This window comes from Chiroxiphia lanceolata, chromosome 1 (assembly GCF_009829145.1).
Source record: "Chiroxiphia lanceolata isolate bChiLan1 chromosome 1, bChiLan1.pri, whole genome shotgun sequence".
Lineage (NCBI taxonomy): Eukaryota > Metazoa > Chordata > Aves > Passeriformes > Pipridae > Chiroxiphia > Chiroxiphia lanceolata.
In genome coordinates, this window is record NC_045637.1 from 150,048,662 (window position 1) to 150,337,019 (window position 288,358).

The following is a 288,358-nucleotide window of genomic DNA, read 5'->3' on the forward strand; positions in this document are numbered from 1 at the left end:
AGCAGCAAGCAGAGCTCCCTCCACCATGCCAGGCAGGCAGGTTGCCCACAGCAGTTCCAGGAGCAGCCTGCTTTGATCCAGCACCAGGCTATGCCCACTGTGAATTTAGCTCAGACCAGCACTGGATTCACCATACCACACAGCAGCAAGTCTCTGTTCAGCTTCCAGCAGCTGCCAACACTTCAAAAGGAATATCAACCTGGCATTAAACCTGCTTGATGCTGTACAGGGGCATCACTGTTGTGGCCATGCTGTACCCTGAAGTCTGATATGCACTTGGCTTGGCTCAGAAATTACGAAAATGAGCACAAAGTGCACAAAGTTTTACCATTATTGGTTGGTGGGCATCATCCCCGTGGGAACTGTGGCAGCAGGAGAACTTGCATGTGGAGACCACAGGTTCATTCACAAGGGTTAGGGACATCTTAGAAGGTGTAGAAGAGGCTTGCATGGCTGAGTTTAGGCTACAACCTCTGTGCTAAATCCCACGCTGTGTCTCATCTGATCCCTGCAATCTGCTCTTTGGTGGAAGAAGAATGGAGTTCACTCTGCTTTGTTCAGCACCTTTCCTCCTTTGACAGGAGATTGACAAGTCCTGCCCTGAGTCTCTGTTTTGCAAACAGGAGTGGGGAACCCCATATTCCATGTACTGCTCTCTGCAATGCTGCTGTTGGCTGCTGCGAGGAGGAATCCAAGCTAATGATAGCAGTTATTCCAACAATGTTAATGATTTGTAGAAAGATGAATTAAGCAAGGAGAGAGAGCTGCACAAGTCTATTATTACCCTGTGCCTAACTCTATTAAAAAGAGCTGAGCTGTTCATCCATTTATGAGCCACTGACAGGGAACCATATATCTCCATGAAAAAGGTCAGATTGCTCCAAAATAGTCATGGGCACATTTCTTTTCAAGGAGGAGCTCTCTATGACAGAAAGTCTGTGTTTGGCAGAGGGCTTCCAAATGCAAGGCTACCTGAAAGACTTCTTTCCTACCTGCTGCATGCACAAGGACTTACTTTCAGTTTTTGAGGTGCTAATTAAGGGGACAAGAAATCAAAATCAGCCTGGACCATTTGCTTGCACCTTGCACATGGCAAAGGCTACAACCCTCTGGCAGAGGAAAGCTCTGCATTTCTGGGGCTGGGACAAGAGCAGGTCACCCTTGAGGAGTTTAGTGTTTTGGATGAGTGCCATTCCTCTGCCCCACTCCAGTCTAACCAATGGGGTTTTCCCTGCCTACCTTTCTTGCAGTATTTTAGGAAACTGTCATTGTAGTGTTGAAGTGCCGCTTGTTTAGTGCAGTCGGGATGAGACAGACCTGAAGTTCTTTATCGATCTGCAGAAGAAAAACAGTCTCAGTAGCAGCAGGTATAGCATTGCTGGCAGCAGCACAGGCTGCCTGGGAGGTGGTGGGGATACTGTGAACCTGGCTCTTCACCCCTGTGAGGTGCATGCACATCAGAAAGGACCCGGGCAAAGGGCAAGACAGATTTGAAATAGGCACTACTGAGTTCTGAGTCTGTTTTTGTGTAGCTATTTGTGGTACTGAGAGAAGATTAGCCATCACCACCTCAGTATGGATGCACCATGGTCTGTAAATCCTGCCCTACCATTCTCCCTCAGGCACCAAGCCTCTCTGGTGGTGACAAAGTCTACTGTTGTTTCAATTCACAATGGCAGTCAAGTGACAGTGACCCTTACCTACTACTGAGCTGCACAAGACTCAGCTGGAAATGGTGACCTAGAAGTAAAGAGCTTCATATCTCCTTCTGTCTGATGATCTGGCATCTAATTCTGTTGTAGTGCTGCCTCAGAGTAGTTAATGATGAAGGCAAGAGCTGGCCAAGCCGCAGGTTCGACTGGTTCATCAGTTGGAGGCCGTGAAACTCCTGCAACCTGTAATGTGCTTCACAATGTCTCTCCCTGCCAACTGCAGAGAGGTTTGGTAGTGGATGTGTCTATGCCTTGAATTTCTGTTGTGCCTTGATTTCAGTGTGTTGTGTCACTTCTGTTATGTCGGGCCATGGTGTATCATCCCTGATGCCATGACACTGTTTGCTGACATCTAAGGAAATAAGATGGAAGCAGGCTTTCAGCTGTCAGAGCTGCTTAATGTTTGCACTATGGTCATGTCTAGACAGCTGAAGTGAGACAGGGCTCTGCAAAGATGGTAGCACAGCAAAAACAAGGTAAGAAGTAGACCATTGCCTGAAGTGCTTTAAGCTGAACATGAAAGGGAGGCATCCAAGGAAGGAGAAATTGTGTTAGTTTTTTCCGATGGCAGTTTGGGCCACAGAGAAAATATGTCACTGATCAGAATCACAGAAGCTCTCAGCAGGGGAGTGGGATGGACTCTGCTCTGCCTGATCCCACTTCTACACTTTGTTAAATCTGTCCATCCTCGTCTGCCATTAAAAACAGAGTCTGTACCGAAAAGGAACCCCAGCACCACACTTTACTCTCCAAACCTTTAAGAGTAGTCTGCTGTCTAGACAATGCACATATACCTGAATATTTCCTGATACTTCCTCTTATTGATAATGAAGTGCAACATAAGATAAGTTGCTACTGAAGATCAAGTGGGTTTTGTGACATGCAATCCAGTTTGCCTGCCTCCTGCTGCCAGCTGGAGCCATGCTGTTGCAGGTACTTCATGCAAGACAGGAAAGATGCTTGTGAAGCTCCCTTCAAGGGACATTGCTTCTAAACCAAACCCAGTATGTAGGTTATGGACGGTCATTTCCTGAAACCAGTGATGGGTGAACAGGTTTGAGTAAAATAAGACAGTCACAAGTGTCTGGGGGTGCTCTGACCCTTTATCTGCGGGCTTGGAAAATCCGTATTCGAAGTTTAGATGCAAAGTCTGTTGTTATCTGGTTTTTTGTAGTTTTTTTCCGGATGGGTGGGAAGGACACAACCCTCCGTTGTGCCAACTCCATCGTGTTCACTGAACAGGTTTGGCAAAGTCTTCTTAAACACCAGCAGTGTTGTGGGGAAGAGCCCAGGTTATATCTTCTGACTCCAGATCTTATCATGGCTTTTAAGCCCTCATAAATTACCGCAATTCAGACAAAATGTCTTTTTTGCTAATTCAGACCAAATGATCCTAAAAGACATTCAATTGACATCCTAAATAACACATGTCATCTGTCCATTACTGAGGCACGGTGTGGCTGTATTTCCCCAAAATCGATGTGTCTCTGCCCCAGTGGTACTAGAGGGCTTAATTCTATCTCCATGCATTTCCGAATCTCCTTACTAAAATCACTGCAATAGGTCTCTGGAGACAACAGGGAAGGTTACGTTAATGAAGATAAAAAGGTTTAAGCAGAGTTGCCTGGTGCTCTTGGTATCCAGCCCTATTTCCCCTTGTTTTGTGAGTAGGAGGTCATAAAGAAATTAAACAAACTAAACAAAGCAACAGGTTATACAAAGCAACAAATTTCCAGTTTGAGTAAAGAGTTTGCTGTGACCTGAGAAGTCCTTTGTAAAAAAACTCTAGAACTGAAAACTCCTTGGAAAAAATGGGAGCCCTTAATGAAGAAAATGAGGACTGCAAGCAATATACTGGATAGCTGGGCTGCTATTTTTTTCAGAGCAGATTATAGATAAGAACCAACAGACACCAAGCAAAATTGATTTCTGTAGCAATTAAACCTACTCGCCTTTCAGGAGTTTGTTACAACCTCAAAAGAGAGGAGATAAATTCTTGGGAGAGCTGCAGAAGATATAACAGAGCATTGTACACCACAGCCAAGCAATTTGGTCAGCTCCTTTGAGTTTCATAGGATGAGGAGATGATGTAGCTGAATATGTGGCATAGCTGGAGGGGCTAATTGAACGCTGTTTGATTAGCAACCTCCTGAGGGATCTGCTGCGAGACAGATGGAATTTCATCATTAAGAGTGCCATAAACCATCACTGATTGCTGGTGGACAGGAACTTCACCTGGCCCAGAGCAGTGCTGTCGGCAGCAGCAAAGAAGTAAACTGTGAAAGGCTGAAACGATGGGTATTTATAAATACCCAAATCAACTGAGCTGACCAACCATAAAATGGAAAAATCAAAGAAAGAGTAGCTTGTTTTGTAGCAAAATTTGCGTATGAGGTAACCCAGGGTTGCATCTGCCTCAGGATGGGATGTGCAGACAAAAAAAAGCAATGGTAGCTCTCAAAAACCACCTCTCAAATCCGCTATTTCATCCAGCGTTAAAGGGAGGGAGCAGTGAGCTTTTGATTTTGATGAGGCAGAAGATGCAAGCAATATATGTTTTCTTAAAGGCAATGGCAGACTTTATGGCTTAAATGTAGAGTTAAACTGCCTGCCAGTTTCCACAGAAGCACACACAACACCCATCAATGAATATATATCCCAAAGGGCCAAAGGGAGCTGAACCCACTGCTGAGTGCCCCACTGACATGTGGACTTGCTTTGGAGGACTCCTTCTGGGGGCAGACTCTTGGTTTGTTTCTCTGAAACACAAATACAGAGATAAAATATGGATTTGCCCTAAATACCTAGGCCAAAACCAAAGCCTGTCAGATAGAGATTGTTTGCACGAATTAGAAGGGAAATGTCAACTAGAGCCCGCAGATATACTACTACTCTGTGAAAATGCATGCAGGTGTATACAAAGGGTCAGGACATTTAGAAGGGAGAATAACGGGGATTTATGCTGAGGATGGGCTCATGCTGAAATAGTTGCCAGTAGGGTTAGCTCCCCATGCCCTTGGAGGGAGGATTAGGGGGGGTGGGGAGGGAGGACATCACTCACAGCTGTTCTTATCTGCCTGGATTGCACTCTGAGTCCCTGCGTTTGAACCAGAAGAAATAAAAGGTTCCTCTGCAGCAGTTGAGCACAAAGCCACAGTGAATCAAGTCTCCAGAGGAAACAAACATCCTGCCCCTTGGACACGGGCTGTCAGGGCAGGGGTTGGAGGAGGTGCATAGCAGCAATCTCTGCAGACAGGGATAGAAAGGCACGGTGAGTATCTGATTACCAGGAGGGCAAAATAGACAATGAGAAGATTTGGAGATCATCAAAGAGCAAATGAAACATCACTGAAAGGCAGCCTGTGTTTTACAGCAAGAATAGGTGATGCCCTCAAGTGCAAGAGAAGTTATTTCAGTCACTGGGGGCAGCACAACTTCATAAGCAAATACCTGCTCTCTTGTGGAACTGAAAGTATTGTAAAATCAGAGTTGGAATATCTGGAGTACCTGGAACACCTGGAGTACCTGGAACACCTGGAGTACCTGGTGGGCAGGGAAAGAATTTACCTTATGGCAGTTCACTTGTGGCCTTTAAACAGGCCATCCACCTGGGAGGCAACTAACTTATGAAGCATACTTAAGTTGGTTAAAAGTCATTATCATAGTTGCTCTCAAATATTTAAATTCCTTAAGAGTCATCACAAGAAAACCTGGGGAGAACTTGGTGCCAGGGGAAAAAGTCAGAGAGGATTCTGAGAAGTCCAAAGAGCTATGAGGTCATGGGAAGCGTTTTCCATTTTGACCATTGCAAAGATCATCAACGCCACATCCTGTGCCATTTTCGTACATAACGTAAAGGCTTCCAGGGAGTGGACAGGTGGCTTCATCTTCAGGTCAGTGACTAAGGTAGAAAAGACTAAATTAACTGATAAAAGAAATGTAAGTTGTTGTGCTGGGAATAAAACATCACTGCCTAGATGGGAAGGACTTTATTTTTCTGTCAGATCATAGCCTACTGAAAGGATTCTTCCATGGAAAAAAGGTGGGGTAGCCAATGCACCCAGACAAGAAATAGTGTGTAAGGTGAAGGCTAATGTAGATATCCTCCCTCTACCAGATAACTGGTACTGCAGAGATGGAGTTTCTCAAAAAAGAGAGGACATCTACTTCCCATGCAAAGGAAAGGATAACTTGGGTATAACACATGCTGTATGCACAATGCACAGTGTTACGCACCAAAAATTATATCAACAGCACTAAACTGTGTGGTGCAGTCAATATGCTGAAGAGAAGGGATGCCATCCAGAGGGACATGGACAGGCTGGAGAGGGGGACCTGTGTGAACCTCACGAAGTTCAACAAGGCCAAGTGCAAAGTCCTGCACCGTGGTTGGAGCAATCCCAAACACAAGTACAGGCTGGGCAGGGAATGGATCAAGAGCACTCCTGGGGAGAAGGACTTTAGGGTGTTGGAGCAACTTGGTCTAATGGAAAGCATTCCTGCCCATGGCAAGGGGGTTGGAACTAGGGGATCTTTAACATCCCTTCCAATATAAACCATTACGTGATTCTGTGATTCCAAGTGTCTGAGGCTTAAGATTGTATCAGATGATGTTTAAACGTTGAAGCTTTGGTTCCTCTTGCATGAAGGAGCTGAGGCCATGAGACACCTGTACACCACTTGGGCCCAAGATTGGGGCACCTTCTGAGTTCCTTGGCTCATCAAGGGGGACACCTCTGCCGTGTGAAGGAGAGAACATGAGTGCTATGGAGAACAGGTATGAAATAGTTGACATGAAAGAGCCTCTGATTTTTAATGCAATGCATATGAACTCTAGTTAGCAATCTTGGTTGTTAATGTAATGAAGGGATAGAATACAAGTGTCACAGCAGTGTTAATATCTTAACCAGGGCATTGTGGAATGCAACACCCTCATTTTCTCTTCTCTGCAGCTCTGTGATAAATAAGGCAGCAGGTTCCCACCTGCAGTGCTGTGAGCAGAGTGTTTGGTTTTCTTCAACCAAACAGTCTCTTTGCTCAAGGAATCATTTTTTTTTCCCCACCTGGTTTGAAGCCCTGAGGAGTCTAGTCCTTTTTGGGTAAACTTTTTCCAAAGCTATATGAAGTTATTTCCTTTTACTCCTTTTTTTTTTTTGTTTCTCGAAGACCAAATGAGAAAAGCTGGGCTAGTCTGGAAGACTTTCATCTGCTCCCTGGAGGCACATCAGTCGGCACAGCAGCCCTGGGGAAATGTTTGTGATGGTGTGGGTGCCAGATGCATGCCATAGCCTGATCAGCCCAGGTCTGGAGCCTACAAGCACTTTCAGAGGAAGATACAAGGACTCATGCAGGTAAAAGCTGAGTTTATTTGCTGACAGAGGTGTGGAGCGAAGTGGAGCCTCTTCTTCCTTCCATTCCCATGTTCACACCAGCTCCTACCATTGAACAGAGAGGTCAGGAAGACCATGCGGTGGAAGGGCTCAAACGCAAACCCACATTGAGCTGGTTTGTGTTTGCAGAGGGGATAAAGAAACCCTCAGTCCAGTCAGTGGCTCAGAAGTAAGCGCGCAGCGAGGTGTGTGCTGTGCGTGGGACTGCAGCCTCCTTGCCAGCACCTTTCAAAATCTGAGCACAAAAGAGCACGGTTTGGCTTAACAGCTGCTTTTTTGATTTGTCTCTGGCTGTCATTTTTGGGAAGGGATGGGGGCAGGGAAATTGGGTTTGGTGGCAGATGGTGTTAAACAGGAAGGGAGGCAGTGTTTGTTTGCAAACATGGCGAGGTGTCGTTCCATTATTGCCCGGCGCTCTTGACAAAAATCAGTGTGGGAGCTTTCTGCCAGCTACCGCAGCCCTGCGACGCTGCACGGCAGATGAATCAACGCCAACCAGGGAGCAGGTCCCTGCCCCAAAAGTCCTCCCTGTGAGTGTGACAGCAGGGGTGAACATGGCAGAGATTCGCTGCCAGGAACGAACGAAGACGACGGCGCCCCGTATTTCAAGGCTAGCACAGGGCACCGGCAGCATACCTTCAGGCAGCCTGCATCTCTAGCTGCTTGTTTCTCCCCCTCACCATTCCTCGGAGATGGAGTGAAGTCTGCAGGGAGAGAGAAGTGCCGACGTTCTGGGAGGCGGCGAGCTTGTCTTGCTGTGCCCACGCGGCGGGTTTCAGGCGTTTGGGACCAGCGCTCAGCTCTGGTGTCTCAACCCATCCCTGTTACAAGGAGTAGAGCTGTGGGAGGATGTCACGGCCCTTCACTGATGGCACTAAAGGGGCAGGCTCATGTCTGCAGCCATGGTAGGTCCCTACCAGGAGAGAGCCCTGCTGTGGATGCTGATAGAGACCCCTTCTGCATGGGGAGCATCCTGCACCCTCAGCACCTGTCTGGGCATGCAGCTGGGAAACCTCTGCACCCTTTGCACATAAGGTATAGCTACTGACAGTTCCAACAGACTAAGGCAGGAATCTCAGGGACTTGGCACGTTTCGGCAAGTCACTTTTGCCATGATCACAGCTTTACTGACAGTGGGGTTGGGAGTGAAGCCAGGGATTTTAGCCTTCCTTATAAGCCTTGGGTCACACTCAGCCTGATGGAATTCCGAGTTGCCATCCCTGGGGCCAGATGTGGGCAGCACAAGGGACCCATCAGTGCTCTGCTGAGCCTGCTGCATTTGACATCTCCCTGCCTGCAGGCCCGTGGCATGGTGTGTGCTGAGGAGTCAATACCCTGCTAATCCTGGGGCTGCAGCCAAGGCTGCCTCCACGGGGACTGGGGGGGGTTAAGGACTAAAGAAGAGATAGCAGATTTTATAAGCATCTTCCTAAGCCATGACAGACTCCTCTTTTTTTTTTTTTTTTTTTTTTTTTTTTTTTAATTTTTCTGAAAACATGGTGTTTTAGGACACTGATGCTTTTGCATCTCCTTTCCTTTCCTGCTGGGAGAGCCAGGATTGATGACTCAGAAATTGCTAAAAACATCACGCTCAGCACTGCCACAATCAGGAGTCTGGCGTAAAAATTATAAGATTTCTACCAAACAGAAATCAATTCTTTTTCCTTGTCCTCTGGTGTTTTTGACTTGGAGGTCATGCTTCAGTCCTCAGCTCTGAGGAATGCATTATTTTATTTGGTTTGGTTTTTAATGGAAAATAGAGACATCTTGTCTCTAGGAGGGCTTGAGCACAGTACCAAATCATGTGCCACTCCCATGGAAAATGAGAGCTCTGCCCACATTGAAGTGTAGGAAACACCAGGAAGGACGAATGCAAACACCCAATTCTGCACCATTAGCTTCTATATGAATATTAATGGCCAAGACACCACTGCAGTGAGTCAAGATCAGGGGAATCAGGTTGTTTCCAGATCCTGTGACCACTTGCCAACAGGAAAAATGAGTGAACTTTCACTGGCTGTTTTTTAGGGCTGGATATTGTACTTTAACGAACAATCAGAAGGCAACTAGCTGGAAAATAACTGGACCTTTAACAGCCTTGGTGCTTAATTTACCATGTACTTTTTCTTACGTTCTCCCTCTCATTGCTGATATTATATCAGCATGACCGCCTTCCTGACATCAGTTTTATTCAGGTATTGCTGTTTCATCTCCCCTCTGCTCCTCACTCTGCCTCCCTGGGCTATTTCACCAGGTCTGCCTCACCTGTCAGAGCGACCCATCACTGTCTCCTCAACCACAGCCCATTAGGAAAGGCTGCACGCTGGAAACCCTCCATCTCCGTGGTCACATCAAGGTCCAAACACCAGCTCCTCCGTTGGGCTGGTTACAGTGGCACTGAGCCCACCCTGCCATGGCAGAGGGGGCCGTGCGTGGAGTCTGCTTGGATGGAGTCATTTAAATCTGAGATTTATGTGTTCTTCACACTCTAATTGCATCAGGGAATCTCTCACTCTGGCGGTGTCTAAACTCTCGACATTTCACATGCTCTGCCTGCGTGGTGTCAGAAGATGAATGGCCCATTCAGATGGGGAGTGCTTCACATCCAGATATGCTGACTTACAGTGCTGATAGACTGGAGAAAGAGATGAAGGATAGCAGCAGGGATGGGTAACTTGTTGTGCCTACCAAACCTCATCGATTCAAAAATAAAACACACTCTGTGTTCATCTGTAAATGATGGTGTTTTTACTCGCCTGGCTTTTCCCTTGCATCTCCCAGCAGATCTCCTCCCTATTTGCTAGTCTCTAAACAATCTGCAAAGCATATCTTTGCCCCTAGGCTTTGCAGGGTGGTGCAAAGAGATGGCCTTGGTAGAACAGGTTGTTGAGGAAACCTGAAAGTTCTCTTTAGAATATGTATCTGAGTATTGTTACTATTTGGCACTGAATCTGTCACCTGAAATGACTGATATTTTCTTAATGGTGCATGCACATTTGGCTGGCTCCTTCTCTCTGCTTTCCTTAAAATACTTCTGTTCTTAGATACTGTGCTTCACAGTATCTGAAGTCCTAAATTTAATTTTTTGGCATTGTAGCAAATAGGAAGAGACCACACGGTACCATCAGACAGAGTGGGAGGAAAAAGGTGACTTTATCCTCATCTGAGAAACTAACATTAAATAATTTGCCCAAGGTCATACAGAAAATCTGTATCACCAGATCAGGGAACTAAATTCTGGTCTTTTTTCAAAGTTTTGATCATAGGACAAGTTTTATCATCCTGATCTGCTATATTTTCACACTGAAATATATTACTTACCTCTACAACAGGCAAAACTTCCTTACAAAGGATATTTGCAAGGAACACATCCCCATCCAGTCAGCAGATCATTGTGGATAATTCCCAGTTTTTCTTCTGTAATTTGTATTTGTGCTGAAGAGTTTGGAATAAATGAAGGAGTTAATCTGTATAGAGATGGGATACAGCATATGCAAAAACAGTCACATCAGACAAGTTTAAGAAAATAAATGGATAAATAGAAGAACAACTCAGAAGCTGGTTGATCTGAAATCCAAATGCTTATAAATCCACAAATGTGAAGGTGTAGAAGGGAATGTATCTCTTTCACTGAAATCGTAATGCCCTGTTTATTCCAACCACTCAGATGATAACTAGTAAATCTTATTTGTGTGCCTAATGAATTCTAAGTTACTTGTACAGAAAAGGAGCAGCTCTGGAAGAGTTTGGGGCTTTGTCTCGAGCAGTCCCCAGTCTGGCTGGGACTGGTTAAAGGAGTCTCTTGCACAACTACTCCTTGGTGATTGAGTCTTTCCATAATTTGCAGTCTGGAGGCTTTCTGTCAAGCTCATACAAAAATTTTTGGAATTTTGGAAACATTTCCGAGAGAGGAGGATCAGTTTTGACCCACATCTATTTGTGAAGTGAGAGGCTGGGAAAGAGCACAGCAATGGGATCAAAAGGGATGGGTGGTCCTTGCGGTTCAGTTGCAGTCTTATGAAGCACTTATAGCATGAAAAAGTGATGCAATTGCATATGTTTGAGCAGTCATATACTTGAAAAACAGGAAGAGAGGCCTGTCTGCCATAACTCAGGTGTGGTCCAGAGTAGGATGTGTGTATTCAACTTTCAGAGATGCAAAGGTCTCTTCCCCCTAACCCACCAGCTGCAGTTATGTTTCCAGTGTTCATTTTCTGGGTTGAAGTTTCCTGGCTGTATCCTTCTGCCTGTACATGAACTGCCTTGGAAATATTGACCAAATATAAGTTAAATTATATCCTTTTTTTTTCTTCTGAGAACATATGAAGAATAATATGAAAATCTTGATATTCTTTTCTAACATGGAAGTCACAGTTGTAACTATTGCCCTGTGTTTGAACAGACCAGCAAAGAGCTGTCTTTAAAAGGGGGGATGGGATTTGGAAGTGAATATAACAGTAAAATTGCTTGTTTATCATTGCAGTGAGTAACATGATGAGATGTTGTCTACTTTAATTTCCACTAATTTGGAAAGTTACTGGAGTAACTCTAGGTCCAGATTTTTGGAAGATCTTGGAGGCTTTTGAGCGTGTCTGAAAATCTGGCTCTTATTTTAGATGTCTAAATTTGAATCAAATATTTGTGAAACAATCCAGCCCAGTTGTGGGTGCTGAGGACTTAGAAATCTGGCCTTCAGTTGTCAAGAAAATCTGGCTGCTAACATGTTTTAAGACTGAGAAAAGCATGGCTGCAACATCAAGCCAAAGGAAACAATTTGTCTTGTAATGACAGGAGTGAGATGTAGATGATATTCTTTTAAATAAGTACAGTACCTAGGTCTGGATGATCTCTGCTTCCAACTAGATGAGGATATAAAGACACTGGTAATGAGATTCATTACAGCAGCTTTCTAATCTCTTTCGCTACAAAATACATTACATTTGGAATTTAACTGTGTGTGCAGCACACCAGGTGGCCAAGCTGCTTTTACTGAGAGAAAATAAAGAAGCTGAAATGCACTGCTATGTGGTGCTCTTAATGCCTAATAATGTCATAGAGGAAGAAGTATGCTCTTGCTCTCTGTTGCTGATGACTGCCGAGCGAAGCACATGTTATACAAAGTCACATATGCTGGAGAATAACGCTGCTGTGGGAGCCCTTAGCTCACTGGTATGTGACACTGCAATGTGATTAGGAAAGAAATTACATACTGGAAAAGAGCTTTCCCCCATTTTGAGAGTGAGAGAGAAGAATCACCCCCTTGGAAATGTTATATCTGAGTGAATTTACTTTTCCACGGACTGATATTCTTCTAAGGAAGAAGGATGTTCTTGCTGCTGCTCAGCAGAAAGGACATTTTTTTTTTTTTTTACTTTATTGGCCCAAGGTGGTCATGGGATCACAGATCAAATTTCACCTTGAGCAAAGCGGGGAGTGTTTCTCCAGTTTCAGGGGAATTTTAGTCTGAGGTCTGTGCTGTGCTGAATTTGAATATGGAGACTTAAAAATAGGGCTTCTAGTTCACATCCCAGTCTCTGAGGTGTTCTTGCTAACGGTGGAGGTGTGTTGACATGGCAACTCCCTAAATCTAGCCCTGAATGCTGTAAGCTTAGCTCCTGGCCTACCAGGACTCGAAACTCTTCTGATTGAAAGGCTAAGTCAAGGCTTTGTGTCCACTCAGGGTGACTCTTTATCATATAGGTGAAGTTGGTCTATGGGGTTTTGTTCTCTTAATCTCATTGTATTTTAATTTAATAAGAACAGAGCTGGGCTACTCACCTGTAGTATTTGGTCATGATAAAAACTGTGGCAAACACCATGTCCCACTTCTGGTTCCTGAGCTTCCTGTGATGCAGAATCCCTTTACCTTTTTCTTTCCCCCTCCCTCCTCCCCCCCTTTTTGATATTTTTTAGGAAGCTGTGGACAGGCTGTGAAGAACAGTGTGAATATTAAATGCTTTTCCCAGCTGTTTGTCATGGATCAGATCCGCTCTTTGCCGTGGGCTGGGATCCAGTTGCCGGACAGATGCTTTACAGTTTTGTTTATTGGATTTTCTACACAAAGGGTTGTGCTCCACATTGACAGGGAGCAGGTGGCTCGTAGAAAGGAAAAAAACCCACACCATGTTTTTGTATTTTTTTTTTGACTGTCTGCAGATTCTTGTGACATACTGATTGCAGCTGGATGTGCAAAAAGGCAGGGCTGGATGTATCCGTGCAGCCTGCCATCCTATATCACTCACACACAGACAATGATGCTCCAGGAATTGCGCTTTCACCAGAGCTTGGCGATGCTCATGCCATGGCCCAGGGGTGAGCTTGGCCAGCTCATTTCTCTTTCCCTTCTCTCCTCCTTACTCCTCAAAAGAGGTGTGGACTATGTGGGTGACTCTGAAAGTCTACCATGTTAGGTCCCAGCAGTGCTGGAGAATCCTCTAGGAGTGACCAAAATGCATTCAACCCTCATCACGCAGTACCTTCGTACACCCGTGTGTCAGGTTGTGTCGGGATGCCTGCCTGCCATTGCATGGAGAAAACTGTCATTTTGGGGACATTTACATTGCATGTCTCCTTAGTCTGTCTTCACTGATGTCATGGATGTTGCTTAGAATGGAACAAGAACTGAAGCTGTCTAAATATATGGGTAAATGGAACTTTGATTCACTTGAAAAAGAACAGGAAGCTGAATAGACCACTGAAGCCCAAATTTTGGGTTTGGTCCAAAAGGGATCTGAAATGTGCCTGTGCTCCCTTCATGACCTTCTGTTTCCTCCATCATGTCTGCAGACATGAGCCCTTGTGTGGGCAAAATTTAGGTGTCTCCTCATTCTTGTTGGATCATAGCAGTCATATAAAGGTATGTGCAAGAAGTTCCCCATATGGGACAGAGGGATACATGCCTAATTCGGGTCCATGTGAAATCACACATCACTTGGGACTCCAAAGGAAAGAGAAACAGCAGCAAAAAATAGACTAGTTTGGGTGGCAATCCATGGAATACCTTCACCATATAATTTTAAGAGGGATATGGAGGCTGTCAAAAAATAACCATGGAAAAGACTGAGGAGTCATTGCTGTCAGGCCATGAGCAACCTGATCTTGAGGAAGGTATTCCTGCCTATGGCAGGGGAGCTGAAACTAGATGATCCTTAAGGTTTCTTCCAACCCAAACTATTCTACAATTCTATGACTATCAGCTTATGCAGTTAAAGGGTGGGATGAGACACATGGTCCCGGCAGCATGAAGAGCAGATGAGGAACGAGGATCCTTTTATTCATAGCTGTGATGATCAGTGTGTGAGCAATCCTGATGTCAGCATAGGTTTGTATAAACCAGTCAAGCTAATCAAGTGTGAATAGGTGTGGGTTTGGGAAAGATCAGCATCTATTAGTGGCAAAATCACAAACAGGAAAGGGAGCTGACTTTCTGAGACTGCTCACAGCCAGCAGGTTGCCTGGCTCTAGGCATGACTGAAGAGCTTCTGTGGAAATTTAGGAACTAAGAATAGAAATTGCTTCACTTTAATATACAAGGTTAACAGGCACCCACTGGAACCCTTTAAATTGGCAAGTAGCCCCGCGGAGCCTGGGACATGTTAAACAATTGTCCTGATAACTGAAAGCACAGTTGGGCTGGAAGTGTTCACATCTATCTTGTGAATTCCTTAAATAATAAACACTGCACAAAGTTCAATAAACAACCAGATCAAATCTCTCTGGAGAGGGACGAGGAAAGCAGCTAGGCAGAAGTGTCTATGGGGCAGTGCTGTGTAAAGAGGAGAAAATCACAGAGATGCTGGCTGGAGCTGATGTCTGCTCTGGAAGGATTTATTGGCAACATGGGGTGAAGTATTTTGGGCAGGGCAGGTGCTTTTTTATTCAATGTTTCGAAGCAGGAATTAGAAAACTTTTCCAAGGGCTGAATCAGTCTCTCGGCCTCATTTGATGGACCAGATATGAACGTCAGTCCCTAATAATGCCAAGAAACATTGTGTTCATGAGCTGTATGAAATGGAACTGCGGCTTGGGGAAAGGCCACAAGTGCTCCATTCCCATGTCTGAAGTACATGGGTTTCAGTGCAACACATCTCTTTTCTACAACCTTCCTCACTATCCATTACTTCTCTTTGTTGTGGAAAAGTTTAGTGTCTGTAAATCACATCAACTCCAAGTATGTCCTCCCTGAGGCGTCATTACAGTTCCTTGCTAATTAAAGTATGGTTCTAAACCAGCATGAATCTACAATATGATGTCTTTGAGAAATCCCATAGCTGGATGACTGGGCCAGTCAGCCTGTTCCCAGGTGAGTGTCAGGGATTAGACACTGTGGCAGGATGAAGCCAAGCAGAGGAAGCTTCGGGGTACCCCTAGGAAGCAGCTGAGCACTCATCTCTCTTGGTGAATCCTGGTCCAGGCTTGGTGGATAAGGTTTATGGAACAGTATATAATGCTGGGAGGAGGAAGGCTGTTGTGTTATACAGTGGGGTGTATGGGTCGATGGGTTTTTGGGGGAATGTGAGGGATGTAGACCATGGTGGGATCTGTGAGGTCACACATAGGAGGGTGCTGGGGCCGTGGCTGAGGGTGGTGGGCAGCAAATAGGGGAGGGCTGTGGAGTTGTGTGGAGGGTTCAGGGTTCACTCACAGACACTGCATTGAGGTTGCTGATGTATCCTGGATAAATATTGTTGTGACATTGCAGTCCTTGAAAAGGAAAAAGTTTTGTTACCTCTTTTGTGGCAAAAATGGAGATCTCTGAGCCTTGTGGAAATAACACCCTTGTCATCTTTAACGAGATACGTGTGAACTGCTGGCTTTCCTACAGCCTACCTGCACTTTTGCCTAAGCTGTTGTGCCAGGCCCCTTGTCATGCAACACTTTGCTGTTTGCACCTTGCTGATGGGTTGTCAAGACAGTGCACGAGGATGTCACTGCTCAGTTTGTCACCTCGCCATCAGAGCGGAAGAAGGCGGTGGTGACATGTAGGTCTCCTTCCCTGCCCACCTCTTCCCTGCTCTCCTGCTCATGGCAACACCCTCACAACTCCTTCCAACTCTTTCTCACCCCTTACAGAAGGTGGACATGACTGGGGGCAACTCTGAGTGCTCCCGGTCTCTCCCATGGGTCGGGGCATGGAGTTCAGCTTTTCCCTACCATGGCACCACAATTCCCAATCCAGGGCAGTGGCACATGGAGAGTGCCTGGTCCCTGTTGAGGGGGAGACAGCCCACCCAAACCCTTTGTGGATATGGGTATTGATTTCTGCAGTGAAAAGAAAAGGAGAAAAATCTTCTCTCACAATCTCATTCTCTGCCATGGTGTCCAAGTGCAAAAGCAGTTAAAAGAAGGAAATACAACTGCTGCCTCCTGGCAGGTCGATATTTGGGCTTTGTAAGTTTGTTTATTTTAGGATGAGGATGGAGCAATGTGGACCAGGTACTGAACTGATATGATTTCATCTATTCCCCAAAGAATGTCAACAAAATCCTGCTTCCCAAAATGCAGGGAAGGCAATGAACAGGCATCGCCCTTGACTTCAGAAGATTTGAGTGCAAACTGCTTGTCTCTTTGTCCCTTCTTAAGTCCCTGTTCTCATAAGACTTCATGTCACCAGCATAAATCCTTGGCTAAGCATGGCCAAAAGCAGGGAATTACTCCTTTAGGAGTCTTCAGACCCAGCCAGAGGGTTCTGATGTGGAGTGAGCCCATGGGCAGCACTGCACAGTGCTCAAGGATCAACACAACCTGACCAAAGCCTGTCAGAGTTCTTGGCTGTGATGGGGTCAGACTTGATATTCTCCATATTTCATTGAGTTTCTCCCCCAGTCCTGCTCATGTTGTAACAGCAAGTGGCAAACGAGTCCCTGGCAAAGCAGGGAATGGGTTCTGTGTGTCCTGCTGTCACTCATCCCCTCACCCAAAGCACTCAGCTCTGAGCAAGGAGGACACTGATTGTGCAGATGAGCTCTGGAAGGTGAAGCAGCAGTGAGCTGTAGTCATTTATAGGCGGAGTAGCAGCACCTACCAGATCAGTCAGGCTGCTGGCAGGGCTGGCTGTAAACAAGCTAATGCTGAATTGCCAGCAAGTCTCAAAAGGACAATAGCATAAGTGATTCACCAGTTTATGGTTGTGATGGCTTTCAATGGAGTGACCTCTACATTCAGCCTCCAGGAAATGAGAAAGAGGAAACTGGATGGGAGCTGGATCATCCAGCTTCCAGTTATGCTGTTTGAACATAGAGCACACACCAAAATATTACATTAAAAGGTTAAAAGGAATACTTACCATGATTTAAAACACTCTCTTGCCTGCCTCCTAAGTATTTTTAAAACTGAAGGAGAATGTCAGGCCTTTGTCTTGCATGAAGAATGAGTTCATTTCCTATAGAAGTACGAACATTTTGCGTCACCAGCAGAGCCAGCCCGGGAAGCACCAGGCTACCTGTGCAGCAGAGGGTAATATATGCACTCTGCCTCATGCAGTTTGTCCTCCAGTAATTAGCTGAGTCTTTAGTAGCTTCCCAAATCTTGGTCCTAGGAAAGTCATGAGGATGTCTCCTCCTGCATTCAAGAGGGTGAAGATTCATGCTAAGGAACTCATCTGTCTGGGTCTGGTTCTGCAAAGGGTGTTTGGTTTTCTCGTGGAAGTGGAATATGCATGGTCACTTTAGGAAAGCCTCCTGCTGCTGCCCTTTCTCTGGAGCTAATATTCCCAGAGAGGTGAGCAAATTCCTGTGAGAAACAGGGTGGAAGATTTACACCCATATAGCTTCAGATGGGATTCAGCTGCCCTACTTTACACATCTAAAAGACAGCTTTAGTTGCAAACTCAGGAGAGAGTTTGAGTTTGAAGTAGTCAGTCTGGGTGTCCTATCTAGCCAAGTGAAGGGAGAAAGGGAATTCAGCTCCTCCAAGAGGTGCCCACAGACTCCTTGCATCGTTTGAACTCATGTCTGACCACGATAAAGAGAAAGTTCTGGCCAAAATGTCTAATTTACAGAAGCCTAAGGAATTTGTGGTCAGATCAAATCATCTAAATCAGGTCTGCTCTCCTTTTGTCTTAACGGTACATGTCTGAGGATGAAGCAATGTGTTGCTGCAAGAGTAATGTCAGCAGGAGTTCTTAATCTCTTGTGTTTCCCAGCTCTAGGGGGGCAATGATCTGCATGGGTGATGAGCCAAGGTTTCTGATGCCATCTCCTGTGCTGGCAGGGATTCTGTCAAGTGCAGATTTGGATCAGCTTGCTAGGAGGGTGAGAGGGACCCAGTGGACCTTGCTTAAACTAAGTTGAATGACTCTGGAGTCAGTCAGAACCTAGAAGCTGTTTCTTTTTTTTTTTCTTTTTTTACCTTATTCTGACCATTTGGAAATGTTGACTCATTGCATTACTGTGGGTAGAGTCCATCTCCTTACACAGTGCAGCCCAGTTGGTCCATCTCAGAGCTCTCAACATCTCTTTCAGGTACTGGTTCCTGGACCAGTGTATTGATGTAAAAGTTCGGTCTCTGTAGGATTATGTAAATGTGTCTTTCTCAAGTTTCCCTTGAAAATTGGCCAAATCCCTGGATTCAATTTGTCTGGACCTAGAAGACAATGGGATGACAACAGGAAGGATTTATGGGATGTGCCTTGCATGTCTCTGGAGTCAGGATCCTCACAATACAAGGACAAAATCTGGTCCTGGTTGCAATAACCTCGAGTTTGTCCCTGTATCTCACAGCACCATCAGAGCCACACAATTTAAATGTTTACTGCCTTCTCCTCATGGGCCTGTGGCTTGTGTTTTGAGTCTCATGCAATGCAGTAGGGAGGCCCTCCAGAGAGCAGAGTTATAATGGAGCCAGAGGCCAGATGTGTGTGAGACTCCGACCCACAGAAAAGTCCCCGCAGTTTGACTCCATCGGGGCTGCAGGGTATGTAAAACAAGGGAAAATTGAGTCAGCCGCAGGATGCCATCCGGTCTTTAGGGCAGACAAATGCATGTAATCTTGGTCGGGGCTGTAAAGCAGCATTGCTAGGCTGGAGGAGAGGAATGCGTGGCCGGGGAGCTGTGATAATGGAAGGAGGAGCCCGGGAGAAAGGGGAGAGGAGCCGCATTCGCTCTCCCTATCTGTGAACTTGATGCAGAGAGACGTTCGTAGTTTCCAATAAGCAGTTCATTTATCTTAACTTAATACCTTTTTACTCCATCGCCAGCAGAGTGATCCCAATTAAGGCAGCACAGCAGGGCTTCCTGTATAAACCTCCTAACGCCGCCAGTTACGTTATTTGCTACAACCAGCCAGAGTTATGATCACCACTGAAAAATAAGCTTCCTATCTGGCAGCTGGCCAGATTCATCCCAGCAAAGCGGCGGAGTAGCAAGACCGGGAGAGGGAATGCATTGAAATGTAAAACAGTTAACATTTCTACAATACATGTCAGCATCCACCAAGCAGTGTGGGCAATTAAGTAATGTTACATTGTACACTTCACCTTGGAAGAAAAGCTCATTTTGATAGAATAAAATACCCAAATGCCACAGACTCTGCTGCTGAATTCACATTTAAAGCAGTGTTTTCCCTTCTATGCCCAACGCTCAGCACAGAAGTAAGAAGGGGGGGAAAAAAGCAGCATGATTTTAGACTCAGAAGATAAGTAAAAGTGTGGGCCTTCTGCCAAGTTTCTCACCATTTAGCAGTGCTGAGATGGGATAAAGAGCAGATTTCTGACTGCTTCCCACAGCCACTTTTCTCGTTTTGCAGAGCTGTTTTATATTAGAAAATTGTTAAAAATCTTTTCATTGCGTCTCTTTCCCCCCCCCCCCCTCTGATTTAAGGGATCTTCGTGTCTCCTCCTCCCCCTGCTTTTCTGTGGAAGCAGCCTGTATAGGGGCCCTGACCTCACTCTGCATGGGAGCAGTTTGTTTGTAAGAATGAGAAAGGTCTTCACCGGAGTGACCAAGGAAATTGGTTGTGGCTGCACATGTCAGTCCTGCTGCTCTACTGTCTTTTAAGGTAGGGATGTCCCAAAATTAAGTATGATAGTTCTGCTGGAAACCTTCCACATCACCCCATGGACAGCCTTGAAACTGGGTGGTGACTTCACTGAAAAATAAACCAGTGCATGTGCCTCTGGGCCATTAGTCTGAATAGCTGGACTCAGGAGATGAATGGAAATTGCCTGTTGCTTGAGTTCACCAAAAGGGAAAACCTGCCTTAAAAAAAAAAAAAAAAAAGAGAGAGAGAAAAAGAGAGGAAAAAAAGATATAAGCAAAAAATGTAGACTTTAAATTCCTGTGGGTTCTATTAAAATTCTTCCTCTGCTGGCATGTTATTGGAGAGCCTTTAGCTTTGAGAACTGATTGTCCAGTACTGCTGACTTGTCTTTTAAAAAACCTGGATGCTGACTGGAACCAGATGAAAAATTTTAGCTGAAATGTCTATTAGGAAACTAATTCTGGGAGATATTCAACAGATTTTCAGGCTCATTTCTGATACCCCCAGATGCTGAATTGGTAAAGAGATACTGCACATGCTGCAGAGCAATAATAAAAGAATGGGGAGGAGAGAGTAAAAATAAAATGGCAAAAGTGTTAGTGATACTGGGAAGTGGAACATTTTAACCAGGTCTTGTTTCCCTTTGGTCCAGGAATCTCATGAATGCCTCTGTTAGTTTAGTCATAAAACATAGTGGAATCATGGGATTCAAGGAATTCAGTTCCTAATTGCATCTATGTGAAGCTTCCGAGAAATGTTTTGGGCACAAAAACTGTTGTTATGCAAATTTAAAATGTTTTTTCCCTTTTTCCTTAACCTCTCTGTTTGGGGCATTTTATCCTGGTGCTGCATCTTCCTTAGGTGTGGTATTTTGGAAATTGGTTGGGCTCAGATTCTGAATGCAGGCTCTGCTCTTAACACTTTGATGGTGTAGGAGGCTGGCTTTGATATTTTACATAGGTTCTGCTGAACCTATTTCAGGCTGCAGCTTGGTGGTTTACACAAGAAAATAATCTGAAGAAAGCAACATTTAGAACCTGGTTGTTCATGAGCTACCAAAGCTAGGAGAAATTGTATGTAATGGGAGAAGTGGGAATCCCAGTTTTGCAGAGATTCCCTTCTGGTCATCAATTTTATGCTTCCAAATCATCACTGGTCATTCATACTATACAGGGAATAATTTTTTTGACATCCCAGAAGAACAAAACTGGGTTGGTCAGGCATTCAGGACCAAATCACTCCCAACAACACTGTGTCTGACAGTGGGACACACTCGAGAGTGTGACAGAGAGTCCTCCTAGAAAGTATCCGTATGACATTATGAATATCTGTGGATTGAAATGTCAAACACAAAACATCCTTCTGTCACCTCTCCACCATGGGGTATGTTGCCTCAACCTGCTAAACATTTTGCTGTTATGGACACGCATGTAAATTGTTTTCTGGCCTTTGCTTTACCATTTAACTAGAGCTTTTTTGATGGCAAAAAAATTCCTACTCTTTGCTTGAGGTACAACCCTGACATAGACAGTAAGTCAGAAGGCCTATTGCTCTGATCCTGCAAGGACTTCACTCCCTGAACGCACTGACTTAATTGGGACTGCCTGAGCCTGTTGTTAAGCAGACATGCAAGCCTTTCCTGGGCTGAAGCCTGGATTAATAACCAGGCCAATAAACTGCTAGTAGTTGCTTAGAATGCCAAGAAGCAGGTTTAAAATATTTAGATGTGTGGGACGAATCCAAAGAAAACAGATGCTGTATTTCCATATTCTGAACTGATCTGTATGACATAGCGTTGTTTTTAACGTTCCTGCAGCACTCTGTTAACCTCTATTCCTTGTATTAACTGGAAAATTAATGTGCTGCCTGTGGTAGCAGCTTGGTTCACCTTCATGGAACAGCTCTGGTTGCATGCCAGCTCAAGCAATAGGCTACTAGGATCCATGTTTTTCCGCATTGTTTTCTTGTGTTTCCAGTTTTACTTCTCTCTTTGTCCTTCTAATGATTGCAGTCGTCATGTTAGTTTTCAGAAACATTCAAAGACCACTACATGTTTCCAAAAAATCTTTGGATATGAATCACCCTGTTAATTGGATGCTGCAGTTGTTAATGTGCCCTGTTACACCCAAATCGTGAACATTATGACTTGTATATCTTTCTTCCAAACTCCTCTTTATCCAGCTAATACCCTTTTAATGCCTTTTTAGTCATCTGGAAACTATTAATGATGCAACTCCAAGCACCTTCTCCTGCTGTTGTTTCCCATATGGATTCCAAAATGGGACCCAGGAGTTTGAATGGTGTCTAGCTATGGAAAATTGCTCCCACAGTCAGTGAGAGCTGTTCTGTGTAGGAGAGTGGGAGATGGATCAGGCCAAATGAACTAGCCATTCACATTTTTGGGCTACTCATGACAAGAAAGATACTGAGGCACTGGAGCAAGTCCAGTGAAGGGCAGTGGAGCTGGGGAAGGGTCTGGAGCACAAGTCTGATGAGGAGCAGCTGAGGAAGATGGGAGTTGTTTAGCCCAGAAAAAAGGAGGCTCGGGGGGGACGTTAGAGAAAGGGCCTTAAGTTCAGCCAGGGGAGGTTTAGATTAGACATTAGCAAAAAATTCCTTCAGTGAAAGGGTTGTAAAGCATTGGATCAGACTGCACAGGGAAGTGGTAGAGTCACCATTCCTGGAAGTGTTCAAAAAAGGTGTGGATATGACATTTGAGGACATAGTTTGGTGGTGAACACAGTAGTGGTGTTGGATTGACATTTGGACTTGATGATCTTAAAGGTCTTTTACAGCCATAGTGATTCTACAATTCTATGATTTAAAAACACAGATATGGCAGGTTGAGGGACACACAGTTGACTCCCATAACTGTGGTTTGTGGGGCTTTAGACTACTCCATTAAAAAGCAGTTCACATGCTGTTACTTGGAAAGATTCTTGATCTGTTCAATAAGACAAATTCATTCTCTGTCTGATTTCGGTGAGTTTTGCAGCAGCCTTGAATGTAATTCTCTGTGCTCAGCTGAGACAACTCTTGGTAAAGCCAGCAGTGGGGAGAGCAACTATGTCATTTGCTTAAGGATCACTGCAATAGGTACAGAGCACTGTCAGCAAAATGTCCCTAAATGTGAAATCCTATCACATGTTCTGGAGAATGATTACAGAAAATACCCCTGTGGAAGCTGAGATACTGAATATCCTAGGTCCAGTGCCCTGAGTTCCAGTTCCTTGTGTGATATCCTGGAGATATTTTAGTCCAAAATAATCCACAATGACTTCTGTGAGCCAGGGGCTCTTCTGTGTACAAAAGGTTTGTGCTAATCTGTGATACAGAGAATGAATTCAGCCCATGTCTCAAATGCACTGTGCAGCCTCTGGTTTTCCTGAACCTCTGTGAAATTAGGCAAAGCAAAACTCTGACAGCTCTGGCACAGTGATCACACCCCAACAAACTCATCTTGGCCTTGATAGGGCCAAGATATGGAAAGGTCCCAATCCCTTTTGTCCCAGTTTCAGCAAGAGGACAAATGAGGCTTAAAACCTGTCTTTGCTCTCACTAATTCTAGTTCTCATGGCGAGCGGAGTAAAATTCATCTCCACTATAAACATCTTCAAATATTTACATACAATAACAATTATAGGCATTTTGATTTAAATGATTAAAACACCAGGCTTGACTAGACACTAATTGCTATTGATTGTTTAATGATATTGTGGAATGGTAATGCAGGCTTCATATTGACAGTCAAAAGCAATTGACCGAAAAGTCATTATCCATTTTTAGCCTTACGAGTAAATTGCCTGAATTTTGATTGAAAAATATTGCACTAAGTGTAGAAGACCTCCTTAAGAAAGAGGATGAAAACTCTAACCTCCATATTATTGAAAGCATTTAAATTACTCTTCTGACCACACAGCGGGAATACAAGGAGAAATGTAACCTTCATTTCCAGAAGGAAGCTTTGACTACAGTCAGTGGTTAGAGCACTAATCTTTTGGTTCTGGGACTGGGATTTAAGTTCCTTCTCTGATTTTTATGTGCAGTATGTTTATGGCCTCATCTCACTCCTATAATTGGCATTGCATTTCATCACAAAACCATTATACATAATTTAGCTCTGTTCTTCATAGGTCAGACCTGAGTAGAAGGTCACATTGGAGCTACCTAAACCATATGCATTCTGAAGATAAACATTCAATCTTGATTTTCATTTTGCTGCCAATTCTTTTTCTTTTTTTTTCTTTTCCTTTTCTTTTTTTTCCTTTTCTTTTTTTTTTTTTTTTAATTTTTATGGGAAAGGGGAATGGGTGAATGCAAGGAAAATTCTGAAAAATGCTGTATTTTATCAGTAGTAGTATACTTGCAGTGTTCTCAGGGTATGTTATTATGCATGTAGCATAATATAGAAAGCTACTGAGTAAGATCAAGGGTCCACAAACTCACTGTCTTTCTGATCTTGATCAGTATGGGAATTGTGATGATATTATCTGAGTTAATGTTCCTCAAAGGTGTATGTGAATTAAGGCAGAATCAAAGGAGAATCATGGACTACAGGATGCTGAGCCTTTGGGAGAATCAGAGCTGAGCTCAGCTTAAACAGAGCTAACCAGCTCCAAAATAATCACCCTGATGTTGGCCAAGCCAAATTTTTTCATCTCATTTCTCCCACTTGAGTTAATGGTTGTCCAGATTTCAAACCAGATCCAATTTTGGGAGCCAGATTAATTGTCCTCAGAGAAGTGCTCTCAGTGGATTTCTGTACAATGGTTGAGTTCTACCCCTCCTGAAAACACGAAGTCATAGTTAACACGTGAAACAGGAATGAACCTTGAACTAAAGGGATGATTTTAGGAGGTGAGGACTTCTCTTGATGGGGTCATTGGAGGGTGGGCATCAGCTAAATTATCTGAACACTCAGAAACCTTCAGAATTTTCCCACGTGGGTGTTTTCCAGACCTTCTCTACTAAGGGGTCAAAATATGGCTGGGTGAATTGCTGGGGTAAGACTGGTGGGCAGAGCCTACCAAAATCCATTATTACATGTATTACATGTAATCCATGCATTGCAGTGTGAAGCCTGGCACCCAGAGGGGTATATCCTGAGCATTTCTTTTTCTTCTAACTGTTTGCACTGAGGATCTCCTATGCTTAGTCTGTCTTGATAAGTGGGGAAAACACAACATCTCCACCAGAAAACTCAGGAGAGAGAAACACAATCTATGCACTTCAATTGGTTAAGAAAAACAAAGCTTTTCTGTATCACTTATTGCGATACTCAGCAATCTCTTCTAAGAAACTGAAAACAGTCACTGTTCTGAGAATACACTGAAATCTCATCTTCTCTCCTTGTTCAAAGTACAAAGCTATTTCATTACAACTCTAAGAGGATGGGCTGCTAAATAGGATGCCTCAATCAATATTAAATCACAACTTCTTTTCAGGCTTTATGAACAAAAATACACACTTTGATAATCCTGCTGTGACCCCGTTATGTGACAGGTACAAACCACGGTGGCTAATGAGTTGTCATAAAATAATGTGAAAGCAACCAAATAAATGTATAAATAGCAATTTTTTTGGAAACAATTCAGAATGTATTTTCCTAAATAAAAATACTCAAAAATTACTTTTAAATACTACTCTGCAGGAAATGTGGAAATATTTACATATGTTACAATTTAGAAGGAAAATTAATATTAGGATCTATTGCCTGCCCACCAAGCACAAATCATGATCTTCCAGCCTAGGAATGCACTGAAATTTGCATCAATGTAAGACCAGCATTTTCAAATATTTGTTTTCACTGGCAGACACCTAAAATCTAACCATAATCAAGTAAAAGTTGTCTGATTTTTATAAGACTGTTGAACTTGCAATGGTCATAGAAGCTGAGAAAAAAAAAATTATTCATTTTTAAGGCCAAAAGCCTTCAGAACAGCTCATGAAAAGAAAATTTAAATCCCATACTTACCATACCAGTCCTAGTGGTGTATCCAGCCAACTATTCTCTTCCAGGAAGAAGTTTCATTTTGTCTGGGATAACTCCATCTATGGAGAATCTTTCTTTTTCTTTGGTATTCTGCTAGATTTCTTCATTAATTGACTTTTAAGAATGTAACATGGGCATTTTTTCTGCTTAAAATGAATTGAACTTCCAGATGCTGAATCTAGCTGATTCTTTGTTAAAAAGCCCTTTAGGGCCTGGTGTTCCCTCACTGTGAAGATTCTTGATGATGCATAATTGTCTTTGAGACTGCTCAGTTTTAGGCTGAATTCTGAGAACTTTGGTCCTTTCATGCAACCTTGCAGAGACTATTACCCTGTTTGGGAATTGAAGGGGGAGAACAACTTCTCCTCAGTGTTCAGGGGCACTGAGAAGCAGGAAGTCAGGGACTCTGCTCCTTGCTTTTGAATGACAAAAGAGATGAACCTAATCTGGGCTGACGGCTTCCCTGATGTGTGCAGTTCTTCTCTAAGTCGTGTTCGTTCCCTGTGCTGTTCTTGCATGAAGAGCACACATGAAACAGATGGGCTTCTCCTGTCCATGAGCATTCATATTAGAGTGGAAAGTCACTGGCCAAGCTTCGCTGCTTGATGTGTGTCCTATTTCATTGGAATCATGGGTACCTCATCCTGAGGAAGAATGGAAGTGATACAGTCCAAATTACCTAATATACCTAAGCCCTGGGTGCCACCCGTCAGCAGTGGCATATCCAGCCTGGTCTCTAAGTTCTGCTCAGCAGGAGGGGCATGGACCCCTTCTGTCCACCCCAGTCAGTGCCCAACAGTGTTGGGACTATCTCTGCCTTCGTCTCTCCTAGGGCTGCAGAACTGCCAGGACTGGCAGACTCATAGGGCTGGCCAGAGGGAAAGGAAAAATCTAACTTTAGCCTAACCGTAAGAGCTCTTAGCTGGAGGAAATCAAAACTGGGCTCCAGGCCCAGCTTCCTGGCAATCCTGTGGAGTTTTCTTTAACTCATCAAGGGAGGAACGATGGAGAAGTCCTTAGCAGGGATCTGAAGCCCAAGTCTTTTCCCTTGACCACCAGTCACTCCTCTCCCCAGTTTTTACCTAGTCCTTGGGAAATGTCCAAGGAATCCCACTGAGGATGAGCATCTCCTTGCTAGAAAAATTAACACCACCAGCATCAACAAAGAGAATCAACCACCCCCTACTGTCATCTTTGCTACAGCCCTAATCACATCCTTGTACCTCTAGCAAAAAAAGAGATGGCCTTTGTCTACTAAATCAAGAATATCTGATGATGGTTGATGACTGCATTGAGGTAGCCAGCAAAGCTTTGAGGCTCAGTGCACTTAGATATCACCAGGGCAAGACAACCTGATGTATACACAGGCAATTTGGGGCTTTTGATGAATTTCAGGTGTTTGGGTCTCATCTGAAGCAGGATTTGAGCTATCTAGATCCTTTGGTAAATAACTAAAAATTGTTTATTTGTTTGTGCCTTAATATGTGGGCTTTTGATAGGGTTCATAAGTATCGCGTTGGGAAGTGAAATACTTTTGAAATGTCTGGCTAGGGACGTGCAATGGCTTTAATTCAAGTCACAGAAACTTTTGCTGTTTATTTTAGGACACTCAGTCACCACTTCTGGTATATCCTATACACGCTGGAATTAGAGATGGAGATAACAGCTTCATGTGTTTCTTTATAAGACCTATTTTTTCTTAAGTGATGGGTCCTCTCCCCTTAAATTGAAAAGTTTCTATTTGAACTGTGAAGCTCCAATTACGGGTAGTGCTGTCTTTTGTATGTACATTCCATCTGTCTTTAAATCTGACCTTTCTGGTGTTAACAAGAGACACACTAAGTATCTAATAGGTAAAGCACTCTGAAAAAAAAAAAAGCATATAGGTACTTTTGCTACAGCCTTGTTTGTACTGCAGGTTGAACAAGCTGGAATACAACGCAGATATTAATTATAATCCCTTTTGCTGTGCAATTAGAATAATATTGGAAATACTTTCCACTCTTCTGGCAGTGGCCCTGATCCAGCAAAGCACTTAGATGTACGAATAGTTCCATTCAAATGGGCAGGAATTTTATAGGACCAAAGTGTATATGTAAGGGATTTTTTGTATATGTGTGAGAATGTGTATGTATACACACATACATTGCAGATTAATTTCTTTTTGTTACCTACCTAAAAGGCAACTCTCTATTTTCTGAATATTAGGGTCAGATCTAAAAGGAGGCAAACGGCATTCTTGACTTCACAGCATTTACTCTGAGGTATCTGTCTGTTTGATAGTGCTTCTACTAACCCACATGCAGCATCATGCCTAGTTGGCCATATATGACCCCCAGAGAAGAGCTGGCTGGTGGGATGAGTGGGAAGAAGTTGTTCGTCCATCCATGTAGACATGCCCTTACTCATGCTGAGTGAATCACATTTTAAATAAAAAAAAATGAATTCCTAGATGAGAACATCCAGTTCTTTGGAATTTATGATACTATAGTCTGAAGTTAGACCCAAAATTCATGGCTGACTCTTCCCTCCAATAATCCAAGCCAAAATTCTGGACAGGAATAAATATCCTGGGACTCTTGGAAAGTTTGAGATCCAGACCAAACTTCTTCAACTTGCATTCGTCTCCAAGGGATTGCAAGGTATTTTTTAATTCAGCGGTTGTTCTTCAATAACCGAAGGTTCAGAATTTGCCCTTTCACCTCCAACTCCATTTTGTCACTCACAAGCAATCCATACTAACACGTCCAGGTCAGGCATCCAAGGTTTATAAGCCCAGATTTGCACAACTCTCTCTCTTTCCTTGTCTCAACTTAAAATAAGAATAAAAGCTCTGCTTGTTAGTAAAGTGCACACGAGATTTATTGGTTTGGGTTTTTTTCAGTGAAGAATGAAAAAGATAAAATTCCTAGGGCTTGTATCTGTTAAGATCTGATCGGACACCATCAGCAAGAAAGGGACAAGCATGAGTGATTAGGGGACCAGCACTGTGACTTTCTCCCTAGACCTCTTCTGATTAATTGTGCAGACATTCTCTTGCAGTCTTAGGTCTGAATCCTCCCAAAATAAACTTGATATATGAGGAAATCTGCAGTCAGGACCCCAATGAACATGGCATCGACTGAGAGAAGTACAGTGAGGGAATAATTTGCTCATGGTCAAAATCAACTGGGAATAGCACCAGAAACAAAATCCTGTTCTCCTTAACATCAGTCCACCAAACTCCCAGAAGTGTCTCCTTCAATGAAGAAGTGTTGATGTCCTCTCTGGAGGACACCTTGTAATACTGCTACAGGTGTTTTTTCACCTGGAAATGTGCAAATACAAGCTCAGGAGTGGCACAGGCAGATAAAGAATATCCAGAGTTCGAGAGAGACCACAGTTGATGAAACAAGAAAGTCAGAAAGATACCCTCTTGCTTCTCCAGAGGAAAATCATACAAGACCAGTCAGAGTCCCCTAATTCTATAACACCTGGCAAAGGATTAAGCACTACAAAGGCTCCAGCCTAGCAGCCACACTCATTTTTAGTAGTTAGGAACTCTCTGGCCCATTCTTCACACTTTAGGAGGCCCCTCTCAAAGCAAATATACGTCGATAGTTTAGAGGCAGAAACTATCAAATCATGCTGTGTTACTCAGAAACAGAGAGAAGAAACTGGTATAATGGGAAAAAGAAATGATCTCACCTGCCTGGTGGTAGAGAGGCATTTCTCACAACATTTAATCTAAGAGCTACTCTTAGCCGCTGGCCATATCTGTCATTCATCATGACTTAATGAGAGAGGAATTGTCTCACATTGGGTGTGCAGAGCTGTGCAACAGCAACAACAACAAACATTTTTGCACTTATAGAGGAATTCTCTTACCTTTCTTTTCTTTTCTTTCTTTTTTTTTTTCTTTTTTTTTCTTTTGACATATTCAGCACCATGCAGCAGGGAATAGTTTGGTTTTATAGAGAGCTGTACATACTGACTGCGTGCTTTGCAAAGTAATGGATTGGTATAGTAGCAGCAATAGGATGTGCTGCTCGGACTGCCAGCTCAGCAAGGACTCATCGGTGGATGTGGAGCCTATGGAGATGAAGTGCTGGTCAGGGCACCTGAGAAACCTTCTGAGAAAGTCTTCAAGATTTTCCGTGGTAATTTACCTGCGGGATAAAAGCAGGAGTTGCAAAAATCCCATTGAACCTTTGTGATCCTTTGACTTTGAATGCTGTTCCTGACACTGTGGTGCCATGAACAGGCAACTGATTTTCCAACAGGCTAGTTCAGATACTGGATTTAGTTTATCTGGAGTAACATCAGGATCCACAGAGCCCCATAACCACCTGCCTCTCCCTTACAGTCCTGTGGCACAATATGTGTCTGTGAAATATCCTGGTGTTTCTACTGCCTTACTTGGGACATGAGGTGTCGTGTTTCGGTCAGTTCTTGTTTCCCTTGGGCCTCCTGCTCATATAAGGTGAACATGGAAGTGTTACTTTGTGTCTGAACATGCTTACAACAAGTAGTATGCCTTCCAAAATTTTCTCTCTGTCCAGCCATGGTACGGTACAGGACAATGTATATTCATGGCCAAGCCAACTGATGTCGGAATCTGATGCAGGAAAGGCAACACTGGCTGAGTTATCACAAAAGGATATTGAAAAAAGTATCCCACTGCTGTCCAGACAACAACAAAGAGCTATCAAAATATGTTTTTAGTTATGTTAATGATTTCAAACCCCGTTCTCTAGAGATTTTGTTTCTGGCAGACAAGTGGAGTCAGAGGAATGACAGCTTCAGGTTTTGGTAGAAAAACACCTGGCAAAATAGTGGGAAGGTGAGTTCTTCTTAAAACACACAGCCCATGCTGGGAAGGGAAGGAGATTCAGAGGACTCACAAGCTCTTTAGGAAGACGGCCTTACTTGCCACATAGCCTTTTCTGTCCCTCCAGGGCATGAATATCACAGTGTTTGCCAGCTCTGTGATTCACCTAGACCAGAATACAAACTGACAGTTAAATGAACAAAGTGTGAAGTAAAAAAATATTTTTTCTGTCCCAAAATTTACATTTCTCTAGATAGACATTGGAACAGTGCATCAAGAAACAATAGTACACTGAAAAACGACAAGCAATTATGAAGTGTAAAAGATGTTATCAAAACTACCAGCCTTCCTCCCAAATGTCAAGTCTCTGATCCTGAGAAAAGGAGTGATAGGAAGTCTTGGGGGAAAAAAAGGATACTGATATTCAGTGTTAGTAAGCTGGACCTTCCCCCTCTCTTTTTCTCCAGGAGTGTTCTTAGAACAGACTGGTCTGTTTTTGATTAGATTGAGAAGAATCAACCTGAGGCAAACATTCAATATGGAAAACCTTTTCTTATACCACCAAAAGTTTTTCAGAATTATAAGAAATGGAAAGCAGAACATTTTAATTAAAACATTGGCTTAGATTAATAACAAGCAGTGTGAGCTTCTGTAACAATGATATTGCTTATCCATGGATGAGATTACACATGACCACATTTTTAAGAACAAATTATGGTATATGCATACGAGCTGCTCCAAAACCCCTTGAAGTCCGTGCGAGTCTTTCTACCAATTTCACTGGATTTTCACTTGGATCAAGACCAAGGGCCTTAATTTGTTAAAACAACTTAAGACAGGAGACTGTTACTTTGAGCTAAAATTTGCAAGCTAATTATAAAAATAGTTGGCCGTTGAAGTAATGTACAGGGAAACCACTGTTTGTTAATAAGAATAGCAATGGGCTTAATATGTCTACCTAGAGGTAATAAATAAATCAGTCTCAGATTTGAAGTCTGGGTAGTTACCTGAAGCCAGGGTGAAAGAAGCTCTAATATTCTTACATATGCTGTATAATAGGGACTGAATTTGATGAGGATTTTTGAGATTTGTCTAGAGACAATGGACCTTTAACAGTCAAGTGCTTTAGTATAAACCTTCTTACACTAGTGTTACTTGAATATATTACTGGATTACAGTCATAGATAAATTTGTGAACAAAATGTTGGATTTAAAAAAAGGACTTATGTCAAGATTCCGGTCTCACCTTGCTTGACACAAAGCATCAAAACTCAGATCTTTGCATGTCGTGGTCCTATACGTCTCATATATATAATCCTTTTGAACTTTTAGGTGATTTTGATCCAATTCAAACAGCTTGCTTCCTTCATCCTATAAATTTCAATCTGTTTGATCAAACTAGTGGAATAGTATAGGTTTCATCCAGCAGATAAAACAACTCCTTTAAATTCTTGTGGGTGTTAAATGTCTACTACCCCCGGTGCTAGTTTTTATAAAAAACTAATTCCAAGCTATGTTCCCCCTTGAAATGCTTTCACTGGAAATTTCTTCAAATATTTTTACAGTGAGTAGGTTATTTAGAAGTTTTTCCTTTTCATTGCTGTATAAGTTCATAGACTGTGCATTTAATTCCTGTCTGAAGGCAAGTACAGGTCTTACACTGAAGGTGCCTGGAACTGATTCTTTAGAGCATCAGCAAAGTCTTAGTTTGCTTGTAATGGGGTTGCCAGGGGCAGTTTTGCACCACAACCAATGCAACATCTCATTCCTGCTGTACATTTTTGTGTAGCTTGGCAAAAATAGAGTTAAGTAGCAGCCAAAATATTGAGCAGATCTGAGTAACAGTTCAGTGCACTGTGTGGTCACAGACATTTGTGAGAACCTGATCTGCAGGTGTGGGTTAAGCTTCATGAGTGCTGGGGTGGAGAACAGAGGTCCATAGTATGTGTTGGTGTATCTGGTGTGGCCAGTCAGGTGAATGCAGCACCCAGGGCATCCCCATCTATCTCTTTACCTATCAGGCATAGCTGAAGACAGTCTTCCTAGAACATCCCACCATTGCAAGCTTGGTTGGGATTTGTAGGCCACTGGTTCTTGGTCTGTCCTTTGTGAGGACAAGCAAGACTGCTTGGAGCTAAGACAGAGGACAGAAGGGACTTGGGACAGCCTGTCTTTCTGGAAAACCAAGGGGACCTCTGTGTATCCAACAGATGCTGCAGCCCTTGTCATGAACAGGAGATTAATTGAGGTCTGCCTGCCCTCAGCTGAACCTGAAAGCAACCCTTCTTCCTTCTCCTCAGTCAGTCTTGGCCCAAAACCAGTGGACTACTTGTGTCTTAGAGTTGTCCTTTCCATTTGTGAGCCCTACACACACTCCCACAGGCAGAAACACAGAGACTACTAAATCAGGAATGTTCTCTCTTTGTAGGTGGGAGAGAGAAATGGGAAGGAAGAAGATGTACCTGGAGACAGGGTGGGGAAAAGCTACAGGGCTAATTTAGGAAAGACGGCTTACTTAGCACAACATACAAACACTCAAAGGGACAGTGTGCAGAAACACCCACCATCCTGAGGTGGAAGAGAGAACACATCCAAAAGAGCATTTCCAGAGCAGGACTGCGAGTGGGGACATAAAGATGTCCTTCTTCCTCTGTACCTAGAGTAGTTCCCTCACAGTCATCTTCCACCTTCTCCCCCACTGGGTTTTTTTGAGGACAATAGTTGAGTCAGGGAAAAAAATAGACATTACAGTTAAAATGGCCCAGGCAGACAAGATACGCTTCCCTCCTTCTCCTCTTCAAAGCAGTGAGTCAACAGTGAGAGGGGTTGAGGTTGATGGTGGAAAAGGATGATCTTTCTGCATCTGCCCCAAGCCAGGGAAATGGGATATGAGGATTCTTGGGAGAGCTCTTTAGGCAGTTTGGGGCACAACTGGTGAAAGCTGAAATAGGATTTACTAGTAGTCGGGATGGCAGCAAGACAGGTGAGGTCTGGCTGCTGGGCAAGGAGACAGGCAGAGCTGTGGGCACACAGAAGAATGTAAGGAGTGGGCTTTCCAGATGACCCCTGGTGAACAGCACAGCCACAGCAAGGGCAGCCTTGAAGTTTGTTATGATCTTTCTTCCAAGGAGGCATGCTGCTACTGAAACATCTGCAGCTCTCAAATTGGCAAAGTTGTTGAGAAAACAGCAAGGAAGTGGTTGACTCAGAGACTTGAAGCAATAGAAGTCAGGAGAAAGACATCATAGGAAGATGGGTCTGATCTGAATATCACTGAGCACGTGAAGTTCAGAGGCACCAGCATAAAGAGAACATCTTTGAACACCCAACTTTCCCCTTCCTCTTCCAAGCTACATGGTCATGGTTCACATGTGGAGAGAGGAAGCCCTTCCAGCTGTCTGCCTGGTGTAGTCAGATCAAAACAGAAATCATTTTGGCTTTCAATTAGTAGCAAACACTCAGACTTCTTACCAAAAAAAAAACCCAAAAAACAAAACTCACCTTTTTTTTGGTTGAGAAATGTGGGAACAAACTCTGAGACTTTCTGTTGTTTCAATTGTCTTTATTAATAAGTAAAAATACTGATGGTCTAAATGCATTTGTCATAGGGGTGACCAGTGTCATCCTGCCCCATCATCTCGCTGATGTTAAAAGGACACAATAAGGGACAGTGACGCAATACTGCATCCAGCATACTCTGGTATTATTAATATTGCATTGTGAAAGGCCTTTATCAGCTAGATGACAGCAGCAGTGGCAGTAGCACCAGGAAATGCCTGTGCATTATCAGTACAATAATAATTATATAATTGTGCCCCAGAACTATGCTGTCATTAAAGAGGGCTCTGAGATATAAAAAATTCCGGCGTCTGAATTCAGAAGAAATTAATTTGACCAAAGTCCCTTTCATCAGTAACCTATTTTTCTGACTATCGAGAAAAGAGGCTGATGATCTTCTTGCTCTGCTTGTTTAAAGATCACCTCCAAAAGAATGCCTTTTATGAAAAATTTCAATCAGGTTTCAGACCTTATCATATTGCGGAGGCAGCTCTTCTCAGGGTCAGCAACGATTTACATATGTATAGTTTGCTGATGGCAACTTACTGTCAGCTGTTTTATTTTTGGATTTCTCATCTACTTTTCACAGGACAGACCACACAGTCTTGAGCTCAGCTTGGGGGAAAGCGACTGTGAGATTTCCAGCATGGCTTTCGGTGAGTTCAGTCCTTACATTACCACATCCACCAACTGATTTAGCAAACAAGATGGCATTTTTATTTATTTTTTTTTTTATCCTCCCACAGCTTTGCCTACCAGTTTCCTGAAAATCAGAGCTTTGGGTTCATGCTTTAGCAGACATAACACCTTATGTATTGGTAATTAAACAGCAGTAGGACTGAGGTGTGTGTGAAGTTCAGCTCTGTGTCCCAGACCACTGACACCAGGGCTAATGTATCACCGAAAACCTCACCAACACAAAGCAACATATTCCCTGAATCTTCCACATAACAGCATAGAAATGGGTCTGAATTTTCCTCTTTACTTCAACACTTTTTTGTTGCTTCTCTCTTTTTCCTCCTTTTGCACTATTCAGCTCAAAAAATAGAATCATATCACCGAAGCTTGGGTTTGTGTTCAGGAAGTCATCGTGTGTTTTTGCAATATACTATTAAAAATCAAGTGCATAACCAGGACTGAAAGCATATCTTGGCCCTGCCTGAGTATCCTAAATGTGCTGCAGAACAAGAATTTTTTTTGGACTCATGAAACTTATATTTCTGAAAGGTGGCCAATTTCAAACCATTTACCTGAGGTATGTGGACTCATATTCCAGCACCCCAAGTAAGGAAGGAATGTGGCTCCCATTTAGAACCTTAACCTCATTGCTGCCACTGAGAGAAAATAGTTATAAAATGCCTTATTTTTGAGAATCTGGGTCTTGTTAATCTGAATTAGGAGTACTTGGACCTATGAACCAGGACCAGGTAGGTACCCAACAGTATGTACAGAGCAGTGCTTGTTGGCATGAGTGGGGTTGGGACAGACATCTGCTATTAAGATGTCTTTTCTGAGTCTGGGCTTCACTTTTATTTGCCTCATTTGAACTTCTTAAAAGGGAGATAATGACTGTGAAAGGCACTTCACGGTCTGAGCAAGTCACAAGCAATTATTTTTCCTCTTCACTGTAACGAAAAGAAACCTGATGGAGAGTGGAAATATTTTCCCTCAGAAAGCCTCATCTTTGTGATACTTTACAGTGATATCAAGCAAGACATGCCTTGTATTTCCCAGCATACACAACCTCTGATTAATCCCATTAACTTCAGGATCCTGCTCACGTGCTTAAATCTAACCACGTGTCTAAGTATTGTGCTAAACTGGGATCATGGTGCTCTGCTTCTCTACTCATGAAGACAAATTGGTTTAAAGGAAAGTTCACCTGAGCTTCTTGAATCCATTTGGAAAACAACAGCCTAATCTGGTGTACTTTGCTTTGAGTTACCTACCTTGGAGCTGGGTAAGGGCACAGGCAGTAGAGAATTGGTGACCACACAGCATTCAAACACAATGCAAAATCACAGAATCATGTTAGAGCCTTTAACCATGTAATTCAACAAAAAACCTCATGAATCCAGTTTTTCTGACTTTTAATTTTCCCTTGTTAAACCCCATTTTCCTCCTGTTTCTTCTTCTGTCTCATGACAGCACCTCAGGGCTGTGTTCACGACAGATGTCTCTCCTGCTTATACAAATGCCGAGAGAGGATTCCTGCCTTGAAGAGATTGTGACCTAATAGAAGATGATGCAGCAAAGGTGCTGCAAAGAAAGAAGGAAAGGAAAAGAAAAAATACCGAGAGGATGAGGAGAACACATGGTGACTTAGCTGGACAATTAGATGTTTTAGAAAGGCCATAACCTGTAAGTATAAATAGTGTAAGAGCTAATAGATCTGTCACAGCTTTTTCTTTTCTTTCAATATTTATTCCCTTACTTTAAAACTTGTTGAAGCCAGGTTTGGAGGACGTAATAGACTGAGTTTTTTAATTTTTTGAAGAGCAGGATGTTGTTCTTTTTTTTTTTTTTTTTAGCCCTTCATCTTTTTAACACCCTTCCATGTGTCTAGAACAGCAAATTCATCAGTAAAGCTCCCTTTGATCTCCTCAGAATGGATGTCTGCAGATATTCCCTCAAGTCCCCTGTCCACTTCTTATTGACAGATTTGACTGCAACTAAACAGTAGGAGGCCAGAAACAATCTGTCAAAATTCTTTTTTTTTTTTTGACTGTTTCAGTAAACACAGCTCTTTAGGGACAACATCTGCTTCCTGAAGAAGACTTCCACTTTGGAAGAAAAGCATGGCATTTACACACAAATTACCTTTCCCTTCACTTTTCCTCCCTTGCTCTCTCTTGCCTTCTCTTTCCTTTATGAACTTTTCTCTTGATATCCTCATAAAGTTAATGTTGTTGCCTATTACCTGTCAAGGCCAGGTTGGATGGGTCCTTGAGCAACCCGGTCTAGTGAAAGGTGTCCCTGCTCACGGCAGGGAGGTTGAAACTGGATGATCCTTAAGGTCCCTTCCTACCCAAACCACTCTCCTATTGTACAATTCTATAACTCCATCCTTACACAAGAGTTATTTGCCAAGTGAAGCAATTCAGAGATGGGTACTGTTCCAGCTGCTCTGACTTTACAGTTGAATAAAAGGGAGTGGGAGGATGAAGTTGGCTCTGATGCAGTCCCTCAAGTAGATATATAAGCAAAGTTTGGGGTCTGTGATTCTCCCCTTATTTTAAATTGGTAAAACTTGAATTTAGTATGTTTTTAAGGTAGGCTATTGTACCTTGCGTACATCTGACTAATTGCCTCAATCTCATCTGGTCACCCTCAGCTCTCTCTGCAGTCAGGGGAGGTCTAGCCCAGGGAGCCAATGATTCATTTCATTCTAAATTAGATACTTAAAATGGATGAGAGAATCGTGCCTCAGGTGCTTGTTTGTCTCCACTGACTATGAGGGAATGACTGTCCGAGTGACTAACTCACCTGCGACATCTACTTACGGCATCTGAAGGTTGCTAAGGCAGGCTCTGCCTTCTCAGACTGATTCCTGAAGTTTAATTTCAGTCTGTCTGGTTTTGTGCCACTTCATTCATTCTTTGTTAGCTAATGAACCCAAATTCCATCTTCAGATGCTGCGAGATGGGCCCGGGAGGACTGGATTTAATTACCACAAAAGTTGCAAATATTTACATTTCTGCTGTTGCACGCTGGCAGGTGTGCCTTTTCTTGTGGAAATACATCGCTGCGTTTGTGATATAGACATCAAAAAATCTGTTTTGTATCCAAGTGTGTTTATTTATACCAACTATTAAGAAAACAATCATTTACCGGAGAAATAGTTTCTATTAATATTCATTATCATATGCCTTGAAAACCCATACGCAAATCACAGCCTGTATTAGTTTTGTAATTTGTGCACCTGATAAGTAGTTATTTGAGAAACACACTGGTAGTACTTTTGACAGAAACTCTCCACTTGTAGAGTTCCACAGCATCCAGATGGGAAAGTAAAAAATGGTGGAAAGATATGGGATATTTCAATGGCAGTGTGAGAGAGCCAGCCAAGTTGAGCTCTTTGTAATAATGGAGAGTTTTAAAAACTTTAAGTAGAAAGTGGAGGAGGAAGAAGGTCCTAAAACACTGCTGAGGCACGTATATAGTGAAGGGCTTCACTGAAACTGAGGAAGATTTTGAGCTTGACTTCAGTTTGGAAATGGAATTTGAAAAATAAACGCCAAAAATGTTTTTATCGCAGTTCAGTCGGAGACGGAGGAAAAGCAAAGTAAAAGCTAACTTGAGCAGCTGATTTAGTGCTATAGCACGTTGGAAACTTAGCAGCAGATACAAAAACGAGGAAAAAGACTTAGGGGTGAGATTCACTCTCCTAACTTCAGGGATAGGATCCTTCTCACTGAAATGTGGGCGTATAGCGAGTGATTCACTGACCAAATGTAGGAGTCTGCTTTGCAGTGAGACAAATCGCTTCCTAGGCTCCACCGACCACGTTAACCAGATCCCCAGTGCCGGCAGTGGGAGTGCAGACTTCCAGCTCACATGTAGACTCTTGCATTACACCATCCTACACCACCTCCTACCCAGGCTGGCTTTAGGGATGGGATTTACTTTGTCTAATTTCAGACATCTCCACAGCACACATCTACATCAAGCTGGTCACCCTGGGCTCCCTGCGCAGTCAATGGAGAGACGCAGGTATTTTTAGGGAATGAGTCATGGCAATGCAGATCTGTCCCTCTCAACTGCTGGGCTACAAAGCCAAAGCCCCTCTTGCTCGATCCTGTGATTCCTGTACAGTCGCCCATATCTAAAAGAAGGAAAGAAGAGGCTGTCACCCCAGACGTGCTGTAAGCCAAAGAACAGGGAGCTGCTGGTTCAGTTTTGCAGAAGGCTTGGAAGACAGGTTTTCTCCCAGCTCCCTTTCCCCATCTGCATGTGCTCTTCAGCTCAGTCCCGGTGCCTACAGCCAGCTCCAGGCATACAGGCCAGAGGGTGACATTGCTGCCACCTTGCCCATTGCCCTGATTTAGACACCAACACCTGCAGCCCACTGCAGTTCCAGACCTCCTTCTGTGGTGCCCCATTCTGTGTACTCAGAGCTTGACATGCCTCCAGGCTCTACCTAAGTGATGCTGAAGCCCAGCTATGAGCTGTGGCTTCCACACCATGACCAGGTATCCTGAGATATGCACCTCAGTCCTGGGCATGCATGTTCTCTCTGGGACTCAGAGCCCATCTGGGTCACAGCCTTGCTGAGACTATTATTTCAGCAAGATGTTTGCCAGAGGAAAATGGTTATGGAAAACTTCACTGGATTTTGGTTTTATTTTCATAGAGCTCTTAACTTGGGGAAACTGCTTTGCCTATTCGGGCCTTCTTAAGCCAACTGTGCTCCCGGTTGCAAGACCAATAAAAATGAAAACAAACCCCATCACTTTCATATTGCTTCCCTCTTTTTCCCCAGTTCCTAAGGTCCCAAGGTGCCTTGCAAACTGCATATACAAATGCACAAAGGAGACTTGCAACCATGATTCAAAGTCAGTGAGTATCCAGCAGCCAGCTGGGCTATTAAGCTGCTGTTTTGGACAAGAAGGGAAGAAGACTGCTAAATGCGGGGCAAAACTGAGGAAGAAATTTAGATAAGTGGAAATAATTACCTGAGCTGGGACAGAGCCAGGACAGTGAAGCAAAATATCTTCATTGTTTGGGTTTGTCACTGCCAGCAAATATTCACAGATCAGGCCTTTGGTCTTTTACTGTGCATGAAAGGGGTCAGTTGTCCCTGAGCGATGGCACTGTTGGTGGGCTACAGTCTAAGCCAACAGGTCCAAAATGTTTCCTTGTTGGACTTTGTTCCTACCAACTCCAAGTTTGCTTAGCTAAGAGATGTCCAGAATCGCTTCTTTTGAACAGCAACTGTTGATTTAGCATCGAGCCACAGTTTTTCCAAGCGCAAAACACAAAGTATAACAAGCTGCACATCTGTCTCTGCATGGAGAGCTACGGTCCAAATCCACTGGAGGCAGGAAGAGCTAATTCAGCACTCTTGCTGAGCTCCAGTAATCCACATATTTAATACAAACACAACATTAGAACTAATTCAGGCTCTGATGTAGAAAGCAGATGTAAAGGGTGCATGTGTGTTAGAAAATCCAGCTTTTCAGATTACCCATCATTTGTGGTTTGGATGTTAATGTGGTAGTCAAACCTCTTAGGATTATCTACCTGTCAAGAAGAGAAAAGTAGTAGTATTTTCTGTTAGGCAAATGTTAAACCACATAAATGAAGTTAGTCCATTGCCAGCTGCCTTAGAGGATTGTCTTAGAATCCACTGTGGTTATCCCGTTTCAGAACTAAAACTTGTTTATTTAGCTAAGTGAATTTAATTATTTGGATTATGTATGGAGGGCAAGATCATCAAGGAGGACTCCATTTTCTGTGTTTCAATGTATGGGCGCTCAGCAAGGTTATACCAGAGGCCAAAATTTGGGGACTCTGCAGCACACCCAGGAGCTCTGCCCTGCTGGCCGCTCTACATCTCAAATGCTCATGCAGGTATCCAAAAAGAAAAAAAAAAAAAAAAGATTCCTTTCCTGAGCTGAAGACACACAGAAATGTGTAGGGCAGAGACAAGCGGTTAACACCTATAAATTTCTTTCCCATCCTTGAGGACCTGACCTCTTGAATTCCCTTTGTGCCTCACCTGGCAGGTACTCACTGCAACAGATTCCAGTTTGCCCTTGAAGCACTATGAGCGATAGCAAGAGGGAAGGGAAGTCTCTGCTGGGGGCAAAGCAGGTGCTGGTACAAGCAGCAGTCAAGAGGAGACAGGATGAAAAGTATTCAAAGGTGGCCACTGCACAGTTTCCTGAAAAGTCAGGGGAAAATGTTTCCCTTCCCTTAGCCAAAATCTGTGCAGCCCTCCTTGTGCAGAGGCAGCTGCCAGCGCAGAGCCTGGTTGGGGCAGTGGATGAGTCTCTGTGCTCTGCACCACGCGCCTCTGCTCCTGGGAAAGGCAGGGAAAACAAAGAGCAACATTACCATAAGGTAAAAACTCTTCGGTGGGGGAGGGATATTTAGTGCTGGTTCTTGTGATCTTTACCATCTGTAGAACAGATGGAGCTTCATTATGAGGAAGGGAACACCTTGAGAAGCATTATAATCTCACGCCGGCCCAGAGAGAAGCAAAACCTGACTGTAGTCGAAATCTCTCTCAGGGAGGATTTCAGCTTATGCTTATGAAGGTTTAGGGAGCAGGGAAAAGAAGCTAATGAATGATTGGCTCAAAAAAATTTCTGCCATTTATTTTGTTAGCATGTGAGATGAGAAGAACAGGAGTGGCTTTATATAGTTCTCTGTCTGAAATAGCAGAGTGTATATTTTTTAATCCTGGGAAACAAGCCTCACGCTTGTACCTCAGAGCTAAAGTTAGCTGGGAGGTTTTTGCTTGCAGGGTTTGGTGCAAATGCTTTTATTTTTGCTCCTTTAACCTTTGTGCCTTCACCCTCTGCCTGCCCTTCGGAACATCTCTGAATCTGGCATTCTTGCAAATCCCAAACTCTCATCAGCAAATCTCAGCCTTACCTTCTGTGTTTGTTATGCATTGGCATGCAAATACAGGAAACAGTGAGATTCATGTAGTTTAGGAGAGGTGGATGCAGCACAAATCCCCAGGAGGCTGTGTAGGCATTCCTGCTGGGAGGAATTCATTCACATGGTCAGGAGAGACCTGGCTACAGCAAGCCCTGGACTGGGGGCCAGGCAGACCTGAACCCCCTGGCAGGTCTGCACCTGGCTCCTGCACCTCAGAGCCATAAATCAGCACCAGCAGCCCCTGGGCTCCACCACCCTCCTGACAAAACACAGCTGAGCTTCAAATGTGAAATGAAATCCAGGTGAGTTGGAGGGACAGTAGAAACAACACCATGAAACTTCAAATCCCTGAGGATGAAGCGGTACAGCTTTGGGAAAACAGCCTTTACTTTCAGTGATGTCCTAAAATTCCCCTCTGCTAGTTCCCGTGGTGAGATACTCCTGATCTCAAAAACTATAGCCATTAAGACAACCTGGCATATTCTTGCCACCCTTGCAATGACTGTGATGTTTCCCTGTCAGAGGTCTGAGGAGCTTTTTGATGAAATGGCTGGTCCACTGGATACAGGGCACAGGACTGGGCAGCAAAACCCCAGTTACAGTCTTTCTCCAGCTTCTCCACACAGCTTCTTTTCCTTACCCTTCCTTAGCTGCCTTGTCTTTTCCCCATGTTTATGCAGTGCCTGGCACTACAGGGCTGGGGGCTCCACTTGCCTCCAGCAAGGAGCCCTATCATACAATAAAGACATGCTCCTTTAGAAACTCTACCACCTTCCGTGAATAGCTGCAAGTTTGGTTCTGATCCAAGCAACCTTATCCACAAAGTACAGAGAGAACCTGTCATGGTGTGAAATACTGAACTCTGCCTCTATTTGGAGGAAAGCCACGATTTATCAAGCTGAACACCACAAGGAGCAGATCCGTCTGCCTACCTAAATCTTCCTTGCTAGTTAACAGCTAGGCAGGGAGTTTTGTCTCAGACATATTTTTTCGTTTTATTTTTTTAAAACTCAGAACATCACTTATTCAAAGTGTAATGACGGCAGTAGATGGGACTCATAACAGATTCAAAATCAACATAATGATATTTGATAATAATCATAACATTTCATAATATTGATTGCCGGAGATAACTGACAGCAAAAGAATGTACCAGCTGTCTGTACGTGTAACATCTTCCAGCTTTTTTAACTTTTTGTCTCCTGATGGAAAGTATAGAATGGAAGCTTCATTTATTTATTTATTGGGGCTTGGTCATTCACAGAGAGGGAACAGAGAGACAGTAGAAACATGAGAAAGAAGAAGAAGATGAAGACCTAAAATCCATGATCTGGGTCCAGACGTATTTTCTGACCTCACAGCCTCTTGCTTGGATATGCCTGAGCATTCAAAGAGAATGCCTTGATCCAGCATCTCTAGACGGGCTCTAAAAGTCTGTGGCCAAGCCCGTGGATGGTGGCTGTGTCTGAAGTTACAAAAAGGGACTGTTCCCTGCCCTGAAGCCAAGAGCACTGGCACATCTTATCTTGTATCCCTGAACCCTTTCTCCCTCATTTCTCCTTCCAGCCTCGGCATGGCTGTGTCCAAACTGCCTCCAGCCCATGGCTGGATGCAGGAACCCATGACAGCGACAGGGACAAAGAGCACAAGCCAAAAAACACCCCTGGGTCTGTGTGGGTCACTGCAGACCAGCCCAGTTCATGAGGCTGTGATTATTTACAGGTACACATGGAGCCTGGTTGTTTCACAGGCCCTAATTCAATGGCACGTTTAATCCTTTGCTGGACGGAGCTGCTGTGGTGGTGATGTGGCATTTACAGTGCCAAGGTGCTTTGAATTTCTTCACTTTTACCCTAGTGGATCTCTGCAGGTGCCAGGCAGGGATGTAACTTTCCAGGTGCTTAGCAGTCTCTGAAAATCTACGTATGTCAAGAGGAACATTCAAAATCACTAGTCACATCAGCCAGCATTGTCTGGGAAAGTGAAGTGTTTCCTGAGAATATGCAAGTTTGAAGAAGAGAAATCAGCCTACCTCTCTCAATCCTTATTCTAGCTCTTTAATTATAAAATCTTACAGTTGCTGAGCTTCTTTTGACCACTCGAAGGAGAATGAATTGCTAAATTTGTACTGTGGGGAATTTGTATTGCGGCAAATTATTATCACTTCTACCACAACTTTAAGGTACAAGTGTTTCTCTGTGCTAAGAAACAGCTCAGAGGGGCTGTGCACAGGGATGTACTTGTATCAGAGCATTCTTGAGCTGCCAGACCCCTGCTTTAACTCCTCTCCTGCATTATAGGATAAGTTATAATGCAACCCTTGAAATTTGTGGTGAGGAATTTGTTATGCACATTCAATAAAATGAAGTTGAGGCAACATCTGTGGCTGGTATTTTCCATCATACCTTAGAGTTTAACAGCGAAATCAGGGCTGAGAAGCATTATCTGAGAGAGTGGGGGGAAAGAAATGAGGGAGAGAGAGTCTGTTGACTTAAGAATCCCTCCAAAGAGCATGGGATAAGAAAATAAGGAGACTGGTGGAACAGTCAGTCCTTGTTTGGCTGGCTGACTGCAGATTGAACAGATCAAATATTTACTGGTGCTCCCAGTGCAGAAGAATAGCTGAATCTCTGGTTGATTGGAAGCAAAGTGATACTGAGCTCTGTTAAAATATCATAATGCTTAATGCATAATGCAGTTTTTCAGCCTGTATTCTGATATTCAACTATACCCATGCTTGGGAAATCTGTTCATCACCGCAGCAATTTTCTCCTTGGAGAAAGGTGAGCTGGGGAAGAAAATATACATTAGGATTTGGGAAATGAGTGATTTTGTGAGGAGGGAGGCAGGAAGCCACTGATGTGAGTGGAAAGAAACCCTCTCAGAGAAAAGTTCATCTATCACTGGCTATGCAGCAGACAGGAAGGGATGGACAGACCCATCCTCTCACTGGTCTTTGATACAATGCCAGCAGCTCCAGTGCTGATCCCTCTCTGCTCACCTGCTTTTGGCAGAAGGTACTGAAGAGCTTTGACTGGCTGTCATGGATGATCTACACAAATGAAAATGAAGGGTTCGTGGATGAGAGCACAGCCCAAACAATTGCACTTGTTTTAGGGACACCTGGTTTAGGATGGCAGCAGCACCAGTCTGGGTACTGTGAGAGGTGTATGATACAGCAAATGTTACAAGTCTGAAGATCCCCTTTATAGTAATAAGGGAAGGAAAAGGAAAGGAAAAGGAAGTAACACACTCTGAACTTCAGAGTTGCTGAGGTCCTTCAGTCTAATGACTTCAGCTGGATTTACAAACACTTGGTACCTCTACAGATTCGAGCTTTTCTTCTTGGAATGGTGGATGTAAAGCCAGGGTGACTGCAATAAGCGTGGTAGGTGAAAGGAGAAGGAGGCTCATAAGACACGTGTGCTTTAGCTTGGTGCTCTCCAGCCCTTTAAAGCCTCTGCGAAATCCTGAAGCTTTTACCTGATGTTGATTCATCCTTGCTCAAAGAAAACATTCTCTTGTTGCAGTGGATAAGTCGCCAGAGGAAATTCTTAAGAATTTGTCTGATAATGAAAAGATGATCGGAATGGTGAGTAAAAAGCATAAAATGGTGAGAAAGAAGCAGCAGAGTACTTTGAGAATAAGACATTCACTTCTCTGTGTGTACAGCTCCACTGAATCTTTTGTGTAAATTCTCAGAATTCCTGGAAAAGAAGAATATTAACCAAAAGCGACATTTTCCAGGAAACTCTTTGAAAAGAATCATCCTTATATTCATTCACTGGAGAATGTCAATACATTTGTGTGTGAAATTTTAAAGCCTTTTGAGTGAGCAATTGAATTAAAGTTTGCAGTTGTTGGTTTGTGAGACAGAGGATTTCCCCAAATACACTGTGCTATAATCCTCTCCTCCCTTTCTTTCCTGTTGGTCAAAAAGTCGGTCATTTTGAGTAATTACTTTGCCAAATACAGTTTCTTCTAGTAACAAGAGTTGAACTAATTCCTGAACATAAAAAGGAAAATTTTGGAGAAGTGCTGAAAATGTTCAGAAATTGTATATCAATATTTAATGCAGTGATTCTTTCAGGTGCCAAAAAGGTAAAAATCAGTATGTTAAATATTTCCTATGGTTATTTGTATGTGGATCCAATAACCTAATAATTGATTTGATGGTGGTAGAACACGAAAACGAAGGATTTGTGAATGAGATTGAGGAGACAGAGGCCCACTCTGTAACAAACAAACATGCTTAAATTCCTGCAGCAAGTCATCTAGTCACGGTCTCTGCTAATGAGCTACAGCCTACAGTTTTTCATCCAGTGTGCTTTTAATTCCAATATGTTTCACTTCTCTGGAGGGACTATGGAAGAGCCAGGTGAGAAGTTCTACTGCTGTTCAGCCTGCACACAGCTGCAGACTTCAGTCTGAACTGGCTCATGCAGGAGACACTGATTTATTGAGGAGGATTGAACACATTAGAGATGGTCTGCTGGAGAGGTGAGAATATATTGAAACACTGAGAAACTTCAGGGCCAACCAGATTCAAAAAGGAAATCACAGCTAGTATTAATTCATAAACTACTGGAAGAGTGGCAGGGGGCAAGATGATTTTTGATCTTGCCAAGCATGTAAACTTCTTGGTAGCATGGCTAAAGTGCCTTAGATGTTTTTCATAAATGCAGAGAGAAAAATGCACTTGTTGGGGAAAAATTTGGTGTGTGTGAGATCTGAATGCCTCATTGGAGAGTCCTGACTCCCTCCATTACAGAAGGAGCTCAAGGAGATTAAGTTTCCACTTAGATTCCCTAATGAGATGCCCATTGAGGAATCCTGAAAAATTGCCACATCCCAGAGTTGTTTCCTGGGGAGGGTGAATTCAGATCACTGTTTTTCCATGTGGTGAAGGATGGCTCTGTGGGAGAAGGAGGAGAAAGGCTAAAGCCATGCCGAGGAAAGGGAGGTTTAGAGCTCCTGAAGGCACCCTCATCTCTGCTTCTCATGCTAAGAAGCAATTGAAATATTAAAGGTAATAAAACACGATTTAGTTCATGCTGTGAACTTCAGTTATTTACTTCACTTCACGCTTTGCATTTTATCTGCTGGGCCTCAGATTTTCTATGTTGATATATCACCGTGTTCCAAGTACAGAAGGGGAAAGAACACTTTATTTCATAACTGTTCAATTATGAAAGCAGGGGAGGAGGGAAAAAATGCATGGATCAATATCACTTTTTCCAGAGTTATCAATATCTCTAGTGTCATCATTATTTTACCCTTATCCCCCTTTTAAGGACAGGAACAGTGACTTGTACAAGAAGCCAGAGGTCTCCAGCTATGGTTGGCTTTTTCCATTCTCCAAAACTGAGGAGTAACACAGTGATTGAAAAACAACTCCTCCACCCCAGGGAGCCTCTGGAGACCCAAATTCTCCCTGCTGACACCACAAGTTGCACTCCCAGCTTGTAGCATGTGGAGGTTGTCAACAGTGATGCTCAGAGAGGAACTGTTGTTGCATCTTTAGGGGCCTACGCTTAAAATGACGGATTGTGACACTAATTGACAGAGTCTCTGATAATTAAATGGAAGATTGAAAGTGATTTCCTTTTTTTGTTTCTCTTTGTATTTCAATCCTTTTGCCTCTCCCAACAAAGGACAAAATGTCAGTCATAACGTCAGCCCAGCAGAGCTTTGTCACTTTATCTCCGTTTTAAATGTTATTTGAATGTTTGCTCTTTACATTAGCTTTTCTTTACTTGATAAAAAAGACAAACTGATCATAATAGGCATAAAAACATCATGAGAAGGTCATAAAATGCATATTATTCACTGAAATGAAGAGGGCATCTCCCATCCTATCTATCTGGTAAATAAATGCTGAAGGAAGTTTCTCTATCTTGCTGTTGTTTATACATTTTAAGGGTACTCTGAGCTGGTATATAGTGCCAGATTGACAACTCTGCTTGTTGCCAGAGTGGTGACAGCATAGACTGCAGGCAGGGTGAGACACCATCATGATAACATGTTTCAAGACTGTTTTGGACCAGAAAATGTATGGAGTGAAAGATCCACTGTGTGGCCCATATAATCTTTTGTCTCATCGGTCTGACATAGATGGTGGCTGTATGGGCCTTATTATGTGGTGGAGGGGAAGAAAAAAAAGACAACCTTAAAATAATTGCTAAGCAAAGACTTGGCCAAGAATTACAAACACAGTGATTTCAGTGGGGTTGGATACCATTATTTCTGGGTGTGCACATTAAAACACCTTAGAGAGATGATTTTCAAAAATCATGGAGCACTCCTCTGTGAAAACTCTGCTCCTAACAGCACACCTCTCCCTCAAAACCTAAATAATACTTCTGAGAATCCAGCTGACATATAAACAGGACACGAAAATGCCAATAGCCTGTGGCAAGTAAGAAGTTTCTCTCTGTAAATTGCCTTTGGCTTCTACCCAACCAAACATTCATTAAAAAGGAAAGAAATCCCTAGATCCACAGGTTGCTAGGAAGTCCTTTTGAAATGTGAATAACCACCTGGGACATGACAGTATTCCCAGCCCATGAGTCAAATAGGTAGCTTAGGTGCTTTTCCTGATGCTCCTGGTTTTGTCAAAGTAGAGGGGATTTAGACTGTCCAGACACTCATCAGTTCTCGTTGATCCAGTGTGTAACACTGACACAAAAATCAGGTCAAGTCCAACCTTCAGCTTCAGCAGGTTGCACAGCAAATTCCATGTATGCACCTATGAAATATGTGCATCTACACATTATAGCTACCAGTGAAAACAGGACAAAGAGGAATTTCCTTAGCCTCCACGCTCAGTTTGGGAAGAAAAAGGACAAAAAGCACTTTTTTAACCAGAGAGGTACAGTACTTATAGGAAAATTATTATTTAGAGGTTTGATGAGTATATCCTCTCTAAATAGAAGATGTGGTAAGATAAATCAATACTTCCATGTTTTAACCTGCAGGTGGCACATCTGATAGACAAAACACCATCCTGGGTGTTTCTCACCTTGGCAAGGCAGCAGTTCAGGGACCAGGAGATGTCATATCAACTTTTGGGAGAGTTTCATGATAAACTCCAATCTGTGGCTGGAAAACCTGTAATCCCTTTATTTGCCTCCATTTATTGCCTTCCTAAGAGCTGCTGTCAGGGTAGAAATACCTCAGCAGAGGTGACTGTGTGCCCAGGGGCTGGTGTTGGTGTGCTCCTGTGAGGTCTGTACACACCAACACAGCCGTGGGAAGGAGAACTCAACTGTGTTGCTTCATCAGCTCTTGCAATTAGTTGTATTTAATGTCAAGACCAAACAGTAGGGATTGATGAATTAATGAGTTGGCAAGAGATAATCAAGAGAACATAATGTGGGTTTCAGAGCCTTATGACTGACGTTGTGATGTGAAAGGGAAGAAAAGCAAGAAAGAACAAATGTTTCCACCCACCCATCTTACCTTCCTGTCTTCAGGAATGGGAAAGGTTTGCGAGCAGAGAGCTTCTGCAAGAGCTAAGAAACGTCATAGGAAACAAACCCTGCACTGAAGAACCTGAGGTAGATAAAGAAGCAGACGTGGATGGGACAGAGAGGATAGAGAAGTGCAGTATCATTTTCCCCATAGCTCCCTGAAACCTCAGTTGGATGCTTGAATTTGGACTTCATTATGTAGGAGACACGTTGCAGAGCTTTGAACTGAACCCACAGCTCCACTTTTAGGACAATTTTTAGACGTGTGTTTAACTTTATACACGGGCTGAAGTTCCCTTCAAATGCTCAAGAGCTCTTCAAGAACTCAGTAAATGTATTTCTCTGCCTTTTTAAATGGTCACATTTCTTTCAGAAACTGGTTTCAAGCCATTTTCAGCCCACTGGGCACTTTGTTTAAGTCCGTTCTTGGCCACTACTGACTGGATGCTTTTATATCAGGAATGTTGTCCAGCTTACCCCGGACAGCAACACTGCCCTGAGTTGGGACCATGTGATCTTGATCATAAAATCTGATTGATTTTTGTCCTTTTCTTTTATATATGATTCCTAATTCCCTTAAGCTTACACTGATGGGAAGCACTGTGGGCTGGGACACTGAACACATTCATATGATGCTACACATCTCCTTCCCTTTTGTGATGGAAGGAGTCAGGGAAATCTGTGTCCCTGAGTGAGACTGAAGTGAAAAGCAATCTACTGCCGCTTCAGTTTGGAAGAGAAGCTGTAGACAAAATTCTACCTTTTGAAAAGCTATGAACTTTTGAGGCCCCACAACTCTTTCTATCTTACAAACCACATGCTCTGCGGGGAGAGAAAAGTTTTGGTGCCTTTCCTGTCACGTATCTGAGTGATTCCCGTTCAGATTTTGTGTCTGTACCCACTGGACACTTAGCCAGGTTCAGCAAGCCAAGGAAGTGCTTGGCTGAGCAAAAGAGTTATTTGGGGCTTGAGTCATGGGTGGAAATGAGCCTCCCTGAACCTTGAGGCCCCAGCCAGGATTGTGAAATCGCTGTGTGTCTGGAGATGTCTCCTCTTCCGTCAGTAACAGCTTTGACCAGTTGACTTTTGGAATCCATCTCTTCGGTCCTAATACTTCTACAACAACATCTTGGGGGAATTTATCTTAATCCACAACATGCTTATGTTTTTGTTCATCATAGTCTAAATTTAGGCAAAGAGAAAACTACAGTCCACTTACTCTCCCTGCTGAAAAACAGGCTAAGAGGAAGCTTTTACTATTTGCACAAGCTAATGGAGATACATATCCTAATTCCTCCTTTGCTTCACAGATTTGAAGCTGCTTCTTGCTTGCTGATAACTAATAATAAAGGTAGCAATTATTTTTACATTGCAGGATGCTCAGTACAGAGGCTATGCAGGAGCCTCATTACTAAACACTATTCGATATTTATTCATGTATGTAAATTCCACTGGTCGAAATCTTGACACATTCACAGCATCACATATTTCATTCAGTTTATCCTCTGTAATTGTTCCCAACTGCTCAACAGCTCTGAACGATGAGTCCCATTGAGAGCAGGAGGTACAATGAGTGTAGTGGCTGTTGCTTCATAAATAATCTTGGAAGCCTGAGGACTGCAAATGACCTTGTTGCATTTGAGATTGGAGCAAGGAGTGCACTGTTTAAAAGCCATTTGGTGGTTTTGACTTTTACACTCTGAGTTCACATACGTGCTTCCTCACTTTGTCTTCTTGAGGAGAAGGTGGGTGGCACAAAGGGGTATAAAGAACACAGGGTGTTAAGAGGTGTGTAAGGGTAATTGTTGTAAACAAATTTGATATTATTATTCTGGTTTGAATTTTTTTTTTTTAGTACCTATTATACAGAATAAGTTGTCAGGCGCGGATCTAGTAAATTAGAAGCTTTTGGGGAACAAAAATTTTGAAGTTGATACACAAAAAAAGGGTGGAGGTTGAAGAGCCATAGATTAACATATTATAGTTTTATTTAAAATTTTTCTCCTGATTCTTTGCCTCTGTCTGGAAACCATTTTGGCATGACTCTGATTACATTCATAAGGATTGGCTCAGTGCAACTTCAAGATCTGGCTAGTTAGGAGCCTAACATGGTGGGCGTAGCAGCACCCATACTTTTTCTTAAAACTGTGTTCACATTGATGGCCCTGGAATCATTGGGAATGCTTGGTAACTATTCCCAAACTGCCTGGCATTTGTACTTTAGAGCTAGTAGTGCTTTGCAGTGGTCCAGCCGAAGATAAACTCAAGAAAATGGAGTTCTCACATGTTATTTGGGGAATGTTTTGTTTACTTACTTAGATATATCACTGCTGAAATTTCACTCTATCCTCGCTGCCATGCCCCAGGGTGCTGCCTGCCTATAAAAGCATCAGCTAGTTCAGCTGAGGGAGAGACCTCTCTGAGAGATCTGAGCATTCATAAGACACAGATTATACCTTTCACCTTCACACAGGGCAATTTGGAAGACACTGCTAAACATGTTGAAAGACAAAATCAAGAGACGAATATTTTCACAAGGCAAATCAACACCACCACAAGGAAAGGAGGAGAACAAAACACTCAAGATTTTTTAACATATCTGCAAGTTTTTTGTTGCTTTAAGCAAGACTTGAGCATTGACATGAAGCCTGGAGAGGAGGTGGAAGGATAAAAACATTATTATTACTATGTGTAAATATGAATGTTTTTGAAGGAAGACTTGCTACAAGTAATCGCAGACTAGAAACTTGCACTGGGGAACCAGAAGTGAATAGCTGGAGTCCCAAGCCCAGACGAGTGAAAGGTAATCAGCAGGCTTGATCTTGCAGAAGGAAAATAGTGAGGAGACTTGGACTCCCATTTAAAAACAAACAAAACTGATCTTGGCACAAAACTGATCTTGGCCTTATTATTACTGCCTAAAGTTTAAGAACTGCATGGTAGTGATTATCATCATGGAAGGAGAGGGAAACTGCTCCAGGCTCTGGCTGAAATTACAGCATCTTGTCTTCCACGTACCACTCCACTGCAGCTCCCAGATCACTGCCTATGTGGCAAGAGGCTGTCACTGAAACCTTGGCACAGCCACTGCCTGCTACAGACAAGACACACTTGCTGAGCTGATATTCGTGGTTCTTTGACATTTGTCCTTTTTTATTGTTCTCTTTGAACTAGGTGATATCAGACTGAAAGCATATGTTGGCTGCTTGTACAAAGAAAATCATGACCAACCAGTGCATATAAATTACAGCTGGTCTTATTGCTTATTAGCAAGAACAAATTTGAGAGGATGTGGTTTACCCTCACCCTGACAAGGTTCTTACATCGTGTCTGTCTCCAGAGCAGGTATTGGAGCTAAAGAGTTTAGTATTTCTGCTCTTCCATGATGTAACCTGGCCCATCCACCGAGTTCAGGCTGCATCACAAGCTTAGCAGGAGTTACTATGGAGAGAGGAGAGTATGAATGATGAAAAGGAGCCTCGATCAGCTAAGCTGTGAAGGCATTTCGCAAAAAAAAAGTCTATGTCGCTGTCACAGTAATTAATGCTGAAGAGCATTTTGGTGCCACGAATATTGTACTTTAGGAATTATATCAGCATGTTAAAAAATGCATCATGAGAGGGCACATTTCATTTGACATAGTTTCAAAAAGGAGCAACTAATAATACAACGACATAAAATCATGCCAGTGGGGAAAATCGTCCTTTCTTCTCTTAGATTGCTGTAACCAGACTCTTTCAATTACAGAGATCCCAAGAATGTGTACATTTGTTAAACTTAAGCTTTTCAAGACTCCAGGAATACTGTCCAGTGTTGCCAAATACTTATCAGGTGTCTCAGATGGGTGGTCTTGACAGAAAAATAATACCTTTCCAAAAACTGAGCCGAAGGTGTTTGATCAGGTCTTTTGCACAGTGTGCAACTCTGGTCCTCCAACCCCTCCATCTCAAGATCCATTAGAACTACAAACAAATGGTACTATAAAGGTGAGAAAGTTGCTTACAAATATAAAAAGACTTTACTGCAAGGGGGTACATCTATGCTAGTAAATTAAATGGTCTGGGACCCTGAGGACAGGTAGCCCAGCACAGCTTTCTTATACATAGCTAAACGTTTCTTCTGCAACAGGGTCTGCTCCCTCCTGGCAATTCCTGTTTGAGTCTGTGCCGAGGAAGGCGTAGCAACTTCATGGCTAGGGAGTTTGGAGGTTAAAAAAACAGGTTAAAAAACAACAGGAATAGTTAAGCTCTACCTGAACCTGCCTTGGGACTGGGACTAGGTATCTTTCTTCCAGCCCTGGTGCTTTCAGTTCTGTTAGTTTAAAAATATAACACTTTTTGCCCTAAGATGTGTTACAGTTTTTGTAGGCACTTTTCAAGTCTTACCTTTAACTCACTTCTGAAGTGGCTGCAGGAGGTGGTGAAGTAATCCTTGTTCATAACAATCTTTGTATTGTATGTCTGCACACAATGTCCCTTGGGATCCAGCCCTGGTACTGGATGTGTACTAGACGTGACTATTTTAGCTATAACCTTTCTATTTAAGCTGTAGGATGCTGTTCTGCTCTTCCTTTCATTTGATGGCGTCATCTGTCCTATTCTTCTTCCAGCTTTTTTGTTTGTTTTGTGTTTGAGGAAAGTTCCTTGATTCTGAACTGAATAGAGAGGTCACTAGTGGAAACCCTGAATCCGAAACACTGGGAAGTGAGAGAAAAACTCTACCCGGCTTTGAGGAACAACTTCGGGTTGTTAGGATGTGTTATGAAACTGGCCTTCATTTTTGTGCCTGTGACAAGGGAGATACCCTGGAAGCACAGGGACAGAGTCTGCTCTGTGTACATCAGCTTTCTGGCTTCATCTCCCAATGACCTGTACCCTGAGCAGTTATTTGCACCAGGGTGTACTGGTGTTTTACATCCACCCTGTGCAGCTATTGATCTTCAGAGGGCAAAGAGCAGCAGGGAGATGGGAGGAGAAGGCGAGTGATACCAGGGGACAAAGCTGCCATCTGGGGACTGAGGTCCTGAGAGAATAAATGTTCCAGCTGAGCTTTGTGCTCTTCTCCACTAAGTGTTAGATGTCAAGTCTGATTAATTCAGCCTTCTCTTGCTTTGTCATCGAAGCCTTCGACGTGGTCTAAATTCATGGAAAACATGTTTCTTTTACCAACAAATTGATTTGATTTTCTTTGATAAATTATGAGTTATCATAAAAGAAGCAGCGCTTTGTGTGCCTGGTGACAACTTCCTTTGAGGTAGAGCATATTAATCTACATCCCGCATTTGCTTTGAAGTGAGAACAAAATCCTGAATCGTGATGTGTGTGCATGAAAAAGAGACAGACAGTAAGCTCAATTCTGTTCTGCTGATCTGTGTAAATCCAGATCAATGCCAAGGCTGCAACAAGGATAAGGATCGCTCCCGGTATGTTATCTCCATGTATATCCCATGCTTGGTAGGAAGCAAGAGACAGGAAAGGGAGAAATGAAAACTCCCCATTTTACCTGAATGTCATCTCGCCAGTGAATGACGTGTTGACCAGAGTATGATCTGGTACATTACAGGTAATATTTTGTATCTGTATAGAACAGCTTGAAGTAAACTAGAAATAAAAAAAACAGTCAAAGGAAGCAGTTATGGTGGTAAATATCGGGGTGACACAGACAAAATAAGTCAAAATGTTTTTTACTGACACAGTGTCAGGAAGATATAGAGCCTGTTTCTCCACTCGTACCAGTTTTATAGCCACATAACTCACTGGATGGCAACAAAGTAATCCTTGATTTGTGCTAGTTCAAGAGGGGCAAACAATTATCCAAATTCTTTGTCCAGCCCTCTCATTTCCTTTTGCTGTAATATAATCTCTTCTTTCCCAAATCTGCCATTACAAAGCCTGGGGGTGTCCTGCTCTGACACCTCCAGCACTGAGGGACTGGCTGTCTGCAGGAAGGTCCTCCTGCACTGTGTCAGCACCCATAAGAAAGGAGTCAGACTCTGTGTGTGGTTGTCAGCATCCCATTTGCAAAAATCTTTTTCAAAGGCAGTATGCATAATGCTGAATGCAATGCTGCAGTCCATGGAAATCTAAGTGAAGAAAGTGTTACAGTGGAAGGGAGATCTCTTACATTTTGTTCACCATTCATCACTTCCTTTGCCCTGATCTCCTTTTACTCTACTCTTTTGGCCCAAGTATGGACCTAACAATCACTCTTGAGTTTGGATATATAATAATGTGGTTTAAGATTTTTACTTCCCAGGTATCTCTAAGCATCTTCCAAGATATCTTCTCTCCACCTTAGGAAAGGAAAGCTACTGGGTAGGAAGAGGTTAATACAGGGAGGGCAAGGGATCAGGAAAAGAAATCACAGTCCTCTGTGCTCGGATAACATGGGAAAACCACAGAATAAAATAAAGAGGTGGTGAAATCATTGGAAAGGACTGGTTTTATTATCATCATTGTTGGAGCCTGGACCACAGTCTGTAACACCCAAAACCACAGAAGCAGCTGGTCCACTTCTAGTGAGGGAGATCCCTGCATTCAGTGTGGTGGAGATGTGCCCTGCAAGGGATGGGAACAGTGGACCCCCACCCTGCACAGGGTCACTGAGGTACTGAGATTGGAGGCTGCCTTTGGTCCCCTAATCCGACCACCCGGCTCAGAGCAGGATTGGCAAAAGCAGGTTGCCCAGGACCTATTCTAACTGGGGTTTTTATTATCTCCGAATGATGCCACTCCCTCTCTGGCAACCTGTTTCAGTGTTTGACCACCACCACTGTGAAAACAGTTTTTATTTAATTTAAATGGAATTGTATGTATTTCAGTTTACGCCCATTGCCTCTTGTCCTGTCACTGGGCAGCATTGAGAAGAATCTGGTTCCATCTTCTTTACACTCCTATGAGGTATTTATTCACTACCAATTATCTTCTTGTTCTTCATGTGTTTGGAAAAGACTTCATCATCCCAAGGATCAAGGCAAGGCTGACTGGAATGTATTAAAGACCCTAGTGACATTTGCTTTCTTCCAGTGCTCAGGAACCACTCCCAGTTGCCACGATCTTTCAAAAATAATTTAGAGTGACTTTACAGTGCCATTGGCCCTGTCCTTCAGCACTCATGGGTGCACCAGGTTCCAGGGACTTCTGTATATTCAGATATTTTAAATGTTCCCTAACCCGATCCTACGGTACTGAGGGCAAGTCTTCTTGCTCCATACTTTGATACGGGTCTCAGAGTTCTGGGATTCCTGAAGGTAAGATTTATCCATGAAAACAAGTAAAAACCAGCACAACATCCATCCATAAAAAACAAGGCTGCCTCCCATCTTTATTTTCCTCGTAAATAATTGCAAGAAATGGTGTTTAAACTGAGATGAAACAACATAGAATGTAGAGGCCAATCTGAAGAAGACACTAATGCAGCACAGTCCTCCCTAGTGTTCATGTGATTGCCAAATAAATGATTTTTTACTAGATAGCAGCTTCTTTGACCTATCGAGAATGTTACAACCACTAATGTCACAGTTTAGTCTTGTGTGTTTTCCTTACCAACCTATAAATACTGTAGAGTCTTGCTTATAAATACTGCCTTAATTACACAAAAGGCACCTGGGGGTCTTCAAATGGCTTCCCTTTAAACACACCTCACTGTAGAATCTGAGGTGCTTCTCAGCGGGTGATAGTGAGTGAAACAACCAGAAAGGAAATGATGCAATCTAGATGGTGTTAGATCTATTTCAACAATTATTTTGGTGTGTGTTATATGTAAGAGATCATTTGCATCTGCATCATCTTTGGCTTTCCTTTAAAAAAAAGCTTTTTTTTTTTTTTTTGTGGAGGCAGGGTGAAAGGGGAAAGAATTGTTTCTGAATCTTATCAAGAAATAAAATAACATAAAGTACATCTTACGAAAGAAGAGGCACACTGTGCCTTTTTTTCCACTGGCCTACTGCCTAAGGGAAACATTCACTGGCAAATCTAAAACTTGTTCAAAACCCTTTGGAGAAGCAGACTATTATTAAATTATTTATTTTTTCTTTGAAGTGTTTCCATTTTTATACTGTTAAAGATTTCTCTGTAAAAGCCGGGGTGCCTGAGAATATTTGGCCTGTAGTGATCTTTGAAACATAAGCCTCTTTTTTTTTTCCTCTGTCTTTTCTTCTCCCCTACTCTCTCCGTCCCAGTTTCTTCCCAAAATGAATGAGGATCTGTCTATTGCAGAGAGGCTGCACTCATTGGGGAAATTTAAGGAGATCTTAGTAGCTGGAAACAACTAGACCCTAGTTTGCACTGTTTGCTCAATTTTTTTTTCTTAAGAGAAATAAACCTGGCAGAATCAGAAAGGGTGGGAGACATATTCAAATGCTCTCGAGCGCTTATTAAAATGTTATGTAATTAAATGTTAAGATCATGCCTGTAGCAGTGTCTTTTGAAATAACTGTGCTAGCTGGGCCTCCTGAAAACAGCACAGGAAAGTAATTCATTTAAAAGGTTATTGGCCATTGAGGCATATGCCTTGGGGACCTAATTTAATGGGAGAACTCCCATTGACTTGCGTGGGCTTGGAAGGGGCCTGAGGAGAGCCCTGCTGTTGTTTCCCAACATGATGCTTGCAGGCTTGGAGGACAAAGAAATTGTGTAACCATATGATAAGCACAATACTTCATGTCAGGGTGAGGTGTTGGTGTGACCCTGAGGGGGGTAACAGCAGAGCCTGGGGGGCTGAGCCTCCACGGGTGGTGGGTACAGGGCTCGGGAAGGATTCTGTGCTGGATACTGGATATGGTACTGCTGCCAGCAGGAGCTGCAGTACTTGGAGACACAGGGACCATCACTGTCTCTGCAGGATTTCTTACTGGATAGGAGAAGGAGGCAACACAATACACAGGCTGGAGTGTGAGCCTGGTAGAAATGTACCTTTTAAAACAGCGTTACAGAGCTTCCCTTTCCAGTGGTGGTTTCCCAGTTACTGCAAGGTGGGTAAGGGTGCTAAAGCTGCTTCAGGCTCAGGGACCAGAAAGGGTCTGAGTGCTGGGTGAAATGGATGCAAAAGTGCAGCCTGGGTGCCACAAGCACCTGTGTGTCAGCAGCTCCATCCCTTGGTGTGGGAGGTCCTACGCTGAGAGGGTGAGTTATGCAGAGTTGCAGGTATGGAGGACTTAGAAAGCAAAAAAACACGTGTTCCCCCATCGGTGGGATGAGCACCATGTGTGTAAGGAAGCATTTCTATGCAGTGGGGCTAAAGCTGAGCTCAACAGTGAGGAGTGGGAGGAACAGGGCAGGTCCCAGTGCAAAGGGGCTGATGAGGCTGTTGGTGCTGCTTCCTACGAAGGTAATGTCCCAGTGAGTACTAACCCATAATGCTCAATGATTATCACGGGGAATTCCTAGTTCCCAAGACTGCTAGTAGTGAGAAGCTTTCCCTTTTAGCTCTCTGATTGAAAGGCACAGCTGAAATGTACTGAAAGCATGTACTCAACACTCTGTTTATACTGCTGAACTTTATTCCACAAGGGAGGGTTTCTGTGCTGGTCTGTTTTGTCTTGTGCAACCTCTTCCTTGCTGTCTTAACTGTACATGATGATTAGGTAAATGAGTCTGTTCTCTCCAGCAAGTAATGGACATCTTCACTCTTCAGTGCAGTCTGGGTTGCAGTGGATCATCTCACACTTTTTCACACAGCATATTGCCTGTCATTAAAAATCTGCTCATCCTTCCTTCATTTCTAAGGCTGGTTAAGTGCACAAGGCTGCAAATGCCTTCAGGTGCTGCCCCTGCTCCCACACCTCTCATTTTACAAAATATTTAAAACTCAACACATTGAAAGGGCATCTTGTGAAGGGGAACTCTGCTGCTACAAATTTAAAACCACACTTCCACAATCTCTAGTGTCAGGTGTCTGCAGAGCAGCCACCTCTACAGACCTGAATTTGGGCAACCACATATCTTCCATGAACTGGCAGGAATGGAACAAGATAGCTGCGAGAAGACTAACCACTTGATCTGACAGAACAATTCCTAATTTGGGGTGAATCTGTGAATAGTTCTCAACAACTAGTAAGCCCCTACCAGGTCAATTCTCTATGCCACGTGGTCTTTTAGATCCAGAACTTTTACCCCAAAGCTAGAAGTGGTGTGTCCTCAATCCATGGCTTAAGCTTGCTGCAGGATCCATATTATAATGGGAAATAATAAGTCTAGTGCCAACATGTTCACTTTATATATTTTGCGAAATAACTCAAGTGCAAATAACGATTTTGGGACCCAAAAGCAATATCAAAATATTAATAATTGAGAGGTTGGTGTTATTCTGGGTAGCCAGGACAACAGACCAGCTTGTGGTTCCAGGAAAATCAGTGGAAGCCAGTGAAGACACATTTCAACCCTCAAAAAGACCAAGTTTGGAAAGGCTCCACTAAAATTAAAGGAATTGTGTGTGTTTGGGAGCGTCCCTGAGGCAACTGCTTCTGCTAGACTGAGGGATTTGCAGAACGGGGTACAAGGAGAGAAGGAAAGACACTTTCCTTGTGTACAACAGAAAAATCATATCCAATAAACAACATTATTTTTATGTCCCCTGAACAACACTCAGGGCTTTTTTCAGTTTTTAACATTTTCATCTACTACTTGCAAAACCCTACACTCTGGCTCCCTCTTAGCAGATGGAAATTGGATGGGGAAAAAAAAAAAAGGCTGCATGTGCTGGCATATCCATATGGCATTCAAGTGAGAAATCACTTGGAACATGGGGCCTCATGTGGGGTCACAGCCTCCATACGTTCTTTGATGGGTGCAAAGGGTCCTGAAACTTGTTGCTGCTATAACAGCAAGGGGATGGGGTTGGTATAGCACAGGCTGAAAATTCCTGAGAGAGGTGGAGGGGAAGGCAAGAGATATGAACAACCCCTAAGATGTCTGGTTACCTATCTGCCCCTAAAATCTCAGGCACTATGGATAAGCCAGGCTTCTGAATGGTTTGCAGCCTCTCGCTGTAAAACGATAATTGCACCAGAGCAAATATAGGCTGTTTTTATCATGCATAATAAGCTCCATCTGAGTGAAGCCCTCTCCAGCAGGGAGGATCTGCAAAGGATGCTGCATGCCGTGTTGGGAGGGTTTAAGTGATGCAGGAGACTCGTGTGGGTTTTCTGCCTCACCAGAAGGACATGTGAGGACTGCACGTGCTGTGGCAGAGCACGGGCAGGTGAAGGAGGCGTTTGTGCATTGCTCTGAGAGGCTCAGTGTCTGCTTGAGCCTTCTGAGCAGCTACTCTAATACCAAAGACTGACTTTGAGCAGGGTCTTTTCCCTTATCCCTTCCATTGTCTAAACCTGTTCTGGAGTCATCTGGTACATCCATCTTTGGGTTCTCATTGACTTCAGCAGGTTTGGCACCAGCCCTGTGTACTCGAGTGTCTGTCTGTAATTCTCCTCGCTGTTTACATGCCTGTCTTATGTATTTATTTTCCCTAGTACCCACCACTGCAATGTATAAGGCAGGAATCATCCTCCACAATGCCAATTTCTTTTGGCTTCTTTCCTGTGCATGTTTGGCTTTGCACTTTTCCTCTAAAGTTACGGTTGGGATTCTCAGTTGTTCTGCAGTGTCGCTCTGACTCTGCTCAGATGAAGGGTCTACCGCCAGCTTTGCTGAGAGCAGACTCAGAGCAGGGCTGAATTTTCCTTGGTATCCTGCCTTAAATGTGCAAAAAACCAGCCTGGAGTTGCAGTGTATCCTCCAAAAAACAAAGGGTGGTTGACTGCCTTTCCCAGAAAATCAGAAGGTCTTCAACCACTCTTTCCCACCTGTCCAGGCTTAAATATCAGTTGCATCTCTAATGGGGAGTTAAAATAGAAGAGATGAAGATAGTTTTTGAGAACAGGATATCACACGCAAAATGGAAACTAGCTGTATTCAAAACTTATTCAGAATCATATATATAGAAGTGGAATCAGATTCATATATATATATATATATGTATTCATATATATATATAAAACCATATAAATTCAGAATCAAGGCAACGTGTGCTTTCTCTCCAGAAAGCCAACCATAGCCTGGGCTGCACCAAAAGGAGCATGGGCAGCAGGCTGGGGGAAGTGATTCTGCCCCTCTGCTCCACTCTCATGAGATCCCACCTGGAGTACTGCATCCAGCTCTGGGGCCCTCAACATAAGGAGGACATGGACCTGTTGGAATCAGTCCAAAGATTATCAGAGAGCTGGATATTCACCTCTCCTATGAAGACAGGCTGAGGGAGTTGGGGCTGTTCAGCCTGGAGAACAGAAGGCTCTGGGGAGGCCTTAGAGCACCTTCCAGTACCTGCAGGGGCTCCAAAAGAGCTGGAGAGGGACTTTTGACAAGGGCATGGATTGATGGGACAAGGGGTAATGGCTTTGAACTAAAAGAGAGTAGGTTTAGATTAGATATTAGGTAGAAATTCTTTCCTGTGAGGGTGGTGAGATGCTGGAACAGGTTTCCCAGAGAACTTTTGGCTGCCCCATCTCTGGAAGTGTTCAAGGCCAGGTTGGATGGGGCTCTGAGCAACCTGGTTTAGTGGAAGGAGTCCCCTCCCACATCAGGGAGGTTGGAACAAGATGATCTTTAAGGACTCTTCCAACCCAAACCAGTCTATGATTCCATGATTCTATGGTTCTATATCCACAGCCCCAAACTTCCATGTATACAAGTAAGTTATGGGAACAATCCACCTGTTCACATTCAGAGTGCCAAGAGGAGTCTGCAGAGAAGGCACAGGACTGCAGCACTTGTAGTCCTCAGAATCCTCCAAAGCCTGCTCTGGTTCAGCCTTTTGCCAGTTGGTTGCTGTGATCCTTCCCAAGCTCCTTTGCAGGGAAAACCAGACAACTGATGCTCCAAAACCCACTGAAGAGATGGGAAGTCTTGGGCTTAAATCCAACTCTATGCAAGACTTGAATCCAATCAGTGTTAGTGATTTGGCTCTAGGCTAACAGATACACATTAGATTTATGCCCCTTAGAACTCTTTTCCAAAAAATCTGCTTGTTTTTGTGTCCTTGTATTAAAGATTAATCTTAGTTACAACCTCTGAGATGGACCTCTCATTAATATCTACCCATGAACTCCAACTCTTTCAGGTCAAGTTGGTTTTTACTTCTAAATTTTCAAAAGGAAGGAGCTTTTTAAAATATCACCCTTCTCATAATTTCTTTAGTTGTGCCTGACTTGTCCTTGAAGGGCCTTATAAGAGGTGTGCACCTGCAAGGATGTGTTCTTGTAGTAATAAAACAAAAGATAACCAAATCTAAATGCAGCTAACACTTGTTAATCTATTTTGGACTACAAGTCCAAAAAGCCAGTCATTATATATGGACAGTTTTATACCAGGCGTGAGTATTGCTTGGCATGGGTCCTTCTTTAATTGCATTATACAAACATAACAGAAAATTGACCCAAAGGGGGAAAACAATTTTATCCTTAGAACACTCTTCTGACTAAGTACAGAGCTTTTAATTAAATTCCCTATACAAAGTGACTGCCTGTCTCTCATGTTGAGCCTAATTGATATCAAAGCCATCCTTAAAATCAATACTTTTTTCTGGAAAAAAAGAGCAAATACCCTCTCCACCCCAACAGAATTCAATAAATAATTTGATAGTACTTGACTCCTAACTGTAATCTTTGTCTCATTTGAGCAGAATATAAAGTGAAAATTTGTCCCCACTGCCCCCCAGCATCCCCATTGCATCACAAATCAGGTGCCACAAAATGTCACTATTCCTCCTCAGCAGGTCTGCTGTTTCCATTTATTTTGATGCACCATGCTGAGTAAGGGAGGAATTCAAAACCTTCAAGTGGCAACACATTTATGCGGCTTTTGTTACCTATTTTATATTTTTCACTTATTTATGATTATGGTTGCAATTGGATCCCATTAGAAGTCTCCGGAAGATCAAAGGCTTGTTAGAGGAGGCAGTAGGCAAACTCATACTCCTTCAAGGCTGCTGGGGAGGGTTTGCAGTGTTACCATACCCCTGCTGCAAACCCCTAAGCAGGTGCTTAACTCTACTCCTAGCAAAAAAGGTGTGTGGGTTCCTGCAAGATGTGGCCCAGCTTTGAGATGACAAACATCCAAATCAAAGACCAGGTCTTGTTTGTTACCTTTGCTTTCTAGTCTCCTTCATTTGTCCTTCTTGCTTTGTGCAGGTACCCCGTCAATCCATCTCGTCAGAGCTGGCAAGACAGTTGATTCCCTTTGCCAGGAGCAGCTCATAAAACCAAAGGAAAAGAGCAAGAACATTAACCTAAATGATAGGGTAGCTGGTTTTGGGGGTCTTTGTAGTTATCCAGCCAGATTAAGTGAAGTGATGAGCTGAAAGCCTGGCATTGATTATTGCTCCACCAAAAAGATGGTCTAACCATAAGTCAAAACAGAGTCACCATGAGCAGCCCTTTTGCAATGCCTGTTCCTGATAAAAGCGGGATAATCCCTGCAGACACCATTGCCTAGTGAGTGAGCACAGACTTGAAAGCTCAGCCCTGATCTCCAGTTTCTCTCTGTAATGTGTCTCTGTTGATATTGGCCCTCGGGGACTCTTGCTACAAGCACAATTTTCTTTCAAGAGCGTATGCTAATCGTGGCATTAGGGGTGTATTTATGATCTCTAGCTGACTGTGGCAGGTAAGATTGGGAGGGAAGCGATACTGAGTCTGCGGACAGATCACACTCATAAAGCATGATTTTGTGCTTCCCCTGCACTGTGACACCCTGAAGCACGAGGGATTAGCATAAAGAGAAACCCACCTCGGTGTTATTGGAATAAAAATTCATCCATGATTTAGGCAGCTGAGCTGGCTCCATGGACCTCGCAGCATCTTCTGCAGCTGAATAACGACCCGAGAGCTGGTTTTCACAGGCAAACAGCAAAGCAGCCTCCTCTCCTGGGTTTTGGAAAAGAAGAAAGGCTGGGGAAGGACTGGTGGCATGGAAAGATCATGTTATTTTACCACATTATGCCTGGTCCTTTATTCCAAAAAGCCTCATTCATTTAGTCCTGAAAATTATTTTGCTTCCAAAGCGGCCCTGTGCCCAAACACCTTCCTCTAGTCCAACTCAGAAGCGAAATCTAATGGTTGCAGAAAGAGATAGAAACCAAATGGCCCTTCTGAAATGTCACCTTTCGGAGGGGGCAGTTCTCATTGGAGTCTGCATCCCACAGTCCTTTTGAAGTTTCGTCGCTGGCTTTGGCAGATGAATATGTTGGGATCACCGTGTGTTTGTGCACACTGGGGATTGCAGTTGGAGGTGGGGAGCACCGCCAGCACCCACTGCCCTGCACAGAAGGCCCTTGTAGATGGTGTGAGTTCAAATACACCCCCATTCCTCACCCAACATAAACTTGTTTCAGCTACACGCAGTATAAATAAAATATTTAGCAGGGGCCGGCCGTACCTCTGAGTGCCAGCGGAGAGTGAGGAGGGTTGGAAATAAATATTGACGTGGAGGTGTCAAGGCTCGCGGCAGTCAGGTGGATGTGTCACTGTTTCATAGGCTCTGCTACACGATCAGAGCCTGACTCTGCTCCCACCTGCAGTGGCATAAATCTGAAACTACCCTGCTGATGTTTGGGTTGCGCCACCTCAAAACTGACGCGTGTGAGCCTCTGCCCAGAGAGACTGAGCATTTTGACACTGTCAGGAAGATCCAGGACCGCCCCCCACACCATTAATATTAATGCAGTACTCCTTAGGCATCTTCAGAAGAGCCACCATAAAATTTCGGTTGCTGTAGGAAGAGCCCTGAAAGAACAATTTACAGGCAGTTATCATCGTTATTAGACATGGTAATTGAATTAGTAGTTATTTAACTATTATTATTAGTGTAATAAATAGTTCTTGCCCTCCTTGGCCCTTCAAAATGAAGCCTGAGATAATCCCAGTAAGAGGGAAGAGCTGCATTTGGAGATAGCTATTACGAAAACACTGCAGTGAAGGAAGAACCAGAGGAAATATCCACACCCACCCAGGAGGCAATTTCTACACACTCTAAAATATCCCAGAAGATGCCACTTCCAGAGGTGTGTTTTGGTTCAGGGAGAATTTTACACCGGGAGCTGAAATTGTTGATTTATATGTACATATATATATATTGGTTTTGCTTCATTGAATATAGAGCACAGAGGGCCCCAGTGCAACTGGTTAACTTTTCCAGGGATAAGTTGCTTTGAGTTAGGAGAAACATTTATTTCCTGATGGAGTCTGTGTGGTGACAACACAGCCTGTGAGGGAAAGCAGGTGGAAAGAAGGGTCCATCTTAGGCAGTCTTTAACACGAGCCCAAGAGATAAGTGTTTCCAATGCAGCATGCCAAAGTGGTGCAGGGAGATTTGTCTCCTACCCAAGCTAATGATGGAGCAATGTCACCATATGTGTGGTTAGTTTCCAGCAGCTCTTCACTTTTCCAGCACGAATGAAGGGTGACAGATTGTATATTAGACAAATTACTCTTCTCTCGAAAGCAGCAGTCTCAGTGATATCCAAGTGCCTTCTTCACTCTCCCTTCACTGAACAATTTCTGCACCATCATTCAAAGCTCTTTGCAATAAAAAGGTGGTTGGTAAGCAAGAATTACAGTGTGGCTCCTTAGCTCCCAGCCAGCACTTCCCGAGGCTATGCCTGTACCAGCGACCACAGCAGGCTGCCATCCATCCTCCGATCTTCCTGCCAACTGGCACGGCCATGCTGGCACCCACATGGGCAAACCCTCTTCTTATGAAAAGAAAAAGGGAGGCCACATCCCAGCTGCCTGCTGAGAGCAGTCCTGCAGCCTCCAGGCAGGGAGGAGCTTGTGGGGACAGTGTCGACATCTCCTGGAGGGGTTTTAAGCCAGGCTGTGGACCTGTGTCTACCCTGGGATGGGTGATGGGGGAGGTCTCCAGGTATAGCAGGTTGGATTAATTCCCTGATCTTGGGGCTGCTCCCAGGAAAGTCTCCAAAGAAGCAGATCCATCACCACTGTGGGAAGGTGATGGGGAATAAATGTCCTCAAGGGAAGCCTTAGTGGTTGCCTCAGACAACAAATTCAGCAGTTGCCTTGGGGGCAAAAACTGGAAGGCAAATAAGCTCCTTAAAAACATCATGTCCCTGGAAACACTTTGGTGTAGATTAATTTCTTTTTACCATGTTTTCAGCTTTCAGAGAAAGATGATGATGATTGCTCTTGTAAGCTCAAATTTTTAAGGCCTTTCAGATATTAAGGACTCATCTCAGTTATCATCTGAACCCCAAGTTCCCACTGGTCATTGTGTATGTATACTGTGGGTAGGGTCACACAGCTGGTGATGACAACTGCTCTGTAGAGAAATCCCCTCTTGGCCTACCCTCCTTTGAGGACAAACATCCAGATCCCACCAGCCAGACGTTGTGAGGGTCTGGTGTTCCATGTTACCCTCTGTTCATCCGTGTTTACTTTTGGCTCACATTATCCAGCATATCTTCCAGGCACCACCCAAGCCACAGACCTAATTCTTGGCATTTATTTTTGGCTATCACTTCAGGCCTTCTTTTTGCCCCCTCCTGAAGCTCCTGCTTCTGCTCTCTGTCTCCAGGGCATCACTGTGGATAGTGCATTGCCCTCTAATGGATAGATTTCAAACTGAGCTCCTCCATCCATCAGAACTTTTGGTAAGATCTTTAGACCAAATAATGAGGCAGGAGACTCGTTAACCATGTCCAGATATCTTTTTACTCCCTGCTTCCCTTGAATCAAAATACAATAATTTTTTTTCTTTTTTTTTTTTTTAATAGCACAGACATCGAACTGGATCTTGCAGCTATTTTTAAGAAGAGGCAGAGGAAATCTGTGCCAGTATAAACCCTGTTTCCTTCATGTCCATGAATGCTTTAATTGGCTTCAGAGTTAGGAATGCATTAACAAAGCTGATTTCTGTGATTCCACGCATCTGGATTTCAGGGTGTTTTTTTTTTTTAGCTTGCCTAATCCTGCTTAAAGTCTTAAGATTTATTTGTATGTTTATAAGACACTGCTTTTCTCATTATATGTATGTTATAGTCACCATTAAAGTAATACAAACAAAGGGAAAAACAGAATGGACTTGCAAGCAGCTGATAATTAATTACGGAGGACTTTTGAAAGGGTGGCTTAGCATCTTAAGCAATTCCTTCTGCTGCCAGATACATGGGCTTGTGTTATAAACTACAATCAATCTGCCATTGGGGGGAAAACTGCAAGATGAACTTAGTCATCTGAGCTCATTTTCAGTTTCAAAAACTGAAAGGCTTTGGTGTATAAAGTACCCTCTTCTTTTAATGTCAGTAAATAAGTTGATTTGTTTATACGGTTTTCGATACAAGTAAACTGCTTGCCATTTAAACAAGTTCAATCAGCTGTGAAAATTGACATTTTTAACCATAAAATCAGACTTCATCCTACCATGATATTAAATATTAAGGAATCATTTAAAGGACAGTATACATTTCAGAAACCTGCCTGGAGAGATGAATGCCAATTTCTGCCATTCAGAAGTATGTAGAAAAAAAAAAAAAAAAACCCTTGGCTGGAGGCCTGCTGCTCTGTAGAAGCCACTTTACAGACTTATTCCAACATGGTAAATCATCACTGCTCTGAGAAGACATTCAGGCTTCACATTCAGCCCTGGCATGGCAAAAACCCATCCTCAAAGAGGACGGCTGAAAAAAAGGGCATTGTATGCTGATGCTCTCCCTGATGGTACATCCGGGGCTGTGGGAGGCTGAGGGCAGGGCTCAGCACGCTCTGCTCCCTGGGGTCTGGGGTTTTGCAAGCCTGGAAGGCATCTGTCCAGCTGTGGAAGGGAGCAGTGGGATTTCCAGCTCCTCTTGCTCATCCATACGGCCGTGCTTGCAAGTGGCACTTGGAAATGGGACATTCCTACTATTATGGAAACTTCAGGAGGTCTGCACACACTACTCTGGCCCCTACATTCTTTTTCTTTTTTTTTTCCTCTTTTCTTTCCGTTTTTTCCCCTGTTTCAATCAAATTTTGGGGACAAAAACACCTCGCGCCAGTTCTGACCAGGCTCACAACTGACACAGCTCTTCACAGCTCAACACCCCTGATGCTCTGCCTGTGCCAAAGGGGTCTCATTGTGTAAGGGGTTTCCTTTTGAATAGGACAAAGCAAAACAGCAAAGCAGTGGGATTACTGGGCTGCTGAAGGGAGACAATGGGGAAACAAAACTCAGGCCGGAGAGACATTTATTTTTCGGAGGGGCATGGCTGCCCTTACACAATCCCTTTTAAAGCCCTGTGAAGTTTCTCTAACACAATCCAGTCCTGCAGCCAGGCAGAAATCCAGCTCGTTCAAAACCTTTTCATTCCATCTTTAATTTAAAAAATGTGAACCCATTTACTACTGCAAACTGCAAGAGTATTTAAGGTATAGGAAGTTCTAACAACAGGCTTTGGGGTGTCTCTGCCTGGGCACCTCTGGGCGTTTCGAGCACAGAATGATGATGACAGTCAGCTCTTTCCATGCTGACGAGTTGATGTGGGTGCAGGTTTTGGTGATCTGCTGCCTGCTGACTGAGCACATCTCTGTCATTCCCTGTCCCGTACTGGCTCACTTTTGGCTTCCCACCTAGATTTTAGCTCTAATTCCCCCTCCCCGCCCCTTCCTTGCCCCCAAGTAGCCTGAGGTTTTTCCACTTGGGGGCAAAGAGAAGGGGCAGCTTCCTCTTTGTGGCTGTGGTAGTGATTTATATCTGTTGTGGGATGAGATTGAAAAGGGGATGTTAATTCTGGGGCGATGGGGGTGATATTGGGGTCTGGGTTTGCTTCTTGTTGGGGATTCAGGTTGTGACTGTGTTTTTTGCTCTTGCAGAAATTTTCTGTGGAGCCTCCTCCAGTACTGGAAGTTGACCTTATATCCACACAGGAGCACTAAACACTGTCTCACTTGTCACAAGTGCTGGGTATGAGCCCCCCAGATGAGCCTGAGGGATTCATTTCCTCTTAGCTTCCTACATGCCAAGCTCTGACTCTCTCCCTGCCTTGGGCATAATGGGAAAAATACTGGAGAGAGAGCACTAATGCATCCCGTGGGGCTGCTTGCTATAGGGCTGGCTCTTGGCACTCCTTTGTTCCCCTACAAAGGCATTTGGGAAGGGGGGAAGGCAGTCTCATCGTAAGTAAACAAATGCGCTGAGTTAAATTTTTTAAATGGAGTCATAAATAAAGAACTATCATTGGAGAGGTCCCTAAAGACACTGTTTTTGCTGGGTTTTTTCTTTTAATGTTGGCAGCTTCAGCAACTTTTACAGAGATGTCAGAGTAAATAGCCTGCGATCCTACAGCATCTTATAAAAGTCTTTAACAACAAGAAGATTTTCATGCTTTAATATTATATGTGTTCCTAATACACATTCTGTTCGTGTCTCCTTATTTTATGTAGTGTAGAAAAAAATAATAATCCCTGTCTGCTGCATATTTTAAAATGTACATCTTTAGCAGTTTCTGACTTAAGGAAGAAAGAACTAGATGTCTTTTGGACAGAAGATGATCAGGGCTTTCTGGGATTTGAAACATCCCACAGCTTCTACACCAGCCATAAAAGGGGAGGGAGGGGAAGAGATGTTTATTCTGTTTAACTTAACAAACAGAAATTTAAGTGAGACTTAATCACACTGTGCAGGTAAATTTCCTGATACACTATTAGAAGGCTCTTTCATCTTGCAGATTAAAGGCTACCTGGGGAAGCTGTTGCACAGTGAGGTAAGGGGTGCATTAGCTCTTCTAGCTCAGTAGTACAAGGAGGGCCATTTTACTTTCAAAGTAAAGTAAATTTTCTCTCATGAGTAGAATTACTACCAGCAGCACTACTACAGTGTGCAATATATTTACAACTTACATTTGGGATAGGATTGCTTTCTCCCCAGAAAAGATCAGAATCATAGTGAGATACAGCAGCTGAAAGCTGAATCTCTCAAAATTTAAACCAAAAATGAGCATAGGCGCTAACCATAGGCATTTTTAGCTCCTGGAACAACTTATCTAAATTCCCCATCATCTGACAGCTTTAAATCAAGTCTGGATGTGTTCCTAGAAAATACACTCTAAATTAATTGAAAGTAAAGAGCCTGATTTGTGATTCCCACAGGGAAGGTCTACAGCCTACATTATGAGGGAGGTGAGACCAAATGGGCAGAATGGTCTTAGAGATGCTGAAACCAATGAATGCCATGTTCCACACAGCTCTCAACCAACTACATCTGCCTGCAGAGTGAGTGGCTTCAGTAAATTACGTTTATTTCCTTTCTGTATCAATCCCTTGGTTCGGAATTGAGTTCCCTCACCAAGCCTGGCAAGAAACTTTAGGGTTCAAGGTAAGTACAGGTTATCTGCAACTGCTGATCCCATTCTCTGCACAGGTGCAGGTTGAGGTCTGGGTGCTGAGACCTGCCAAGAAGTGCCCAGTCCTTAGGACTGTAGTTTGTGTAATTTCAGGAGCTGTGCTGGCTGCGTATATGGACAACTCAAGCCTTACTTGTAGAGCCAGCTACCACCAGTCCTCTCTGAAAATGGTCTTTCTCTTTTCCTTTAACTCACCAGAAGCTCAGTGTTTCCTTTAATGCTGTAAATAGTCAGACTACTACTTCTGTGACTGTGTTTGGCCTGTATACTTTTAAATATTTCTTTCATGGATCTCTATTCTCTTTATTTCTCTATTCTCTCTATTATCAAATCCATGTAAACTCAAAATGGAGATAGTTACAACACTTTTCAATGAGGTGGGAATCTCACCTTGAATACTGTGTACAGTTTTGTTCACCATAATATGAGAAAGATACTAAGCCATTAGAGAGTGTCCAAAGGAGGGCAGTGAAGATGATGAAGGGCCTTGAGAGGAAGCTGTGTGAGGAGCAGCTGAGGGCATTTGGTGTGTTCAGGTGGAGAAGAGGAGGCTGAGTGGAGACCTCATTGCAGTTACAGCTTCCTCGTGAGGGGAAGAGGAGGGGCAGGGACTGATCTCTGCTCTGTGGGGACCAGGGACAGGACTCCAGGGAATGGCCTGAAGTTGTGTCATGGGAGGTGTAGGTTGAATATTAGAAAGAGGGTGGTTGGGCACTGGAACAGGCTCCCCAGGGAAGTGGTCACAGCACTGAGGCTGAGAGAGTTCAGGAAGTGCTTGGATGATACTCTCAGGCACATGATGTGACTCTTGGAGATGGTCCTGTGCAGGGATAAGAGCTGGACTTGATGATCCTTGTGGGTCCCTTCCAACTCAGTATATTCTGTGATTCTGTGAATCATTCCAGCTACAATTAAACCTGTTTTTTCTGCAAAGGCATGTCCTTTCAATGGATTGTCCCTATGCTGATAGCCTTGGAGACTTTGTATAGACACAGTAGAAGTTTGGAAAGTGTGTCTGTACCAGATCTGGAGAAGTGACTGCAACTGAGATGGAGGCCTGGTTAGCTTGGGTAGATCATCATGCTCCTGTGGGTACTGTAGGCTTGATTAAAGCTAGTGCACCCATGTGGTGCTGCACAGTGCTGTATAGTCAAGCCAGACCATTCACAAGTAGACTGGGCATCTCCATATGTCCATACTACAGGGTTCATAAGGTTCTGTAAAGAGAGCCAAGACCAGACCAAAGGAATGCCATCCTAGAAATAGAGATAATTTCTTAACAAGTCAATCTCTTATAGTATAAAACGATTTCCATTGGTAGCTCTATTGCTTGGGACATTTAAATCTAGATCTGGAAACCATAAAATTCAGCAATAGGATACGACTATTCAAAAGGCAACCTCCAGCTTCACTTGCACTGAAACCATGAATGGAAAAATGGTGATGGATTTGCCATCCTGAGTACTTCTGAGGCCATTTCTGGTAGATTCCACTGGACCTGATCTGTAAGACTCCACCCAGACACCACTCTCCCTACTTCACTAGCTTATGACTGCTTACCAGCTACTTGGTAAGACGTATTTCTCAAGGAAGATGAACAAAATTCTTCAAATCTTCTACTGACCCACAAGGAAGTCATTGTTCTACCAGGATGTAAAAAGGGGTGGTTTAGATTATCCTGTTTGTATCCACGCTGGCCCTGCTAGTTTGGCATCCCAGGGCATATAAGCATTAAGAGGGTTTTTTCTGCAAACAGAGGGGTGATAGACAGGTTTTATTAAGTGCTTCTAAAATCTCTGCAGACAAATTTACTTTAGTGCACAGAGCTTCAAGAATTATCTTGGTGGTTATTGTGTCTTTGAAGTGCAGAACAGCCTGGATACCAAAGGCAGAAGGCAAGTAGCAACTGGAAGAAGGTTTGCTTAGTTGTGTGGAGATATGAAGTGAGGCCAGGTTCAGACAAGGACCTTCTTGTCGGATTGTGGTTTTCTTGTTTACACTGTTCTGCATTAGCTCTTCCTGATCCAGCAAATCTGTTGTAGCTGAGCCACATGTGCTCCTGCCCATAATGATTGTTAAAAAGAGAATTGAGAGAGTTCATCAGGAAATGAAGGCACTGGTATCCCTTGATCACTCCTAGAACTGGGGAATACGCAGTTGGAGCAATAAAATGGCGACCCACCTTATGTTCCCTGGACAAAGCAAATTTTGTGTATTGTAGTTCCAAAAGTTACAGTCAGTAGGTCATGGAAAACTCCAGCTCATCTATAAAAATCACAAACCTTCTTAAAGTGCCTTTGAAGAAAGCAGAAACAAATAGGTTGAATATTCAGGGTTGACTTCCTGATTTGTCTCCCTTCTGTTTATCATGACCCACACCCTGTCTCATTCTCTTTATGCTCTTTATACATCAAATAGCTGAAGAGCTACTGTGAGCAAATCTGTCATTATGACCTTACTTACCTTTTAGACCAACTTTCCTGTTGGGTACAACTTGTGGGATCCTAACTTTATGGGCCTGTGTTGATATGAACAGAAGCTTGTGCGTTTTGAAATGTTGCAATCAAATAATCCCCTCTGTACTTGGAAGTCTGTAGCAGACTGACTTACTTTTCCACAATAATTCTGGAACTTCTTGGCAGAAGACATTTTGATTGAGCTAAACCTTAGTCCCCTTGTCTTTCGACTCTCTTGCAAGATGAGATTTGTAAATCCAGTGGGAAACTCTGCATTTTGCTTTTTTAATAATCTCTGGGGAGACTGACCACTTAGTGACAGCATCTCCTACTGTCTTCAAAATATCTCCAATCTTCTATACTTCAAAATCCCTGTAAGCTTCCAAGGTGACAGGAAGGTATTTTTATTTCTAACCCTTCCCTGGCTTTTAGGCTTTTTTTTTTTTTTTCTGTTGAGTACAGGAAGAGTCAGAGAAGATTTCTGTCATCTTCCAATTTAAGCTCTGCCCAAACTCCTGATTATGAAATACAGTGTTACCTGCTTTCTTCCTGTACAGCATATACAATGAAATCTTCATCAACATGATGGGATGCAACGGAATCTTCATCAATGTGAACAATTAAGATTAAATTTCCTTGCTGCTTATTTGTACTGTATGTTGAAAGTATAGCCAAAGATTGTTTTTACAAACTGGATTTCCAAGGATCTGGGCTTGAGGTCTGAATACGGGTTAATGAGAGTTTTCTAAATGCCAGTCCTCTCCTCCTGCCGCTGGTGAGGCTTGCTTACTATTTCTGAAAAATCAGATCCATTGCTAAAATGTGCTGCCAGACAGAATTTGATATCTATTGTTAAAGTTCATTAGACTGAAGCCAAAAAAAATCCCTGTCTGGTTTGGTGCAAAGCTCTTTTTCCCCTGAGTGCCTTTGGCTATGAATTCTGCATATTCTAATTTTAAAGTATCATTCATTTTCTATTTGGTGATAAATGCTTTCCTGTGTAAGAGTCTTTTGATTGCTCTGCTAATTAAAGTGGATAGTTTCCTTTTATGTTAGGTGACTGGGCTTCTGGGTAACTGCAGTTTTAAGGGAACAACCAAGGTTACATGGCAGTGTTTATTACCTTCACTCTCATCACCAATGGGTACATGTTCTGCAGCTCCAAATTCTCAGTAAGGAAATGAAGTACAAAAATGAGAAATTTGTCATTTTGGAAGCTTTTTGGTCTTCCTTTTCTAGAAATGGCTTTTTATCCATTGGTTCTCCCAGCTTCATTACCCTGTGAGAAAATTTTGATGAGTTAAATGGCACAGAGACAGAAGTAGGAACGGAACTTCCATCTTGTCCCTTTTTTCCCCCCCTCTGAGTCTATTTTGGTCAGCATAGATATTTGTGATAGTGGCACATTGGAGTATGCTTGAAAGCTCACTCTTTTTGTGGATGCTGTTTTAGTTGCCAAATGACACTGTGCCTTTGCTTCTGCACAAATGGCTGTCTCTTGATCTGAATTGCTCTGGCAAGTGCAGGGGACTTGATCTGAAATATTAGAGAAAACATAGGAGTACACCCTGAACAGGACAAAAAGTGAAGATCTATGGCCAGTCAGGGCAATCTATTCCAAGTAAAGTCTCTCCACATGAACCACCAAAAGGACTGTTATTCTTCCAGGCTGGATTTCTCCTGTGATGGAGGGGGACTTGAAATACCTCAAGTGGGTATCTGACAAAGGGCACTACTACAAGAAAAGAGAACTGTTATGTAAGCAAAACTCCAGTGAATGGGACTTATCAAATGTACAACAAAAGATCAAGGGGAAGATGTGGAAGTTTTGGGGTCTTTATGGAAGGATGTTACTCAGATTTTGAGGATGCTCCTGTCTGTAGGTGCATGTTTCTGCAGGACCGTAACTATCATGGTCTGTATGTGCCAAGGATGCACATTTTTTGGAGTGCTGTTAAAATCTGTCATTGGGATCTTCAGCTGTTTTCACACTGTCAAGCTGACCAGGAGTTTTGCTGAGGGTATGCAAGTGGTTTTGGTGAGGGGGAAGGTTCCTGTTGTTTCTAAAGTCTATGGAAGCTGGTCCCCAGAACTCATATGGAGCAACAAGGAGTACAAGCCTTAAGGCCACCTACAGAGCCAGTGGCTAAAAGGATCTCAGACTCAACAGTATAAAAACTAACGGACCAAAGTTTGGGTTTAAACTTACTTCATGATGACAGTTCTTAGGGAAGCTCTGCCAATTGTCTTCAGGAGAAATTTGGAGATATCTAGAGACCTCAACTGACTACTCTTCTCTGAATGATAATTATCCCTTCCAGACCCCAGTTTCCTCTGTCCTGAGTAGTGACAGAAATCATCAGCCTTGCAGGTCACATCAACAAGGGAAAGCCACCATGGATACGGCATCTGTGTATAGGGCAGCTTGTTTCAGATAGACCCCTGATGCAACAGGAGCCATAAACTGAAAACCCTGTGACAGCACAATGTTCAGACTGCACAGGAATAGAGGAAACTCAAGCTGAAACTCTTCAAGCTTGAATGCTTTAATCCTCACAGGACTTCACACAACTTGACCTATGAACAATTAAATCCCTCTCCCAAACTGAACAGGCTTCTGAGATTAAGAGTCTGAAAGGTAATGTGTACTGATACTCCCACAACCATGTCTCTTGGGTATCTTGTGAAGGAAAAAAATTAATATAAAAAAATTTTACCCTGTTATTGGAGATGTAGTTCTCTGTCTGCCCAGGTTAAGGTGCTGGGGTGCAACGTGAGATCAGTCCTATTCCACATGCAGCCTTCCCCTTTTGTACCTCCAGCTGCAGACTGCGTGGCACACTGCATTAGATACAAAGCTACACTGCTCACACTTCTTTGACTCGTCTACAGTAACCAGGATTTTCCTTTTATAGCCCAGACAGTACATATTGTCTATATAATTTCCCCAGAACCATTTCTCCTCTTGTCCCTGAGACACAGCCACTGTGTGAATCACCAGCAGGATCAAAGAAGCTGCTACAGTCTTCATGTTCTTCCTTGCCACAGATGTGTCCCTTCCTTAGGAACAGAAACTAAGAGGCTAGGCCTCAGAAACCTGCACAACACAGCCTCCAGATCTCATTTCTGCAGCATTTCCCATTTCTAGGAGCTGGTGACCTCAAAGTAAGCCATCACCTCCACCTGCAGAGATACCAGCACACTTAAACAGGAGGGATCATGACTCCTGTTTCATGTTTTGCATATGTATTTGCAGTGACAGATGAGCATTACCACATCTTCAAAGCCAGGACGTTCTCAGGTGGGTGCCTTTGAAACTCCCCTCCTTACACGTTGGGGGCTGGAGCCCAGGATTTTGCCTTTGGACTATCCCTGCCCACCGGTTGCTATCACTGAACAGTGACTCTAACTTCTGCTACCCTGTTCTGAAACCTCCCTTAAAACATGGAGGGACCCAGGGGAAAAAAAAGACACTGCAACAGACAGGAGTCCAACACCAAGGCACCCTGGCTGTAATGGCTGTAACAAGCTGTCATTCATTACCAGGCAGTCTTACATGGGAGACAAATGTTCACCTTCCAGATATCCTCTTGTGGGTACGATGCTGTTTGCCCTGTGGAGGTTAATTTGCTATTTAGAAGTGCCACATCAGGGTAATACGCTGCTAATAGGTAGCCAGCAAGTCCTGAAAATAAATATTCAACCAAATAACTCTAGAAAGCAGAATTTCTCTGGATATTACGGGCTCTCCATGAATCCTCCTAATAATGTGTTTTAAGCCTGGCTGCACTGGTTCACTGCAGTTGTAATTCCAGAGCCCCTGTAGAGCTGATGTGAATCGGGGGAGTGGTTTAACAGATGGTTTTGTTCAGAGGCTGGATAAGAAGAGCTACCTGTTAGGCACAGGGCAAGCACCTGTGTGAAGATTTTTTGAGTGTTTAGGTAGTCTTCCAGCTCAGCACATCTCTCTCTGAGGCAGCAAGGTTAGACATGGGAGAAGAGTCTTGGGCCAAAACTCTGCCATCAAGATGTAGATGAGAGGCTGTTGCAGACTCTGGGGAGAGTGCTGCTCTCCAAAATCTCAGTCAGAGTTAGAAGTCCCTTTCTGTGATTTCCAGATCTTATTATGGGGTCACTCCCATAAAGTCTAGCAGAACATTGTAGTATTCCCTATCTCTTTTTCGGTCTGTTCCTGCCTATAGAAAGGCTTGGGTTGGAAGGGACCTTAACATCATTTAGTTCCAAAACCCCTGCCATAGACAGACACACATTCCATTACAGCAGCTTGCTCACGCCCTCATCCAATCTGTCCTTGAACACTTCCTGGGATGGGACATCCATCTGGGCAACCTGTGCCAGAGCCTCACCAGCCTCACAATAAAGAAGTCAAGGAGTTGAACTTACATTCATACAGATGTGCCTTTATCTCCTTCAGTTCTTGTAACCACAAGTCACTGGCAATGAAAAGTCTTGTGCCATGGTGGGGGTTTTGCCTTCCCTGTAAGAAGATAAACTCATGGCAAGACCCATAGCTCTGTGTTTGTGATCAAGGGGAAAGAGTTCTCAGCTTTGATGGACACTGATTTGTGTTTCCTCCCATGCAGGTAAAAAGCAAGTTCTGGAAGAAGTCAAGTTTGCTGATCATATTATACCAGTAATTGCTCATGACTGGCATGCAGAACAAAGCGATCTGGGTGCCTCACCTTGGTATGGGCACTTTTCACTATGCTTAGTGACATCTCTGTCAAAGGTCAGATAGACCCGTGAAATCCTTTGCTAATTCCACAGACAGCACCATGAGGAGTAGATAAGTTTGCTGTACCAGGAATGCAACTGTAAAGAAATTCAAATCAATATAGGTCTAATCTAAGTTGAACTGAGCTTTAGGGATTAATTAAATCTTAATTACAGATCAAACCACACAGCCCCAGTTATTTCTAAATTCAGAGGATGAGCATTCATGCGAGTGCTAGAAACTAAATATCACCTTTTTGCATTACTGTTATTAAATATTACACATTCATAACCTTTTCAGTTGTAAATTATTGATGTGTGTAGTTATACTTTTAATTAAGACAAACTCTTAGGGAAGATTCTACTACTGTTATTTATCTTGGGCCTTTTTCCATCAGGAGTTCTCTGAACATCAGTGGGCCGGTTCTTGTTACAAGGTACTATTAATTTATATTTATTTTTGGAAAAGTGCATAGCGTGTTAGACCATATATTCAGCAAGGGAACATTCAAGTCCAAAGCAACTTGAAATCTAAGACTGACAGGCAAGAAGACACACACTAGTAGAGAAGAAAGTGATACAGAGAAAGGATGGAAAAGCAAGGTGGTAAAATTTATAGCTAACATCACTCCTGTGCCCACAATAGGTGATAAAGAATTTCTGAAGGTCATAACTGAAACAGGCGAGTGGACAGCGTGAAGGGACCTGACAAGTCAGTATTAGCAGTAGTCTTGTTTTGTGGGCTTAGCTGTGGATCAAGGTCTTACTTTGTTAGGCGCCATATAAACCCACATCAAGGTGAGAGTCCTTGCCCTGTTATCCTTCAGTTAAGCCATTGCTGTTGAATGTAAAATAATCCATATAGAAGGAGTAGCAGGGAATATGAGAGCATTTATCAGATGCAGATGCAGCGCTAGCGTAAGAATGCTGCACTGATAAATGGCAGGGGGTCTCAGGGTAATTTAAAGGGACTTCAAAAGGTTTACAAAAATCTTCTATTAATTACAACGATATTAATTAGGGAAAAAAGCCCTGAGTTATGTTGACTTACATTGGCTCAATACCAGTCCTCTGTGGGGGCTAGTGAGTGTTTATCTCTGCAGTCACTAATTACAGGTGCCTCCTCCACCCTGGAGGACCTGAACTGCTGTCAGCAATGAGAGGTAGTTAGCAACTCCCTGTTTGGAGTATTGCACTGGAAATATAAGCTCAAAAGGGGAGCGCACTTGCAGAAAGCTTTAGAAACAATGAATTACCTTAGGAACAGCACTGACCAACAGAAAATACCTCTGAAACATTATTTCACCCCTCTCACTTAAGTTTTCAGCACAGGTACAGCTTCTGTCAAACAGGCAAACAAAAGGTTAGGGTGTGTAAGAAATGGGATGAAGTAAATTTCAGTGTGCTATAAAACCAAGGCTTCTCTCTCATCTGGAATGCTATATGTCACTGCCAAGGGAATTAAAGGATGTTCAGATAAGGATGACAAGAATAATTTGAGACCTGGGAAAAAAAAAATCTTATATGGAGAGAGATTGAAAAGATAAGTGGTGTTTACGGTGGAAGAGAGCTAAATAGAAGGGCTCTGATAAAAGCTCATGCTGTCAGGCCTGTGGCAAGGGAAAGAGGGAATGGTGAGAGGAACCCAGGAGGTCTGAAAGTGCCTGAGCCTATGGGTAAAGGTGCTGCTGAGCCCACTTGGGAGGACACCAGGCAGGGTGATGGGAGAGCTGGGAGCATCAGGAAGGAGCCAGAATTCTTGCTGAGGATGTGACCTGGGCTCCAAAGGGAAGGGACACAGGCTGGTTGCCAGAACTTCCAGTCCTAACTCCATGCACTGTCGGAAACAGTGAAAAGGAGACTGGCTCAGTACTTTTTTTTTCCTGTCTCACAACACAAGGTGCAAAATAAAAGAGTGGAAGTCAGGGAATTCAAGATTAGTAAGAAATGTCACCAAGGAAAATGTGATGGGTTTGTGGTGCTCAGTTCACCGAATGCTGTAGTGGTTGAGGACTTGAGGAGATTGAAAGAGGGACTGACCATTCATGTGAGGAATTAAAATCCAGTATGGCCATAGTGAGCATGAACAGACTATTTGGAGTAAACAGGTATCCTCCAGCTCCAGGAGTCACACCATCTCCTATTAGGAGCTGAGACCTTCATGCAGAATGTGGTGTCCAGAGTGTTTCCTTGCACCACAGCCCAGCTCAGGCTGAGACAAGGCCCAGGGTAGGATGGAGGCAGGTTGGTGTTGCTGTGGCCAGCTGCATGTTCCCGAGATACTGAGAGGGAATGCCCTTTGAGAAGGTCAGCACTCATGCAATTGTAGTTTTCTCCATGGCTTGGGAAAAGTGAGGTGGCTTGACACTGCAGCTCCAAAAGGAGATGAAGAGCCCTGGGCTGTGCTCACTGCAGGTTCTTTGGGTGCTCTTCTCCACACCATGGCTTCCTCACATGAGAAGTGGCATCAGTGACACTGACCACACTCGAATCTTTACTCTACTATTAGAAGGTGCCTCACAGGTACTAATAACCTATTTTTTTTTTGGAGGCACATTATGTGCTTAGCTCCACAGTAAGAATTTGTTCCCAGTAAGAAACTCCAGCTGCCATCGGTGCCACCACCCTTGCTCCAAAGAGGGTTTGAGCATTTCCACTCCATCACCTAATTCAGGACACCATTTCAGCAGGAGGCTAAATTAAGTTTATCCAAAAGCATTTAATTTAGCTTCACTAGGACAGTTATCTTATGTTAGATAAATACCCATTTGATTTTAAGAACACATTTATTTGAAGATTAACTACAAGGCAGAGTTGTTTATCCAGTGGGGCAATAGGATTAATGAGGTGAAAACTGAAGCACCTATCCTATTTTTCTATAACCAATGACCTGGTTTTGATACTTCTATGTTTTGATTTATTCTAAGTCACTTTTCCTTGTGCTTCTCTTGCTGTCCAAGAAAATCTGCTGATCTCAGTCCAGCTTCAGAAAAGGGAATTCAGTTAAAAATGGGTCAGCAGGGTCAATGATATTAAAAAAGTCTTTGGGACCCAATCTGGGGTCTTTGTTCTCCTTCTTGCCCTGCTCCCAGCAGCCATCTCTTCTGATGTTGTGTTCTACAGGCCCTCTGCAGACCTCAAAACTTTATGCCTCAGCTTCTTCCAAAACTTTGTTTTACAGTAGGTCTGTATTCATTTGTCCAGTCATATTCCTCCAAAGCAAATTATTTCCATCAGCCAAAAGAAACAAGTGATTCATGGCTGCACTGGGCATGTTTCAGTTACATGAAGATAAGTGTCTAGTGCCATCTGAAATGGTCCAACTTCTCCCACTTGCTGCTACAGAGAAGCACAAGCGGATTTTATATAATATTGACTTGCCCCCAAAATACTGGATATCCCTACATCCATTTACCACATACACATTTTTTTATAACCTAATCACGTATTTTTGTGCTTAATTAGATGCCTTGTCCTTCATTTTGGGATATGAAAAATAGAATTCATGATGTGAAAGCATTATGGCTGCAAGTTTAGACTTTCAAAGCAAAGGATCAAACTGTCAGCTCCTGTTGATTTTTCAGCATACTCAATTTGTTTGAAAATACCAGCCATGTCCCTTGCAAGGCCACAGGTAGCAGCACTACCCATAGCATCAACAGCATCCCAAACTAGCCATGATAGCCTTGCCTCAGCCAGTCTCAAGGATCTGCTTTAATCATAAACCCAACAAAAAAGTTCATTTCCAAATCAGTGATAAGGAAATCCAAATCTCCCATCTACCTCTAATCAGGGAAATATGAGGGGTTTTGTTGCTGTCTTCACAGAAAAGACAACTGATATTCCAGGCCAAAGATGAGCAACAGACTAGTCCTTGTGGGCATTGGTAAAATGGATCTAACTCCAAGTTTGGTGCTAGTTCGACTGGAGTTTTGATCAGAGGGCTTCCAGCATTCTCCATCAGCCTAAACCTCTCATTTTGTTTTTCATGCAATGACACAGGGAAAAAGATGATTTGGAGAAAACAAGAATGAGCAGTAGGCTATGAGAAGGGCAGGGAATTAGCTTGAGAAGATACGATTCAATTGTGTTGAGCAGTGATTTCTTCTGGGGGGCAAAAATACAGATGGATCCCGGCCCCAAGGGTAGAAGGAAGGGAAAGAAAATGCCCTGGTGACATCGAGCTGAGATGCATTATGAGTACTGAAGGGGCTCCAGATACCCGACAGGAATGTCTGGGTGACCTCACAGACTAAAATAGCTGAAAGGGGATGAAACTGTAAATCCTGAATGCACTTTGCATTAATTCCTGACGTAATCAAGGATTCTGTGGATTCACTGGGATAGCAGAGAAAGACACAGATATTAATCATGAGATGTCTGAGCTACCAACATCATGTCACGTCATGTCAGACTAGTGCAACCCTGTGATGCATCCAGAGACACATTTCTAGCAAAGATACAGCTGTATTAATGTATTAATGTCATCGTACACGTGGTTGATGAGGCCTCTTCTGGAACAGCATGTACAGCTCCCATCACTGGTGCTCAAAACTGATGAATTCAGACTGAAACAGGAAGGACCACTGATCAGGGGAACGTCAAACTGCTCTGCAAGAGGAGATTGCAAATGTGACTCCTTCCGCCTGGGAAAGACAAATGTGTACAATGACGGCTTATAAACTTATCAGGGAGGTAAACATTGAGGGGGGCGAGACCCATTAGCCTGAAGGACAATGCTCATAGAAGAATAAACAAGAATGAATTGTCTGTAAATTTAAGCTAGTAAGGAAAAAGAAGTGTGCAAGCAACAGGAGAAGTGAGTCTGTAGCAGCATCTTCTCTGAACCGTGGAGGGAAACACCTGGTTAGGTATAAGCTGGGGAGAGTGATAATTTCTGAAGGGGAAAATATGGAATATCTGCTGCTGTAGGGACTTGTCAAAGAAACAAACGACACCACCACCCCCCTCCCCCGCAAAAAAAAAACCCAAAACAAAACAACAAAACAAACAAAACAAACAACAAAAAAAACCAATCCAAAAGTCCCAAAGAAACCCAAAAAAACAAAATAGATGCACCCTTTAACCTGAAATAACTTTTTTTTTCCAAGTCCACTGCCCACAATAATGTTTCATGGATATGAAAGGGGGGGGATATTCAGGATGCCTTCTAAGTAGAACTTCATTATCCACACTAAAAGCAAGTCCTCACTGACATGGAGTGTTGCTGTTGCTTAACTGTTCTTCATACGCTGAACCCAAGAGACCCATTTCTCCAGGCATTCTGCAAGTCCATAAATGCAGTCCCTGGCCCAAAAGCTTACAAACTAAGGCAGGACTTTTTGTTTTGTTAAAAATGTTTTATGGTGTCTCAGGGTACTTTCCAAATGGGGCCAAGCCACTGAAATAAATTCAAAATATGCTTTTAGTGTTCAACTGATATATTAAACTGGATTATAGAGATGTATCATAGGAAATTATACTTGTGCTTTAGTTCCATTAGCCTACTTTAAACACTGGTATTAAAAGTGGATACTGACTTAAATACCAAACTGTGCCTGGGTTATAATCTGTTTCTCTGATATCATAGATCATTTGCAAGCCACAAAGCCCCTTTGATCTTGCAGAATGCTCAACTGAACTTAAAAGGAAATTAAATGCAGAGCTCAATTTTTCATTAAATTGTCACCCACTGTTTTAGAGTTATGACTCTTCAGATCTGTTTCTTCTAACAGGTGGACAAACAGAATGTTAATACCGTGGTATCTGCGGAGTTATAGAATCTGCACTGGGCAAGAGATTTTCTAATTATTATCGCTGCTTTATTAGCAAGGCTAAAACCTCATTTTTCAAAACAGTCTCAGGACACCCTAAAACACGACTGAAAAATCAAGTCTTTAAAAAACTGAGGACAATTGTGTGACCTCCGATGGTTTAAGGTAGCAGGAGCTGAACACATTTTACAAAATTGGAGCTACAAAGATCAGGGCTTATGTGCAATAAAGAAGCCTTTAATGGGTGTTTTGCCTTTATAAAAAGCAGTAACTACTCCTTCAGACCTGCAATACAGTCATAGACTTTGATTATAAACCCAAAACTGCAGCATGAATTCTTACAGGTGCTTTTGGCCAGGGACACCAGCAGGTGAAGAACCAACATCCCTGTGAAATTTCCAACTGGCTGTGTCTCACTGAGCAGGAAAACAGAAATTGTTTTGCACCCTAGACCTGCATCTTCAGCTCCCCAAAATGCCACTGGGAGACTGAACTTGGAAGCTGGGTGATACAAGCCATAGGCGTGTGTTGCATGACCCTCTTGCTATCTGATGCTCAGAGAAAAGATCTATCACAGCTCCATCCATACAGCCTTTGGTGTCTTTAATTCAAACTGTGGCAGCTCCCCATTTTAGGCTTGAAAGCCTCCAGGTTTGGCAAAAATTGTGGTCGTAATAGATAGGCTTATCAAGCTGCCTATTAAGGCCACAGTCAGATACTGCAGATATAGAGAAGACTGACTGGAGGGGAAGAAGGAGATTAGAAAGCTGCCTGTTGAACGCAGCCATTAGTAACATTTGTTCTTTTGGATGGGAGTTGGGGTCAAGGTGTGCTAAGAGTAAAGCAGAATTAAAAGCTGACTTGAATCTGTGAATTACCTGTGCTCCAAACTCCAGTTTTTACATCCCAGGAAGGTGCTGGTGAAAGGGAATGGCTGCAGTGAACGAGGCTATTCTCTGCTTGCAGCACTTTGAATTGGGCACACACTTCTCTGCTTTTCATTTCTTTGTTTGTAGTTGGACTTTGCTTACAACTGAGATTTATATTTTTTTTAATTACTTTTTAATTCCAGAAGACATTAAATTGAAGGAATTTTGGGTGGATTCTGTCAGGTCCCACAAGTCATGTTCCTGGAAATGCGGAGTTTTTATGACAAGGTTTTGGATAAATCTCACTCTGATATTTCAGAAAACTTTCTGTTTTGAGAACTTGGCTGAGCTTTTGTTTGTTCACACAGCCATCCCTCTCTCCCAGGAAATGTGTTCAGCTCTAACATCTTAATCTGTTCACAGCCTGGTTGGCTCATGTGCTGTTAGGAACAGTGTCCTAGTCGTGTTTACTGGTCTTATAACAGAGCAATTAGGAAAGGAAGGGCTGAAGATATTTTCAAACTGTGCAAGGAAAGAAATGGTGAGGGTGTTGGGGCCTAGGTAGAGTGAGAGACACCCCTTTTCATCCTGAATTTCAATGATACAGTGAAAGTACAGCTGTTATTTCCCAGAAGAAGAAGAGTTTGGAAATAGCAGGCAGATACTTTTATTATAGTAATACAGTCAATGCTAGTACAATAAAAATTAAAGGCAACCGCTTCCTCTGAGCCAGGGAGAGAGAAGACACTCTTTGTGTGCCCTCTTTACACAAAGAGTTCTGGAAGGAGCAGTATTTTAGGATGCTTTGGAAAAATTAAGGTAAAAGTGTATGAATTTCCATGTCTGAGATCTATTGTGAAGCACTGTTAGTGAGTATCACAAAAGATTGCAACTGAAGACTGTCAGTCCAGGCTGGTTTTAGCTGAACCCTGGAGAAATTAGAGGCTTCAACTGTAGCCTAATGGAAAAAAAGCTGAAAGTGTTGCCTTTTTCAGGTATATATATCTGCAAGATTTTAGCTGTCCTGGAAAAAAACCCCTAACCAAAGAGTTGTAAGTGGATTCCCTCTGAGAAATCTCCTCTCCACACTCTTGTCTTTGACAGGACTAGAGGACACAGCCTCAAGCTGTGCCAGAGGAGATTCAGATTGGGCATTAGGAGGAATTTTTTCATGGAAGGAGTTATTAAATGTTTGAATGGACTCCCCACGGAGGTGGTGGAGTCACCATCCCTGGAGGTGTTCAGGAAGTGACTGGATGGGGCACTGAGTGCCATGGTCTGGTTAACAAGGTGATGGTGAGTCAAAGGTTGGACTCCATGATCTCAGAGATTTTTTCCAACCTGATTGATTCTGTGATTCTGTGACCCCTGAGTGAGTGTAATTCTTCTGACATAGACTTGGTTCATCCTGATCGATTTCTTTTTCTGATTGGCTTGAAAATCTTTCCTCAATTAGTAAATCAGTGTTAAAGGAATAGCTCCAAACTCCTTTAGAGATTGCTATGGCTTGGATTAGGCTCCCAGATGTCACTGGGAGATCTTTACCACTTCCAGCAATGGTAAAGATGTGGCAAGACTAAGAGTTTCTGTTGAGGTCTTGCTTATAGACCACCCATTGAGCCTCATCACGCCATGCACATGCACACACACAAAGAGAACATCCCTGGCTAGAAGGAAACTATAGAAGGAGGCTACAAAAACAACAGATGGGTGCAAACACAGCGGAAGAGCATGAGGTAACAGCAAGATGGATAAAACTGGCTTGAAAATACCTTGGACCTCTTGACCCCTGCCCCGTTCCCACTGTGGTGGTTTAGCTATTGTGTGCAAACAAAGGGCAGGGAGGAACAGCTTTAAACGTGGCACTGCAGTCAAAAGAACTTTTAAAAAATTCTTTATGCTTAGCCTCAATTAGTCTTGTAATGTTAATTAGGTCTCCTGGGAAGTAAATGTTCTTCCAGGACAGCCTTTTCCTGGGAGGCAGAGTATGGATTGGAGGGAAGATGATCATTCTTTGGGAACAGAAGGCTCAGAAATTCCCTCTGATAATTGACAGGTCTGGTTTACTTGTAGATTCCCCGGGATAATACCTGTCTATCTGGGTGGGAGAACCAAAACCCAGGAAATCCAATAGAGAGTGTTAAGTCTTCCTTTGTGTGGGCATAATTTTTTAACTTCAAGAAATGATGGACCCTTACAAACCAACCCTCTTGGGGCTGGAGGACTTCTTAGGGCTCTGACCAACATCAATGACGTGTTTGATATGTTTAATGCTTAGATTCAACTAGCTAACTACCAATAATTAGCCCAATTAACCAGCAATACGTGGCCTCTGAAAGTGAGAGGAGACACACATTACACAGGGATACTGCAAGCTTCCAAGTGTGTCTCTGTCTAGGTACTTCAAAACCTGGGACAGCAGGAAAGGCTTTGCCCAAGGGGATCATCATTTGCATCATGGTGCTTAGAGGGTCTTGATACATTTAAGCATTTCCAAGGAACAGTTTACCGACAAGTAAAAAAACTTCACCCCATTTTCCAGGCTCAGGAGAGCAAAGCTACCAGTACATTATATAACTACATCACATAACCTCCAGACAGAATATGTTATTAGGATTTATTAGGTTATAATCCTTTTTTGATTAAAAATTATAAATCAGCTCGTGTTTGATGTTAACCCATAAATGCATAGCACATGTCAAGCAAAGCACAGTGTACATGGCCCCTGGGCATGCATGGAGGAGCCCACCCTGCTGCTCCCATTGCTGTGCAGAAAATAATGGACCCGATCAAAGGAGTGTGGCCCTCGCTGTGTCGGGGACATGGCTTTCAAGAGGTTAACTCTCAGAGACGGAGCATGCTAAGCTGTTGCGTTTGATTTATTGTCCCTCCTTTGTTCTTGTTTCTCCTTGAAACATAAAAGCTCGCAGCCCACAGACTCTTGACATTTCTTTTAAATGCTCTTGTCATTCAGAAATTGCCACAGTCATCTCCTGTAACTTTGCACTTAGTGTTCCCAGCCTGTTTGGGGTTACTTGCAGAAGTTGAAAAGGAAATGCGAATAGATTACAGGGCTCAATCCTGCAAGGTGGAGAGTCTTCTAGTTCTGAACCAATAACACACTTAACCATTTACTTAACTTCCAGCGTGGGAGTAGTCTGACAGAAATGTGTGACCACTAACTGAATTACAATATTGAGAATGAGAGGGTGAAGATGTCTGCAAAATAAACAGCCACTCCAGATACCGAGGGCAGGTGACATTGTGTGGGATTTTTACAGGATCTTGTTGATTTATGAGCACAATTATGGTTTGCACTGGAATCTACCACTTAAATGCTTTTCTCAAAATCTACCTCTCTGCGATCTGGGGTTAGGTTCCAGGGCACTTTGAATTCTCTTCTGCACACCATGGCTGTTTTTCTGCTCATCATGACCATAAGATGTAGCTCTCTCTCTCTCTGATGCAAGCTCATGAAGGATGGGGTGTCTTTCAACATGCAAGACAGTTCAAGAGGCTTGGAACTTATTATCCCAGACCCAAACAACTTCATGGGAAACTCAGTCTCTGGTCTTTGTAGCCATCTAGGGTTAAGAATAAAAGCTTAGATCTAAGAATAACAGTTAAGAAAATCCTGGACCTTTAGGTCACCTTTATTGACCTAAAGACAATGCAGGAATGCCAGGTGGAGCTTTATGAGCCATTGAACTAACAGCACATTTTTTAGCACTATTAGCTGAGTATATGAGCAGGGATACCAGCTTGTAAATGGTGCTACACTCAATATGAAAACAAGCATAATATCACCTTCAATATTGTCTTCTGAAAGGCAGCCAAACAGAGGGAAGACACCGATCAGGACCTTCACCTATCTCTGATTGATAGGAAAGGTCCTACAATCCTGACCTGGGTGGTGCTGTTGATCCTAGATAGTATTTGGGTTTGGTTTATCATCTGTTGTGAACCTTATCCTCCAACCATTACTCATCTCTGGGAAAAATTCTCTGTGATCTAGTCCCTGTAAACACTTTGTTTTTTCTTGTGTTGGACACTTCCTTTGTTTATCCTTTTTGGAGAAATTTATGTTTTTGTCACTTATGCTTCCAAAATACTTTTCTTTCAGCCCTAAGCCCTGGGGAACCTGAACACTAGCCAGCTCTTCCAAGGACACGTGGAACTCGTATTTCCTAGCTGAATCCTGACAGTTCGCTGGGCAAAAAAGCTTTTTTTTGTCTCACACACGCTGTAAATTGGAATAAAAACCTTAACTTTTTCAAGTTGTTTGTGGCTGAATGTAGAAGTTGTTTCAATGAAAAGATGCAAGAAAAGCAAGACAGAGTGGTGCCAGATGGGGGTTTCAGACCTCGTCAGTCAGAGGAAAGGAATGGACCCAAGTTCTCAATTTCTTTAGTAAGTGCTTGAAGACAAGGTATCCATGGAAAATGTGGTCCTTTCTCTTTTCACTGTAGCCTGTCAAACGCAGCGCTGCTGGGGTCCAGAGAGCACCTTGCCTTCTGGTTAGGGCATCCCAGACATTTCAGGCAGATACCAGAGTGTGGGTATGAGAGCTGGATGGGCTTAGTGAAGCCAAGGACATCCCCAGGAACGAGGGACAGGAACACTTCAGAGAGTCTCCTCAGAAGATTTTGTCAGGGAAATGGAGACACTTACAACTTTGCAGGCACACAAGTGGGATGGTATTATTTTTTTCACAGATCTCTCAGTTCAGCTGAGGTGTCTATATTTTGTGCAACCGCTGTTTTAAATGTTGCCCTTTGGGATTTGCAAGATGAGGCCTCGGGTGGCTTCAGGAAGCTGTGCTGCACTGAAGAGGCACAGCTTTCTCTCAGAAATCCTGGGTAAGATACAACAAGTGACATGCAAGGTGTGTTTTGCATGACGTACGTGGAAAAGCCAATTACATGTAATTAATGTTGGTTAAATTCTTTGAAGATGAAAAGCTTTTATATAAGTGTGATTAACATCTATTCTGTCAAAATGATTGTCTTTCTAATGTTTTAAGAAGCTTAATAGCATGCTTCAGCTTTTCAGTGTTTATCTCTGAGATGTGATGACCCCATGGAAAGCATTCATGGGAAAATTATATAAAAAAGGCCTTCAGTGGGAGTTGATGTTGGCCAAAAACCAAGAGTAAAGACGAAGACACTGTGGGACATAGATGATTCACCTGTCAACAGCTCAGTCTCTTACAAAGGGTCCTAATCAGCAAACCAATTGAGTGATGCTAAAGTATTGTCTTGATACAAGGTCTTAATTGTGAGTACTTACTGCAGGGTGGCTTGTGGAGCCCATGAAAAGACAGTTTGTGCATGCTGGACCCAGGTTTAGAAGGTGCACAGTAAGGTGTACCAGCTTACACTTAGTAGGAGCCCAGGATCTGGCACAGGACTGAACAGACACCTCCAAATGGGAATTTTGCCACCGATTTCAATGAATGCAAGAAATGTCTACATTTTAGCAGGCACAAAAACAAGCTGTTATTGACTGAAGACTTATAGTCAATTGTCTTGCTCCGACATATTTTGCTTTCCACTGTAAATAAAGTGGATTTGATTGTAAACCACTCACAGGAGATGAGAAACAATAAAGGTCGGACACAGAACAATAGGAGTTCTGAGAAAATAGTGAGTTCATACATTTGGCAGTTGTTATTTTCTGAAAATGAGTGCAGATGTTTTAGTATGCAGAAATCACTCCAGACTTTTATGGCAGAAAGAGGCCATGGAGTAAATAAACTGGTGACAGGTATAATGAAAGGCATTCTGTTTATTTGCCTGTTCAGTTATTTTATTCAAGGGAGCCCTGTTTTGCCTACCACAGGCAAATCCTCAAGACCATCTTGAAGGAGTATCTCCGTGGAAAAAAGAATAGAGCATGATCATGTAGCAAGCCCAGGCCTTCTGGATGACAATCAAATAGATTACTTACTTCTTTGTAAGCAATTCCTAGAAAGCACTGGTTCCCAGAAGAGACATATATGAAGGCTCTGCTCTTTATGTGCTGGTGGGGAAACGGAAGGGCTGTGCCTCCAGTAGTGAAGTGAATGCCATTTGAATCACTCTTGGTGCTGTTGCCAAGAAAAGTGTCCAGAAATCACTGTACATCAGCCTAATAAGGGTCAGGGAGATTTTCAGGGCTGTAGGAATGGGGAGAGATCATAATCTTTTCCTTCATCAGTCATCTTCCTATATGAGCTGATCCACTTGGGTTAGAATCAGTCCCTGTAGCTTTTTCCTGTTCAGTGGAGGTTGCAAGATAGCTCTAAGTTTCTGGGATCAACTTTTCCTCCACAGTTCAGCCAACCTGGCAAAACACTTCCCTGCATTGCCCTCCTGGTAATGGTGGGTGAGCGGGTGCTGGGGTCAGTACTGGGATCAGTTGCAGCTATATTTGCTCTCGAGCACTGTGACAGTGCCATTCTGAGCTGTCGTCCTTCAGGACAACTCTCTTGAGGTTCACCACATCCCTCAGCAGTACCACTAATGGGGGGAGTGGGGGCATTCAGGACTCACAGGTGCCACCTTTACCCAGCCTCAAGGTCTGTGCTTACCTTGTCAGTCTACACATGGCAAACCAGGTGAGACAACTTCGGCTTCACTTGGACCTGCTAACACACGGGGAAGATACATGAGGTCCTCAGGGCTTATCTCTGTCAGTTCACATTTATTAATACTTTGTCTGCTTTGCCTTCACTGGGATTTTACCTCAGGTTAATTACTCTGTATTTGCTAATGCCATGTAGGAACATGCATTTTTTTTCCCAGTGGTGAAGAGAAGCTGGATCCAGAGAAGAGCTCACCTCTACTGCAGCTTTCTGGAGCACTGGCAGCTTCGTCTTTCAAAAATGCAATTGGTAAAAATGTCAAACCGTTCCCATGAGGCTGTTGCTGCAGGTGGGAATTCACACCCTCTCCCATCAGGCACCAAGGAATGCTGCTGGAAACTGGTGTTATACCTCTCCCTGGCATTTATTGTCTATTGTGTTTTCAAGTCCATCACCTTCCATAAACACTAAATGCCCAGAAAAAGAGTTTTGGAGATAGAACTGCAAGATAACCAACCTTTCCCTCAAAGGGAGGCGTATGATAACTTCAGCTTTTGTTCTTGTGACCTGCCCTTGCAAGACTGAAAAGAGCTTTGAGCACACACCCAGGAGAGCAGGAAATCTCTCCTATGGATCACTTGTAAAATGGCCCAGTTTGAAAAACATGCTGCAGAAAGAATGAAGCCTGACTGCAAAGGAGAGTGGGGTTTTTTTTTCACCCGTGAATAGGATTTCAAACTAGCAGCCAAAGTGAATCATTATACATCCTTGCCATATGCCACTTTCAATCAATAAGGCCTTATGCTCTGCTAACAATCATCCTAAACTATACCTATTAACAAGAATGCACATTTTCGTAGTAATATTCCACGCACGTCACCGCACACAGACTGCAAACAGTTGAGAGGGATCACAGCCGAAGGGAGATGGTTTCTGAAACGAATGTGTGGACGTACACCACACTGTAGAGGCTGCCACTCTTACACGTGTAGGCTGGTTTCTGCTTTTTAATGGCATACGCTCCTACAGACTGGTGGGTTTTTTCTCTCTTTCAAGCGTAGGCTTTCTTGATGACCCAGACAGTTTCTTTCCTCATGACCCAAGACTTTCTCAGAAGTGGCTGATGCTCTGAGGATAAGGCACAGCAATAGCCACAGAGGGTGAGATATGGCTTCAACAGAACCCTTTCAGCCTGGAGGAAGGGAGATAACAGCAATCATCATGAACTAATCATCCATATGATGAGTTCACACCTGAACCAATCTTTCTGTGAAGACATGAAAACCTGCTATAAAAGAGACACAGCATTTGAGGCATGTGGTGCAGGAAGCACAGACTTTATTTCCTCCTGATCACAGGGAATTTCTGTTTCCCACCTGCGATTTCTTTCGTCCACTTACATTGCAAACTCCTCCTGATGGGTGTCGCTTGCCATAGAAGTCATTGACTGAAATGCCACAGTCTGGGCTGCTCAGAGCATCCAAGTCTTACAGTATGGGCATGAAGCTCTCGGTAGGTTCACCCAACTAAAGCAGAAATCTACACTTGAGGGAGTCACTCGTGGCTCCCTCACCAGTCAACAGAGAGCCAGTCAATACTGTCGATGGAGTCCACGGTGTTTCATCTCTTCCTAAAGTAGATGGTTAAAACAGAGCAGATGAATTGAATAATAAACCCACTTATTTCTTCTTGCTGCCTTGAAAGCCCAGTGTGACAGCTGGCATTTAGAAGGTTACTCTGTAAATACCCGAAATGAGGGGAGTCTAATCCCACCACTACCCTCATGACCTTCCCTTGCCCTGATGCTCTCTGTGCATCTCAGGCACTTGGTGGTGCAATTCACTCCGTGCCCTGCAGTGCACACAGAGTTACAGCTGGGCTGGGGGATGCCAGAGTGGAGTGGCAGCCCCAAATTCAGGCAGCTAAAACACCCCACTCCTGACCAGCAGCTCAGAGCCCCTGTGTGCCTCTAGGCCCCAGGTCCCCAGTCCCATACATGAGTCAGAGCCACCACAGTGTGTGAACTGTGCACTGGGATTGCATCAGCCCTGGGTGTCTGGCAGCACAGTGCGCAGGCCAGACTATACAAAGTTCTGATGTCTATGGATCCTGGATTAGTAGAGCATGTACAGTATGGCAAGTCCTGATCCAACGGCCTTCAGATGCTACCACATCAAAAACCCTTCTATCTTTCTCTCAAAGAGTGAATTTAAGCTTTGCTTATTTCTGTTTTATAACTAAAGGCTGTTTCTGCAACCCTTGTATAGATAATTACACATGGTCCATGTGACACTCTTCCTGAGTAATCCTTGTGTATTTTGCAAGGTTCAACATAAAAATTCTTTGCTAATCAAAAGGCATTACTGCTTGGATGTTTCTGTGTTGCAAAATAACCCCCAGTCAATCAAAACTCCTTCAAACAACCCCTGTCAATGCTTTTTGCTTTGGAACCTTGTTTCCTGTGGGTGAAGGTGTGAAAGGAGAATGTGCTTACCTTTGAGTACAAAGCTGTGTGACTCTTGGTGTCAGTGATACCACCAAAACACAGCTGAGGTGCTGCAGTGCCCTTTTGCTGGCTTTCTGTGCAAGTACACATCCATAATAGCATTATTTGTTGCAAAGATTTCACTCAGTTTCTTCCTTTCTGGCAGACCATGCGCTCATTGGACCTAGAAGTCCTTATTCCTCAGACAATTCTTCTTGCCTTTGATGAAGATTTGTAATCCTGGAAGGGCTGTGCAAAATTTATACCACTAATTTTTCATGTTTGGAGATATTAATGATGTACAAGCTACTGGATTCGGCACAAAAGAACTGGCCAAAGTTCTGCAGTCTATTTCATATGTGAAGTAAATGTAAGTGATCAAAGGATTACTTCTGCTTGAAAAGGCATTAATACTACTAATATCAGCTGAAGTAATTAAACCATGTGTATTTGTTTTAACACTTACTGTTGATGTTGACCCTATGGAATCCTCTCCCTTCTTTTTAACATCCATAGACATTTTGACATCGTTGGGATCCTTAGTAACGAGGGCAGTAAAGTTGGGCAGAAAACTACTTTTGCCAACGAGAATGCTCAAAGTCATGAAACAAACACACTCTTATTCCAAATTGGGATGGAAGCTCAAAATCACAGCCCCAGAGTCCAATCCCAGCAATGACAAAACCACATGGTCCCACCTAGTTTCACATCTGGAAAACATAGTCGAACACCTCCTAACACTTTTGGCTGCTGTTTCTGGCTGACACAAGATGCACCTGTTCCCAAAGCAACCCTGCATCCCTGAGGATCCTGTGAAGGCACACAAAGGGGGTGCAAGTTCTCCCTTGCAGTGGCTACTTGGGGGTGAAGTCAAAAGATGGCTTTCCTTGGGGCCAAGCAAACGAGGTGGTAGGCATTTCACATAAAAACATTCCTTTTACATTCCTTTAAAAGGCTGTGGCTGGTAGAAAGACAGAGTGGCATCTGCCCATGGTGATTCCTTCCTATGGTGTCCCCAGGCATGGTTTGGGACACTGGGCTGCTTTATCACACATGCCCTCTCTAATTTTGTAGGAAGGATGTCAACTGCCAAGATAATCCTTTCGTTACCCCATACAACACCCTGAAACACAGTTCAATCTCATGCTTTAGTCTGTTGTTTCAGACACAGCCAGTGGGGCTGGCTCTGCATGGACATGTTGGGCTGAACTCAAAGCAAACTCAACTTCCCGAGCTGCAGTTAATTAGAAGGTGCTTCCAGTGGGTGAGAGAAGAGCTTTAGCCATGGCCAACTGTGATTTCCAGCCAGTTTCAAATCCAAACCCCCAGTAACAGCAGAACTGTGTTTCCTACCCTGAGCAGACAACATTTATTAATATTTGTGTGTTGTCAGTTTTTTCATCCCTCATTTCCCTTTACATAGTTTTATTTTTCCCAGTCAATAAGAATGATTTTATTCTTCTTAATTAGATTTTTTTTTAGGTTTCCCATAGTAATTAATGCACTTTTCTTCAGCAGTATAACCTATTACAGTGGTTAAAATATTAAATCATGACTGGTGCCAGATCTAAGGGAACAACAAACATAGAGTTTTCAATAGCCACTTTGTCTTCATCTTTTGAATTAGTTTGCAGTCTGCTTTACATTTTTGGGTAAGTAATAAGATTTGTTGATTTGAATGAAGAACGATATAAAAATAAATTGCATTGTACTTTTAATTACATAGTCTTAATTTTTTGTGGTGACACTCCAGGGTCTCATATAATGTTGTTTAATGTTTACATCTCTTTACTGATTTGATAATTTAAATACAGAAATGTGGTTTAATTCGCAAATTTCTACATTAATTGTTGGGGTGCTGTGCTCATTAAGGAATCTGGGGAATTCTGTGTTTTCCCCTATCTCCTTCATGCAGAAACAGCCATGTATGTTCCATATTGGCTTTTTCTTAGGCAGCAAATCTCAGCTACAGAGATGCTTTTCTCCTCCACCATTGTGAGACCGTGATTGACATTTTTTACCAGGGGAGTTGGTGTGAAATAGGCTGGTGCTCCAGGGAGCCCTTTTTTTTTTGGGACTCCTTGGAGGTGGTTGAAGACAGTGGTGGGTAGGTGGACATGCTAGCCTTGGTGGGTTTTTAATTCACCTGGGAAATCAAACACCCTCACAGCACTCAGAGGGGTTTGAGTGCACCCACCCCCCTGCAGAGGACATGGTGGAAGCAGGTCTTGCAGAAGTCCACAGAAAAATGTAGGATGAGCCCAGTGGGATTCCCTTGGTTCAGAGTGAGGATGATGTCCTACTGCTCTCCAGGTGTCATTCAGAAATAGTTATGAGAATGCAACCAACCAACGGCAAACCTTCAAATCTTCCTTCCTCCATCAAACCAGCATCTCTTACCTACCTCATCCACTCATCTCAGCTCTCTTGGAGAGCAGCCATGGACATCCTCCACCACTCCCCAGGCAATGTTAACCACTTGGCTAAATCCCACTTTTATGAGCTGTTTTTGAGGTGCTGGTGTTTTAGTTTTAGAGCTCCAGACACATTTCAGAGTTTCTGGAAGTTTAGCAAAATTAAACTTTTCTTTCAAAAATCCATCACCACAAAACTGTTTTCCTCTCCTCTTCATTAATGATTTACTTTCTGTGGAATAAATGCACCAACTGAGGACAGAATCATTATTAAAATCTCAGTTAACAACACAATATTACTTTGTTCCTTTCATTTCCTCCACTATTATAAAATTCAAGATTCATTTCATCTATTAATATTAGCAATCTATTTTTTTTTAATTTTGACGAGGCACAAATTAAAAGGGGAATGATATTATGGAAACGGCATTAGAACTTATTCTTTTTTTTCTTTCTTTTTTTTTTTTTGTAAAATCTATTTTTTCCCCTTCCATCAGTTCTTTCTTTTCATCTAATATTGGCTTCTTTTGCATTGATATTCCCAGTGACTTCATTTGATACCTGGCATTACTCCCATGGAAGTCAACTGGAAGAGGCCAACAGAATTTCTTGGTAGGTGATTAAAATTAAGGGTCAATGCAGAGAAAGGCTGGCACACGGGTTTGGGAGCAAGGGAGCTGGATTTTGATCCAAGCCCTGCCACAAAATTGCTCTGTGACTCTGAGCAAGTCATTTTATTACTCTGTACTGCAGTTTTCATGTGTTTAAAATAGGACCAAGAGTGTTTGCTGCTCATTGTTCAAGTCTCCCAGTAAATAAAATATGATGTATCAGAGCTAACTGGGCAAGCAGGCACAGATCCTTCTCTCAAGAAATCTGTGTCCTAGAGTAGCAGCAGACACTGAGGACAGGGCAGAACAGAGATGCACTGTTTTCCCACGAGCTCACAAATCGCTCCTATTCCCTTTTCAACAGATCACTGTCAGTGGGTTCTAACGAGATTTCCTTTGTGCCTGTGTAACACTAAATATAACCTGCAATATTTCTCACGTGCAGCATCTCCTTGTCAAAGAAAAGCTGGATTTTCAGTGCTCCAGAATAACCAACTTCCACAGTTACAGCACACGTATTTCTTAGCTTGTTTCTGTGCACCATCAATCCTGGGAGCTGCACATCAGCTAAATATGCATGTGATTGCTTTGCAATCCTCTTGATTACAAACAGGCAGGTGCTATTGTGGCAGGTGTTCCCAAATGCTGCAGTGCTGAATTCCAGTGATTCAGTGGCAACTGGAGAAAATAAAAAAAAAAAACCAGTTGGATAAACCCCTCTAAGAGGCTCCCAGTGCAATCAACAATACCTCAACCACTCCTGCAAGAGCTTTGACTAACAAATTCCTGCAGTGCCAATTCTACAACAGCCATAGCACTGGAAAATTTTTCCTGATCATTTACCTGTGTTGTTCCTGCTGGAGTTGAAGCCCATTACTCACCCTACTTGCAGAAGGCAAAAGGACACATTGTGCCACTCCTCTTTGCATCAGTCTTGCATGTATTTGACAATTTGTTTTGTCTCAGCTCAGTCCCCTGTTCAGACCACACACTTCTCTCTCTCCTCTTTACCTCAAAGGCAGGTTTCCTACACCTCCAGTCACTTTTTATGCACCTCCTTGGGCTTTCCCCAGCTGAGCCATATGTTTCCTGAGGTGTGGAAATTGTTCTTGAGCCAAGATCCTGCCATTACCAAGTTGAATGGAAAGACTGACCCATGCCAGTGTGCCCCTCACAACAGACATCCCAGGAGAACTGCTGGATTTTTGCAGCACTGGGTTTCTGCTGCACTCCCAAGCATCACAGTCCCAGATCTTTTTCCACATGGCAGCAGCCTGGCCAATTGCTCTTCATCTTGTATTAGAGAAATTGATTTTAACTCTGCTGCCAGGGAGTGCAACATTTTAATTACTTCTGTGGATAAAGTCCGTTGTTCCTATTCTGATCCCGACTTAAGAGATAAGTAAAGCAAAGCCTATCAGAGATCCTGCAGAAGCTTGAGCTGGAACCCAGGCCACCAGAATACCCCCAACCAGTACCTCTGCCATATATCCTTCACCCTTCTCATCCTTGTCTCATGTCATCCTCGGTTTTTAAAAATCTTTCTTCTCCCTCCATCATTATTGAATTTTTTTCACATCTGATGTCAGTAGGCACTTGCAAGCATTTAAACTACTGTAGGTGAATAATTAACAGTAATAATTATTGTGGGTGCATCATCCCACAGCAGGATAGGTCACAAGAAATGAGAAACAGATTGCTACACCAACTGGATTATTGATAATTTCCCTACTGCTGGAACCTGTTTCTCAATACAAATGAGTGGTATTTGGTAGCAAAAATAAAGGACAAGATCAGTGGCCTTCAGGAGCAAGAGAAGGTTGGGTGGATATGGGGCCAGGAAAGTCAAGACATAAAGTGCAGTCTTCCTGCCAAAGGACCTAATCCCTATTTAGGGGACACCAAGACATCTACAAATAGATAAAAACTTGAGGCTGACTATAAAAATATTTCTGTTTCATTCGTCTGAAATCCACAGACAGGCACTGCTGATGCCAAGAACCCACAATACCCTGGCATCACAACCTGCAGGGCTGTCTGCTCTTACTTGTGAATACATTTATCACTGATAATATGCCAAAATGTCCAAGAGTTGAATACTGGAGAGCTCTGGGAAGGAGAGCAGGTTCTCACAGGCATGACTGAGTGCAGCAGAACTTTATCTGCCTCTGTCCTGGTGCTGTGTCACTCCCATCTCCCTACAAAACTGATGGACCAGTGACTAGATTCTTAACAGAATAGTTTTTATACTTAGTATTTGTTACATGTGCTATGTCCTATGCCATGAGGCTGAAGAAATAGTCTGATAAAGTGCATTAGGGCAGCTGGGCAAGAAGCAGTTGGTAGGAAGGTAAGGAGGCAAGACTGAGATGGAAGAAAATTAAAGCCAGAAATTGCTTGGATGGGTCCATCAGGCAGCTCTTCAGCATCCCAAAGACCTTCAAAATAACTGGGAGAGCTGAATCCAGAGAATTTCCCCAGAGCCGAGGAGTAGATGCCAGTGATATTGGCATGGGGAGTCCAGGACTTCAGCAAAGGAATTTAGCTCCTGAGATATGGCTAAGCAGTCCAAGGAATGGAGTGAGTGTCATGCTGCACAACTAGAAATGTCAGGAAGGGACGAATGAATTTCAGTGTTTTGACTTTGGCAGGCTGAGGAGAGATGATCTTCCAATGGGTAAAAGCTGAAGAGAGAAAAGGAGGAATCATTCCCCCATATACTCAGTAAGGACCAAACTACATCAGGAAAGGTTGAGGTTATACAGGAGGGAAGAAGTTCTGTCAGGCTAAACTCATCATGCCTGTGAGCCTGGAGCACTGCAGGAAGAAGTAGAATGAGCATTTATCAGGAATGCCATGGGTCAATTAAACACTGCCAAAGGGAGGAGAATGGACAGGATGACACCTGAAGATCCCTTCCAACATTAGCTCCCCACTTGCACATTGCCAGCTGCCAGCATGTGGGATGAGCTTCCTCCAGGTGGTTTACATCAGCATTTTCCCATGATGAGCAGCAAAGGCAGACACTTTATGGTGTAAAACAAATTCTGGTCCCAATAAGACAAAAGGAAAATTGCCTTGTTAGTAATGTCCAATTCATTACTCAATACCACGTAACACAATAATGTTGCACTTTAAAGCTTAGTGTGTCTGCCTCGCTCTATTTAAACTGTGGTCTTGAGTGTTTATCATCTCCTGCTAATGGCAGTAGAGTATATGCCACAAAAACTTAATTATTTGCCTTCTCTGAGAGGGTATTTTTCCTGATTAAAGCCTTCCTGAGAGCAATGCAGGAAGCACTCTGCCCCACCGGGCATTCTTATACCCTAACCACTGAAATCTGGGACAAAGGCCAGTAATCTGGGACAAACTCTAAAAATACACCAAACACTCCAGGACATGTTTTATTGGTCCTTCCATACATGCCTTGAGTGTGTCAGGAGGCACAAGGCCACAGGTAACAGTGAAAGTTAACCCTGCAGTGCAGTCCAGCTGGCTGCAGGAGGGATGCAGATGCTTTTCTTCAAAAAGCCATTTCAAAGGGACACAGCACCTCCCTAAGAACCTTCCCGTTGTTAAAGCTTAATTGCAACCAGTTTAAAACCTCTGAGTTTAAGCTGAGTCTATGTTTTTAAATAAAATACCAGAATTTGAAAGAAGTCCTTCTGCCAACTAAACACCTGGGGAGAGAGGAAGGCAAGGGAGCTGGAGAGATGACAGGCTTTGGCTCTAGGCTGCTGTAGCCACCATATGTGCTTTAAAAGACCTGCATTGCGTTTCCAGGTAAAACATCAACAGCTGAAGACAATGTGAGTAAATAATTACTATCTTCTTTTACACAGGATGGTAACTTAAGCAGACAAGGTTGGGAAACAGTCTAAGGGCTCTTCTCACTCTGCAAACTCAAGAGCTCTTGTATTCCCAGGCTCTTTTTTAGGTGTTACAAAACCCCACAGGATCTGCTGGCAGCCACCCAAAGGCGTGCAGCACTTAAGGCTGGCCTGACCTGGTCCAAAAACACTCCAAGCTCAGAGCAAGTTTAACACCTTGCCCTTCCCCCAGACAGTGTCAGTAACACTGGCTGTTGTGCACAGCAAAGCAGAATGACCAGGGCAGCTCTGCAGCTCCCGAGCCCCAGGCTCACAGTGTCACACCTTGGCTGGCCTTATGCCAAGGATGGAAAGATCTTCTTTTGCCCTTCTGCTTGTCCACCTCAAGTAGAGGCTTTGTAGACAACCTGAATGCAAGCAAAATGATCTCATGATGGGACCTGTATTTACTTACTTTCAGCTTTTAACGGAAGGAGGACAGAATACTTTATGGCACAGAGCAAGAGATTAATAGATTGACGTTACTAGAGGCTGTCAGTCCACAGAGTTGTCACCAAAAAGTGATTCCAGTGTTGCTACACCAACTCAGGAACACATTTTCCTGACAGGCAACCAGGCAGTCTTAAATAGAAGGAATTTTGCTGCCGTGGCCCTTGGTAAACTCTTTGAATGGTTAACTACAATCAGCTGGTAGGAACATCTTCCACCAAATTAAGATGTATTGACTTCAACTGGCTGCAACACACTCTCTTGGAAGTTAAGAGAGTATTTATTTTTTTCTGAGCTAAGCATCAACAATGCTGTATTTATATGTTACAGGGAATCTGAAGCAGAGAGCATAAAAGCAGGACATGTCTAAAGTTTAGGACCATAGTCTGCTTTTACATACATACATACATATATATATATATATATATATATATATATATATATATATATATATATATATACTCTGTGCTTTTCCTGACTCCTGACCACTGGCTTTTGCAACAGTCAGAGCTTTTGTACCTGTGGTTGAGGGAAGGCCCTCTGCGGGCTGCAAAAGCAGCACAGCCGGTGTTTCAGGGGAATTTGAATGCTGGTTTCTTATGACTAAAAGGCATAAGGTAGCGCTTGAGGGCATAAGACAAAGCTGGCAACCACAGTAACTTTAAATACAGTGAATCTCAATGAAGAAAATACCTGAAAGGAACCTCAAACACCAGCCAGACTTTTGACACTGTGACCTGAGTTTAAAAAGGATAGAAAACACAGTCCTTTACCAATTAAGCATATACCGTCATTGCAGAATTAGTCATATGATGTTCCTAATCCTCCTCGTCTGAACACAGGAGTCTCCAACTCGAGTGTGGGTGTGCTTTGGTACCCGGTAAGCTGGCACAACTTGGGGGTATGGATTAGAGCCTGGATTCTCCTTTTTGGGGGTGGGTAACATGCCCATGGTACAACTACCACCCAGCGTCAACCGTCCTCCAGAGACTTCTTGCCATTAAGTTCCCCACCCAAAAGGCCAGACGAGTTCTCCTGGATTTAAAGGGAAATAATTATCCAACAACTGCTGGTTACAGCCATAAAAATAATGAGCTATGCCCCAGAAGTCCTAACAAAATCCACGAATGAGTAAAGTGTCACTAAAGCTCCGACCTGAAGAAAGCTTTGGCACATAGCTCTGATGTTGGCTGACACGTGCCAGTTGCTGGTATTTATGCTTTAATCAAAATACAACTGAAAACCAAGGGAGAAGTTCAAATTCTGGAGGACAGCAAAACCGCTGGACTGTGGGCATTTCAGTAACAGATTCCTTTGCTCGGTATATTCCCCGCTAATCTGTCAACATCTGATGCCTTGCTCTTTAGTCTGGAGCTAAGAAAAGCTATCAAAAAATATAGTTTAGGGCCCATTCTGTCTGCTGCATCACTCGCTATTTTTACCGGCTGCACTGAAGCCAGACTGCAAAGGGCAAATTTGTCAACATGGGTGGGCTTTTTTAGTGTGAAACCCAAGGGCTCGTACAGACAGCAGCAGAGACTATCTGCATCCATGTCTGGAAGTCCAGGCTCTAATTTAGAGCTGTTTCAAATATAGAAATTCCAGCGAAGTTAATTGTAGCTGCATTATGGAGAGGTGACAGCAGCGGGTCCTTAGAAAGCTGGGGAAGGTCTAAATCTGCCTTAGGTCTCTTCCCTTTGGAGTTAGGCAAAGCCACCGGGAGCAGAGTCAAGCTAATACTGGGTATAAATCCTACTGGGAAATTCCACAGGTGAGATTTGATTTTGCTGATCACACAGTAATGGCATTTCTTGAAAATAAGGATAAAGCTCCTTGGCAAAACTACCTTTTCTGTACATGCTGAGAACTGCATGACATTGCCCTGTTATATCAACTGGTCTGTGCTTTTAAAATCTTCCTAATTCTGCTCATAGCCTAGAACTTGCCTTACTGTTATATTAAGAAACAGCTTCATAGTGTGGGTTGGTTATTACTGGGAAGCGCTTAATTACAATAAAATGTGTAGTTAAAGTGACAGTTTATTTACTCAAGGTTATGAATATAAATTGGTTTTTCTTACCCATGCATTTTGAAACTGGAAGGCAGAGGCTGGGATCCCAGGAGTTCCTTTAGGCTGGGTGATGTCCTACAAGCAGATTTAGGAACCAATGTGGAAACTGCAGCCTGTGAACCAGTTTGCTGCCTCAAGGGCCGCAGCACACATTTCCAACCTGTTGCAAGTAATGTGAATTTTGCTTAAGAAGGCTGAAAACGGGTCCCTGTAATTGCACCAGAGCTCTGTAACCTGCAGTGAACCAACGCCGAGCTGAAAAATAAATCCCCGTTAGTGAACACTTGAAGAGATAAAGAAAACGTTGGGCCCCCTCCCCGCAGTATTTTCCATGTTTTATAACACCTCTGTCAGTATAAATTCCCATTCAATGAAGAAATTACGTTTCACGAGCACTACAATAGGATTTTAAGATAAATGACATGCGAGCACTGCAGTTTTGTACAGCCTTAAGTGATCCAAGCATCTTTATCACGTGCACAGTATCAAAATACACGAATTTGACTCGTTACAACAGTCACACGAGAAAGATTGAGTGTCATATGAGGCTGCAAAGCATAAAACCATCTTAGCTAAAATTTATTTTAGCACGGGAGGTTTTTTTAACTGTTAAGTATAATTATTTAAAAGCGGTCTGAGCTGTGCTGCTCTAGCGATAACTGGAACAGAAAACAGCTCTTGAAAACGCTGCTGGTAAGGGCACTTCTTGCAAGCACTGCCTGCTCTTAACACTTGCTACCTTCATTCATTGCTATTTCTGAAATTCTTGGAGGCTGATGAAGTTTTAAAGTGTCACGTTGCTAAGGCTGTAACATTATCTCCAGCGACAATACTCACTCCTGGGCTTTCCTGTTGCAAGTAGAGGGAACATTTTACCTTTTCAAACCGGTAAACACCTCCCTGTGAAACAATGTAAGCAAGACGGACTGATATTCAGTAACTGAAAATTCAGTGTATCATTCCTCCCTGGGCGAAAAGGCCTTGGGTCCAGCTCTGGTGGGTCAGTTTGCTCTGTGCAGCATTGCCTGTGCCACACAGCAGAAGCTGCCCTGGTGCAAAAGGCCACGTCGTGCCTGTCTCCTCGGGTGGCTTTAGGACAACATCCGCAGTGCCCTGGGCCTGTTTCCTCAAAAGCGATGACAGCTGCGTGATAAACACACTCCCGAGTCCCTGCCTGTAAGGCACCAATTCAGGTGCTGTGAAACGGGGCTTTTCATAGCACAGAGATTTAAAAATAGGAGCAGCGCCGGCCAGGGAGTGTTTGAGCCTGGGCAGGGAGGCGGCCCAAGTGACCGCTGTGCTGGTCACCCTGCCTGCTCCCGAGGGCTGATGTCCTCTTGGATCGAGTTAAATGTCTTGTTTTAGCTGATCGTGGGGATCCTGGTACAGTGAAACACCGGGTCATATTTTATCACCCGACACCTTTCTCCATACTTCAGTCACTTGGTAGCTGTTTAACAACTTATTCCTCAAATGAAATAACCAGAAATATTGACCCGTTATTTGCTTTCAAATGAAATAAGCAGCTTTATAGGAAATATTGACCCATTATTTGTCACTTCTGTTGAGGCTTCAAATGCATCCTGAGCTGCTGCAGCCCACGGCCAGGACATTTACTTCTCCTTTGATGACTGTTCTGCATTCCCTTTTGCATCCTCCGTGGCCTTCTTAGGGATATCTGCCACAAGCAGCAGTGACAAACATTTTGGTGATAAACATTTTGGTAACAAAATCAGGCCTTTCTGTCTCCAGACTGCAAAAAACCCCAAACAAATAAACCCTACTCGTTACTGTTTGTTTCCGAATAAACAGTGATCACCCCTGACCCATTCCTTTGATAGACACCTTTCCTTATTTTCTGTTTTTGGTTTCACAAGCTGTGTGGCAATACTTACCTTGCTTTCTCTGTGCCACAGACCTGTCTAGAACTACCTCTTTGTGTGGTTTTTTCCCCCCGATTTTTGATCTAAAAATTATTTTCTGGAGCCATTTTTGTAGCTTTACCAGTTGCATTGCCCTTCAGTGCACGTGTTTGCTGTAACTTTCCCCCCAAGAGTATCGTGTTTAAAGTCACAACCACTGTATTCCTGCCAATGTATTCCTCTTTACTTACAGGAAACCTATGAATGAGGTATGATACCATGAATGATACTATTAATCACTTTATTGCAACTGCACCCAGGAATCTCATTCACAGTTAAGACCTCGTTACACAAGTGCTATACGTATATAAAAAGTCTCCAGCTTCAAAGTGGTTACAAGCCTTTGTAAAAGCCTCCTGAAGTTTCCTGCGAACTTGTTACTGTAAAAAGAAAAATTACATATTTCTTCTTGGAACAACATGCTTCTCAAACTTTTAGAAGAATGATTCATGTTTACTCTTATCTCCCTCCAGAGGAAAAAGAAAATGAGTTTAGAAATATTTTCAGCCTTACTCCCCATCGGACAAATTTGAGGGAGCTGACCTGCAGTTCATTGCCACGTGCAGGAGCTCTGCCCGTGCACAGCATCCATCCATGCCACAGTCCTTTCTCCAATGAGTCAGTGGACCTCGCAGACCCAAAGCCTTGGGAATGATCCAATTTCAGCATCTTTCCTCTTCCTTCCCCTCGAGATTCCTTTGGTGCTCCCTAAGGCTGTATTATTTAATTATAACTAAAATAAATTGTGGAGAGAATGCAATTCCTGTAGTCCTGGCACTGAAGAAAACCTTATTAACACTGAAACGCCCTAAAAGTGGATTCTGTTGAGGTGCCCCTTCAGTCCTGGCGATCCTGGACACTGTCCTGGAGCCATTGCCCTACCAGGTCTTGGGGTCAAGGGGCCGTTGTGGGTGCAGGGAGATCTAGGACATTCTCACTGCTGGGAAGAGGATTGTTTTTTCTACAAGGACACAGTTTATTCCTGTCCCCAGGGGGATCCATGCTGCTCTCTCCGCTGGGAAGGCGTGGGGAATTTACCCGAGAGGCTGAGGTGGCTTTGCCCCGTGCTACCCCATCCTCCATCCCCTGTCCCATCCCCAGCTCCCCCCAGCCACCTAAATAACCCCCAGACATCCCCTACCTCTATTTTGCATTCCCCCCATGCCTTGCCCTTAATGCCTCTGCCAACATCTGCCCCTAAACCTACCCCTATCCACACATACCCTCTATGATCCCTGCCCCTAAACCTCTCCCCCCAGCCCCCTCTGCCATCCCTATTCACACTTCCCCCGAACCTTGCCCCTAAACCCCTTCAGCCATCCCCTGCTCCTAAACCTTCCCCCTCCAGACACCCCCTGCCCCTAGACCTCTCCTGTCAGCCCCCTCCGCTGTCCCCTGCCCTGTTCACATTTCCCCCAATCCTGCCCCCTAAATCCCCTTGGTCACTCCCTGCCCCTAAACCTTCGTCCTGCAGCCATCCACTGCCATTACCCACCCCTCTGCCCCTAAACCTCCCCCCTTCCCCCAAATTCTCCCCCCTGCAGAACCTTTCTCCCTATCCACACACACCCTCCCTCACCCCCTGCTCCCAAACCTCCCTGCCTGCCACCCCCAGTCCCTAAATCTCTCCTTCCATTCTCCTCCACCATCCCCTACTCTTATTCGCACTTCTTCCACTCCCTGCCCTTAAACCACTTCAGCCATTCCCTGCCCCTAAATCTCCACCCTGCAGCCCCCTGACCCTAACCACACACACCTTCTGCCACCCTCCACCTCATCCAACCTCCCATCCCTAAACCTCTCCCCTTAGCCCCCTCCACCATCCCCTGCCCCTACTATTTGCACTTCCCCCAGCTCTCGACCCTGAACCCCTCCAGCCATTCCCTGCTCCCAAACCACCCCTCCCTGCAGCGACCCACTGCCTCTATGCACCACCCCGTCCCCAAACCTCCTCCCTTCCCCAAAACATGTCCCCTGCAGGACTGCCGCCCCTAAACCTGCCCCTGTCCACACACTCCCTCCACCACCCCCTACCCCTCAAGCTACCCCTCCAGCCACCCTCTGCCCCTTTGCACCCTCCCACCCCCTCCCCTAAACATCTCCGCTGAGCACCCTCCACCACCTCCTGTGCCTACTGTTTGCACTTCCCCCACCCCGACCCTGAACCCCTCCAGCCATTCCCTGCCCCTAAACCTCTCCCCTGCAGTCCCCTGCCCCTATCCAACACACCCTCCGCCAACCCCTGCTCCTAAACCTCCGCGCCCGCCACCTCCAGCCCCGAAACCTCTCCTTCCAGCCCCTTCCACCGTCCTATTCACACTTCCTCTGTCCCCTAAACCTCTTCTGCCACCCCCTGCCCCTATTTCACTCACACCCTCCTACACCCCCTGCAGACCCCAGCCCCTAATCCTGGCCTTATTTCGCACACGCCCTCCGTCACCCCTTGCCCCTAACCCTCCCCGCTGCAGACCCCAGCCCCTAACCCTGCCCCTATCCATACACCCCCCCCCTCCGGCCTCCCGTCCCCGAGCCCCCCCCGGGGCCTCCCCGCGGGGCGCGGCCGTGACGGGCAGCGCCGCTCCCCACTCAGAGCCCGCGGAGCCCCCGCGCCGCCCCGCCCCTTCCATCCCCCTTTGTATCCAACATCCGGGTTTCCCCGCTGGCTCCGCGCTGGCTTCTCCCTTTTTTTAGAAGCCATTTTGGACGCCGTTCAGCTTTTTTTTTTTTTTTTTCCCCTCTCCACGTTTTTTTTTTTTTTTTAATTATTAAAAGAAAAAAAAAAACCAAAACAACAACAAAAAACCCCTCCAAACCGCAACAAACCTCCCTTTCTCGCCCTCCCCTCTCCCCCTCCCCTTTATTTTGTTTTTTTTTTCCCGCCTGCCCATCCCGCACATGGCACCTCCCGCCGCGCCCCCGCTCCCGCCGCCCCGCGCCCCGCGCAGCCCGCGATGCCGCGGCCCCCCGCAGCCGCCTCCTCCTCCTCCTCCTCCTCCTCCTCCTCCGGCCCCGCACCGCCGCCCCGCAGCCCCTCCGCCGGCCCTTGCCTGCCGCTCCGCAGCCGCCCGGGATGCGGGGTCGGTACCACCGCGCACGGTCCCGGTCCCGGTTCCCCGCTCGCTGCCGGCGCGGGGAGCGCGCGTGGGTTGCGCGGGGGTTGGGGAGGGGGGGGGAATGGTGGGTGTGGAATGCGCGGGTGTGTGCGGGGAAAAAGTGGGGGGGGGAAGACCAAATCCTGCGCTTGCATTGCGCGGGAACCCGCGGCGTGGGGGGGTTGGGTTCGGGGGTGGGAGGGGGGGGGGGCGTGTGCGTGTGTGCGCTCGCCCCTCGCTGCTGGGGGAGCCGGAGGGGCTGGGTTGGGAAGAGGAGGAGGGGGAAGGGGAAGAGGAGGAGGAGGAGTAGGAGGTGGGGGAGTCGGTGTGTGGTGCACGCCGCGCTCCCAGCACAAAAGCCCAGGGAAAGAAACTCTTGGAAAGCTGGGAGCGAACCGTGGGCCGGGCAGGAGCAGGTCGAACCGTCCCCTGGCTGTTCGTCTCCACTGGATACATTTTGCGACTGCGAAGGAATTAAATCCGATTTTCTCTCTCTCCCCCCCCCCCCCCCCCCATCCCCAGGATTTTTTTCTTCATTTTTTCTTTTTGAGAGCGAGAGGGAGGGCAGAGCCGCGCTTCTCCCCCCTCTTTTCACGCGCTCGATCTTTTTATTTTTATTTTTGTTTCCCTTGGGGATAGAGGTGCACGCAAGGAAGAAAAAAAAAGTAAAGGACTATGTTTGCTTCGTGGCTGACTTTCGCCGTGCTCTGGGGAACTTTCTGTGCAGGTAAGAGCCTTTCGGCGTGTTTACCTCCCGCTCGGGCTCTCGGTCGCGTCTCCAAATGCAGAATTGAATGGGCCGTGCGGCTATTTGCAGCCACCCTCCACAGCAGAGCAGAGCACCCGAGCTGGGGAATCCCCCCACCGCTGCCATCGGCTTAATTTCCTTTATTATTATTATTATGGTTATTATTTTGCTTTCCATCGCCTCGCCCTCCTTCTCCGTTTTCTCCCTGCTCGCAGGACAAGCCTTCCCCGTGCTGCTTTTTGTTCCCTCCAGGCAGCCTGTGGGAATTCATGGCAATGTAAACACGGCGCGATCTCGAGGAAACTTTGTAAAAATGGGCATTTACTTCTGGGCTGGGGCGTGTGTGGGGGGAAAGCCGAGGAAGTTGCGTGGGTGTAGAAGTTGGGAGCAGCGGGAGGAGACCTGGGGATCGCTCCGGAATGGTGCGGGGTCTCTCAGGTAATGGCCATGTGTGCGCCCCGCTCCTGCCAGGCTGCGGTTGTGTAACGCGGGGTGGGGGGTTGTGGGGGACCCCCCTCCGCCCCGAGGGCACCCTCTGGTTCCCCATCAGCCCCACGGGACGCCGCGGTCCCGTAGGGGTTGGCACGGAACGAACCTTTTGGGGCTGGCTGGCGCCGCTGGGAGCTGGGAGAAAGTTGGGAAAAGGGGGATGTGCGGGGCAAGGGGTGCCTGGGGGAGCATCCCTCGGGAAGAGGCTTCTGAGGCGGAGGGTGTTTGTTTTGTATGTTCTTCATCCCGTTTATTTTACGGACCTGGGTTGGTCCCCAAACTTCACCTCCAACCTGCGGGGTGCGCGTTGTGCCGAGGGACACGGGTGGAAGTTCGCCCACAGCCCGGACACGACCGTGGGAGCAGGAGGAGGCACACGGGGCAGCGCTTCGGGAGGAGGGGAGGGGTCTCCATGGGGTGCCCCATCCCGCAGCCCTCGGGAGGAGGGGGGCGGGGAAGGGGTCAGACCCCCTGTGCTCCCCCCCAGCACTGAAAACGCGGGCACGCTGGAAATCCCCGCGCTCCCCTCTTACTCTCCTTTTTTTTTTTTTTTTTTTTAATTTTTGATTCTGTTATTATTATTTTTCCTATTCCTTTTTTATTATCGCTGCATATCCCTCAGGGGAAACAGGGGCGGCAGCAATTTTGCCCCCTCCCTTGCCTGGTCACCACGACCCCCCCGGGGCTGAGCTCGCAGCCCCCCGCCCCGGCGCTGGGCAGTGACTTGTTACGGTCCCTCCATCTCCCGGCCCGGGGATGGGGGGGCACGGGAGGGTGACGGGGACGAAGGAGGGGGGCTCTTTGCGTCCGGGGGTTCCCGGGGGCAGGGTGCGGGAGGCAGCGATGCTGTAGCCGTGCCCCTCTCCGCGATGGGCAGCCGGGGAGTTCCCGGCGGCTTTTTGCCATCGCGGCTTCCTTATATCGCAAAGCGGGTGGGGGTAGGGAGGGGGGGGGGTTCCCCGCGTGTGCGTGTCCGTGTCCCCCGCCCCGGGGAAGGCGCTGCCCGGCGGGGCCGGGGCCGGGGCGCGGAGCCGGCCCCGGGGCGCTCCTGCAGCCGGGGCTTCCTTTGTTCCGAGTGCCCATTAAATATGCGCTGCCACCGCCTGCCTCTGCCATTACCGACAGTGCCAGCGCTTCATTATTTATTTATTTTTTTTTTTTAAGTCACACCGAAAGTGTGTGTGTGTGTGTGAGTGGCAATAAAAAGGGAGCGGGCAATAAAAATTAAAAAAAAAAAATTAAAAATTAATGTGTTGGTGAGCAAAGCCTGCTCGGGGTTTTTTATCTGATCGCTGGGACACTTGTACGCAGCTTTGTTTCCATGTGTTGGGAAGGGGGTTGTGCGGGTTTGTATTTACATAGCAGTGCCGAGGAGAGCAGGTATTTTGGAAGGAGCAGGCGAGGGGGGGTGTGTATGTGCCAGCAACATTTCTGGTGCTCGGCGTTGCTCTCATCACAACAGCTCTCCTGGCTGAAAAATTCTATTATGTGCATAAAGGAGATTTATGGTCATTGTATTTTCTTTCCATATATCTTGGAATCCTTTTATCTCGGGTGATTCAATAAAAGGAGATGGCTTCCGGATTTTTTGGTTTTGTTTTGGGTATGGTGTTAGGTTTTTGTTTGGCTTGGGTTTGGTTTTTAACCTGATCCCATGGCTCTGTGCATATAGTGGTTGAAATCTAAGTTGGAGGAAAAAAAGCAATTGCTTTAAGAAAAATGAAGCCTGAAAGCTTCTTAAATGTATCATGTTATGAAAAGGATAATCTGACAGGGCATACCTATGCTGACTTTTTCTCCCCCTGAAAATACAATAAAGAAACCCTAGAAAATTAGTATAATTCTGTGTATTTGAAAAGGTCCTCTTGAATCATTAAATCAGTGCATTAGCAATTCTGTAAATCCCTCTCCATCTTTTAAAGCCTTTCTGTCCTTCTTCTGATATTTATGAGTATTTATCAACATGATCTTCATTGTCCAGTTTTAACTAAAGCTGTTCAGTCAAAAAAAAAAAAAAAAAAAAAGAAGAAAACAAGCTCAGATACCCAAAGTTGGAATGTGTTCCTGGGATTCAGAGCACTGGGCTTTGCTTGAAGTATGTCTTTTGTGTGTGTACATGTTAGGGCTCTGCAAAAGTGGTGGGCTTTTCGAAAATCGCTTGACCTCCATTGTTGATGCTTCTCACCGCTACCTTGGCTGACTGTAACAAAGCAAGCACGGGCTGCTGTTCTTTAAAAAAAAAAAAAATCTGTTATGCTTTTTTTTTTTTTTTTGAGTACTGAGGATTCATTGAGGAAAACATTATGTTCATTTTTAGCCCTTTGTTTGCAAATTCTCTGCAGCCCAAATGTTCAGAAATCATGTTTTAATCGATGAGCTTGGGAAAATACAGAAGGTGTAAAAGGAGTTGTCTTGCAGAATGCATTGCTAACATGTTTTCCGAGCCATTACATTACTTTTATTTTGGTGCAAGTTTAAGTAATGCCATGCAGCAGTGAATTGTGCTGCAAATGGATCTGATCTCCTCTTTCACTGTCTTCTATTTATCCTCTTGTGCTTCAGAAAGGGAATAAAACTGGCTTCATTAGCCTGCTAATTAAACACAATGAAGTGCGTGGCCCAAGGTTAATGGCAATGGCCTTTAAAAACACAAAACTCTTGAACAGGTGTTTGAGATATATATTTTTTTAATCGGCCATCAAATCTAGATAATTATACCACTGCGATAACCATTGTCAGAGTTCTGTGGAGAAGAAAATGCTATGTTTGAGGTGCCAGTGAACAGTGTATTATTTTTAGTAGCATTATTTATAAACATCTTTCCAGGTCCTGCACAGCCTGTGGTTTAACTCCCCCCTTCTCCCCACTCTCCATTTCGAAGCATCTTCTCCATCTTTCCTTTGGTTGTTTTTTGGTTTTGTTTTTGTTTTTTTTTCCTGGATCAGGCAGGGTTAAAAATTCTGTATCCCTGCACCACTGTGAGGGTCTAAACTGAGCCTGGGGAGTTAACTAAAGTATTTACACACTGAAATTTCTGCCATTTCTCGTGCCTTTGGGTAGCCCGTGCAGGCTGCGAGGCTCCTGCTCGCTCGATGCGATAGGAAGAAGCAGCCAATTAAAGCGGAGGGCTCGCACTGCCCGCGTTCGAGCTGTCACCAGCCTCCTGTCCACTCTGCTCTCCATCAGCTAAAACACGCTTGTCAGGTTTTTTTGTGCTTTACATGATGCAACAGTTGTGGACCTCCCCTGCTGACTCTGAATAGATGGTAGAGAAGAAAGAGATGGGCCAGCCTCACTCTTTTTTCCTTCCTTTTTTTTTTTGTTGTTGTTGTTGTGTGGTTTTGTTTTGTCTGCTTTTTGTTTGTTTGTTCTGTTTTGTTTTTATTCTTTTCTTTCCCTCCCGCCATTTTCCCCCACCCCCATGCATGCCCTCCTTGCTTTGCAGATCACCCCAGAAGGATTTCCTGGCTTTTTCCAGTTCTGGGAGGCAGGACAAGTACACAGTTTGAGACGGAAGAGAGGTTCCAAGAGGCACATCTTTTGGAACTTGTGTAATGGGATGATGGGGCCAGCTCAGGAATCCCACTACTGTGGTTTGCATCGTTCCTGTCTGTGGGGTGGGTCACTCTGCAGAAGTGTTGCAGGTGTAAAAGGAACCAAGGGATGTATATTTATCAAGAGCAAAGGAGGTGAATGACAAGAGAGGGTATGAGGCTGGGCACCTGTCAAAGGTGTGCTTGTGTGCTCTGCCCACATGGTGCCTGTTCCTAGAAAGCCGGGAACACCTTTAAAATTAAATAAGCAGAAGTCAAAGTTACTCCACGTTTGGGGCCTTGTAGTGTAATGTGCTTTGGGTGTCATGTTGCAGGACCTGCTTTTAGAAGCATTTCTAAAATTCAGTGTTAAGAGTAGCTGACCTTGTGGAGCTGCAGTAGAATAGTCAGAATTAAATGGGATTTTAGGAACGCTGGATCTTTGAAGCCCAATAAAATATAACAACTTTCTACCAAACACACCCAGGACAGTAGTCTAAAAGTTGTGAAAGTGACTTGGTAACCCCCTGCTTCTGGTTGTGCATGGCCAAGGCAAGGTAAGACCCTGGATGCCCCTTCTCCAGAGAGTACCACACCCAGTGCCGGGCACAGCCCCTCCTTATGGTGCCTCCTGTCAGTTGCCTGGAAATCTGTGTCTCCAACCCTGTCAGCTAGCGCTGGAAAACTGTTCCTGTACTTTGGGAAGGGTGAAAGTAGGGGAGAGAACCTGTTAGAGTTCAGTGGTGATCTAGACCCAACTGAAAGCCCTCACGGGCTCTTACCCTCAGCTTTGGCACCTGGAGAACTGCTCATGTGCTGAGAAAGTCTTGCAAAGGCAACTTGGGTTGATCAGTACCTGCTGTAGAGTTGGCTTTCTCTTGCTGCTGGACTGGAGGAGTGGTGTCAAAAAGGCATGTGGCAGGTTTTTCCAGGTTCCTCAGACAGCTGTGGGCAGGGGTGCAGGCAGCGAGGTGCTGTACCTTGGCAGTACTGCAGCACTCGGGCTCCAGCGCTCTCTCTGTAACAAAACCTTGTGGGAAGTTGGGAAATGGGAACTGCAGAGTGTAATCTCTGCTTTAAAGAGGTGTTGTCTTTCTCTTTTATCCCTTCTTGGCCTTTGATTTTAAAACTAGCAGGGGAGTGTGATTTTCCTGCCTGGCCAATAGCGCTGCCTGGATCTGAATTATTCAGTGTAGCACTTGGCATTCTGCACCCTGTTCCCACTTAAGCTCTTTTTCGCCTGTTCCTTCATGTGGAGATTTTCACATCAGTGAAATTGGATGTGTTTAAGAGAGGTGTTTGTGGCCGCAGCATTCACCAGTATAAGCTCTACTCTTCCCCTTGCCTTTCCCCTCCATTAACCATTGAGGATCAACTAATGTCTAATCTCTTCATTATTACTTCATTCTGAAATAATTTTGTATCTCATTAGTAATTTGTTCCTTTAAGGTATACTGGAAAAATATACATCACTCCTCCCCCCCCCAATCTCCCTTGTAAGTTTTCTTGGAGCCACTGTAGTCAGAGGGGCAGAGAAGTAAATTAAAGATGAAACACTCTGCCTGCGTTCTGCAGACACAGCACATTTTATGCTTAGATTTGAATATAACTGTTGGTCTTTTTCACCAATTTCATGTTCTTTTCTCTCTGTCATCTTCCTTCTTTACTACAGTATAGCTTCAATTCAAACGAAAAGTTAAGAGCAGCAATTGTCAGTGTAAACTGTAAAATAATAATAATATGCTTCCCCCTAGCACACAAGTGCCTCTTATTTTGCCTGTATTTGAGTCTCACTCTGATTAGGCTATTGCATGTGGCATTGGTCCATCACATTACTTAAGAAAAAATCTGTTACTGGTGTCTAGGTGCCTCGGAAAAATACGACTCCTCTTTCGCAAAGTGCTGTTTGTGATGAGAGAAGGTCCCTGCCCCAAAAAACACTGAGCACAGGGACCAACTGTGAGAAAATGATACTGTCTGCAAGGGCTCCCTGCTGCATCATCATGAAGTGGCTCACGCAAGGTCACACCAATGTTTTGTACCTATACTAATAAAATAATCCATGTGAGGAAGTGTTTCTGTATGGGGTGAAGTCAGGCTTTAATCTGGTAATGTGCTCTGTCCACCTTATGTGATTTTTGATTTGGTGACTGTGCTGGAGGTGGTTGGTGTGTTTTTCTTCTTGGGAAGATCCTTTTCTCTTGGGTTGGGGTGCTCACAAGCAGGGACTGGCTCACACACCCAGGTGTGTATAAAGAAACACAGAGGAAGGAGTAACCTGTTTGTGCCTGGCTGGAGGAAGATGTAAATGACCTGGTTCTCATTAATAATTCTGCAATTTCCAGCTTGGTGTGTCATTTCACTGCAGATTCAATTTGGGACCTTAGGGGAGCTCTGCAGGCAGGAGGCTGCTCGGAGGAGAGCATGGGCCTGGGTGCAGGCAGGGTTGGGTGCAGGACAAGAAGCAGCCTGGGCTTAAAACACCCTTTTTGGCCTCTCTGATGGGTTTGGGAAGCAGGGATGTATTAAGCAGCTGAAATGAGCCTTTGAAAATGTTTGCACAGGAGCTGTTAGAAGTAAAACTTGTATCTGTGGATGTTTCATCCTATTCTTATAGTGCATAATTTATGGGTTGTAATGGGTTCCCTGGTGAGAGTGATGTCTCTGAGATCTTGCAAGTCAGTGGCACGGCAAGGACATTACTCCCCATCCTCTTTGGTCCATGATTGGTGCTCTGACCACCACATTATCCTTTTTTGTCCACCTTGAATTAAATCTACTGGGAAAAATAGAATGTTCTGGTAGTTTTATTAAGCCAGAGGTGTCATTTTGTTTTCTTTCTCCTCTCTGTCTCAGAGTTACGTGTCCATATAGGAGCACCTCTTCTTTAAATGAAGGGAATAAAGCGTGCTCATGAAAAGATGCAGTGCTTTACAGTCTGAGGGACATTAATTTTCATTGAAGTGGATACTCATACAAATTTAGATGTGGGTTTTGAACTGGACTCTTTATGTCTAATATGTACCCTTGTGTGACGATGGAAGGAGAAAAAGGTACTCGTGGGAGCACAGAGGGCGAGTTAATCCTCCTCCAGTAGATCTGGAAATGGAACGTATTGCTGTCAGTTTTATAGAGAAATAAACAAAAACTGGAAGAAATGGGCGTGTCTCTGGTGCTTTTCGGACCAACCCAAAATCCAAGACCTGTGCTGAATGAGTCCCAAACCACAGTGGCAAAGGTTGTAATTTTAAAAATTCCATAGTAGCTGACACTGTAGCATCTTAGGTGCTGTGATTGCCTCTTCCTTTTTTTAAATTTTTTTTTTTTTTTTATTTAAAGCTTTTTCCCATTATAGAACTTGCTTTCTAACTGGTAGCAGAAGTTTAAAATTTCTATGTGGTGCCAATAGTGCTAATGTAATGCTTCTTCCTAATTTATTGCTCCAAGGTGTGAGATGATAAGCCTTTGAGTGGATGAGAGGGATAAAGTTAGCTCCATTTATGCCTGATCTATCAAATGGTCAATCTAGGTGGCTAACCCTTCTTTCCTCTGACATTAGCTATTTAAAAATGCTTCATGTAATGTGTGCAACTCTTAAAATTTGGCTTTTAGGAATATTTTGCTTATACATAATTTACCTCTACAGACGGTTTTGAATTCCTGGGGAGGGAGGAATGCAACCATGGGTCCGTAGTGGAGAAATGTTCAATCAAACCCTTGTCTCCTTTTTGTGACTTTTTAAAAGCATTTCAGAAAATGGGACTGTTTCAGGCTTTTTAAGCCCTTTTAGTGCTGCTCTCACATTTTGCAGTCTCTGGGTCGCTTCTGCGGGCTGGAGGCTGTTGCTACAGTTTGTCTGAGCTGTCTGAAAACTCCCCTCTCAGGTTGCTCTGTTTGCCATTGATACTTTCTTTCTCTAGGAAAGGAGGGCATTTAAGCTTTGCACAGTTGGTGTTCAGGCCTTTTTCTGAGGCAGCAAGCTGAGCTTTGCAATATGAAAGCTGTGAGGAGACAGTGGTACTGGTCTTGGAAGAGCCGATGAGCTTTGTAGGCGCTCAAGTGCGAGTAGGCATTGGCTTCGCTTCAGACCTGTACATTTCCACACGGATTTACAGGGGTCCCTGTACTAAGCAGAGGGAAACTGCAGTTGACTGGAGATGCAGCTGCTCAGCAAAGTGCAGATTTGTGGTTATGCTGCTGGTAGCCTTGTCCTGGCAAGTTCACTTTTGGGACAACCAAGCCTTGGCAATGCAACCTGCAGGCACGTGGGTCACTCGTTTCTCCGAGTCTTTATGTTTTCTCTGCTCAGTATGGCAACTGAAACACAGTGGGATTTGTATTGCCACTGTAGTTCCTGAGAGTAATTAATGGGTTAAGAATGCTAATTCCCCTGTATACATGCAGGCTGAGAAACTCAGTTAGTTGTCCTTGGGTTTTTGTGGCGGGAGTATCCAGTTACAGGCCAGCGGCGGCTATTGGGCAGCTCTTGGGTGCACTAAAGTTTGAACTCATAATCCTTTGCTTTCACGTGCACTCACAGCTTATCAAGCAGTTTTGTTTCTATAGGAGAGTCTCTGTTAAAGCACGTTCCTACATCCTGGGTAAGACATTTTCCCAAATACCTGTTGCAGTTGTGCTGGAAAACACTCACCTACTCAGCTCCTAAAAAATGAGTTTGGGTGGTGGCAATGGGCACCGGTGCTCACACACCTGGAGCAGGTTCCAGCTGTGAAGTTTCTGTTTACATAAGAAGCCTGGGATGCATAAAAGCTCAGCACAACGTGATTGAGAAGGGCAGGATGTGCATTTGGTGCTTGGTGCTGCCTTACTGGGTTGTCAGCTCTGTCTGCCCGTGTCCATGGTGTGGAGTTGTGAGTGCCCAGCTCTGGTGTGGACTCTCAGGTGGGGATGATCTCATGGGGTATGCTGTGCCACTGAGCTGCCTCATCCACGCTCCTTGGCTTCCTTTGAAACATTTCAAAGACAAATGCCCTTAAAAAGAAAACCAAACCCCCAAAACACCCCCTTTCCCCAAAAAAAACCCAAACATACAGAAAAAAACCCAAAACAACAAAAAAAACCCCCAGAAACACAAAACTCATGGCAAGGAACATTTTTATCTGATTGCTGTCGTTTTTCTGCCTCACTTAGACATACTTTAGTCCCCTCCTCAGGCTCCTGGAACACCTTGAAGTGAAAGCATGAAGTGGGGGCCTATGGATCAGCATGCACAGTTACAGCAAGAAATTCCTGTGTAGATTTTTATCACCTTTTAGAGTGTTTGAAGCAACACAGTGGCCCTCCAGTCCCAATTTCCAGGCTTTTTTATGCACGTGATAAAGACAAGCAGCTCTTGACGGAGCCTTCAAAGAGCACAGTTGCTGTCACTGGCCATCTCCTCTTGTGGGTCCAACTTGGTAGCACAAAGCTCATTCAGCCTTAATTTTGATTGATGCAAAAAGAAAAAAGGAAAAAAAAAATCAACCCACTGAATGTACTGTCCCCAGGGCTGTTGCCTCCTGATGCCCTGACACCGTGCCTGTTCACATCAGCTGGAGTTTGGCCGGATGTGCCCGTTCATGGGCAGTATTTTAACATTTATATTATACCTTAGATAACTGTGGAAGTCTTTTACAGCTAATTTTTATTGCTATAGATAATTTTCTGTAGATACATAACTTCTGCTGTCGTCTAGTGGGACAGAGTCAGCGCTGCTAAAAGCAAACGTGAGAAACTTGGCTTTTTTTTTTTATTGGTAATAGAATTTCCTTTCCCTGCAATCCTGTACCGATCAGCCATTTATCATGTAACAGCTAAAAGAAGCCCTTCCAAGGTAACTGTAATCCTCAGAGGTAAATGAGACCACTCCTACCCTGTTAGGTAAGTGAGATGCAAGAGCATGTGGCTGGGTAACTGTGTCTGTAGGCTCCTTCTCAATGAATTGCTGATGAAAGAAGAAACCCTGGGCTAGGGACGCACCGTTCCCGCAGCCTGTGCTCCAGAATCGCCCCGTCGACGTCCCCGGTGCTTTTTGTTCATGGAAATGATTTTGAAATAGCTAATGTGCAAAACTTTGAAGTGTGGTACGACAAAATAAAGTTGGCTAAAAATAGGTCTGAATATGAAAGTCGAGCGAAAACTCGGAGTGGGGCGGGGGAGCTGAGGGTCATTTTACAGGCATTGTTGATAGAGTTTCAGGGTCCCGAGGAGGGAAGATGAATGTCTTTCTGTTATAGTAACAGCTGCTCTCTGTCCGTCGGGATCTAGTGTTTGCCGATCCAGCTCATAATAATTAAACAAAAGAGTTATTTCATAGCAGCCTTGGTGGAGGATTTATGTTGGAATTTTATCTCTCTCCATTTAGACTTTTCTTCGTCTATTAAAGAAAACTGTCAAGTTAACCTCTCACCTGGACTGGGGCTCACCTCTCATCAGATCCATTACAACTGAGAGGAAGCCATCTGTTGGCTGGGTGTTCAGAGCTATATTAATAAAAAAAATAAAATCAAATCATTAAGTTTCTCTAATGCACTTGTTCTTTACAAGCTTTTCAGGGTTTTTGTGTCCTGAATCCCTGAGCAGTTGGGTGATTTTTGGGGGGTCATTAGTAGCTCCTTAGTATGGCCGTGCAATGGAACGTACAGATTTCTTTTCTTCTTTCCTTTTAATTTTTAGTGAAATCTCCCCATTTTGAGTGCTAACAGGTCTCTTGTGTGAACAAGCAAATAGCCCCAAAGGAGTCTCAGATGGAAAGTGTAGCAGCATTTTGGGAATGGATCTACATTGTGGGGCTTTATGCCAATGTAGTTAACTCTGCAAAACCCCCTGGTGTGGGTCAGTCTTGGAGGCAGAGAGGTCCAGAGCAAGGCAAACCTTCATTACTTGGTACCTTCTCATGTAGTCAGACACAACTTTTAAGAGAATCTGGGGTTACATCCACCTCTTTGCAAATCTCTTTTACCATTTTCTGTCATTTCCCTCTGCCTCTGTGGAGGTTTTCCAGAAGATTTCACCTGGAAATAAGCTGGTTTTTAACTTCTCTTCATAAGAGTGGCACAGCTTTTACACTGAAGCTACCATTTCTTCAAGATCACAGGCTTGAATTTATCCAGTGCTGAAGCACCAAAACAACTACCTGAAGTCCAGAGCAGGATCCTTTTCCAGGTCTTAATGGAATCCATGCTTCCATGTAGCTGTCTTTTGAACCCTGTCTGTTAATTTAATGCCATTTACCCTTCTCCAAAGGTGAGTAGGCCCAGTTGGATGGTAAGGTTAAAACCTGAACTGCACTATGTTTATATTAATAATTTCCACTGGTGAAATATGGATCTGAGACTTTTCCTCATTCATTTAACCTCATAGTTAATAGGCAATAGTGGAAATGTACCATGTACATGATTATTGCAGTGACCTGATTTCACATGCACTTCTGATCTGACTTCTGTTTAAAAAAAAAAGAGAAAAAAAGAAAAAAATGAAAGAATTATATATAAAATTGATTTTGGGAGCCCTGGGAAGGAGAAGGAAACCATTTATTTCAACCCCCAAATTCCTTTGAGCTGTAGAAACATTGTCAAAGTAATTGTAGCCTTTTCAATTTTTTTCTGTGTAGATTTCTTTCTGTGTAGTCTTGGAAAAACTGTGCTCTGTTGATGGATGTCACTGTTTTTTTACTTGTGACAAATATCTCCCAAGGTATTGTTTGACTGATGTAAAATTGGTTCATGTGTAAAATTCTAGCTTTTCATGAATACTTTATCATTAATATGTGTTTGCCAGGTTCTTCTGGATTAAGGTGTTATACCTTTAGTGGTTTGCTGTGGGATATCATCTTAATCATTTTTGCTGTAATTTAATCATCTTAATTAAAACTGCATTGAATTGTGGAAAGTAATTTGGGTCTGGAGAGCAGTGGGTTTTGTATTTGTATTTTTTTTTGTCTCATTAGAAGATGGTAATGGTCTTGGCAAGGTTCTGCTAAAAATTAGCACAGTGTACAAAAACTCATGTTGCCAAGTTAGTACAGTATTTCTCCAGCTAATTGTGGCCTTGAAGGGTATAATATAAAAGGTCATCTTTGTTAGTGAACTGCAGGCTTCTCCTGTGAGACAGAAATCCATGTCCTTATCAAGGATGAAATCTTGGCTCCTTGGTTACACAATTGAGCTTTGCTATAATTTGGACATCATTAGGCTCTTTATTAAAGCAGTGGAAGACTCTAATCAATCTTGGTGCTTTGCTTTCTTAAATGTACTTCTGTATCCGAGTTTGTGTTACGGCTTCCTTTTCTTTTCCTGCTTCACGAACTACATGAAGGAGAAGGGTCTGAAAATGAGATGGGATGTTAAGTTTCTGGTTTCCTCTTTTTGGGGTGTTCTTTGCCCAGAAGGTTCCCGTTTGTGACAGTGATTATGGGAGCTGGGAAGTTCAACCTCCTCATCATCTTGTGTTGAGAAGCAGGAGGAGACATTCTGGAAAGAGCAGCCCCTCGGTTTGGTTTGTGCTCTTAAACATTGAAAAAATATACGAAACTTCACGAACCCAAAGTTTATTAGTGGTTGGCATTACTTTTTCTTTAAACCCAAACAAAAGAGTTTTAATTGCTTTTTTGGGGGGAAAAAACCTTCAACCCAAGTCGAATTTCTGTTTCTGTGGCACATGGTCACAGAGCAGAACTGTGGGGGAAAGAAGGAGGTTTATATTGTGCTTTTATCCCTTTTTTGTGTTCTGGAATTTATTTTCATTGGGATGTTGGCACTCCCAGGAACGTATTTTTGTGGCTCTGACTTGTGCATTGTAAAACATAGCCAGTGCTTGCCATTTCTTTGTTTGATTGCTATTCCTTTTACCAGCAGATATTTTTCTAGCTGGATAGATAAATGGATCTTCCCTAGTTACTGGCAGTTAGATCTGATTTTGCACAGCTATAAAAGTTAGATTTGTGCTTTAGCAGAGCTTCCTTCTCAAGGTTTTGGATGGTTTTCCATCACCTATATTTGGGTGGATCATGTACTGGGAGTACCTGTGTCCTTGAGACACTCACCAGCACTAGAAACACTTCCAGAGGCAGGAACAGCAGTATGGAATCATCACTGTAGAGGATTGTCTTCTGTAATATCCTTGCCAGCTTCACTTTCATGCATCTTGAAGATGATAAACTGAGAGTACCAGCCTGGTGGGATGTGAAAGTGCTGTTATTTGCATGCACAGATGCAGAGAGGCTGCTCTATGGGAGCAGTGCTTGGACCCTTTGTGATGTTTGAGAAAGTCAAAGTCTGTGGTCCCTGACCCCCAAAGACAGGAGATTGTATGTGGAGCTCTAGATCACTTCAGCATTCCCATGCAGGGAGGTAGAGACTTACAGTTGTTATTATTTTAATAATAAATACCTTCACCTCAAGCACAGATGATGTGACAACCACTGCCTAGTTTTGCAGTTGGTTGGTGCACGGGCTGCTGTGGCTCTGCTTAGATGTTAAGCCTTTAAAAACAAGTGAAAATTGGAAAAGAGATTGTGTTTTGCTTGAAGATGGAGAAAGCTCTATCCAGGAACTTCTGGTATCCAGCAACTTTCTTTTCAGGAGTCCCTCTTTTCCCCGAATCTGCTTACCAACAGCTCCCAACCTCATGCTGGTGCCACCACTGGCAGCTCCTCACTGTGTGGTGCACGCTGAGGTGCTCAGTGGCATTTGAAATGAGTTGAACACCACCTCATTTACAACCCCCCAGCTGATACTTCCCCAGTTTCTGCCTAATGGGTACAAGTGCTCTTCAGGAGCTCTCCCCTGGATTCACTGGTTCATGGAAAAATTTGCTCTCTGAGCAATTAGGAGAACTGAACATTTCTGCTCTGAAGGGCTGAGCTTCCTTAGGCTGTGAGTTTTTAGTGAAAGCTTTAGGTTATGAAAGTGTCATCATCTCATTACTGTTCCTTACTGTGTGGCATCCTGTTGGTCTAAGGTAGTTTAACTGTTTCCAGCCTAAATTGAGTGCTGCTTTCAGTATTTATAAACTCTACGACTTAAAACAAACCAAACCTGCAGTTGCAGCCATAGCAGCGGGGCTGAAGACAAGGAGTTATCTCTAAGGAATGTAGTCTATTATAGGCTGGGTGTAAATCAACCTCTGACTTTGGGTATTGGGAGGAAAATTTCCTTGGGGATAGTAATCCAGAGTCAGCCTCCTATAAATCTGCTTGGATCTTCTCCTGAAATGTGTAGAGGTACTGGAGAGCTGATTATGGATGTAGAGCATGGACTTGGGAGTGTGAAATACTACTACTCCTTCCCTTCCATCACCATGCTGGACAGACAGGCCCAAGAAGCAGATTGTTTTCAGTGTGTTAGAAGTGATGAGTTCATTGTCCTGTTCTCTCCCTCCCTCCCAGTGAAACCTGCAGACTTGGCGTCAGATAGAGGGAATTGAAGGCAGACGGCAACAAATGTAACAGGGTTGGTTTTATTTGTTTCCTGGGGTTTCAGATGCAAGAATACACCTTGATCACGTTTTTGTGCTTTTCTGTATTTCTTTTCCCATTCCTTGAAGGCCAGAAAATATTTTTCTTTAAATGAAAAGTGATGTTTTACATCTTCTAAATGTCCCTGAGGAATGTGCCTGTAACAGCAAAAATCCAGCTCTTGGTAGCAAGAAATCCTGGGAAGGAAGAACAGGGCAGGAACCGATGCCACTGTATCTACAGGGACAGGTTGGATCTCTCCAGCTGGACAGTGGCAGCATTTGTCATTGCTCACTTTCTTCGAACAAAGGATGTTTTTGTCTTTTTCTGGTACTGCTCTGTTGCCATAGGCTCTCTTAGTGCTGCAGGTTAAGGTACCGTTCAAAGCATGGGTTATGTCAGAGTTCTGGTCCTTTGGGGGCTTTCCACGAAGAGCAGCATGTGATTGATCCCCCTGAGCAACTTGCAGTTGGTGAAATGTTCCCAGGAAAGGTAAATTTTATAGAGCATTCCTATGTCAGCTCTAAAATGTCATCCCTACCCTGTGCTAGAACACCACCAGTGATTAAGGCAGCTCTGTTCACTTTAGTTGCCTGGTGGGTTCATTGGCCCTCAGATCCACAAGGCTGCAGGATCAGGTACCTCCTATAAGATGCTGGACTTGGCCCTGCCTCTTCTTCATCTCTGTGTCCTTCCTGCTTTGCACAGTGCCCAAATGTGGTGTTTGCAGGAGGTTTCTCCTAATGGGAAACATGGCCAGTAGCAAGTGGTGCATGGGCTCGGTTTATGGGTTTTTATTATCCCTTCTCTTGTTTGTTTTTTTTTCTTTTTTTTTTTTTTTTGGTTGTGCTCTCTCCGCCTTTCTTTCTCTTTACAAGAAATTGTCTGTTCCAGCTTCAGTAAATGTTTCCTCATTTATCAGGACAAAAGCAGCTGAGCCTTGTGACTTTTTTTGTTTGTGTGCGTGCAGGGATTTTGCCAGGGTGTTTTTATGGGTGCTGCTGCTGAGCTTGTCAGCAGTGCTGGGCAGGAAATCCAGGCTCCAGTATAGATTAGATATCTTTACAGATTTTTATCTCCAGTTTGCTGGGCAGGGTAGCCTGAACTCAGTGTTCATAGTTCAGTAGAGGAGAAGGCTGTAACCACCACTCACATGCCAACCAACCTCTAATCCTGCCTGCCAAGAGAGGAGAGGGGTGATGGGGACTGTGGATAGGGACCCTCCTGCAGCATCTCCATCACTGGGAAGGTTGTCCTACTGTGATGGTCCTATTGATCCATCTCTGTTTGCAATGAACTCTTCCCCTCCCTAAGTGTTTGTTGCTCCTCGCAGCTGGAGGAGCCTAACTGGAACTTGAGAAACCCGTCCCTGCCCTTTCCCCATTGAGGATACAATCCTCTCCATTGCCCAGAGACGTTGTGGATGCCCCATTCCTGGAAGTGTTCAAGGCCAGGTTGGAAGAGGCTTGGAGCAACCTGATCTAGTGGAAGGTGTCCCTTCCTGTGATGGGGAGGGGTTGAAACCAGATGACCTATAAGGTCCCTTCCAACCCAAACCATTTGAGGATTCTCTGACTCACTTGTTGGAGTCCCAGGGACAATTTACCATTAGTCATTAGTCCTTAAAACCCTTCCTAAAAAGGGCTTTTAATTTGTCTCTCTCCCAAGTGGCTGTTTGGGGGTGTATGCTTGCAATGCTTTACGCTTGTTTCTTTTCCTGCTCCTTCTCTTCCGAGGGCCCTGGAGGGCGGCTGAACCAAACCCTCCGGCAGGAGCATCCCCTACCCCAGGCTCAGCTCCTGTTCCCAGCATGACCACGCTTGCCACATTTTTGTGCAAGGTCTGGGCAGTGCCCGCTGTGATTCGATCCATTTTGGCTGTAATTTAAGGATGTTACAGGGTCCTCTTGCGTGTGTGGGCAGTGACACTCATCCCTCCCCCGTCCCCTGTGGTATCTGGGACACTGTTATCTGCAGGCAGCTCTGTTGTCTGGGGGAGGATGAGCTGTCAGGAGTTAGATCCCAAACAGACAGCAGGTAACTGGACTGAATTAAACTGGGAATGCCCTATTAAACCTCTTCTCCCTCCCCTCACATCTTTGGAAATGTCTTTTATCTGGACAGTAAATTAAATTATAGTTGTTGATGTGGCTTCAAAGAAGCTGCAAGAATGAGTTGACAGGAGCTCCTGAGAGAGGTCTTCCAAGAAAGCTTCCTCTTAGTAAAATATTAAGGCTTTTTTTTTTCTCCTTTCTACCCTAATTTTTTCAAAGTTAGAATAGAAACAATAATTCTGTGTTTTCAACTTTTGTGATACATTTACAAATAAATAAAAGTCCTATAAATGTCTTAAAGTATTATCTTTTCTTGCAATCTTCATTGTAAAAATATTTAGTGAGGTTTCCCTGGCTTAAAGTCTTGTGGTCAGCACCGTGAATGTAATGGTTTTGTTTAGGTGGGTTTTTTTTAATGGCACTTAGAAAAAAACCCCAAAACCAAAACAAAGCAAGAAACTCCTAGTTGCTTGGAAATACTTGTTTCCTTGGCTTTCTGGTATTTCTTTATCATATATGAACCTGAAAAGGAAAAGCAGCAGTTCCTTTCTGTTGTCAAAGCCGAGCTAGCAGCAAAAAATGAGTGTTTAAAATAATACTGCAGTTAAGTAGCACACAAAGGTTCTTTAAAATAGATAACGTGTAAAAGGGACAGTTTTGTGGTTTGGTTTTGGTTTTGTTGTTTGGGTTTTTTGGGGGGAGGGGAGGAAGTGTTGTTTTTTGGTTGTTTTTTTTTTTTTTTTTCCATTTTGTTTTGTTTAATTAGCCCAGTTTTGGAGCTGTAGAGGGTCCAGTTCCCAGGGAAGAGAAGGAAGGGGAACATGGACCATTAACACAATTTAGAGAGGAAGGAGTGGGGTAACGGGAAGATTTGGAGGAAGAGAGACAAGGCTGCCTGTCAGCGCTTCCTTTCATTGCTCCCATTACTTTTTTGTTTGTCCTCCTCTTCTGCCACTGGATCTTGATGTCCCATGACATAATGCTGCTGATGGGTGTTGAGGGATGGAAAACCTCTCCTATGAGTCTGTTTATCCCGTTGCTAAACCCATCCAGTTGAAAGCATGCTGGCTTTCATCTGTGGGGGCTGGACAAGGGGCACTTGGGCACGTGGGGCTGTGGGAAGGTGGTGGCACATGCTGGGGTGTGGACATGCCTGGGGACTGGCCTGCAAAGGGGTTATCACAGGTTCCCTGGGATGTGAATTAGTGATTATCAAGTAATGGGGAGATGTTCCTGAGCGTTCTCAGCCCTGGTGCTCTGTTGAATTTCTCATAGAGACATTGATGTTTGTTGTCAGATGTGTAGCTAAAAACATACATGAGCACTGGGGCATTTGTGGGTACTAGAGCATCCTTGGAAACCCCTGGTGTTTAGGAAATACAGGGGAAAAAAAAACAGCTTGAATGTTATTGAAGTGTCTCAGGCTGGTATCTTTTTATGAGATGTAGCTACCTAAACTTTTACTACTTCCCTCTCTGTAAAGGCGTGAGGCTCAGCCCTCTTGTGAACTGTTGGTGGCATTTAGCCAGGGCTGGATGCCGTGGCTGACGCTGACACAGATGAGGTTTTGGTGCAAGAGATGGACTTCCTGGAAGCCACCGATGAACTAATTCCCCTCATTTGTCAGTAAAAGTACAAACTTTGTAAATCTTGCCCCCGTGTTGGCCAAGAAAAGACAAAACCCAGTTGGGGAGAGTTTCTGTAACAGGGATATTACTCCAAAACCCAGTAGTGGTTTCTTGTTTCTTGCCTGCCAAAGCACATTGCAACTTCTCCTCAAGTGGTTGCGGTTGCTGACGCAAATATTTTTCAAGTAAAAGATTGTCTTTTCTGCGAAACACGAAAGTTGCTGTGTGTGTGTGCGCAAACCTTCCATCTGCGAAGGGAATAACGTAACCTGTGTCCTTCCAGGCTTCACCTCAGTTGATCTGTACCACATGTCCTTCCAGGTAAGCTGGGTAAGTGGCTCGCAGTCAGGGCAGGGGAAGAGAAATCCCATTTGAGGCTGACTTGATGCCATGTGACATTTTGCTTATTTGAAAAGAGGAGGTTTGGAGTGGGAGTGGCGGGGCTAGTTCGGTGTTGTTGTAGACCCTTACAGTGTATGAACCTTCAGGGTGAATTACAGCCATATAAAATGAGGGGTTTTTCACTGTGTGGTAGAGACTTATTCTTCCATGGGTATCATAAGTTTGGTTGGATCCTTGACGTGTTTAACGCCTCACTTGGAGCATGTTGAAACGCTGTTGTATACCTAAACATGTACATCCATTATGTCAAATGGAAGCCTCCTTAATTACCTCTCTGCTTAGGTTTTATGGATGATGTGGTACATGTTCCCTAGTTGGAAGTGGGGCCGATAGGTTCTTGCTCTCTCTTCATTCACCCTTCCATCTTGGAGCAGCTGCAAGTTTGCAGTGTGCTTCCAAGATCAAGGAGTTCCCAGTGCAGCCTGCCTGCACTCTGGCAGACGCAGTCCCTCTCTTAGGAAGCATTCAGCCAGAGGTTACAGAAAATAAAGCACTTCTCCATACTGTAATATTTTTGTTTTTAAATGGGGTCTGGTATTTATAAGCATGGGTAGGACTTTTCAACTGCTGCTCTGCTTGCCTTTTTTTTTTTTTTTTATTTTGGTGAAACAAAGCTTTGAGGCGTTGTGATACTTTCGGTTGACTTTGTGAAGGTGAGGTTGAGGGTTTCTTGAGCTGGCCTTCCAGCTTTCCCTGACTGTACAGTTTGGAGTGTGCCATCAGCAGACGGCAGATACGAGTGGTCCCACCTTGGCATGGGAGCCGTTATGTGCCCTGCCCTTATTCCAAGCTGCTGATGCTTGGACTGGCAGAACAGGTGCAGCTACTGCAGAGATGTTTGAGGCAGTGAAAAGCCTGTAGTTGGGAATAGAAGTTACTGAAAGATATGTTTTTCTCCATTTCATTGGCATATGTGATGTCTCCAGGAGGAAAGGCAGTGACTTCTCTGTTCGTCTCATCTCTCCCAACATCCAGCAGCTGGGCTGGTGAGCTGGCTGCTCCTTTGTCCCATCCACACCCCTCTTGGTGCACCAGTGTGCTGGGCTGGGGTTGCATTTAATATCATGCTCTCTGCTGGGTGCAACCAGAGTGGGAATAGCCAGAAGAAAGATCTGATGGTCCCTGTCCCACAGGGACATAGAGAGGGGAGCTCTGCATCCGCAAGTGAGCCGGGCGCTCTGCCGTTACATTTCCTGCCCACGTCCCCTTCTACAGTTGCATCTCATCCAACATTCCTGATTCTCCTTGGCCCAGCACTCATCTCTGTGATACCCTGCTGGGTGCTCTTTCAAACACACTGTAATCCAGACGTTGGCTCCATGTGGTCTATGGGCCACCGGCCAGGCTGTGGGACAGGAGCCGCACTCAAAGGCGAGGTCCCGGCTGCTGCGGGAGCAGGTGGACTGCTGCCGTGGCCTTGGGGACATCCACACAGCCATCCCACCCTGGATGGACATCAGGGCCAAAAGGCTGGGAGGACATGGAGCTGGGGGCACGAGGGGTGCAGCAGGAAGGTGAAGGACATCTGGGGATCCTCAGGGGAATCATCCCAGGAGAACAAGAGGATTTGCATGCATTTGGACAGTGCACATAGTGACTCTCTTATACCCCTCATTTCCTGGTAGTGGTGTGTGTTTTGGAGAGGCGGTCAGGATTTTCCCTCTTAGTAGGAACTGCTTTGGGTGAAAATCCCTGCACGGAAGAGCTGCTGTTGTGCTGATAGGATCACGTTTGAGAGTGCCATCTAATGTGAAATCACAGCTGAATCAAGACTTGCATCTTTCCTTTTTTTTTTTTTTGGTTTTGTTTGCATTCCTAAAAATCATCCAGATGCTTTCTCCTCTTTAAAAGCAGCAGTGCTCAAACCTCTCCAGCTGCCGTTATGAAATGAGTGAGTTATTCTAGCTAAATTGAGTAGATTGGACTGGAAACACTTCTGGAAATACTGTGCAGGTTGTGGACCAGCTGCTGGCAAAACCAGCCAGGGTTTCATACACAGTGGGTCCTAAAAAAGAAATGATACTTTGCCATAGTGATTTTTTTCCCCCCCTTTTTATTCTGCAACAAGCACAATCCTGGACTTTTTAATTAAAATTTGAGTTGTACCAGCACTGGGAGAGGGCTGTAAGTCTGCAGCATGAAAAGGCAGTTGTTTCCTTCGTGATGGTTGCTTTCTGTGCCTCCATCAGGCGGTTGGTGACCTGAGACAACACCACGTGTGAGGGGACAGAGTGGAGGGGACTGCTTTTTATCTGATAGCAGAGTTTTCCTTGCTTTTCCACCCCCTCGATGAGGTCACTCTTCCTCTACTGCACTCAACCAGTGGCCCAGCAGCAGAGGGAGTAAAGGAAAAGTTTACAGTAATTGAGATAACTCTGCAGAGCATCCAGTGGGGAGCAGGAGGGGTCCACTGGGGACAGGTACACGCGCGCTGATCCTAATCCAGGTTGACACTTGTGAGCATCTCAGTTTCCTCTGGTGATCTCCCCACGTCTGCCTCAGTCTAAAGCTCTCAGGCCCAATTCAGTTTCTCGGAAATTTTCTGCCTTCCCAGGAGTATATCTGAACTCTTTACTGAGGGCTGTGGTGGTGCATGAAGGCTCCCCAACCTCCTTCCCTGCCCGAGCAGCAGGGGCAGGTGCACTAGACTGGATGAGGACAGAGCACAGAGCAGCCTCAGTGGCTTTTGAGTTAGTTTTCTTTTGGGTGTGTAGTCAAAAATCCTCCCACCAGCAACTCCCATCTTTCCCTGGGAAGAATATTATCATGGAGATATAAAATGTTCTATAGATGGAGTGAGCCAAATTCTTCAGCCTGCTGCTGGTGTTCTTGTTCCTGAAGTATATGACCTTTTTGACTCCCTTCTTAAATGTTTCTCCTTTCCAGTTTGAGTCACGTCTTAATCCATCACACAGATAGGAATTTTGTTTTTGTTTTTTTGCTTGTTGTCTGCTCTCAGGTATCCATCCAGGTCAGCTGGAGCCAGCTACTCCATCCTGCCTGTGCAGTAGCAGCAAAGTCCAGTCACAGCCTTGCCACTGCTGCTTCCGTGAGCTACCACTAGTTACTGAATGAATCCAGCTTTAATGCTGTGCTCTCAGGGATATTTAGCTATTTAGATAGGGCCACAAAGATGATTAGAGGAATGGAACACCTCTCCTATGGAGAAAGTCTGAGACAGTTGGGATTGTTCAGCCTGGAGAAGGCTCCAGGGTGACTTTATTGCAGCCTTCCAGTACCTGAAGAGGGGCTACAGGAAATCTGGAGAGGGATTGTTTACAAGGATGTGTAGTGATAGGACAAGGGGGAATGGTTCAAGATGAAAGAGAGTAGGTTGAAATCGGATATTGGGAAGAAATTCTTCAGTGTGAGGATGATGAGGCACTAGGACAGTTGCCCAGAGAAGGCCAAGCTGGATGGGGCTTTGAATGACCTGGTCTAGTGGAAGGTGGCCCTGCCCATAGAAAGAGGGTTGGAACTAGATGATCCTTAAAGTCCCTTCCAACCCAAATCATTGTAGTATACCATGATATTTGAACATAAAGGGGACCTTTTCCCTAACCTCCTAAAGGAGAAGTCCCTAAATGCTTTGAAGTGTTGTACTAAAGAGTCTGCAACTTGCTCCAACCGGTTGAGCAAGAGGGTGACAGAACTGGGGAGATGCTGCTGGTTACAACCCATCTGCTGCTGAGTTACTAAAGAAGTTTTGATGCCTTAGAGTCAAAACTTGAATCAGTCTTAACTTGAATTAGTCTTTGCAGATTGAGATGTTCCTGCTTTGCTCTTGAAAAGCTTCTCTGTCACTCTACAGAGAACCTTGGAAGCAATACAGGAGAAACCACTTCCTCCAGCTCCTCGCAGTCTGTCTTGGCCAAAGACTTGCTTCCATTTTGATGCATTTTAGCAGAAGCAGGATACTCAGGAGTGTTGGCAGTTCATTTCTTGTTGCAGAGTAGCAGCTGTACGGTGCAGATTCCCACAGCTGACTCTGCAGCATCAAACTAAGATTTTGAAGTGTTGCTTGTGGTCCAAGAACACGTGGCTTTACACAACGGCTTTAAACTAGGCCATGCTCTGATTTTGGGGAAGACCAGTTGATGGGGAGCTGTCACCAGCATCTGAGTTGGCGTGTTGTAGCGGGAAGAGAAGTGACTGCATCCTCCCTCCTCTGCTGTAAATTTTGCTGGAGATGGAACACATTGTTCATGATGACATGGTTATGTGACCTCCTGGGACCTCTCTTAATTGTGGTGAGAACTTCCCTGCTTTGCCTTTCTGATGATTTTAGAGTGGTAGAACTATCATACAATTGATCCCTTGTGGTAAAAATAAAATTTTTGGAGGAAATTTTGCTCCTTAGCTGCTTTATCTTAACTTACGTTGTAGCTTGACTGAAAACACCCATTTCATCCTGCTGTGCACAGGGTCAGAGACTCTGCATACCTTGTCTGGAACCCAAAGGCACTCAGCAAACTCCACGGGGAGCTTTACTTGTGTGTACTTGGGACTGTGGTATGCTGATACACTGCTTTAAAATGGCATTTGCACTGTGGCTGGGGCTTTTTGCTGGGGACTCCACGTGCTTTGGAAAGCACTGCTCTGCTCTAGGCAGGAAAACAAGGATCTGAGGGGGCTCAAATTGCTGTGATCGGCCTCGGAAATCCTCTGCCTGGCTGTGTTGAGTGAGAGACTTGCTCTTGGCATCGGTGGGGAGGGATTTCACCCTTTGGAAATGTTTCAGAAGCGTGAAATGCTGTCCCTCCCAGCGTACCGACCCCGCTGGGCAGAATTTTTCCCCTGCCCCCCTCTCGCCAGGGTAATTTTTTATACCTGCTAAAATTTTCCCTGTGTTTTTCAAATTTGCATTATCAGCACAAATTACTTTCTCTTCTCTTTTGGTTGTAAAAACCCATTTTGAAGGGCGGGTCTGCTTTCCGAGGAGGAGTTATTTAAGCGCAGTAGGTCATCAGTGTATCACACATATTACGGCCATGCCTTGGCATTTGTTTTGGGTTTGTAATCCAACACCCAGCTGCTTCAGCCTCAGACTCCAGGCAGCTATTTAGTGGTTCAGCTAGTGTTGAGGAATGCATTGTGGTGCTGTTTACTTCATTATGTGCAAGGCTTATATGGAGTACAGTGAGGTTCAGTTAAAAAAAAAAACAAACAAAACAGGACCAAAGCTGAAAATCAAGGCTATGAAATAGGCTTAGTATAGATGTTAACCCAAGTCAGGGTAGAGGGACCCAGCAGAGAAAATTTGGGTTATATTCTGCAGTCATTGCAAGCATTCTTGCTGATGAAAGCAGAGATTACTTACAGTGTGATAGGGAACTGGACCAAGAAAAAAAAAAAGATCCCTCTACTCCTCTGCTGCAGCTGTTCTGTTGCTTCTCCATCTCTGGCTGAGCAAAAAGCATTGGAAAACCCCACGCTGAGCAGTAAGTGGGGCTTTCCTCTGGGAATACTCAGGTTTTGCTGGTCCTGATCTAGGTTAATGTTTCAGCTGCAGACTTGGATGGTTTCACCCAGCACTTGCACATCCCCAAACTCTCTGGTTTTCATTTAAGTGCCATGGGGCGAGTTACCTCTCGCCTTAATTTGTATCTAGTGAAAGTGCATGAAGTGAAGGCGAGTTGAATTCATTAGGTTTGGCTGGATAATTGGGATGCTGCTGGCTGGTTATGTAAAGGGTGGTAGTAAGCAAAGCTTTTGATCAGCTGATGAGGATTTTGCGCGTATTCCTGCTGAGGCTCTCTAAGTCTCCCCGGGGGTGAGGAGCAGTGGTGGCTCTTAAGCGGATCTAGGGTACGGAAATCTTGCTGCTCTGGGAGAAGGGGCAGAGGGCAGAGCTCTTCCTGCTCTTTAGCAGGTGAAGACTGTCACAATGGTGTCTTGGCCGCAGAAGAGCTGCTCGTGACAGACAAATATGTTCTCTTTGAAATGAGGAGTGATTAATGGGACACTATTCCCGTCCCCGTGCTGCAACAGCTGGTGTTGGAGGAGAAATCAGAGGATACGGAAAAATTCTGAAAGCTCAGCCCTTGCCCCGGTCTCGTGGATGAATTTGGTGGGGTCCAGGTGGTTAACTGGACTCCTAATTTGGGCTGACCGCAGCAGGGGACATGCACTGGGTGTTACCAAACAAAAAAAAAAAGGAAAAAAAAGTGCTTTTCTGAGCTGGAAGTTCAGCATATGTGTGTGTAAGTTTTGGAGGAGCCACTGCACTGCAGCGACACCTCCAAATGCTCCAGCAGGCAGGGTGAGTTACTCAGTCATAGGGCTTTGCTGGTCCCAAGAGGTAGTACCTGGTTGGATCACTTTATGGTTTTACCAGAGGAAGAGAGTGATAACCTTCTCCTCATGCTTTATGAAGCCTGGGCCCGCTGAATTCAGATTTCTTTGAAAAATAATGGATGGCCTGAAAAGAATAAAGTGGGATTAAATACAAATCTTATGACAGCTTGACTGTGTGAACTGGGCACAGTAGTTTGTTTTGGGTTTTTTTTTTTCGGTATTGGGGCTAGAGAGCAGTAATTCTAATTTTAGGCTTGGGTTGGATTTCTTTCGTTTCTTTGATTTACCTATTTGCCACTGGGTTTTCTAAAGCTGAAATCGTCTCCAACCCAAACCAGTCTATGATTCTTTTTTAGCTTCTTACTCTTCTTGTGGTCAAGGTACAAGTGATAATACAAGAATACATCCAGGTGGACAGGGGGGAGGTCTGGAGTGCTGGATGGGCACAATTACCCAGCAGAGCAAGTTGAAAATGCATTTGGGTTTATATGAGCAAAAAGTCCCTTGGCATATGCAGCTGCATCTGACTTGGCATTTACTTTTTGGGTTCAGAGTTCTACCTTAAGGCTCAGGTATCATTGACATATTTTTTAGGGATGTCATTATATCCAGTAAGCAAACTGTGCTGGGCTCTAGGAAGGGTTTAATGAGTAAAGGTTGGAGCAGTGACCTTTTCCACGTGTATTGTTCTGGATGTGATCCTGCTGTAGAGCCTGGTGTCTGACTGCCCTGCATTTGTGGCTGGAGGTGGGGCTTTATCAGCTGAGCTCAGCATTGCTTATCAAATCCTGAGGCAGGAGTTCAGTTTCCGTGTCAAAAAGAGAAACTCTTTTTTTTTCTTTCCTTTTTTTTCCTCTTTCTTTTTTTTCCCTTTTTCTTTCCCCCCTCTTCTTTTTTCCCCTTCCTTCCCTTATTTTTTTTGCCCTCTTTTGTGTTCCCCCTACCCTTTTATTTTTTTTTTTTCCACAAGGAGGGAAATGAGAGAGACAGTGGTCTTATTCCATGCCCCTTCCCAGGCCATTGAACTGATGGAGGCTGAGGATCATGGTGGGACTCCTCCCCATGGGTCTCCTAAAATGAGTACAGATCCTTTAGAAATGATCTCTGTGCTGTACCCCTGTGTTGAGAAGAGAAAGGAAAAAGAAAAAGAAATCTAAGCCTATACATAACGAAGCAAATAAGAAGAACCAGTATTTCATTGAGAAGGGACGAAAACATCCCTTAATTCCAGTAATCTCTTTGTCCTTTGCAGAGGCAGTAAAGAAGGATCTTCCTGCCTCAAAGCTATGCTTCCAGAAAGGTTTCTTTCTGTCTTTAGATTCAGAGATGTGTTGGATCTTGCAAATGTCTTCAGCTGTGAAATTGTTAATATCCAGCTGTTTTTGTAGTGGAGGGTAGGTAGAAGTGGCTGTGTGGATTTTCTTTCCCTGTTTTCCTTGTCAGGGTAGGTTCAGTATCTTATACTGTGCAGTGGCTTTCATTAAGGTGGTTTCCAAGCAATAGCACTTCAGTGGTTTTGCTTTCTTTCTTTCTCTCCCTACTTTTCTGTTGGCACATTTCAGATTTGAGAAGAGTTGAAGAAAGCTGGACACATTTTCCGTGTTTTCTCACCTAACCTGCAAAATCCTTCCCTGCAACCTGGGACCAACTCCTACCTGTGCCCCATTTTTCCAGACTCCCAAACCTTTGCAGTACCAGGCTTAAAAAAACCATAGCTGATGCTTTCTTATATGTTAAGGGACAGTCTAAAAATAGTGCTCTGCCCTTTTTAACAGAAGCATGTATTATTAAAGAAAGCATGAACAGGAGATGGAGTCAGAATAAAATCCCCCTTCTTCTCGCTGAGGAGAAGCTTTTAAAGCCTCTAAGTGAAAATACTTGACCCTTTCAAAAACAGGAGCTTCTCCTTTGGAACTGCAGTGTAAACTTTGAATTCCTCAGCTTGTGGCAAGGTGCTTGTTTACCTCTGCAAATTTAGTACCTGGGTGATGGGTGAGATTTGTGGGTTTTTTTCACTCGAAGAGGAGCAGCAGCAAGGTTGGAGCTGGAACCAGCATTTTCCTACCTCTGTGCCCTTGCACTTCTGCCAGGTGCTCGTAGGTGGTTTATATATAGTGATAACGGGGCCAATTGTGTTTATCTTGAGATGCAGGGGTATAAAATGCTCCTAAATTGGGCTGGTAGCACCTGACACTGCACGGTCACTCACAGGGGTGCTGCGGGGTGTAAAGTGACACCGTGGTGCTGCAGCTGCATCTTGGGTTCAGTGCTGGCTCAGATGAAGTGAACAAGATGCCCTGTGCCTGTTCTTGTCCGAATGACCAGTTGGGACAAATTATTGCAGGGTGTTTCTAAGCAGCAGACTCGTCTCTTTGGCTCAGTTTTCTCTGTGTGGTGCTGGTTGAATAACAGTGTGTGTAATAAGCAATTAATGTCTATACATTTAATTTTAGAGGACACTGTAAATAACAGGTTTTACTTCCCTCCCTCCCCCAACTGTTGCATTGAATTTCATTCTCTTTAATTATACTAACAAATGTGGGGAAATTATAAATATTTATAGTGGAATGAGTGGCTTTATTCCATGAGTGAGTGAATGTCCCAAGGTTGATTATAATCTTCCATTCAGTCACAAATCAAAAGTATCTATTATACAACTTCAAGAATGAAACTCCAAACTTCTGCCAAAGGCAGAACGAAGCAACTTCACATGTCGGGAACGTTGTTAGTACGAATCATGGTGTGACTGGCCAATACATTTTTGTTATCCTTCTTTCTGAGCAGCTAAAAAGTGAATTATATGGCTGTAATTCTGGTGTGACAGTGCATTTTAGATGCTGCCAATAACTAATTTTTGAAAAACAAATGTCAGGCATTGTGCTTTGACATTGACTTTGATTCAGCGTGTCTCTTTTAATTTGTTAAAGGATATTTAGCCAGGCATATGAAATGATGGGAACACAAGAATTTTTCCCACTATTTTTTTTTTTTTTACATTTATTGTGAAACCTCTCCTTTCAATATTGCATTTATTTCCCAGGTTTTTCTCTGGTAATCTGGATTTCTTCCTGCATCCTTTCCACACATGCTGCTCACAGGAGAAGCCATCCTCCTGGCACACCAGGGTGTTACTGGAAATACTGTATGTCCATTCATGTCAAAGAGCATTTATCAGCAGCATAACCCTTTGTATGCCCTAAAAAAAATTTTTTTACTTGTTTCTTCTGCCTTTTTTTCTCATTTGAGAAGTACTGTGCTGTTACAGAGATGGGTCTTCTCTTGTTGCAATAAGAATAGTTTCAAATGGAGCTGTGGAAGTTGAGCATTGATCACTTGGTGGAAAATAAGAGCAAAAAGTTTGATATACTTTAAGGCTGGTTAGTTTGCATCAACATATTCCTGCTTTTGCTTTATGACTGTATGACTGAGAAGAAAGGGAAACCATCTCAGCTTTCACCACTGAACATTTGATTGTCACTTCAGTGTTAGTGCTGTGAGCAGCTCTTGGTGGGTGAATCCCTCAGCCTGTGTTCCACATCTCTACTAAACTGCTGGGACTGCTTCTGTGGGCTCTGGCTGTGTGTTTTCATCAAGTTGCTCCAAAGAGAACCTGCCTGAACTTTTTACAAGGAAGGGAAAAAAATGTGTATATATATATATTATATATGCATGTGTGTATGTATTAACACACACATATATATAAAAATAATATATATTAAAAAACACTGAGTAATGTTCTGTTTGATTCAAATTTTCTGTGAAAAGAAATATAGAGAAGACTTTCAAACCTTCTTTCAGAACTTTATTAGCTATTTTTCTTTGTATCTGCTGTAAGGCAGCCAGATAGATTTTTAATGGTGTGGATTGCATTTCATAAAGGGCCCAACATAACAGAGTCCTAACTGGAGCCTGTAATAGAGACAGTGATCATTATTGGCAATAAAAAGTGGGAAATTTGCTGGAAGTGCCTTGTGATTTTATAAATTCAAGTGTCTATCTTAACATTGTGCTTTAATAAATGGGTCTCAAATTAAGAATTTAAGTTAGGGTAATATTCCCAAAGGTTTCATGGTTTTTGTTTTGACTTTGAAAAGCTGAAATAAATTCACTTTAGTTTATCACTCATCCCCCTACCTTTTTATTATTGAAGAGGACTGAAGTGACAGTATCTAAAAGTGGTCAGATAAAATACTGGTTGTGTAACTTTTTTTAATAGGCACTTTCAACTGCAAATAGCAGGTTTGAGTTGAAGCTTGAGTCGAAGATGCATCAGGCATAAATTTCTACCTTTTTTCTCGTTTTTTTTCTTAATTCTTAGTTTTTAAAGTAAGTTGTAGTGATGGACAAATGCTATGTACTCTCCCATGTCAGGGCTCCTGGCATCTGTTGCTTTGGCCTTCTGTGAACATCTCCAGCCTTGCCTTTCCACTTTCAATGTTTCCTCCATCCCCCAGGATCACACAGTCTTTTTTTTAAACTCCTTTTCCTCATCTTTAAAGGTTCTTCTCAGCTCCATCCATGGACTCTTAAGTGAGGTGGTGCTTTGTCACTGGGACGATGCTGACCCTAATCATTCATTTGTCTGGCCCTGCTGTGAGTGTCCATGGCATATCTTTCATGTGTTTCTTAAATAGGTCCATGAAGATGTTTCTTTTTCCTCCTAATTGTTCTTTAAGACTCCAGGGATCATACAGAGAGTTGATATTCACAAATACTAAGAGAAAAGCCCTTTAGATTTACTCAGATAGATAATTCAGGGAATCCTGGAAATACAGTTCCAGTAGGACGCTGAGGAATTTAACTTTCCAAACCCCGTGAGTTTTAGATGGTGCCTGTGTAAAATCACATTATCTGTGTGTCTTGTTGCGGATTTCTGTTCTTATCTCTATTACTCTCCCTTTCCATTGTTTCTTCTCAAATTAAATTGCAAATGACAAGGTGGCAGAGCAGAGAGAGGGGAAGGGCAGGAACCCCTCATAGAATCACAGAATCATTAAGGTTGAAAAGGCCATTAACCCAATACTGCCAGGCCCACCACTAAACCATGTCCTAAGCACCACATCAACACATTTTTTGATGGTTCCTACCACCATGAGAGCTTCATCCTCTTTCAGACCTTTTGATACTACTTCAAGATACACCTTTTCATTGAGTGACATGCATAATTCCCCAACAGAACCATTCACTGGCATTTTCCTGGGGCTGGTTTGTGTTCCCTGCATGGACAGGCAGCTTTCGTGTCTTTTATATAGACCACAGTGACTTTGTGATACTCAGCAATGACTTATTTTCTTCCTACAGTTGGAGAAAGGTTACTTATGTGGCATGGTTGCTGGTAAGGCTCCTGGCAGCCCAGCTCCATAAGTCAAACAAAACTGATTGTAGAATGCTTCCCCTGTATTTTAACCTCAGGTCGTGTCACGCTGGGTCTCAGTGGCCACGCAGTGGGAAAGAGGACGTGTGCTCACCACACCAGGGAGGCTCGGGGTGCTCTGCTGTGGGCATTTGTCATGTAGCTTTTGTCATGCATAATAAAAGTCATATTTATGGATTGGTAGGGCACGCTGTCCCGCTCCTGAATAGGAATTTGTACTTCACAGCCCAGGAGGCACCCAAGTGTCTGCTGAGGGTGAGAGCCATCAAAACTAGCCAAGAGCCAAGTGCAAGAAGGAGGGGGAGCAAGCAAGGTCCTAATTTTTCTAAAGGAAAGCATGGCTGAACACCTGCTGTTCCCCAACAGAATAATATGAATTTGCATCAAAAAGGGGTCCCAATCAGTTGTGCTGGCTGCTTTTGAGGAGAGCAGTTGTGTCTGGAGGCATTCTGTTGGGGGGAGATGTCTTCCAGTGAAAGCGTTTTCCACACAAGGGCCGTGGGGCCCACCCTGCGGCTGGCATTTACAGAGGGGTGGAAATGCTATTTAAATTTCAAATGGCCTCAAGTTTTCACAGTTGCCATGTCAATAGATCAAGTTCCTTGAAATACATTTTAAGCGGAGTTTACACAGAGCCGCGGGAGCCCACATTGACTTCGAGGGCTGCCTTTATTGTGCCTCCAGCAGCGGTAAGTCAATATGGCACATTGAAAGCAGCTCTGCTCTGCTGCTGAGTGAAAGTTAGCAAATTCCCCCTGTCTCCTTCCAACTCTTTTTTTTTTTTTGCGTAGCAGCATGTTTAACTAGCTGAAATGGTCTTTCCCCGCCCCCCCCTTCCTTCTTTCTTCTTCCCTTTGACTTGTTTTGGGAAGGCGACAGTTAGATCAGGCTGTCAAACTCATCACACCTTCCAAATGCCTGTGCAGGCACAGCTGAAAAACTGGGGAGATACAAGGGAAGGTAACAGGAAGACAAGTGGCACCGGGACAGTGCTGATAAGGACAGGCAGTTGCTTAGTACAGAACAATAGAAAATAAAACTCGGAAAACAAGATGGGCCAGAAGAGTGGTCGTATTTCATTGTGGGAGGTGATAAAGGTTGCAAACCCGTTGTTCCAGGAACAACATCCTCTGGGAGTGACCTGATCTGACCCTCCCTCCAACTGTTACCCATGCCTAATTGTAGTTCTCACTCATTTATCTTCCCTCCCTACCAAAATAGGGTCTGGACTTGCAGCAGGTGTGCGCTACGGGCAAAGACTGCTGGAGATAGGGTTGTCTCCAAATGGAGGTGGGATGGGAGTTCCCAGCATGGCTGGAGGTGTCTGCTCCTGGGAAAGGCTTGAGATGTTGTCATTAACTTCCCCAACTGATCCATCAGGGTACGAATGTATCTGACATAAATGTCATGGGTTAAAACCACTGGATTTTTTTCCTGGAGGGATGGTGCCTGGAGCAATGCATTGTGCTTCTGTGCCCTGCAGTTCATGGCTCATGCTGGAATCAAACTTTGTGGCTGGTCTTCTGGCATATGTCTGCATTTGTTGTGTGGGTGCATGCAGTCAGTCTGCAGCACTGGAAACTGTCTTTTTTGATTTCTACAAGACATATTTGAAACACTGCTGGAGATGATGTGTGTACTTCCTTCTCCATCATCCGCTCATGCATGAAAAGCTCTCGTTTCTCCTTGGTGTGACCACCATACAGGCTGTCCCTAGCAAAGGTGCTCTTTAATTATTTCTTGCTGTGCTTTCCCAGTGGGTATATGAGCCTGAACATCCTCATCCATGGTGAGAGGATGCCAGCAGGTTCTGATTTTGAGTTCGACCTGCTTTGATATTTTACCATCCGTAGAGTCTTCCTCCTCACGCTGGTGAGGAGCTGCGGCAGTTCCGCAAGCCCGAGTCTAGACTTTGAATTTTAAATGCCCTGGTATGAGTTGTTTTGTTTCTGTTTGGATTGCGCCTACTGCTTCTATCCTCTAGTCCTACCCTGCCAGGATAAATCACTCTTGAGGTGACCACGCATTTCCTGAGAAATACCGTCAACTTGAGCAGGCAAACAGCTGACCTGGCACAGCGCCGCGTGATGTTGGGTGCTGATGATGGATCTTTTGATTCTGCAACCCAGGGAATGTTCCTCTCCCTTTTCCAGGGCTCTGGTAAAGCTCTCTGATTGTGGTAGCCAAAAAAGGATGGTTGGATTTACAGTCTACCAGAAATAGAGGGTAGTATGGGAGAAACATATGTCTCGATTCTTAAACGGGGAAAAAGAAAATATTTAGGAAGTAAAAGCAGTTCTGTGACTAATTATTTTTAATTGTTGTCTTTTTTTTAAAAAAAAGATCAAGATTGTTAGAGTGCTTCTTTCCCTCCAGAACATCTACAAGTGATCAGGCTACCAAACAGACTAATTAGATGTCAAATAGACTTCAGTTCTTAAATTGGTTTAGTTACACAATGCAAAACATCACATTGGGAAGCAGATGGCGTGTCATTTTTAATATGTCTAGTAACTTGCCTGAAACCACTTCAAAGTTTTCTTAAAGAAAATATTGTTATTACTGACCAAAGGAGATGCCACTGAGTGGCTGTCAGCGTAACAAGATGTTGGGTCAATGTCTTACAAATATTGTCAGTGCCTTCAGAGGCTTAAAAGTAGAGGCATCTATCTAAAGGGGTTTATATTCAGTGGATAAAGAGCTGGTGCTCTCTTAGAAAATCGGGACCCTTTAATTGAGACCCAGTTGGACAAATTGGACACCAAAAAATGAAGGCTATGATATAATTAGTTTTGAAAAATTCTTTTTCTTTGCCCAGACTGTATAGTTCAATTGATAAGTCTGGTGGGCTCTGCCTTCCTTAGGAATGCCTGTGTTGCCCTGGAATCTAAATAATCCATTGAAGCGGACTGTGGAGAACTAGAAACCCCCACATCAGTGGAGGGAACCCTTACCTTCGTTTGCAAAAACATGAAAATGGCTCAGTATCTTGTAACTCAAATCATTACAGTATTAATAAAAACAGCATTAAGTGCTGCCAGGCTGTTCCATTACAACCTTAATTACTGAAAGAGTAGGAAACGAGTGTTTGGGTGAAAAAACAGCTTTAGGATTGTGGTGGAGATTAAGCAATACCAAATTGGAGGGAGAGCTGTGCTCAGTGATCACAGCTAGGAGATAACCTCAGTTGTATTTCAAATTCGTCCCCAAAGCTATGTTTCAGTGGCTTTGGAAGGGGTATTTGTTGCATGGGTAGGGAAGTCCATGAGATACTGACAATAGCAATGAAATTAAAGTCAGTAGTATGTGAAGGGATGAGTTTTTTTTTATAGGCTCTAAAATATATAAAAGGTCTGTTTAAGTATCCTCAGTTGATTTAATGCCTGAAGAAACATGTCTAAATATTATTAGAAGAGTATTGGTTTGGGTTGGGGTGAAAATCAGAAAACAAATCAGTGTAGGCAAAACAAGGTGGAGAGTTTAATTTCTCTCTAATATTCTTCGTTCGTACACATCTGTTAGTTTTCTCTTCATTACTTAAAATTCCTATTTCTAAAGGAAAGTGATAAATGCAAGGAATTAGTTTGAAATTAGTATCTTAACAAGTTGTGCAAACTTTGGAAATACCTTCTTCTTTTAGTACAAAATCATAATAAAAAAAAAGTGGAATTTTCTCTGTCCCTTCCATCCCAAATGCTGAAATGGCAGGAGGAGCAGGGTAAGCTTTGCCACAAGGCATTCCTTTATCAAGGATGCTTAATTGCCTCTGAGTCTACTAATCTAATATATGAACAAATACCAAAACAATTAATAGTGTTGATTTAAAATCCATTTCCCCTCTTTTCTTTCTGCTTCCCCCTCCCGAAATCTCTTTACGTATTCATCCTGTTGGCAACAGGTTGTGAAATTGGGTGATGCATTGACTCTGTGGGTTGGGAAGCTGTGGCAGGGAGGGTGAAGATGGAGGAGTGGGTTTGGATCCACTGGCAGTGGGGGATGCTTCCTGCTGGGATGAGGTGTGGTCTAAAACCTCAGTTGGCTGTGGGACCTTTGCTCATCCCCGTGGGAAAAAGCAGCCTGGATAGCACCTTCCCTGGGCAGGGAAGAGGGGAGACGGCCCTTTTGAGTTATTTTCACACCCTTTAGTCCCCCTACTGGTAACACAGTTTTTAATTAACCTCATTAATAGGGTATGCAGGGCCTCAGTCAATCTCTGGGCCATCACTCCCAAGAATATCTTGCTAAGGGAGGCTAGGATAAGTGCATTTGGCACCAGAATGTGCCGAAGATCTTTGACTGTGATGCTAATTGCTTGTGTCATCCTTCTCCCTGCTGCCAGCTACAAAAGATTCTGGAGATTTTCCTGGATGGCAAAGAGTTTCTTTGGAAAGAAAACAACCTTGACTCTACTTTTGATCATTTTACCCGGCAGCGGTTGTTTTTTAGCACTGCTCTGGGGGATCTGAGGAAGAGGCAGAAGTTTAGAGGGGAACCCCATGTGGACCTAGTGGAGAGCTGGGGGGTTTTGAAAGGCACACCTCACCTTTGGGTGCTTTAGAAAAACCTGGTTTTAAAATAAATTTAAAAAAAAAGCAAACTGAAGATGTAAACCAAAAGAAGTAATGGGCAGGATTGCTTGCCCTTGTTTCTTTCTGGCTTCCCCAAAACGAGAGTTTATGGTAACATGGAGCTGCACTGAGGTCATGAAGTTTGCAGAATAGCAATCAGGTGGAAGAGAAGGCAAAAAGACTGGGATTAGCTGAGGGTTTTTTGTTTTTGGGAAATGGTCATCCAGGGTGTTTTTATTGCAGGCTGCTTTCTGTTGGGTGCAAATCCCATCATAAAATTTTATTCAGATCTTGGAATGACTTTATTTTTTGGTACCTGGTGGGTTTCATCCTACGTGGCTTTGCAGACCCATCCACGTTTTTACTAAGGATTTACAGATCTCAGGGAGCACCTTTTAATAATACTGGCAGTAGAGCAAATGACTTGCTTTTGTTTGTTCCTTCCCTAGACACTTCATAAACAGTCTGTGCATCAATAAGTCCTCATCCCTTGAATTATGATGTGCCTCAGTTTGTGGGTTTAGATCCATTCAACTCTTTTTTTAAAGGCAGAGTAAGACCATCAACTTTATTTTGTTACAAAGGACTTATGGAAACTTTCAGCACAACCATAGTTTTTTGTCTTGCTGTGGGGGAAAGATGCTGGGGTGTTTTAAGAGAAATCTGTTGGGAAGGTGGATTCGGGGGTGCCTTTGCTGATGGGCAAGTGTGGATGTTTGATCACCTTCCTGGCAGTGCAGGATGATCCTGGAATGGGAAAGGTGTTGGAGAAAGAAGTGAGGAGCATCTCTATTGCCTGTCTCACATGTTGAATCCTACCCTGCTCATTATTTTAATTAATGTTTTACTTAGCTGTCTGTTTGCATGAGGGCTGCACTCTACCAGTAGTCTCTTGACCATGCACTCAAAGAAAAAGAAATTACCCCAAAAATATGACCTACTGTTGTTTTTCATTCTCCAAGCTATTTTTAGTAACTGTAGTGTTTTTTTATGCTATATTAAAAAAAACATTCACCCTTTTAGCAGCCTCCCTTGGTGGGCTGCAGAAGAATGGGAAAGCCCTCTAACCATTTCCCCCACTTCATTTTCCATAAAGTGCAGGGATTTTGAACAGAAAACCTGACAAGTCATTTCCTATCATGCATTGTAATTATCTATTATAATAGGGAATAAAGGATTAATTAGTTTTCAAGCTGCAGATATGATTTAATTAGTTTTCAAGCTGTATCTGAAACACCTGTCTTGGCAAAATCAAAGTGTTTTCATTTGGGGGGGGAGGAATAGGGGTGAGGAAGCGAAGAAGGGAGCAAGCACAGGGTGACTGATGTTTTCTGACCCACAGGGTTGCTCCCCCATTTTCCACCCTCACTGAGGTGTGATGTGTTTTTTTAACTGTCCAGTTTATAGTGTGTTTAATTGTGCTGATGTGCACATGCTTGCTCAGGATGCATCATTGCCAATTCCTACCACTCCTCCCCCAAATCGAAGGAATTTTGAGTGTTCTCTATAGGATGCATGTGCTGACTCCAGAGATGCCACAACAGAGAGGAAAGGATCAAAACCCACTATTTTTTTGTGAAAATCTCCGTTCCAGTCACTTTGTTGTGGGAGGACAAAGTGGTGGTCATGAAACTCTTTTCTGGCCATTGATTTGGAGACAGTTTAGTGCTGAGTGTTCAAATTAAGTCAAAGGATGTTTTTGGTGTATGTGAGCAGCAGCTGAAGTCTCCATAGCAGGCAGCAGTGTGATTCCACTGGGACTAAATGTGATTTTGGAGGAAAAGGGGTGTAAACCGGGAGGATTGAGGGATGGGTTTTCTTGTGGCATCACTGCTAGCACCCAGGACTCGTGGGATGATGTGGGAAAGGGAAATCCCTGGCTGCAGATTCTCTTGGGGAACAGCTCTGCCTAAGAGTGAAACTGCAGCCTCTCTAATGCCTTTTCCTTCCATAATAATAATAATAACAATAACAATAATAACAATCACAATAAATATAATAACAACAACAAAGCATGTATATACTGTATATATTACATATACTATATATGCTATATTTAGCATGTATAGCATATAAATATTTTATATAGCATATAAATTATTAATTTTATTATTTTTATCATCATCTGCAAGAAATTAAGCTGGTTCTTCCTCTCTTTTCCCACAAAACCATGTTTTGGAATCATTCCCTCAGAAGGGGTGTCCAGAGGAATGCGAGTTTTGCTTTTTGGAGGTGGGAAAAACGGACCATTCCTGAAAAAAAGCTTTTTTTTTTTTTAAATTCAGTGTCTGTTTTAATTGGTGCATATTTTTTCCCCTCCATTCCCCTTCCTTTCCCGTTCCACCCCCCCCTGCTTTTAGTTCAAATCCTGCCTTACAGAGCAGCGCTACCTCCCCGGGCAGGCTCAGGGGTGCAGCATTCTTTCCTCCTGTAGTAGTAGTAGTAAAGGTCACGCTTCCCTGCAGTGGCTTTTTTGGCTGGATTATTTTTAAACTCGGATCAGCCCATCCTCTCCTCTCCCTTCCACCCAGCAGGGTCTGCGACAGCAGAACGAGGAGCCGGCTCCACTTGAGCTTATTTTCTTGTTGTTGTTTTTATTTTGGTTTCAGTTGTTTTCTTTTTTTTAATTTTATTTTTGGTTTGGTTGGGGGTTTTTTTTGTAGGTTTTTTTTTTTGTTGTTGTTTTGGTTTGGGTTTTTCGTGTTGTTGTTTTTTTGTTTTGTTTTGTTTTTTTTTTTCTTTTTTGGAACCGCTGGGGCTCTGCGGTTGGGTTGCGCCTGGGTGCTCGCCAGCAGCTATAAATAGCGTTGTGTACAAGCAAGAAGTGCCTGAATGAGGTTGAGCGGCAGGAAAGGAAAAGCCCCTTTTGGCTTCCAGCTGGCTGCCGGCCAAGCAGCGCATTGCTTCAGCAGATGAGTGTTTTGAGGTAGCGTGGGAAGGAGAGAGAGCAGTGAGTAAGATGGTCTTTCTCCGGTTAGAGGTGTGTGTGGATGTCTCCGTGTGCGCGCCTTTTGTTGGGGTTTGTATTTTATGAATGGCTGCCTGCGGGCAGGGTGGGGATGCTGCAGGGGTGGCCTCCCCACCGAGGTTTGACCCTTCGAGGTGCTAATGAGCGAGCCTTGGGAAGCACAGTCGTGGTGAGGATGCTCAGGAGGATCCCAGGTGAAGTGGTGCTGGGTTGGGAATCAAGCAGGTTTTGGGTGTGATTTTACGCCTGCTTCTGACATGTTTGACATCACTCAAGTGTCTTCTGCCTTTTTTTCCTGGTTTGGAACGTGCTGTCGTGTCTGAACTGGGGTGATGCATGTGATGGTGGGCGTCCCATCTCCAAAGCTTCTCATGACAGCTCAAGATCCTGGTGGGTTTTGGACTTCCAAGCTCAGATTCTTCCCCCTGAGAGTGATTGGGCAGTGGAACAGGCTCCCCAGGGAAGTGGTCACAGCACCAAGGCTGACAGAGCTCAAGAAGCATTTGGATGATACCCTCAGGCATCTGGTGTGACTCTTGGGAATGGTCCTGTGCAGGGCTAAGAGTTGGACTCAGTGATCCTTGTGGGTCCCTTCCAAGTCGGCATATTCTGTGATTCTGTGAATTAGGAATGGAATCCCACCCCCTGGAGGGATGGGACCATCATGAATCACTTCCTTCATCCCCAGCATCTCTGGGGCTGAGCTGCTGTTTGGCTACCCCAAAGAGCACCCACAGTCCCAAACCTGCTTCCTTGCACCCAAGCTCTTCCTTCCCAGGGGATGGTGATGATTTCTTCCATTACTGTATCACTGAGTGGACCCTGGTGCAACTGGGGCTGTGCAAGTAGACTAGAAGGAAACACTCAAATGCTCCATAAATACATTTCCCCCTCAGAGCACAGATAACTGAATTTTAATCAAAGACTTTGTTTAAGGAGTCTTGTATCGCTATATATATTAAAAAAAGCAAATAAAAAGTGCCTTTAACTGCAATATGTAGAAGCATGGATTAGATGACAGTTACTATTGAATTAAATGAGTTTTTATCAGAACACTTAGAGACACTTTTTTCAATAAAGCCTGAATTGGGGTGGGGAAAACCTGAGTTCCCTCTGTCCAGTTCTTTCAGCTCCACTGAAAGGACAAGCCACAGATCAGCCTGGAGAACCTGCCTGGTTTGTGGGAGGGAAAGGGGATGAGGAGAGTTTGCTGTCTTTGGCTTTCACATTTAAAAACAATAAAGCCCCCACAAAATTTCCTTTTTTGAGTGTAAACTGAACTTGCTAAATTTTAGTCTGAAACTTGAGTTATGAGATGTTAAAACCAGGGGTGAGAAGTAGAAATTTAGGGAATTTTTCACTTTTCTCTCCCCCTATGATAGTTTGTTTGCAAACTCAGTGAGAAACATTTATGCTAAAAGAATACAATCTTTAACAAGTACAAGTAATGATTTCATTAACTGGGTGAGATTTCTTTAAAACTTTCAAACTGATGAATTACCACTGCAAAAAAGTGAGCAGGACATTAGGGATCAGCTGATCTGCTGACTGTTGCAGCATTAGTTTTTAATAGTGATGATAATGAGGCAGTAATTGCTTATATGGCAGAACAATAGAATCAGATGTTTATGGTTGCCTGTGCTGTGTCCTGATATGAGTTATTGTCACCCTGGTTGCCCAGAGTAACCTCAGATCCTGCACAATGTGCTTCAGAAAAGCCATACACTTTCTTAAATGTTTTGGGGACTTTCCTTTTTTTTTTTTCCCAAGTTTCCTGATAATTGTGTTGATCATTCTGCAATATGGGCAATGCAGTGTTAATTTAAAAAATAAATCAATCTCCCTCCTTGTGGTTTCATAGCTGTTCAAATGCTGTAGCTGCATTGTATTGCTGGATCATTTTTTTTTTTCCTTCTGTAATTGAATAGTCTCAAAATGCAGGAATGGCACTCTATTTATTTGAGCTGTTTAGAAGAAAATTAATAGGGCTATTTTTATGATTGGTCTTTTGTGTCATGATCTTATTTTTCACTATCTGATTTATGTAGCTAGAGTAAAAGACCGAAAAAAATATTTCAGCCTCATTTGAATTGCTGATATTTCTTTTATAGAGGTGTAGGCTGGGATTTTGTAATTTCTTCTTTTGGAGTAGGACACAGAGAGCTCATGCAGGAAAACCTGAAATAAGTTTCTTTTGTGCTGTTGTAATATCAGGGCTGCTTTGATCTCCCATGGTGAAATGTAAGATGCTGCAAAATGCAGGACTGCTTGAGAGACCAAGGCATGTGTTTTTTTCCCCCCTTAAATTCCCCCCCTCAGGCAGCTGGATCAGAGTGGGACTCTCTGGAGGGGATGGGGTGGGGGCTGCTGGCTGGAAATGCCATCAGTGGAATTTGAGCGGAGAAGGTCGGCAGAGCCCTTTCTTAAACTCGAGTGAAAGTTGTGACCCCCCAAGTCCTGATGGGTCACCATCCTCTTTGAGGCTGCAGGATCGATCCCAGATGAAGCTGAGACGTGGAGGGCTGGCTTTCCACTTTGGAAAAGGGAACAATTTGTTCTGCACCGTGGTGTTTGCTCACCCCGGTCAGAGATCAAACGTCAGGCTGAGCTGGGAGTTTGCAAGGGGCAGTTTGGGAAGTCTGTAAAGAAGTGGACATGAGGGCACCACCTTCCCGACAAGGTTTGATCCCTCTGAGCTATGTTTTCTCCTTGATGCTGGCAGTGTGTGTGCGTGTGAGGTATTTCAGAGGTGCTGCTCCATTTACTTGAGTGAACACAGATTTTGGGTGGGCGGAGGGTGTTGGTGGCTTTCAATCAGTCCCTGCCCTGCCACGTGTGTCTGTCCTGAGCTACTTGCAGTGACAAGAAAACAGGGTGGCTTGAACCCTTGGAGGGAGATATGGGGCTGATGTCCCTGCCTGTGCTAAGGGGTGGGTGACTTTTCAAACCCAGCACTTACTTGGATGCACCACACTTAGCTTCTCATCCCCCTCTCTTCTGACTTAGAGGAGTAAAGCATGAAGTCTCACCCTTACTTTTACCCGTGGTAAGCAACTCTGCTTTGATCTAATTAATTTAAAACGTTGACAGTTCCTTTTTCCTTCCCCCTCCCCCTTTGCCATGGAGATGATTAGAAGCAGATAGATACCACCAACTTGTGGTTCTACCTCTTTCCTCCCCTTTCCTGGTGTGAATGTCTGTAAGGACTTGAGAGGCTGCAGAAGGACTGGCTGCCCCTCCAGCTTTTCCCCAGCATCGCTGTCATGCTGAGCTGCAATGGGGGGTTTTTGATGGCTCTTTGCCTTTTCTGGCAGCAGGAACTTGCTGTCCAAGGAAACACTTATCTCTGTGACAAAATGCAGTTTATGTTTTCTGGGGGCTTTGGAGTTTTTTTGTTGTTTGTTTGTTTTTTGTTGGTTTGTTGTTGTTTTTTTTTTTTTGAGAAACAGCCTTCTTACAGTCACAGCTACTGGAGGAAGTAAATCGTGCAGCTTTAAGGAGACTGAGCCAAGCCAGACTTTTGGAGTGCTGCTGCCTGGTCCCTGGGAGCTGGTCCCTGGGAGCTCCCTCTCCTTGGTGGCCTTGGCTTGTTTGTGGAGCCACAGCTGATAGGGAAGTGTTGCTCTCTAATAAAGGAGAGATAGCGGCTAAGGAGATGTTAATAGCAGAAGGTGCCACATGAAAAACTAACACCCAGAGCACTGTGAGGGCTGTTGGCAGTGATTTCTTTCCTGTGTGGACTTTGGTGCATTCCTGGGCTGCACAGTTCATGGACATCAGGGTGTTACTGTTGTTTCTGAGGCCAAAATCTGCGTTGGCTAATTATGGTACAATATCTCTACATTTTGCTCTGATACTTTTTATTTTTAAACACTATTTAGTGTATTTTCTCTTTAAAACATCTGGTATGATAAGTGCTTAGAGAAGAAGGCATTCTAATGCTCATAGTTAGGAGCAGAAAACGTTATGCTTGAGGTGATGCCACGTACCCAAGTTTCACCACTCCTGGGATGAAGGGATTCACATCTCCTGTTGCAGCTGGGAAGGTCATGAATCAGTGGTGAGAGACTGATTGAAACCACACTGCTTGTTTGAATGACAGGCAAAACAAAATATGGGACTTCACGCTTTAACTCCTCTGCTAATTCAGAAAAAAAGGGGAATGAGAAGATAAACTTGTTCCCACTAAAAGACCCTATGGCCATGTTGGTTTTGTAGCCACTATAGCCATACTTGAGGGTCACTTTTGCTTCATTCTGTTGCTGAGAGGAAGGATGGAGCTGTCATCAGGCATACTGGGCACAGGGAAAGTCCTGGATTTATCCCCTGCTCTCTCACGAGCTGTCCCCTGTGGTCCTTCCTAAGTCTCTTTGCCTTTTAGTGTCCCAGTCCCATGTCTGTAAGCACAGAAAACACTTTCCAACTGCACTTGGAGGCTGGAAATCAAGTATCAGTGTTTTCAGGGTACTCAAATAATATAAATAATAATTATAAACTAATACATTATTTATTATTAATTAATAATAAATAATAAACTGTAATGAATAATAATAAGAATATTAAACACACAGATAAACTTAAGAGTTTAAGCAGCAGTTATGTACATACCCAGAATGTGCATGATGGAGCTGTCTCCTGGTTATGTGCACAATAAGTTGCCATTGTGATAAACCTACATGGGTGTGGTGCTCATTTTCTTAGGTGCTGAGGTTGAATGACTTTGGGTTGGACTGAAGGACCACCAGGTCACGACAAGCGAGTTCAGTATGCAAAGAACTAGATGTGTCATTCCCAACCAGCAAATCTCTTCTTCATTGCTACTGATATGTACTTCTTATGTTTCTGTATAGATACATGCTTGGAAATTATGGAGAGAGTTTTGTGGGGTTATTTCAGGAGCAAAAGCATTGCTAGATGCTGTCTCTGTTTGAACTTTGGAGTATGGGATTGTGCAGAATTGTGTTTTTGAGATGTGCAAAGCATTGCATTGGAGTGTACTGTGTAATTAACAGTGTAATTAGCCTTCTAATTAGTGAAAGTCTTGATTTTGGCACCCAAAATAATGTACTGGTGGTTGGGAAGAATACGTGTTGCTGTGATGGGATTGCACAGTGTCCCTGATGACTCACTGAGAACTGCTGGTCCAGGGCACTCTGGCAGAGCAGCCATAGGGATTCCAATAAAATATGTAAGGCAGGAATATGTGCTATTAGGAGAATGATATAGGCACAGTGCCATGGAAATAGAGGTTAAGTCACTGTGGACTAATGCAGATTGGCACTAAACTTTACCAAATTAAATGTTCAACCTTTCTCCTGTCAGAGGTTGCATTAACCACTGGTATAATTAAGAAAAAAACAGTAATTTTACTCAAGAGAGAGTTCTGAGGGGTCTTGCACCTTGAGTTGCAAGAGGGAATAACGCCAATGTCTGTCAAATTCAAGTGTTCATACTAAGAGGTTTTCACCAAAAATGAGCCAGTAGAAGTTCCTGCTGCAAAATGCTGTGTCCTAAAGAAATGGAGAAGATGGAGTAGGGTTGAAAGGAAAGGTGAAAACATTCTCTCTTTTAGTGAGGTGTTGATGATAATGGGCTGTTTGGTGGTTGCTCTGGCTGTATCAGATGGGCTTAAGATCAGACCCCAGTGACTTCTGTTTTTCCCCATCAGAGAAGATCCGTGGGATAATAGGTTTCATACAGGTTCTTGCCTTTCTTCTGCTCCCTTCTTTCTAGCAGTTTGGAACACAGCTAGTTGTAAACTTGGTCCTAAATTAGCTAGTTTTTAATTTTGTTGTATATTTTTCTGTTTTCCCCACCGAAGGAGGAGATGCTGTTCTGTAACCCTTCACTTAAAAAAGCAATTGTAATGCAGGTCTCCTCTGAGCAGATGTTGTACAGGGAGTTGGAGAAGGAGGTTAAAAATCAAGCACCTTACTCTTTGCTATTTCTCTTGTTTTAACATGAAGGGAACTGGAAGGATTGATTGCTCATGATAAAAATGATTTTAAGCAGTTCCACCATCTAAACTAAATTTCATTTTTGGTCTTCTTTCTGTGGCATCATCGTTTATTCACACCAGTGAAATCTACTGATTTAGTGTAGTTTACTGGTCTGGAGAGGCAGGAGCTCTGCAGGAGCAGTTGTGCTGATATGGTGGCCCGGACCTACATCAGTTTTTGTGTTCTTTCTGATGATGCTATTTTTTTATTTTTTGAAAGCTCCTTTCTGCTGTAGCCATTTGGTGTCATCTCAGCAAACTGTGCAAAACTGGGCACCTTGGCTGTGGTGACTTTGCAATGCTGGGAGGAAATGATTTGGTTTTTGTGTTGGGATGGGGTCTTGAGTACCTGATCCTTTCTCTGCCAAGTGAGAAAACAGAACTGTCTCATTACAAGTGATACTTTCCATGGTGGAAAAAACACAGATGTGTGTGGGGGGATATGGCGGAGGGGAACGTCCATTTTCTTGGGCTAGAGGACCTGTGTCAGTGAGTAGAAAACTCATTTCCTTGGGCTGGAGGAGCAGTGCAGACTCAGTGGAGGTGACAATCTGCTAGGGAGGTGACAATCAGCCAATCTGCAAGAAATCTTCAAATGGAGTGAGACTCCCAGGAGCCACTTACTCAGTCACTGATAATCAAACCAAGGCTCGGAGAAGATGGTCTCAGCATCTGTGCTGGTCCTTTCATCTTTCCAAGATGACCTGAGCACTGTCACAGATGTTCAGGTATCATGAAAAAAATCCTGATTTAATGACATGGCCCTGTTGGCTGCAACATCAACCCAAGCTCTGCCAGGAACAGCCCCTGTGGGTGTTGTTTGACTTGACAGAATGAAGGTGCTCGTTCAATTAATGCTGCATCATGGTTCGCTTTCAATAACGCAGGAGGTGTCAGCAGTTTTGTTTACAAGCCTCGGTGCTCTCCCAGTTTAAGTCATTCCTGACAAAAGGAAGTTTAAATGCTTGCATTGATTCCTGGCTCCGCAGTGCAAAATATCTGCATGTGGCAAAGACGTGGAGATTTTTCAAAGCAGTCTAAAGGATTTAAAGTGCTTTTAACATCTCGGGCACTGAGCTCCCAGGCCTTGGACCACTGCTTTTAAGCATCTGTAAGTCACAGATTTAGAAGATAAAACACTGGGTTCTGTTAGTTCTCTCAGCTCATGTTTTGCTTATTTGTTCTTTTGAGGAAAGCACTCTGACTGAATTTATCCTTTGTAATGTTTAGAGATTCATATTCACAGATTTGGGTCTTTCTAAAAAGCCATGTTGGGTTTTGTAAAGAACGTTAATGGCTTAGAAGTAAGATTTCTGGAGATTTTGTCATAAGTCTTCTCCCTGTTACTGAACAAACTATCCAAAAATACAATCCTTGACAATTTCATATGTGATACATGTAAGAAACTAAGATGGTTTCTACTTTTCAAGTAAAAGCTTGAAAATAGTGAGGTAGGTTGTGGTTTTGTTTTGTGAGGGTTTTTTAGGTGTTTTTTAGAAACCCAAGTTTTTAACAAATTTCCACTTTTCTATGGACTTAAAATATTCCATACTTGAATGCTTTCTTTGAATTTTTGTTTGAAAAGGCTAGCTTTATATTTCCTGTAAAAATTCAGACTGTCGTATATTAAGAAGGCCCAGCATCTGAGGAAAAACATGGAAGGAAAAAAAAAACCTCCAGAGTTTCAGTGTGAAACTATTTTACATGTCAGACATATTGGAGTTAATTGGCTTTTGTGTCATGTTTGTCTGCAGTGGATCTACCAAAATAACCTAGATGATTGCTCTGCTCCATCTGGTTATTATCTTGCTTGTTATAATATCCCTGTGCCACGCTGTTGTGGCCAGCCGTGGCTGAGAAAAAGCTTGCTGGAGATTCCTGAAGATCTGCTCTGTTATACATTACCAACTTGTCAGGGGCTCACTTGACAAATTGAAAATTAGCCAAATGCTTTTCCAAGCCAAAAGTAGCCTGAGATGATGTCTATGCATCACACCAAAGAGCTCTTTTGAGTTCCTTAAGGTGACTGACTCCAAATACTCCTCAGATTATTAATAGTGCCCTAATAAACCTGGAGAGCGATCCTATAAATTTCTACATGTTCGGGGGTTAAGCAGTGAAGTCAATATTAATTAATAGTCAAATGCAGTGTTTTATTTCATGTAATCAGCCTCCTGACAGTCTGAGCAGTCTTGGAGGTTAGTTATGCTCAAAGAGTGGGACTGATGCCAGGGCGTCCCGTGCTCTGTCATTATAAAATAGCAAATAATCTGGAGCTGTTGCAAATAATAGCTCCGGATTTAATATGTTGCCTGAAGCACTCCGTGCTCCTTCATGAGGGGCGATAGGAGCTATGTGCTGGTGGACCTTGTGGGGGTTTCTCCTTGGCCTCTCCACCAGCTCTCAGTCATAAAGCAACAGAAGAAGTTGGCTTTATCATGAGGGCAGGAGAGGGGTGTAAAGACCCGGGGTTGGGGTGTTCTGGAGTGGTTGGTAGCTTAGGTGGCTTCGTGGTGGCAGCTCCAAGGCAGAAGGTTGCAGGGATAAAGGAAAGACGTGGAGAAGCTCTGCACTTGTAGCACAGATAGAAAAGGAGAGGGAAAGTGTATATGTGGTGCATAGGGATGTTGTGGGGTGGTGGACCTGGCACTGCTGGATCAGTGGTTGGACTCAATGGTCTTTCCAACCTTAATAATTCTGTGATTCTAAGAGGATGACCCTGATGCCAGTTATAGTATAAACTATAAGTGACTTCAAAATGGTTTTACATGCACTAGTGGGAATATTTAAAGGAGTAAAAGTCTGGTTGCAGGAGACTGTCAGATTACTGTGCTCAAAAGCCATTCCACTAATTTGGAAGAGTGGAGTGATTTATAGATTTTTCTGCCTTTCAGTAACTGGTTTGCAGCTCCTGCAAGTTCCCCATAAATTCTTCTCCTTTACCTGGCCAGTAGTTGGCATCTCACCTGGGTTTGGCTGTGGTATAGAGTGTGTGATACCTGCAACTCATTGCAGGGCATTTGTTATTAGAAAGCCAATCTTGCCCAGAAGTTCTGCCTTCACTCATTTTCACGCTACCTTGAAACTACAGCACTCCCCAAATGCCACCCTTCACCCCCAAGAAGGGCTGAGGGGGAGAAAGGAAAACAAAAGGATATTTGCCAGGCAGATGCACAGATTCCTCTTAGCCGATGATATTTGACAGTGCAAAGATGGATGCTTCATCCAGGTGTTTGTATTTTCTCTCCAATCCATTATTAGAGTGAATTAGGATACCTTTTGGCTACCATCTCTCCTCCAAGTGACAGGCTTCTCATAAGTTATTTATGTGGGATATGTCACCTTATTAATTATATTCCTATATAACTTGACGAGGCTGATGCAAAATATTCCCTGGCATGAGGAGGATTCATGTGTGATGGAGCCGTGCTGGATCCACGGTGCTCATCTCCAAACCTGCATCATCCTTCATTCTTGAGGAAGAAGAATAAAAAAAATTGGCAGAGATTTGTGGCCAGTTAACCCAGGCAATGCTTCATTTTTGTGGAAGAAAAAAAAGAGATTTGTGGCCAGTGAAAGGTTTACTATTGAATTTTTAAAATATCACATATACACAAATGCACACATAAATACAATGTATGAATATAAAATAAACATATATTCACTGCCGGTGCTATTGATGGTACATTAGTGTTTTAATTCAATTTAAATACATTTTGCCTGTCATCCAGTTGCAGCTGGAGTTGCAGTCTCCACGTTTCAGTGTCTTCAGTGGAGTCCCTCTCCACAGAGTTGAGTAGGTTGATGTTTCCAAAGCAAAACTTCCCTCCCTGTTCAATTTTTCCACTGTTGAAGCTGCTCAATTCACTCTAGGAACGTGAAATTTTGGTTGAAGACATCCTATATCCCAGTTTTGGTCCCTGTTCAGTGGAGTACATCTTGTGATTCTTGTTTAGACCCAGCATATATTAATTTCTATTGTCTTGATGTCATGGTTAAGGCCTTTGCTGAAAGAGGTGGACTAAAGTATATTGTCTGAATGCTCTCAATTGGTTGTTTTTAATGACATTAACCAGATGTTAGGCAGCCTATTGGGGGAGGACGTGTAGATGAAGTGTAGCAGATCTTCCTATCATGCTCAGCTTTTCTAACACTTAAGGACTCAGTTGTTCATCATGCACATTTCTATATCCAGATGAAAATAAATGTTCCAAGTTTTAACCATTTTTCAGGAAAATTGTTTAAATCCTTTCTCATAGCTTGGAGTTTCTTTCCATGAGCTATTCTTATCCCAAGTGTCTCCTAAAGGAGATGTTAGGCAGCGGTGCTGCATCTGCCTGCTCTGTTCCTGCTCAACCTTTTGACATTAGTGCTGTCCCAATGGATGGAAATTTTGAAGGCCACATCTGTTTTTACAGCTATCTCAGGAAAAGGCTGCTGGGTTGAGAGAGTTGTGCTCTGCCATCTTCTTGGCCAGATGTTTTCTCCCATCTGGAGGTTCTGGGGCGCAAAGCCCACCTGCCACATGGAGCTGCAGGAGCCATTACCCTGTGGGTCAGGCCTCAATGACCTGTTCAGCAAACCCCCAGCTGATGGGGCTTCCTGGCCCTGGTGCAATCCTGCGGACTTCTACACTTGCTGCCTTTTTCCACATTTTTTTGTTAATAGTGTTTTGACTTCATCTCCGGCTGTAATGGTTTTTGTGCAGTTGAGGAGATAATCTGAGAAGCTCCACTCGAAGGTCCCTCATTGACAGCCTCTCCTCCACTGCAGGAGTGCTTTCCCTTTCTGTCCACATGTGTTTTTTAGCCTAAAACACCTGAGTTTCAAGGGTGTATTCTCGAGTATGTGTCAAGGCTTTTTGGTTGGCAAAGCACCTGTGCACCCAGCACTGAATGGCCCAGCATTACAGTGGGCTTTCCTTTAATGCCAGCTAATCAAAATGATTTAGCTAGATCCTGTCTTTCTACATCGGTGCAAAGGCAGGAGAAATAACCAGAGATCAATTAGTTTATCTGGGAGATGGGTTGGGGGGGGGGAGGTTTTTTTCTTTTAATCCATGGGATTAAAAATTGTTCTTGGCTTCAGTGGAGATGAAGATGTGTTCCTGTGGTGTGGATTTAGGTTTAGCTGCAATCTGGTATGTCTTCTGATGAGAAAGATGTCTGCCTGCTCTTCCCTGTGGCATTTCTTGCTCTGTTTCTTGTCTTTTTCAAGGCTATACCTTCATAGAATCATAGAATGGGTTGGGTTGGAAGGCACCCTAAAGACCAGCTACTTCCAGCACCTCTGCCATGGACAAGAGACATCTTCTACTAGACCAGGTTTCTTCCACAAACATTAGAATCTCGAGCAATTTTTAGTCTCAGTTTAAATGTGCTTATGTGCTGCCTTGGATAGGGGAGGATTAAGTCCTGAACTGTTGCTCTCCCTGAGAATTTGTCTAAAAAAATTAACACAAACCCCCAGCTTTTCTCAGCTACAACTGTGACACAAGTAAATAAAAAGTGTTTTCCTACAGGACCAAATAGATTCCAAAACTATATCCAATACCCCTTGTTGTACAGACAGAAGTATTTTGGGTGAGACCATCCACCTACCTGGTATTTTTTTCACTGATATCACTGTGCCTGTACTTTAGCTTTTGTTGCTGTAGCTACATCAGTCAGGGATGGGACAGCCACAATGCTGGGGAAAGCATGTTCGGTGATTAAATAGCTGCTTTTTGAGCAAATTCCTCTGTTGTGGGATAGGTTTGAATGGATAGAGCCTGATTAATGCCCACAGTTGAGTTTGGGCATTCATGCCTGAACTGCAAGTGTCATTTTTATGACAGGGAGAGACAAAAAAGCAGTGGCAGGAGATGCTTTAACTGGTAAAGTGTTGGTGTTTTGTGAGAGTAAGGAGCATGGTGAGCCCACCTTGGCTGCACTTTGTTCTCCAGTATGGGAAGATGTTGTAGACCTCAGCCATAAAAAAAATAATACTTAAGCACTTCAATATCTGGGCAGGTCTGAGCCTCAGAGCTGGTTTTCCAAAGGATGTTGGACCCCTTCCATGATTGTTGGTTTTTGGTGATATCTGCCCGGGCACACCCAAGTTTGCCAGCAAGTGCTGGAGTTTGGTCCTCTGTCTTCATCCTTGATTTTTTATGGAGTGCTGAGAGGGTTTGGGTGGGATGCTGAGATACCCTTTCTCCAAACGGGTTCCTCCTGTGTTTGTAGGGGAGGTATCTCTGCGTGTGCAGAGACAGGATTTAATGCCAATGCATCCCCTGCCAAAATTTGTATTAAATGGACATAGGGCCCACTGAGCTCCACTAATCTCTGGTTTGTGTGGCTGAATGATGGAGGGACTTTTGGCCTACTTTGAAGAGAGGAAGGGAATGTGTAAGGGGAAGCAGGAGCTGGAGTTGCTAGGGAAACACGAGCAGGGATGCTTCCATGGCTCTCACCTGATCCCTGCCGCAGTAGCTCCACAGCACAGGTTCCCTTTCACACAAGTGTCATGTAGCCTCCTGGGTGAATTCACGGTTACAAAAGTCTGCTGGAATTGTCCCCTCCGGAATCTTTTGTCCCCCAAAGGCTTGAGGGGCAGCAGCAGTGCCCAGCAGGACCCCAGTGAGTTGGAGGACATGCAGTCAGCCCCATGACTGCTCAGGGGACATGCTGCCCATCAGCATCATGGCTGGTCCCTGAGGGTTGTGCCGAGGAATGAGACAAACAGGGATTTGCTCCTTCTGGGATTGCTTTTGGGGGATTGCCAGTTCTCCCTCCCTAGGAAGGAACGCAGCAGGTTCAGTGGTTTCTCCACTCATAAACATGTGGGAGATGGGGATGATGACCACCTGTGTTGTCCCTGTTTTCATTGCTCTTACAATTGTCATTCCCATTTGCCCCTGTGGATTGGGAGTGCTGGACAACTTTGCTATTTGAATAATTAGGGGCAGGGCATGTACCTAGTGCTCAGTACACCCTGTACCAGGAAAGATGACTTTCATTGAATTTATGATTATGCAGGTATTTTCTTCCCTGTAAATGTTTTATTTATTGCAATGGTTATTGATAGCTGCACTTAGCAATTCTGTTGAGGCAAAACAACCTTCTACAACTGCTTTTTTTTTATTTGTGCGTGTGGAACAAAAAATCAATCCTGGCAAAAATTTGAATATCTGGATTCCTTTTGGCTTCCCCACCTTGTAAAATTTAATAATAGCTTGTAAATGTTTTCATCAACTGCTCCTCTGTTCTTTAATTGAGCACAGCTGAATCTTGAATGAGTGTTTTTTGTATGACTGGGTGGTTTTTTTCATGTTTAAGCAGCGATCCGTTCAGTTTAAGCAGTGAGCACTTTTGGGAGATGGATGCGGGACTGTTTGTAGTGTGATTATTTTCTTAAGTTCAGAATTAAACAGTTGAGGAGGAAAGCAATTGAAACTTTCCTGTGCTGGTGAGTTCCTTGGGAAGCAGCCGGTACCATGCAGGAATTGGAAGCAGCTGGCTTTGCTTTATAATTAATCAGGGGAGTGATTATCTTGCGATAATCTTGCCCCCTTCATCTCCTATTGCGTAAGTAAACAGAACTTCAGCTTGTATACATTGAGTTTGCCCTTCCACTTTTGCTACCAGAGGTGGGTGAAAATTCAGGCATGTTGGGATGAGCTTCCCCTCTATTAGCTCTGCCTGGCTTGTCGTCCCCGTCACCATGGGACAGTGCAAGAAGGGGCTGAGCTGAGCTGGCTGTGCCAAGAGAGATGATGGAACCCGGTGCCAGCTCATGGGTGAGCTGTCCCTGGCTCAGCTGAGCAGGGACCATGTTTCACAGCCAAACAGCCACGTGAGAAGAAGGTGGGTGCTGCAGGGATCCAGCTACACTGCATGAACTGTTCTTTCTGTAACATCTGGCCAGAAGCCGCTGCTCTGAGCTTCAAACAGAAGAAACAGCCCAATCTAAAAACTGACCAATTTAACAGCCCCTGCTGAGGGGTGAGCGTGGGGATTGCACTGTGGTGCCTCCGAGTCCATGTCTCGAGTTCAGTAGGGTGCACTGGGTGAGGTGAGCTCAGATTAGCAGAACTCCCGTCCTTAAGAGCCTTGGTTACATCTGAACTCATGATGGGCTTGAGAAGCAGTTGGCACGCACACCACTGGCTTTGGGGCCAAGCCTAAAATCCCTTTTGGCCAGCTTACCTGAGTGCTGCCAGCAGGTTGGCACTGCTGCTTCCGTGGATCGCAGAACCTTAGGCTGGGGTTTGCCTTTCCAGACTGCTCTTAGGTCCTGTTTAAAATGAAGGAGAAGGCATGTCTACATAGCATATACTCCCCATTCATCTGTATTTTATTCCTTACCATTCCCCTGCAGTATCTTCCCGCTGGGTAGGTGAAACCATGAACTGCAAGGAACTGGCTCCTTGCTTGTCAGTGGCGCCAGCGTGGCCCGTTTGCTCGCCCGGAGGCGGGGGACACTCAGTGTCAGCTCCTGTTCAAAATACATTTGGTTTCTAATTTGAGACGGGGATTCTGCACAAACACTTGGCATAGGTGAGTTGGAAAAAGGTTTTAAGGGTAAGCAGGTTATTTATACTCTGTCTTGCGTGTCCAGCCTGTGTTTGTGCTGCTAAGTCGTTTATGTTTATTTTCTGGAGAAAGACCTCTGCCGTAAATACTGCTCTAACCAGCAGTCAGCAGCAAGTGCAGGGTGGCCCGAAGGGCACAGTGGCCAGCTTGGATGGAGGAATCTGGCTGGGGAGGGGGCTTTAAATGGGGTCCAGTCTCTTCCCAAGGACCACATCCTGCACCATACAGCAACTAGGAGGGAACAGTGGGCTGAGTGGTGTGGAGCCTCCATTCTCCATCCCTGGGCAGCTTAATTTTCAACACTGGAAAGATTTTCAGGCACCTTGGGCTGGGAGCAATCACAGGTTCATGCATATGATAAATTTGTGGCAGGGCTTGGTGTTTGTATGAGCCCTGTTCATATGGCAATGATCCCACTTGTGAAGTCCCTGGAAAGTACTGTTTAATATCCATTTTCCTCCTCGGGACATAGGTATGAACAAGCCATTGGGCACTCAGATGAGTAAAAGGGATTTGGAGGTGCTTCTTGGTTCAGGGTGAGGGAAATGGTTTTGAAACATGTAGGATATTAAAGAAAATCCCTGTCTTCCCATAAAATGTCAGCAGGGACATTTATCCTCATGGTTGTCTCACAGACTTTTTAGTGGGAAAGAGTTAAATGTCCTCTCACATGTGTCCGTGGCCACAGCCTCGAGGAGATTTCTCATCTTCAAGAAATAAAAGTAGCACGTGTTCAGCTAAAAATATTGCAGGAGGAATGCTTCCTTGGCCGCAGCCTCGGTGAGGGAGAGCAGCTGTTGAGTTGTGGGGATTTTGTTTTTAAACTTCATCTGTCTTCAAAGTGATGCTAAGGCAGTTGTGTGGCGTTATAAGAGCCAAAGTCCTCGCTGACCTTTTGCATCCCCTGATGGACATGGACTAGGACTTCTTGACAGCTGTTTGAAACATGGGTTGGAGGAGGCTGTTGGCTTTGTTTGCAGTTACCTGCAAAAGCAGAAAACCTGGGGGTTACTGGGATGAGTTGAACTTTGGTAACTGCAGGATGGAGCATCTGAGGTTGCTCATCAGTGTGACAATCTGCTGCTGCACAGAGGTGGAGGCCGAGGAGAAGTGTCTCAGCCTAACTTTTTGCAGTCCCTAACACCAAACCCTCATCAAGCAAGGCTCCCAGTTCGCTGTGTTAATTGGCAAAATGGATGTTGACCCTGGAAATCGACTGCCTTCCTCTGACTGTGCACACCTTTGATCAGTCCCCCACTTTTGAAAAGCCAAATCGCTCCCATGCCTCTCAGTGGGGTGGGACTTCTTACATTTGGCTTAACCTTCTGCTTTAGGGCCTCTTACCCCTGCAGGTAATTTCAGTTTAGTGTTTCCATTCTCAAATCTGTAGTGGGGGGTTACTGTTGCCTCAATAGATGGGTGGTGTGGGATGGGTCTTCCTGGCCAGTTGTATGGACACTGCAGGTGGATGTTGCTGCTCATCAACATGAAGGTGCTGGGAAGCTGCACTCCAGGACTGGCACGCCCTGTGCTAGCTGCTCCCACTCCCAGACAGATCATTTTAAAGGATGCCTCACTTTGCATTGTAAAAGCAACCCTCTCTTTTTTTTTTTTCCCTTTTTTCCCTCTTTTTTCTTTTTCCCCCTTTTTTATTTTCTGCATTGCTGTCCAGTCATTCTCACACCACCCCAAATCCCAAATGAGACCTGATGCTGAGGGCCAGATGAAGCAGCAAATGTATTCAGCCCGATGATTTCCACATGAGCAGGGCTCTGTGCCGGTGAAAGAAGTGAACTCATTGCAGAAACCTCCCAAGAACAAAGCTTTGGTGAAAGGATCAACCTTATTAGCACATTTAAGGAGAAAGGGGGTTTGTCACTGTATCAGTTTATGCTTCAGCACATTAGCGTTGTAAATCTCTTTGTGGAGGGATTGATTAAAAAACTATATTTCCTTTCCCCTCTGAAAACTCAGAAAGAAAAAAAATTAAATCCCCAGCACACTAGTTTGCTGTAAATCTTTTAAGAAAAGTTTATGGGGTTTGACGCCTCCTGCAGTAAAAATGATTATTTTTTTTTCCCAAGCAATCTTTTGGTTTCCCAAGTATTCTTCTGGTCTTTTCAGTTGAAAAGGAAAGGCAAACTTTCATGAATTGAGCAGGGGCACTCTTTGAATGAAGCAGGGGTCAGTGCTTCTCCAGGCTTTTCTTCCCATTGTTTGAAGAATACACTGAGGATGGTAGGAGCAGATGTGCTGCTTCTATTTGGGCTTATTTTGGCCCTCATATGGGTATATTCAGGCTGCCATTGCATTAAATCCTCCCATGGTTGCTGTCGCTTAGTCTGTGTTACTTAATGTGTTGAAGCTCTTCTTAAACACAGGATGAGTGTTGGTGCTCTCCATTGACACCATCCTATTAAAAGGCAACAACAGAAAAGGTGAAAATTATCAGTAGAAGGAAAAATCAGTGGAAAACTCTCTCTTCTTTGATTTATACTGTGGGATATATACCCTGCACTTGTGACCCCTCAGAGAGGTATATCTGCCATACGGTCCTGCTGCAGCTGGGATGGGCAAACTTAGCCAGCTGTGTTAGCAACAGAGGGTGAGCTAATGCATCATCCAGCCATTGATTGCTGAATGTGACATGTTGTTTGTAATAGTACCTGCCACAGGGATTAAATTCCAGAAAAAAAAAAAAGTGGAAGGTGAAGGAGATTGTATTTAAAATAACTCCATGTGAATGATCTATCTGTGTTTCATAATATACAGGAAGATTAGCCATGCTTTGAGCACTAGACTGCTACTTTTGTTTGGCCAGTGACTCTCAATTTAACTATAAATGAAATGGAGAACGGATGCTCATGGTCATGAATGTTTTAATGTTAACAACAAAAATTCTGGTTTTTTGTTAGACTAGAGGAAAAGCAGTCTGGCATTGGAACAGAGATGCTGCATTAATTAAAGGCAGCCAGAAACCTGGCAGATTTTTTGCTTTTAGGGGGAAATCCTTCAAACAGAGGCTTGCTTCTGACTATTTAAATTGGTATGAAAATCTCTGCCTTGTGTTAGTTACAGAGGTGTCATCCTGAGTAGAGCTCCGTCCCGTCATGGAAGTGCTGTTGTATCACTGCATGTTCCCACTGTTAAGGTATCTCTTAAGGCAGGTGTTCTCTCATGGGCACACATCACTGCTTCAAGGACAGTATCTCTTTCATGAGGACCATACCTCTTTCACCTTCTGAATCTCTCATCCTCTTGAAACAGCAATTGTTCAGTGGGGAATGTAAAGCACATACTCGTCCTTACCCGCCACTAACAATGGAGGTGGTTTGTTTTGGCTGAGGAAAAAATACATTTAATACATAAAATGCATATAATTACTCACCTATTCATCTCCCTTTTTCTGTCCCATTCTCTTACCTTGTTTACACATCTGTGTGGGATGTGGTTTACCCAGGGGAGAGGGCAGAGTTGGGCTTGAGTCTGTGCTGCACAAGGCAATCGTGGGAAATCCCGCTTGCGTGAGCGATGACTCCAAAGAAGCAGGTCATGGTCTGCTTGTCCCCTTGTAACGGGCCAGGAATGATCTTTACCCCATGAAATACCCATGTGGAAAATCTGTGACACGTGTCCCTCTTCCCTAGAGGGGAACATACTGGTCAGAAATCCTGGCCTGCTGTGCTGGAGCTGCCTTTGCCACAGCCCCTCCTAATTCAGCCTCATCAGGAGGAAATTACTGGTTTGCACCTGATGCATTATCAAAAAATATCCAGTTGCAATGAGGCTGGATTAACCATGACATTTTACAAGGCCAGCTGGGAGAAATGCTTCATGATTTAGTGAAGCTAGTTTCTATTCGAGTCATGCACTTTACTTTCCAAAATATCTCATTTTTGGAGGGCAGGATGTGTATTCCTCACCCTCTTCCCGACAACCACATTTTAAAAACAAGACTAAACTGCAACCAGTCAAACTTACTCCATGCCCAGGTCAAACAGAGCTGGAGAGATGCTATCTTCAGCAGGATTTATGATGTATTTGTGTGCTTGGAAGATGCTGTGTGATATCCAGCCACAGGCTGACCATTCAGGGAAGCGTTAAAATGACAAAAGGAGTCACCCAGCAGAAGCTTAGTGCGATGTGCTTGAGATTTTGTGGGTGTTAAGGTTGTTGAAGAGGACTGTGATGAACTAATTTAACCTTCTACATGGCATGGACAGAGGAACTTGATCTTCTGATACCCGTAACCTGTCTTTTTTGTGCTATGTGCTCAAAATCTGTTCCAAGATAAGAGTCTACTTAAGCCTTTAAGATTGCTTAGCAGGAAGCTGCACTGTTGGCTAAGGAGAAAAATGATGCTGGGTATATCAGTTCCAAATCCTGCAAGGATACCCAGGATGGGGCAGAGGCTCTTGCTACTGGCTGAAAGCTCTGCTGAAGGAATGGGACCAAGAAACCTAACATCCATGCTGATATTTGAGTTCAAAACCATCTACTTGAGCTCTCCTGCTAGTCCAGGATGAGAAGTTTGTGTGCTTCCAAGAGGAACTGTGGAGAAGTTGTGTCCTTTGTCTGTAAGTGGAAGATGGAAATAAGAATTGGGAGATAGAAATCTTTCATCCTAGGATAATGAGATGAGAGAAAATACCTGGAAGGCACATCTGGCTGATGCAGATGATCCCTCTAAAAAATAATTTGTCATTCCTTAATCTCCTAGTAAGGATGCCCTGAGTTTGGGATTCCTGTTGTGCCCCAGAAAACATCTTGCAGATTCATTGGGCTTCCCTGTGTGTTAAAAAGGCATGAGAAAGAGTTGCTGGCTTTCTAGCACTGCTGTGATGAGCTCTGTGCTTGCCATCCCTTAGGCGGATGGTTTGCAAGGAGGGATTTCCCAAAAGCTCATAGTGTTGACTCAGCCCTACTTCCAGAATCCAAGGGAAATATCTGCTGAGGCACTTGGAAGCCCCTCCTGGAGTTGCTGAGGTCTATGGGGACTTCCACATGTGCTTTGATCTTTCTGTCTGAAGCTCTTTGAAACAAAGATTTTGTGGAGAGCAAATAGTCAGCATTCCTGAAGAGTTTCAGCTTCTGTTCTGCAGCAGCTCTCAGCAAGTCTTACCTTTATGGTAAGGGTTGTTAGAAGTGAAGACCCCAATCCAATGCAACTTTGGCGCAGGAAGACATGGAGGGCATCCCTGGAGCTGCATGGGAGGTTTCCAGTACAGCTTTCTGGTTTGCAAACTCTCCTACTTGATAAAGCAAGAGGGTGCCCTACAGAAGGGGACAGGGCAGGAATATGGAGGAATTTGGATGCAACCAGCAAGCCTTGGTACTAAAACAGTGGTTGTGGTGGGGAAGATGTCTCTCTCCTGAGCACTGTGCTCTTCCAGTCCTCAAGTGACTTTGAGTCTCTGGTTGCCCCATCCTTGACCAGTGAAATCACATCCATGTGAGGCTTTTCTCCCGTGACACAAACCTGCCTCGTGCTACTGCCAACATCTCCTTGGATGCTGTGTTGGGCAGAGCTCTTTGGACCGCTGTTGTAATGCTCTTGCTCAGCACACCCCGTGTTTGCCTACTCGGTTTAAAGTGTTACTAGTTCCTGAATGGAGAAACTATTTGCAGGAACTCAATAGCTTCCCAGCTTTTGGGCACTGCAGCTTTTAAGAAGTGGCTGATGTGGTCAGATGTGCCACTGGAATTAAAATGCAATATGAATTTAATGGGAAGTAGCTGCTCCTAAATGGCTGCATCCATCTAGATATTCCTAATCTGGGGTGGAGATTTATTTTAAATCTGTTTTATTTCATTGCAATATATCCACAAGGCTGAATTGAAACAAAACATTATTCCAGGATAAACATGTTCACCTGTGGGTATTGAGGAGGAACAGGAGCCTGAACAGCTCTGCTGGAATGGCCTGGTGTGCACACAAGCTGCAAAGTGATTGCAGGCAGCAGCCGGCTGCTGCAGTTGTAAGAGGGAACCCATGATGTGGAAAATCCCTTGCAGCTGATATGTCAGTCATACCTGAGGATCAGCCAGGAGGGAGGGATAACAGCACGTTTGCTTCCCAGCTGAAGGCTGTGTAGCTTGTAGAAAACTTTAGTAAAGCTGGAAATAAGCTGCTGGGAGTTACTGGGGAACTGCAGCGAGACGTGCAAGTGATTTTAGTGGTGGAGAATAAGAAGTAAAAGCAGTTGAGGAAAACAGAAATGGAGCCAGTGCTCCTGATCTTGATCAGTGTCTTAAAAGCAGTAAGATTAATCAAAATTCCTTGCAAAGCAACATTTTATGGGGTGCTGGCATGAGGCCTGCTCTGAGTTAGCCAGGTCTGTCACAGGTGGCTCTGCTGGAGCCATTTGCACCGAGGGTCATGTGAGGAGATGGGGAATTTTTCAAAGGGGTTCTGGAAACTCATTAGGCTAAAAGAAAAATGTATAAATTTGTGGCGAGTGTAAGTTGTCACTGTATTTTCCCCTTTAAATGTGTCTAAGGTGGGTTCCTCCACCCCTCCATCACCCCTCCACCCCCTCTCAGTGCTCACCTGCATGTGCAGCCCTGGACGTGCCAAACCAGAAACGCTCCTCCCTGACCCCTTCAGACAGATTTTGGGGTAGGGAGAGAAGTTCCCAGCTCACAGGGGTTGAGGTGCCTTCAGGGTGCCTATGCAGCAGCAGCAGCAGCGGTTTCCATGCCAGGCTGCCTCCTCATCCTCTCCCTGCCTGCGCTGCTGGCATTGTGCCCGTGATCCCAGGTGGATCCAGGGGAGTTGCTTGGCCCTGGTGCCAATGTCCTTGCACCCAGCATGGTTGTTGCTGGGCAGGATGGAGGAGTGACAGGCACGTGGGTCCTCTGGTTGGAAGCAGTGCAGGATGCCACTTTTTCTCTTTATAGGTTTTTTCTTCCTCTTTTTTTTTTTTCCTTCTATTTTCTTTCTTTCCTTCTATTTTCTTTCTTTCCTTCTATTTTCTTTCTTTCCTCCTATTTTCTTTCTTTCCTTCTGTTTTCATGGGGGGATTGTGATGCTTTTCTGCTTCAGATATTTATACATCCAGACAGCCCTGCCCACTAGTGCCGGTCCCTACTTCAGCATCGTCCTGCTCCTTCCTTTGAGATTGCCTTCACCAGGTTTATTTTGTGATAAAACAAGTCCATCTTCACCCTGGAATAACCTTCAGGGCTGTGAGTTAACCAAGTTAAGAGCTGTGGTGTTTTTCTCTTGGTCATTCAGAGATGCTCAAAGCCCTGGTGCTAAACAGCATCGATTGAAGCACCATCTGCCCGGGGTCATGGGCACCTGTGGGAATTGCTTGAAATACCCATTTGCTTTTTGGTTGTTTTTTTTTTTTTTTTAATAAATTGGTGTTTTGCAAATTGGAAGAAGCTCTAAAAACTCATTTCCCTGTTTTGTTGCTTAAAAATCCAAAAATCCATTGCTTCAGAAAGGTGAAGAGGACAGATAGAGGGCTGCAGCTGAAGGTGCAGGTGGTGGCAGCAAAGCAGTGAAATGCTGTGGGATCCTGGACTGTTGAGACTCATCACACCCCTGTGACATCTTCTTGCCGTAGGGGAACACTTGATTTCATCTCAGTTAAACCCTCTGAGTGGGTTAGGATGGCAGTGGTGACACACCAGGAATATTCCTTATATTTGATAATATGCTGTTTCACTTCTGGTAGAAATGGGATGCTTTTCATCTAGCCCCAACATCATCTGTGCTCAGATGGTTGATGATTAATGTGATTTTTTTTCCCTAAATTCAGGAAAATCTCAGCAAAAGGGTGGAGAAGAGCAGAAAGCAGCAAAAAATGCCATCTCTCCCTCATGGAGAAAGATCCTCTTGCTTCCCTATTAAAAAATTAACAATAATGAAATAAGTCCTTTATACTCACAGCTGGTCAGAAGATGTTTGCCCATTTGGGGAGTCTCGTCATGGGTTTTCTGGGAGTATTTTACAGGATGCAGGGCTCATTTTTCTAGTTCCCATGTCTGGACGTGTTCGACAGCAGGCTGGATGGGGCTCTGAGCAACCTGGTCTATTGGAAGGTGTCCCTGCCCATGGCAGGGGGTAGGAACAAGATGATCTTTAAGGTCCCTTCCAACCCAAACCATTCAGTGATTCAAGAAAATTGCATTCTTACTGGGAATGATGCTGTAATGGTGGGGAAAGTGATCCGGGCACTTTGATTCTCTCTCAGTTAAACCTTACAGCAGGTTTACCTGCTGGAATCAGGAGGAGTTAAAAATGAAAATGGAAATGTTCAAATGAAGATAGCACACAGAGTCTGATGGTGATAGAAAACGGCTGCAAAACAGTAGGGATGGCAGACTGAGATCTCAGGCAGTCAGAAGGCAAATGAAAAGTAAAGATAAAGAGTTCTTCAGAGGTGTTTGCTTCAAAAGAAAAAAAATAAAATAAAAATATTGTGGAAGCATATTTGTATCGATGCACACCCAAAAGATTTGGCAACTCAAAGAAAAAAAATGCTAAAAAAGGAAATTAAAATTCCATATATTATTTGAAAGGCAAGAGATTGCTGCCTTAGAAGAAGTGCCATTGGCATGTGTGGCATGTTCTGAAATTGCTTGGGAGAGTATATTGGATTGGGGTGGGGAAGGGAGGGAGAGACTAATTATATATAATCTTAAAATGAATTAGGTGATATAAATGTAATGAAAGCAAATCCTGTTCATGGAGAGACTTTTCAGTTTGCATTTTGATATCCTAGGGCAATGGCATGTTGCTCTCTGACAGACAACCATTTGATTTGGAAATATGTGAATAATTGGGAAGTGAAACCTCTTTGAATTTGTTCCTTTCCCCTCTAGCGTTTGAAGGACTAATTATAGGAAGAGCTGCAGAATGCCCTGTGCGGGCACGGATGCAGCCAAGTTTCTACTTTGCTGGTTGCATGAGTCACTGTGCTGCATCCTGTGCTTTTTGATATGTGCCCTTGCTTCAAAAATTATATATTTATTTTATAGGTGGAGAGATAAGTGTGTTTTACTGCATGTCACTGAGCCCTTGCTAAAGATACTTTTCTCAAAAGGATGCACAGCAGCTCGGTGGAGGAGGCTGGGGATGGGCTGGGACGTGAGGGTGGCTGGGTATGAGTAAACACAGCGATGTGAAAAGTGAGCGGCTGAAAGCTCGGGCATCTTGGCAAGGCTTGTGCTGCTGGCTCGACTGAGAGGCAGCACCCTATTTTAAGATGATTTGAAATTGGGTCTGAGGATTCTCCTGTCTACAGTTCTCTGTTCACCACTAGTCAGGTGCTGACTCTTTGCTGGGCAGGAGGGACCATCTCCCGTGCCTGACGTGGCCACTGCAAGTCCCCCAGATGGCACGAGAAAAATCAGTGTGACCAACCCAAACACTCCGAGGAGGAGAGAGGGTTAATCAGCCACATGACTGGTCCGAGGCACTTGGTCTCATTTATCATCTCTGCCTGTGCTCAGCCCCAGGATAGTGGGTGTGCCAGGGGAGTTAGGGCCAACGTTGGGGTGGCCCTGTCCGAAAGTGTGAATAAAAATGCTTCTCAGTCTGGAAAAAAATAGGATTTTGCTATCTGGAAGAGCTTACAGATCCTAGATAATAATATTGTACAAATGTGTGAATGTCTTAAAAATGTATGAAGTGCTCTCTCACTGAAGGTAACACACATGATGGGAGGAAAACCACTGCTGGGCTGATCTGTATGGGGAGAGTGGGACACTTACAGCAAGGTGATGTATATAAAACCCCAAGCCTGTGTGTGAGAGCTGTAGTTCCCAAGCTGTAATCAGCAGGCCAGTTATAGTGTCTTATGTTAAGCTTTTGTTGTTTAGGTGACGTGGAAAGTTTGGGATCTTCTGACACAGATAAATCAAATATTCCTGGTGGCTCGTTCCTGACCCGATGTATAACCTTGGGCTTGGAGCTGTGCCTTCTCCTCCGGCTCTGCCCACCTGTGATAACAGGAATGGCAACATTTGCTGCTGTTTGTAAAGCAGTGTTGGCATGAAGAGCTGCAAAGTAAAACGGGGATGCTTCATGGGGCCAGGATGCGGGATGCTCTGCTTGCTGTTCCGGCCCGGAGCCGATGCTGTGAGGTTGCTTAAAACACGGTGCATCCTTTGTCTCACCATCTTTAGGCAATATGCTGTTTGGGAGGGGACTGGCGCAGTGAGGACCAGATGTATGTTAAGCCCTTGGGGCCATATTGAAATGCAAATGGAAATGAAATAGTGTGTTTCTTCCAAGAGTGGTATAGAGATGAAAATGCCTCATTGGTAGACTGTGCATCGAAAGCGGATAACTGGGTGTCAGCCCTGACAATGCTTTATCCTGTTGGGAAACCTGCATGCAATGCAGTGTTGTATTTGGGGTTTTGAGGTCATTGTTACACAGATTATTTAAGCCTGGATGCATTTTTAGCTGGACTTTGTCTAAAGAATAAACATAGCCAGGGCTGTTTTCCAGTCATCAGCTAAACGGCCAGATCAAGGGCTTGAGTCAGCGATTCTTGCAAAACATTACTGGCTGTCTTCAAAAATATTTCCTAACACTTTTTGCTTTTGAAAATGTAATCATGCATAAAGCGATGTACGTTACTTTTACTTCACAAATGATTCTGGTGCCTAGACTGTGTATGTGTGTGTGTGTGTGTGTGTGTGTGTGTGTGTGTCTTGTCTCTGCCTCTTGCTTGTGTGGTGCTCTGCTTCCTACATGCATCCATGTATGCCTGAGATGGCAACCTAAAGAAGGGACTCACCCTCTTCCAGGAATAAAAGATATAAATGATATCCTTCTGAAAAAACAGGATTTATATTTTTGCCATATTAGGGATATGTGGCTTGTATCAGCATAGCTAACCTGCAGTCCCTATTCCACTAGAAAAGCTGCTGCAAACAAAGGGCTCCAACTCCTGCTGCAAGGCTTGTAGATCTGTCCTGGCTTTTGATTCAATCTGTAGAACTCCTTTCCAGTAGAAACACCAGTATGGTTCATATTTCATTATGACATGGCTAATCCTCATTAGTTACCCCACGCTAGAAATGTATGGCAAGGGGGACAGTATGTTCATTCCTCACTATGCTGAAGTCAAAGGGGGTTCTGAGATGCCGGCTTGGAACAAGCACTGTGGTGACTTCTTTCTGCTTAGATTTTTCAAACCTGTTTAGTGACTTGTGGATACTTAATTTGAGACATTTTAAGCATTTTTTTCCCCCCTCAAGAATGAGGCACCTTTTCAAGACAGCTTAGGCTGGCTGTCCTGCATGAAAATATTTACTCCCTTTGGAGCTCTTGGCCCTTCCAGAATACAGCTGGGCAGGCACGTGGCTCCCTCTACTTCAGTGTAAAGTTCACTTATGATGTGTTGTTAATGAATAATTACTACTGCATGCTTCCCTCTTTAAATGGCATGGCATCCTTGCTACATGAAACATTAAAAACTTGTTAAGATGGAAAATACCAATGAACAGACGAAAAGGCTGTGCAAAATCTCTGGGAAACGGTTGCAAGGGGAGCATGGAGGGTCTCTGGCAGGGAGGAGGCTCTGTGTCCTTCTCTCAGCAGCTGTTGGCTCCAAATGGCACTTCTGGGCTCGAGGCAGTTGTTCAGAGGGATTGGGTTCCTCAAATCCCAACATGAAAAGAAATGCGGTCTGTCTCGATTGGTCAGATGGAAATCAAGAGCAGAGTCACAGTCAATAACAAACTGTGTTTGCTTGGCCAGTAGTTGCTTGGGTGTGGCAATATTTGAATTAATTTTAAATTATGTTTTTAGATTGAAGATATTTAGTATAGGAACTAGACAATGGCCAGACTGGGCCAGAACAAAAGCCCACCCAACCTGGTGGCCTGAATCCATCTTTTCCCAAAAGATGCCTGGGGAGGAACAGCAGAACAAGCAAGTGCACGTGGTTCTTCTTAAGACATTATGAGGAATCTTTTGAGAAGGGGTTCCCCACATCTCGAGCCCTTTGAGTGAGGAACTGCCTTCTCCAGGTTTGCTTTGAACCAGAATCCCACCAGCTGTGATTATTTCACCTTTCATCACTTGTTGTTTGCCACTTGTTTCACCCTTCGTCACTTGTTTTACTCTTCATCAGTTGTCTCACCCTTGCAAAGCAGGGGTCATCTTAGACATGAAGGAGGTTGATCAGCAGTGTTATTCTCCAGTTGTTGTTCAGCATGAGGAAGAGTGCATCTCTTAGTGCTCGCCAGAGGTCCCAGGATAGCTGGAATTATAGGTTATGTTTTCCTGGGTTTATTGTATTAAAGAAAGTGAATCCTATACTAAAGTATTTATATTGAAAAGCTTGAACTGTGACATGATGCTCTGGGGAAATGTGTACAAGCAGGGGTGAGCTGACACTCTCCTATGCTCTTATCTTTGCTCCAACCTCAGAAGGAAAAGATGTAAAGGTGGAGGGATTCCCATCTGTGCTGCTGCCTTGCCTGGCACAGGTGTGTTCACCTTCTTGTTGGTGTGGAAGCAGGTAGATGGTCCTGCATGCTCCAAAAAGTTACCAGAAGCTTTGTTTGCTCTTCTCAGGTGGCTGCAAGGCCTTACCAAAGTTCAGGAAAATTGGCTGAAGAGCGCTGAGACTCATGTGTTCAAACCTAGTGGACAGCTTAGTGGTTTTATTGCTCAACTGGCTGCTGTCAGAGTGAAACTTTTCACATTGCCTTGGAAGTTTATAATTTCTTTAGTGAATAATGGAATTTATTGGTGGTATGTCTTCCATTTCTGTTCCTGCTGATTAGCAGGAGTTGTACAGTAATGTCTCATACAGTACCTTTTTATTAGAGAGGTGGGAGTAGTTTGCATGCCTGTGTCCCCAAGTATATCTGAGCAGGGGGAGGCAGTGAGAAGAAGTGTTCAGGGCTGCAGTTTGCTCATCTCTGTGTAGCTGCCATACCTCTGTGTGTATGTTCCTGCAGGCACCTCTCTCATCTTGCAACTCATGCACACAGAGCAAAACAAGTGATTATTGCATCTTGCTGATGAAGCTTTTGGGGAGAAAGGAAAGCATTTGACTGCAACCTAAAATGATCATGTTGAGGATTATGGAGGGAGTATTTGAAAGATTTTTGCAAGGTGGTTTAAACAAGGATAAGTTGATCCATGGTTGCCCTCTTGCTGAAACCTGGAGGAGAAGGAAGAAAAAGAAAAAATAAAGTGAAGTATCTTCAAGATTTTAAAAGGTTTGCTCTGTCAAGGTCCAAGGTCTGACCTGCTCTCTCTGGTATCAGGAAAGGTCTCTTCACTGAACGTTCAGGTTACTAGAGGGAGGAGTCACTTTCAGTCATTTATCATTTATCAACTGAGCCACTTTCCATCATATACCAGCAATCCTGGCTAACTGGGGAGGTGCCAGTTGACTGGAAGTCAGTAAATGTGACACTATCTCTAGAAAGGGCAAGAAGAAGGATCTAGAGACCCTGTAGTGGTTTGAACCTACAGGCATGTCAGCCTGACATTGGTGCTGGGAAAGGGCAGAGAGGGGATCATCTTGAGTGCCATAATGTGACAAGGACAACCAGAGGATTGGGTGCAACAAGCATGAGTTTATGAAAGGCAGTTAATGGCCATGTGGTGGAATCAGGGTGGCCACTGGCAGCAGAACAGTGTTTGTGTCCACAGATGGTAACATTCAACATGAAGAGAGTTGCCAGGTTTCAAACACCCTCTTGTCACCACAGCAGTTGTGTAATTGAGGCTGACAACCATATACTGTTGTTTTTTCTTTCAGAGACCCACCTGTCTCCATCATAGAATCATAGAATGGTTTGGGCTGGAAGGGACCTTTAAAGACCGTCTCGTTTCAACCCCCCTACCATGGACAGGGACACCTTCCACTAGACCAGGTTGTTCCAAGCCCCGTCCAACCTGGTCTTGAACACTTCCAGGGGTGGGGCATCCACAGCTTCTCTGGGCTGAGGATGCCCCAACATGTTGCCTCACCACCCTCACAGGAAAGAATTTCTTATCCTCTTTCAGTTTGAAAACATTGCTCCTTGTCCTGTCACTGCAGGGTGTGGTAAGAAGCCTTTTTCCATCTTTCTTGTAAACCTCCTTTGTACATTGAAAGACTGCAGCAAGATCTCCCTGGAGCCTTCCCTTGTCTTGGATTCTAATTGTATTTCCAGTGATAAATCCCTTTAAATACTTGTGGTGTCCCTGAAAGTGCCCCATCTCCTTATTCTCGTACATCAGCATCTAAATAAAGAGGGAGCAGCATCAGAGATGGGGCTTGTGGAGATTCCACCTATCCGAGGTTAGGGAATTGGCTGGAAGTACTGTACTGAATCTTAGAATATTACTTTATGCTGTTTTACGTAATATTGGAGCCTGGTCACCATGGGAACGGGCATCTAAATAGAAAGTCGAACTGGAAGGGAATGTACCCAGTTTCTGGGGTGGAGCTGTTGAGCTCATGTCATCCAGAAAGCTTGGACACGGATGGAGGGTAAGTTCTTCTTTCATTCCGTGTGTGCACTGTGGTCCAAAGTGTTTCAGTCTTCCTACAGTGCGAGAAAACTGGGAAGGAGAAGACCTGCCTCAGAGCACACAGTTATTTTATTGCTTCCCACCTGTGAAACAGGCAGGATTTCAACCTTCTGGGACAGTCTACTCAAAAACATTTGTATTTCAAAGTGGGATCCGAACACTTGTGAGTGCATATAATCAAAATGGAATCTAATAGGTGACTTTATTTTCCCCTACCCACTTTACATAATATCTCTTTGGCATCTCTTTTATAACTTGTCTTTAGAGAATCACTACAGTTATCCAGCCATTTCTTCTGTGCCTTTCATTATTGTAACAGAAACAATCACTGGAAATTGCATGATGGTATTGGGTTGTGCTACATTCCTTCCTCAGGTCATTTGACAGGACCTTTTGTTAATAGACCCAAAGGAGAAAGGTACGTTTCTGTAAACATGAGACACGTCCCAGATGTGCTGTAGCCACCTGGGAGAAAATTCCATTGTAAAAGGGGCTCTTGAAATTGCTCATGTGGGATTTGCCATTAAGAGCATAAAGACTGGAGAAATGGACTTCTGATTCGGCTGGCAACTTGTTTCTCATCCTTGAAGAATTTTAGGAATGTCTTTACTTCCTTTTGGAGGAGTTTGTGATTGCAAGGGCTAGAAAGTTGCTTTTCTTCCTTCCTCCCTTCTTTCGGGCTGGGTTATTCTGCCTTCTCATTCTTTCACTGAAGCTTGTTAACTCTCAAAATACCAGTGTACACTGGGAAAGAGTCTTTTAAAAGTCAGTGCTTTCTTTTGTAAAACTTGAATGATCTGAAGGTCTAGAGTGTAATGTAAAAGATGTCCCTTGCTTCAAGGAGTTATCAAGTATTTTCACGTGTACTGCTGTGGGCTGAACGAAGGAACCTCTCCTTGGGATGTTGTAATCATGATTGTCCTTCATCAGTGTAACTCTGGCTATAAATTGTGCCCGTGCTTCTTTGTGCACTGCACTTGCATCATGCTCTTACCCTTGAGCTAGAATGCACCAGGGTGTCAAGGCATCGATGATTCCTCACATGCTGGGGAAGGCAGCTCAAATCTGCATGTTTTGTTCTCTGGAACATGGAGAGATACAGGGATTTTGTCATCCTGTATTTTGTATAACACACGAATGATCTTTGCCCAAAAGGGCTTGATTCCCCATCAGTACAGCGAGCTCTGGAGCATGCTGCAGGGAGCCACGGGCTTTGCTTTAACTCAGGGCTCTATGCAAAGGGCTGGGCAAGCACCCCTTGTGTGGGCCCACACCAGTTCTTGTTATTGAGGCCCTTGGTTCCTCTGAAGCAGAAGTTTGATTTTCTCAGGTAAATAAAGAAGAGACCCCAGTTGGCATAAGCCAGCAACCATCCATCACCAGCTGAATTTGAAGTTTGAACTTAGACATCTATAAGATTTTCTCTCTGTCACTGACTGCCTCCCCTTCAGCTGGCTGGCAAGGAGAAGCTGTGGTGTAGCAGAAAGGTAATCTCAGAAACCTGATTTCTAGGTAAAGAGAATTTCTTCTGCCAACAGCACTATCAAATTATTTCTTCCCATGTTCCCACTTGCTCATGTAATCTGCTGATTGAGTGAGTCATCTCTATGGTGTATTTGAATTCTGGTCAATGATGGAGTTTAAAACAGTGAATTTGAACCTGTTCCACAGTTTAGAGTAGTTGTGCTTTTTTATTTGTTTTCTTTCTCCATCCTGCTGAGAAAACTGCCCCACTTCGAGCTTTGATTATTCAAGTGGAAGAGGGTGACAGGAACACAAACAAGCATCATTTAATTCTTGGGGGCACGCTTTCCTGATGCTTGACCTTTTGGACTTCCCACATCTCCTTGTCCATTTACATGCATTACAGTTTTTCCAATTACCAGTGAATTAAATTTGGAATTGTGGTATTTGGAAATGTCAAGCAGAATCAATAGAAAAGCACTTGGGGCCCAATCTTGGTAGACTCAGCACATTTTAAAGCATATTTGAAATGTCCCTGCTGATAAATCTCGGAGGGCCATGTGTAGATTATGAATTGAGGTGCTACTGTTTGGGTACTGAAGCTCTCTGTGGCTTGCCAGGTGTGCTGTGCTGTGTTAGACACACATCACTCTCTCCCTGGAGAAGAACTTAAAAATCAGGAGCTCTGAGAAGCATTTCTGCTGGTGGCAGCAGCATAAGATGATGAGGATGGTTAGGATGGAACAGGTGCACATGAAAGAGCTGGGAAAGGCATCGCCACGTGGTTATCACTGTTCCTTAAACCTCTGGACTCTACCAGGAGGTGCTCCCATATCCTCATCCCTTTGCCTGGAAGGAAGTTTCTGCCTGGAAGGCCTGCTTTGAAAGCTTTTCAAAACTTCACTGTGTGTGGGAAAAATATTTATGAACATACGTGATGTGACTTCCTCCTCCCGTGCTCTTTGGAGACCTCATGCTGGCTCCTCAGGAGAAAGGGAGAGAACGAATGCCTGTGTTTTAAATGTCATTTCAGAATTTGCCGCGTATTTTACTTAGTGATTGGTGGCATCTGGTCAAAATCTGCCCTCTCTTTGATTTTCAGGCACGTAGTTGGAAATATCTTAATCTTGCAATTAAACTCTAATGTTTCCTGTCACTGAGGCGGCAGAGTTTGGCGGCTGAGACAACCTTCTCGGTAGCTTATTTGCACAGTGCTCAGCCCACGAGGGGCCATTTTTCATGCCAGAGAGTAGTCATTGCTGTTACAAGCCAAATAAATGGTCTGCTTAATGCTTTTATAAATGCACACCTCAAATTTAAGGAAAGAAAAAATAAAATAAAATCTCAATAACTGTATGCTTGTTTGAAAGCTCGTGGTCTGGGGAGAAAACACCACCTCTCCTCTATAGAAATCCTATACGGAGCAATGCATTTTCTTGGCGTGGTGGTGCCAAGGAAGCCTGGAGGTGTCTCCTAATGAGCAGGGTGGGCGGAGGAGAGGTTGGCATTTGCCAAGAGGTCCTGCATGAGGTGTCATCCTTGGGGATGGTCACATGTGGACAGACAGCAGCTCGGAATCTCTGGAAATTTGGATGGGTGATCTGGAGCTTTACACGCTCTCCTCCACCCCACGCCGTGTGCAGGCAGGCGGGCAGCAGCAGTGCCCTTTTTGGATCTGCAACTTTGTGTTTGTCACGGCTGACTTGATTTTGTTTTCGTTCTCTTGGGTGAGTGGAGGAGTGTGTATCTGTGTAAAAAAAAAAAAAAAAAAAGAAAAAGAAATTAGGCCTTTTTTATGTGTTATTACTAATCCCGTTTGAGCTCTGCTGTCCAAATTGCCTCGTTTGTGACCCAAAGTGCATTTAAACATGAACTACAGAAGCACCACGGCATTAAATGGTTTTGATTGATCTCCTTGATGGTTTTATTAAAGAACTAAAACCTTTTTTGGGGAGACAGATACAGTTAGCGATGCGAAGGGAGAAATGTAATTACATTTTGGCTTTGTCCTTAACTGAAATGATACAAAATAGGATTTTTCTAATGGATAACTAAAATGATCTCTTCTTTAAATAAAATATAGAAATGACCATCTGAGTTCAAGTCAAAAATGCTCTGCTTCCAAAAATTGATTAACTGCTGGCAATGTTTCTGTCCTACTGCACACCAGGCCAGCCGGTGACCTGGCCAAATCTCCTTGGATCGCTCTGCCTGGCCAGAGGAATGATTTACTAAACCTGTTCCTGAGTGATCCTCCCCTTTGGGCCAAGAGATTAATCTCGTCAGCGCCGTGTGCGTGTGTGTGTGTGTGTGTGTGTGTGTACACTCAGTATTCCACTAAATCGAATATTGCTCTTGTCTTGCTCGGCTCCGTCTTCCCTCTACAGGAATCTGCCTGGTTTTATGGACTTATGAGAAGCTGGAATGCTACATGTCCTTCTCTGGGTCCTTCTATCCACCACTTTCTATCTACCCTATTTGACTTAAAATACCAAGGAAATTATTCAGAAGAATTAAACCTTTATTGCATCCTTTCCCCCAGCTGGTAGTAATGACTCCTAAAACACACTCTTTATATTTTACAAAACAGGTTTTGCTGTCAATTTAGGGGAATATTCTAGTAAAGACCTAATTCTTTTGAATAATTTCCTTGTTATCTTTTACTGACTTAAACCCAAGTTAAAAAAGAGATATATGGTGTAGGGGGGGGGGGCATTGCTACACAGATGTCCGTGGAAGCTGTGAAGTGTGAGTCATGGTGTGAATATAGAAGCCCTGAGTTGTCATCCCTGGTGAGCAGGGAGGATGTATTTCTTAATATTAAAGTTCCTTTTTTAATTTTAAAAGAAAATGACTTAAAGCCTCCTGTCCTTTTGAGGCTGGTTGTCAATGGCATCATTGCAGGTTACCATGGCAATATATACTGAGATAATAGATTAACAGCCATTGATTGACTTGAAAACTTGGAGCTCTTTTACTGCGGGATAAGCCAAATCTATTGACAGAAAACAAAATTCCAAGTAATATCTTTCCTTGGTGTTACATCTTTGCTGTTCTCAGTGCTGCCTGGGCCCGGTTTTGCCTGATCTGGCTTAAGAACCAAAACATTCTGCAATAGTTGATGCTTCTAATTAGCCAGGGCAGTGCCCACCCTGGCATTCAGCCGGTTGGAAGAGGCAGACCCTGGGTATTTGACCATTCTATGCCTGGCTATTGAGTTCCCCAAAGGTGGAGTGAGGTTTTGGCTTGAGAAAAGGGCTCTGCAGAGTCATGGGGGCTCGGTTCAATTCCATGGGGCTCCATCGTTTCAAGGCTTTTGTGAAGGAACAGGGAATACACGCAACAAGTCCTCAAATCCTCGTGTTCAGTTACGTACTTAACCACAGATGTCATCACTACCCTGATGCTTTGCCTAAAAACGTATTTAGACCCTATTACTGAAGTACAGCAGGAATGAAATCACCCCGCTTGGGGAATAAGTGCTGGAGCAACACTTAGTAATCTTATATTCATTTTGTAGAGATGCAACTGGGTGGTCTCTCCAGAGCAACATTTTCCAAACATTCCCAGTTACAAGCCTTCATCTGGCTTGATTTTGGGATCTGAAATGCTAGCAATAACTACTTGAAATTCTTTAATTTGCAACGCTGCACATAGTTTCTGGGCAGGTGTCTGGGAAAAGGAGAGTTGGGGGCAGCAGTCCTCTTTCCCTGCCTTTCCCTCCCCACTAGTGCCTCTCAGTGTGCTCCACATATGCTTAGATTGTGGTCTCCCCATTGAAGGGTGTGCCAGAATGCAGCTGTGGGTTCAGAGGTGGCTAGTTTAGCATCCCTGCAGCGCTGAGGGATGGGGAGGGGTGGGTGTGAGCTGGCGCTGAAATGGTTCAGCCCAGCAGATGCTGCACTGCAAGGTGAGCACCCAGCAGCCTCTCATTTCCCAGCTCTGCTCATCCATGCTGTGGTTTGAGGGATAGCTCTTGAAAACAAACCCAAACCTCAAACAAAGGGCCCGACTTTCATAATCACACGTGCAAGAATGCATCCGCAGTTGCTTAATTGCTACATGCAATTACCCTCCAAATTAGAGGGCAATTACCCCAATTCAGTGTACAATCTCTGTCATTTTACATTATAAAATTACATGTACAAATAGCTATATAGGGACATAACGAAGTGTTTGCAAATAGCTTCAGTTGCATACACAGTTTCATATATAAAGCCCGGTGGTTTTGACAGTCAGGCAAACAGACTGTCTGGTAAATCACTCAGTGTTTATGCAGACTATTTTGACACATCCCATCTTTTCATATATACTTTCTTTTTAGGTTTTCAAAAGGGGACAGGCAGAGATAAAGAGCTGAGATTTATAGCAGCCTTCAGCCTTTGGGAAGATATTCCCTACGTATCTCATTATGAGTTAGGAGCGCAGCAACTGCTAACACCTAGACCTGGAGTTGCCACACTGGATCTTGGCCATAATTTAGAAGCTGTTGGATAATGATGCAGCCTCAGTGATCTGTCAGCCACTCCAAATTAGGAGAGCAGAGTTTAGTCTCAGATCAGCAGCAGGGTCCCATGCATCAGCAGGCTGAATTCCTTCAGTTCAAGAGGACCCTTTTTTAATGAGCTCCCTCTGTGCCTTGCAACTCCCAAGTAGAGACGAGAGGTCCTCCTGTGTCACATGGTGCTTCAACTGCTCTTCCCATCATTATGTGCCTCAGATAGGTGCTGGGGATCTTGCTTGGCAAAAACCCAGTGATGCTTCAGTCATTTGGAGCAGAAAATTGACCCAAGGGAATCAGCATAATGGTAGTTCCTCAGGACTGAAGTTCAAAAGGTTGATTTCCACCCCAAAAATGGGTGATGGTGGGTAGCCTCCCTCTGCTGTTGTGATGTATGGGAGTTATTTGGGCTTGGTATTTTGTGCAAAGGTACTTCTGTGCAGCTTTTGTTCGAGGAGAAGCCACACTGCGTCATCCCCGAAGCGCTGGGTGGATGCAGTGGGATGCCAGAAACCCATCTGCTCCTGCAAAGCCTGATGCTTCCTTAGACTTTGATTTCAAACAGGACTTCAGGCTTTATTCCTTAAATGACTGTTTGTGGATCGTGGTATTAAAACGTCGATCGGTTTTGCCTGGTTGCTGGCATGAGACTTTTCCGTGGAGAGGACTGGGGCTAATAGTGGGCTGCTCTGCTGGGCATGCTGTGCTCCTGCCCTATGTCCATGTCCTGCCCCACAGCCATGCTCCTGGTTTGCCTGCTCAGCCTTTCTGCACAGTGCTGCCAGGGCAGTTGTTCTACCTCCAGTAGTTTCTGGAGGCAGTCACCCAGCTGTGGTGGAAACATCTCCCCTGCAAAATGGCAAGTGGATAGCAGGAGCCAGCAGATCCTACCTGTGATTGTACCTGTTACCTGTACCTAACAGGAGCCCCTTCTCCCATTAGTAGGAAACAGCTTTTTTTTCCAAATTTTGCATTGTGGCTGGCAGAATAGGGTTAGGCAGGAGGGGAACGGGAACCCAATGAATTAAACCAGGTTCCAACAGCGATATTCAAACACTTGCTTAGCAAATGTTTTATATCTCGTTGTGCCCAAGTCCTGCTGACTTTCTGCCAAAAGCTGAGCAGTTCCCTGGGATGTTTATTTTCCATCCTGTGTGAGCAGGATGTTACCAGGCAGTGCCACTGAATGAAGGAGCTGAGGAGCTTTTCTGCATACCAAGGCTGCTGTGAGGGAGGTGACAAGAGCATTGTGAGGAGGGGAGAGCAGGTCTGGGGGGACACAGCCCCTTTAGTCCATCCCAAGCTGTGTTTGTGATTGCACAGAAAGGCTTTTGTTTCAGGAAAGGTTCTTTTGCCCAAAATTAGTTGTGCCCCTTCTCTCAGATACTCAGGTTTGGTACAACACTTCTCTTGAGCCAGGTTGTGCTGAAATGAGAAGCAGGACATGGTTGATCTGTGCCTATTATGGAGTCATTTGGGCTGGAAGGGACTTTTAGAGAGCATCTAGTTCAACTCATCTGCAGTGATCAGGGACATCTTCAATTACATCAGGTTTCTCAAAGCCCTGTCCAACCTGACAGTGAACATTTCCAAGGATAAGACATCTACCATCAATCTGAGCAACCTGTTCCAGTGTTTTATCACCCTCATAGTAAAAAATTTCTTCCTTATATCTAATCCAAATTGACTCTCTCTTAGTTTAAAACCATTACCCAATGTCCAGCTCAGCATTTCTTACAGACCTGTAGTGGCTTTGGGGGTATCCATTGCCCAAGGGGGGAAGAGGAGACAGGAAAGACTACAGGGCTCCATGGAGATACAGGAACAAAGCTCAGATTTCCTTCTCTTAGTCACTACCCCACCTATCTCCCTCAAAGGGACAAACCCCTGTTTTGATTCTCCCTCCCTCTGTTCAGTTGAGGGTTTTAATGCAGCGAGGGCAGAACAGGCAGTTAGCTGCAAACTTTGGTCTCTGCGTGATCCATTACAGAGCAAGGTGTGAGTGTTTCTTGATGAGCTAAAGCAGCAGGTAAATTAATACCCAGACCTGGAGCCGTGCCCCTTCCTGCTGAGACCATCTTGGGCACAAACAGGAGGGTTTCTTGCAGTCTTGAGCACCCAGCAGGGTGAGGATCCTACCAAATGGCTTTTAAAAAGATCTGAGAGCAGGCAACAAACACATAGGTTTTTAAAGTGTCTTCTTAATGCAAGCATCCTTAAGAGCTGCTTTAAAGAAAGCATACATATATTTAGTCATCCAAAACTTTATGCATGCTTTTATTCAACTCATCTAAACTTTGACAGCGGGGGGAAAGCTGGGAAAGGCCTTTTTCCTGGCACGGTTGCTGTTTGCAGAGTTGGGTTTGCATGTTTGCAAGCAGCTCTTAGTCTTCAGCTGAAATTTGTTCCAGAAAAGACAACTGTCTTGGGGGAAGGGAGTCTGGGCTCAGCACAGGATTTAGCAGCCTCGGTTTGCTGGTCCCAGAGCTGATACAACTTCATATCTTTTCAACATCCCCTTTTCAAAGCACAGTGGAAATATCAAATCTCGCTGCAGCTATGTGCATTGCATCGGCCGTTGTTGCAGGTGGAGAAAACAGAGGCTACACAGTATTTCTTGAGGTTACAGATAGAGGTGGCTGAGCCAGGATTAGATTTTGGGGCTGATTTGCAGTAAAATGGTTCATTAAACCTTCCAGCTTTCTGGGAGACAGAGTTAGGGAGGGAGAGGAAATTTCCATCTTGATCCAAAGCAAGATTCAGTTTGGGATGATGAAAATGATATTACAAAATGTATTTCCAGGAGTAGAGCAGAAGGTGATAGTGAGTATTAGCTATCAGGTATTAGCTGGAAGCCATGTGATGTATTACAGTGAAGGAGCATTTTACAATGAGGGTGGGGAAACACTGACACAGGTTGTCCAGAGAGGTGGTGGGTGCCCCATCCCTAGAAGCATTCACAGCCACGTTGGGTGGGTCTTTGAGCAACCTGGTCTAGTTGGAGATGTCCCTGCTCATTGCAGAGAGGTTGGACTACATGACCTTTAAGGGTCTATTTCAACCCAAAACATCTATGACTCCATGAAGCCAAGATATTTATTCTTCTCTTTACAAATAAAAATGTATCTCCCTCTCTCCCCCTGCTCCCGCCCCCCCCCCCCCCAAAAAAAAGCTCCTTTACTTTCCTGCTGATTTAACTGGTATTTAGCAAAAATGCTTAATCTGCCCTAACAAAGCATGGTGTAAGTATCAAGAGAACAAATATCAAGGCTTTAACAAGGAGTGTCAATATTGACACTGTTCTGTGTTGAGGGATATTGGTAGGTTGTTTTCATTATAGTAAGCAACTTGTCAGAGGAAAACTCTGATGGAGCTTTGCAAGCACTGATAAAGCCTGCAGGTGCTATTGATATTGAGCTCGTCCGTGTGTGCTTTGAATATAATTTCCAGTTTCAAAAGTCAGCTTTATGACATTCTCATACCCCTACTCCCTTGTAGTCTCTCCCACGATGCAGATTAAACGTTCTTCCCCAAAAAAAGTGTTATTGAGGGATTGAACACCTCTTCAGCCTGCAAAGACATCTTCCTAGTGTGATGAGTTTGCTCTGTACCATGGAAATTACCCATTGCTGAGTCCAGGTGTTGGGACTGGGAGCAGACTGGATGCATCACCCCTAGCTTGTGCAGAAACTGTGGTTTCTTCTGCAACCTTCTTGCAGTTCTATTTCTACTCTGTGTCAGGTCACCTGCATTCCTTTCTTGATGCCTGTGGGGCAGTTGGAGGTTGATTCCCTAAAGCAGATCAGGCTACACTGAATAGCTTGAAAGAAATCTTTCTCAAGCACCATCTCTAAAGGGCTCTCCATGCACTGCATAATTGGAGGTGAATTCTGATTGGAGACTGGACAGCTTGAGGAGCTACAGGCTGTGGAAGGGCAGGTCAGACTCCCCATAGAATCCTGATCACCTGGGACAAGTTGTTTAACTTGATGTGTTGAATCTTCCATTGGAACTAATACTCCCTTCTCCAACTGGGTGTTGTGAGGGTACTTACATCAGTGGATGGATGTTCAAGTATGGAATTGATGAAGACACAGGAGGTATCTGGAACTGGTACCTGTGCTGGGTGCTTTCTCTGCCAGCTCTCAGCCACTTTCTGCTCAGTGTCTTATGAAGACTGAATTGCATCCACTTGCAGAGACCTCTCAGAAGGGGCTGGTTTGCCATGTTGAGCAGGAATCACAGGCTAGATTGCATATGGATCGTCCAGAGTGCCTTAATCTCAACATTAAAGGTTGCACGACCTTCGGAGAGGATAGTCATGAAAGCACTGCAAAATTTTCCAGCCAGAAGTGTAATTCTACAGTTTACAGAGGTCTGGCTATTCTAAGAGCAGAGAACTTTCATTTCACCATCCTGTGGGATCTCTTTGTGTTTTCTACCCAGTTGTCAACACGTTTTATTGGGATACCTGCTTTTTCCATGACTACAATCCATCAAAATAATGGCTGGGTCTCACCTTGCCTTAGGTTGGGTAATCCTAAAGAGAGATGGCTGCAGGACATTTCAGGATTTATGGAATCATGAGCTTCATGGTACAAGGCTCATGGTGCCTTTTCTGTTTGTCTACTTACAAATTGTGTTTGTTTCATTCTTCGTTTTGTTTTAAACTATTCCTCAAAATGCCACAAAGCAGAATATTTCCAAATGAGGAGAGGATTTCTAAGGTTTAGGACAAAACAGGTCACCTGCAGATATCAGTGTTCCCTTACTTGACTCTATTTTTAATGGATGTGTCTGCAATCATGTTTCAGTTCTGCCCTGTGGTGTCTATGAAGGAATTGTTTCCCTAGGGGCAGTAGGAACCCATGGTCCTTTGGCATGAGTAGAGAGGCACCATGAGCTGTGTCATCTGCAGCTAAAAATATTTCATTTATCATATGGAGACTTACTCAAATAAGCCTGAACTCGGACCTAAGTGAGGAATGGTCTGGCCCTCCTCTGTGGGATGAACGTTTTCTGTTCTCAGTTATGTCCTACTCATGTAAGCAACTATTTATTTTTACGTGATGTTTTCCAGAACAGTGGTGAGGAGTGAGAGTGACTCTGTTGTGTGAAGAGCCAACAAGCATCAAGTAGCACCCTGGGAGGTTGTTTATTCCCAAACAGGGTTTCTGTGGCTAGAGAATACTGGGTATGGGTTGCACATGTATCCCCTTTTTAAGGTCCTGTGGTTGACACACTGGCCAGAGGAGATCTGGGGAGGTCTCAGCTGGGCTCTTGACTTCACCATGAGCTCCTGTTGTGATCTTAGGCAAACCTGACCTCTCCATTTCCCACCTCACACCAGAGAAGAAGAATAATCTCCATGCTGTGCTGAAGCTCTCACTGATGAGCTGTTTAGCTCCCAGGGAATCAAATGTATGCATCACCCAAAACGGAAACACGCAGAGATGTGTTTCCCAGTATCTATTTCTGATTTTACCTGAACATTCTTGGGGTTTGAATTTTTCTTCAGGGCCGGGCCATGGGGAGGCTGAGACGAGGGAGTGCATCTACTACAATGCCAACTGGGAGCTGGAGAAGACCAACCAGAGCGGCGTGGAGCGCTGCGAGGGGGAGAAGGACAAGCGGCTCCACTGCTACGCCTCCTGGAGAAACAACTCGGGCTCCATCGAGCTGGTGAAGAAAGGCTGCTGGTTAGATGACTTCAACTGCTATGACAGGTAATGGCCTAGCTGGTTTATCTAAATACAGGTTTAACTGTTCCTCTAAATGTAAAGGCTCATAATTTGTGCATTGAGGAAAAGAAAGCAAGTCCAAGTCCATTGACCCATTCATCCCCTCTAGTTACTTCTGTTGCTAATGCAGCTCTCAGAATTGTCACTTACCTGCTTTGATGTTCTAAATAGAAGCTGCAAAAGGCACTTTTAGGGGTTTTGTGTTTTGTTTGGGTTCTGTTTTTTCCTTAGCAAAGCTTTGATAGTTCTGGCATTCATTGAAAAGCCTGTCCTGTACCATCAAGTGAAGAGCAACATGTTCTTACAAGAGCATTTGGTGATATAAAGGAAAACTTGGAATCATTTGGAGCTGTCTAGAAAAGCACAGATATATGGGGGTGGTTAGGGATTGAGGTATTCTGGTGTTTGTGATGCTGCAAAAAGTTTGTTCTTTGGCTGAGTCGGAGAGATGGGCTGGGAGAAAGAGTGAGGCAGGAAAAGCAACATGTGGGTTTGTGTGTTGCTGCCTGTAGTGATCTGAAAAGGAGTGAGGTTTTGTAGTACGAAGGCTCCAGCCTCATTAAATAGCTGGGAAAATTAACTAGTCTTTTCTCATTTCCCTTGATGCAATTCCACAGAGGGGAAAAGAATTACAGCTAAAGAAAACAGCCGTCTGAAGTTTCGCCGTTGAAAAGGGCAGTGTTCAGTAGCTCTAGGCTCAGTGTTTCTCTTAAAAAAAACCCCAATGACCACCCAACTAAGCCAAGCCCAACGCTTTCAATAAGGGTTAGCAACATAAAATTCAAGGACTTCCCTTGATATACCACCAATATGAGCTGAGCTCACATTTGTGAAATTCCCAGTTACGCGTCTTTGTAGCTTCTTGTTCCAAAAGTTTTAGGGCATCGGGTCCTGCACTGTGGGGTTGAGCTGGGACTAGATTTGTCCCATGGCTAAAGAGTTTTCTCCCTTCGGTGCTGTACACTTTCCCTGCTTTTGTGCCCATTGTCTTAGCTTATCTCGACTGTGAGTTTTTCCTCATCTTCATTCTATTATTAGCTCTAGGGTTGCTTTCCCACCACACCTATTCCCTTGCCAATTGAGGAGCCAAGCTCTATATATAGTTAAATTTTTTCTTCTTTCCCAATAAATCAATCCTCCTTGGTCCATTAGTCATCCTAATGCCGATCCTTCTGAGAACAGAAGGTCACTGTATTTTCCTACTTCCAGGCAGAAGTGTTTACTGTAAACAGATTTCTCCTTTCAGTGCCTGCTCTCGTATCCAGTGACACTTGTATTGTCACTGAGTGTCTCTGCAGGGATGTAGTGGTTCTTAAACTTTGTCATAATGTGTTGCTCTGTTATAATGGTAAAAACTTTCCAGGGCTCCTCACCAGCCTTTTGCAGCCCTGGAATTGAGTATCCAGTATCCCATAGCCTGACTCTTCAAAGCCACAAGTTCCAGGGCAAAGCTAAATGATCTTCTGAGAATTAACAAACAGTACAAGTGTCAAAAGCAACAGTTGAAATAAAGGTTAGCTTTAATAAGTAAAGGAGTAAAGGCTCTTTAAATCCAGTCCTTTTTACTTTTTCTCTTCCCTTGAGTGCCCTTGGCAGACATTCATGCATCCCAATATGGCAAAAATGGCTAAAAAGATGATTTTTTGATCAATGGTTCTGTGCTGATGCCCTTTTTGTTTCTGCCTTTGGCACCTTTGGATGCTGAGCTCCTGGAAGCAGCCTTGGGAGACGCACCTGTGCTCGTATCTCCCTGGATAGAGGGCATGGTCCTGTTCTGCTGGCTGCTGGTGCTCTCGGAGCACAGGCAGCATGTGCCAAGTGCTGCCTTCTTGTTGCTGGAAGGTGGAAAAATTAAGGAGTGCAAGAGTTGGGACGTCGAGGGTGACGGCTCCTTACTCTGTTCTTTATCTTAAGGAAACAAGAACGTGGCACATGTACATTTAAGGTTATGGGGAAAAGGTAGTGTTTAAAAATCAACTTGTGTGCTCTCGTTTATTTACACAGACCCACGGGGGAGGTCATGTACACCTTCCCTTGGATGTGAGCACGTGAAACACTCTGAAACGTGCCCTCACTGCCACAGAAAAATGTGTCATTCCGACCGTAATGCTCATTTGTAATATTTGCTAAGTATAACATGTCATACGTACCTGGGTGGCTTCCCTGAGCGTACACCAACTCAAAGACAGGGATAATGAATTGCAGATGTGGAACAGGCTGTTTTCGCTCATTAGCTTGATTTCTTAACCAACAGATTTAGCAAAGGATGTGTTTTCTATTGAAGACTCCAACACTGATGCTGTTAAATCCAAAGGGCTTGTTATCTGATTTCATGAAAAAGCATCTGGAAACATGTTTAACTTGTTGAAACATCTTTGTTCATTTGTCAAATGGCTGATTTTTTGCTTTGAAGCAAAAATTAAAAGCCTGAAAAACAAACCAAGTGCTTCCTAGCTGAGACCTTGCAGGAGACAGTTTGGCTATAGCCAGTTTTTTTTCCCCCCAAGAGGAATAAAGCACCGAAAACTACCCAGTGTTAAGACTGAAGAGAGCCCTTCCTGTTCTTCTCGTGGCAGTGTGTCAGTGATACCACAGAAAGGGAGGCTTGGCATGGATTCAGAAATGAGTTATAATGTCAAACACATATGATTGTTTTGCTACTTCCTCCAAGTGGTTGAGGGAAGGAAGTTATGCATATAATTTAGCTGGGCTTCAGGAAATAGTTTGATACAGCTCTCTGTGGAGAGCAGCTTTGCAAACCTAATAACTAAAAGCAGAGGGTAGCATAGCAAAAGGAGGCTGGGAAGGGAAGCAGCATTTAAGAACTAGAAAGAAATTACTGCTAGAGCACTGCAAAAATCACTGCACATCTCTTTTGGCATTGATCTGTGGGGAGAGGGAGGATGTGTGAAAGTGGAGTTGGTCTGATCCGTGGAGATCCCCTAACGCCTTGCACAATGTGGAAGGAAATCTCAGTGCTGGAAAGGCTGTAGCACTACCTGGATAACAGGCAAAGGCAGAAAATGGGAGCTGCAACCTGATTTTCTTAAAGGTTTTTATGCAGGAATAAGATTTTTAAAGGAGGAGATGGCACTTGAAAATTAAACTTGAAAAAACCCCCCAAAAAACCAAAATGAGAATCATAGAATCGTAGAATGATTAGGGTTGGGAGGGACCTTTAAAGATTATCTCAGTCCAACCCCCTGCCATGGGCAGGGACACCTTCCATAAGACCAAGGATGCACCAAGCTCCATGCAACAACTGTGAGCACTTCCAGGGATGAGGCAACCACAACTTCTCTGGGCAACTTGTTCCAGCGCCTCACCACCCTCACAGTAAATAATTTGTACCTAGTATCTGATCTAAACCTGCACTCCTTCAGTTTGAAGCCATTACCTTGTCCTATCACTACATGCCCTTGAACCTACAACCTCCCTCCTGCCTGCAGCAGCAGGGCTGTTCCTGCTGGCGTCTGCTGCCCTTCGAGTGTGTAGAGCTGGTGATGCTCAGGACTGTGGGAGCAGTCTTAGCTCAGCCCTTGTCACATGTGCTTTATGGTACAATCTTTAATTGCATGATCAAATACTTCTCTCCCCTGGCAGCATACATCTGGGCTGTGGGAAGGGCATTGTTCAGGGACCGAGGCGTCTCTCCGTCGTTTTTCTCCTTCTCCTTGCGTTAGCAGCGGCGGCTGTTATTTATTACTCGCCGTCTAATGCCCCTCAGTACATGTGGAAGCATTTGTTTCCTTTACGGTCTTTTCAAGGGTCTTTGCTATCCACTGGGGTATTTGAGTGCCAAGTTGTTTTCTGTAAGTGGAGACTGCTGATCTGTTCAGCGCAGGCGCAGGAGAAGGTGTGTGGAGAGGACAGTTTGGGGCGGGTTGGTGGCCAAAGACAAGAGGCAGAAGTTGGCTGATCTTGTTTTTCTCTTTCCTTAATTGCCGTGTCTGTCCCTCCCTGGTGCAGGCAGGAGTGCGTAGCCACAGAAGAAAACCCTCAAGTGTTTTTCTGCTGCTGCGAGGGCAACTATTGCAATGAGAAATTTACCCATTTGCCTGAAGTCACCGGCCCAGAAGGTGAGTGACCGGGAGGAGGGGGAGTTGGGATCTCTTCCTCTAGACCCAGTTTCTGATGACTTTCATAAAAGCATGGCATGTCCTGAGTTGGAAGTGACTCACAAGGATCATCGAGTCTAACTCCTGGCCCTGCATAGGACACCCCCAGGAATCCCACCATGTGTGTGAGAGTGTTCTCCAAATGTCACTTGAACTCTGTCAGGCTTGAGGCCATGACCAGTTCCCTGGGAACTCTATTCCAGTGTCCGACAAGCCTCTGGGTGAAGAGCCTTTTCCTAATATTTGACCTAAACCTCCTCTGACTCAGCTTCATGCCAACATTGAATTGTTGGATGTTTTGGTTACAAAGTCCATAAATCCTTTTGCTACAGTTCTTTAGTAGCAGTTTTTTGAGGTTGTTTCACTCTGTGGGTAAAGCCTGTTGTACCAATAACTGGGATACCATCAAAAAGGATTAGGTTTTCTTTATGGTGGACGATTCACGGTGGGATATTACAAAACAAAGTCCTGCACAAGGGGAAGAGGGCAGAGTGATTTATACAGCATGGAACTAGCCTCAAACTCTTAAAAGGTATTTGACACTCTCTCCGTTAGTTTTCATAGGTCACAGGTCTCCAAATACCTTGAGCATTTGGGATTTTTGCATTTCATTCTATTTTGTCAGTTTGGGGATTGAAAGGGAATGGGGGGTGGTGTGTGTGTCAGCTTTCAGAGTCTGTGGATATACATCAAGGAAGAAAAGTAATAGCAGCCTTCTTCAGAGGCTAATAGAAAAATGTTGATTCTTGAACACTTTCTAAAGTATCATTCAATAAAAACTATTAAGGCAGGTGAATCTTTTCCATAGGATGGTTTCTTCTGCTATGAACTACCTGCATTTGCTGAGATGTTCCAATAGACCATTGCCAGATTTTCCTGGGCTTTCCTGTTTGTTTTTTAATTGTTTACATGGGTTTTATTATCTCCTGTCATTAATGTACCCCTAGCAACCTAGTGGCAAATATTCTTTCTCTCACAGTTTTTTGTTTGATTTGGCAAGTCTTGCTATTTTTTCCTTCCCTGTCTCCAACATAGCAACATGGCTCCATTTAGTATTCCCATTGTTTGTGTCTCAACTGCACTGATGTAATTTGGAACAAGAACTACTGTGGGAATAGTGCATTTGATTGTGGCTCCGGCAGCATTTTACTAAAAACTGACAACTTGTCAATCACTGTAAAAGGCAAAGCAAAGCTGCAAGGGATTTCATGCTCTCTTAATACATTTGGAAGGGTTAAGAGCAGGAAATGTTCTGCTTTTATGTACACCAGCAAGAAATACCTATCTTAAATAAAGGTCAGATGGAGGCTCAGCTTGCAAAGTGTGGTTTGGACCATTGTAACTCCATTACTGACAGCCATGTGGAGCAGAGAAAACCATGGGGCCTTGTGAATAGTGTTGGGTGTGACGGGACACACCAATAAGCATTATCAGCTTTGGAGCAGAAGGATGGATGGGGTTTGGTTACATCTATGTGTGTAGCTGCCAGTGCTGTTGCTTGCCTGAAGGGTCCTTTTCCCTCATTTACCCTGCTCATTTCTCGCAGTCATCTACGAACCGCCGCCACCAACGCCCTCCCTGCTCAATATCCTGGTGTACTCCCTGCTCCCCATCGCAGTCCTCTCCATGGCCATCCTCCTGGCGTTCTGGATGTACCGGCACCGCAAACCTCCCTACGGGCACGTCGACATTATTGAGGTGAGGGAGTTGCTCCCCTTTATTCGGGCCTTACAAAAGGCACGGCAGCTGCTCAGTGTATGTTCAAATCTGCTTCTGCTTCTCTCTTTTCTGGTGGCCTAACTTTTCTTCTCTATTTTTGGAAGTTGGTGGTACAGTTGTCCTCTGTGTTAGTGTTAGACTGATGGATTTTGATGGGGTTATCACCATGCCCGAGATTCCTGAAGGATGGAGTTACGCAGCCCTGCTTGATGACCACCCTTCCTCCCAAACTCTCAAACCCGTTGCCTTATTTCGGACAACTTTGTAGAGGAGCAGAGATCAGAGAGATGATAAAGTTCTACCAGCTTTATGGGATGAGGGAAGACGCTTTCCCTGATGAGGCTCAGTTTTTATGAGCCCTCAGAGAATGCATGCAGGAGGTCATCCTCATCATCCAAAGCCATCAGGAACTTGTCCTTGGTGGCTCTGCTGTCCCTTGAGCCTTCTGGTTTCTTCTGAAGGCTGGAGCTGCTACCTCTCCCTCCCTCCTCTCCCATTACAACCCATACTATGGTCTCAGCAGGTCAAGAGAGGGGATTCTGCCCCTCTGCTCTGCTCTGGTGAGATCCCACCTCAAGTACTGCATCCAGCTCTGGGGTCCTCAACACAGGAAGGACACTGACCTGTTGGAGTGAATCTAGATGAGGTCCACCAAGTTGATCAGAGGAATGGAGCACCTCTCCTGTGAGGAAAGGCTGAGACAACTGGGGTTGTTCAGCTTGGAAAAGAGAAGGCTTTGGAGTGACCAAAGTGCAGCCTTCCAGTACGTGAAGGAAACTTGCAGAAAAGATGGGGCAAGACTGTTTACAAGAGCATGAAGTGACAGAACAAGGGGGAATGGGTTCAAATTGAAAGAAAGTAGGTTTAGATTAGATATTAGGTACAAATTTTTTACCGTGAGGGTGGTGAGGCATCGGAACAGATTGCCCAGGGAAATTGTGCATGCTCCATCCCTGGACGTGTTCAAGACCAGGCTGGATGGGGCTCTGAACAACCTGGTCTAGCTGAAGGTTTCCCTGCCCATGGCAGGGGGGTTGGAACGAGATGATCTTCAAGGTCCCTTTCCAACCCAAACCATTCTGTGGTTCTATGATACTGTGAACCTTTCCCATCTGAAAGCAGGTAGGACAGAGCTCCAACCCCACACATCCTGCAGGGTTCCACTGTTCTCCTGGACAAATGCAGAGTTTAAACAGATACGATCTTTATGATGCTGACAGACCTGTTTACTGCCCATTGCTGAGGTTATGTGGAACATTCCTAATGAAGTGCAAAGCAGTGGGAGGTTTTAGGTGTAGTTGGCTGTTGGGTCACAAAGATCAAGAGGTTCCTTCTTTTGACAGAAGGTAGACTTGAGGTCATTGGTGGTTTACAGCCCAAAATAGCTCTTGCTATTATGTAGGAGTATTCAGGTTTTGCCAGAGTGTGGCAGGCAGTAGTTCAACACACAAAGTGACACTTGGAGATGTAGATGATTTTATGTGTTCTATACCAATACCTTACAGAGCAAGATAGGGAATTTCAGGCTGTTCTTGCCACAAACAATATATTTAATGATTTGTATTAAATAAAATGTGGCTTCTTTACACTTCTTTCCCCACATGCAGTCTCTCCATTCCTCCCATCACTTCGTTTTACAGTCCACTTTCAGGTGGTGACAGTGTTTTTCTCTTGTGTAGGACCCTGGCCCACCACCCCCTTCTCCCCTGGTTGGCCTAAAGCCTCTGCAGCTCTTGGAGATCAAGGCAAGGGGACGCTTTGGCTGTGTGTGGAAGGCTCAGCTGATGAATGACTACGTAGCAGTGAAAATCTTCCCTATTCAGGTGAGTAGGGTGCTGCATTAGGTTCTCACTTGCCAGGCTTCCTCACCGGTGCTGAGACGCTCTAAGTGCCTATGGAGATTATGGTTTTTAAGACCATAACAAAGATGCATTTGGGCTCTCGTGCTGGGGGAAAAAGTTCAAGGACCCTTCCTTCCTACACTTCTCTCTGCATTATCTCATTACCAAATGCTTCCTGTAGTAGTACTTGTTGCAACAAGGGCGAAACCAAGCACATTCTGAAACCTGCAGGGTATTTTAATTTCACAGCAAATGCCTGTGTTTAGGTCCAGGAAGGCAGCGAGCAGCTGCAGTGCCCAGAGTGCACACAAAGGGCCAGAGCCCCGGCTTTGTGTGTCCTGCCTGGGTAGGTTGTAAATCTGAACCCAAACCTAGCAAACAGTTTACAGCTTCCAAAGGCAGAGCCCCGGCGCTGTGAGAGCTAATTGGACTGCAGCATTTCTGTCAGCTCACGTCTTCTGCTCTAGGAAACCTTTGAACAGTCCTGACTTGATTCTCTAGGAATTGCAGATGAAAAGAAAAAAGCAAGCAAAAGTCAAATGATAGAAGAATGGCTAGAACATCTTTGTGCTCCTCCACTGTCTCCTTCTTCATTACTTTTTCACCCCGTATTTGTTGTCATAGCGTTGCTAAAGGAGATTTGCACATCTTCTGTCCAAGCCAGCTGTGACCTACTAGTAAATATTCAAAAGAGCCTAGATTAGATTTTGCAATTGCAACAATTACAGCTACAAGGCAGATCTGGGTACTGTATGCACAGGCTTTATTCTTGCAAGCATCTTTAGGAAATCTTATTTCTCAGTGAGGTTGAGTTTGAATTCCTCCCCCCTTTCCACACATGGGCTTTAGGAATATCTGAGGATAATTTTGGAGAGGAGAGACTAAGAACAGCAACTTCCAGCCTTTCTCCAGCATCTACTCTTTAGGGAAGCAGCCTCTTTGTGAAGGGATGCATCAGATCCGAACATTGGAAGGTGATTTTAAGACTACTGTGAGCAGCTCTGACTGAACTGAAGGAGCTGTTTGCTTTAAAGGGAAACATGATCTTTGATGGTGCATTTCTCCCTGCTTTAGGATAAGCAATCTTGGCAGAGTGAGAGGGAGATTTTCAACACTCCTGGCATGAAGCATGAGAACCTTTTGCAATTTATCGCAGCAGAGAAAAGAGGGACAAACCTGGAAACAGAGCTCTGGCTAATCACGGCTTTCCACGACAAGGTAATGTATCATTGCATGTACATTTTGGAAAGACAGAGAGACAGCTGGTTGTGAAGCAGTAGGATTTGGTGTCTAATATTCACCCAGAAGCTCCCCTGTAATCTATCCAGTCTGTTCCTGGTGGGCCATGACTATGTGGTCGTGAAGTGCTCCTGCTCCCCTCCTTCAAAGACCCTTCCTTTAGCGTTCAAGGCTTTCCTACACAAACACAGGATTAATAAAGGTGGGACCTAGGAAGAGAGAGAGACACAAAAGGCCACAGCTCATGTATGTGGTAGCCACCATCTCTTAATGTGTGTGGAGGAGCTCGTGGGAGCTGGGTGTCACAGACCATTGCAGACCTAGCTTGCCCTTTGTATATGGGGTCTGTGTTTGGTTTTGAGACTTGGGTCCCATCTCCTCTTTCATGGACTGCTTTAGTTATGAAATATGACTAACACTTAAAATAAAACAAACATGTGCAAATCCAGGGTTGAGCCAGCAGCGTTATCCCTCTGTTAAATCCAAGGTCTAGTGAGTCAATCATTGCCACAACCAGCTGATACCATGCATGATCTTCTTGCATGGAAGGCTTTCCCCATTTTTAGGTTAAATGAATTGCTCTGGTTTGAGATGATTTTTTTCCCATCCTTACCTCCCTCCTTTTCCCTGGCAAATAAGCAGACATCAGGAGGTCTGTGCTGTCAAGGGCTGAAAATTGATGAACGCTCCTGATTTTTATTTCTCCTTCTTTTACTTCCACTGGTGATTTTTTCACCCCTGTTAAATCAAGGTTCAAATTTCTCGAGCACTCTCCAAACCATTCTCTAAACTGATGATTTGGCACATCTGTCACATAGCAGGATCTGGGATTAAGAACTGACAGTGTCCTGTTCCGCAGGGCTCTCTGACGGATTACCTGAAGGGCAACATTATCAGCTGGAATGAGCTCTGCCATGTTGCAGAAACAATGGCCCGTGGCTTGTCCTACCTTCATGAAGACGTCCCTTGGTGCAAAGGTGAAGGACACAAACCTGCTATAGCACACAGGTATGACCTCTTTCATTGATACCATTCAGGTGCTGCGTGCAAACATTCACAGCGTCTTTAAAATGATGCTGTTGAATGGAGGAGGAGGTTGTGCCTTTAGGAATTAAATGCCTTTTAACCCAACAAATCCTATGCTGACAAGAATTTTTTTCAACCACACATGAAATGGTAAAAAGCAAATAAGTGTCACATCCATGAAATAGTATGGTTAGTAGTAGTTGGTGGCAAATGTCCGAAGGGTAGGTGCTTCCCTCTTCCCTCTTGACGTGTAGTAGGAAGAGAATACTGTTTGCTGCAGAACTGCTTTTTGAAAGGACTTTGCTTGATAATATCATCACGTTATAGTCTGTGTATTTCTATGGCTGTACCAGGAGTTGGACCCTATTTTTCCCTGGTTTAGACTGATAACTCCACCATGTGTCTTCCCACAGAGATTTTGATCACTAGGTAAGTAATGGAGAAACTGGAAACACAGAAAATGGCTGCTATTTATTTTTCACTGTAGTTTTATAGAGCCCAAATCATGCCAGGGTGATTATGAGAGACACCAGAGCAGGCACCACCCTGCCTCTGAGACCTCCTGGCACATGCTTCAACCTACCTGGGCGGCAGCACCATGGGGACAGTGCGGATCCAGAAAGCAGTGGGTTAAACCATCCCCATTGCTTTGGCCCTTCTCCAGAGTCCCACATTGCTTGCCCTGGACTAAAGCATCTCTCCTGAGTGGTTTGCTGGTGGCAGGGCAGGGTGGGGGCGGTTTCCAGAAGGGATTTACACGGGCTACAGGCCATAATCCGTGGCCATACTCCCCCGCCACCCACCACATTTCATCCAGGAGGGACTTAAACCCCATGTCCAGCTGCAGCAATTTGTACCCGATCTAGTGGGACCGGCTTTATGTATGGCAAGATAATCTCTGTCTTCTGCAAGGGTGTCCCTGCCCCCCAAACACCCCACCTCCCCAAACCTGGAGGTTTTGGAGAGGCTGGGGGCTGTTGAAAGAGCCTGCAGCTGCCTTTGTGCTGCTCCTGGAGCTGACCCCTGTGTCCCTGACATTTGTCCCTGTGGAATAAAGGCAGTGGTTTATAGATGAAAATTCCTGAGGGTGGGGAACAGAGTAAGGCTGTAGAAAGCAACAGATCGTGCTCATTAGTGTCCTCGTCCATTTAGCAAATGACAAAAGCTGGAGAATGCAGCATTTGTGTGAATTTAGCACATACCTACGGAAGAGGGATTTCAGGACACAGAGGATTTCTCTTGGATTACCCCACTCCTTTTAATTTTGTTTTTAAAAGAAAACACTAAATGCATTTTAAATCTGGGGAGGGGGGTGGAGGGGGTATTTTTGAAAGGCTTCCCACAGTGCGCACCCAGATGCTGGGATTGCCAGGTGGAACTCCCCAGTCCCTGCTGGGCAGAGGTTCAGCCAGCTCCTCACTGGCCCCCAGCACTGTAAGGAGGATTAAGGTTATGGAATCGCTTGTTGGTGCGAAAGTGCCCCCACGTGGAAGCTGAAAATAAAATCTCTAGTGTCTAAATTGAGATCGTGCACCCATTACTCATAATCTGCTTGCTCTGTGTTCCCTAACGTTTTGAAGCGTTATATGGAGAAGAATATTTTCTTCTTTTCATGCCACTTTCCTTTATCAGTGATCATTTTAGGATGGTGTAATGCATGCGATGTTAGTGGGAATTCTACTTGGCATGGTTTGGATCAGGTCCTTCTCCCTGGCCTGGATATGTTTGCACTGCAGCTAACGCTTGCCAGTTCAAGGTGATTTGTGGAAGGAAGGAAGGAAAGCATGGAAAAATGGGGGAATTTATGGAAATAGGGGGGGGGAAGGAAGTGAAAAGGGAAATCCCTTTATCAGGTATCAAGATGTAGGAGTTAACTGTTGCATGCCCAAGGGCCAGTGAGGGTGAGCAGCAGCAACACATGCCCATACAATAATATTGGTTTACATCTCACATCACAACAGAACTATATTGTTCAGGCAGACTGTCTGACAGTTTCTGTGTGGGCCTCGCTGAGCCACTGTTTCGCAAAAATCTCGTGCACAATCTGTACCATCCTGAGGGCGTAATCCCCTAATGCTGAGCGAGCAAAGGAGTTTATCCATCTCATTAGATGATGGCTGTTTTCTAAGCCTGTGCAGAAACTGCTATAGCATGGAAGCAGACAGCCTCTAAGATGACAAGTATTAGGTAAATACTGGGGTTTTTTCTGTGTAACAGATGTGTACCAATGTTTTGGAGGCTCTGCAAAGCTGTACTGTGTCCCCAGAGGTGATGGAGGCTGTTTTCTGCTGGGGTTCACTGGCTGTATGATGCTCTTCAACTTCACACCCACTTCCCCCATCTTATCAAGCCAGAAATGCCCATCACGCTGTGTTTAGCTTAGAAAGGATAAATCCTCTCTTCTGATTTTTTAAGCTCAGAATCAGGGGCTGGGTGGCACCGGATGATTTTTGCTCACGGTGCTTTGAGCTGATGTTCTGGCATCTGAGGCTGCAGAGAGCAGCCCTTCTCTATGGTCCAGCAGTTTCTCTCTTCACAAAGAATTTTGACAGGTCTCTCCAGTGTGGAACAATTGTATCTGCCCTCATTAATTATTTTGTGCAGGCCCGCAATGTCCTGCAATCAGCAGGGTCACCGAGTGAATTGATGATAGGGAAATTATAATGCTGAGCATACAGGACAATTGCCATCTGCTGTCTAAGGTCTGTAATTTAATTAGATTGCCAAACATTCCTTTTCAGATGAAAATGCAGGAAGCCCAGGGAACAGGGCTTGAGTGGTTAGGCATCTCGGTGTGATCTTCCTCCACCCCCTACCCTTTCCAGCCCCTGCAGATTCACCTGAGCTGCCCTGAAATGATCCCACTGCAGCACAGGACTGACACAAATGTCCCCTTCAAGAACAGACCCACCATCTCTACTGCAAATGCTTAACACCTGCCTGTCAGCTGCCCAGTCCAATCCTGACAGTGTGTCCGAGTGTGGGCTCACCCCCTTCTCTGCTTGCTTCCCCAAATTCTCCAGGGAAGATCAATCCAGCAATTAAAACAGAAGGCTAATATATGACTATGGCCATAGTCTGTTAAAGCATGTAGTCAGGGTGGAAAGAGTCCTACCAGCAGGTACTGATTTCCAGAAAGATCTAATTTTGTAGATAGGAGCAAACATCCTTAGTGGGATAATGAGTAATGTACTCCCTTAACCTGTCTTGTTCTTATTGTTGGGAATGGGAAGTGCCTGAAGTTGGAGGTCCAGAGCCGGTGCTTGGAGCAAGAAATGGTGCCTTATATACTGCTTGCTTTAATTAAAATAGCCCCTTCAGATCAGATTTCATTTTGAGATTAATTCAGTGGGGAGTTCGGCTGACTCTGTGCGGGACAACTCAGGGCTGCTTGGTTGTGTTTTAGTGACAAGGGCAGAGAGAGGCAGCCAAATTTGTCAGCACTGACCATGCTGGGAATCTGGGGAAGAAAGGAAGGAAGGAGCTGATTTACTGGGAGCTGCTAAGCCTGTAGACATTCAACTTCTGTAGACATGCAACGTTGTGTTGTGTTGCATTGTGATTTAGATGTGTGCCATAGTAAAACCTTCCCAAACTTACTTCTTGGCTCGTCCACAGGGACTTCAAGAGTAAAAATGTCTTGCTGAAGAATGACTTGACGGCAGTGCTAGCTGATTTTGGACTAGCTGTACGGTTTGAACCTGGAAAACCTCCAGGGGACACTCATGGACAGGTAATCATTATCTTTAACATTTTAAAAAATTGGGCTTGCCACAGCGCCTCGAGAGTCGGGGTGGTAATTTGTATAGATGCATGTAATTCTCTTTGAGATATGTATTTTTCCATAAGAGCTTATGCTCAGATATACATTCCAGGAGATGCTCTAATACTGGTGAGTGGGGAGAGTGCTTGAACCCTCCTGACCACTGTGCAGGTGAGGCCCCCCAGCCTTGGGGACAGGTGGCTTCCTCCTTCAGGCACAGGGCTAGTTGATTCTTTATGGTTTCAGTAATAAATATTCACAGAATCATAGAATCAGAGATTATCTTGTGTTGGAAGAGACCTCAAGGATAATCTGATCCAACCTTTCTTGGCAAAAGCACAGCCTAGGCAAGATGGCTCAGCACCCTGTCCAGCTGACTCTTCAAAGTGTCCAGTGTTGGGGTATCCACCACTTTCCTGGGGAGATTATTCCAATGGCTGATTGTTCTCATTGTGAAAAACTTTCCTCTTGTGTCCAGTCAGAATCTTCCAGGAGTAACTTGTACCCATTGCCCCTCATCTCCATTTGATTCCCTGTAAACAGAGAGTCTCCATCTTCTTTGCAGCCACCCTTTAAATGCTGTGAACAAGGAACACTGTGACCAAGTCTCCCCTCAACCTTTTTTTTCAAGGCTGAATAAACCAGTTCTCTCAGCCTTTGCTCATAAGACAGCCTTCCTGGCCCTTTGATCATCTCTGTGGCCCTTCTCCAGACCCTCTAGCCTGTCCACATATTTTTTGTGTAGCAAGGACCAAAGCTGAATGCAGTATTCCAGATGTGGCCTGACAAGAGCTGAGCAGAGCAGGATAATGACTCTTTTATTTTTTCTAGTGTGCCCTTGTTGGCACAGCCCAGCATCCCATTTACCCTCTGCCACAGCAGCTCCATGTGCACTCACATTGAGCTTGTAGTCCCACAGCACCCTTCCCACAGAGCTGCTCTCCAGCACTCCAACTTATTAAGATTCTTGTTAACTCACCCTTCCAGCCTGTCCAGGTCTTCATGCAGGGTGTCTGTCCCTTCCAAAGTGTCCACTTCCTGACTCAGTTTGATATCATCAGCGAGCTTTACCAGGTTACACATGATCCCATGATCTTCATCATTTAGGAAGATATTAAACAGTGTTGGGCCCCATGTGGGTCCCTGGGGGACCCCACTTGGGACAGGTTGCCAGTTTGAGAAGGAGCTATTTGCCACCCCCCTCTGGATGTGACCTGTCAGCCAGTTCCTACCCACTGCACAGAATACTTCTCTAGACTGTAACACAAATATTAATACTCCTAAATATTAATATTAATTCTACAATACAAATATCAATACTTTTAAAATTATTAGTTTGATTTTAAGAATTCAGCCAGGATGGCTGCTTGGTTGACCATTGGCACAGCTGGCTGTGCACTCTGTAAACAATTGACTACATTTTTTATGGGTTCTTAATTTTCTGCCTTTGCATTACAGTGAGTGGCCCCTCATTCTTCTCTCGTGCTGGGGCACAACAAATCCATCATCCTGTCCTTGTGTCTCTGGGGTTTTCTTAATTCCCAGCTTCAGTGCAGTCTCCCTTTTTTACCTTTATCTCAGAAGGAGTGAACACTCTCTTCTGGGTTAGCCTTCTCCAGCTTTCCTCATTTCTGTCACCTTTTTTTTTTGACTATTTCTGTATTTTGCACACCTTTCCACATCCTGGCTTCCCCCTGTCCTCAGTGCCTCAGGTAACAGCAAGAACAGAAGAGAATTTCTTTAAAGGAAAATATTAAAGGTCTTTTAATTCCTATATTAAAAAGGTGCTTTTCCCTTGCTGTCCTCTCCATTCTCCTACATAATGGACTAAAGTAAACACACAAGGGAGGTACTCTAATGAGGACTGAATCTCCCTGAAAACAAGATGAGATCTTTTCCAAACCATGGCAAACCAGAGCAGGGTGGACTTCGCAGGGTTCATGTTTTACTGTTTCTGTGGATGCAGGAGACTTGTTTTACCCAGGCCTGTCAAACCAACACCTTCTCCTACCATTTCAGGATATATCAATTTTTTCTCTTCTCTGCTTTTTTATATATATATATATATTTTTTTTAATTTGAGTGAAAGAGGATTGGACTTTCAATGACTAGGATAACCAAGTCTGACTTGACCTCAGGTGTTTTGTGTGTCTCCAAAGACAGCATTTTCTCATGCTGTGTGTGATGCTGGAGCAACAAGCAGTGGGATGCAGGGAGGGCAGGATTTCATCCATACTCAGCGTGCCACGCTGTGTTTAAATTGGACCTGTAGTGTGCACTGAATGAATATCACACACGTAGCCAGGCACTTTGGCTTTTCCCTTCATGTAGCTTATCTGGACTCCAGTGATCTTAATGAGAATCAGTGTCAGAAGAAACAGCTCCCTTTTGCTTGTTTTTCAAGTGAGGTGCACCTTTAGCAGCAGTGGCCTTAAGGGCAATGAGAGCAGCTGTCACTCATCTCCAGCCAGAGGAGGCTGAGGGGCCCAACTGGAATGTAACTTGAGTTGTGTTTTTTCTCTGCAGGTGGGAACAAGGAGGTATATGGCTCCCGAAGTGTTAGAGGGAGCCATCAACTTCCAACGAGATGCGTTCCTGAGGATAGACATGTATGCGATGGGACTGGTGTTGTGGGAGCTCGTCTCCAGATGTAGAGCAGTTGATGGTAAGAATAAAGATCCTCTCTTCCCTGGGGAGGGCTCGGTTTCAGTGTGGTTTGGTGGTCCAGAGAATGGCCCTGTCTCTGTTTAAAAAAAATAACAACCAATGGCATATTTTTCTTAAGCAGCAAACCTGTTTTGCATTTGTTTTTTAACATAAGCTGCCACTCTCTGTAGATAGTAACCTTTGTAGTGTTCAAGTCTCAAAGTGCTTTTTATTATGTTGGTTGCATTGCAAATTTGCTGAGAACTCAGAAGGAGAAGGAGTAGGGAGTTCCTCGAGGATGGGTGTCCTTTAGTCCTGAGCTTGCTCTGTGCTGCTCTCCTTGGCACTCCGCATTCCTGCCTGTGACCAAGTAGGCTTTGAGCTCCAGAGAAGAGCTACACAGCCACCTTGGCTGTCACCTTGCTTATGCAGGTCAGTGTGGTAGCCTGAATGGAAAACACCTTAGCAAAATAGTGGGAACATGGGGCTGAAAGGACCTGCCTGGGTCAGTGAGCCCGTTTCCTTGCTGTCATAAGAGGTTAGTTATTGATCTTTGACTTTTGTTGATGAAGTGGGCTTTTTCTCAGAAGTGGGCTGAGTTGTTCTATCCACAGCTTTGGAGTACCTCACTTTCTCCTGAAGGATCTAAAAGAATAAACTTCATGGTGTCTGCTTTCTCAGGTTTTTTATCCTAAAATTATGCTGAGGAGCATAGTAGGGTGAAACAGTGGTACTCAGGTCACTCATGTAGGCTTAACCCTTCTCTGTTGAGGTGCCCCAAATATCCCCTTGGATTTTTTTCTGCCACCTTTGTGATCTCCTTTCCACTCTTCTCAGGCAGCAGCTGGCCAAGATACTCCAGGTGCTACACACAGCACCATTAAATCAGAGGGAAAGCTTCCTTTTGCACTTCTAGCTCTGAAGTGATGTTGCGTAAACAGCAGATTTTGCTTGGAGATCACCAGTTCAGCTCTCCATAGCTTGGATTCCTCTTGGAGGAAGAGTAGAGGAAAGTCATGAGCATTATTGAGCCATCTGTTGGAGCGAGTGTTTCAGTTTGATTTACTGACTGGCATTGAGTCAAGAAAAATGGTAAAGCCAGTTTAGTGATTTCATTTTTTAGAGTACCTAAACATCATGTTGCTGGTGTCACAGTTCATGGCCAGATGAAGTGGTCAGCTCTTTTATTTTAGTCTGGAAAGACCCTCTTGAAATACCTCTGCTCTTCCAAATGATCGCTTTTTGCTGCTGAGAAACCGCTAGTGATGCCACAGAGCACCCTGAGAAAGCCAATCAGTTAAGATGGGCTGCTGTTTTTGAGAGAACATCTACACGTTGCCAAAAGCCAAATGATGTTTCAATAAGCGGAAGTTATTGCTACCATCCAGCATCTGCACTGATACTCATAGCAGTTGTCTCGTTCCCACGGCCCAGGGCAGTTCACAGCCATAACTGGTCTAACTAAAGTGTTAAGAAATCATTTTACACTTAGGAGCTGGTACCTGGGACAAGTGAGTCTGGCTCCAGCATGTCAGGGCTGACTCAAACCTATGAGCAAGCCAGATCACAAAGCATGAAACTCTTAAGTGTTGCATATAGTTGACCTCACTAGTCAGTGCTAAAATGAAACTATTCTCATGCTGAAACCTTTCTCTAAGTTATTGTGTGTTGAATTGCTATGCTAAAATGTGGGAAGGATGGACTGATTTACTCTTTCTATTAAAATAAATCAAAGACTACCAGGCCAGCTTCCTCAAGGAGAGCGGTGGGATCAGGAGGCCCAGCTGAGGGTTCGGATTCGTAACTCAACGAGGTGGAAAATGTGTGTCCAGACAAGCAGCAGGGACAGCAAAGACCATTGTGCAGGAGGAATGTAAATCACATTTGTCTGCAGTGACATGTGAATGTCAGGCTTTGTTGCAGTGGGTTGAGGTTGCTCTGGAGCCACAGCTCTCTCATGCATGGAGAGGACGTGGCTCTGCAGAGAACATTTCTATGCTAACCTGATTCTCTGTGTGCACCTTAGGTCCAGTGGATGAATACATGCTGCCTTTTGAAGAAGAAATAGGTCAGCACCCATCCCTTGAGGACCTGCAAGAAGTGGTGGTTCACAAGAAGATGCGCCCTGTGTTCAAGGATCACTGGTTAAAACATCCCGTACGTCCCTCCTGGTTAACAGTGGAAAATACTTTCCTGTGTGATGGGAATGAGGGATGTTGTTAGGCATTCCCAGTGCTAGAGGGAATCAGTGCTGGGGAATGAGGGGTTGCTCAACACCTTTGTGCTCCCCTTTCTGTTTTTCCCTTGTATTTAGAGAGTAAACCAGCTGATTAATCAGCCAGTGCTGAATGTGTGGTGGTTTAGTAGGACTCCTTTAATATGGTGAAAGAATGGAAAATAAAGTCCTTTCATTAAGAAAAAGAAAATGATCCATATCATTGGAGACATGTTCCTCACAAGCTAGATGACATGCAAGACTTGGAACAGTTTTTTGAGGAAAAAATTAATTAGACGTGAAGGCAAGCAGACAGTGAAGCAAAACGCAGCATGGGTTTCCCAGAGGTAGATCATTTCAGGCTTGTGTTTCTAATGAAAGAGCTGATTTTTCTCAGATTGGGAAACTGAGCAGATGATGATGTCTCACAGGGCTTCAGTAAGATGCCAAATGCCTCTATTTTGACCGAACTGCCATGGATTTGGCTAGACTTAGGTGTACCACCTCACTGCCTAGAAGTCAGGGAGAGCTGCGGGCTGTAGAAAAAGATTAGTGTTCTACTTCAAATGAGGGTTCAAATAAGAGCTGTGCTCTCCCAGCACTGTTCAATTCAGTTATTTTGGGGATATGGAGAGAAGTGATTGCAAACAAAGCAGTGGTTTCATAGTAACTGACACAGTGCTGCCAGCTCTCGCAGTTTTTATCAAGGGAATCGTAATTCTTGTTGTATTGTCTTTTAAAGCTCTGACTGCTGAATCTTGGGATTTATTTTGATATTAAAAAAGTGCTTTAGGGGCTGGATGCGACCAAGCCTTAGAGCCTTAGAAAGCAAAAGCTTAAACGCAAAAACACATATTTAAAGTAATTGTTAAAGCTTATCCTGTGGTAATTGCCACATCACGGAGAGGTTTTCTTTACAGCGTTGGGCTGTGCCAAATGGACCTCACCACCCTCTTCAAGGGCAGTCCCGGGAGCAGACGATGTTGCTGATGGTGTTTTCTCGCCGTTTTGTCTGCAGGGCTTGGCGCAGCTCTGCGTGACCATCGAAGAGTGCTGGGACCACGACGCGGAGGCTCGGCTCTCGGCGGGCTGTGTCGAGGAGCGCATTGCGCAGATCCGCAAATCCGTAAACGGCACTACCTCGGACTGCCTCGTCTCCATCGTGACGTCCGTCACCAACGTGGACTTGCCACCCAAAGAGTCTAGTATCTGAGTCCCGGGTCCTGGTTCACTTTTGTCTTTCCAGACTCAGTGGATTTGGGAAAAAAAAAAAAAAAGAAAAAAAAAAAAAGAACCGACAAAAAACAACAAGGAAAAAGTTTGGGAAAAAAAAAAAATACAAAAAAACAAAACACAAAAATCCAACAAACCCATGAATGCAGCTGCTATTTTATCTTGACTTTTTATTATTATTGTTATTATTATTATTATTATTTTTTTGGATTGGATCAATTTTACCAGCACATTGCTCTACTGTATTAAAAAAAATGGACATTTCAGCAAGCATTCAGGTGCCGACTAATGAATGCAGAAAAGGTGCAGGTACCTCAGAACCTCAACAAACTCACTTCAGTTGTTTTTATTTTATTCAGTTTTCTGGATTTCTCTTTATCAGTCTGTCTTCTGAGCGGAGCATCTGTGACATAAAGCTTATGTGACATAAAGGAAAACCACCTACCATCTTCAAAAACGCAATGCTGCAAACTGTGGAGGAAACTTAAGACTGTTATATAAAGAACACACCTTCCTCAAAAGGATTTTTCCCCATTTTGTTTTGGTTTTGGGTTCAGTTCCTTTTTTATTTTTATTTTTTTTTTTTGGAAGTGAGCTTCAAAAAAAAACAGCAGATGTGTCTTTACGGATCTAACGGGTGTCATTGTAACATGGAAAAAAAAGTAACTGGGCGGAGAATGTTAATTCTTGATGGTAGAATTGAAGGGGGGAGCGTAGAATAGGGGTGGGGAGAGTGACGTTGGACTTGGCAGCATTTGGGGAAACATCATTTGCTATGGAGCTACTTCTCAGGTAACCATTAGAGGAGGGGAAGGACATTTCTGGGCAGAGTATTAACGGCTGCAGAGTGTGGAGAAAGCAGAGTTAAAGAGACGGTGGTTGGAAGCAAGGCGCTGGTTCTTTCTTCCTCCAGAATCTCGGGCTTGGCAGTAGAAGAACAAAGCAGAACTATAATTACCTTTTACTTTTTTGACTCCAGATAGCAGTGGGAAGGATGCTTTTAAGTCGTGTAATCAGGAGAGGTGGCAAAGTGTGCTTTCAGAAGCACTTTGGTAAAATACTGGAAGACGGGAAAATTCTTGCATCTCATTTTAAGTGTGAGTCAGTTGAGGAAATTTGGCCTTGGATTGATTATCTGTCAGCCCAAGCTACCGGTGCAGAAGGTGGAAAGAGCAAAAGGGTAGAAACTGGGTAAATAATTTTTTTTCTTTATTAATTTGGAGTTGGGGGAGTGAAAATACCTGAAGAACGTTGAGAACCCTATGGGCTGCCCAGCTGAGCAGCAACAGTGATTCCCACAGCATCTCTCTGACCGGTTTCTTTGACACTGCTTTCTCCTTACTCTGTGATGAAACTTTTTTGTCTTAAAGTGGTGCATATTCTAAGATACCGTTACTCTTATTATGCCATAAACTCGCTCTAGTCAGTGAATGTTCCTAATGCTGCTGATTCAACAATGAAATATTTTTTTAATTTGCAAAACATGCAATGTTTAAAAAAAAAAAACTTAAAAAAAAACACAAAAAAACAAACACAAAACACACACACACATACACATTACGTGGCTTCCGAGGTTTAAACTGAAAAAAAAAATTTAAAACTTCATGACCACAGACCACCTCAAACCAGAAATACCTCAGAATTTTCTACTTGTATGAGTTTTATTATATATTTTGTTAGTTGTGTTGTCTTGTAGTAAGTATATTTTAATGTAAGTTGGCTTTTATGACAAGGGAGTTTTAAAAAAAGAAAAAAAAGAAAAAAAGTTCCAAAATCTTTTAGGAAGTGCTACCATTTTTTTGTTGTTTTGTTTAATAAAGCACCATTGTAAATAACTGTATACAGTTGTAGAATAACTGCCTATATAAGGTACCTGGGCATTATTCACTCTTATTTGTGAAGGCTGTTTCCATTCTGTGTTATTTTTTTTTTGGTCTGTTTTAGTGAAAGGACAGTACATCGTTTTTTTCTTTTCTTTTTTAATTTTTTTTTCCATTTTTTTTTATTTTTACTTTGAATATAACATGAATTCTGTGTCTTGCTAGACTGACAAAGTTATGTCCATTGGATGGCCAGATCTTCTAAATTTTCCTTTGTGTTAAGCCAAAATGCAGTCCTAAACTAATCACCCTGCAATGGAAATGTAAAAAGTCTGTATTATGTAAATGAATTGGACTTCTCGCCACTGCCAAATTATCAGTGTGCACCCTTGCACAGATATAATTTATTAAGCAAACAAAACTGCTAATTGGAGAAAATATAAAGAAAATTGAAATATATTTCTTGAAAAGTATAGCTTTAAAACCTAGAGGTCACAAATGAGGACATGGTCCTTTATCTTGAAGAGACATTAAGAGAATTGCCTTAATTTGTCTATCTGAATAAAGTCTTAACCTATTCTTTCAAGTTACTGAATGTATATTGCATATTAGTATGTACACACATGTAACTGTGTTTCCGTGTGTAGGTTTGAAAGTTTATGTTTCTTGGTGTTGAGAAAACCTTGACAAAACCAGACAGAACGATACCATTTTGACCCAGCTGATGTCCCCGGTGGGGGGTGGCATCTTTGGGCCTGATGCTGCAACATACCTACGCTTGGCATTAAGGGTGTAGGTAGCTCTTCTGGTGTCATGACATTAGGCACTCACTTGATGTTAAGCGTGGTTGTAAATGTTTGCAGGATCAGTATTTTTTCATGTTTAATACATTTCTGCACTGAGATTTATATAATAATGTGACTATGTTTTAGAAGTGAAGTGATGTAAGGGTTGGGGTGGAGCGTAGAGCAGTTAAGGTTGAGTGAATACTTGTTTCGAGGTGGGCTTGCTCCCGTTTCCCCAGGAATGGGAGCCAGTTCATGTTGCTGCAGAAAGAAAAAAAGCTGTACTGTCTTTTAACTGTTAATATCTGTTTGCTCTTCTGGATTTTTTCCTTCAGCATTACGTATAATAGTTAAAACAGGCTTATTACAGCAGTTGCTTTTTTATCCTGATTTCTTTAAGAAGCTTTAAAGTATTTATTGAAAGTGCCATATGATTTTAATAGCCTATTAGACAGTGTCTGAAATATTCTCTTTCGAGAAAGCATAAACAAAAATTCTCACATGTAGCTTATCTTACTGCGGGGAACTGCACGACCGTACAAACCTTGACCGAACATTGATTGTAAAGTATTACATCTTCCTGGTGTAATGGTTCCTTATAGATCATCTTGTCAGCAGGATTCAGAAACTGACTTTAAAATGAATTTCCAAATTGCGTGTGTGCTGAGTTACAAGTTTTATATGTGTGTAGGTACGTGTGTCTTGCTGTTGCAGCAGAGACGGAAATCCTGAATTTCCGCTTATTTCCAAATTTGTACGAGTTTGGCTCAAGCTTTTTTTTAAACTGGTATTTATTTTATTAATGAAGACAAGCTCCTTTTAACTTATCGGTCTTTCAACAGTTGAGCTGCCAAGTAAGTAGTTCCCTCACCACTAATCTAGCATTTGACAACATGATTTTGGTTCTGTTTGGTGCTGCAGAGGCTTTTTCCAAGTCAGGAATGGGGCACATCCATAGGTGTAGCTGTCATAAGCAACTGCAACTCTTTTGCTCTTAACGCTCCCTTGAATAGGATGGGAACAACACCTCTCTTCTGTTACTTCCCAATCACTAAATTTCACTTCCCATTTAGACATAGAGGAAGCTGGTCTTCAAAAAGTTGATGGCAGAATTTTATTGGTGACCTTCCTCTCTTGTATGGCAGTTCTGAGGTGAATACTAACATTAAATATCCTGAGTAAAAATTCTCCTTGAATTTAAGAGCCGCGATTCCCCATCCCTTCAGTGATGAAATTCCTTTTCATGAATTTATTGCACTGGCTGTGCTGGTTTCCTAGGTGAACAAAGTTCACATTTTTAAACTGGAAATACCACAGAGGCTAAAATAGGGGTATTTTTTTGAGATGATAGAGCTGTGACTTGCTAATGAAATTGCATTAGTACAGCAAGGCTGGAAATTGTACGTGGCTTATATTGAAATATAGGTGCATATTACAAGAGATGGCTATAAACCAGCGTAACCATCAGTTAAGTGGTACTAGGCTTATTCATTATGATTAAGGATTTTAGCTGATCCTGATAATTAAGAAATTTCTATTTAAGGCAAAAGAAACCCATTTCTTATGCTGCCTCATTCTTCAGCTGAAATTATCTTACAGAATATCCAGTGCTAGATAGTTGCACCTATGGAAGTGCCAAAATATTTGTGTATGTTTGTTTTGAAGAGAAGGTCCGTGAGTGCCTCCCGGTAATTCCACTGCATTTTCCTTGGGTCTCCTGATTCCTTGCTGTTCTCCCTTGAAGTCAGTGGAAGCAGATATTTCCAGGTTGGCTGGGTCAGGCCTCGCCATTAAGAATCCTGATCCCCCTTAATATCACAGCACGGAAAACAGAGAACACACGTTTTATTCCTCTTGTGCTGCTTTCTAGTCAGACTGTAAGGGCTTGCCCTGGTTTTCCAGAGAAGGGTCTGGTTCCACTCAGAATGGAAGGAACTTGTATTGCAGAGGAAGGTGCTGGTCGATAAGGTGTGACAGTGCTGTTGTTGCAGTCCTCTTCAAGCCACACTCCGCTTTAGAAGTTGCTAAGCAGGAAGTGTCCCGCAAACTTTTATCACTTTTACATACAGGATATTGTTTGGTAACATTGTAAATAAAATAGACTATATAATAGAGGAAAATAAGGACATTTTGACTTTTTTACTTTGGGAAAAATATATATATATTTTAGTTACATATACAAAACAAAAATTCTACATTGTGTGAGAATTCTTTTATACCACAAATTATTTTTGTAATGTCTAATATGTTTCTGCAGGGAAAAGGGAGAAAGGTCTGTGTACGCACAGCAAATAAATAAAGAAATATATATATGATGTTTAAATTAAGTGTGCACTACATCAAAGTCTAGAGGATATAAGAAGTGTAGCCTGAAAACAGTTTGAGGAGCAAGTTTGGATGTACTTGGACATGCTTTGAGGATGGCACTGAGTATATGTTTAGGTTATCTTGCGTGTCACATCCCTTCTGCTAAAGATGCTTATTGCTTTTCTATGGCCATCTTCAGTTAAACCAGGAAGAGTTTTTTCATGTATTCATGTGAGTATCCATGTGTGAGCAGTGTGGCTTTTGGCATATGCTGGGGTGCTGCAGTGAGTTGTGAAGTCAGGGTGCTAAGAGTTTACCAAGGCCAAATAGCCGGGCTGATCTCGCTCGCAGCCGTATCCGTTTACAGCAGCTGCGTCTGCTGCATTGACAATATGATCTGTAAGGAGCTGTTGCCAGTAGAGTCCTGATAAAACCAGTTCCTAGAAATTCCTTCTCTCTGAAATGACACAACTAATCAGGCTTCACCAGAACACACAGATAATGTGCTCTGTGTTCCCAACATCAGATTTAACAGTCTGCATCGGAGGCACTGAAGAAAAGGAGCACTGTCACATCCGAAGCCCTTCCTAGAGAAAGAGCTTTTCAAATCTGTGTAATCAAACCAAGGTATTCTAAGAGTATTAAAGCAAAAGCAACTTAAAATGTGGGGGGGGTTTAACTTATTTTTCCATCAGACCTAAAATTCACTCCAGGTTTTTTAGTTCTCTTAACCTTGACAGCACAGAGTCACTGGGTGAGGGTTACTGAAGAAAGCTTTAAACCAAACAATACATGGCTCTACCTTGGAGCTGGTTTGACAGTGTGCCTTTTGAAATCAGTGCTTACACCACTTCAAGCAGGCTTCTAGAATTGCCGAGTCCCTCAACTGTGTTTGGGTGAAGTCCTGGCCCTGTGGAAAATCAGGGAGAGAGTTGCCATCCAATCCTGTGTGACCACGAGTGCGCGTGTGTTCCTGGAACACCTTCCAAGCACACCTGGTCCCTTACTCACATGGGAGTTCCTGTTTTGTAACTCATTTCAGGGTCATGCTCTGTTCCCTGATTGAAGTAGTAGCCTATGGAGTAAGCAGCAATCCTTTTTGTCAGGACACTTCCACAGAAGGAGATCACACTTGTGTTATGTCCATCCAGCTGTTCTGAAATGTAATGCTATTATTCTGTTGTGCCTTTATTTTTCCATGTAAAAGCAACTGCTGTAAGCTTTCCATTTCTTTTACTGTTTTTTTTTTCTTTTTTCTGTCTGAAAAAAAATCCCCAACTTTTCATTGCCCAGCTGTTATTTCTGGATGCAGTCTGTGATCCAGGTATTTCAAAAACCAATTACCTCAAACCTCATGTTAAACAGTGTTGCTATCTGGATTCTCCTTGATACTACAATATTGTAACAAATTGCAAACAGGAACCTTGCTATATATGGGTGTTTATATATATGTATCATATACATATATACATGTATATGATATATATATATACGTCAACAGAAAGTGATCCCCAAGGACTGAAGGAAAAAAGCAAAACTTATTTTGTTTTCCAACATTGAAACAAAAAGGACTTCTATGAAGCTCTATAATGGCATTGTGCTGGATACCTATCAAGAAAAAGTGTTCTCTGAAAAGTGCTTCCTTTGTTAGCCTTTTATTTCAGTATTTTAATGGGGCAGATAATGTGAATAAAACATTATTTCTGCATTTTTTGGCTGATTTTGAAGCGGAGGCCTCTTAATCTTTCCAGGTGTTAAAAAGCAAAAACTCAGTGTATAATATTGCAGTAAGGTTGGTATTGCAAAACTAAAACATGTTCTGGGAAGATTTTGTAGCTTCTGTTTCTGTGATGAGTAAGGCATTGGCCACACTTTATTCAATTTTTCTGCTGTTTTGATGAACTGAAGTTGAATCAGTAACCATCCTAGTCAATTAAAATCCTAATTCAGTAGTCGCTGGCATTCAGCATTGCCACCTCTGTTAAAACACCAAAATAACCCCCCAAAAACAACCTGAACCAAAAATCCAGCCATGACAGAGGAGGAAGAGGAGGTTGGACCATCTCATAGCTCCTGGAGGTGGACTTAGCACCAGAGCAATTTTGAGTATAACAAAAATCATGTTGACAAGACTCAGAACCTGTCTGGCCCTTTTCTTTTTCCAACTACTTTCTCCCAAGAATCTTCTTGTAAAATCAGACCTTCAACTACAGCAACTTCTTAGTGGTACTTTGTTGAAGAGAATTCTTTTCAGGTCGTATTTTCTGCGGAAAAATAAAAAGTTAGACCATTTTTTACATTAACATTTTACTGTATGTGTTCCCCCTCCCAAATGTCTGTTTTTAAAAGATGTATCCATGTAGTTGATGCAACTTTACAGTCTATATTTTACTTGGACAACATAGTAGCTTTCCTGTCCAAATACTAATGAATTTACTATTACTAGTAATTCATTTAATTACTGATAATGAATGACTAGTAATTACTTTACTATTAGTAAAGAAAGAAAATTAGATGGTTCCCTTTCTCCATTTTTTTCTAATATTTCTATGGCTGTTGATGATTATCATCTTTGGTAAATCAAAGTGCTAAAATCTCCCAGGAGGAGGCATTTTGCAATGCTGCTGGCCTTCCAATGGAATAACTACGATGCAAAAGTCAATCTGTTGGCGGATCAGGATTGAAGGAGGTGGTTACTGCAAACTAAGTAACATTCTTGGCCTCAATTCTCTGCCATAAGCCCGCACAATGCCATTGTCAGTCTGTTCGAACTATCCGCTTAACGAATTCTGCATGATCCTCATGGTAGAGTTGAAAGTCTGATCTTTCACCTGTTAATATTTTCACATTCGTCCCTAAGTTTGACAAATTTTGTACTGTAAAGTTGACTTAAGTACAGTTTGATGTCAATTCTTGTGGAAAGAGCTTTCTGCATGTCACATTAGACGCATACAGTTAAACAACACAGCATAGTACAAAAACTCACAAGAAAATGTTTTGGCACCAGCAGGAAGAAATCTCACCCTGACCATTTGTCATTTTAAACCATCTTATTGTAAGTTTTACCAGCTACTTCTAAATTTGTGCTTTATTTAAAGAAATAAAATAAAAAAATCCTAAGACTTGTCTAGCGTAGTGAAATATGTGTATATCAGTTTTAGGATAAATAGCTAAGTCTTATTACGCTGTGTTACTTAACTTGTATATATAGAGTATACATAAGAGTTTGCAGTAACCTGTTTCTCCAGGATTTCCAGTTTGAATGGATTTAAACTCAAACTATGAGATTAAGTAAATGATTTAGAAGATTGCAGAATAAACTGAGTGTAAATTACAGGAAGCTCTATCAGATGGTGAAATAATTTTTAAAGAGTCTTTTGGTCCTTGGCTCAAATTCAATAAGTACTGTTTGTATACCAAGATATGTGAAATGTAAATGTTGTAGGTTATATTTCACTCTTGTAGCTATAAAAATGTAGAACAGAGATAGCTTGTACTACTGAGTTAACAAAAGTTATACTAAAGTATCCTGTTAAAGAAAAAAGTATACAGAGAGTTAAGCTCGTTGCTGTAACCCCTTTTGGATTGAAGTGTGCTGATTTTTCATATATGTATATTTTATATATATATATTCTGCAGAAGTATGTATATATAAAATGTACATATAAAATGGCCTAATGCAGACATCCATTGTATTGCAGTTATGAAATGAAGACATTTTGGAAAGAACATTGTATCATAGTTCATGAATTTGCAGTGGATCTTTGTTCCTTTTTACTGTGGTATTTTAGAAATGAGTCTCAAGTTTGAAATTAGATCTGCCAAGTTGGAGTTTTGCTGCTTCAGCTTTGCACTGGGTGTCCGAATAAACCAGTATGAATGTAGTATTTGCCCTGTGTGAAGCAGCTACACCCCAACAGATAGGAGGAAAAAACCTAGAAAGAACTATTTCAAGTTTATCTTTTTGTATATGAAAATAAACAGTAAATTACAAATAACTGTTTCCCTCATTGGTGTGATGTTAAAATCATTGTTATTTTATTGTCTTTGGCATCTAGCTGGAGGATTTCCTTTTTCATAGAAGAATGTTTTAGGTGTTGCAATGGCATCTCTGCTGTCCAAAATCTCTAACAAAACCTCTGTAGAGGCATATCTGAAGCCTCTACTCCCATCACTTGCAAATAATTTCAAAGAGAAGAAGGAATTAGCTGAAATTCATAGAATTATAGAATGGTTTGGGTTAGAAGGAACCTGAAAGATCAGCTAGATCCAGTCTTCCCGCCATGGGCAGGGACACCTTCCACTAGACCAGGTTGCTCCAAGTTCCGTCCAACCTGGCCTTGAACTTCCAGGGATGATGCAGCCACAGCTTCTCTGGGCAACCTGCATCCTTTTGTTATTATTATTTTATTACTGTAAAATTAGTATGTCCTTTTGAGTGTGTTGCCTCTTTGTAGCACTATGGTAACACTGCTTATCATTCCTAGCAAAGAACTGTTCACACAGAGCATTATGTGCATGTTAAGCTGTATCAACAAAGTCCAGCCATGTAGCTGCAATTGCCAGAAACCAAAGGATCCGGAAAAAGATTAAAAAAAAAAAAAAAAAAAAAAAAAAGTCTGAGTTCCCTGCACTCCTGCACTCAGAGCAACACACTGTAGCAACACACTCTGTAATCCTCACATGAGGTAAGAAGATGCCCTCAGCTACACACAAGCATGGCCAGACCTCTCCAGGCAAGCTGCCAGCAGCAAAATGATGGCAGTCCTAATGTTCTGACGTTTTCAGTTGCTAAAGTAGTGTCTTTTTTTTTTCCGAAAAAAATGTCTCTGGCTGGATGTTGGGTTGGAAGTGTTTACAGTGAAGAGGCATAAGACCAATACGAACACTAACAGGCATCCGGGAGGGAAAAATAGTAATAATAAGGCTTATGGTTTTCCCAAAAAGAAGCCTGACGTAACATCATCCAATATTGACTTATCCCAACCCCATACCACCATCCTCAGCTGTTTGTTCAGCCTGGAGAAGAGAAGGCTCTGGGAGGTTCTTATTGTGGCTTTCCATTACTTAAAGGGGGCTTGTAAGAAAGATGAAGACAAACTTTTTAGCACTGCCTATTGCAATAGGACAAGAGGGGATGGCTTTAAACTAAGAGGGTTGATTTAGGTTAGACATAAAGCATAAATGTTTTACAGTGAAGGCAGTGAGGCACTGGCATAAGTTGCCCAGAGAGGTGCTGGATGCTCCATCCCTGGAAACATTCAAGATCAGGTTGGACTGCGCTCTGAGCAACCTGGTCTGGTTGAAGTTGACTCAGCTCATTGCAGGGAAGTTGGACTATCACAGCATGACAGAATTGTTAGGGTTGGAAGGGACCTTAGGAGATCATCCAGTCCAACCCCCCTGCCAAGGCAGGGTCACCTGGAGCAGGTGATACAGGAATGTGTTGAGGTGGTTTTGGAATGACATTGGAGAGGAGACTCCACAACCTCCCTGGGCAGCGTGTTCCAGTGTTCTGACAATGTCAACATAAAGAAATTCTTCATGTTGAGGTGAAACTTCTTTAGTTTATGGCCATTGCTCCTCATTCTGTTGCTGGGCAGCACTGAAGAGTCCGGCACCATCCTCTGGACACCTGCCTTTGAGATATTTGATATATGCATTCATGGTATGCCTCTCAGTCTTTTCTAGACTAAGCAGGCCCCGCTCCCACAGTCTCTCCTCATATGAGAGACGAGCTTTTTTTTCTCTAGCTAAAGACTAAATGAGATTTACAGGTCCTTTCTGACCCAAACGATTCTATGGCCCTTCGGGGTTGGAGCACAGGGTGGCCGCGCTGGATAGGGGTTAGTTCAGCCACCCCTCCGCGGGCACTCCTTGTAATCTCCGTGCGGGGACTCATTCCTTACTTTTTTCACAGCTCTCGGTCCAATGTCTTTTATTTGGCTCATTCCCCTCACGCCGCGTTCCCGCGCTGAGGCGGTGCCGCCCTGGCGGCGCCGGCAGGGGGCGCTGAGGGGACAGCGCGGCGCCCGCCCCTTCCCGCCGCCGCCGCCGCCGCCGCCATGGCGGCCTTGCCCCGCCACCGCCGCTTCCTCGGCGGCTTCGTCTGCGGGGCCGCGGCCGGGGCCGCCGCGTCCTGCTGGGCTGCCTGGCGGCTCCTCCGCAGCCAGAGCCAGCCGGAGCCGGGCCCCGGGCGGGCCCCGGCAGAGGGTAAGCGCTTCGGGTCGCGGGGAGGCCGGGCGAGGCGGCACCGTGGTTCCGCCAGGCGGGAGAGGCGGCGGCGCCTCAGCGCGGTTCCGCTCCCCGCAGCCGCTCCTGCCCTTAAACCCTCTCCCTACCCTCACAAGTGTCTTCTCCCTCCCCTCAGAAGAAGAGCCTTTTCCCTCCTGTCTTCCGTCCAGGAGTGCCCAAAGCGGACCGGGAGATCGGGGGTGAGGGGGTGTTGGGGTTCCCCCAGTACGTGCGCCGGGCTGTGGGGCGAGGAGGGTATTTGGGGATGCTGGGCTGTAACTTGTCATTAAAAGAGCTTCCCCGTGCGGCTGCTCACGCCAAAGTGTTGGTGGCACAAAAGAAAAGTGGGTCCGTTCGGCTGCCAGGATGGCTACAAGTGTCCCCTGTTGCAGTGGGGGAGCGCAGAGCATTTGTCCTGTGTGATCTGACAACATCTCCATAGTACATGCATGCATGTATATAAGTGTATATATATATATATATATATATATATATATATACACACATATATTTAGTTTTAAACACACAATTCAGGCCATAACTAAACTTCAGCTACAGCTGCCTGGGATGAGTCAAGGCCAGTCCATCAAGTCTGTGCATCAAGTCTGGGGTTTTGGGGGATACAGGTGAGGGGAGGGAGTGTTGGGGGGCACCTGAGGGAGCAAATGGTTTTTTATACACCTGAAGACTTTAAAACCCTACCAGAACGTTGGAAAACAGAGGAACGATGGCTCTAAAAACCTGAATTGCTTTTGGACAAATGGCTAGATGATGAGGAAGGCAGTAAGATCAATGTAAATATTCCTCCATGAGAGAAAATTGTTGCTTGCAAAAAAAAAAAAAAAGTGTCTCAAAGTGAAGCTTTCATTCATTGAGCAGAGTGTAAATGTTCACAGTGAGGGCAGGACTTGCTTTTACCCAACTCACACATCTCAGTTTGTGAGGCAGAGTGTGATTTCCAACTCCAAAGGGTAAACTATGTGTGCCCGTAAGTCCTCACTGCCTGTTCTGTCTCTAAATATCTGATAGCTTTTATTCTGAGGGCCAGCCCAGACTGATTGCTAGATATATGCATATGTGTGTAGGCATTACAGCAGTTGAGTTAGTCCTAGAGCTGAGATCGTGATGTTAAGACACAATGGAAACCACAACTATTTCGTTAGATGAGAGTTTCAGTGGGGTAGCTCTCTTAATATTTTTTTAGGTCTTAACTGTGTCATTAACCTCAAGTAATTCCCTATACAGTATGTTCACGCCCACTGAGATGGTTTTCTTACTGTCTTGTTTCTGATGGCGTTTCTGATCACGTTTCATCTTTGGATGACTGTTTATTTTTCTCCATAGAACCAGTAGAAGAGGCTCTGCTGGAAAGATATGGATTCCCTGAGGCTGGAACAGAAACCAGATGTTACACAAATCATGCGCTGTCTTATGACCAGGCAAAACGGGTGCCTAGATGGGTGATTGAACATATTTCAAAACAGAAGACACTGGGTATGTTGGTATTTATTTACTTGCACTTACGATGCCCCGAATTTGCTGGGCTTTGCTGTTCACAGAAGGTGGACCCTGGAGCGCGCAGGGAGAAAAATCCTATAGTGATCTCTGGGTATGGATTCTTCTGCCCATTCACAATCCCACTGGGGGCAGCAGGCCTTTGGGTGGGTGTCAGCTTCATGTCATGAATTATTAAGGCTGATGTTACCAGTGATTTAAGAAATCTGTCACTGCAGGTTCTTCAGTATTATTCCCCTGCTTGGCACTAGTCTGGTATTGAATATACGACATCTGCAGTGAAGATACACTTGGTCCAAGGGCTGAGTATGAAAGGAAGGAATGAAGAAGAACTAGAGTTACCTTCTGTGAGAAATTTGTCTTGTAAAACGGTCTGGAAGATCAGTACAGATGTGTCAGTGTGAACACCCTAAAATTTTGCAGGAGGGAAGCTTAACTTACCTCTTTTCAAACATGAATGGAGAGAACATGAAGCAATGAAAATTAAACTTTCCATACCCGATTCAGACCTCCAAAGTTGCTCAAGTGCATAAAAATGGCTCTTGCTTCCTTAGCTGGTGTAGTTAGTTCTGAGGTCCAGTTTATGTCAGTTTAGGTGCTGCCCCATCTGTGGAGTCAAAGCCTTTCGTGGCCAGCCTCTTTCATCTACAGATCTTGGAGGTTTGCTCAGGATGGGAAGAGAATGTCCATGCGTGAGATAAAAATGGAGCAAAGGGCATCAACAGTTGTAATTGTTCAGAGCTAGAGAGGGCATTACCTACTCACTGCAGCCATTATTTACTCTGGTGCAGTTCTGTTTTATTTCCTGATGTGCATTATCTAATACTCTCTCCCCTGTTCTTTATGCAAGACAGAGGCTCAGTGATTTTTTTGCTGTCAGTTGGTGAATGAAATATGAGTGGTATACAGTCATTGTAAATTAAGTTTATAGCATTAGTTCAGTTTTTATAAGGCAGATTATTAGTAATGGAGGTAACTGTGTAATTGTAAAATGTTTTATGAAAGCAATAGCCCTCTAAATATATCTTAATCACTGTCTTCAAATTACCTTTCAAAATTAAAAGCATGATCTTGAAAATATTATAACCGGCCCCTAAGTAGCATTATTGATTCCACTTCTTTCTGAGAAGAAAACAGTAATTCCAGGCTTACTTTCAAGTGGGCCTTAACAGCTGAATTGTTAAAGTGTTTTCCAAATGACCAGATACAACTAACCTGCAGGTTGAAATTAGGTATCTTGAGGCATTCAGCTGTGATTTATGCCTGTAGCTACTCTAATTGAGATTTGAGGTGGAAGTGTGTTGAAGGGGGAAGGTTGAAAGGACATGATGTAAAAAAAGGTATATTTTATTGATAAGTAAGAACTTAAATGTTTAAAAAACACGGTAGGAAGAAATCAGCATTACATGTAAATGGGCTGTACAGAAGTGATTACAGAAGAAATTGGAAATTTTTGTAAAAGCGGTGAATAGAGAATAAACGAATAAATCTTTCAAGTTTAATTGATAAGTTACACTTTGTTTTAAATGCTGAAAATAAGAATTCTGTTGTTTTGCACGCTGATAGACTTGTCAGTGTTGCTTCCTGAGCATCAATCCTCTGTTGAAGCGTCATGTAACATGCTTTACCATAAAAGAAAAGCGAAGCTCTTTCCCTCTGCCTGCACTGCAAAAAGATGCTCTGATCACCTCTCTGTTCTGACCTTTCCTCCCTGGACATACACACAGGTGGTCAGCAAAGAAAGGAAATTGCTTACAGGCACTGGTTTCCAAGACATACCTTATCTATATGCCTGCTCATTTTCCACCCCTTCCCTTCTTCCTTGCGGTCCTTTCATATTCTTGTGTTCTTCTGAGAGCTGCCAAGTGGAGTGTGTCCCACACTTTGTTCTCGGTGCAGAGCACAAGCACAGGGTGCACACGTGCCCAGAGATAATATTGATGTGACAAAAAGGCCAGAGTGGATACAGTTTGTGTGTGTGTGTACAGTCAGCTGTAGAAAAAAAAGTAATTTTAGAAACTAGCATTGATCACTACTGAAAGTTGCTCCTTGCGTTGTATTTTTTATGGTTGAGGAGAAAAATATCCAGTTTAGATTAATGTGTTGAATACTTAAGTGTGGGTCTTCCAGCAAGATATGACAGAATTAGATCTTTTTGCCTTGTGGTTATGTTGGTTTAATGATAACCATTTAGTGTGTTATTCCTCAGGCGATGCAGACCGAAGGCACTGTAAATTCAGACCAGATCCCAACATCCCTCTGATGTTTAGTGCTGCCAATGAAGACTACCTGGGGAGTGGGTGGTCACGAGGACACATGGCACCAGCGGGAGATAACAAATTTTCAACAGTAGGATCTTTCTTCTTCTTCTTTTTAATTTGTCTTTATCCATTGGAAAGGGTCAGAAGACCCTTTAAAGTAATGCATAACGTTCCTTTTGCAGGTTTTTTTTTTCTTTTTGAGGTGGAACATGATCTCATTAGTGATGCACAGACCTGGATTTGAAGTTGCGAGGTCTGTTCCTGACTTGAGCTCTGTAGGATGTTCTCACAGTCTGCTTCAGGCATCTAAATCAGGTGCATCCTCTGATGGCATACCTCTCTTCATTAAGTCACACCCAAATTAGCTTGTCTGGCAGAGATGATTTGTTGTATAGTGTGGTGTTAAGCAAGTCTTCTCAACCCCTTGTATGTCACACTGTCTACCTGTGAAATGAAGATTATAACCTTCACCAAACAAACCTCCAAAGTGTTTTTGAAGCTCGGTTAGAGGGAAATGGGTACAATGACTTCATTCTGGCCAACAGCTGCTGAGATGTTTAAGGCTGAATTGGGCAAAGCAAAGACGCTGTTAAGTACTGTTCTGTATTGGCAAGGGGATTGCCTGGATGATTTAAAAGGCTTTTTCCTTTCTTGCAACGTGTATGAGGTAAATTAGACCCTTCATTTGCCGTAGTTTTTCCAGTCTATAAAATGTCTTCACCTGCCATTTATTTGAGCTGTAAGAGAGGCATGCCCTAATGCCCTGGCTGACTTAAAAAGCAGCCTTGAATTTATTGGATCCTTGTGTGAAATGTGCCTAATGCAGCAATTTGTTAATTAAGAAGCGGTTGGAATTTGTATTTCTGCCAGGCAGGATAGAATTCAGTGGGGCAGAGTGACAGCACAGTGGCATGTGGTGAATGAAAGAACCAATCATTTTGTTTCTACTGGAAGTTTCTTTGTTGTTATTTATTTGTGTTATCTGAGGAATTTTCGCTGGTGATCTCCCTGTGCAGAGAGATCCTGGACATGGCTTGAAATGGAGTGTGATGATACAATCTTTCAAATACAGGATTTTAAAAATTTAATTTCACAGTTTAGTTTGGTGCAGGTAGTGTTTCCTCATTACCCTACTTAGAAGTAGTAGTATGTGAAAAATATTGGCAAGTACAAGACCTATGAAAAATCTGGGTTAAGATCCTGGGATTTTTTTCTCTGTGTCTCCCTGCATATGCCTAATTTTTTAAGCACCAGATCCTTCACATCTGGAAGTATGTGGGCTTCTGTTTAGAGGTTTATGACACTCTAAAGATAAAATTAAGCAGATATGTAGATATTTGACCATTATAGTCTCAAAAATAATTTCATTGCCTTCATGTTATGTATTTGTAAAATATGGTTGAGTATTTTTAATAAAGAAAACCTTTTCTGGTAAGGGAAAGAAGAATTTAGCCATTAGGCAGTCAAAGAAATGAAAAACATGAGTGAAAGCATCCTTCCCATTCAAAAAGAAGAATTGCTGGTTGCTTTCAAAGACATTACAAAACTGACACTGGGTGACATCGTAATTCCTCTGCCTCTAGAATTGGAAGTTCTCATGCTGTTTCTGCCAAGAAAAAAAAGTAGATAATTTTGCAAGGTTTCACCTTAGTTGTGCACCTCTTAATCCAAAATAATTTCGTAGGTGTTCTGATTTAGGTTTTATCTGACCTTTTTTGTTAATAAATGTTAAAAACTAAACTAGAAATGGGATTCTGATCCAAAAACTACTACAGTGTGTTTTCATCTCATAAATGTTTCAATGAAATTGTATTATTTTCTTTCTCTGTGCAGAGAGCTATGGCTGAAACATTTTACCTGTCTAACATCGTGCCTCAGAATTATGAAAACAATGCTGGGTTTTGGAACAGGTGAGAAATTACTTGTAAGTAAACCAAGTGAAAAATACCAGGCAGTGGCATAAATCAAAAATGCTTTATTTATAAAGCTCCTTCACATCCAAGTATTCTAGAGCACTTTATGGCCTGTCTGTAGAGATCATAGGAACTTCCTCTGGAATGAAAGGCAGCTCAGTCCTCCCAGTGCAAGAACAGTATAATGACTATTTAGTTTTTTTATTCAATCAAATTGTAGAAGACATTTGTTTAGAATATATAAAATGACTTCTTCTGGCTGATGTGGGTGAAAGTGCCAGGCTTAATATCTCTGTCCTTAAGGAATATTCAGTAGAAGCAAGGAAAGGGTTTAGATCTTCCTCAAAAAACTGCTTCCAGTGTGAGAGTATTCAGATCTCTGTGTGTGGACGTTGGTTCACTTCGAGTCGGAGAACTGAGCGCTCCCCACTGAGTTACCACCACTTCAGGTCTTAAATGTTTCTTTAGGTACTGGCTTCCAAGTAGCACCCAGGCAGGTTCTCTGTCACTTGTGAGCACTGACTGGAGGTGCAGGGCATGCCTGATAAATTTAAACTTTCTTCCTGTAAGGTATTTTTGTTCTTTCTTTCCGTTGAATGGAGGAAAACATAATAAAAGTAGCATTTGTCAAGTGCTTCTTGCATAGGACTTACAGAATGTGAAGGCCCAGAAACAGGAGGGGAAAACGATGAATTTCTCAAGGTTCAATCAAGGGAAGGTCAGAAATATTATGTAGAGTGTTTCACTAAAGATCCATCAAAACTGCATCATCATTCAACTACACAGTACTTGCCTGTTTTACAAGCCTGCATATAAAATCATATGAGGCATTCAGTAAGGTTATATTATAGACAAATAAAATTACATACCTTTAAGAGTTTGGGTTTTTCTTATTTTAATAACTCAGGTATTTCAGCATAAATTTTCCTTATACCAAAGCTGGGCATTTGTACCAAGTCAAGGTGGGAAACCATCTTTATTTCCCTTAAGCAGGATCTTTGCCCTGTCAGGAAATTCTGGAGACTGTTTGAAAATTTCCCCTCACACCATCAGCCTTGCAATTTAAGCAGCTATTACCACTTTTTCCCAACCCCGGCACCCTCTTTCCAGAGTTTAAATACATGAACAAGGCAGTGATGCCACTTTTTTTGTCAGTCATTTCACATGTGTTGTGTCCTTTCTTGGCTCCAGTACTCTCTTCTCTTGTTTTAATTGCTTACTTCTTGAATTTTCTTCTGAGGTGCAGGTAGACAGTGCAGCTTAGTCAGTTTAAGTGTCTGTTGTTTTCTAAAGGGGTGTTTGCCCTCCGGCCTGGTGCTTTTGATGCTTTCCCAGTTCCAGCTCTGGCCAACTGTGGTGAGTCAGTTCCATTTGCCAGCCCAGTTAAACTGATTGTAATTTTGTTCTGCTTGGTTATCTAATCTTTCCAGATTAGAGGATTGGATCAACTGATGAGATGAGTGCAAGAACCAACATGGAAGATGGATTAGGACTGGTCAGCTGGGACAGACAAGGGGAACAGTAGGAAAGGGGAGACAGGAGTGTGTCTTCCAGCAAGCTGTTTGATAGTAAGCTGTTAGATTGGCTCAGTGTTGTGGTCTAACTGCACCTTAGAATTCCTCATTTTCTTCCAACCAACATGCATGCTTCTTTCTTTCTTGATGTTTGACTGTCATTTTCTGTCTTGTTGTGAGTGTAATTTCATGGTCACCGTAATCTGACCTCTGTCCCTGCTGCCACCAAAAGCAGTTTCCTCCCTAGCTGCATTTATTCCCATTCTTTCCTTTTGCCAGTTGGTGTTTGTATTGCTGTGCTGTGAGACAGCCTGAGGAGCTGAGCTGCTTGGAAGCAAAACTGGTGACAGCAGGAAAAAAAGTTAGCTTGTTAATTCTTTGCTGTATCACATGAAGAAAGGGCTCGTTCCCGCTCATCCTCATTTGTGGGGCTCATTCTTGCTAATTTGATTTCTGTGAGCTGATTTAACTCACTAACCCAGCATAAAAAAAGGAAATATAGGATTTGTTCAGGGTTGTTGATAGACAAAGAGTGCTAAAATGGCCCAAGGGAGAGGTATGAGGAACAGGGATGAGACAGAGAAGGGGATGAAACCTCCCCCTTTCAGAGGCAGCCAGATTAGCTGGGTTTATCTGTCTGATATTCTGGTCTGTTTGTCCATTTGTGTGAAGTGCAGCTCTTAACTTTGTAGAGGACCAGTGGGTGCTCACTGTAGGTGATTTCTGTAACAGTTGGGGTATTAGATCAAAGGCAGGCTACAATCATAGAATCCCAGAATGGTTTGGATTGGAAGGGACCTTAAGGATGATGTAGTTCAAATCACCCTGCCATGGGCAGGGACACCTTCCACCCATCCAACCTGGCCTTGATAATATTTTGTTTTATGTAAAATCAGCACGATCCAGAAAAATCCTTATTCGAGAAATGTTATATGCTGTAAACTGAATGAATTAGTTTAAAAAGTAAAAATAATGATATATTTCTGGAGGTATTACTTCATTTTTGAACAGTTTTATATGTAGTAAAAAACTAGACTTAGTGGGAGTGGCACATAGAAACTTTTCCCAGTACTTGCTATGGAAAGAGCTGTGTCCTGCAGGGCATTGATTCCTTAGGGAAAAACATACAAATCTAATAATAGGGTAAAACCTCTCAAAGTAAGAACACCACAACCTGCTGTTTAAAACAATTTTATTTTCCTAATCCCAAGTGACCATCAACAGTATATTTCTAGTGTCAGGTGTGGGAGAGAACTCAGCTGTTCAGACAGGTGGTAAGGCTGCAGAAGCCATTTTCAGATGTGTGCAGTAACATGTCTGTGAATAAGTGAACCTGGCATAAGTGGGAACCAGAAGTTGGGCCTGCTTTTTTACCTTCTTTGGCTTGGAAGTCAGTCACACGAAAAATGCTCCCTGACTTTCAGTAGTTCATCCTTCCCTTCACAATATGTCTCAAAGATTATCATGTCAGGTTTTCCCAGCTGACTTTTCCTTATCTGACAAATATGTTCCAGAATGGAAATGTATTGTCGGGAATTGACTGAGAGATTTGAGGATGTTTGGGTAGTTTCTGGACCTCTGACCTTGCCCCAAACAAATGATGATGGAAAGAAGAGCGTTACTTATCAGGTATGTATATATGTTGCTCGGTTGATAGTGCAATGGTAATGATTTATTTATTTAAAATTGATATGGTAGCTTGATAAAACAAAGTTGGACATCTTAGTGCATGCAAAATGTCCAATATGAGTTTGGACAAGATCAGCAGAGATGTTACATCTTGCCTATACATGAAAAAGTATAATTTTAAAATAATTTGGTTTATTTACAGAGAGATCTATTTCGTGTCTAGTCACAGTCTGCAGTAAAACTGTTTTCTGACTTGTATAATTCATGGCAGTATCTAAGCAGAGAGTGGGGTTTGCTGATGTTCAGGCATTTATTTAATTGTTTATTTCTTGATGTACTTTAGAAACAGTGTAGTACAAAGGTAGTATGGGTTTCTAAAAGCTATACAGGGTATTGGAATGCCTGTGCTCCTTTAATTTCACAAGCACTTGGTTGGTGATATCCCATAGGCAGCACTGGATGAGGCCTTGCAACTGAGATTCTCTGCATGCCAGAGTTAATTGGAAGAACATCGTTCAAGTTCAGTAGATTTTGGGTGAATGCAGTCTAATCACTGATCCATGATACTGATACCACCCTTTTAGTCCCTTATTTTTGTTACCTGCTTAAAATACTCTGAAGATTTAGGATTGATTATGCACAGTCTCTAGAAAGCCATCACTGGTAGACAGATAGGAAAGGATATCAAGTTGAGAGGTGAACTTATTATTTATACTCTGACTTCCTCTTTGTAGGCTTGTGTTTAGACATCTGTAGGGTCTAAGTGTAGTAAGTTATTCAAGGGAGTGTTACCTTCTGCCCCCACTGCAATGAGATGTTATTGCTGTTTTCAGTTGCTAGATGGAAGCTGTCATAATGCAAATAATAAATGCTGTATTTTGCACCTCTTGAAAAAACACTTTTCCTTGAAAATAAGTACTGGGATCAACTGCAGCTCCAGCTTGTGAGTGATTCAGCTGTCCAACTTGTTCTCTGAGGAGCAATGGATGAGCTTGCTGTAACAAGCCTCTGTTTCAAAGGGATATGAGAGACACAAAAAAAGAGAGAGATGTTCAGCTTTCAACAGTGGCTTGTTTAGTGGTAAGATTTAGGCAGTATTGTTCCATTATAAATACAGAACTGATTTCCATTTGATTGAACTTGGAACTCAGTCATGATAAAATGTGATTTTTCCTGTTTGCTTTTACCTTTTTACTTCTTGAAAAACTGTCCCTTATGTCTCCACCCACACATGTCAAACCTTGACTGTGACAAAATCCCAGCTTTGGGTTTGGATTTGTTGTTATTTTTTTACCAGACAGTCATGTTATGCATATGAAAATGCAGTAATAATAATTTATCTTTTTCATGTTCAGTGGCAGTTCCAAATTTCACCTCTCACCACATCTTTGTGAGGAAGGTAACAACTGTGCTCGTTTTCAAGGGGATAAATAAGCCATGGTTAAGGGATATGATCAGTGTCACATGATAAATTGGTGACAAGGCCAGCATTAGAGTGGCAGTCATTCCATGACACCCAAATGGAGAGTTCTCACTTCACCATTTCCCATTATACTTTCCAGGCCTTTCTCTGCCTTTCTCTTTTCTGCCAATGCTGACGACTTTTAGATCCTGCCACAAAATGCTTAATTACCCAGTACAGTAGGAAACCACCCATACTGGCTTTACTGGGCTTGTTTTATGCTGGGAAGATGGAGGCAGCACACAGAGTAGTCCAGTGCTTCCTGGTGACAGCATGAGATATGTCCAAAAGCACATAGCTGGGAGCAGGAGGGAGATGTTCCCTTTCAACAGTTTTCAGCTGAGCATTGGCTCACTGTCATGCAGAATGGTACAGAGTTCTCCAGGCTTGCACAAAGCTTGCTGGAACTTACTTCCTTGTAGCTGTCGGGATATTGCATTTATTTTTCATCCTTAAAAGTATATATTCGTCTTACATAGCAAAGAATTAAAAATCCTGAGCTGACATGAACATTTTATTAGTGGAAATCATTTCCAGGAAGAAGTTGAATCATCTATCAACTGCACCTGTCAATGGCTTCACTTTAATCTTGGTCATCTTTTTCTTGTTTTTCTCTAGAGAAAGTGTTTAACTAGAAGAGAAAGATTACATTTTCTGAAAAATGATTGTCACTCTCCATTCTGGTTTTGAAATATAAATTTTAGTATTCCACGGGTAAAAATGAGAGCAGGTAGTGTGTATTACTGTCTTTATTGAAAATAACTTCATACCAGGATATGGTGATGAAATTATAGTGGCACAAAATAGCTATGCTGCTTTGATTATCATACTGTTCTGGTTTTGTCCGTTGCCAAGATGTCTTCATTATCTTTGGGCTTGATGACAACACTGGTTAAAAGACCAGTTTAATCAGTTTTGGTCTTAGTATAAACTAGAAAGTGAAGTTCAGTGTTAGGTGGAAAACAGCGGAATTGTGGTGTTCATGTTTACATGTCACCATTTGGCCACATTCATAAATCCTTGTACTCAGTTTCCTACAATGAGATTCATAAAGTAAATTAATTTTGATTTAAGCTGCATTTAAGTACAGGTGGGAAAAGTAAAATACTGATTTTGTGGTGGTTTTGTTTGATTTGGATCCTCTTTGGCTATGTTCCTAAGTCTAATTAAATACAGGCTGAGAATTTTTTTTTTTTCTTTTATTTTGAAATGTCTTTGTGGCTTAAATTCACATGCTTTCCATTGCAGTTGTACTTTGGGGAGAGAGACTTCAGAGTAGAGTGGTGTGTTGGGTTTTTTGGTTTCTGGGTGGTTTTTTTTCCCTTTAATCGACTAATGCACTTAGAGGAGGGAACACAGCATGTCAAAGCACTGGAGAGAAGTTCTTTTCAAGCACCATGGATATAATAGCAGACCTTACCATTGATTTTGGTGGTCTGAGATTCTGCCCCTAACCCAGGAAAACTGAGGGTTGTGAAGGAAAGATATCTCTTAGCTGTCTTTCAGAGTGAACTCTGCCAGGTTCACACAAGTGACTTCAAAATGAAAGGGTTTTAGTCTTCATTGTTTGGGCTTGTGATGCTGATGTGAGAAGATGTCCCTTTTCTTTGTGTGTGCTGTTCAAGGAGAGGTGCTGTACTGCACACAGTGGTGCTGCAACTCACAGCCTCTAATCTGGCAATGAGACTGTTAAAGCTCCTTTCTAATGTTTTTATTCTCTCAGACTAGAACTGTGAGAAAAAAAAAAACAAAACCAGTTAGTGCTACAGTGAATGTGTCTGCACTGATCTGTTTCAGATCCTCTTTCCTTAGTTTCCTTGTTTTTGGCTAAAGGAGCGGTGAAATCTGTATCTGTGGTTTTACATGCTGGTGTTTTTCTCATCAGACATCCAAAAAGGTTATTTTTAGATCACTATAGAGGAAAAACAGAGCATTGGTCATGGCTTTGTTCCCAGTTCCTGCTTGGACTCTGGTACCATTTGGTCTTTAATTCCAGAAAGGGAATTAACCTTGAACTCCTTAGATGCCAGCATTGTTCTATATATTGGCTGAACTTGCTTTATCCTCAGATATGTTCTGTCATTTCATCTATCTCCAGTGGAGGTTTTTATTGCAAAGAGTAGATTGATGGCCGTGCTTGGTATCTGAAAAACATATTTTGAGAATATGTGTAAAATAGAATGCCAACAGGAAAAACCTGTTCTGTGTCATTGGAGAGGCAGATGCAGGTTTTTCATCTTTGTCCAGATCAAATCAAAATGACATTGTCTTGTTTTATACATTACTGCTCTCCAGTGACTGTCACGTTAGTGATTTTCCTCTGTCAGCAGATTTGGAGTTTGAAATACAAATTTTGCAGTAATTCAGCTATATCATGCTCAGTGCTCCACCCTTCCTATTCCCAATGCCATAGTAGTAAACACTGATTTAAGAGGAATCAACTGTGGTTGGCAAATGCAGTTTAGATAACATTTTCTTTGTTGTTTGAAGAAGACATTTGAATGTACTTTTTACTGATATACAAAGTTGACGCTGGAAACTTGTTTGCTGTTGAATTTTCCAAACTGAATAATGAGGCTGGGCCAGAGATGCACAATAACTGGGCCAGAAGATGCAGTTATTTGTCCTCTACATCTGTGGCAAATAACTGGGAAACAAATTGCACTTATATTGCAAATATAAGATGGTACTTTAGGTTTTCCCCAGTCAGCTTTCAGAACTAGTAAAGGTTGTCTCCTACCAAGATACTATAGGGGAAGGAATCCTTCCTTGCTAAAGGGGGAAATAAACCTGGGAACTATTACTTGTTTGTTGGCTGCTCTGAAGGGTCTCAAGGCTTCACAGGTAACTAATGGATCTAAGGTCCATTATACACGTCCCATAAACTTTGTGCAAAGGGCTCATCTTAGATCAGCTGGTGGAAACAACCAGGGCTCTTGTCAGCCCTAAATGAGGTACAAATGAATGTAATAGATGCTGGGTTAAGATTGGAGGAGAAGAGACACCAAAGTTGCAGGATAGAGTAATGGGATTGGGTTTTTTTAGCACTGCACCCATCCCAAAGGTTATGTTATTACAGGGAGAGGGGTGTTAGGGACTGTGGTGGACTCAGTGTTAAGTAAGCCAAATGGATTCTGTGGAAGCAGTAGTCTGTCATCATGTAAATGCAGTTTATTTTATACATAATGTGTACAAACACCCTCTTTATTAAAGAAAAATAAAAAGGGAGTTGGGGTGTCTATCTTTTAATACCGTAACTATATATTCAAGAACAATTTGGTTTTTTACCATCGCTTATTAATTTTTTTTGCTTTCCTTTTTAGTTTGCCAAATGATTTGGCAATAGCAATCAGACCACCAGCCATAACAAATTAAATTTTTCTGAAGTACATACATTTGCATTCTGGAGTGCTTGTCTCTGCAGATTGTTACTATGAATTTTATCTGTAGTGTTTTCTGTTTTCTGTGTTGCTAGGTCTGCCTTCACACCCCTCAGTTCTACTCAATGCCATCTGACAGAGTTCCCTCAAATATTGGGGGAAAACACTATCAAAAGAATCGGTGCTGCCTAACACAAATCCAGAAGGAACTGGAGTGAAGGCAGTTAATGTTGTCACAATGATCAAGTAAATAAAGTAATACTGGTAGCAAAGAGAATTGTTTGTACTGCCAGAAAGTCTGTTTCTACACAGAGTGTGGTATCAAACTGTAATAAAGCTCTGGGTTTTCAAACCCGGGATCAAATCAGCAGGAATAATGTTATTTCTACAGTAGAAGACCTGATGGGCCTTGATCAGTATCATGCTTCAAGTTACAGCTAAAACAAAAGGAATGGTTATTCAGAGAAAGCTGCAGTCTTACTCTGAGTGACAGGAATGATGTCCTTGAATTCTGTCCAGCAAGAAATGTGATAGAAGTGTTAATTTTGTTGCTGCCAGATGCAGTTGGAAGTACTGTATCACAGAGAACTGTGTGTGCTTGTTTTCACTCAGTTGTGTTTGCAGTGTGGCTCTGTCTGAACTCGGGTTAGGACTTCACAGAGAGCGGAAAAAAATGGTTACTGGAGTGTCAAGGGAATTTCTAGAGCTGTCCTTTTAAAGTGTTTGATGATGGTACCCTCTGATGCAAGGACTCTTCAGTGTGTGCTGGCATTTAAGGCATGATTGAATGTGATTTCTGTTTACCAGGTTCTAAGAGAATTGTGGATAATTGACAATCCAGAGCTGTCTCTGGCTGATGAAGGGCTCGTTAGTCCCTTCTGCTAATTCTCTGCACAGTTGATTTTCAGTTTCTAGTCACTAGGTGGCAAAGTATCACTTTGGGATTCACGAGTCCCTTTAAAAACGATCTGTACCCTTTCAGAAGAAGATAATTTTCTTACCTCTCTGAGAATCTGTAACCAGCCCAGTGTAAAATGAAAATACGATAACATTTGCGCGTGTTTAAAATTTCCAGTAATAGTAACACTCTGTTTTCTTCTCATGTGATTTCAACTGTTCTGCCATTATACTTCATATATTCCTTTTCTCCCATTCCTGTAAGAATGGAGTTTTCTATCTCAAAAAACTCCAAACTGACTTTTTTAGGGGCTGCTTTGCCCTGTATTTATCTGACTATGACCATGAAGGTGGCATTGGTTAATCCGGATGCTTAAACTTACCCTAGATGCCTTTAGCAAATGTCTTCATTATATATTGTGTTATTTAAGGGCTCTATAGATATTATCAAATTTTTCCTTCCTCTAATTTTATAAACTGGAACCAAGAACAGTATTTGACCAAAATTGCGGGGAAAGCCAAACTTAAGACCAGTCCCCATCCAGTGACTTGAGTGTGAGACCAAATTTATCAAAGCTCACTGAAATATCTCTGTTTTAAGAAATCATGTTACTTTGCCCTTATTTGTCCCTGTGAGCTCCATAAGTTTGTATTATAACTGCGTAACCAACATGTTTGTTGTTTTAGCAATATGTAAACACCTCTAAATGTCAGGAATTGCACACATTTTAATGGCCTGTCCCCATGACAGCTGTCCACGTTTAATTGGGCATTGAGAAGAATAAAAAATTGATACACACTTCTGAAATGTCAATAACAATGTCATTAACAATAGAAAAATAATAAACAGTGTTCTGAAGATAACTTTATTATAATGCTGCATTATTACATGACACCACTTCAGCTGTAGGGCTTCAGCCAGCACCAGATCACCAAAGAAATAAAGCAAAATTAAAAGGAACAAGCAGCTGCAAAAAGTTAGGGCAATGCAGATTTTTACACTGAACTGATACAGACAGCAAAGTATCTGAAATTTCACACTGGTTTCCCAAATGATGATGGGAAAGAAATATATTTAATGCTATAAAAAGAAGGCTTTCAGCTTGAGTGCTTTTTCTTTCTTCGTGTTATGAGACTGTTGAAAATTTGAAAGATTAAGCAAAATTCTATAGCAATAGCAAAATAGAAATTTTCAAATGATTGCAGAAAAATTTGTCTTGTGACCTGTTACCAACATGCTGTGAAAGCACGTGGGACAGCAGTGATTTCAACAGGCCACTGCTGTATTTTCTTGCTTGTATTAGTCCACAAAATTTCTTTTGGAATCACAGATACTATTAAAAACTGCTGCTCTTCTCCAGCTGGGACAGAGAGCTGTTTCAGGCATTGATTGCTGAAAGATCATCTGCTGCCTGTGGATAGACAAGCACAAATCAAAGTCAACATCTGTGCATGGATAATCTTAACCCATTTTCCATTCTGTTACAATAGGAGCATATGCTCTCTGCCTCTGTTAGGCAGGCACTGAGATAAATGGGATGGTGCAGATCCAAACAGTGATTCAGGCTCCTGAAGTTAGGGAGCAAAATCCTCTAGGTGGCAATAGGAAATGGGATTGTGGAGTTTGTTTTTGCTAACTATTGCTTCTATTCCAAACTTCACTTTTGCAGAATCACACTTCTTTCCCTGGCAGTTGAGCTGAAGGGGGAAGGCGGGGGGGGGGGCAACTCTATGAGAACTTTTATCTCCAGCTTCTCTGTCTACTCCCATAAAAAAGCAAACTGTGGTATATTACAGAGAGTAATGATGGAAATATTTTGGTGTGCTCCAGAACTGCATTTCCTTTTCTAACAGAAATCGTTGGGTCACACTGACTTCATAAATTATTGGTGATGCACCCTGTGCATGGTTCACGTAAGTGTTAAACTGCAGAAACCCTCCCATATTTATTCTTTGTAATGTGTATTTACTCTGTCAGAGAAATCAGGAACTGTCCTTTGATGGTGTTCTCCTCCAGCCTGTTTTGAGTAAGGAAGGGACACCTGTGGACTGGCTGTTTGACAGGGTCAAGTTGATTTTAATCACTTAAACGTATTAACAGTCAGTGAAGTAACTGCAATAGTAGTTCACTGCTGTTCAGAGAACTGGTATGAGGACTGTACACTGCTTAAATTTTATTAAAATTCTCAGAAGAGAGCTTACGTGGAACTAAAGTGGTACAGAAATTATATGTCTGGCCATTGCCTGGATGGAGTTGAATTTAGAGCTACATTTCTCAAAAGGCCAACCCTTCCTTCATTTTGAACTAGGCCTCATTTTCTTTCTTCCCTTCCCTCCTTTGTAGTGCAGATACTATGAATAAATGTACATTATTTTGCATAGAATATATATATTTGCATAATATTACATAAGCACAGGGTCTGTTTTCCCTTAACACCCACTTCAGGCATTCAGCATTTCCATCTCATACCTCACTGTTCTGTGTGCAGCTCTATTCATTCCCCAGCCTTTCTATCCACCCACTCAGCCCTCAGACTCAATCCCCAGTTCCCTCTGCTTGCTCACTGCACACAAATTCACCTGTTTGTTTGACATATGCCATGTACCCCCTAATTGGAGATTCTTGTAGCAGCTCCATCTGTGTGCTCACCCTTCCTCTGGTCTTTTATCCACCAGCCCGAGGATTCTGGGATGTGGATGTGTGTGTGGGAGGTGTAGAGAGGGGGAGGGAGCTGAGCTAAGGAGGACCTGTATTTATATGTATATGTATGTATTTATGGTGGGAAAAAGTATGTGAAGAGGCCTGAAAAAGGCCATACTGCTCAGGAATGCTGCAGGTCAGGAGATTGTTGCCCCCGGATGAAGCTGAGGAATGGGGTTTAGTCTCACTGCTGCCTTCTCTCAGGAGGCTACAGCCCTTTCAGGGAGCTCTGCAGCTGTGCACAGCCTCTTCCTCTGCTTCCTCCCCACCCTAGGAGTGTGCAGGGGGTGGGAATGCAGTGCAGGCTCTGGAAGCACCCTGCTCCGGGGGAGAAAAGGAGCTTCCTCCTTCTGCCTTTGGCAGTGTCATCACTGGAGCACCTGAGTGAACACAGAAATATGAACTCCCTCCTGTCCCTCTCAGGGATTTTCAGGCTTCTTGGTTCCCTCCCTCTCAACCCAATGTGTTGCATGTACTCCCCAGTTCTAGTGCCACTGATCTCAGGTAGGTTAAACTCCCAACACCATTTTGTAATTCAGTTTTAACTCACCAGATACAACAGTTATGTTGCAGTGTCGGTTCTAGCATGCTTTAGAATTACCTGTGCATCAGTCATTTTTGATTATTTATGCTGTGGAGCTGTGACTCTTGTTTCACCCACATGGAATTCTAAATGCAAAGTGCTTTGACACTCAGGAGCTCTAATTTCCCCATCAAGACACCTGTCATCGTTGGAAGGGAAGGCAGAGTTGACATAACCAGTTTCAATGACTGATGTCTAGACAGTGTTATTTGGGAGAAGGTTGGTGGCATAAGCAAGATCATTCTTGGAAAAAAACCCAAAACCAAAAGGCAAAAAGATCAGAAAAGTTTATACTGCAGCAAAGCCATTAAATAGCCTAGTTTATGGAAGGGGAGGAAAGTATTTTGGAACACAGTAAACAAATATAAGTGCACATATTTTCTAGAAGCAGCAGTAATGTTTCTACTACGTTATTGCACAAAACATTAAAAAACTTTATCAGAGGTTTCCATTTCTCCTGAAGGTACTTTCTCTAGTTTTGGTCTGACCAGGAAGACTTTAAGACCAGTCACCTAAAAAACTGGCAATAGAGGTAGAAGACACACTTCAAACACTGAAAGAATTCATAACTGAAATTAGTTAACTACTGAAACAAACTAATGTGACCCTTGGATCAGTAGGCACAGGCAAAGTTTAGTTTTAAAAACACATTTTCTTTTACAGAAGTGTTTAAAACTCTCAGAATGAAGCGTCTGTAGGAAGTGTTTGTTATGTGATTGAGTTGTACTGAATATATGAATGGACAAGGCATGTCTGAACCGATAACACTGGATTAGTTTGTAAAATACTTTCAATTAATGTGATCAGTTGTGGCAGTATAATAAATACCTACTTTCCCTGAAATCGTATTTTAACTGTGTCTAACAAAAGCTGTCAAAAAAAATCAAAACAAGCAGTCTCAGGTTTTGCAGGTATTGCAAATACTGGAAACAGTACCAAATTGCTGGATTTTATGTATAAAATAAAATGACTTTGTAGTTTTTGTGAGACATCTTCATCTTTTTCTTCTGTTGCCATTAGAATAAAAATAAAAATTCAAGCAGGGTGCTTATAGAAGGGTTATGCAAAACTCAGGTTTTCCATGTGTGAGCCTGTTATACTCTGTTAATGTGACAGATTCAGTTCAGCAATAGTGAACTAAAAAAAAAAAGCCTAATAGAGTGTGTGCACGAGCATCTCTTTTTGACTCCTAGAAAGAATATATTTGTCAGCAATAGGTGTATTCCCTTGGACTTATCCCTGAACAGGGTGGGGGATATACTGTGTGTGTATGTGTGTGAGCTTTTAGTGGATTTTATGTTAAGTCAGAGTCCCAGTCCTCCACTCTTGGGGCTTCACTTAAATTCCTAGATTGTGGTCTGAGAGACACAGGAGAAAACCCAAAATGTACGAGTTCTTAAGTTAAATCATCGTGGATGTATAGAAGAAATCAATGCATTTTCTTTGGATACTTCTCTTCCAAGAAGATACTGAGTCACTGAATGTACTTTATGTGCCTGTGTATGGGTAATAGAGATAGAAAAAAATAACTGATAGAAAGTAAAATAGAAGTTCCTGATCTGACACTTCCAAATCATGTAGGTTTTAATATGCATTTCAAATCAACTCCACTATAAGTTATTATAAAAAAGGAGAGAGGCTCCAGAGAGAGGGAAGGTGTAAATGTGCTGCTTAGGGACATGGTTTAGTGGTGGACTTGGTGGTGCTGAGTTAATGATTTGGCTTGATAATTTTAAAGGTCTTTTCCAAACTAAACAGTTCTATGATTCTGTGATCCGTATTTGTAACACCCCTTTCCTTTTGCCAGGTAATTGGAAAGGATGATGTAGCTGTACCATCCCACCTCTACAAGGTGATCCTGGCCAGACGGAGCAGAACGTCAGCAGAGCCCTTGGTACTGGGGGCTTTTGTGGTGCCAAACGATCCCATAGGCTTCAGCCACCAGCTGACTGACTTCCAAGTAAATATTGAAGACCTGGAAAAAATGTCAGGTTTAGTTTTCTTCCCCCAGGTGGACAAAACCAAAGAGGTTAAAAACATCTGTGAGGTGGATACCTGTAAACTGATGGGCTTCAAGGAATTCACGTTGTACATCACTGCTCGGAAGGTGCAGAGTGCCCGTACCTTGCACCGGCTGGAGAAAGCCATGTCAGAGCTACAGGAGGCAGGAATTGAGCCTGATGAGTATCTTCTAAAGCTTTACAAGAAGAAGGAAGAAGAGCTACTGCAGGAAAAACAAGGAGCAGCTAGAGAGGGGAAAGCTGGCTAAGTACGTGTTCAGGAAGATGTTTGGGGTTTTGTACTTTGAAAGGAGAACTGAAGGCAAACACGAAGACAAGGGCTCCTTGAATCATCCTTTTTTTGAATTGTGAAAACAATAAAGAAATATTTGGAAGCTGATGGGTTTGGAATAATGTTCATTCTTGTGTAACGTGATGCACACACGTGGTTTGCTGCAGTACTTAGATATGGGAAGTGTAAACAACCCCTTTCTGGACCTCCAGGAAAGGCTTTGTGCTATTTTCCAACTGAGACGTCAGACTTGGGGTTTGTATGGAATCCCTTCTAGGAATATCACAAAAATAGACAGTAGACACCTTGGGAGTACAACTGGAACGTGTTTAAATGTAATTCCACCTGCAAATTTCTCTCACAGAAATGCTGTAAAAGCAATGGTACTTTCTGGAATTTTTTGAAAATTAAATTAATTTAGAAATAGTTCATTTAACTCTCTTTTATCAGAGACCTGTAAGACGTAATCTGGATTATTTATGGTCTTCACTTAGTTGTGTTCATCAAAACCTCTCCTGACCTTGTGTGCTTTGGATACTTCAGCATGTCAGTAGCTGTCAACTGGTGTCATTTGCAGCAAACTTCTCCCATTTGTGTATAGTTCTGCAATTTTTTGTGAAAAACCCGATAGAACTAGAGTTTACACAAGATGCTACCAGTGTAGATTGGGTCTTCATGAATTATTGTAAGCTTAATGTTTCATTTTCACCTCCAAGTTTGGATAAATGTGTTTTCTTGCCTATTGTTTGATTTGAGAGGTGAGCACTGCCTGGTTTTTGGTTGTGGTAGTCACTCACTGGCTTTTTTCCCAGCACCTGTCTTTGGAGTATAAGCTGTGCAACAAAACTTGTCTGTGAAAGCAGAAGATTGACTGAAAATACATTTCCAGTTCCGTTTCAGAAGCAACTGATGTTGCTCAGATTGAATGAAACTGCTTGGGAGATTTAATGAATTTTTTTTTCATTCCTTTTGTGCTTAATTTGGGTAACTCATTGTTACTTGTATCCTCTGACATTTTACATTTGGAAAGAAAGAGTAAAAACTTGACATATTTAGAATTTTTTTTCATGGTAAGAATCGATTTATATTTGGAGTTGTGCGATAAAAACAAAACACCTTCGGTAATTTTCACATGAAAGAAGGGTCATGTAGTGCCAGGCTGAATTGGGCTGTTTTCAGAAAGGATGAATCAGGAGCATTATTTGGATGTTGTGAATCATCAGCTGGGTGTTCCTGTAACCGTGTAGTTCCCTTCATCTCTGTTCAGTTGTGGTATCCCAGAGTAGATCTCTTTATAAAACAGTCATGGTTCCCATGACACTTTTGTGTTTGCCAAGAACATGTGCACAAAATGCAGACATTTAAATTCAGAGAAATGTCACTAGCTAAGGACATCATAAAAACCTACTGCCCACATAAATTAGAGAGAAATTGGGCAGAATCCTGACAAAATGTTTGCTCATTTCAATTTTAGCCCAGAACTGTGGTTGTAAATCGTTATCAAATGTAACAAAACAACAAGCCATGTGTGCCTTTGCAGAACGTGGGAGATGTCCGGGTGTGTTGCCTGGAATAACAAAGTTCCAGATGCTTCAAGTGCCTCTTGGTGGTCTTGTGTGTGCTTCACTGGAGTCCAGGCAGCCTTTTGGCACTGCATTGGTGTCACCCTTTGGAAAAGGTACATGGTCATTGCCCTTTGCATTGTCTTTCTTCTTCCCCATTATTTAAATGGTTGATGGTTTTTAACTCAGCCTTCCACCTTCACCCTTTCACACGAGAGGTTACAGATCTCTCCTGCAGCGCTCACACACCCCTGGGCAGCTGAAACAGATCTCAGTGCTGCCGATACATGTCCATCTACAGCAAAAACCTGTGTTGGTTTCTGCTCTCATACACTGCCAGGTGTATGTGAGGAGCTCCAGGTGTCATCCCTTGCTGCTGACAACTGGCCACTGCGACAGCAGAAATGCCCCATGTGACTCTGCCTCTGTGGAAGCTACTCTGGGGACCAGCTGCTCCCTCGCTGGGTACCTCCTCGGGCCTTATGTGCCCCCTTGGATTCCTGCAAGCCCCAATTACCATAATTTCCATGCCTCGTGGCTTAACCGCATGGACTGGGCTGCCTGTATCATTTTCAGCTCCGTTTGAGCGTGGTTGGTGTTCCACAGCTCCCCTCAGAGGGCAGCAGCGGGTGTTGAACCATGAAACCACTTCCAGCGCTGCTCTGTGCCAAAGAGAACGTTCACCTGCTCCTCTCCTGCTGGTTTCCTGATCTCAATTAGCTGTGGAGTCTGGCATGTGGCAAAAAAATGAGCTTTCTTTACAGTAGGAAATGTAAGATGAGTAACAGCGAGGGGGTGAGGCTTTACACACTTGTTTGAGCCACCTCTGTATGTGATTGCTTCACTACCCTTCATGAGAACAGTGTTGGTGCCTGTGTCCATCTGTCATTCCTGTTGCAGAATTAATCACATGCATCTGTAATGACAATGGGAACCTCTGTGCTGCAGCTAAGCAGCAGGAGTCCTGGAAGTGGAGAAGTTCGTTCCTCTGCTTTTCTACTGTGTTTGTTTTTAAAGCTAAATAGCCAAATTGCGAGGGAAGTTGACAACTAGGCTGTCCACGGACTGATACAGTGATTTTGTGATATTCCTCTGGCTGTCTACTCTTGATTGTTTCAGCTGTTCTTGAATCAGGATGTGGAAGTGATGGGAAATGGGAGGCAGAGGGAAAGGGAATGCAGGGGAGAGCTGCCCCTGTGCTCATGGGCTCTGGGCGGCAGCCCACTGGCTCCACTTGGTGCACTTTGGTATTTGGCCTTTTGAGGGCAGACTGTTCCCACAGTGTCAGCCTCGGCGGCCAGAAGTGATGGGGGCTATACATGGAGTGTCTCTGGTGAATAATAACTGTCCTTCTGTTTGTGACACTAAAATACCTGTTTAAAATGAGTTGTTCCAAGCACTGTATTGAAGCGTTCTATCAAGAGCAGTATGAAGTTAAAGATTTTTCCTAGAAAAGGTTTTTTACAGTAATGCTTGAAAGTGCCTTCAGATTGACCACCCAGGTGGTGTGTCTGCTCCACAGACAATTTTGTCTCCAGCTTCTTAATGAATTTCATTATAGGTGAGGATTTAACCCTGCAGTGGTGTCTTACAGTGCTATTGATTTGCATCTGTAAACACAATTTGGGAGGTAGAATTTAAAGATCTGCTTTTTTGTGTGTGTATGATTGGTTTACTTCAGAGCAATTTTCAATCTGTCCTGTAATTGTAAAGATGGACCTTATTTGCTAGTTGTGTTGAGTGCTGCACTAAACTATGGAGAAAGCCCCTGTCCTGAAAAAGTGACATATATTGGATACAGCAGGAAGGGCAGAAGATATACACCCAGATATCTGAGGATTTCTTTCATCAGATAGTTTCAGTGGTGCTGCAACACCCACCTTTGAGTGTCCTTTTCATTACTGGAATCATCTTCCTGACAAAGACACTCAGGTGTTCTGTAAAATAAATCATTAAGGTTGGAAAAGACCTCTAAGATCATGAAGTCCCACCATTAACCCAACAATACCAGATCCACCACTATACCATGTCCTTAAGTGCCACATCTACATGTTTTTTGAAAACTTCCAGGGGTGGTAACTCCACTACTTCCCTGGACAAGTACATGGCAAAACCCAGGATTTGCAGAAGCTGCTGATCTGACCAGCAGTGATTGCTGGAGATGGTCTTACATTGCGCCAGAGGAGGTTTAGATTGGATTTTAGGAAAAATTTATTCACCAAAAGGGTGGTCAGGCATTGGAACAGGCTGCCCAGGGAAGTGGTGGAGTCACCATCCCAGGAGGTATTTAAAAGCCATGTAAATGTGGCACTTTGGGGCATGGTTTAGTGGTGGATGTGGCACTGGTTGGACTCAATGGCCTTAAAGTTCTTTTCCAACCTAAACAATTCTATTATTCCATGATTCTACCAGTCCACCACCTGGTTTAGCGAGATGTCCAAGCAGACATGTTTCTACAGCCTTCTTTGATTTGGTTCATGGGCTTGAAGCCACTGACCTTTCTAGTGGAAACTCCCAGTTTGCACAATTCCTACCAAACTGGCCAGCTAGAGCCATACTGTCCCTGGGGCTGCTCACTGGAGAGGTGCCCAGGTCAGCCCTGGAGGATTTGAAGGAGATCTCCTGCCTGCCAGGAGCCCTTGTCATCTATGCTGGTGGGTGGAATGGCCTGTTGAAATACAACCACCTTGCTTTGCCTAGTTTTAGTGGGAGGTCTCCACGGTGAAGTTGCCCCAAAGATGCTTTACTCAGAGTAAAGCAGGGCTTGGACAGCAGAGGAATAGGGAGGGGATTTTTTGGAGGCAGTCTGAAGAGCAGTGGCACCTCTGGAACCGCCTGGGTGCCTTTACATGTTTAACCTGTGCCAGCCTGCGTGAAGGAAACACCAAACCCTCCTGTGCCCATCCTGGTGCCCATGTGTTTGTTGCCCAGCAGTGAAGCTGTGAAAGAATTATAAGCCCCAACATGCTGTTGCTAGTAACATGACTCAGTGGGGAGGTGAGAAGCAATTTTACTGTTATTTTTGAATTGTCTTCTCCTGCAGTCGCACAGGAAAAGCTTTTCTCACCATGCAGCAAAGGAAATGTAGGAAATCTTTCTCTTTTTTATTATTTTTTTTATTCAGATCCATCTAATCAGCTCCACCTACACAGTGGTGGTGTAGCCAGTTCTCACACACTTCCTAATAGCCATCTGCCTGTGCAATTAATGGATTGTCTGTTTTTGCCATAGTATGGAGGAAAAGACTGAACCAGACCTTTCAGTATTTGCTTAAAATATCTGAAGTGTCTGTCTGGATGCTCTGGGCTGGAACTCGGTGCTGGCTACAAGCAACCCCCACTTTCCCATGTTGTAAATTATTATGGAGCAACTGGCCTTTTCCATCAAGCCGTTCAAACAGGGCAGGTTTCCCACCTGCTGTGTGAAAAATGAACAGCTGTGGCAACATAATGTTCCCAAAATGCTCACTTCCAAGAGCTGAACACAAGGCTTGTGATGTTGGTTTGAGGGGTACGATGGCTGTCGTCCTGGCTTCCCCACCGGTGCCTTCAGTGGGTGGGGAGAGAGGCAGAAAACAGGTGTGGAACAAAGTGCTTCCAACTCTGCTTAATAAACAGAGCGGAGATATTTAGCAGATCACAGAAATAAATTTGGGTTGTGTCAAGAATAAATATTTCCCAAGGGAGCAACCAAAGACCTGTGGAAGTTTTCTCTAGCAGCCCTCAGGAGCTGATGGGGCAGGGCTCAGCATCGAGCAGGCTGGAGCCTGGGAGGGAATGGAAGCACCTGCCAAGCTGCTGGTGCTCCACAGCCTTAGGCAGTGTCCTGTCTTTGCATGGATGCATCCATCTGGAGGAACACCATCCCATAATAGCACTCTTCTCCCCACAGCTGTTTTGTGACCCAGCTGATGCTTTTTGGTGCTGCAGTGCCTCCAAAAGCAGGGTGGCCATTCCCAAGCACCTGGGGAGCTATAGTGGGACACAAAGCGTGACGGTACGAAACCATGGCTGGATTAGACAGTCTGGCTGTAAAACTGAGCTTGAGCTTGGACTTGATTCCAGTGTGGGATGCGAGATAACCTAAAACTAAAAGGTGTGAAAGCAGGTGAGAAAGCTGACCTGACCAATGGTGGTGCTTGAGGGGAGGATGCCAGGAGTGTCCCTCAGCCATCAGCAAGTCCTTGGACTGAAACTGAGCTGCTTCAGTGGCAGCTGAAGGACCTTCTGCAGAGCATCACCCTGACATCAAGGTGTCAGCTCACCTCAAGCTGTGATGTGCTGGAGCTCCAGAACAAGGTGTTGGCATTCACCTAACTTAACTGCATCTTGAAGACAACTTTATTGCTATTCCTATTGTTAAACTATCGTTACACTAACTGTATTTTTGTATAATTAGTACATCAGACTGACTGTCCTTTCCAGTCGAGAGACATCTGAGCAGAGAATCCAGCAGTGCTCACTGAGAGCTCAGGAGCTCATGGTGAGAGAGGTGCTGGTGACAGGGCTGCCTTGCCCCACTGCCACCCCATGCTCAGGAGGGTCTTCAGACCCCTGCAAATACTACCAGGGTTAAAAAACGAATGGAGAGACTGCTTGGTGTGCATTAGCCTGGGTGACAACACCTCAGCCTTTCCTTTGTGCTGTGTCACAGACATTCTGGAATGTCAAGCAAGCGTAACAGGAAAAAGATGTGCAGGAGTAGCAAAAGGCTTTCTGGAAATTTCCCCATCCTCTCTTTGTCTCAGCTCCAGTCTTCAGGTGTTTTAAAGTGCGGGGAGATTCCCGTGGGTGGGAATGCAAAATGTGTGTTCACATGGAGTTGGGATCAGCCTGTGGTTGTGTGGGAGAGGAGTTTTGTCTACAGGGCTGTGTTTTCATCACGTGGGATCTGTGCTGTGGCACATAGGAGATTTCAGGAAAGAAGTCCCTATTCCTACTGTCAGGGTAAGTCCAGTCAATAGCAGAGGGGCACCATCACCACCTCTGGGCTTGCCTGTCCTGAGCTCTTGTCAGGAGTTTGGTGTCCAAGGCAGGCCACGTTCTTCTTCCAAAGTCACGTATATGAAAAGCAGAGACACTCACTGGAAAAGCTGGAGGCCAATATTCAGACACGCCTGCACCCAATTTGCACCAGGGATTTGCACTCCAGGTTCCCAGTCTCAGGGGGGGTTCCCATCCTCCGTGGGGGTGTAGGAAGAAGTGGGATGTGGAGTCTCCTGCTGAAGTGTTTCTACTGTCCCTAAATTGCTCAGAAACTTTGGCTGCCATTACACCAGTGTGGGAGGATGCAGCCCTCACTGCAGAGCTCGTCGGTGGTGCAAGGTCTGTGCCCTGTGGAGGCTGCTTACAGCCTGAAGAAATGGGTGAGGCTGTGCAGGAGTGTGTTTGGGGTCTCCCACAGAGCAGCACTCCGAGGACTGCAAGCATGAACAGGAGACCCTGGGAGATCTGAGATTTCCTATGGCCTTAAAAGTCCTGTGTTGGAGACGCTCCTATTACATGTGTTGAGACTTCAGGGACTGGAACATTAAGCCAGGTGATAATTTTTTTATGCAAGATGAAGTAAGCACAGAAAATATTAAGTCCAGCCAGTCACACAGTCTTGTGTATGCTGAACTCTCCCTTCAGCATGACCTTCCTCACCCCTATGGTCTTCCTCATCCCCACAGTCTCCCTCACTCCCATGTACTCTTTCAAAGCAGCAACTTCACTTTGCTCTCACCCCTTTGTTCTCCCCCTCAGTCAGAAACTGCCATCACCAAAGCCAGCGAGTTGCTCTTACTAATAGCAAGGTAATCAATTTGAGTCACTGTATACATTAGTAATGGCCATGTAACTCTAGTGCAAATTAGGTTTGGGCAGGCTGTGAAGCCTGAGACATCTTGTCTTCCTGAGCAGAGCTTGGATTTACTGTCCTCTGGGGAAGGCCACAGTGAAACACCCCCTGCCCCCCTCACAAATCCTCCCTTGATTGGATACAGTATGGTCGTCTGATTAAAATTGTGCACTGGTTCAGAAAATGATTTTCAGCCAGTGCTTCACAGTAAATTACTTTTTTTTTTTTTCCCCCAAGACAACAAATTTTTACCTCAAGTACAGCTGTACTATAACACTGAAATGAGAAGCTCAAGAAAATCAAGATGCCAGAGAGGCAAAGATGGAGGGGAATCAGGGGAGCACCTGATAGTGGTGACACCCTGCCACGGGCCATCCCTCATGTGCAGACGTGCAGCCCCCATGACCCTAAAGCATGGCACCCACTCCCACTTAAACCCAGATCCCTTTTCCCACTGAGTCATGCCCCTGCCAAGGTTTACTGATGCTTTGGGTAGATGTCCTGAGGGCAAATATCCCAGTATTCACTGCTGTACCCCTGTGTGGGATGTCCCTTTCCTGACCTGCCCTGTCTGTCACCAAACTGCTTAGGGAGATGGATGGGAGGAGCAGAACATGTGACCCTCCTGACACCCTCCTCTCCACCCTGATGGCCACAGCTACGTCTGGAGCAAGGAAAGCCCCAGAACAACATGCCCACCAGTGCCAGCCATGCAACATTTCCCAGTTCTGAGTGATAAAACCACCCACTTCATGCTGAACTGTCACTGAAGGAAATATTCAATTTTTCCTCAATCCATGGAATAGGCTCTCCTCTTTTCCCCAAGAACATCCCATGATACCTGGAGATCCCTCTGTCCCTAATGCCTGATCCTGCACAGATGGCTCATCCAAAACACTGCTGATGCTCTTCTGCAGGGGGAGAGCATCCCTCCCCATTACATGCTGTGGCAAGGGGTTGGCAGGGAAGGATACATCTTCCAAAATGAGTCCAAGATGAATATCGCTTTCTTGGGTTGCCCAAAGGAGGGTCAGGAGGTGCACCACTCTGCCAGGCTTTCTAAAAAACATCTTAAGCATCTGCCTGCAGGAAGGTGTCTTTGGTTGTGACTCCAGCTATGGCAATACTGTTCTATTTTAGCATGTTCAAGCCTTGAGGAGTGAGAGTTAAGCATGCAGCAATCAGCCCTTCCTGGTGGCCTTTCATGGACCTACACCCATATCATCAGTGCCCATCTTGTGCACTGGGTGTGGGCTGGGTGTCCAGGCATTGGGCACCCAGCAGTGGGCACAGTGGACTGGGTTGCTCTAAGCAACTCCCACCCCATGGCAGGGACTATGACTGTGTAAGGAGGTAGGATAAGGAAGAAAAATATTAAAACCAATCCATGTGAATGCTGCACAAAATGTGTGCCTGAGAAGGAGTGGTCGGTGGTTCCAAAAAGGGAGGTGCGATTTTTTAATTAGAGTTGGAAAATTTATTGACTGTGTGTTCATGTGTCAATGTGTCTATGTGTCATTTGAAATGAAATTTCAACTAGTGGTATTCCACTGCATGTATGTGGGCTTACACTGAGGTGAAGGTCTCAATTTACCATAATTTTTCTTTTTCCTGGAGGAACTGTGACAGCCTGGGGGAGTGGACAGTGACAGGCAGTAAAGCAGCTTTATGTACGCTATATTTAAGATATATGTTTGTATTAAAGTAAATGTAAAACTGATTTCCTCCCTCTTGAGAAAAAAAAAAATAAATTAAATGCTAACTGGAAGTCTGTCAAATTTAACAAGTAGAAGAAAATTTGCACATGGTGCAAAGAAGTGGAGAATCTTTGTCATAACCAACACCAACTCCTCACCTTTGCTGTGACACAGGGTTATGTGAGAAGGCTGGGGCTGTTTATTAAATTAAGAAAATATATTCCACAGCATATTGGCACTGAGCTGGAAAGGAGCAGCTCCATTGCCCACTCCCTCTCCCAGTCTCCGCAGGATCATTCCTTACGGGGGGTGATTAGTGCCTTCATCCATCCAGTTTGAAATGTCACATTTCCTGCTGCAGTTAGAAGGAACTTTTATCCACAGGATGTATGTCTGTGCATTTGAGGGGGTGTTTTCATGCCCTTCAGGTAAATGTTTTATTAAGCAACATCCAACACATAACACAAATACCTGAAAAGAAACATATTACTATTACTAAAGACTGTTATTGCAGCTTTGACGACCTTTCAGAGATCTCTGGGAACTGGAAATAAAGGATTGGGCTTATACAAGGGAGTGTGATCTTGTTTTTAAGCTGGAGCACAGGAGAGAGGTTGCTTCAGTGCGCTCAGATCCCAAAAGGAGCTGCTTGCACCCTTGCAGGGCTTGCCAGTGCCTCTGGCGCCCAGCAGCAGTGGCTGCCCAGCCTCTCCAGGCATCTGGCAGCAAAGGTCCACCACGTTTTGGTGGAGACAGGGCAGAAATGCCAAAGGGCACAACAATGCTGCAGGTGAAATCCTCCCTGGTGATACACCAGTTCGCTGCCCTTCTCCAAGGGTGCCCAGCATCCCTGCGCTGGAGGGGGCTGTGCCCAGGCAGTGCTGGGCAGGGGGCTGGAGAATCTGCTTCTGGGGACTTCAAGTCAGCAGAGAGCTTGCTAGGACAATGCCCAGGGCAAGGATAAGGCTTGTGTATGGGGCTGGCAGTATCTGGGCTGTGCAATATTTGGCACAATTTCTATCACAGGCTTGGCCTGTTCCAGCTGGAACTCTGCTGTAGGACACCTGAGCATAGGTAGAGTGATGTCGCAGGCTGGGGACTTTTCTTCCTGGGAAATCTGGATAAAAACAACCAGTCTGGGGGGAGGGAGAGACAAAGTAATGCAAGCCACTCTGTATTGTTTGAAATAACCAGGCCTCACACTATTTGATTTACTAGTACCAGCATACCTGAACATGCCTTGAAGGTCATGAAAGGGCAGGCCTGCTTGAGGAGTTCATCCTAAATATGAGGTCCCTCTGATTCTGATTTGACATTGTCTCTGCAAACAATAGGATGAAATTTTCTGTTCCATTAGCTACTGAGTAGACCCACTCCTTTTAAGGGAGCAGAGAACAGCTCCAACTGAGCCAACACAGCAGAACTGATCCAACATTGTCTTGACTACAACTATAACTTAAAAGAATTATGTATTTTTTTGTGTGTCTGCATATGCATGAGAAGATGAGGTTCCCAAATGACTTAAGAGTTTTCAGGAAGGCCCTACAAACCCTTATTGACACAACTGGTCTTAGTTACTTCAAAGCAGGCTCCCCATAAAGAGGAATTTTGCCTCCTTAGAATTAAGAAGGCAGAAAATGCAAACATTGAGTCAGTCACCGTACACCAGCTTTATAATTTAGAGTATACAGTTAACAATATAAGGACTAATATATTCAGGCTGGCAGCCAAGACTTTCAGAATTAGAGTCCGAATACTAGATGTCTTCAGCTGTATTTGGGATTTGGGATGCAGAAAGCCCTGAGGCAACAGGATACAGAAGAGGGTATATGAAAGGACAGTTGATCTTCAGAATGTTATTTGGGGTGAACATTCAGTATTCCATGAAAGGGAGGTCTGAGAAAGTGCTCTTGTTTTTACAGTTACAGTACTCCAGGTTGCCATTGTTCTCTGGGCATTTGGACATTTAAGAAACTCTTTACAGGATAAAGTAACCTTGACTCATGGTCAGCTGTGCCAACTCCTTGTCCTACCTGACCCTCTTTATGTTTTTTGTCTCCATCTCTGTCCCATGGTCTCTCCAAAGGTGGTTTCCGGCTGCTGGCACCATCCTGATTTTGGTCCTTGTTAGTGTTGGCTTTAGCAGGCACTATGAAACAGGAGTGTAGGAAGAGAGCAGGGTCAGCATGTGGAGCCCCAGCTTGGGATGTTGTCAAGTCCCCAGAGCTCTCATCATCAAACATCTAATGTCAAAATGTTGTCTTGCTGATAAAACATCATCACCTCCTTCTGTTTTGTCAGAAGTCTCTGGGTTGCCTAAACAGCCTGGGTTTTGTGAACAATTTGACAATTACTCTGGCTCATCCATGGCCTTTTCATGGAATCTGCTGAATCATGAATGCCAGAAAAACCCACAGAGAAAGGCTATTCTGTGTTTGGGTTAGATGCTTCTGGGCAGGAAAAGAGGTGCACTTGCTGTAGGAGTGTCCTTTCTACTGCTGAATCCCCCACTAGTCAGTTGATCCCCAGCTCAGCAAAAGCCAAAACCTGAAGCATCTCGAGTCCTAAAAGCCACCTGATCTGTAAAAAGCCCCAATCTGACTTTCAGACAGCACTCTCAGAGATCAAGTCCTCACTCTCCTCCCTCAGACAAAAAATAATTAGAAGTCATGTTACATGAACTGCATCAGTTTGTTGTTGATCTTAGTGATACCAGAGACTGAAATGGTTGTGCTATTGACCTGATATTTATTTTAAAATGTGCTTGCAACCTAATTTTATGCACAGACACGAGAAAATCCTGCCACTGATTTTCAGAAGAAAGTCAAAGAAGAAGAGGATGAGGAAGAACATAAAGAGAGAAGAAATTTGTGAGGAGGGCTCGTGAAAAAGGGTGCTGATATCACGGGTCTACCAGCAATTATAACTCTCTTGCCTGACAGCCACTGCACATCAGAGCATAGGATGAAAGCTCAAAACTCGTAAGGGAAGACTTTGTGTGCAGGTTAGCCTGTTTGCTAAAGCACTGTTATTCCATGGTGCCTGCATGTGTCATGTGTTCTACTCCATGTGCTCTGTGTCCTGCACGTTTCCTCACATCATAGGGGTGTGTGTTGCCACTTCGCTTTTGGGGTGACCTTGCACAGGTCTCAAACCAGGCTCCAGGCAATGGTCCAAGGTGTTTGTGGCTTGAAGATAGTCTCCCCCTCACTTTTCTCTCCACCTTACTGTTTTTCATGTACTTTTCCCTCTTTTGTTCTCATTTCACTTGTTTTTCCCTCATTCCTTGCTGTTCTGGCACAGCCTTCAGTGTTCAATTCACAAGGTTTTGTCTGCTTCAGACAGGGCTGAAGGGACAAATTACTACATTTTGAATATACAAAAGAAAAAAGCATGAAGCCAAACATGTCAGTAAAGGGCAGTTTTAATTACCAAGCCATGATTGTATTACTCCAACGTAGAGGAAATATGACTAATGCCATGTCTGTGCTGCTGGCATATGACTGCTGTCAGATTCAGGGAGGACGTATTAAACATCATAGAGGTGTGACTAAAGAAAATTATGAGAATGTGGAAATGAGCAGTCATGGTCCTATTGTGTATACTAGGAATTTCTAATATTGGATCGTGGGGGATGTCTGTGTGGGAAGAGCAGGAAGAATTTGCCATATTTTCTCATTAAAAAAAAAATCAAAATTAGGCTTCAGGGAAGGCCATCCTAACTATGAAGTGCTGGGTGACATTCTATCCCAGATGACCCTTGAGAGCTGCTGAATCTTCTCTGATGGTCTTCCTGGGTGCTGATCCCTGCTTTAAGCATGGCTTATTCCTTTTATAAGAGACAGTTGTTGACTGAAAAAACTCAGGAATAGTCCTGTGAGGAAAGACCAGAATGCAGGTCTGTCCTTGGGTGTGTGGCCTAATTTGTTCTAATTTTCTGTCTCTCTGGCCTGATTGTGGTAATCTTGGTCATTCAAACTTGAGAACTGGATGTGAAGAAAGTCTTAGTCTTGGCATACCCACAGCCTGTGGGAGGCTGGAATAGAGGAGCTGTAGGATTGACCCTTTTCTTGCTGCTTAGAACCAAGATGTCCTATCTGTCAACCCGCCAGGGTACCCAGTGCCAATATATATCCATCCTGCACAGGAGGGGTGGTGGCTTACTAACTGGTGATGTTCTGGAGAGCAGGAGCTCTACTTTGATTTCACAAGACATTGCAAAGTGACTGAAGATGTCTGATGGGAGATCCGAGCTCCAGGAGAGGCAGGAGTTCAGGTACATGTCTCTGCCTGGTGCCTCCTGCTGGTTCCACTGCAATTTTCTGGCTTCACCCTTCAGAGGTCTGTCTCACAAGGCACATCTCACAAGGGATTTAGGCAGTCTGGATCATCCCAGCATAGCAAGATACACAGTCTTTCTGCTGTCCCTGTTCACGTGTTAATCACCTAAGCAGTTCATCCAAATGGTGCTTGCAGCCTCTGGTGTCAAACTCTTCCGAGATGCACTTTTGTTTAGAAATCAGCACCAATGGCTGCTCTGGAGAGTCAGGGCCTGCTATGAAAAATGCAGATATCTCCTTGGAGAGGTATGATTGTATAGCCAGATTTCCTCCTGATGGAAAAACTACCCAAAGTGTGTTGACCCCGTCGGGCCCGTGCCAGCCCATGCCAGCAGCATTCTGCCCCACCCTCCCTGTGTCTGCCCTCGAATTATGGGCTCTGCCTTTAAAACTAAGACATAATCGACAAGCTTGGCCAGTTTTCCTTCATGAAACAATTAGAACAGCAAACACAGAGGCTTTCCATCACTCCTCCTCTCAATACCCAACATCAGTGTCTTCCTCCCAAATGAGTTTTTAACAGCTGTGTTGTTTCAAGAGGCACAACACCATTAACAGCTTTCCAGAACAACTGTATTACCCTTAAGAGGAGCATTACAGGGCTGAGCACCATTTCTTTCAGGGATGCAATTAGGGAGGCGATGGAGCGTGATGCCTGGTCAGGTAATTGATCAAGAGCTGGTCAGTTGCTGCCCCAGATTAACAGAACGATCAATGGTAATGACACAAGTTTACTAAAAGAAATGGAAATGAAGGAACAGTGAGGTTTGAACCAGGTGCTGGTTGGGTGTAATAGGCAGTGCTCCCCTGTCTACGGTACAGGATTTCCCTGTAAGCTCTGCTGCAAACTCTATTTGTGAAGGGCAGGGAGGTGCCACTCATCAGATGCTCGCTGTGGTCTTCCCAGGCAGGACTCCAAGTTTGCAGCACACCTGTAATGAAGGTTATAATTTTGAAGATGAATGAACAAATAAACACAACTGCCTCAAGGTCAAGCATGGAGCCAATGAAACCCAGGAGCCCTGGCCCCATTTTGCAGGCTTAGCCACTTGATTAGGTTATTGCACTGATTTTTTCCCCTTTTTTTCCTGTTGTAGTGCTATTATTGCCTGCTTAATAAACTGCACATATTAATGATCCATTAAAATCTTCGGGAGAAATAAAAGTAAGTGGGAATTTCAATCTCTTGAAACATCAACCAAAAAAACTAGAAGAAAAACATTAAAGACATAGATTTCAACAGAAGCCACTTTCTAAAAGCCATAGTTCAACTGCTGTCTTATCCGTAGGTGCCCCAAGAGTTTAAGTTACTTTTGGACTACATTTATCACCTCTTTTTGAGTTTGTATTAAACAAGATATATTCCTCTTGCTCATTGAAAAAACAACCAACCAACCAAAAAACCCAAGCAAATAAACCCCAAAACAAACTATGTATCAAAATATTGTGTTATGAAAGGTTTTATGCACAGCAACCCAATTGATCTGGAACTGCACCCATGAGCACTTGGATGACTGAGGTGTGAACAAACCCATCAAGTCCCACTTTTGATCATTTCTGCTGATCGATGACTGTTCACATCAAAAGAGCCTGATGGTGGCTGTGGAGCTGTTGCAAAATATCCAAGATTCTGAAAAAAAGCCCAAGTGTCTTTCAATTAAAGCCAGTAATGCACTGCACCTGCTGTAAGGATTAAGTGCATTGGCTGAATCATTAACATCAGTGTCCACAGTGAGACTCTGATTTTAGATATTAAACTTTTCTACCAAACATAACCTGTGAGTATGTCAGAGAAAGGGAAAACAAGACCACAAACCTCAGCTCTGGAAAACATTATCTTGATTGGCAGCAGCTATGTTTCTGTCATAGTGCATGCATTTAGCTGAATTTTATTTCACTGGACTTGATCTTGAATGTCCTTTCCAACCTTAATGATTCTATGATTTTGTGAAAAGACATGAATCAGGCACATGTAGCACGAGGAAAAAGAAAGCTACGTTAAACTACAGCTGGAATTTGTGTCTGAGACATGGGAACAGTTTATAGATCAGCAAGACAAATTTCAGAGGTTAGAAAAACGTTTGCCCAAATACTGTGCTTCCTTCTAGAAGTGTCGTGCTTGTAACCATTATAAATGGAACTGTTTCTGGTCAGGGAAAAATAGAATGACATCTTCCTATCTTACTTATTTTGTCCAGTTTGTGAGAGATTTGAGCCTAACTCTTGCTGGTAGTTTTCTTGTGCTTCTTGTGGGGAAGCAACACAACTTCACACCTGTAGAGGCCATGGTCTCTGGGAAATTTTGGCAAAGCTTTTGTAGGAACGTTCCCACAAAGACTTGCTGGGCTTTTCCAGCTTGGCTCTGCACGTGTTGCTGATGGCTGGCTCAGCTCTCTAGGATGGAGGCAGTCTGGGACTATTTTTCTTTCTCTTGCTTTTCCTATCTGTTTCCTGGCATTTTTCATGCCTATCTACATGCTTTTGAATGCAGTCTGTCACTTGACAAGCCAGGGGACTCTTACAGCTCACTGTGAGGTTTTTACTAACTGGGACTTTCTTTGGCGGCCCTCTCCATGGCACACTGAAAAATTAACAGTTCAGATCCCTCACAGTGAAATGCAAGATGAAGGGGTCAGCACCCTGCATCCTTCTATTTCATAAATACCTCTCCCCCAAGCTCCTTGCTGGGCTGACCCCCCCTTCAGACATCAGTTGATAGTCTTCCTCCTGACTTGAGGAGCAGCCTGAGAAGGGAAGAGAGATTTCTGAAGTGAAAAGTGCCCTGTGATGAGATATGGGAGCCAAAGAGACACGAACTGCTCCTGGACTCCCAGCCTGTGGATAAGAAACTCTAGCTGACACTTATGAGTGAGTGGGGAAAAAATGCCTTAAACCCATGTGACACTTATATAACTTCAGGCCTGGGATGTTTTTGTTACAAAGGAAGGACGAGTATTGCCAGAGGCAGCTTTCAGGATAAGAGCAAGCCAGTGACCTCTGAAAATGGAGAGTTTCTAAAAAACAAGCCTCCAGGAGAGGACAGAATATTCCACATCAGACTTGGTGCCCCTCTTGACTTCAGCAGGGTAAAGTGGGTCTCAAAATTGGAGTAAGTCAAAGAACAGACAAAGAAGGGTTTTGGGTGATACAAGGAGGCTCTTTGGTGGGGAGGATGCTGGAGAGTGGGAAAAAGGGGAGGAAAGGGCCATGTTGGGAACGGGGTCACTTTGGAGCAAAGGAGACCTGACTTAGCTTGGTGAGGTGGGCTTAAGGCAGTCATTTTTCTGGGAACTTCCTAAAACCAGCAGGTCCTCCTTTCCTCTTGCAAGCCTTTAAAGGGTTTTTTCACCAAGAAACAGAGTAGGAGAGCACAGGAGAACTGGAGCAGATCCCTTCTAACCTGAGTTTTCCTCTGAACCTATTGGGTTCAATGTAAAGAAGTATGTGCTTAAGAGAAACCATTAATATGGCACTTTTGTAGATACAGAATATGTGACAAAGACAGGGAAGGGAGGTGGGGAGGATGATCACCATGGGCCACCTTTGAATATAGTCCTGTACCTGTACAAGTGTTTTGCCAGGTGATCCTCAAGAAGCTGCTGTTTTGTGGCCCATTACTGGTGGTGGTGAGGTAAGTCTGTAATGCTGCACTCAGGAGGTAACTGCGAGGCTGAGCCCAACCTTGTCCAACCAAATTTTGGCACTCTGGGACAAGTACTGACAAGGGAGGGAGTTCAGACTGACTGACCACCTACTTTAGATGATTGCTCCCTTCCTAGTTTTGTGAGAGCAGTAGATGCCTCTAGAGGTGTGGCTTGGCAGATCTTACCCAGGTGTAAGTGGATTCCTGCTCTGGCACTCGTCTCCCCTCAGAGCTTTGCCTTACCCCTCTAAAAAGGACAAAAATCACCACCACATTTGACTTCTGCATTCTTCAAACCACGTGCTGCAGCCCCTTCTGCTTCCCCACGACCAATGGGTCCACAGTCCTTTTGAAAGTACCCTGAACAGGGACTAGTTTTAAACCTGCCTACCTGAATGCTTGGGTGCTAAATCCCTACTTCTGTGCACTGAAGAGGTGTCTGGAGGCAACACTTGTAGCTGCAGAAGCTGATAGACAGGCTGAAAAGGGATGGGCCTTTGTGCTTTCAGGAAAGCAAGTGTCACCCACAAAAATAGTTATCAGTATTCCCTCCTACTGATATTTAACACATGCTGGCTCCAGGCAAAAAAGACCCTCCAGGGCAAAGAGGATCTGCAGGCTAAGTCACACAACTGTTGGGTCTCACCTCACAGACACATTTCAATCTCAGCACTGTGGTCCCATGTACATGGTTTTTTTCTGTCTTGCAATGGCTTCCCTGTCCTATCCCTATCCATGCTGTCCTTTTTGCTAATGGATACAAGGCAGCAGGAAAGCAGGAATCAAGAGTGTCTGTGCTGTGACAGCTCTTCCTTTGTGAGCTACACCTTGTCAAGGCAAAGCTGCCTGACCCTGGCATCTGCATTTGAATCACTGTCCTGTTCCTTCTCTAAATCCCCACCTGAGGTCAAGCTTTAAAAGAAAGGTCAGATCCACTTGAGGGCTATTCTGAGAGGGACTGAATCACTTAATGGTGAGTCATGTGAAAATTAAATTGATGCAAATGTTCATTTGACAACCTGTAAGTCTGGAGAGAGTTCCAGCCAGACCGTCGGTTTTGTGCCAGTGCAGCTGGGCTTCCCCTGGCTTGGAGGAGGTTTTTGCAGCAGGTAAACAAGGCGTGGGAGAGACCTCAGAACACCAGAATTATCTTTGCTTCCCAGAGCCTGACTCATGGCAGGTATCTCACAGGAGGGGAATCTCTGCAGAGAACTGATGTCATCGCGGTGTCGCTGCCTGGCAGCACTCCTGATTAGTGACCCTGATGGTGGGCTGTTGGATTTTTTTGTTATCAGCATCAAAGGTGATGGGCACAGCGATGCTGCCTGATTTGCAGAGCAGCTGAGCACTCCCAGCTCTCCTAATAAATCATTAACTACTCCAGAACGATGCCCTGAAGTGCACAAGGAAATAAGCAATTACCTCCTGCCCTAGAGGAGCAGATCCTGTCGAAAATGGGAAAGTGTCTGGGGATAACAATGTAACCAGAATAATTAAATGGTTTTTTATGTTTGTTAAATTCAGGATTATATTCATAGTTTCACTCTCCCTTCTCAAAAGTGGGGGGTAATTAACTTTGAGGCATCTTTACTGGCGTTGACTGACCTTCACACCACTTGCCTGAGCACAGTTGTGACGTTTCGCACTATCTTTGCACGGATGTGAGTGACTAGAGCAAATGTAAGGAAAAGGAGAAACAGGATCTGTATGTTGCAGAATCATTTAGGCTGGAAAAGGCCTCTAAGATCATCGAGTCCAACCTTTGACCTGTCACCACTGTGTCAACCAGACCAGAGCACTGAGCGTCACATCCAGTCATTTCTTAAACACCTCTGGGGATGGTGACTCCACCACCTCCCTGGGCAGCCTGTTCCAATGCCTTTCCATGAAGAAATTTTTTCTGATGTCCAACCTGAACCTTCCCCAGTGCACCTTGAGGCTGTGTCCTCTTGTTCTGTCACTGGTTGCTTGGGAGAAGAGACCGACCCCCCACCTCCTGCAGCCTCCTGACAGGGAGTTGTAGAGAGTGACAGGGTGGCCCCTGAGCCTTCTTTTCTTCAGACTAAACACCCCCAGCTCCCTCAGCTGCTCCTTGTAGGACTTAATCTCCAGACCTATCCCCAGCTTTGCTGCCTTTCTCTGGACTTGCTCCAGCACTTCAGTGTTTCCTGAAGTGAGTATTTGCCACATGCAGACAAAGGGCTTAAAGTTGTGCAGCAAAGCTCAACCAAGTGGAGAAATGCCAGAATTGAGGTTATCTCTGTGGTTCTTGCAGAGGAATGGCAAAAGGATGCTGAGTCCTGTACAAACTTTAGAGAGAAATCTAGCTAAAGATAGGTTTCTTACCAAAGTATAGCCATGTCAGAGCACTACATCAAATGACATTTGAAATGCCCTTTATTTTCAGATTATGATTTAACGCAGACAGTGGATGACTTGCTTCGTGAAAAGTAGAGTCCACTCAGAAAGCCTGAATTCTTTCTGTCTTTAGGAGCGACCACTAAACCTTGGGACTTTTCTTTGCTCTTTGTAAAAAGAAGAGTTCTAGCTTGATACATTTTGAGTTGGATTTTTCGTTTCTTTTTAATTTTTAATTGTCTCCCAGCTCAGGAGGCAGTCAGAACACACTTTCAAATAACATATATTACATTACTTGTATACCTAATCAGACAATTGCTGTATTTATCTTAGTCATGTACATTATTTATTTCAACACTGGCTCCCTTTGAATATGATTTCAAAGCCTCTAATTAGTAAACAAGAGCTTGGAAGGACTGTAATGAGTAATATTTGTAATTAAATATTAAATGAAACACAACCCTATCTTCCCTAAATATGGTAAAACTGTATCTTCTTTATATATGCAAAGTTTGTCTTTCTACATATGAATAAATGTTCTATGGATCTTACCTTCATATTTTACACCTTTTCTGACTGCTCTGAACTGTATCTAACTGTGTTATTATTTCGTTTCAGAACTGATAAATTGATGCAAGTTAAACACAAGCAGTTCTAAACTTTGGCTCAGGAGGTGAACAATTTTTTTTGGAGAAGAGAGAGGGACTTTTCTGCCTGCAGACTGATTTATTTGCTTCGGAACAGGTTATACTCACAGTATTTCCTGGCTGGAGTAGAAGTTCTGGGATTCCTATGGGGCAAACTGAACTCAACATACTTTCAAGACAAGAATTGTTCAAGACAAATAATTTGGACAAAGTTGGAAAGAAGTACTAAATAGAACTGAAATCTTTGATAATCAGCCAAGGGTAGGGGAAGTGTAAAATACCAAGGGACGAGTTCTGCTCTTTTATTCAGCATAATTTCTCTGCAAATAGCACCAGTAACATTCCTGCAGGGCAGGCACGCTGGAGATGACTGAAATTTAAAATGTTTAGTTTGCTTAGGCAGGAAAACAGGAAAGAACAAAGTTTCTCAGTGTAAACAGAAAATTCATGTCTGTCAGACTTATTTTGTCCCAGAGATAAAAACTCAATCAGACAAACAGAACCTATGGGATAAAATACCACAACCAGAGAAGTAAAATTTTCCAGGCTCAGCCAGTCTATTGATTTCCTTTCAGCAACATGAAGATCATTTGCCACGTTTCCAGCTACTACGGATTTATGGTACGTTGCAAAATAACTTGATGATTGACTTGGTGCTCCCAGTACCAGCAACAAGGCAGAGCAGAGCTTGACTTTCATTACAAGGTCTCAGCTGCAATAGTGGAGGTGAAATATGAGCAAGTACAGCTCTCCTGAAGCCTCAGTTCTCATCAACTAGGGAAGAAAGAACTAAAGCTGAATTAGAAAAGAAAAAAATGAAATGCACACAGTTTCAGATGTGAGATGTTGGTTCCTCAGGGTGATCCTTGGTGAGGTTTGGAGGGCTGGGATGAGATGGGATGGGATGTTCGTGGTGGGGTAGGGAGCATCAGCTCTAGGAAGAGCATCAGGGGTGCTAGGTGCAGTCTGCATCATCCCAAATTTACCTCCCCACCCCCCCAGACTCTGATTTATTTACACAGTGAAGGACTGTGCAGACTGAGGATGAGGATGAAGGAAAGGTCAATGACAGTGGGCAACACTGCCATCCTTCCAACATCTATATAGTCCATTGAGGTGGGCTGGGGGGCTTCACTGCCCCCCTCAGGGACACAGCACAGCCAGAGTCACAGAGCAACATGCAAATCATCCAGCTTCCAGTGCTGCTGTCACCTGTTTGTTTGTTATTGTCATCGCCAGTTTCTCCTTTTTGAAAGGCAGGGGAGTATTTATTTTATGTTATTAGATCTCACTGAGCCTTTGTAATAGAAAGGAAATGTATGTGGGAGGAGTGAGGGAGAAGTCCTGGCGTGGCTGTTGCTAGAGACAGGGCTAATGGCCCAGAGATTTTATAAATAATTCTGTTTAATTTAAGCCTCAGGAGCTTCTAATCGAATTGCATCACCTGTGGTTCTGCCGCTTTCTTCCAGGCCAGAGAGAGGGAAGAAAAAAGCCCGACAGAAAACCCTGACCTTTGCTACAGCCAGCTGTGAATGGAGGATTTCCAAGGCTGAGTGAGCCAGGGGAAGTTGAAGGGAAGCATGTTCTCTGTAATAGCCCTTTCCCCTGGAGAGCCAAGGGGGTGGATGCTGCAGCCAAGGCGCCGTCTGAAGAAGTCTGGGCAGCTGGTGAGGTTATGACGGGTACCAAGTCAGCCAAACACACTGGAGGGGATGAAAAGTGACAACTTGGCCGTTCTCTGTGACAAAGCAAATAGCACATGGTCCCCCAAAAAGCTCACCCCAAAGTCAAACACCAGCATTTCCTTCCATCAGCTCATGAGTAACATAAGCCTGGGGGGTGAAAGGGAGAGAATTTTCCTTGATGCTGCTGACATCAATGGGTTGTAACATGGGTAGGGCAATAATAGCCCATACTAGAATTATGAGGGCTACAGAACATCTGATTTTAATAGTTGCTGCTCTTTTGAAGGGAAAAGCAGCATTTTCAACCCAAAAATTGATTTTTTTTTAAAGATTTTCATCATTATGTAGGTCAAAACTGGTATCTGTGTCCCAGAAGCTGCAACTGCCTTGCTGCAGTATTTTGAAAATACCTGGGAACTCCGGCTGGGAAAGCAAAGCTTGGAAAGCAATGCTTGGAGAAGGCTGTAATGACCTGGAAGATGACTGATATTCATCCTCCCTGAATTGGCAGTAAATCTGAAAGGGATAACTGCATCTTGATTTTTGTATAAATTCTTTAGATTTCCAGCTCCACAAGTGCAGGGTTAGATTCCTACTGTACAGACTGTACTGGGCACACATCTATTTTAGCTCTTAGTCATCCATGCAAGCTCTGCTCAGGTGAGAAGGGGCAGGAGAGACATGGAGTGGTCCCAGAAGCAGATGCTGCTGCACAGCAGCCTTTGTCTCTCCTGCTCACACTGTTCAGCATTCTTCTCCCTCTGTTACTACTGGGAAGTGGCTTGGATGTAGCTAGGAGCAAAGCAGGCTGCAAGCGGTATAAGCTAAACCAGAAAAAGACATCCTTATTTTGGATTAAGAAGAAAAAATAAAAGGGAATTCTGGAGAGGGATTTAACTCTATAGGGGTCACAGAGCTTAAAAATGTCCCTATTTGAGCCAGAGCTTCAAAATCTGGCATATCTGGACACAGCAAAGGGAACAATGTGAGAAAAGCAGAGGGGATGTGTAGGAAAAGGGGACAAATCTGCAGAGATGGCTGTGTATGAGGGGGGCAAGGAAATCCAGCTGAGGGCTAAGAGCATGCATGGCAGAGCAAATTTGGTTCTGTCTGGGGGAATAACATGATGTATCCCTTTTGGGGCTGGGAAGGAAAATCAGCAGGAATTACAGCACACAGCATGTTTTTCTGAGCTCAGCAAACATCAGTGGGCTCAGAACCCATCCCATCCATGGAGAGAAGGTGGAGCAGAAGTATTTCTGATGGGTCACCCGAGTTGTGCTGGGAGCTCATCATGAGGAAACTGTATCTTAGGCCACCTCTCCTGTCAGGGAGGGCTGTCACTGGGAGACAAAGGGTGCCCAAAGCCAAGACTGAGGCACAGCTCTGTGTGTGGATGGGTGAAGATTGCACTGAATCAGCCAAGGGCTCACATTGAGTTCTGTCCCTTCAGACTCATTCTGAGGGATATTTTTTCTATGCTTATACCAAAGACCCGGCCAGCCCTTAAAAACAGCTCTGTCCCATGCAGATCCACGGATGGCTGTCTCTTGCAATCAGATCAGGACAGGCAAAAGTCCACATTCAAACTGTGGTGCATGGGCTTTTAGAGATCCATGTGAGAGTCAGAACTTGCCTTCAGGAACCAATTGCAGGGTGAGGAACAGGGTGACTTTTATTTTAGCAAGGACAGGAACAAGAAGAGACCACAGTGATCATCTGATTTGCCTTTCTGCGTGGTGAAGGAAGGTCATGAGAATGTATCCAGTGATTCCTGCAGCCATCCCAGGCTTTTTAGGTGAGGTGATGGGCAGCAACTACAACATTTGTAATTCTGTGCCCCCTCCCCAAGTGTGTGCTTACTCATAGTCCAGGAAAATGAGAGCTGAATGTAGATTTCAGAAGAATACTGTAATAATGATAATCACACTAGAGCTGCATTGCTTACATGGATGTTTTTAGGATGTGTGTGTCACGTGTCATCATTTGGGAGGATGGAACACATGCTCACACAACACTGACCCTGTCGTTTCCATGCCATTGATTTTTTTAAAGGAAATATTCAATTAAAATCCCATTTAGTCTGGCCAAGCAGAAACCTGTATTATTCAACTGATAAAGACAACGCTTCAGGAGCTTCACACTGCTGAAGTTTGTGCTAGGACATAAACCCTCCTGGAAATCCAGCTTACTTGGATTAAACACTACAATATTCAGCCTGACTTTTTATTTCCCTGACTTCTCACGGACCCTGCAGCCTTGAGCTGGGATTTGGGAGCTGCATGCAGAAACTGGAGAGGTTTGGTCCTAGTGTGGGACCAAGAAAACTGGAAGCTCCCTAGGCTGTCTTACAGGAGCATGGGAAAAAAATGCCACGTCTTCAATTCTGACCTTTGCCAACAATTACACATCTTCCAGCAGGTGCTCCTACTCACTCAGGCTCTGTAACTACAATTAAGGAACTGCTGAATAGCAATTTTAAATAAGCACATTTTCAATGTAGCTCTTGGAAGTTGGAATTAGCAGTAATTTCTGTGTAGATTTAAGCATTTATAAAAATGACATGGCCTCTGCATCAGACTTTTTTCAGGTGCTTGGACCTACATCATTAGAAGATCTCAAGACCAGACTATCACAAGCACTGAACATTTATTTTGGTGCCTGTACACAATCTGTTTAAAAATGCAGTCCTGGTCATACCTGCTGAAATTCCCCAAAAATAAGCTGCTTATAAATATCCCCTGAAACCAAATACACCAACCATACACAGCCTTCAATTCTAAACTGAATTTACTTTATCATCTTTCAGAATATTTGAATCACTGAAACAATCATGGGGCTGGATGATTATTGCAGCATACATGACTATATTTTAATTACAATTAAATTAGTTCTATAAAGAAAGTTACCCTTTCTGAAGCAAAGCCCCTAGTTTATTTAATGAAACCAAACACTTAGTTTCCAAAAATATGAGACTGTGCAAATACGATCATTATAATCCAGTTCCAGAAGAACTAAGACAAAGATCAATCCAGGAATTCATTAAATGCCCTGTGTGTCAGGATGACCTTTAAGGTTTGCTAATAATCTGCATTTTCAAATTTTTAGGCCTTTTTTAGGCTTTTTTTTTTCTTTTTTGCTGACTCTCAGAGAGAACAAAGAAGCACTGATCATATTTATTGCTTAGCAAATGGGGAATTTTCTGACCATTTTATGTCTACATATTTTATTCTGCATCAGGATATCAGTTATGAGCTGCAGATTAAAAGAGAAAAAAGGTTCCCTGGAAATGCAAGTATTCTGAGCTCTTTTCCCACAAGGAGTAGGAGCTGTTTCAAAGAAAGCATCAGGGATTCATCTACCATCCAATCCCCTCAAAGGAGCATATATCACATCTTCTCATCCTTCCATCTGAAGAGAAAGAATTTTTCTAATCAGAGAAACAACTTGCCTCAAATTTGGCATCATCCTCAGGGTTGCTCCTGGATGGAGTCTGGTCCCATGCCCTATTTCACCCAAAAGCAAAACCATTTTGAAAATTAGTTGTATTTTACTGAGAAAAATTGTGCACAAATCTCTATTGTGTTCTGGTGGCTTCCAGGATAGTAAATTATTGTAAAATTGCATATTTTAGGGAACTGCGTTCTAGATTAAATACAGGACCCCAAGTTAGGGAAGCAAACCAAAGACAGGATTTGCAGAAGCAAGGCTGTTGCACCTGGAAGTCACCCATCGGGAAAGAGAAAATCACCATGCTCCTGCCTACTTTGTCTGGGTAAAAGATCTGAAAACTGCCAATACCAGTGACCAAAATGCTGGCTTATGATGTGACAGTTCCTGTGATGTGTGACACCCAGCCCAAACAAGGAATTGCTGCTGGATCTCATGTCTGCTGGAGGCAGTGGAAGTCCAGTTCTTCAGGGCAGACCCTCTCTACCCCAGGGCAGGTTCCATACCTCCATTTCTTGGGGGCATAAGAAAATTGGATTTTTGCCCACAAAAGCTGAGAAGTCATAAGCACAACCCCATGCTCCTGGGGTCCTCAGTAACCATCTCCACTCAGGATTCCCACATGCCTCATTAGTCCAATGCTTGGTCACAAGAGCAAGAGAGACTGATCATTGTCTTCGTTGGTTTTGCCTGTGATTTCACACGCAAGCTGGGACAGAGCAGGAGACACATCCAAACTACTGCTCTTATCCACTCCCATTGTATTTTTCCTGCAACTGAAACCTTTGCTGTGAGAGAGAAGGGGCCTGATTGACAGCACCAAGGGGTAAAAGCTTGCCTTCCCCTACAAAACAGGTACACCCCTCTTGTGAAAGGACCACCTGCTAAGTCCTCAGCCTCTCTGCTATGGCTATTAATAATCACTTCCCATGATTTCCATAGCTTTCTGATGCAGATACTTGACCTCTTGGAACTGTGTTCAGATCCCCCACTCATGTTACACAGGATATCCAGCAGTCCTGGTGCTGGGGACGGGCTGAACTTCTGCTCCTCACTGTCCCTCCCTGGAGTCCATGTGCCGCTATCCCCACTTTCATCTCCATCGGCATCCGACACGCCATTTCTCTCGTCGCTGCTCTGGCAGCTCTCCATTATCCCTATTCAGATTTAAACACCAGGTTGCACCTGTTAGTTTAGCTGTTGACTGGGAGGAACTGAAGCAGAAAGTGACCCTGTGTGTCCGGCTAAGCAGTCCCTCTCCGCTAATGGAACAGAGCCGGCTGCGCTAAAGCCACCGGCGTGTTCCTCCAGGCTATTTGTACCAACATGTTTCTGCCTTATTGACTGCCTCCTTGGAAAAGAATTCTGTTGTTTAACTGATTGTAACAATTCTTTCTTTTTTTTTTTTCCTTTTCTCTACCAATCCACCAGCCGCAGGACTTTACTTCCCACTTTTGTTCGGTCGTTGCTGTGCAGCAGGAGATGATTTTAGGGCAGTCAGAAGTACACCCTTTTTCCTTCGGACAACATGTAAGGGAGCTTGATATTGTCAGCACAGTGCCTTTCCTCAATGAAAAACAAGTGGGGTTTATGCATCTCTGGCTTTCCAGGCCAATCCCATTTACCTCTGTCCTCTGCTTTGTATGAAGACTTGCATTTTCCAAAGTTGTTTCCCAGTTGTGTGGCTTCCTATGTGTCTGTGGGTGGGACTCAGAAATGGGGCCTTCACAATGTGAAGGATGTGAAAGAAATGTTGGCTGGGGACCTTCACTCAAGCAGCACACTCATAGAATATCCTGAACTGGATGGGACCCACAAGGATCATCAAGCCCAGCTCATCTCGCTGCACAGAACAGCCCCAAGAATCTCACCATGCACCTGAGAGAATTGTCCAAACACTTCTTGAACTCTGGCAGGCTTGGTGCTGTGACACTTCCCTGGGGAGCCTGTTCCAGTGCCCAACCACCCTCTGGGTGAGGAACATTCCTAATGACACAGCTCCATGCCATTCCATTGGGTCCTGTCACTGGTCACCACAGAGAAGAGATCAGTGTCTGCCTCTTTGCTTCCTCTAGTGAAATCTGCAGACTGTGATGACATCTCTCCTCAGTCTCCCCTTCTCTAGGCTGAACAAACAAACCTGCAAGAGTCCCTAAAATTGCCATGTCGACACAGTAAGCTGGGTTATCCCTGGTGAGAACATCCATCACCCAGGAGAACCATCAACCCTGTGGCAGCCCAGGACACACTCTGGGGTGAAGTAGGAACAATGTATTTTCCTTTTTGCTGTTAAAAACTCTGAAAATCACATATGAAACACACCCTTGGATTGTCCTTTTGCAGCCCGTATCTGAATACATCACCACAGGCCAGAAGAAGCTTTCAGAGGTCCCTCAAGCAAGCCTCTTCCTATCTCCCATCAGCCAGCACCTTCTCAGTGTAGATCAGTTTAGATAAGAGATGTTCTTCTTTTCTTTGGCTTCACAGTGTGACATACATATTCCTCCCGGTCCTGCTGAGGATGGATGGTATCATGTGTATTAGGCAACAAGGAGAGTGGAGAGGGAGGGAAAACAGCTTGACAGCTGCTTCTCAAATAGACCATCAACAACTATCTGCTAGTAAATTTAAAATAAATCAGGGAAGAGTTCTCTTTTACAAGTTTCCCTCATTTTTCCACTGGCTAGCAGGCAGGCTTTTGCATCCAACAAAAAAACCAAGCATTTCCATGAACTGTTTATTTGACAGGGTATTGGAGGAAAGTGAATGATTAAGTCTTGGGGGTGTTAATGGGGTCATTTCATGCTGTGGTGATTGGTGGACTCATAGAATGGATTATGTGCCTATAATTATCATATTTTGCTGCTGGGTGGTCACCATTTTCCGGTGTAAATCTGCTTGTCAGGGCACCAAGACATTTTTCCGTGGGTGTTCCTTATTGTTATTTAAAGGTAAAGAAATAATTTCAAAAGCACAAATTAGGCTTAGTTGCCAACAGGAAGGAGATAAAGTTGAAAAAAAATCACCACTGGGAATCTGACAGTCCTTCCCACATGCAACCACACTCCTGTGGGATGGGGGGGATGCGTGGGCTGTCGCCGTCCCCCACGTTCTGCTTTGACGTGGAGAGCTGGGAATCAATCACTTTGATGTCTTATCTTATCCCTGAAGATAGATAGCAGTGGCTCGTTTGGTGACTGCCGTAGTGCTACTTTAACAGACCCTTTTGAAGTACTAGAGCAGCACTTCAGCGGCTGTTGTGAGAGCGGAAAAGCTGACACCAACGCTGCTTTGGGAAACGGCCACCAGGGACGCGGGGAGGATGACGGCTTTGTGCTGAGTGGCATCTTCCCTTGCCACCCACGGCTGTCACGGTGGTGGCTGTGGGTGGGTGGCTCTGTGCACACATCTCTGATCCACATGCGCCCCTGCCCCAGGCACTGTTACAGCTCTGCCAGCTTTTGCTCTTCAGGGATGCACTTGCTGAGTGTGAAGACGGCAGAAAAAGGCAGGGAGGTGTTCAAACACGTTCCTCTGTTTCTTGGGGCTTAGATATCTCGCTGGCATTTGGGTATCCAAACTGGGCTGCTGACTCCATCCCTGGCAAGTCTCTGTGGACAATGTGAACTGAGCTCCTATCAATGCCCTTAATAAGAGTCATCTCCTACCCCTGCAACCTCTCCCTGCACAGGCTATTTCTTGTTCTTTCTGGTTTGTTCTCTCTACCATCCAGGATACACAACCTTTCTTATGTTCCCAGAGACCTAAAAGGCAAAAGTTTGCTCCAAGTTTACATTACCCAAATTTGCAGCAACCTTTTCCCTGGTCTTGGCAAGCAGAGTCCTGCTGAGCACATACCTGTTCCCTGCATTTCCCCATCCCTTCCTACTGGCTGGCACACCTCTCTGCTTTTCTCTTTCCCCTGTTTTGCCTTGCCTTTTGCATCAGGCAGAGCAGTTGGACTGTGTTTTCAAGACCTCTGTTATCTATTTCTTGCTGCCTTTAATTTCCAGCTCTAACCTGCCCCGCACCAGGCTCTGCTTCTCACTCATAAAATTTTTTCAACAAGCACCTTTGTGTTTTCCTGTAGACACCTAAAAACTGCCCACAAAGTGCCCTCATTGCCCTCCTTTGAGCTTGCCTTTGCTGCAAGAGAGCCCTCGGCAGTAATTGAGTTGCTGATGGACGAGTATCATGGCCACGATGCTGACAGATACCACTTCATCATTTCCCAGTAATCCATTGCACCTGTTATTAAATGTTGTCTTTTCTTTAGCCTGGAAACTCTTATGAGGGCTTTTTATTCAGCGTTTTCAGGCCCCAGAACAAAGATATCCTGGACTCTCTCGAGTGCTATAAGAACTTCGGTGCCAAATAAAGGAATAGTAATTTAGAGCCGACCACTTCTATCTGGTTGAGAGCTGAGGAAAAAAAATCAGTTGAGTTGCTTTCAAAATTTTCTCCTTTATCTATCAGCTGAATGAAATCCAAAAGCTCTTTTCTTTGTCAGCTCAGCTAGTTTGCTTGCAGCGCCAATTCCTTCCCTTAACGAAATATTTTTTTTTTTCCCTTTTTGTTTTGGCAAAGAATGGAAGCCTTGGGGTTTTAACCAAAACATTTTCCTGCCTGCCCCCCAAATCATCACTGCAGTGCATTGCAGTCTTCCCTCTCCATGTGTTACCACGCAGAATAAAAGCAGATCCTGGAAACAGTATGCTGAGACATGACCAAGCCTGATTCACAAAGTATCAACTACTGCCAGCCCGTAAACCTTCTGAGTAATGTTTTATTTCCTTGCTTTAAGTAATCAGTCCAAATGGAGAGGACATAGCAATGGAAAGTAGACACACTTTGGTTTAAAGGGAATAAATAAACACTTTCAAACTGCCCCTCCAACCCCACCCCGCAGTTGCTGAATGGATTTTACAGAAGGGACATCATCAGTCTGACTCCCAGGCAATATTCCAGCTGCTCATTGCAGAACTGATGCAGTGGTAAATCTTGGTGCTGATACAGACTTTTTGTTCACTTCACAGGTCTTTGGCCTATTTCATAGAATCATTAAGGTTGGAAAAGAGCTCCAAGATCATCAAGTCCAACCATTAACCCAGAACTGCCAGGTCCAACACTAAACCATGTCCCTTAAACACCACATCTGCATGTTTTTTGAACACTTCCAGGGACAGTGATTCCACCATTTCCCTGGGCAGCCTGTTGCAATGCCTGACCACCCATTCAGTGAAGAAAGATTTCAACATCCTACTTCCTCACACTGGTTTTATTGGTTCTCCTTCCATGTCACTCACTGTGCTCTATCCCAGTGTCTCCTTTGGCTCCCAGAAGACCCAAAAATCACAGCAATTCTTGCAGACCTTAGTGGATCACCATGCACATCATCCAGCCCACACCTCCTTTACAAGTGTCATCTCTGCTGATCAGCAGTAACAGCTGTCCAAGTGACATGATGGATAAAAGGTCTGCCTCCAGTACCCCTGCTTGCAGTATAAAGTCCAAATTAAAAGTTTAAAGGGAATACCTGGGTATTGTCTCCTCAAAACTTTCTGCACTGGGCTGGCTAGACCTCATTTTCTCTTCAACAGTTTGAGTCATGTAAAGTGTCACATTTTCCTGGCCTTACGTGAGAATGCTCATTACATTTATTCCTTTTTATTTTTTATCCTGTGAACTCTGAAGTGATTTTGTTTAATATGAAGGAGTCCAGTTCTGCTTCAATTTATATAGCCAAATATTAAAATATAATCCTGTGAGACAAAGTCAGTCAGATTCCCTTTCTCATCTGGCAATAGTATTTGTTAGCAAATCCTGACTAAAAGTGGTTGTTCTTAGTTATTTTACACTGTGGAGAAAAAGTGACTTGGTGGCAGGATTTTTTCAGAGGTCTGGATAAAACTGATTGTATTTTTTTCTAAATTACTGTTTAGCAACCCAAAGATGTTCTCTGCTATTTGCTGGCATGTGAAAAGACACACTAAATGGCTCTTGGGGGTTAATTTTCATGACCCTGACTCTACCTCTCAACATGATAGATTACATTTTCAATTCTATTCCTCAGTGTATAAGAGAGAATCATTTTGCAGAAAATGAGAATTGATCCAAATCTTCACCCTAAAGTCAAAATGCAGTTTTATTGACCAGAAAGGAAAAAAAATAAAGGATGCATTCTTTAGAACAGTGTTCCCTGTGATATCCTCTGTGCCAAAACAGCATGAAATGGGAACAGAGCTGCCACCTCAATAGGGAAGCCAAAGTCTGGGGAAGGATAGGTCATGCCTGTCAGACCCAGCTCACTACTATGGGTTCATTTGCAGTTTGGGTGCCACCTTCATGCACTTTCTTCTCTTCCCAGGATTTGGCTTGCTGCCTCCCTGCCCTCGTGCTTCTTCCAGCCTGACACTGCATTTATCAGGGACCATTATGGCCCCATGCAGATAAAAGGGGATTTTCCAAGGTGTGAACAGAAACTAGGCACCTCCCTTCTGTTAGAAGTCCCTGGGAGCTGATGTCCTTGCTGCCCTTTGGGAGTCCTGGAGCAAATGGAATTGCTGACATTTGGGTGATGGGGTCCCTGCAAGAGGTCCAGGGGCATCAGCAAAGGAACACAGTTCAGGTCTACCCTGCTGGGGCCGGGCTAGGAGCACCCCATCTGCAAGCCAAGCAGGCTTTGGGACTTCATGCTGCAGCCCTGGCTGGACAGAGGCACAAATTTTACTTCTGGCCACACCCCAGGCTGGCTGTTACTTTGGGAAATGTCACGTCATTGCTCTGTTCCCACATCTCCTCGCTCACCTTTGGCTTTGCTTTGCTCGTCTACACTGCTGGTCCTCCAGGAATGCACTGGGAATCATCCCTGCTGAAGCAGCCTGGCAAGGTGTCTCTAGTTGGGTATAAAGTCTGATGACATTTTATCTTTCCCTTCCCTTCAGAGATTCAACATTGTTAAAAACAACAAAACCATTCCTAACCTTTACCCTGAGAAAAAAAATGCTGGAAAATGGGAACCTTAAGAACGAAACAAGCCCAAATCTCTTCAGACATACAAGAGAAGTTCTGAATTTTCCTTATTGTAGGACTGAAGACCTTTGCAGCCCACTCACCTCATGGCTCTGACTATTTGGGCTGGCACTACCAGCACCGAGCTGGGTATGCCGGCGTTTCACTCTCAGCATTTTGTGTGCTGGTGTGTAGCCAGGCTGGAGAATTCTCTGTAGTCACCCTGCCTCGCAGGAGAGGAAAATTAAAATCCCATCAGATCCCCTACTCAACAACAAAGTCTTTCTGCAGGAGGCAGAGGGCAGTGTTTGCACACACATAGTCATTAGGAGCACAGACAGGTCAAGTTCATCGCTGATGTTCTCCCCGCGGTACTGTTTGGGGTGATGATGGTGGGGTTCTCTTTGGGGTGGTGGTGATGGCTTACTGGGATTCAGTAAGATGAGAAACAGGTTTGTGCCTAGCTTGGATGTGTTTGGAGAATCTCATGGGGGTGGTTACAGTGCTCACCTCTCCTGAAAAGCTGCCACAAGTCCCTGTGTGAGACCCCTGAGAAGGGAGGCAAAGCTCCTCCCGGGGGGGGGGGGGGGGGGGCTGCATCAGGGAGCCCCAATGGCCCAAAGGATTTTGTCCCCAGCTGGGGTATTTACCCTGCACCAAGCAAAGTCAGGAGCTGAGTCACAAATATTATAGGTTTCACAGGAGGCAGCAACTCACAAGTTCAGCTCTATAGTCCCGTCCCTGGGGCACTCATGGACCTGGAGAGGGGAAAAGTGCCCACAACGCTGTCCTGCTGGTCACATTTAGCATGTGCGATCTTACACCTCTCCGTGAGAGGAAGGAGGAGGGGGGGCAATGTGCCTGTGTACATGCCTAGGAGGCTAATTTGATCTCCTCCCTACCTTCCCCCCCTGCCACCTCAAAACAAACCTACAGCGTGGCAATGTGCCTCACGGATTAGCGAGGGGAGACTACGGCAGAGTCTCGCTTCTGGGAAATGACACCGGTTAATGGCATGACACAGGGCACCCGCAGCCTCGGAGCCGACCCTTTGGCAGGAGTCTGTAAGGCTGAAATCAATACCCCCTCCGCTTCCTGTGCCCCCCTGCTCCCGCTCATCCCCTCCACAACTGTGCTTTCCCAGGGTCACAGCCCAGCTCCGAAAAGATCCGCCTCATCCGGATGACACCCTGTGACAAAACCCTCTCTAGAGGTAAACATGTCGGAAAACCGAATGAAAACTTTTTCCGATCTAAACTCACTTTGTGTTTACAAACAGGGCTGCTTTAGGAAAACAGTAAATTTCACACTTTCCTGCTGGTGCTCTCAGGGGAAAAATATCACAGGTCTGATGCCCTGTTCCTACAGAAACAGTTGGTGTGTGCCTGTAGAGTCCACTGTAGTTTGTATCCATTTGAACAGGGAGTACATAAATTTTTCCTAGGTGTCTCTTTTGTGTAATCTGCAACCTGTGTCACAAGAGGCAGCTTCACCTCTCCAGCAGAAGCTTCATTTCACATTACAGTAAAGATTGCAAAGGGAGATTCTTCTGGCACTTGATACTAACCATCCCGTGATTAAATTCATCCTTACTTTAGTTTCATTGTGCCACTGGAGTGGAGTCAAGGTTTAATTTATCCCACATAGTTTATGAGGTCCTCATGAGCTTATGACAGAGCAGAAATGCACTCCCTGCCAGCAGTACTCTCAAACAGCTGTTTGGATGTCCCATCTCTGAGCTGAGCAGGCTGTAGAAGGAGACTGCTGCAGCAGGTGGTATGTAAAGAGATGTATGACACAGCCACGTTGTTTAACCATAGGCCTGAGAAAGGCAAAGTAATCTCTGAGATAGCATTTCATACCCCTTAAAATCATGACACTGCTCTCATTGAAGTCTGGTAATTACTGTTCCCAAAGTTGAGCCAAGCAGCTACTAAATGTTGAGGAATCCCCAGGTTGTTTCCAGTAGGGATGGAAATTGTTTATAATCATATGTGTCTTTCATGCAGTCTCTGATGCACACATTTGGTCCCTCAGTGCTGCAGGAACCAAACAAGAGCACATTTGCCCTTCCAACCTCTCTCCTTCAGTCAGTACCTCAACCTCTATGATTTTTCCTAATGGACATCCTGTAAATTCCTTCTCATCTGCTTAACATCATGCTCACTCCTCTTCTGCCAGCCACATCTAGCCAAACACACACAGCACTCTGCCAGCAGCAGTGCACAGGTTTCTGCTCTGGCATCCAGTTCCAAAGCCAGGCTCTTCTGATGTGGTTTAATGCTGATCAGTCTCATATGTTCTGGGCAGTCTTGAAACTCAGCTGTTTTCATCATAAAAAGCCTATTTGCCATCTCTGTCTATCCTGAATAAAGAATGGCCATCCCACCTACTTGGCACACAGGTGGCACCAGGTCTCAAACCTCTTAAAAACCTGGGGTTCTGTACTGTGGGAGAGCAATGCACTCTTGGGTTCTACTCACATAGCATTTTTTTTGTTAAAGATTTAAAAAGTTATAGAAAAGCAACTATTTTTATAGGGTGTTTCTCTTGGAACATTTTGGCAAGTCAGGCTGGTTTTGGTCCCATCCAAAGCTCGTCAGAGGTCCTATGTAACTTCCAGCTGGCCAGGACACCTCTCTGCACAAGCCCACTGCTGCCCTAGTGCTGGGTCATGGCTGCCCAGAGCACTCTTTTTATCCAAGGGGAACATTACCCAAGCCTTTGATGACCTAATCACCTTTGCAGTTTTGGAGGTTTCCACTGTGAAATCCTGCCCCAAACTCTTTCCCCTTCATACTTCTTTGGGTGATCTGTAGGGAAAACTTTAAAGTCTGATCTGAGCCCAGTGACCTCCTGTACAGAAATCACTTTTTCAGTGTCCCCCCCACAATTGACTCATCTTAAGATTTCTGGTTTCCATCCTTTCGGTGTTGTGAAAGCAAAAGCAGTCTTGGGTTTTAAGCATTTCATACTTTAAACTACTTCCCTCTAGAAAACAAATTAACCTTTCTATCTATAGAATTTTTTTAGCAATACTTCTAGCTTTTGAAACCCTTGGAGACCTTAGTGGGAATTCAGAGAGTGATGATATCTGAGAGACCTAGGGGGCTTTGCTGCAGGGTGATGAAGGGATCAATGGTACTTTTGTGGGGTTAAATCAGCATTTGGGAAAACATTGGACCAGTGGGAAGATTGAGATTGGAGTAGAGAAATGGGAGGTGGGAATGGAGGCTTTGGAGTGCTTGAGATTGGACAGGGAGTGATTGGTCCCTCTCCACTGGTGATATAGGTCTTCCCACGAAGAGAAGTAGGAAAGAGGAGGACAGAAGCTGATGACAGTGAACAGGGCTTCCCATACAGCCTTGCACTCCCTTCCTGTCCCTTGATGCCTGTAGAGGACTGTACAGGCAAGAACCAAGCAAAGAATAAGATTACTCATCCCATACTCTTCTGACAAGCCCAGGGACAAGTCCACTTCCTAGGAAAGTGCTTCCTTAAGTAGGTCAATATTTGTGGTCTGTCAAGCTTTCGATTTCAGAAGTTCTTCAAAACTTCAGTAAAGCCTCAGACAGGGTAATTCTGGGTGACTAAAGCCCCCAGATTTGTAGCACAACCTCCTTGCTGAGTGTTGGTGGTGCTGGGACTACCATGTTTGCTTACAACAGCTCCCACTGTTTGCCACTACAGGACATACCTGTTGGGAGGGCACCATGAATGCTTAAATCTCCTAAAGGAAGTACTTTTCACAGAATTACAGAATCACAGAATCACAGAATCACAGAATATGCTGAGTTGGAAAGGATCCACTTTGATCATCAAGTCTATCCCTTAACCTTGCACAGGACCATCCCCAAGAGTCACACCGTGTGCCTGAGAGTATCATCCAAATGCTTCTTGAACTCTGTCAGGGTTGGTGCTGTGACCACTGCCCTGGAGAACCACCTCCAGTGCCCAACCACCCTCTGGGTGAAGAACCTTTTTCTAATATTCAACCTAAACCTCCACTGACACAACTTCAGGCCACTCCCTCTGGTCCTGTCAATGGTCACCACAGAGAAGAGATCAGCGCCTCCCCCTCCTCTTCCTCTGATGAGGGAGTTGAGTTTTAGAAGGTAAGATGTTTCGTGCTTCTATGCGTTTGTGAAAGAAAAAAAAAAGGAAAATATCCACACTGGAATGACTTCACCTACTCTGGTATTAAGAGCTGGAGATAAGCCCAAGGGAGCAATGGGCCCCATGGCTGATGAGTGCGTGGGAGCTCACAAGAGCTGCTGCCCCAGAGATGCCTTGGCAGCACTTGGGGCACCAGCCTGACAAGAGAGTTGCTTCCCCAACGTGTGGGTTTCAGAAAAGCTGTGCCCCCTTTGGTTCAAGGAGCATAATGTCCTCAAAGTTCCCAAATCTACTCTTTTAAAATTTATTTTTATTTTCTTTTCCCCCCCAAGAGAGGCTCCTACCCCACTGTCAGATCTCCGACGTAAGCTCCTCTTGTCTCCCCTTCATGGGACACTGGACAGAGAGGTCTTTACAGCGCTGCAAAGCAGCACACAGTGAACACTGCTGATGTGACAGCTGGTTGGGAGCAGCAGTCTCCTGGTGGCAGTGCCTCAGGGAAGGACCAGACTAAACTTCCTACGTGGCAGGAGACACCTCTGCCTACGTGCTCCAGGACTCGGGCAACGTGCTGCCCTCAGGCACCAAACAGCAAAAGCAGCAAGTGAGGTTATAGCACCATTACTGCTGTAGAGATTCAGGTTTACATTTATTTTCTTACATCAAAACTCTCTTTAATGCACTTTCAGAGCTTGTATACAAAAAAAGTTTGCTTCTTAAGAAATAAATAAATCCCCGGTAGAAATCCTTTTCTTTCCAAAAGTCCCAATGGGACCTGTTGTTTGTTTAGGAGGTGTCCTGCTGTCCCTGAGCATTCTCCACCTAGCAGGAGTGCTGCACAAGTTATCACAGAAAAGCCTACCCCCTTCTAGCTTTGTGGGAATCCAGGTCTTGGAAAACTATAATTCCCTACTTATTTTTGTGCAAGTTTTTAACATCTGGCTTAGTGCTCAAACCAGGACATGTCCCCTTTGAACCATCCTGCCTCCATAGATGGTGTTGGCATTCCCTGGCACGTCTGACCTCTGTGCCTCCAGGGATGCTCCGTGCCAACATATGCATTGCATATATTGGGATATTCTCAGTAAAGACAATAGATTTAATGCTTGGTGACAGTGTGTAAATAAAACAGATTTTAACATCTGGTCTCCTGTCTTTAAAACACAATGGCACTTCATAAATAATATAGCATTATAACTCCCAGAAGGCACTAACAAGTACTTTATTAGGTGTCACGTCAGTGCTCCATTTTGCAGCAACTGCCCAGAACTACACGTCCTATAATTCAGTTACACTGTAAGTAGCTGCTAATGAGGCACATTATTATAAAGAGCCAATGCCATACAGCTACACCGCAGTAAATCTGGAGTAATTCCAGTGAAATCAGTGCTAAAGCATGGATTTGCCCCTTTGAAATGAAAAGCAAAGGTTTTCTCAAAAAAAAAAAAAAAAAGAAAAAAAAGAAAAATAAGGAGAAGTTCTGAAAAATGACTGTGAATCTTTGAGGAGGGGTTTGTGAAAGCTCCTAATTCTTATTTATTGCCCTTCACTCTTCCCTTTTCCACTCCGTTCTCATCTGTCACTCATGTATTGAGTATCCTGACAAGTCTGCCTGACGATTAATGCTCCTATTTTGTGGGTTTGCATAGTGCCTCCTGAGTACTTAGCAGGTCTTAGAGAGTTCAATTCACTAAGCTCTCAGCTTTTCTGGCAGTCCCAATGGCTTAATAATGTAAAATCATAAACCGGACTGCAACTGATTCCTCTTTCCTGTCTATTCTTTTATCAGGAACTGCTATGTGGGATCTGGAAGACAGAAGCATAATTAGATGTGTGCTGAGTGGGGTTTCCCTTTAGCAAGCACAATTCTGAGCTCCAGACATAAGCAGGGATTTTGGGGAGATGGATTTTCTGGGGATAATAATGCTTCCTTTGCTACAGGATGGAGAAGTTCACAAAGCAGCTTTCTGGTATAGAAAGATTTCTAACCTCTTTCCTGAGACTGCTTACTCAAATATGGTCTCATAGCAGAGCTGAAATTGCTATATGCTCTCATGGTATATAAAATAGGATGCAATGTGTCTGCATGATGTAATCTAAAAATTACCTCATCCTCCTTAAAATCTGTCTTATTCATCCAGTTTCCAGCTGATAGATTTATTTTTAGCCCAGAACGACATTATCTCCCATAGTAGACTAAGAGGCTTGTTTCTGATCTCCGCTAATTAATAGGAAGTGTGTTTCCAGGGACAAACCCTGGTGTGTTTGTAAGGACAGGTCACTCTGTGGGCATGTGCGTGCATACATGTGCGTGTGCTCGCTGACAGCACACCCATCCTGCTAGTAAGTCACAATCGAATTTACCATTTCCTTTCGATCTGAGCAGCGTCATTACCTCCTGCTAATGTGGTTAGGAGGGAGCAGGAGATGCTCTGGGATGTTGGCTGGTGGTAGTGGAGCCAGCACCAGAGCACATGTGTGAACCGTGGGCTGTGGGGGCAATTGCAGCTGTCAAGGCAGAGGGATGTCACATCCTGGTCATAAAATCAGGACAATGTTCAGATTGCATCACTGCGACATGTCCCGTGCTGAGACTGCTTTGAGCAGCGTTGGTCAGCACTGTAGCACCCATCTAAAATTACCTTTCTCTTGTGATTTCTGTAGTTTAAGATAAATAACTCTGATTCAGTAAAAAAACCCCAGGTGAAACTTGAGCTGGGCTTCCCTGGGTCTGCCCATTGGCTCATGATGGGCAGATACTTCCATGGACTCTCCAGAGACAGGAGTGGTTGGCACCCAGTTGGGCTTCCAATGCATCTGCTCTCCCATGCTGGGGCACCAAACTGATGGCAAAGCTGGACAAAAGCAAAGCTTTTAGCCTATTATTAAGCAGTAAAATATTAAGTGGGCTGTAAATCGGCTACCCTTCCTCCTGGGGGAACATCCTAATCACGAAGCTATAGAATGACAAAGCTATAGAATCACACTTCTCCCTTCCTCCCAGCCCAACCCAATTACAGTTTAATTATTTCAAGAGACCAGCGTAGCTCAACATCAGGGAACGAAGCACATATCACTCCTTCAGCATCCCCTATGATTCTGTGGTCACAGATCCCAGAAAATTGGTTGTCATAGAATTTTCTAATGATTTGGGTTAGAAGAAACCTTAGAGATCATCTTGTTCTGACCTGTCCACCACAGGAGGTTCAACTCTTATTGTTGGAGGCAGAACCACAACTTAGTTTTCCACAAATAAATCAGCTTCCTCACTGTGGACCTTCAGGAGAAGAGCAGGGAGCTGTTAAATTTTGGAGAGGGTGACATTTGGTCTTGCAAGCACCTTTGGAGCACGTCTGCAGCCCAAACTGCACCTGGTAGCTCCTAATTGTTCAATATGATCAGCTTGAGGAATAAGCAATGTGTTGGGATACTTGGTCCTCTGAAGATGAGTATGTTGGGAAGTGCTACTGTCAGACCTTTAACTACTTGGAAATGTTAATGCAAAAAGACATTAGCATCTCAGAACTTCAAGGGCCTCCTGAGCCCTGCTTCTGCAGAACAAGGGTTTTTCACCTCGGAGCCCCAAGCAGTGTTTAGGCAATCGGGACTCCTGTGTGGAGGTAGGGATGTGCACTTCTATCTGTGATGAGCTGAAAACTGCTGTGAGTGTGATGTGGACAACCAGAAAAATGTCTGTGCTGTGTTCCAGTCACAGAGAAAGAATAAGAAATCAGATATCTGGTGTTCCAGCCCCTGAGACAGGATATAAAATCAGGCTCCTTTCCTTTAGGTGCAAAGATGCACTCAATACACTTACTCCATGGAAGACTTTGTTACACTTGTGTTTTAAAAGCCCCACCATGTTTTCTTATGTGTCTTTGTCTGATCTTTACTCTTTGAATAAAATATCTTTTTTTCTTTCTCAGATACCTCATGCAAGGTCTATTTATTACCTATCTCCTCTGGCTTGGCATAGTGAATCACTGTTCACACAAAGCTGAATGAAGCCACTAATTAAATACGGGATCTTTGTTAGATGGTAGACAGGCTATACTTACAAGACAGTGCATCAAATGAATTGCTTGTATTATTCTTTAACTTATCTCCTGCCCCTATCCAACTGCTTTGAGGGCAAACATGTCTACACTCACAAGGTATGATGGCAAATTCTCTCTGGATTCATGCTTTTGTACACAGATCCAAATTCATAAGCAAGGAAGCCTTGAAAAGTAATTACTTGGCTGCTTGTGACTCATTTGGTTACCCTGAAGTAGCTCTGAGGCTTGAAAGGGCACTCTGTGCTCATGCTGAGCTGTTTGCTGACTTTGCAAGGAGTTCATTGAAGTGCATGGTGGATACCTGCTCTTGTACTGACACATGTCAGGCAGAAAAAAAATAGGGTGAAAACATACTCAAGAGCACAGTCTTATGCAGGTCTTAATCACAGAATCATAGAATGGTTTGTGTTGGAAGGGACCTTTAAGACCATATGGTTCCAACCCCCTGCCATGGGCAGGGACACCTTCCACCAGACCAGGTTGTTCAGAGCCCCATCCAACCTGGCCTTGAACACTCCCAGGGATGGGGCATCCACAGTTTCTCTGGGCAACCTGTTCGAGGGTCTCACCATCCTCTGAGTAAAGAATTTCTTCCAGACATCGAATAAAAATTTCCCTGATTTCAGTTTGAAGCCATTCCCTCTTGCCCCATCACTCTTGTGAGAAATTTCTTACCCTTGTACACTTATTACCCTTTTAAGTGCCCATTTAGGCAGTGGAAGGGAGTCTAAGGTCTCCCTGTAGCCTTCTCTGCTCCAGGTTGAACAACCCCAGCTCTCTCAAGCCTTTCCTCATATAAGAGGTTCTCCAGCCCTCTGATCATCTTCACGTCCCTCCTCTGGACCACACAGATGAGGTGCTCAGCATTCCTTCTTTCTGTTAAGCAGGAGCAAGTTGGCAGGTTTTTGGCAAAACTCTAGCTAATAATAAATCATATTCCTCTGCTGGCCCTGCTCATGTCTGTGAAACAGCCCAGGTGGATCCAGCCACCTTTCCCTGATACTCTGAACTGCTGATGTCCCCCGTTGTACTTGGAGCTGAGAAGTAGCTTGGGGCACCTAGTGTTTTATCTAATTATATATTAAAAAAAAATTGTCTATCATGATACCTCAAGGTGCAGTAGGTGAAAAAAAAAGTGGAAGTAGGCAAAGAAATACATCACTTTACAGTCAATCTTTCTATGACTGAACAGATTAAAAGCAAATATGCAAGAAGGCAGCATCCCAAATCCCAACACAAAAAAAAAAAATAAAACCTTATAAAGATAAGAAATATGATGCTTGTGGAAAAAAAGAAGCTTTTCTTCTGTTTCTCAGACAAACACTCTTTTGTAGTGAGGATGTGTGCTATTTTCTTATGGCTTTTAAATTGGTTCCTTGATTTGTTTCTTTATCTGCTGCCTGAGACTTTCCTGATTAGTTGAGATTTCTGCACTCACTAGTTGATTAAATAATGAATACATTTGTTTGATTTGCAGTTGCTTACTTAATTAAAATTTCTTTTCAGTGCCCCAATTTCCATTATGATTTCAATTTTGCATTTAATCACTGTGTTGTTCTTTGCTGCCACCTCTCTTAATAGAGGTCTACCCTCCTGTCAGCCTTATTGCAAAGCCTGGCTCTGAGCTGCACATGGGCACGTGAGAGAGAGAAAATTCCATTTGTGCAGTTGATTTATACAGGAACTTGAAACCTGGAGGAAGGCGGCAGGGGAGGTTGAATTTGCAGGAATATCCGAAGAGTATAGATGTGGTTTAGTCTAAGAAATTAATGTAAACCATTTCTATAATTGTCAGGTCAAGAACCATCACATTTGCCTGAGCAGAAAGATCAGATTTTGTATTTAGCATCCTGTAGGTGAAAGTTAAAACAGATCTCTTTGTCCCACAGTGTAAACAGAACGATCACCAGTGCTGGCAGGTGGTTTGTAACAGTGGGACAATGTGTTCTTCACCAGAAATTGTTTGATGATGTGTGAGTTCAGTGCTCTAGTGTTGATCCATTTGCAGACACTGCATTTTCTTCTCTTTTTTATTCTCCCTTTTCTTTATTCTCACTTTTCTCCCTCACCTGATTTTACTCTTTCTTCTATATTTGCTCTGCTGTAGTAGACTCCAAATTTCTGGACATATTTCTCAGTCTGAACATTTTTCTATTCACTGGTGGGATCACACTTGAAGTCCTTCATGTTGTCCCATCACCAGATTTTAATGCCAGTATCCCAATCTAATTAATAAGAGAGAGGGAAACCCCCCTTTTGATGGTGCTGCAGGCTGCAGATGTGGGCACATGCCTCTGCATCAGTTCACAGTTGAAGGGGACCCTGAGTCAGGAATGCAACACTGGTATTTCAAAAGAAAAGGCATCTGTCATACCATGTACAGCGAGCTCAGCATTCTTGTTTAACAGCCAGCCAAGGCAGAAACACTGCATGACAAACCCCTCCCCAGGCACATGGTAATACTCTTATGCTGGGATTCTTGGGGAATAAAATATTTATTATATGTTTTGTCGTCTGCACAAGTGTTACAGTAAGAGTCATCAGAGTATCTTGCTGGAAAACCTGATCAGCAGATCGGAGGCGAAGAGGATACAACACAGAGGGTTCAAGGAGACAGGCGCTGAGGACAACTGATACTTGGGGAAGCTGGGAGGAGGGAATGACCAGGGTTAATGGCTTAAATCCTTATCCACCCAGGAAATCCCTTTAACTCCACTGGAGTGAATATATGTCAGCTTAGAAATCACAAGAACATCTGGTTTATGTATTTGCAGAAGTAAGTTTTTTTAAGGACTCAGTTTTTGCTGTGCTTCCATGTCTGCAGCTTTTAATTCGGGAAGAAATACAAATGTAGCACTTAAAGCTGCCCACAAATAACAATGACTCTTCTGGAGTTATAAATCATTTTTGCTAACACCAAAAGCAGTGGGAACAGATCTTGTAATCTTGACAACTGTGCACAATAAGTCTATGACAAATGTGCCTTTTCATAGAAAGTAGAAATCAGCTATTCATAAAAAAACAGAGCTGAAAGAAATCTTGAAAATTTATCTTTCCCAAGTGCGGGACTTCTGGGAGCCAGAATCAGAGCAAAAACCTCCCTTCCCCTAAAAGCTGTCTTGTTTTTAGAGTAAGAGACAGAATAAATGAGTGAAAGAAAGTATCTCATCCATAACCTGTTGGAGAAGGGACTAAAGTGTACTGAGTGAAGCAACCTCATGAGGATATTTTCAGAAGGTGTGTACCAGACCTGCAAAATAAATATTTGACACTGAGGACATTACTCTAATGCAAACAGTTATGTCTCCTCATTCTGGACATTTCAATAGCTCTCTTGCCCAAGAAGAAGCCACCCAAAGCCCTCCTTCTCTGCTCTGTGATTTGGATCTATCCAAGTCACTAGAAAAGTGGGTCACATGTGATTAAACATCTTCCACCACTGAAAACACCCATTTATGAGTTATTTATCTGCTTTTCTTATAAACCATGGAGTTTTGGAGTTGGAAGAGTCCATGGTTTTGAAAGTACAACTCACCTTGTCTTCTAAAGCCTGTCAGATGAATCATGTCCCCAATGTTTCTCTGCACTGAATGTAACAAAACCAAAGCCTGCCGAGATGCAGGAGCCCGAATGGCAAATGCCTGAAGTTGGAAGGATAATTATCTTGCACATCATGTGCTTCTGTATTTTTTCTGCTCTCTTTATTGGTGGACCAGACAATATACACCCAGTTCTTATCACTAGGAGGAAGATATACGTGTGCTGCATGGAAGACAGGAGCAATGACTGGTCACACAAACTGAACAAGGGGTTATCTCCTGTCTCAGTTAGTCATTCCAGGTAGTATTTCCTTTAATATTATTTCTCACAAGGTTAGGTGTGAAAAGGTCCATTTGCAGTCTCTGATGAGAGATGGGTGCCTCACAAAGGACAATTCATCCACTCTTAAATTAGATATCTCAGATAAGTGGGATGAATCAGACTCTAGAAGAATTTATCCCTTTCCACCGACTATTTATTAGGTTCAATTGATAATGTACTTTGAGAATTTAGCATTTGCTGAGCAGTAACAATGGAAGCAAACTTGATCTTGGCATTTAAAGCATTAAGTTAAGCTACTGGTAGGCACTTAGTTAAAACTGACTCCATAAATCTTAGAGCTAAAATGGGAGGAAAGGAAATCAGTCTGATGCAGGATTTCATTTTTTTTTTGTTTAATTTTCTAACTATTCAACAACTTTCCCCTTGTAACCAGCTCATGCTGGTTTAATTTGTGAATAAACCGTCTCTAAAAAGATAAATCCCATTTTGCCAATAAAAGACTTGTCCCACTATAAAACGTATGCCTATGGAGCAGTTGAATATCTCTTGATGCCAATGTCCCTGGGGAAGATTTTTGACTTTGTATTAATCACAGTCTGAAGCACCATCAGCCTTAACGTTTCAAATTTAATTAGCTCTTCTTCATGCAGTTCATAATTCAGATGGTTTTGTTGTAAATCAGCCACAACATAATAACCTGAGTCACTTTTAAGCACTCAGTGGACAAGTGTGTGTTCAGTTCTTCAATAAGTATTGATAGCAGGTTCAAGTCACAGAACAGATTCAATTATATCCAGGACTAGCAATGTCTTGAGTATTTCTGATCAGTGCATTCATTACAGAGTGAGCACTGGAAAAATTCATAATTAAAATAACTTAAATGAAAAGGGGATGCTGTCATCCTCTAGGCTGATAATGGAGATTTTGGTATGGCAGCACCCCTGAACCATATGGAAGGACCATAGTCCAAACCTCTACTAGATGCACAACCCTTTCACACAGCTGTTTGAGTTGGCCTGAAATTAGGGAAATTATTGTGGGATGTGGTGATGTCTGACAAAAGCCTGACTGATATTTTTTTGACCCTTGGTTATACAGGTTGTCCCAAAAACCTGCTTGGTAAAGCCTGGGCTGCTCCTTGCACTGCCTTGGAAGTGCAGGGTCCAGCTTCATCACGATGATCAGCTCTGGGAGGACACTGATGGCTTCTGGTGGTGGTTGGTGAGGAAGTGGACTGAGAAAATGAAGTATTTTCATAGAGAGGTTGTTACAGAGTTCCACAGTCTGAGACCTGGAGAAATATGAAGGGAAAGCCCAAATGCTGTGAAGGAGAGAAAGAACAGCTCTTGGCAAGAACAGACATCTAGGAAGTGCTTGAAAATTACGTGTGACTGAGCATTAAAATCCTTTAAATGAACATTTGGGCTTATGTTTACCCATGAAGGTTAACAATAGAGGAAACAGAGACAAGCACTCTAATGAGCTCTCCTTCCCTGAGGCATGTGTTGCCTTTTTTTCAGGTAACAGCACCCTTTCCATTGCTAATGATTTTCTTCCGTGTAGCAAGGCAGATTTTCTTTTACCATTTACCCTCCACTATATGCACGACAGATGGTGTGATGTGCAGTTTTGGGAGCTAGTCTAGGGTGTATGAACTGATATGCATTAAGCTCACAAATTCAATTGTGTCTTACCTGTCTGACCGAGGAATCCATCTACTAGAATAAGTAAAGAGCCAGAGAAAGGCAGCAGCTTATGTTTGTTTATTGTGTTTTTCTTTGAAAAAAAAAAAATAGTTTTGCCTTTCTACCAGAACTTTAAATCACATTTCAACAGAATATATCAAGGGCTTAAGGTCATCCTCTTATGAAAGCACAGGCAGAGGGTCTGGGAAGTTTCAGGTTGAAATAAGGGTTTCTGATCCAGATAAATTCAAGGCATGCAGCAAGATGCTTTGCTGTTATGGATTTAGGCCCAAAGCCTGCAAACTCTGAAGTACTTAACTCACACGAGTAGATCAGCTGAAGTCGGTGCATCCATTTCCGGGAGACAGGATAAGCATGTGCATAAATAGCAATAAATCAGGTAAAAATCAATGTTTTCCAACCTCTTCAAATGGCTGTGCTTGCTCATTCAGTCACAATAATGATATTTCTAGTTGGCGCCCATCTCCCCATAGTTTTACCTCTGTTGGAGGAGGCACGTCTGAGGCTTGGGGAAATCGGACCCACGCATGACCCACAACTGAACTAGAGACTGATAAAAGCAGCATTGTGGGGCTCAGCATAATGTAATCATTAAAAAGAGCAAATATGGTAAAATAAGAGTATTAATCACAGGAACAAGGCTAGTGGTCATCCCTCAGTTTGCCAGGTGCAATAGGTTTCCCCCCCCCCCCCAGATTATATAGGCTTGTATTGACAAGTTAACACTGGTTATGCCCTGGACAGACCTCTGCTCCTGGGGGATTATTCCTTTCCTCTTGCTGAACTGGGAGAAGAGAGTGTAGAGGCAGTGTCAAGATGTGGTGGGTCCCTAAAGAGCAGACTGGAATAACTTGAACCATCATCCATGTTTTGTACAGGGCAAAGCCAAACTTTTTTTGCCAAAGCAAGGAGCCAGGTGAGGACACTCTGACCTCTTGTGCCAGGAAAATATTGCACTATTTTTTGCACTGGGATAAGAGAAGTTGCATTATGGCTGTATACACCCAAAATAATACTGTAACCAAGATATGAGGGATCAGACCTAGAGCATTTGTTGAGCAGCTCACAAATTGCCTCACAGGACAAATTTCCCCTGTAAGCAAAAGTTTCAAAAACATCTCTGGCACAGCACCCTGGGTGGAGGAAAGCTCATAAATTGATGTATGTATAGTAAATACTTAACATTACTGACTTCAATGAGCAATGAGATCTGGTGAGGAAAAACAGGTTAGCAGTGCTATTTTATTTATTTGTCTATTTAAACTATAACTCTCACTGTTTTTTTGACCCCACTCACCCCTTCCTAGCTGTCCGAACTTATGGTCTGTGGTAAGACTTGAGACAGCTCTAATTCAGATACTCATATGCTCCCTCCTTCCTTATCTGTTAACTGGATCTTCATGATATGTGACCTAGACCAGCTTTGGCAGATCTTGCTTTATAGGTGTTTAAGATCAAAAAATACTGGGTTGAAAGAGTGCATGGAAAGTTCATCTGCAGAAGGAAGGGTGTTAAATGGGAGTGCAATGGAAGCACAAAAGGTAATAAGCCCTGAACCAAAGCTTTGCAACCTCAGTTTGCACTGTTTATAAGGTCACCTTTTTACTTTGACCCAATGTGGAGGTAGTGGTCAAAGTCTGGGATGTTCTTTTCTGCAGTGTAAAATTTAGAGCAAAAAAAAGCCACCTTGTTTCTCCTGCTACCTCTCCCCTCTACCTTGCAACAGGTTTCTCAACATGTCCTACCCAGAAAACTTCCTGTGAAGAGTTTTGGCCAAAAGCCAGAGGGGAATTGCCAATTCATCCATTCAAATGGTTTTATACCAGAGCAACCAGCACGGGGGCTGTGGACCAAGCCTGGGCTTTTGAGGAGATAAAAAACCCCAAAGATACAGAATTGTGACCTCATTCAAAACAGGCTCCTGGGGCATCAGTGATTAATCCTGGGGCATCACCTGGGGCACTGGTGATTAATGGTGTTCCTGTGACTCAAACCCAGGGTGCTGTCAAGCTCTCCCCATGCCCATCCCAGTTATCAGAAATGTAATATAAATGTAGAGTTTAGTCCAGGATTTCATGGAAAAGGGCTGAGTACAAAGCTTAATGTATTAGTCACAACAGTTTAAAGAAGTGAGATTGTGTGGAACAGAAATTTATCATCAGATAGAGATCACCACAGTGATGACTGGATGATTTCTCTCTCCTTGACCTTCTGAGGGAGCCTCATGCCACAAACATCAATACTTTCTTGATCAACACCTGTATTGGGGTCAATCTACATACAGCATTTCTTTAATTTCCTTCTCGATTCTGTGTCAAATAGAATGGAAGGATTTGGTGCACCATAAAGGTGTACTTTTGAACAAAACTGAACTTATATATGTACTATTCCTTCCTTAGGGCTGGTGTAGGATGCAGCATTCCCCCAAATCCCCATCCATTTATTTTATCACAGTGAAGAAGGTGACACTACCAAAAGTTCACCAGAGGAAATGCACCACTGAAGTAATAAATATTCTGACCTTTTCTGCCTTCCCTGATCTGATGTGACATCAGAGGTCTCAGACAGAAAACCTTTTTACTTTCCATCATCCTTCGGTATTTTGATGTTCTTTACCTACTTTCACCCACAGAAAAAAAACATGTTGGAATTTGGACTGGGGAGGTAAAAACATGTCCTTTGAGCAGACATCTACACTGCAGGATAGTGAGGACCAGGCACTGAATGGAGGTACAGCCCTTTTTATCAGCTTTGAATGGAGTGGTGCAGCAAGGCTGGAGAGACCCTGGTAGAGGGTGAGCACAAGAAAGTCAAGGGCAATGCCAGTTCTGAGAAAGTGGCCTCTCTGCAGCATCTACTTTTCCTTATTGCACATCTTAACTCATTTGCTTATCACATGGTCTTGTGGGAACAGGCCTGTAATTCAAGCCATATTTGTTTTAATTGCCTCTGGCTTTCCTCGCCATTTGGCATATGTACAAAAGGAGGAGAGGAGAGCTTTTATGGGAGTAAAATTCTATAAAGAATCACTTATATACAAAACAGACCACATGTGAATGGGGGATGTGAAAGTTGCTTGGACCATGGATTGCTGTTCTGTGCCATTAACTTACTATTACCCACCCCAGAAATGAGTGGAAAACCCTTTTGCTTTGCAAAGTCTCTCCTCTGCTGTGGTACATCAATCTTACCTATAGCTACTGAACTGTAGTACATATAAAGGGGATTAGACAGTACATTTGCCATATATAAAATTAATTGTAGCATTTTCATGACAACACAACTGACCACACTTTTCCTGGATGCTGACATGAGGTTTGAGTGTTCACTCTCACTGATCCAGAGCTGATTTCACATCCTGCTGATTTCACAACCTTTGGGCATCACCTGCCTGTCACTAATGACCATTATCCAACCAAAACTACCCAATTTCTGAAGAATTTTCATTGAGGAGAAGTCTGGAGAAATCACAGAGAACGAGCCTCCATGCCAGCTGCTCCAGCCATCTCGGCATGGGGAGTTTTGGGGCTGGAGCCAACTCCTCGCAGGCACACAGTCCTTTCGCCACTCACAGGCACGAGCAGATTGAGGAGCACAGCCCTTTCCCAGTCCCTTATATGGAACAGATTTCAGTAAAGGAGATAATCCAGCCCGAAGGGGTTATACAGATAATACCCAACAGGCATGATGGAGGCATGCTCAGCTGAAATCCCTTATATGGCATAGCTGAATAGACCCAGATCTCCCAAATATCTGATGCATAAGGCAGCTCTGTTTGGGGTCACACAGCAGAGAAAAAGCCACGGTGCAG

At 43.7% G+C, this 288,358-nt stretch overlaps 2 protein-coding genes and 1 long non-coding RNA gene across 5 annotated transcripts; 2 read left to right on the top strand and 1 right to left on the bottom strand.

Moving 5' to 3' along the window:
- Positions 1 to 92,621: 92,621 nt before the first annotated feature.
- LOC116782621 lies at positions 92,622 to 101,556 on the bottom strand. Its single transcript, XR_004355277.1, has 2 exons — positions 93,800 to 101,556; positions 92,622 to 92,935 (listed from the first exon to the last, which is right to left on the bottom strand). It is a non-coding gene; the product is annotated as an uncharacterized LOC116782621 (long non-coding RNA).
- On the top strand, positions 94,226 to 216,231 carry ACVR2B (activin A receptor type 2B). 3 transcript variants are annotated; one of them, XM_032679407.1, is made up of 13 exons: positions 94,226 to 94,236; positions 100,280 to 100,284; positions 108,876 to 108,946; positions 187,299 to 187,506; positions 191,491 to 191,600; positions 193,186 to 193,337; positions 195,038 to 195,181; positions 196,274 to 196,417; positions 197,298 to 197,446; positions 201,083 to 201,197; positions 203,754 to 203,892; positions 205,900 to 206,030; positions 207,107 to 216,231. In XM_032679407.1, exons 3-13 carry the CDS (start codon positions 108,895 to 108,897, stop codon positions 207,299 to 207,301), a joined length of 1,539 nt encoding a protein of 512 aa, XP_032535298.1. In that variant the 5' UTR covers positions 94,226 to 94,236; positions 100,280 to 100,284; positions 108,876 to 108,894; the 3' UTR covers positions 207,302 to 216,231. The 3 variants fall into 3 exon arrangements, with proteins under 3 accessions (XP_032535298.1, XP_032535290.1, XP_032535307.1); XM_032679399.1 differs by lacking the exons at positions 94,226 to 94,236; positions 100,280 to 100,284 and having other exon boundaries at positions 108,542 to 108,946; XM_032679416.1 differs by lacking the exons at positions 94,226 to 94,236; positions 100,280 to 100,284; positions 108,876 to 108,946 and adding an exon at positions 149,328 to 149,415.
- A 1,981-nt stretch (positions 216,232 to 218,212) lies between these two features.
- Positions 218,213 to 239,661, top strand: EXOG (exo/endonuclease G). The gene is made up of 6 exons (XM_032679427.1): positions 218,213 to 218,446; positions 219,812 to 219,961; positions 222,192 to 222,331; positions 224,077 to 224,153; positions 227,185 to 227,299; positions 238,130 to 239,661. Exons 1-6 carry the CDS (start codon positions 218,299 to 218,301, stop codon positions 238,589 to 238,591), a joined length of 1,092 nt encoding a protein of 363 aa, XP_032535318.1. The 5' UTR covers positions 218,213 to 218,298; the 3' UTR covers positions 238,592 to 239,661.
- The last annotated feature ends 48,697 nt before the right edge of the window (positions 239,662 to 288,358 follow it).

Coding starts and splice junctions, on each gene's coding strand:
- ACVR2B (XM_032679407.1), top strand. CDS start 108,895: ATGTTTGCTTCGTGGCTGACTTTCGCCGTGCTCTGGGGAACTTTCTGT. Junction 108,947..187,298: donor CTGGGGAACTTTCTGTGCAG/GTAAGAGCCTTT, acceptor ATTTTTCTTCAG/GGCCGGGCCATGGGGAGGCT. Junction 201,198..203,753: donor CAGGGGACACTCATGGACAG/GTAATCATTATC, acceptor TTTTCTCTGCAG/GTGGGAACAAGGAGGTATAT.
- EXOG (XM_032679427.1), top strand. CDS start 218,299: ATGGCGGCCTTGCCCCGCCACCGCCGCTTCCTCGGCGGCTTCGTCTGC. Junction 222,332..224,076: donor GAGATAACAAATTTTCAACA/GTAGGATCTTTC, acceptor TTCTCTGTGCAG/AGAGCTATGGCTGAAACATT. Junction 227,300..238,129: donor AGAAGAGCGTTACTTATCAG/GTATGTATATAT, acceptor TCCTTTTGCCAG/GTAATTGGAAAGGATGATGT.